Below are 288358 nucleotides of genomic sequence, written 5' to 3'. Positions count from 1 at the left end.
AAGAACTTTGAACTAACTCCAACTGCCATGACCAGGGCCTCCAAGCCCTCCGTTTGTTCCTCTCCTGACGTCCCCAACAGTACCCTTCCACCGACACTCATTCGTTTCGCCGAACTGGTCCTCACCCTTAATAATTTCTCCTTCGAATCCTCCCACTTCCTCCAGACCAAAGGGGTAGCCATAGGTACACATATGGGCCCCCGGCTATGCCTGTCTCTTTTTTGGCTACATAGAACAGTCGATCTTCCGTAATTACACCGGCACCACTCCCCACCTCTTCCTCCGCTACAGTGATGACTGCATTAGCGCCACCTCGTGCTCCCGCGGGGAGGTTAAGCAATTCATCAACTTCACCAACACATTCCACCCTGACCTTAAATTTACCTGGACCATCTCTGACACCTCCCTCCCCTTCCTGGACCTCTCCATCTCCATTAATGACAACCGACTTGACACTGACATTTTTTACAAACCCACCGACTCCCACAGCTACCTGGATTACACCTCTTTTCACCCTACCTCTTGCAAAAATGCCATCCCGTATTCCCAATTCCTCCGCATCTGCCGTATCTGCTCCCAGGAGGACCAGTTCCACCACAGAACACACCAGATGGCCTCCTTCTTTAGAGACCACAATTTCCCTTCCCACGTGGTTAAAGATGTCCTCCAACACATCTAGTCCACATCCTGCACCTCCGCCCTCAGACCCCATCCCTCCAACCGTAACAAGGACAGAACGCCCCTGGTGCTCATTTTCCACCCTACCAACCTTTGCATAAACCAAATCATCCACTGACATTTCTGCCACCTCCAAAAAGACCCCACCACCAGGGATATATTTCCCTCCCCACCCCTTTCCGCCTTCCGCAAAGACCGTTCCCTCTGTGACTACCTGGTCAGGTCCACGCCCCCGTACAACCCACCCTCCCATCCTGGCACCTTCCCCCTGCCACTGCAGGAACTGCAAAACCTGCGCCCACACCTCCTCCCTCACCTCTATCCAAGGCCCTAAAGGAGCCTTCCACATCCATCAAAGTTTTACCTGCACATCCACTAATATCATTTATTGTATCCGTTGCTCCCGACGCGGTCTCCTCTACATTGGGGAGACTGGACGCCTCCTAGCAGAGTGCTTTAGGGAACATTTCCGCGACACCCACACCAATCAACCACACCGTCCTGTGGCCAAACATTTCAACGCCCCCTCCCACTCTTCCGAGGACATGGAGGTCCTGGGCCTCCTTCACCGCCGCTCCCTCACCACCAGACGCCTGAAGGAAGAACGCCTCATCTTCCACCTTGGAACACTTCAACCCCAGGGCATCAATGTGGACTTCAACAGTTTCCTCATTTCCCCTTCCCCCACCTTACCCTAGTTCCAAAGTTCCAGCTCAGCAATGTCCCCATGACTTGTCCTACCTGCCTATCTTCTTTTCCACCTATCCACTCCACCCTCCCCCCGCCCCCGACCTATCACCTTCATCCCATCCCCCACTCACCTATTATACTGTATGCTACTTTCTCCCCACCCCCATCCCCATCCTCCTCTTGCTTTTCTCTCCACCCTTCAGGCTCTCTGCCTTTATTCCTGAAGGGCTTTTGCCCGAAACGTTGATTTTACTGCTCCTCGGATGCTGCCTGAACTGCTTCCAATTAAACCTGTTGGACTATAACCTGGTGTTGTGTGATTTTTAACCAAATAAACCTGTTGGACTATAACTTGGTGTCATGTGACTTTTAGCAAAATTGGTGGTATCGTGGACAGTTTAGGCTATCTGAAATTACAAAGAGATTTTGGAAATTCGATTTTGGATTGGATAAATGTGAGGTATTATGGTAAAACAAATAAGGGTAGGACTTAGGCGGAAGTCGGTACTGCAAATGCTGGAGCATAGAGTCAAGATTAGAGCGCTGTTGGAAAAGCACAGCAGGTCAGGCAGCATCTGAGGAGAGGGAAAATCGACATTTTGGGCAAAAGCCCTTCATCAGGAATGAGGCTGAGAGCCTCGGGGGTGGAGAGATAAATGGGAGAGGGGTGGGGCTGGGGAGAAGGTAGCTGAGAGTGCAATAGATGGATGGAGGTGGGGGGTAAAGGTGATAGGTTGGAGAGGAGGGTGGAGCAGATAGGTGGGAAGGAGGATTGATGGGTGGGACAGGTCACAAGGACAGTGCTGAGCTGCAAGGTTGGAACTGGGGTAAGATTGGGGGAGGGGAAATGAGGAAGCTAGTGAAGTCCACATTGATGTCATGGGGTTGAAGGGTCCCAAGGCGGAAGATGAGGTATTCTTCCTCCAGGAGTCAGGTGGTAAGGGAGTGGCGATGGAGGAGGTCCAGGACCTGCATGTCCTCAGCAGAGTGGGAGAGGGAGTTGAAATGTTTGGCAACGGGGTGGTGGGGTTGATTGGTGTGGGTGTCCCTGAGATGAAGGACTTACACAATTAATGATATGTCCCTGGGTAGTGTTGAAGAATAGAGAGATTTAGGGTTTCAGATACATAATACCTTGAAGTTTGCATCACAGATAGACAGAGTGGTTAAGAAAAAGCTTGCAAGTTTCAAGTAAACCTGATTTGGAGATGGAGATGGGAAGCACTAGCTTCCAATTAAACCTGTTGGACTATAACCTGATGTTGTGTGATTTTTAACTCAATGCTGAAAATGTGTTGCTGGTAAAGTGCAGCAGGTCAGGCAGCATCCAATCAGCAGGAGAATCGATGTTTCGGGCATGAGCCCTTCTTCCGGAAGAAGGGCCCATGCCCGAAACGTCGATTCTCCTGCTCCTTGGATGCTGCCTGACCTGCTGCGCTTTTCCAGCAACACATTTTCAGCTCTTATCTCCAGCATCCGCAGTCCTCACTTTCTCCTAGCTGATTTTTAACTCAAGTAAACCTGTTGGACTATCATCCGGTGTCGTACGATTTTTGACTTTGTACACCCCGGGCCAATACCGGCACATCAAGAAGCCTGCTGTCTCCATTGCTCAGATCTTTGAGTATTGGAGTTGGGACATCATTTTGAGGTTGTCCAGGACATTGGAGAGGCCGCTTCTGGAGAACTGTGTGCAGTTCTGGTTGCCCTATTATAGGAAGGATATTATTAAACTGCGGAAGGTTCAGAAAAGATTTACCAGGATGCTGCTGGGAATGGAGGGTTTCAGTCATAAAAATAGGCTGGATAGGCTGGGACCTTTTTCTCATTGGAGTGTAAGAGGTCGAGGGGTGACCATATAGAGGTTTATAAAATCATGAAAGGCATTGATAATATGAAAGCAAAACTCCCTAAAGTCAGGGAGTTCAAAACTAGACAGTATATTTTTAAAGTGAGAGGAGAAAGATTTAAAAAGGAAATGAGGGCAACATTTTTACACAGAGAATGGTTAGTGTGTGAAATTAACTGTGTGTATAGTTGCAACATTTCAAAGATATTTGGCTAAGTACATGAATAGGAATGGTTGAGAGGGATATGGGCCAAGTGCAGGCAGATGGGACTGGTTTAGTTTAGGAACATGGTCGATGTGGATGAAGGTCTATTTTCATGCTGTATGCTGGACAGGTTGATTAGATTAGATTCCCTCCAGAGTGGAAACAGGCCCTTTAGCTCAACAAGTCCACACCAACCCTCTGAAGAGTAACCCACACAGACTCTCTGGCTAATGCACCTAACACTATGGGCAATTTAACATGGCCAATTCACCTGACCTGCACATCTTTGGATTGTGGGAGGAAACCGGAGCACCCGGAGGAAACCCACGCAGACACGGGGAGAATGTGCAAACTCCACACAGACAGTCACCCGAGGCTGAATTTGAACCTGGGACCCTGGTGCTGTGAGGCAGCAGTGCTAACCACTGAGCCACCGTGCCGCCCCTTATAAGGCAGCAGGGGACTTGAACCCATGCCTCTATGGAGGCTAGAACCTTAATCCAGTGGTTTAGACTGCCTGGCCACGTAGAAAAATAGATTTTAAAAATTACATTGCTTGATTAGTCATGCTCCTTATTTCTTCCAATAAGCTTACCACTTATCATTTCTTTTAACTGATAATCGGTTGAATGTAAAAGATGTAGAGCAGATAACCTTACTAAAGGAACCTTACTAATGGTTTAACACGGTCAAAAGCAGGGAAACGATGTTGAGCTCATATTGAATCATTAACTTGTGGTGTTTAAAAAGGTTGGTACATTTGAACATTGAAGACTATGTGCTGAGTGACACATCAATGGTTGGATTAGCTGTTTGATGAAAAGCTGTTATCTAACCCAGTTTCACCACTGTATATACTTTTAAACCAATCTGCTCAGATAATTTATAACACATAACTTGTACCTGATTACGCAAATCTGGGCCTTCTGGCTCAGAGGCAAGGAAACTGCAATCCAACCGTGGAATGACAATAGACAATAGGTGCAGGGTAGGCTATTCTGCCCTTTGAGCCTGCACCACCATTCAATATGATCATGGCTGATCATCCTTAATCAGTATCCTGTTCCTGCCTTATCTCCATAACCCTTGATTCTACTATCCTTGAGAGCTCTATCCAACTCTTTCTTAAATAAATCCAGAGACTGGGCCTCCACTGCCCTCTGGGGCAGAGCATTCCACACAGCCACCACTCTCTGGGTGAAGAAATTTCTCCTCATCTTTGTCCTAAATGGTCTACCCCGTATTTTTAAGCTGTGTCCTCTGGTTCGGCACTCACCCATCAGCGGAAACATGTTTCCTGCCTCCAGAGTGTCCAATCCTTTAATAATCTTATATGTCTCAATCAGATCCCCTCTCAGTCTTCTAAACTCAAAGGTATACAAGCCCAGTCGCTTCAGTCTTTCAGTGTAAGGTAATCCCACCATTCCAGGAATTGACCTCGTGAACCTACGCTGCATTCCCTCAATAGCCAGAATGTCTTTCCTCAAATTTGGAGACCAGAACTGCACACAATACTCCAGGTGTGGTCTCACCAGGGCCCTGTACAGCTGCAGAAGAATATCTTTGCTTCTATACTCAATCCCTCTTGTTATGAAGGCCAGCATGCTATTAGCTTCTTCACTACCTGCTGTACCTGCATGCTTACCTTCATTGGCTGGTGTACAAGAACACCCAGATCTCTTTGTACTGCCCCTTTACCTAAATTGATTCCATTGAGGTAGTAATCTGCCTTCCTGTTCTTGCCACCAAAGTGGATAACCATATATTTATCCACATTAAACTGCATGTGCCATGCATCTGACCACTCACCTAACCTATCCAGGTCACCCTGTAAACTCATAACATCCTCCTCACATTTCACCCTGCCACCCAGCTTTGTATCATATGGATGAGAAATTATGCGTAACCTCTTGAGCTGTATGCTTGACATAGAATGAATATTGAAAATAAAAGCTGTAATTGTAAGTGTAATGAGAGAACATCGCACTATCATAATGAAAGAAACTGGTCTGTTTTCTACTTCCTTTGCTAATGTCAACTACTGTAACTTTAATGATTGTTTAATGTTGTCAAGTGCAATTGTGGATGGTAATAAATGCTGGCCTAGCTGTTGACACACATACGCCACGAATGAATAAAAGAAAATACTTTTTTAGATCCTATGAATAAACTTTTATTTTGCAAAATCACGTATTTGGAATCGTTACACTAACTTGCATAAACACATGAACTGCTTGTACCTCAGCTCATCCACTGCTGAAGCCTTCATCCATCTTTTGTTATCTCCAGGTTTAACAATTCCAATGCACTCCCGCAGGATTCCTCACATTGAGAAGGCCCTTACTTGAGGCTAACAGTGGATAGCAGGAACTCTAATATAATCACTTCTCATCTGGAAAATGTTGCAAAGGAAGAAACTAATGACAGAATCAGAGAATCTCCATATTGGAAGCAGGCCATTTGGCCCACCACATCCACACCAGCTGTTATGAAGGTGTAAGGGGCACTGAATCTTTAAGAGAGTTGAAAGCTAGCAAGGACGTAGAGGGCCACAGAGAGTCTAGGACAAGGTAACAATGTTGGTCAGAACAGCTAGCACTGACTGGGTTGCTATGAGACAAAAACACATTCAAATTCGGCCAATCAGTTTAAAGTATGCCCCGAGACACCAAACTAATCAAGTTTGAATTTGGTATTTTGACAATATTAAAACCAATGAAACAATCTGATGTTTTGGGGTATAGAACCAGAAAAATTGAACAGTTGAGAGAGAACCGCAAAAAAAGACCAACAGATGTGGGTGGCTAGGAAGAACTCTCTGAGAGGTAAGTGTCTAGAGAAGGAGTTTGCACAGAAAAAAACATTGACACCGACCTGGAGAGCAAACGTACAAAGGAAGGTGCAAAGACAAGATTCGACAGCTTGGCTGGTTTTAGCTAGGCAAATGGAGTGGTCTGAGGATTATGGGTAATGCTTGTTCAGGCTAAACTGGTAGGCAGAGCGAATGATTTATTTGCCACTCTGTCAAATGAAGGGTCAAGAGACTATGAAGAAGTTAAACAGACTATTTTCAGTGCTTATGAATTGGTACTAGGAGCATATAGACAATGGTTCAGAAACATAAAGAAGGAACCAGGTCAGACTTATGTTGAGTTCAAAAGAATTAAAAATTAAACATTGTCATTCTGATAGATGAGTGTGTGCTTTAAAAATAGATAGGACCTTTGAGGCTCCAAGAGAGATTATTCTGCTGGAGGAGTTTAAAAACACATTTCCAAAGATGGTAAGAATTCACGTGGAGGAATAGGGTGTCCACATGCCTCAGACTGGGTCATTCAAAACTGGGCTGTGATCAGGGACAGGAGGATGTAACTCCATCTGAGGCACAATCTCAGAATCAGACATAGATGAGGAAGAATTTATTCTCTCACAGGGTTGTGAATCTGAGGAATTCTTCACCACAGACGATTGCAGAGGCTGGGTCATTAACTATATATAAGGCTGTGATAGACAATTTTTAATCAGTAAGGAAATCAAGGGTAATGGGGAAAAGGTAGGAAAGTGGAGTTTAGGATTATCAGATCAACCTTGACCTCATTGAATGGCAGAGCGGAATTGATGAGCTGCATGGCTTACTTCAGTTCCTGTGTCTTATGGTCTGGTAGCATTTGTGAAGAAAGAAATGGAGTTAACATTTCATATACAATGTGACCCTTATTTGTAAGTAACACTTTCTCTTCCTATAGAAGCTGCCACATAGCTGGGTTTCTCCAGTGCTTTGTGTTTTTATTTCTGACCTCCACCATTCATGACATCCTGCTTTTGTTTTGGGACTAATTGGATAGCAGTCCACTGATCCATACAGTCAGAGTGGCCTGAAGGGCCTCTATCTGTACAACATGTTCCTGTGAATGTGAATAGTGTTAACCTACCTCAGTGAGACAAGCCAGACTCTCATCTTAGGAGAATTCCTGATGAAGAGCTTATACTTGAAGCATCGATTCTCTCGCTCCTTGGAGACTGTCTGACTGGCTGTGCTTTTCTAGTATCACACTTTCGACTCTGATCTCCAGAATCTGCAGTGCTCACTTTCTCCCTCTCATTTTAGGAGCCAATTTACAGTATTTTAATGCTTATTTCCAATATTCTGTTTTATTTTTATGCTGATGTGAAGAGGGCTACATTTTATGGGGGTGATGTGCTATCTACTAAAAACCTAGGATATGAACTATACTTTAGTTACTTTTGATGAAACATTCAACCTCCATTGAGAGTAAAGCACTAGAGGTAGACACAATAACTTGCATTGTTTTAAGATGACTGTAGAAACACAGTAAAAAATAGGAGCAAGTGTAGGCCATTTCACTCTTTGAATGTGTTCCATTATTCAACATGATATTGGCTGATCCTTTATCTCAATGTCATATTCTCACTTTCTTCCCATACCTCTTATTGTCTCTAAAATTTAGGAATTTTTCTTTTTTTTTTGACTATATTCAGTAACTTGACCTCCACAGCCTTCTGTGATAGCAATTCCACAGGTTTACTAAGCTTTGAGTGAAGAACTAAGTCCTAAATGTGGTTTACCTTCTGTCCTGAAACTGTGTCCCTGATTCTAGAACATCCCAAACATCCTCCCAACGTCCAGCCCTATTAGTATTTTATATATTTCAATCAGATCGTCTCTTATCCTTTGAACTCTAGTGTATACAATTGAAGTCGAACCAGTGGAACCGATCTTTCCTTTGCCATTCCCAAAGATTTTAAAAATCACAACACCAGGTTATAGTCCAACAAGTTTATTTGGAAGCACTAGCTTTTGAAATACTGCTCATTTATCAAGTGGTTGTGGAGTATAAAGGTAAAAATCACACAAAACTAGGTTATAGTCCAACAGGTTTATTTGGAAGCACTAGCTTTCAGAGTGCTGCTCCTTCATCAGGTGTTTGTGAAGTATAAGTTCACAAGACACAGAATTTATAGCAAACGTTTAGTGTGACGCAACTGAAATTATATACTAAAAAAGCCCTGGATTGTTGTTAACTCTCTCATAGAGTCATAGAGATGTAGAGCATGGAAACAGACCCTTCGGTCCAACCCATCCATGCCGACCAGATATCCCAACCCAAACTAGTCCCACCTGCCAGCACCCGGCCCATATCCCTCCAAACCCTTCCTGTTCATATACTCATCCAAATGCCTCTTAAATGTTGCAATTATACCAGCCTCCACCACATCCTCTGGCAGCTCATTCCATACATATACCACCATCTGTGTGAAAAAGTTGCCCCTTAGGTCTCTTTTATATCTTTCCCCTCTCTCACCCTAAACCTATGCCCTCTAGTTCTGGATTCCCCGACCCCAGGGAAAAGACTTTGTCTATTTACCCTATCCATGTCCCTCATAATTTTGTAAACCTCTATAAGGTCACCCCTCAGACTCCGATGCTCCAGGGAAAACAGCCCCAGCCTGTTCAGCCTCTCCCTATAGCTCAGATCCTCCAACCCTGGCAACACCCTTGTAAATCTTTTCTGAACTCTTTCAAGTTTCACAACAGCTTTCTGATAGGAAGGAGACCAGAACTGCATGCAATATTCCAACAGTGGCCTAACTAATGTCCTATATAGCTGCAACATGACCTCCCAACTCCTGTACTCAATACTCTGACCAATAAAGGAAAGCATACCAAACGCCTTCTTCACTATCCTATCTACCAGCGACTCCACTTTCAAGGAGCTATGAATCTGCACTCCAAGGTCTCTTTGTTCAGCAACGCTCCCTAGGAACTTACCATTAAGTGTATAAGTCCTGCTAAGATTTGCTTTGCCAAAATGCAGCACCTCGCATTTATCTGAATTAAACTCCATCTGCCACTTCTCAGCCCATTGGCCCATCTGGTCCAGATCATGTTGTAATCTGAGGTAACCCTCTTCGCAGTCCACTACACCTCCAATTTTAGTGTCATCTGCAAACTTACTAACTGTACCTCTTATGCTCGCATCCAAATCATTTATGTAAATGAAAAAAGTAGAGGGCCCAGCATGGTGGCACAGTGGTTAGCACTGCTGCCTCATAGCGCCAGAGACCTGGGTTCAATTCCCGCCTCAGGCGACTGACTGTGTGGAGTTTGCACATTCTCCCCGTGTCTGCGTGGGTTTCCTCCGGGTGCTCCGGTTTCCTCCCACACTTCAAAGATGTGCTGGTCAGGTGAATTGGCCATGCTAAATTGCCCGTAGTATTAGGTAAGGGGTAGATGTATGGGTGGGTTGCGCTTCGGCGGGGCTGTGTGGACTTGTTGGGCCGAAGGGCCTGTTTCCACACTGTAAGCAATCTAATCTAATCTAATCACTGATCCTTGTGGCACTCCACTGGTCACAGGCCTCCAGTCTGAAAAAAAACCCTCCACCACCACCCTCTGGCTTCTACCTTTGAGCCAGTTCTGTATCCAAATGACTAGTTCTCCCTGTATTCCATGAGATCTAACCTTGCTAATCAGTCTCCCACGCCTTACTGAAGTCCATATAGATCACATCTACTGCTCTGCCCTCATCAACCTTTGTTACTTCTTCAAAAAACTCAATCAAGTTTGTGAGACATGATTTCCCAAGCACAAAGCCATGTTGACTATCCCAAATCAGTCCTTGCCTTTCCAAATACATGTACATCCTGTCCCTCAGGATTCCCTCCAACAAATTCCCCACCACCGAGGTAAGGCTCACCAATCTATAGTTCCCCGGCTTGTCTTTACTGCCCTTCATAAACAGTGGCACCACGTTTGCCAACCTCCAGTTTTCCAGCACCTCACCTGTGACTATCGATGATACAAATATCTCAGCAGGAGACCCAGCAATCACTTCTCTAGCTTCCCACAGAGTTCTCGGGTACACCTGATCAGGTACTGGGGATTTATCCACCTTTAACCGTTTCAAGACATCCAGCACTTCCTCCTCTGTAATCTGGACATTTTGCAAGATGTCACCATCTATTTCCCTACAGTCTATATCTTCCATATCCTTTTCCACAGTAAATACTGATACAAAATATTCATTTAGTACCTCCCCCATTTTCTGTGGCTCCACACAAAGGCGCCTTGCTGATCTTTGAGGGGCTCTATTCTCTCCCTAGTTACCTTTTTGTCCTTAATATATTTGTAAAAACCCTTTGGATTCTCCTTAATTCTATTTGCCAAAGCTATCTCATGTCCCCGTTTTGCCCTCCTGATTTCCCTCTGAAGTATACTCCTACTTTTTTTTATACTCTTCTAAGGATTCACTCGATCTATCCCTGACTATACCTGACATATGCTTCCATCTTTTTCTTAACCAAACCCTCAATTTCTTTAGTCATCCAACATTCCCTATACCTAACAGTCTTCCCTCTCACCCTGACAGGAATATACTTTCTCTGGATTCTTGTTATCTCATTTCTGAAGGCGTCCCATTTTCCAGCCCTCCTTTCACCTGTGAACATCTGCCTCCAATCAGCTTTTGAAAGTTCTTGCCTAATACCGTCAAAATTGGCCTTTCTCCAATTTAGAACTTCAACTTTTAGATCTGGTCTATCTTTTTCCATCACTATTTTAAAACAAATAGAATTATGGTCACTGGCCCCAAAGTGCTCCCCCACTGACACCTCAGTCATCTGCCCTTCCTTATTTCCCAAGAGTAGGTCAAGTTTTGTACCTTCTCTAGTAGGTACATCCACATACTGAATCAGAAAATTGTCTTGTACACACTTAAGAAATTCCTCTCCATCTAAACCTTTAACAGTATGGCAGTCCCAGTTGGTGTTTGGGAAGTTAAAATCCCCCTACCATAACTTCCCTATTATTCTTACAGAAAGTTGTGATCTCCTTATAAGTTTGTTTCTCAATTTCCCTTTGACTATTGGGGGGCTATGATACAATCCCAATAAGGTGATCATCCCTTTCTTATTTCTCAGTTTCACCCAAATAACTTTCCTGGATGTATTTCTGGGAATATCCTCCCTCAGCCATGTTTCTGGAATTGCTATGATATTCCAGTCCCATGTTCCTAACCATGCCCTGAGTTCACCTGCCTTCCCTGTTAGGCCCCTTGCATTGAAATAAATGCAGTTTAATTTATTAGTCCTACCTTGTCCCTGCCTGCCCTGACTGTTTGACTCACATCTGTTCGCAGTTGTACCCATCTCACATCGATCTCTTTCCTCACTATCTCCCTGGGTCCCGGTCCCACACCCCCACCTTACTAGTTTAAATCCTCCTGAGCAGTTCTCGCAAATTTCCCTGCCAGTATATTAGTTCCCTTCCAATTTAGGTGCAATCCGTCCTTCTTGTACAGGTCACTTCTACCCCAAAAGAGATTCCAATGATCCAAAAATGTGAATCCTTCTCCCATACACCAGCTCCTCAGCCATGCATTCATCTGCTCTATCCTCCTATTCCTGCCCTCACTAGCTCATAGCACTGGGAGTAATCCAAATATTACTACCCTTGGGAACCTCCTTTTTAGATTTCTACATAACTCTCTGTAATCTCTCTTCAGAATCTCAACCTTTTCCCTTCCAATGTTGTTGGTTCCAATGTGGACAATGACCTCCTGCTGGCCCCTCTCCCCTGTGACAACATTCTGCACCCTCTGAGACATCCTTGATCCTGGCACCAGGGAAACCACACACCATTCTGCTTTTTCTCTGCTGGCCATAGAAACGTCTGTCTGTACCTTGGACTACAGAATCCCCTAACACAATTGATCTCTTGGAAGCCGATGTACCCTTCGTTGCATTAGAGCCAGTCTCAATACCAAAAACTTGGCTGTTTGTGCTACGTTCCCCTGAGAATCCATCACCCCCTACATTTTCCAAAACAGCATACCTGTTTGAAATGGGTATATCTACAAAAGACTCCTGCACTAGCTGCCTACCTCTCTTACCCTTCCTGGAGTTAATCCATCTATGTGACTGTACTTGAGACTTGCCCCCCTTCCTATAACTGCCATCCATCACATAATGTTGCTGTTGCTTCTACCTGTCTCTCCAACCGATCCACTCGATCTGATAAGATTCACATCCAACAGCATTTATGGCAGATATAATCCGCAGTAACCCTTCAACTCTCTTTAAACTCCCACATCTGACAAGAAGTACATATCACTGCAAAGGCCATTTTTGCTCCTTCACAATCTACAGACCCAGAAAATAACACCATCTTATTCCTCTACAAACACTGCCTCAGGTTAACTTAATAGTTATGGCTTATATTTTAAGGTTAATCAAAAGAGTCATCTCTCATCTTTTAGAATTACCATGTTGGTTTCAGTTCTTTCATATGTAAATCCCAGAACTTATTTTAAACTTGCATTTTCAAGTGAACTTTAACAATAGGTGCCATGTCAGCTCAGATAATACATTGGTGATGTAACTGTCTGTCTGTTTCCCAATGTTCAGACTGATTCTATTTCTAAAAAAGGGGATTTAGAGAATCGTATATGTACTAATGCAGTTTTTGAGCAAAATAAAATGAAATTCTGCAAGTGCAAGATCACCCCACAAACGTATATGCATGTGTGTGCATGGGTGCGTGTGTGTGTGTGTGGGGTGGGGGGGGGACGGGGTTTGAATGTCTGTGAGAGAGTGTGTGTATGTGTGTGAGTGTGAGCGTAAAGGCGCACAAGTCTATGAGAGGGTACATGTGTGAGTGTGAGTGTGGGAGGTCTGTGTTTATGAGCATATGAGAGAGAACGGCATGGATGGGTTGGACTGAATGGTCTGTTTCCATGCTGTACATCTCTATGACTCTATGGCTCTATGAGAGCAGGTCTGTGCGAGTCATAGCGTCATAGAGATGTACAGCATGGAAACAGACCCGTTGGTCCAACCTGTCCATGCCGACCAGATATCCCAACCCAATCTAGTCCCACCTGCCAGCACCCGGCCCATATCCCTCCAAATCCTTCCTATTCATATACCCATCCAGATGCCTTTTTAAATGTTGCAATTGTACCAGCCTCCACCACTTCCTCTGGCAGCTCATTCCATACACGTACCATCCTCTGCGTGAAAATGTTGCCCCTTAGGTCTCTTTTATATCTTTCCCCTCTCAACCTAAACCTATGTCCTCTAATTCTGGACTCCCCAACCCAGGGAAGAGACTTTGTCTATTTATCCTGTCCGCATGATTTTATAAATCTCTATAAAGTCACCCCTCAGACTCCGACGTTCCAGGGAAAACAGCCCCAGCCTATTCAGCCTCTCCCTATAGCTCAAATCCCTCAACCCTTGCAACATCCTTGTAAATCTTTCCTGAACCCTTTCAAGTTCCACATCATCTTTCCGATAGGAAGGAGACCAGAATTGCACGCAATATTCTAACAGTGGCCTAACCAAAGTCCTGTATAGCCGCAACATGACCTCCCAACTCCTGTACTCAATATTCTGACCAATAAAGGGAAGCACACCAAACGTCTTCTTCACTATCCTATCTATCTGCAATTCTACTTTCAAGGGGCTATGAACCTTCACTCCAAGGTCCCTTTGTTCAGCAACACTCCGTAGGACCTTACCATTAAGTGTATAACTCCTGCTAAGGTCCAGCACCTCACATTTACCTAAATTGAACTCCATTGCCACTTCTCAGCCCATTGGCCCATCTGATCAAGATCCCGTTGTAATCTGAAGTAACCTTCTTCGCTGTCCACTACACCTCCAATTTTGGTGTAATTTGCAAACTTACTAACTATACCTCATGCTCACATCCAAATCATTTATATAAATGATGAAAAGTAGTAGACCCAGCATCAAACCTTGTGGCACTCCACTGGTCACAGGCCTCCAGTCTTAAAAACAAACCTCCAGCACCACCCTTTGAGCCAGTTTTGTATCCAAATGGCTAGTTCTCCCTGTATTCTGTGAGCTATAACCTTGCTAACCAGTCTCCCATGGGGAACCTTGTCAAACTCCTTACTGGTGTCTATACAGATCACATCTAATGCTCTGCCCTCATCAATCCTCTTGGGGCGGCACGGTGGCACAGTTGTTAGCACTGCTGCCTCACAGTGCCAGAGACCCGGGTTCAATTCCCGCCTCAGGCAACTGCCTATGGAGTTTGCACATTCTCCCTGTGTCTGTGTGGGTTTCCTCCGGGTGCTCCAGTTTCCTCCCCCACAAACAAAAATGTGCAGGTTAGGTGAATTGGCCATGCTAAATTGCCCTATAGTGTTAGGTAAATGTAGGGAAAGGGGTCTGGGTGGGTTGCTCTTCGGAGGGTCGGTGTGGATGTGTTGGGCTGAAGGGCCTGTTTCCACACTGTAAGTAATCTATTCTAATCTAATCTAAAGTTTGTGAGACATAATTTCCCATGCATAAAGTCATGTTGACTATCCCTAATCAGTCCTTGCCTTTCCAAATATGTGTACATCCTGTCCCTCAGGATTCCCGCCAACAACTTGCCCACCACCGACATCAGGCTCACTGGTCTATAGTTCCCTGGCTTGTCCTTACCACCTTTCTTAAACAGCGGCACCATGTTAGCCAACCTCTAGTCTTCCGGCACCTCATCTGTGACTATCGATGATACAAATATCTCAGTAAGAGGTCCAGCAATCACCTTCCTAGCTTCCCAAAGAGTTCTAAGGTACATCTGATCAGGTCCTGAGGACTTATTCACTTTTACGCGTTTCAAGACATCCAGCACTTCCTCCTCTGTGATATGGACATTTTTTAGTATAGGTTTGTCGGAGTGTGTGTGTGTGTGTGTGTGTGTGTGTAGTGAGTGCAGAGTGTCTTAAGTCTGTGAGGGGGTGCATGTGTGAGTGTGGGAGTGTGTGTGTCTATAAGGGTGTGTGTGGGTGTCTGTGTGCGTGTCTGTGCGTACCTGTGTCCGTGTGTATGTGTGTAGGAATATCTGTGTGTGTGTGTGTGTGTGTGTGTGTGTGTGTAGTGCAGTGGTGATCACCTGTAACGTGACATGAACCCAAGGTCCCGGTTGAGGCCCTCCCTATGGTTACCGAATCGGTACCCATAGGGAGGGCCTCAACCAGGACCTTGAGTTCATGCCACATGACAGGTGATCACCATTGCACTACACACACACACAGATATTCCTACACACACACATTCTCACATACACACGGACACAGGTACACACAGACATGCACACAGACACCCACACACACCCTTATAGACACACACACTCCCACGCTCACACATGCACCCCCTCACAGACTTAAGACACTCTGCACTCACTACACACACGCACACACACACATATTTTGTGGGGTGAATCTGTACTTGCAGAGTTACATTGCACTTTGCTCAAAAACTGCATGAATTTATGTAAAACTCTGTTAATCACTTTTTAGATTAGAATCAATCTAAACATCAGGTCATAGAGAGAGGACACAGGGGGCTAACACCTTCAACATATTGTCTAGCTATCACCATTGTTAACAGCTAACCTGAGAATGCAACTTTTTAAAAAAAGGGTTTTGTGATTTACACATGAAAGAAATGAAACTATCACTGTATTCTAACAGATGAAAGGCTTAACAGACAATCAATTTTTCAATGTATAATTTCAGTTACATCACACTGCAAATTTTTGCTATAAATTCTGTGTTACGATGGAGCCCTCCACAATTACCTGATGAAGGAGTGATGCTCCCAAAGCTAGTGTGCTTCCAATTAAACCTGTTGGACCATAACCTGGTGTTGTGTGATTTTTAACTTTGTACACCCCAGTCCAACACTGGCATCTCTAAATCAGTATAAGATCGTTAGACATAGAATTTATAGTAAACGTTTACAGTGTGATGCAACTGAAATGACGTATTGAAAAAAGCCTGGATTGTTTATTAAGTCACTCATCTTTTAGAATGACCATGCTGGTTTCAGTTCTTTCACATGTAAATCCCAGAACTTCTTTTAAACTTGCATTTTCAAGTGAACTTTAACAATAGGTGCCATGTCAACTTAGATAATACATTGGTGATGCCCGATGTTCAGACTGATTCTATTTCTAAAATAGGGCATTTACAGAATCTTACATGTATCAATGCAGTTTTTGAGCAAAATAAAATGAAATTCTGCAAGTACAAATTTGTGTGTGTTGGAGGGGAGATGGTTGAGTGTCTGTGAGAGAGAGTGTGTATGATAATATGTGTGAGTGTAAAGGGGTATAAGTCTGTGAGAGGGTGCATGTGTGGGTGTGAATGTGTGCACTGTTTATGTGTGAGCATATGAAAGAGAGCTTGTGTATGAGAGAAGGTCTGCATGCGCGTATGGGTCTGAAGGAGTGTGTGTGAGAGAGAGAGTGTGTAGTGCAGTGGGGTCACCTGTGGTGTGACATGAACCCAATGTCTTGGTTGAGGCCAACCTCATGGCTATCAACTTGGCTATCAGCCTCTGCTCACCGACTTTGCATTGTTGCCTGTCCCAAAGTCCGCTTTGGAGGATGGTTACCTGAAGGTCTGAGGTTTAATGTCCCAGACCGCTGAAGTGTTCCCCGACTGAGAGGGAACATTCCTGGCTGGTGATTGCTGTGCGGTGTCCATTCATTTGTTGTCTTAGCCTCTGCTTGGTCTTAGGAAACCAAGACCTATAAATAGAGAGGTGGGACATACCACCAGCGCTTCACCAGAGACTTTTACTAATGATGTTACATAGTCATAGTGACGAAACATCTGAAAACAAACCTTCCAGCTCTGATAGCTTACATACTTATCATCAACCTGAGCTACAAATCTTATCAAAAATATCCAATATCAGCCTAGTGAACTTCTGTTGTACTCTGTCAAAGTCTGTATTCTGCTGCCTCTGCACTCAGGCCCACTTTTTCAATCAAGACTCCTGCCCATCCACTGAGGACGCCTTCTCTCGCCTCCAACACACCCCATTTACCTGGACATCCCGTGCTGGCCTGTTACCTGCTCTTGACTTCTTCATTTCTAACTGCCGCCATGACATTGACCTCCTCAACTTGTCCACCCCCCGTCCTCACAACACACAGCCCTTCACACTCTCTGCTCCAACCCCAACCTCACCACCAAACCAGCAGACAAGTGGGGGCACTGTGGTAGTTTGGTGCACCAGCCTATACACCACTGAAGCCAGGCACCAACTTGCAGACATCCAACAGAAGTTTACCCGTACCTCCACTAATATCATTATTGTATCTGTTGAATCCGATGTGATCTTCTCTACATCAGGGAGATAAGACGCCAACTTATGGATCATTTCAGAGAACATCTTTGGGACACCCGCACCAACCAACCGTATGGCTCTGTGACTAAACACTTCAACTTCCCCTCTCGCTCCACCAAGGGCATGCAAAGGAGGAAGAACTCTTCATCTTCCGCCTTGGGATCCAACAACAACACAGGAGCACTGTGGATTTCACCAGTTTCCTCATTTCCCCTCCCCCCCACCTTATCCTAATCCCAAGCCTCCAATTCGGCACTGCCCTCTTGACCTGTCCATCGTCTTTCCCATCTATCCGCTCCACATTCCTCTGTGACCTATCACCTTCTCCCTCACCTTCATCTACCTATCACATTCTCAGCTACCTTACCCCCAGCCCCACCCCCACCCCCCTCCCATTTATCTCTCAGCCCCACCCACCCCCAGCCATAAGCCTCATTGTTGATGAAGAGCTTACATCTAAAACATCGATTCTCCTGCTCCTCGGATGCTGCTTTATGCGATGTGCTTTTCCAGCACCATACCCTTGACTGTACTCTGTCAAAGGCAAGAATAGATAGGAGACCAACACTGCATGCGAAACTCCAATGTGTGGTGTTGCTAAGGCTCTGTGTAACTGCAATAAGACTTCTCTACTTCAGAACTCAAATCCTCTTGCAATAAAGGCCCATATACCATTTGCCTTCCTAACTGCATGCTGCACCTGCCTACTTACTTTCATTGATTAGTGTACAAGAACACTCAGATCCCTTTGAGCATTCACATTTCCCAAAATATCATAATTTAAATAATACACTTCCCTTCTGATCTTCACACCAAATCACATTTCACCATGTTGTACTGTATCTACTGTGTTTGCCTACTCAATCAACTTGTCGAATCAGTTTGAGGCCTCCTTGCATCCTCCTCATAAGTCACAATCTCAGTTTTATATCATCAACAAATTTGTATTTGGTTCTAATCTAGGTCATTTATATAGATTGTAAAATGGCTGGGGCCAAGTACTGATCCTTGTAGTACACCACTAGTCACTGCCTACACTTGAAAAAGATGCATTTATTTCTACTCTTTGTCTCCTGTCTTGAGGAGACAGGAGACAATTCTTGATCCATACTAATGTCTCACGTGCTTTAACTTTGCTCACTAACCTCTTATGAAGGATCTTATGAAAAGACTTTTGAACATCTAAATACATGGTTCTATTCTACCAGTTACATCTCAAAAAACACGAGTAGATTTATTAAGCATGATTTGCCTTTATAATCCCACGCTAGCCATATCCTATCCTGTAAATGCTTTCCAAATGTTCTTTGATCACATGTTTTATAATAGACTCTAGCATTTTCCCCTGACTGACGTTAGGCTAAATCGTTAGTAATTCTTTTTTTCTTTCTCTCTCCCCCACCTTTTTTAAAGTAGTGGGGTTACATTTTTCACCTCCAAACTGTAGGAATTTCTTATCGATTTATTTACTGATTTATTGTTGTCACATGTACTGAAATACAGTGAAAAGGGTTGTTTTGTGTGCTATATAGGCAGATTGTACCATACAAAGTGCATCAGGGTAGCAGAATATGGTGTTACAACTGCAGAGAAGGTGCACAGAAAGAGATCAGAATTAACATTTAAGAGATCTGTTCAAAAGTCTGATAACAGCAGCAGGGAGGAAGATGTTCTTTAATCTATTCATATGTGTATTCAAACTTTTATATCTTCTGCCCGATGGAAGATGGTGGAAGCGATCATAAGTGTGGCTTTGATTATGTCGTTGCTTTCCAGAGGCAGCAGAAAGTATAGATGGAGTCAATGGATGGAAGGGTGGGCTGTGTGATGGACTGGGCTGTGTTTGCCACTCTCTGTAGTTGGAAGATGATCAGCAATGCACTTAATATTTCAAAGGCCTTGTCCTTTACTTCTCTGGGTTGTAGATTATCAGGCTCTGGTGCTTTGTCAGCCTTTAACATCTTTAATTTCGCCAGCACCATTTTCTGACTAGTACTTTCTTCAATTTTACCCTCTCACCAGATCCATGGTTTGCTAACATTTCTGGGAGATTATTCGTGTCCTCTTTTATGAAGACAAAACCAAAGTTTGTTCTATTCTTCAGCCAGTCTTTGTTTCCCATTATAAGTTTCCTGGTTCTGACTGTAAGGGACCAACATTTGTCTTTCCTAATCTTTTTCTCTAAACATATTTATAGACTTTCACGGTCCGTTTCTCTGTTTCCTGTAAATTTACTCCCATTTTCTATTTTCTCCTGTTGGATCAAACTTTTTCTTCTCTTTTGCTGAATTCTAAAATACTTCTAATTCTCAGGGTTGCTGGGTTTTTTTCCTGGTAATTAAATCATCCAATGAGTTTTAGAGTAAACATTTCTTATGACGCTGACTGTTTTATATTGTTGGTTAACTCTGCTGTGTTGAATCTTGATAAATTATGCAAGCAAATACAGCCCCTTTTTAGCACTTCCCAGATCTCAAGGACCCTGACCCAGGTACCTTACGCTGAACATAACACCCAGTATGTCTGTATATTCTTCTTGGATAAACTCACATTATGGGGAGCTTAACTGATAGCACAGTTGAAGATTTAAATATATCAGGAATGTCTAGACATGCTGGAGCTTTTATCTTTGCAAAAGAGACATCTGAGAGTTAACATTACGCCCATAAAATTGTGAACGCTTATTGTTACGACATGGAGTAAACCCCTCTGCTAATTTAAACCCGACACAGAAAAGATTCACTTTGTGCTGTAATCTGTTAAAATTCGAAAGGCAAAGAACAATCCCAGAGATCACTATTTAAAGTAAAAATTAACAACTTTATTCTTTAAGTCCAAAAGAGAATATTAAAACCAACAACTATTTACAACTCCTTTCTCTTAAACCTACCTTTTACCTCCCACTCTACAATAACAGTTTGATAAAAGTCCCAATTAAGATTTACAAAAATAATTCAACTTTCAAAACCAGTCAGCTGTCGAATCTTCTCCTTTGTATCATCTTCTGCATATTTTCCTCTGTCATCTTTTTGATGTTCTGCTGCGCAAACTTCTTATAGACAGGTACCTTTTCAGAGAGCTGTTCTGTAGGCAGTCTGTACTTGGTGGCTTGACAGTTTTCTCACTAACTGTTCAAAATGTCCAATTTTACACCCCAAAACATTGGATCATTTCATTGATTTTAATATTACCAAAATGCTAAATTCAAATTTGATTTGGATTTTGGTTACTTGGGCATAATTTAAACTGATGGGTCAAATTTGAACTTGTTTTTGTATCATGGCAACCCACCTGCTGCTATTTGTTTCAACCAAGTTTACATTTTTACCTTGTTCATTATTCTCTCTGCCTCTCTAAGTCTGTGCCAGCTTCCAGTCTCTCTTAAAGGTACAGTACATATCTACACCTTCATAACATTACGATAAAGCAGAAAGAACAAAAACGTGCTGAATCTTATGGAAATGGCAGGGGTTCGGGCACACTTCTTCAACCGTGGACAATCCTGTGTCCCTTCTTTTCGGGAAGGCCCAGACACCTTGTGCCAGTGGACCTGCCTCTGCCATCAAGGACCTCCATTTAGTGGGGTGGAATCCTGTCTGCTCAGAACTGTAGGGCAAGGGGGAGACAATGGCCTAATGTTATCCTCGCTAAACTATTAATCTAGAAACTCAGCTAATGTTCTGGGGACCAGAGTTCAAATCCTGCCATGGTAGATGAATTTGATAAAGAATGTGGAATTAAGGGTCTAATGAGGAACGTGAAACTATTGTCAATTGTTGTAAAAACTCATCTCGCTCACTAATATGCTTTAGGGAAGGAAATCTGTCATCCTGAACTGGTCTGGCCTACTGTGACTCCAGACTTAACAGCAATGTGGTTGACTTAATTGTCCTCTGGGCAATATGGGCAATAAATGCTGACCTAACAAGAGATGCCCACATGCCATAATTGAATTAATAAAAACTGAAGCTGGGTACTAGCTATTCTAGACTCATCAGCACCACCGGAAGAGCAGTGGTTTTGAAAGGTATGACACCCACCTGAGGGCCAAGAAACGGAACGCACCCAGGTACAGCATGGCAAGTGGGAGGTCTCAGACTGGGGTTTGTGGGTGATGTTTGAACAAGGGGCTTGGATTAGCAGCAAGGGGCAGGGAAGTGTTTTACAGCGGGCATTAATGAATGATTAATTTTCCAGTTAAGGGCATCAAAGTGCAGTGGGCTAGAAAGGGTGTTCTCAGGCAGCTTTACCACAGACTTAACCTTGGTTGAGACAGGAAAGTGACAGATCAACAGGTTGATTAATGACACCCCATCATTAAAACTGCCAAAGGGAAGGGTACAAGACTGTGCTCAGTATTGTGGGGATCACCATTGGCGTAAGTACAAGATAGGCAAAAGTGAGGACTGCAGATGCTGGAGATTAGAGTTTAGAGTGTGGTGCTGGAAAAGCACAGCAGGTCAGGCAGCATCTGAGAAACAGGAAAATCGACATTTCAGGAAAATCAGGAATTCCCAATGAAGGGCTTTTACCCGAAACGTCGATTTTCCTGCTCCTCGTAAGTACAAGATAATCAATAAATCTAATAGGGATACAATGAGGGGATTCATTGCGAAGCAAAGGGGTCAAATTTGAAAAAGGGCAATTATGGAAACATGAGTTACAAGTTGTCTGAGCTGGACTGGGAAAATACATTAAAAGCCTGACTGTACATTGGCAGTGGATAGTCTTTAAAGAACTGTAAGATGACTTACTGAAACTAGATGTTTCTTCAAGGTGCAAAATCTAAAAAAACTTCAGAAAGAAGTTCAGGGTTGCATAAGGAAAAGCTTATAGAGTGGCCAGATATATCAGTACATCTGAGGTTTGGGCGAATTTAGAATACAGCAAAATAGGACCCAAGATTCTGATAATGAAAAGGAGATTAGAATAGGGATGCAATCTCATAAAAAACATAAAATGATCCCGAAAGCTTCCTTAGGTATGTAAAAGTGCAACATTTGGCAAAAACAAATGTGGACCCGTTACAAGCAGAGTCAGGACAAATTATAATGAGAACAGAAAAAAAATGGAAGGCAAGCTAAATGGTTAATTTGTGTAAATTTTCACTGAGGAAAGTACAAATAGTCTCCCAGAAGTAGACATCCAAGCAGCTAGAGAGAATGAAGAGTTTAAAGGAAATTAGTATTATTAAGAAGTTGCAGTGGAGAAATTAATGGGACAGGAAAATGAATAAATTCTCAGAACCTGATGGTTTGCATCATATTGAATGGCAGGGCAGGCTTGATGGGAGGAATGACCTACTTCTGTTCTTCTGTTTCTACGAATTCAGTCTTCGTTGTTAGAATGTTAAGATTTTCATCACATGGAGTGGTCGAGATGAAGATAAGCAGAGTTCAGTCAGAGTTGCCATTACTAAATCTTTGTGCTTTCTGAATCAGCGTCAGACTGCCTGAATTCTGGATATTAGCTCATCCTGGTCATCAATAGGTGTCAGATGCCTGGTTACTCAGTGATAGTAGATGCTTTGCTGCACAGAGTTATAACATGTGTCTTGGCCTGTCTCCAGCCATTCAAATAAAGTACATATTTAGATATGTTTTGGATAGTTTAGAAAGTTTGACTAATATGGACGTGAGTCGAGCGTGTGGTGCTGGAAGAGCACAGCTTGTCAGGCAGCATCTGAGGAACAAAAGAATCGATGGCTCGAGCATAAGCTCTTTGTCAGGAATTCCTGATGAAGAGCTTATGCTCGAAAGATTGATTCTCCTGCTCCTCGGATGCTGCCTGACCAGCTGTGCTGTTCCAGCACCACACTCTCGACTCTGATCTCCAGCATCTGCAGTTCTCATTTTCTCCTAATATGGACATGAGGTTGACGGCTTGTGTAAGTGAGCTACTTGCCTCAACGAGGACTCTCGAATCATTTTCATGGCTTGGGACTCTTCAAAACACGTGTTAAATGTGTCAATATTGGCAGGAAGACTCTATCTGAGGTAGAGTAAATCAGCAGCATCATGGATGAGGCACCAATAACTTGAATTTCTATAGGTCCTTTAATATGGTGAAACACTCCAAGATGCCCCACAGAAGAGTGATGAAACAAAATCTAGTTCTGGAACATGTAATTCCACATATAATTCCACAAAGATCGTCTAAATGGATTGCTCAAGAAGACAGCACACCATCACCTTTTCAAGGGCAACAAAGGATGAGCAATAAATGGACAGTAGGCCGATGGGCCGAGGAGTTTAATTTAGATAAATGTGAAATGTTGCATTTTGGCAAGGCAAATCAGGTCAGGATATGTACACTTAATGGTAGGGAGTGTCAAAGAAAGTTCGGAGGGGGGGGGGAGACACAAATAGACAGGGTGGTGAAGAAGGTATTTAACAATTTGCCTTCATTAGTCAGTTCATCGTGTACAGGAATTGGGACATCATGTTGCAGCTCATATGCAGTAGAGGAATTGGTGAGGCCACTTTTAGAATATTGTGTACAATTCTGGTCACCCTTCTATAGGAAGGATGTTGTTATACTTGAGAGGGTACAGAAAAGATTTACAAAGATGTTGTCAGGACTGGAGGGTTTATGTTCTAGGGAGAAGCTGAATGGGTTGAGGCTTTTTTCCTTGGAACGTTGGAGATTGAGAGATGATCTTAGAGGTTTTTCAAATCATGAGGGGCATGGGTAGGGTGAATAGCCAACATCCTTTTTCCTAGGGTGGGGAAGATCAAAACTAGAGGGCATTGGTTTACGGTGAGGGGGGAAAGATTTAAAAAGGAACTGAGGGGTAACTTTTTCAAGCATGCATGGAATGAGCTGCCAGAAGAAGTGGTGGAGGTGGATAGAATTACAACATTTAGAAGTTATCTGGATGGGTATATGAATAGGAAGGATTTAGCGGGTTATAAGCCAAATGCTGGCAAATGGGACTAGGTCAGATTGGGATACCTGATCGGCACGGAAGAGTTGGGCTGAAGGGTCTGTTTCCCCTGGGTATGACCCTATGACTCTAACTGATAACAGAAACGCAACTATTCCCATTTGGTGAACTTCTGCATGTGCACCAAAAGCAAAAGTCTTCACCTCTCCTTGAGACACAGAGACACAAGTTAACAGTTTCTTCAGTGAACTCTTAAGAAAAAAGGCAGGGCTTTTTCCCGTTATTTTGTCTACTTTGCCTCTGCTTAACAAACACATGCTAGAATAGGACTCTTCTTCTGAAGTGAACCTGTTTTGGCCTCTCTTTCTCTAGGTCACAGCAGCTCAACTTAATAAATTGTGTCATCAGGGAGCTTATCAAATCATTTAGCTTAAGTACTTAAATTCTCAGAAATGCTGTTTTGACTCACTGCTAAAAGAATGAGGTTCTGACTCTTAAAAAAATTCGCCTTCACAGATTGAAAACCATAAGTCCATTTACCTCTACTTTACAACCCAGATTCCCAAACAATAATAATAGCAACGACAATAATGTATATTATAAACCTGTATCACAGGGTACAATCAATAATTAGAAAAGATAATAGAATGTTATTATACCATTGCAAGATGAATTGAATATGAACATAGAAAGATTATTATTCAGGTAAACAGGGCATTGGTAAGACCACATCTGGGGTTTTATTTAGAGATAAATGATCACCTTATTTAAGGAAGGGGCTCAGTGGTAGAGGTGGCATGGTGGCTCAGTGGTTAGCACCCAATTAAGAAAGGCTTTCTTTTTATCTCGTAGAAGGTCATGAGTCTTTGGAACTTTCTTCCTCAAAAGTGGTAGAAATAAAGACAGAATATCCTTGAAAGCAAAGATACACAAAGGGATGAAAGATTAAGGTGGTAGGTGGAAATGTGGAATAATCAAGTGAGCAACGATTGTTTTGAAATGAATAGGAAGCTCAAAGGGCAGAGTGGCCTTCTCCTGCTCCTCGTTTATGTTAACATGCAGGCTATAAAGGTCAAGCCTGGGAAGGGGACTGACTGAATTGCTATTTGGAGAGCTTGCATGCACCTAATGTTGTGAATGGTCTCAATGTTTGCAACCTATTGATTTTGTGCATGGTCAGCCTATTATCAGATCTCAGCTACTGCTGATCTTGAGCCATTCAACCAGATGTGGGTGAGACCCTTCACCTCACGTATGTCTGAGCTTGACTCGCCTCTGGCTTGTGTCTTTGCTCAGGGGCTCAAGCGGGAAATCAAGGACACGAACCTTAACTTGATCTGCCTTTTAGCACAGCATTCTTTGTGTCACATTGTTACACTGCAGCTAAAAATAGAAACTGCTTTGCATATGGATCCTGCAAATGCAACTTCAAAATGCTGCATTAAATTTAGCCTTTGCAAGGAGCGGCATGGATTAAAATTAGCTCAGTCTTTCTCTATCCAAAGCTAAAAATAGTTTTGTGGGTGTAGAAAGCTAAAATATAGAATTGGACTTTTACAGGTAATGAAATTGTTTAGATTTTAAATCGAATGTTATGAGTAGGGGATAAGTGTAAATATTTAATACAATATAGAAATATTAAACATTAATTATTTGATACCTTATATAATGCCATAATATAATTTCTCAAGAAGATCTGTAAACATAATCAGTTTTTATCAAAAAGATTTCTGCACTAATATTAATGTTACAAAATGCTTTCCATTACTGCTAAATTACAGTCTGCTCTATTTATATTTTTCTCACTGCATCTCGTTGAACGGTGTACAGGGATTGAAGATCCACCCACCCATAATATTTTCTTCAATAAACTCCCAGAGGATTTCAGCATATACCATTTTATTGGAAAGGGGTCCGCAGTGGCATTTTGCAAACATGTAAACTGCGGATAACCAACAGGAAACCCGCTCCTGATTCGACAAAGGCAACGCGCCATTACAGGGTACTTTCACAAAAATGTATAAAAATCAATTAAAAACAGATTTGTCTTGCTGCCAGGAATAATTTCTTAGGTTCGCCCTCGTATTCGTGAAATGGGAGCAGACTAGTCTATGAGGAGCTGTGCTGCACCAGTGAAAGATACATCAGCTTTGTAGGCATTGGAGGGACGGAATTTGACTTCAAACGCAGGGGAAAAAGCATCAAGCAGTTCTGGACCTGAGATATTCCTTGCACTGACTGCACTAAAAGTGTTCCGAAGCATGGGATATGCCGCGAAAAGAATTTTCTTCTTCTTGTGGATGGTGTATGTGTTGCTGTTAATCGAGTCGAAGACATCCAAGCAGCTGAGATGTCCCGGGGGGTGCACTTGCTCCAAGGATAATGCTTTGTGCGAAAATAGAAAATCCATTCCTCACAATTTTCCTCCTGGTGTAGTTTCCTTGTGAGTACTGCGTGATGCATACTTTAACTGTCATTGGCATTAATAGGACACTTGACTGTGTTTATTATATAATGTTGCATGATCACCGCAGGATCTCACCTCCCTTACACCCTTGTCATTGCAATTGTGTAAAAAAAAGACGCCTGTGAATGCAGACCACTGTTCATCATGTTTGAGGGATACTTCCATGTTGCTGTCAGTTGATGATGGATGTATCAGTCAACAGTGATTCGATTGATTGGAAAAGCTCAGAATTTCTGATCTTTTTAATTGGTGCGTTTTGTTTACAGGTCGTTTGCGAAGTCTGGTTTCAGTGAAATCCCACAAGGCAGCTTTTTACACATGCCTTCCCTGCAGCTCCTGTAAGATCCTTTTTTTTGTGTTTATCCAGTTGATAATGAACACACGTTGTGGCGTGTAAGCAGCGGCTGTGTCGGCGGCATGTCAGGAGGGGTTTAATGCTGATGCAATTATTCTGAAATAATTACAATACTAACCGTGCAAGAAGAGGTTAATACTAAAATCTCCCCGGGAGTGGTCAAACAGCAAGGCAATGAGTTGTTGGGCAATTTTTAAAAAAAAGTATTATCTGCACAGACGTCTGTATAGGAGACTCAAATATATAAGGTGTAAATTATTAGTGTTAGTGTGCAGAGAGAATTTGTGACTTTGTATGTATCGAGCAGTACATAACAGAACATCAGTTTTGACTCAGATTATGATGATATAAAATTCAATGAAAAAATAACATCCTTCCTGATGATACTGTAATATTTGTAAAGGAAAGGATATTTTACCTGGGTACTACATTCTAACTTGACAAAGGAATCATATAGGTTTAGCTTCTCATTGCTACAAGAACAGCAGGAGTATTACTGCAGCAAAACTTGTAACAGCGCAGGGTTACATTTTAAAAATAATTAGCTCAGTACTGCTGTGAAGGAGAGCTGGTTGAGTAATAGCAAAATACTGTGCTGCTGGAGATCTGAAATAAAAAAGAGAAAGTGCTGGGGAAACTCAGCAAACCTGACAGCATCTGTTCTGTAAGAGAATCATAATAGACTCAAACCATTGGCTCTTTCCCTCTCCATAGGTCTGCTGAGTTTCTCAGGTGCTCTCTGGTTGAGTAGTAAGTTTTTAAAAATGAAATTTCTTAAAAATAGAGTGCTTCAGGCCAAGGCTGTACCGCTGAAGCTGAATATTTTACAGTGTTGTACATTCTGATAATTTCCATGTTATGTCTTCTAACTGTTGCGATAGAAAACCACTTGGAGCCTCACATCTAGAGGTAGATATATGCTTCGGTTAATCAGATTGGCCTTCCAAAGGTCACTCAATTTTCCCACTGTAGAAAGGAGTGATCTTTCATTTTTGTAATGTTATCCTGAAACACTTAACAGCCCATTAAGTACTGTTGAAATCTAGTCATTGTGTTGGATACATAGCAGCCATTGGAGACACATCAAGCTCCCAGTTATAGCAATGAGAGCCACCTTCTGGTTTCATTGGCCAAGGGTTAAATATTGGCCATATTCCCCTCCAACCTGCCACCTCCATTCTTCTTTGAAATAATACCAGGGAATCTCTTCATCCTTCTGAGAGGGAAGACAGGGTGTCAGTTTAATGTTTCATCTGGAAGGCAGTCAGCAGCACTGCAATGGTGTATCTGCCGAGAATGTGCATGAATCTCAGGATGTGGCTCAATTCTACAACTTTCCAATTCAGAGGTGCATGTGTTACCTTCCGAGTAAAGGCTGACCTTCATACCCAGATTTCTAATTTGCCTCAGCCTTCAAAAATTGGAGGCTTTGTGGAGTTAGTAAGATCAGGGAAAAGTCACAAATGTCACTGACATTAAAGTTCTTTGGTAATATGGTGGCTGATAATGCCTCTGGAATAAATTGCTGGTTGTTATGGTGCATATAATCACCCAGCATGTCATAGAGTCATACAGTCACACAGCATTGAAACAGACTCTTTGGTCCAACTAGTCCACGCTAACCAAATTTCCCAAATTAACTAGTCTCACTTACCAGCATTTGGCCCATAACCCTCTAAACATTTCCTATCAATATACCTGTCTAAACATCTTTTAAATGTTGTAACTGTATCTGCATATACCACTTGCTTTGGCAGTTCATTCCACACACGAATCACTGTCTGTGTTTAAAAGTTGCCCCTCAGGTCACTTTTAAATCTTTCTCCTTATATGGCCCTTAGTTTTGAACTCCCCCACCTTAGGGAACAGCCTTTGCTACTCATATTATCCATGCCCCTCGTGGTTTTTATAAAACTCTATAACCTCCCAACCTGCTATGCTGCTCTGAAAAAAGTCTCAGCCTATTCAGCTTCTTAGAACTCGAACCATTCCTGGTAACATCCTGGTAAATCATTTCTGAACCCTCTTCAATTTAATAATAATCTTCCTATAGCAGGGCAACCAGAACTGTACACAGAAATTAAACCTCAAAAATATATTGGAATTCTTTGAGGGAACAAGCAGGGTATGTAAAGGGAAAGCATTGAATGTAAAATATTTGGTTTTGCAGAAAGTACTTGATATGGTACCACATGATAGGCTACTTAATAAATTAAGAGCCCGTTGTTTTGGGGTTAGTATATTAGCATGGATAAAGGGCTGGTTAACTAACAGAAGATAGAGAGTTCGGGTAGTGGGGGCATTTTCAGGGTGACAACCAATAAATTAGTGGAGAGCCACAAGGATCAGTGCTGGGGACACAGTTATTTATAATATACTGGTGATTTGGATGAGAAAAGTGAATGTGCCACAGCCAAGTTTGTGAATGACACAAAAATAAGTGGGAAAGCTAGTGGTGAGGGTGGCAGAGAGATATAGGCAGATTAAGTGAATAGACAAAAACTTGATAGATGGAATGTGATGTGGGAAAAGGTGAGGTTATGCACTTTTTCAGGAAGAGTAGAAACAGTGAATATTAATTAAATGTGGAAAGACTGCAGAAATTTGCAGCTCAGATGGATTTGGGGATCCTTGTACATCACAAAAGGAGACACAACCATTGTGTGACAAGAGCCCATTCAAAGTGATTTGTATTTTAAATCTGATTTATGAATTGAATTAAAATTCGCCGCAAGGCTGTTTGGGGATTGAGTGCATCCTTGGAGCAATGGGCCTTGCAATCATGAGTCCAGAAATGTTACCCTATCTTATTGTTAAACAACCTTTTCAGACATGTTGTGACAAACGTCTGGAACAAGTGGCAATTGAACTTGCTACCATCCACTAGCTTGTTAGCAGGTAATAAGAAAGGCAAATGGAATGTTAGACCATAATACCATGAGACATAGGAGCCGAATTAGGCCATTAGGACAATCGAATCTGCTCCCCCGTTCAGTCATGGCTAATATATTTCTCAACTCCATTCTCCTGCCCTCTCCCTGTATTCCTTGATCCCCTTACTAACCAAGAACCTATCTATCTCTGTCTTAAAGATACTCAATGGCTTGGCCTCCATAGCCCCCTTTGGCAATGAGTTCTACAGATTAACCACCCTCTGGCTGACGAAATTCCTCTTCATCTAATTTCTAAAGGGCAACCCTTCACTCTGAGGCTGTACCCTCGGGTCCAAAGTGTGAAAACATTTTCTGTATATTCACTGTGTCCAAGCCTCCCAGAATTCTGTAAGTTTCAATCAGATGCCCCTTCATCCTTCCAAACTCCATTAAGCACAGATCCAGTGTCCTCAACTGCACCTTAGCCTTCATTTCAAAAGAAATGAAGTATTAAAATAGGGTGGTCTTGCTAAACCTATACAAGGTACAAGTCCGATCACAGCTTGAATACTGTGAGCAGTTTTGTGCCTCATATCTAAGGAAAGACACACAGGTATTGGAGGCAGTCCAGAGAAGGTTCATTGGGCTGATATCAGGTATGGAGGGACTGTCTTATCAGGAAAGGTTAATTGGGTTGGACTTGTATTCAGTGGAATTTAGAAGAATAAGAGGCAACCTATACAATACAATAAGGGGATTTCACACAAAGCTGCAGTGAGGCTGTTTCCCCTTGTGGGAGAGTCTTGGACCAGAGGATGTAATCTCGGTATAATGAGTTACCTATTGAAAACAGGGATGAGGAGAATTTTTTTCTCTCATTTGTTAATCTGTAGAACTCATTTTTTTCTCTCAGAAGGTGGTCAATCTGTGGAATGTTTTACTGCAGAGGGTCATTGAGGCTGGGTTATTAAGTATATTTGAAGGGTAAGTTAGTTAGACATTTAGTCAATAAGGGTTGTGGAGATGACACAGAAGAGTGCAGTTGAGGATTATCAGATCAACAACAATCTCATTGAATGTCAAAGCAGACTCGATGGTCTAAATGGGCTACTTCTACTTCAACATCTTGTCATCTTATAAATACTCAGCAATCTGATCTTGCAGTTGTGAACTATTTTATGTGCTGTGACAATCTAGATTTGACCAGAAGCATGTATAATAGATTTGAACATTGCTTAAAACACCAGGGGTATCAAACCTAGTGAGGAGATGGCTGTCGGATCTTACTGCTGGAATGAGGGCTAGGAGAAATTGAGGACTGCAGTTGCTGAAGATCAGAGTCGAAAAGTGTGGCGCTGGAAAAGCCCAGCACGTCAGGTAGCATCCGAGGAACGGGGGAATAAACATTTCAGGCCTCAGCCTATCCACTATGCCATTTATGATGCCAAATTCACATTCCCAATCGACCTGCTGTGAGCTGTAAAATGTGAGAGCATGCCAGGAAAGGATAGGTCTCTCCCAGCAGGGTGAAGACAAGGTACACTGTGAGTAATAATATTTCCATTTACTTCAGTTTTTAAAAGTGAAAACATCTTTTCTTGTAATTTCTGGTTAATTTTACTCAACCTGCTGAGAGATGTTAGTATGCACATCTGAGGCAATTGGGACTTGAATCTGGACCTCTTGGCCCACAGGTAGAGACACTACCATTGTGTGACAGGAGCCCCTTCAAAGTGATGTATGTTTTAAATCTGATTTATTAATTTGATTTAAATTCTCCCCGAAGTTGTGTGCAATTGAACTCCTGTCACTGGAACAATAGCCTAACAATTATGAGTTCAGAAATGTTATCCCATCTTATTTTTAACCAACTTGTTCAGACATACTATGACATATCTCTGGAATAAGTGACAATGAACTTAGGCTTTCTGGCCTAGACGTAGGGACATTACCATTGTACTTTTTTTCAAAAGGGAACCACACAGTGACTATCACTGAGATTAGCATTCATCTCCAGATTTAATTAATCGCAACCAGCTACCAAAGTGTGAATTGAACCCAGTGTCCCTAGGATTAGGAGTCTCTTGATATCATCATTAAACCACCATCTCTCCATTAGTTATTTTAGATCAATCTGTTCAAATATGTTGTGGCTTCAAAGATAAGTGGGACTTGAAGCCACATTTTCTAGCTCAGAGGTAGGAAATCTACCACTGCACTATAAAAGCCTCTCTCTTGACTTTTCTAATCATTTTACCTTCATGGCTATCATGTTGTTAATTAAGTCAGCTGACATGATACATACTAGCACACAAACCTGGGACATCCTGATCTGACTGGGTCAATGCCAGAACCCAGAGTGCAGCCACCTAGCAATACCATTCACAACACCTCAGATACTGAAGCAGTCCATGTCCAATTGCATTGAGACCTGGATGACATTCAGGATTAGGCTGATAAGTAGAAAGTAACAATTTGGCAATGACTATCTCTAACAAGAAGAATCTAACTATCACCATTTGTTATTACATTACCATCATTGAATTTCCTATTAGAATCCTGGACCAGAATGCCAAATTTATGTTATGATCTGGCCGGGGGCCAGTGTTACATCTCCAGCAGATCGTAATACTGGGCAAGTCAGTGAATCTTGCTTGACAATATCAATTTTATTTTTGCTATTTGTTTACTGTGATGGTCAGTCACGGAACATGTTCACAAGAGGCCGCAATAACATATAGTAATAGTTTATTTTTGATCAAAGCAGAAAAGACACAAACAACATTACCTATATAAAAAACACTTTTTGAAACCCTCTTAATTACAAATATCAGAAATAAACATTCAATCCCTTTTACTGTCAACAACAACCTTCCAAATACTCAAACGTCAGAGAAGAGTCACCTTGTCTTAACTTGAAATTATTTTTATTCAATTGGCATGGCTATAATTGGTTACCGAATCTTATTTCTTACTGATTTTAAAGCATTTTGAGAACAAATGCATGACCTTTCCATTCCCTCAGCTTTCAACAGTTTTCCTTTTGGAGTTTTCTTTAAAGCCATTCAGGATTTTTCCACAATGGCCTCACTTTTTAGTCAGTGCAAAACTAATAATATTTTATCAATCTGACTGAAGCTGCACATGATGGTAGTGGATGGTTTTGTCTATGATACTAACTCCAGTTACTAGGCAACAGCAGTTTTTCTGTCTCTTGTATCTTTGTTTCTAATGCACTGATCTGTTCACCTCAAGCTCTACTATAAGCTTGTAAACCTTCATTAAAAATGCATGCATTAACAAAGTTCAGACACTCAATCACCACTTGAAGAACCAATCTAAAATTAAATTAAAACCATGTCTCTCTTTCTTCAAAGTTTGGGAGAAGATTTGTAGCTTGGGTGCTCGTTGTTGTGGTTCTGTTCGCCGAGCTGGGAATTTGTCTTGCAAACGTTTCGTCCCCTGTCTAGGTGACATCCTCAGTGCTTGGGACCCTCCTGTGAAGCGCTTCTGTGATGTTTCCTCCGGCATTTATAGTGGTTTGTCTCTGCCGCTTCCAGTTGTCAGTTCCAGCTGTCCACTGCTGTGGCCGGTATATTGGGTCCAGGTCGATGTGTTTGTTGATAGAATCTGTGGATGAGTGCCATGCCTCTAGGAATTCCCTGGCTGTTCTCTGTTTGGCTTGCCCTATAATAGTAGTGTTGTCCCAGTCGAATTCATGTTGCTTGTCATCTGCATGTGTGGCTACTAAGGAAAGCTGGTCGTGTCGTTTCGTGGCTAGTTGGTGTTCATGGTGTTCACTGTAACATTTTTATGAAATAAAATCACCAGTATTAATTTTATACTTAACCTACAATTTTTAAGGAAAGAGAGAAGAAAAACTGAAGACCTAAAGAGTTGGCATTTACTTTAGAGACTCAAAATACTCACTAATCCTACTCACCAAGGGTTCCATGCAAGGACTGCACAAAAAACACTACATAGGACAAACAGGAAGATAGCTAACGATCTGCATCCATGAACACCAACTAGCCACGAAACGACACGACCAGCTATCCTTAGTAGCCACACACGCAGATGACGAGCAACATGAATTCGACTGGGACAACACTACTATTATAGGGCAAGCCAAACAGAGAACAGCCAGGGAATTCCTAGAGGCATGGCACTCATCCACAGATTCTATCAACAAACACATCGACCTGGATCCAATATACCGGCCACTGCAGCGGACAGCTGGAACTAACAACCGGAAGCGGCAGAGACAAACCACTATAAATGCCGGAGGAAACATCACAGAAGCGCTTCACAGGAAGCTCCCAAGCACTGAGGATGTCACCTAAACAGGGGACGAAATGTTTGCATCACAAATTCCCAGCTCGGCGAACAGAACCACAACAACTCTTTTTCTTAACATACAATAGAGAAATACAAATCAAAATAAAGCCATATTTGGTCTGTCCAGTTTAGAACTCAAGGTTCCAAAAAAAATTGTAAACTGTCATTACACCAGCAACTTCTATTGAGATCCAGGAGACTTACGAAGAGAACAAAGCCATAAGATTTAACAATTTCAAACAAACTAACAAGGTCATGTTGTAAGGTCACTTTTGGAATACTGCATTCAATTCTGGTCTCCCTGCTGTAGGAAAGTTGTTGTGAAACTTGAAAGAGTTCAGAAAAGATTGACAAGGATGTTGCCAGGGTTGAAGGGCTTGAGTTTTCGTGAGAGGCTGAATAGGCTGGGGCTGTTTTCCCTGGAGCATTGGAGGCTGAGGGGTGACCTTACAGAGGTTTATAAAATCATGAAAGGCATCGGTCGGATGAATATTCAAGAATTTTTCCCCAGGATGAGGGAAGTCCTAATGAGAAGGCATGGGTTTAAGGTGAGGGTGCAACTTTTTCACGCAGAGGTTGATGCGTGTACGGAATGGCTGCCAGAGGAGATGGTGGGGCCTGGTACAATTAAAACATTTAAAAGGCATCTGGATGGATATATGAATTGGAAAGGTTTAGAGGGATATGGGCCAAATGCTGGCAAATGCTGAACTGGATAATTCCTGATGAAGGGCTTATGTTTGAAACGTTGACTCTCCTGTACCTCGGATGCTGCCTTACCTGCTGTGCTTATCCAGCATCACACATTTCGAGTCTGACTCTCCAGCATCTGCAGTCCTCACTTTCTCCTAGTGACTAGATTATTATAGAATATCTGGTTGGTATGGACAAGTTGGACTGAAGGGTCTATTTCCATGCTATACATCTTTATGATTCTTTGACTCTATTTGCACAACTTCTTTCTAACAACCAGAATTAACATTTAGTAAATATAGATATTAGACTGTGATCAAACCTCACAGTGCACCTCAAATAGCAAATATGATTAAAACAGATCCTACAGGTTTGTTAGCAATACTCTTGATCTATTAATGACATAGTGGGTCATCAAATCTCATGAAACTTTGCAAGAGATTACAGTTCTTAATTCTATTAATCTGGCCATGACATTCCCTCTTGGGGCTGCGCTTTCGTGGAGTGCTTGAATGACTGCTCCAGTTGTGGTCAATCAACCTCCTTTCCTTGACTCTGGAAACTACGGTCTGATACTTAAACACAAGCACAGTTTCAGATTTTCCCACACAACAAGCCTCATCAAGCTAATCCTGCCTTTGTATTTTTTTTTCTGAGCTATAATCTTGCCTCAAGTAAATATCTGGTGAACTTTCCAACTCCCAATCTCAAGTGTTCTGAAGTATTAATTGTCCACAGGTTTCTTTCAAGTCATTCATAATCCCTAGAATTTTGCTGATCCATCACTATGTGGAGTTATTACATTGCATTAGGACTTCCCTGAGCATCCTACACAGAACCTGTGTAGTTCAACTGCTTTCCCAGCAGTACAGTTAACAACAGCACTGCCTATGGATTTGGCCATTCTTCCTTGCCTTACTCCACCATTCAATGAGATCATGACTGATCTTTGGCTTGACTCCATATACCTCTTTGGCCCATAGCCCTTTATACTTTTGTTTAACAAAAAAAAATCAATTTCAGTTTTAAAATTAACAACTGATCGAGCATCAACTGCCATTTGTATAACAGTTCCAAACCTATTTCCACCCTTTGTGAGTAGAAATTCTTCCTAAAATCTCTCCTGAACAGTCTAGTCCTAATGTTTAGACTGTGCTCTCTTGTTATACAGAATCCAACTAGTGGAAATAGTTTATTTTTATCCACCCTGTCTTTTACTATCAATGTTTTCAGATGCCATTCAGAATTGAATATGATCCTCCAGCTGAAGAACTAAATCATGTTTTGTAAAGGTGATTGGGAACTGTGTAAATTTTCTCAGTATCAATCATAATATCAGATATTTTATGAAAATATATATTATTATTCTTCTAATTATTACTTTCCATAACAGCTTGTTCACTTCAAACTCTTTTGACACTGTTGGAGATGATGCCTTTCTTGGTCTTTCTCAACTCAAATACCTGTAAGTAAATAAAAAATCTGAACATGTTCATATTGTGCATAGATTGTGTATCAGGAGTATGAAAGTATTGAAATGCTTATTCCTCCCCCTCTAGGTTTGTAGAAAACAACAAAATCCAATCCATCTCAAGGCATGCATTTCGAGGACTCAAGTCTCTAATTCACCTGTAAGTAAATCTTCTCTCATTTGATATAACCCACACATTTAACATGAAATAACATTCCAGTACCTAAAGTTCAAGTGTTCTTGAGGCAAGTATAGTAATAAACACCAACAACATCTTGTGTTGTGCTGAAACAATTATTGTACAAGCTATACTGGAAATAGGATACCATATAAAAAATTCACACAATACTCATTACAAGTATTATCAAAATTATTCAAAGTTGCTTAAAATTATATTGAACTTGCAGCATAGAAACAAGCCATTTGATCTAATACCAATAGTATTGGTCCAACCAGCTGATACTAGGGTTGATGCCCCACAAAGATTCACAGGATTGGTTAGCTTAGTTGATTACATGAGTAGCATGTGTTACAGAAGGACACCAGTTTTGAGGGTTCAGTTTTTGTACCGACGGAGATAGTTTATGGAGGTTGCCTTGTCACTTTTTTATTCACTCATGGATGTGGGCATTGCTGGCTCAGCCACTGTTTATCGCCCTTGAGAAGGTGGTGGTGGGCTGCCAGCTTGAACCACTGTAGTCAACGTGTTGTATGTACACCCACAATGCTGTTAGGGAAGGAATTCCAGGATTTTCACCCAGTGCCAGTGAGGGAATGGTGATGGATTTTAAATTCAAGCTTGGAGGGGAATTTGCAGGTAGTAGTGTTCCCATGTATCTGTGTGCCCTTGTCCTCCTAGATCGAAGTGGTCATGGGTTTGCAGTGTGCTATCTAAGGATCTTTGGAGGATTTCTGCAGTGCAACTTGTAGATAGTACACACTGCTGCTATTGAGCATTGGTGGTGGAAGGAGTGGACGCAAGAGGATGTGGTGCCAATCAAACAGGCTGCTTTGTCCTAGATAGTGTCAAGCTTCTTGAGAGTTGTTGGAGCTGTGCTCATCCAGGCAAGTGAGGAGTATTCCATCACACTCCAGACTTGTGCCTTGTACAGGCTTCAGGAGGTCTGGAGATGAGTTATCCACTTCAGTATTCCTAGCTTCAGATCTGCTCTTGTAGTCACGTATTTATGTTAAGTCCAGTTGAGTTTCTGGGTAATGGTAACCCTCATGATATTGATAGTAGACGATTCAGTGATAGTAATGCAAAGGGACTGTGATTAGATTGTCTTATTGGAGCTGGTCATTGTCTGGCATTTGTGTGGCATGAATTTACTTGCCACACTAACCTTACCCCATACGTTTGAAGTGGTGTCCTTTAAGCTACATATACAGGGCAACCTCAATTATCTGAACATCGATTATCTGAATTTCAGAAAATCCGAATATGATCTCCAGGTCCTGATGCTTGGGTAAACTGTGTTGTTCAACATTTGATTATCTGAACAAAATACTCGCGGCTTGTGTCGGTCGGATAATCGAGGTTGTTCTGTATATATAAAACCACCTCTGACTCCGTAATACAAAGATACCAATATTCTTTGTGAACTATTGTAAATTACTTACATTTATAGAGTCATTTTCAGTACTTGCTCAGTACAGAATTTGGTATAGTGTCCACTGGTATGCTGTCACACCTTGGTTGGAAGTTCAATGGAAAATGTGTGAAAAATGACCATAAATAGTATTTAAGCTATTTCTCTGGAATTTCCACCAGTGCTTTTCTGGTATTACCATGATAAACCCCAAGAATTCGGGGTGGCTATTTCATTTGATTGCAACAATTATAAAATTAGCTTTGACAGTTTAAAATAAAACTTCAAGTAAATGTAATTTGAAATGCAGTTCCAAGGAGATGTAAGTCTGTACGTGATTCAGTACTCCCCACAATCTGGTGATCTTGTGCAGGCGACTACAAAGCTGCATGGTAGAGAAAATAGGAAAAGAAAGTGTCATGTAATTGGATGGAAGGGGTGGGAGTGAGTAGATTACTTACACTGGAAATATTCTATGTTAGAGTATGCCATTTTTTCAATATTAATGTACATTTTGAGAATAGACATTTTTGTGGCTTGGTTATTTTCTAGAGGAGTATTTTACTATTCATCATTTTTCAATCACTCACTAATTCTTTATTTTGTCTTTCAGTGAAATTTGCAAAATTGAACTATAGGTCAGTATAGAAGGTCAGTGCTCTGTCACAGGCTTCCTGTCCTACCTGTCCTGGACTAAGTAGTGTAATAATAAGAATCAGGGCCATGGTTATTTGACGATGCTAATCTTAGAAGCTTCTCAGGGGAGATAGTAAAGCTCTGTCTCGGTCAAAGGAAATAAATCAACAACTTTATAGAGTTGAGCTGTCAAGAATCCTCTCTGGGACAGTTACAAATCATGTAACTTTTGCCCTTTTGTCAGTGGTTGGTATTACATAATGTCATAGATATTCTTAGCAACTCTAATGCACTAATCCAATGAAAAGCTTTAAATGGCATTGCGAACCATAAGTGCCTTGTATGAGTAAATTAAAATGATGATCAATGGACTGTAATTTGATCACTGTTTTGTCAAGAGGCATTTTTTTCAATTGGGAAATGATACTAAAGCAAGGTTGAAAGAGCAAGGCATTGCCAAGATTAAAAAAAATTAGAAGGTGAATTAAATACTTGTAAATGGATGACACAAAGCTTTTTTCAAAGTTGTTTGAGGAGGAGAAAAGTCAGGGAAGTTTAGTATGTGCGCTATTGAGGTGCTGAGAAACATGATTTGGAAATAAATGTAAGTATTAATTTCAGTGCAGCATAGATATAAGGTGGAAGAGACATACAGATGGTATCTGAAATCTGAAGACAGTGGCAGTGTCATTGTTGTGTCCCAAGTGTAATGCAAAGCATTGGGCCCAATTTCATTTTACTGATCAAAATGTGCTACCTGCATACATTAGCTCAGTAATAACAGACTATAATAGAACATAAAGCAGGACAGCACAGGAACAGGCCTTTCGGCTCACCATTTAGATGTTAACTATGATGCCATTCTAAACTAATCCCACCTTCCTGCACATGGTCAATATCCATTTAGTCCCAGTCTGTTCGTCTGTCTTTCTAAATGTCTCTTAAACCTTGCTATTGTATTTTCTTCTAATACCTTCTTTAACAATGTGTTCCAGGAAACTAATACCGTCTATGTAAAAACCAGTTTTCCTCACACATCTCCTTTAAACTTTCCCCCTCACTTCAAACTGATGCCCCTTTTATTTGATATTAGCACCCTGGGAAAAAAGATTTTGACTGTCCATCCTATCCATGCCTGTCATAACTTTATTTACTTCTAGCAGGTCACCCCTCAGTTTCTGACGCTCCAGCAAAAACAATCCAAGTTTGTCCAACTTCCACTTATAGCTAATATACTCCAATTTAGGCAACATCCTGGTAAACCTCTTCTCCACCCTCTCCAAAGCTTCCACATTCTTCCTGTAATGTGGCAACCAGAACTGCGCACAGTACTCCAAATGTGGATTATTATATAACTGCAACGTGACTTGTCAACTTTATACTCAGAGCCTGACTGAGGAAGGAAAGCATGCTGTACACCTTCTTTATCAACTTTTCCACATTTGTTGTCACTTTCAGTGAGCTATGGACTTGCAACCCAAGGTCCCAGTATCTCTCAATGTTCCTAAGCATCCTGCCATTTAGTACAGACTTTCCTCTTGCATTTGACCTCCCATAATGCATCTCCTAAGACCCGTCTGGATTAAACACCATCTGCCATTCTTAACCCAACTTTCCAACTGATCTATTTCCTGGCTGTATCCTTTGACATCCTTCCTTACTATCCTCAACTCTACTAATTTTGGTGTCATCTGCAACCTTACTAATCAGACCATCTCCATGTTCATCCAAATCATTTAGCTAGATTAGTAACAACAGAGTCCAGCACTGATCCTTGTGGAATACCATGGGTCACAGACCTCCAGTCAGAAATACACCCCTTCCACACTGCCCTCTATTTTCTGTGACCAACTGATTTTGTATCCAACTGATCAACTCACAAAGGATTCCATGTGAATTAATCTTCTAGATTAATCTTAATATCCTTAATCTTCTAGAATAGTCAAGATCTTTTCCCCAGGATAGGGGAGTCCAAAACTAGAGGGCATGGTTTAAGGTGAGAGGAGAAAGATTTAAATGGACCTCAGGGACAGCTTTTTCATGCAGAGGGTGGTGCGTGAGTGGAATGAACTACCAGTGGAAGTGGTGGAGACAGGTACAATTACAACATTTAAAAGGCATCTGGATGTGTATGTGAATAAGAAGGGTTTGGAGGGATATGGGCTGTGTGCTGGCAGGTGGGACTAGATTGGGTTGGGATTTCTGATTGGCATGGACGGGTTGGACCAAAGGGTCTGTTTCTGGTGCTGTACCTTCCAATGACTCTTATGGCTGTAACTGGTTGCATAAAGGTGAGGCAGGGGATATGGCTGGTGGAGCAGTTTGGTATATGATGGGAGTGGAGGAGAATCAAAACTCAAGTAAGTGCACGCAGATTCGAACAAAGGAGATGAGGCGGTTTACCAAGGGAATAACACAACCTTGACTTGTGGGTGAGGAAAGTGGATAGGTTTATCTCATTAGCATCCCAGGGTTCACAAGAAGGGACATTGAAACTGATGCAGGAATGTGAGGTATACTTTCAGGAATGTGACACTATATAATTAACAAATAGCATGATGTAGGCATATCTGACTCGAGGACAAACAAGCAAATCACTTTAAAACTGAAAGCCCAGTTCAAAAAACTATTGAGACTCCTGTTTCTTTGCATGTTGCTGATCATGGCAGTCTAAAATGGCTGGAATTAAACTGCATGTACTAAAGAAACTAGAAACGTCTAATAATTACTGTTATTAGACAAATTTGCAAAGTACTGTAGTTATTGAGTCAGAGTCATGGAGATGTACAGCATGGAAACAGACCTTTCGGTCCAACTTGTCCATGCCAACAAGATATCCTAAATAAATCTAGTCCCATTTGCCAGCATTTGGCTCATATTCCTCCAAACCCTTCCTATTCATGTACCCATTAAGAGGCATTTGGATGGGTATATGAATAGGAAGGGTTTGGAGGGATATGGACTGGGCGCTGGCAGGTGGGACTAGATTGGGTTGGGATATCTGGTCGGCATGGACGGGTTGGACCGAAGGGTCTGTTTCTGGTGCTGTATATCTCTATGACTCTAAATATTATAATTGTACCCGCTTCCATTACTTCCTCTGGCAACTCATTCCATGCACACACCACAATGTATGAAAAGGTTGCCCCTTAGGTCCCTTTTAAGTCTGATCTTACATTTCTCACCTCAACTTTACTGCTTTTTACCCATAAATCTTGATTTCCGTTCTGATCAAGAATCTATCTCTCTCAGCCTTAAATATACACAAGGACTCTGGAACTCCTTGCCATAGGGAGTTGTGGGGGCAAAGACTCAAAACCCTCTGAGAGAAGAAATTCACCCACATCTCATTTTAATTTGGTTTCCCTTTATTCTGAGATGTACATTACTGAACATTAATGAAAAGGATGCTGCAAGATAAAATAAAGTTCTTTCTTTATAGCTTGGTATGAAGGTTAATTTTCATAAACCGATTTATCCAGTTGTTGAAACTGCCTCCAGCTGTAACTAGAGCAGCATTACTTGCAGGGGTAAAGAATCAATGTTATTGAAAAGGACAACTTCCATTTATTTAGTACCATGCAGAACTTCAGAATGTCACAAAGAGTTTTGCAGCTAATAATATACATTTATTGCTGAGAAATGATATGTGCTGATGAAGCTTCTCACCTTACACTTATCAGGATAAATGTATGAATGCCAAATTTCAAATTCTACTGCATGAGACAAGGGTGATGATTGGTTCGTAAATCGATAAGTTGGCAAGATAATTGGCCAAAGGATCACAGTGGAGAATATTAGAAATTATATTCTTGAGATTTGCAATCATGGGCTGATTAAGTACTATCAGTAAGAGACTACTGTTAACAATTGAAAGAACAGGTTGATACAATTCACCAGTCACTGGAACATGTGGATGATGTTCTTGGCATTAAATTAGCATTGACATTCATATACCATTCTGCTTGATTTTGTGTTAGGAAAATGTTATTTTGGTTTGATGGCAGCATCTTGTTAGGGGAAGGTACCATTTGTGTTGATGCTGCATAGTTGCAGTGTAGAATGGCTGCTTTAAATGTTGCACTATTGCCTCACGCAGTACAAATTGTTGTTCCCTTTGAAATTTGGCATTCTTGCATTTGTTTTGATGAATGCAAGACAAAAGGCTTCAACATCATGTTTCTTTTTTCAACAATACTCAAATTCTCTATTACAAATGACTAAATGTATTTTAATTTATGTCCTGTCACTGCTGTAATAAAAATATGGTAACCATTTGAGCATAGCATGGTGTCACAAGTGAAAATGATTTTGATGAATAATTGAACATTCTTTTGTGATGTCAGTTGAGGGAGGGACACTAGAAGAACTCCCCAGCTCTTCTTTGAATAATGCCACGGAATCTTTGTTTGTACACTTCGGAGGGCAGATTAGGATTGATTTAAACTCCCATCTAATAGCATGTCTGACGGTGTATGACTCCCTCAGTGCCGCACTAAAGCTTCAGCCAGGATTATGTGCTGATTTCTGATAATTTTGAATACTATCTGAGAAGTAGATAACTCAATTTGGAAGCAGTATTTGAATGCTAGATTGATTGTCTACTAGATCCTAATAACACAAGACATCTATGCAGGTTTAAATGTTAAAAATCCCGAACAGTTTCTCACTTAACAGCTCTTCTACCATCTTAGAGCTATCAAATCATTGCATTTCATGTTTACGGTATAACACCAGGCAGAAGGTTCATAAGATCCTGACGAAAAACTCACACAGTTGAAATATGAACTTTGCAAAGAAAATTGAACAGGCAATGTATTTAAGTACTGTTATAAGAAGCAATACTTACAAGTACAAAGAATATCAGTATTTTGTGCCCATAAATTTCATAGGAATCTACAAAATGATATTTTTGTATGGATGTGGTAAGGTATGACAAGTAAGCAGTAGGGTTGATTTGTAGTGCTTATGGATTAAAGTTTGGTCAATGTAACTTTGCCTGAAGCAGGATCAAATCTAATAAGTAGCAAACCTTATACAGGATGCAGAATGTGAACTGAGCTGGTCTCAATGTAGATCTATGTTGAACTTGACAGACATCAAATGCAATGTAACTGTAAATAACACAATTTCTCAATTTTTGTTTTGACAGAAGCTTGGCAAATAACAACCTTAAGACACTTCCAAAGGATGTATTCAAAGGGCTGGATGCCTTGACTAATGTGTAAGAATGACCTGTAATTATGATTGTGTCACTCATCTAATAGTATTGCAAACATTTATGCTAAATAATGTGCCATAAGATTTTAAAATGCTCACTGATATATTATAATTTATGAAAGAATCGGGAGGCAGGTAGAGTTAGCACAAAATGGACGCATGGTGGCTCAGTGGTTAGCACTGCTGTCTCACAGCACCAGGGACCCGGGTTCAGTTCCAGTCTCGGGTGACTGTGCAAGCCCACACAGACATTCTCACCGTGTCTGCATGAGTTTCCTCCGTGTACTCCAGTTTCCTCCCACAATCCAAAAAGATGTGCTGGTTAGGTGAATTGGCCATGCTAAATTGCCCATAGTATGAGCTTTAGTCAGGGGTAAATATAGGGTAGGGGAATGGGTCTGGGTGGGTTACTTTTCGGAGGGTTGGTGTGGCTTTGTTGGGCTGAAGGGCCTGTTCCCACACTGGAGGGATTCTAATTCTAATGTGGATTTTCCAAATTTGCCAGCTATGTTACACTCTACCTGCTTTTCAGTTCCATTGTGTAAAACTGGCTACTGATTCACTGTTACTCAAAGATCAATCCCACTGTTCTCCTTCCCACCCAAAGGTTCTTAGTGCTATTATTTTGCACAATGTCTACTGAATCCAAGAGATTGTGAGTTTTCAGCTTTGAGAGGAGTGAAATATTTTGGGGGCATAAACAGAGTTGTAAAAGATTGCTGCACAGTCATTTATACTATTTCACTGCATCAAATAAAACTGTGGCAGGATATTGAGAATCCTTGTGGAATTTGGTCATAATGTGCTTTAGACAAATCTGGTTCTGAAATATATAAGAACTGAATGGAGTCTGGCAATAACATTAAAACCCACAAATACAATGAGCATATACTCTTTGCGCAAAACTTCATTAGATAGTGGAATATTTCCAACATTGGGCATCATGGTGGCTTAGTGGCGAGCACTGTTACCTTACAGTGCAAGGAACCTAAGTTGGATTCCAGCCTTGGGTAACTGTCTGTGAGGGTTTCCTCTGCTTTCTCCGGTTTCCTTCCACAGACCAAAGATGTGCAGGTTAGGTGGATTGGCCATGTTAAATTGCCAATGGTGTCCAGAGATGTATAGGTTAGATGGATTAGCCATAGGAAATTCAGGGTTATAGGGATAGGTTAGGAGTTGGGTCTGGACGGGATGCTCTTTGGAGGTCTGGTGTGGATTCGGTGGGCCGAATGGCCTGCTTCCACACTGTAAGGTTCTCTGATTCAATGCCTCCTAATGTACCACTGCAAGGTGAGCAGAATCGTTTCAGCAACTGAATAAATGGTGATTTATACTATATTGTGTTTAGTGTTATGGGCTGGAGATAGGTAGAGTGGAGGTTGGTTTGCTCAGTTGGCTGGGTGGCTAGTTTGCAATGCAGAGTAATGCCAGCAGCGCGTGTTCAGTTCATACTCTCTGAGGTTACTAATGAAGGCCCTGCATTTCTAACCTCACTTTCTGCCTGAGATGTGGTGATCCGCAGGTTAAACTCACAACCAGTCATCTCTCCCTCTAATGGGAGTGCAGCTCTATAGTCCTCTGGGATTGTGGCAACATTACCATTTAGGAGATTGAAAGAAGACATACAGAAGCTCTAGGTGCCAATTTTAATATAACAGGGATTCAAGGTCAGTATTCGAGCTCCAAGATCAATCTGCACATTATTTCGTTCATCAAGATAATTTTAAACAAATCCATCTGGCAAGTCATGACAAGGTTGATTAACTGCTCATTTTACACTGACAAGGGAAAGGCAAAATAGATTGGTCGAGTGCTGCTTGCCTCCATTCCAGATGCTTTAGATGATGACCTTGTTTCAGACAATCACCACATGTAGCTGGATGTTTCAATGATGCCAACCACCTTCCACCTTGAGAGGTATCACTGCTGTTGGCTATCTCCCTGATGATAGGAAGTGAAGGATCAACTGCTTTAGATTTCACATCTGCGAGATTACTTATATCCAGTGTGTGTTAAAAGACCCTCAGAACAGGTTTTTATGATTTTGAAGGATATACATCTACCTTGGGTAATTGCTACTTTGCAAATTTTGATGAATTTTCAACTATCATTGGCTACAATAAGGGTGTCTGCTTTGTACGGGCTTTCCTTTGGCATTTGAAAGTGTGAGCTAGCAGCTAGGTTTTAAAACAGTTCAGTCGTTTCTTGGTCACTATTACTAACTTTTAAATTCCAAATTAATTTTGTTTAAACTTCGCAGCTGCTTGGTAGGATTTGAACTCATGACTTCAGATTATCAATCCAGGTTGCTGGATTACCAATCCAGCAACATAATACTACATTACCATTCTAATTAAATTGAAAATAGTTTTCTGATGTCCTCAGTGTCAAAGTCATCTACCTTTGCCAATAATTTCAGGTCTCTGGCCAGGAGTTAGGAGTTAGTATGCTTGGAAAAAAAAACAAATTGCTGGAGAATCACAGCAGGTTTGGCAGCATCTGTGAAGAGAAAACAAAATTAAGTCCAGTGACCCTTCTTCAGATGTATTAGGACTCTTGGGCTTCTTAGTTCCAAATATTCTTCCATCTTCAGTGAAACAGTCCTCTTGCCATTCGTAATCTGAGTGTTTAACTGGTGGAATTTGCAGAGTTATGTGTGTCATATACCAATAGTGATACTGCTGGTTTTGAAGATCTCGGATCAACACAGCACAATGCTGCTAGATTTTGCCCTGAGTTTGGTGGCTCAGTTGGGGAATATTTTGGTCATCAAAGGGCATGACTTCCGAGAATTTGGGCAACAATCTGGCAGTAACAAAGTTGCAGTCTTCATGGTACAACTTGCATTTCTTTCAACGGGCCTTGAGTGTGCTGCATGAGAAATTTATTTATTTGGTTATTGTACGTTTGCAGAGGCTTTGATTTGGTTCATACTTGCACTTCACTGGTTAGTATTGTGTGGTTATTTGCTCACCAGATGGTAGCTTGGAGGGAGGATTGAAGGTAGCTTTGGCTTCTTAAATTTGGTAAGGCTTAAACTGTACCAGTTTCAAGTTACTTATTGTACCTTGGCTCTGCTGAGATTCCTCAAAGTTTGGAGCAGAGCAGAGATTGGTGGGTGCATGGCTGAACACGAACTACTTGCTTTGGATTTTATAGCATTCTTTTAAGATGAGTCAGCAACTCATCCTAATTATTATTACAAATTATTGTTCTACTCAAGCCATATCCAATAGGAATGGTGATCAGTTTTCAGGTTCCACACTTAAACATTTTTTAAGACTCCAAGTTAATCCCCCAGTTAGTTGATGACTCTTGAAGCAAATGATTTTGAATATAAATAATAATTTGATGAATCTCTGTATATATAATGATCTGGGATTAACCTCAATAGAGGCCTTGGAAGGATTTGGAAAAGAATTGACAAAAACAGAGGGTCACTTAGACATTTGTTGCATTTCACTGCTGTCTTTAAAACCTCTTTGCTTTGATTACAGGAGTGCAACAGTATAAATAATTGCATACAATTTCAGTGTCCCTCTTCAGTCAATTAATATCTGGAGAGTAAGTCTTTTTTCATGACTCATGTACGGCTTACCCATCTAATTATTCTGATGCTATTGAGAAGTATTTAGTTCTGTGCTGAGAATGCCTTTATGAGATTTCCTCCCACAATCTAGGATTGCTAGGAATTATCCAAGTAGTTCTTGTGTCTTGGTGAATTAAACCTGAGACATTAACAACATAAAGGTAAGTACCTTTACCTCATGTTTTATCATGGAACAGAAAAAGTGAAGGCATTGTGATGTGGAACTGATTTGCTAAAACGTGATTACAACTACTGTAACCAATTAAAAAGAAAACTTTTCTTTCTTGATGTATTTTAAAGAAAGTAAAGCAGAAAGAAACTTCGATCAATATCCAGCTAAAATTTATCAGAAAAAGAAGTGTTTGAAGAAGAGTTATGTTAAATTGACAGTTGATTTAGAACACTCATCATTGCCCAACCATTAACATTAAAAACATAATGTGCAGGCATTCATTCTTTTGTTGAGATCGCTGATCCCAGGAAACTTACACTAGCTGGAGGCTGATTTTGGTGCATCGGATTTGTCAGGAGCTTGGTGTTAATATAATGACATAACACTAATTGATGAAGTTCCATTTAAAATGAAGTGTTTTCTTAGGGTGAGGATGGATACTGGGTGGAAATATTGTGCTATGAGCAAAAAAAATCATTAACAAGTACTTGTATTACATGTATGTAATAAATTCATGTGATATTTATTTCCTTTTATCCCACTGATCTTTCTTTACTTATAGCAATTTTGCATCATTCTCTATCATAGAACAGATGTTGTGATGTGGAACTGTTTAGCTAAAGTTCGGTTACAATTACTGTAAAGCAATTCAAGAATGAAACTTTTTTTTCTTTTTTGATGTCTACTTAAAACATTGGTGAAGAAAATGAGTTGGTTTATAAAACCATTATGTTGTCGAGGCACCTTTATAATTTATATTCCCATAGAATAATCAGATTTGGCAAACAGAAAACAGTTCCTTTATTCAATAAATTAAGCAAGGTTTAAAGAAGGTATTTTGGAATTGCTTATTTGACTTCCCTGTATTTCTCATTGATGTTGCAAGCTTAGTACTCAGAAAGCTTGGGAAAGTACAGCAGCTTAATTTTATTTAGAACATTTACATGCAATGAGACTGCATTGCTGAGCTTTTAAGCCTGGCATTTTCAGTCTGTGTAAATACTTGTTTTCAGGAGCAGGAAAGCTGATGTTCCTCCATCAGCTGTGAATTTCCAAAGACCATTTCTCAACCATAATTATGTTTCATTGCAGAGATCTTAGAGGGAATTCTTTTCATTGTGATTGCAAACTGAAATGGCTAGTGGCTTGGTTAAGCAGCACAAATGCAACGGTTGATCAGATTGACTGTGCCAGTCCGGCAGAGTATCAGGATGATAAAATTAATAATCTCTCACTGAAGGAATTCGACTGCATAACTACAGGTGATTGCAGCAAATACTTCATCAGGATTAAAACTGAACAGTCTCTAATTTACACATCAATTAATTTCTGTCTTTTTTTATTCTTTCAGAATTTGTCCTTGATCAGTCTCTACAGTTTCAGTCCCTTTCCATTGAAGCCTTCACTTTCATGAATGATGCCCATGTTGTTATTGCTCAACCTATCGTGGGGAAGTGCAGCTTTTTTGAATGGGATCATGTGGAGATGGTTTTCAGAAATTATGACAACATTATTGGTAAAATAGTCAGCTCCCTGAAACAGTGATCTGTGTTGAAATAATAATGAGCTGTTGAAGCTCCCTTGATCCTTTCCCCTCTAAATCACTAACAGCCCAACATGTTGGTTCCCATGTCAACTAATAATGCTAACAGTTCCATCTTTACATATTGCCCATCTCTTGTTCCATTCTGGTTTATTGAATATCTCCTCAGGAAAAAAACCCTTTTAATCCAAGGTCCTTGCAAACTACTGTCCATCTTAAACCTACGTTTTCTTTCCAAAGTCTTTAACTGTGAGGCTTTTTTCAATCCTGTTTCCACCTTTTCAGGAACTGCATGCTTGAATTCTTGGAATCTGGTTTACACCTCTAACATAGTGCTTAAACAGCTATTATCGAAGTCACAAATGACAAAAGTAACCATTCCTCCTCATCCTCCCTTCAGTTTTGACATCCTCTTCAAACTCCTCTCCATAATTATCTAGCTGGCTGGGACTGCTTTTACCTTGGATCCCATTCTTATTTTGGTTTCATTCATTCAGGGTATATGGGAGCTGCTGATTGGGTCAGTATTTATTATAAATTCTTTATTGCCTTTGAGAAGGTGGTGGTGAAGTGCCTTCTTGAACTGCTGCAGTCCATCTGGTGTTGGTACACCGTAGTGCTTTTAGAGAGGGAGTTCCAAGATTTTGACTCAGTGATGTCTTGTAGCTGAGCCGACTGACCCACCACCTTTCTGCTAAGTATGATTCCAAGCAGCAGGGAGTTAATCTCTGATTCTGGAGTCATTGATTCCAGTTTTGGTAGGACTTTCTGATGCTATGTCTGGTGAAAATATGGCCTTGATGTCAGGGGCAGTCACTTTCATCTCATCTCTGGAGTTCAGTTCTTTTGTCTATGTTTGAACCAAGGCTGTAATAAGGTCAGGTGCTGAGTGGCCCTGGTGGAATACAAATTTAGCTTCTGTGGGCAGTGAGCAGGATATTACTTAGCAAATGCTGCTTGATAGCACTGTTGTTGACAGTATCCATCAGTTTATTGATAACACAAGAATAGGCTGAAGGCCCAGTAATTGGCAAAGTTAGATTTGTCCTGCTTTTGTATACAGAACATACCCATGCAATTTTCCACATCGCTGGCTAGTTGTCATCATTATAGCTTTACTGGAACTGCTTGGCTAAGGGCGTGGCAAATTCTGGAACACAGATCTTCAGTACTAATGTCAGGGCACATAGTCTTTTCAGTGTCCAATGCTTGATTTGTTTCTTGATATCAAGTAGAGTGATACGAACTGGATGAAGAATAGAATGTGTGATACTGGTGGAATCCAAAGGAGGCTGAGAACATTACAATTCACACCTCTGGCTGAAGAGATTTTTATTCATTGATGGAATGTAGACATTGATATGTGTGCTGGTGTTTATTGCGTATCATGAATTGTCCTTGAGAAGATAGTGGAGCACTGTCTTCTTGAATTCCTCCTGTCCATTTGCTGTGAGGGAGGGAGTTCTAAGATTTTGACCCAGTGACATTGAAGGAATGGCAATATAAATCCTACATAGGATGGTGAATGTCTTGGAAGGGAATTTGTGGGTGGTGGTGGTCCCATGTATAGGCTGCCTTTGCCCTTCTTGATGGTATTGGTTGCAGATTTCAAAGGTGTTGTCTAAGTTGCCTTGGTGAACTTCTGCAGAGCAATGTAGAATGGCCAATCGTGTATGTGCTGCTGAAAATCAAGCCTCCCAGTCTTTTCACACTTCCCAGCATTTAGATTATAATCCTGCGAATTACAACAATTGAGGTTCAGATCCAGACACTTTTTAAAATAGTTGAGGTTTTCTGTCTTTATTCCCCCTTCAAGCAGTGAATTCCAGATCTCTACCACCCTTCAGGTGAAACCACATTTCCTAATCTCCCCTCTAATCTTCCTACTCATCACTTTAAATCCATGTACTCTAGTCATTAACCTTCTTGCTAAGGTCCTTCCTATCCCTCTATTCAGGCCCCTACCACTTTTATATTATCTTGACCGAATCTACTCTTTGCCTCCTTTGTTCAAGGTGAACAACCCCAACCTGTACAATTTTTCCTTATGGCTGAATTTCTCCAAACTTGGCCACATCTTCATTAATTTCCTCTGCACCCTCTCTAGTGCAATTTTCTAATAAGGTGAAAAGATTGCGCACATCAGTCAAGTTAGAGAAGGAGTAAAACAGATGCCTCCCTGGCCATTGACCCCTATAATGATGGCGGCTATAAACCCAGGGCCGAACCCCAAAGAAAGTCGTGTCAGCACCAGATCAGTGTAAACATGGGACCAGAAACTTCTTCATTGTGGTCTGCAATCCACACCACATCTTTGTGAAGCCTTCTTTCAGACTCAGTAGCTCCATCGGTCCTCACTAACTTGTAGATGGTTCATACTGTTTTTATTGAGCACTGGTGATGGATGTTTGTGGATGTGGTGTCATTCAAATGGGCTGCTTTGTCCTGGATAGTATGAAACTTCTTAAATGTTGTTAGAGCTGCAGTCATCCAAGCAAGTGGACACTATTCCACCAAACTCTTGGGACTTGTGCCTTGGTAGTCAGGATCTGGGAGTCAGTGCAGGATTCCTGGCCATTGGTGAGTCCAGTCCAGTCTCTGGTCAATGGTAACCCCCAGAATATTGATAAAGGGATTCAGTGCTGGTGATGGTATTGAATGTCAAGGGATGATAGTTAGATTCTCTGTTGTTGGAGATGGTCAGTGTCCAACATTTGTGTGACATGAATGTTCCTTGCCACTTGACAATCAAACCTGGATATCATCCATTCTTGCTGCATTTGAAGCTGGATTGCTTTAGTGTCTGGGGAGTCGGGAATGATACTGAACTTATGCGATTATCAACAAGCAAGCCCACTTCTGACTTTATGATGGAGGGAAGATCATTAATGAAGCACCTGAATATGGGGTGGGCCAAGGCCACTTGAGGAACTGTTGCAAAGATGTCAGACTTTGCCTGACTTCCAAAAACCACAAGCATCTTCTATGTACCAGGAATGACTCAGAGTCATAGAGATGTACAGCACAGAAACAGACCCTTCGGTCCAACTCGTTCATGCCGACCAGTTATCCCAACCCAATCTAATCCCACCTGCCAGCACCCGGCCCATATCCATCCATACCCTTCCCATTCATATACCCATCCAAATACCTTTTAAATGTTGTAATTGTACCAGCCTTCAGCACTTCCTCTGGCAGCTCATTCCAAACACGTACCACCCTCTGAGTGAAAAAGTTGCCCCTTAAGTCACTTTTATATCTTTCCCGTCTCACCCTAAACCTATGCCCTCTAGTTCTGGACTCCCCCAACCCAGGGAAAATACTTTGTCTATTTATCTTATCGATGCCCCTCATAATTTTGAAAATCTCTATAAGGTCACCCCTCAGCCTCCAACCCTCGAGGGAAAACAGCCCCAGCGTGTTCAGCCTCTCCCTATAGCTCATATCCTCCAAAGAATGAGAGGTGATTTCATTGAAACCTACAAAATAATTAAAGGGATAGACAGGTTAGATGCAGATATGATGTCTCCTTGCTTGAGATGTCTCGAACCAGGATGTGCAACTTAAAAATAAGAGGGATGCAGTGGCAAACCGAGATGAGAATTCGTTTATTCACAGGGTGGCGAATCTTTGGAATTCTGTCCCCAGAGGGCTGTGAAAGCTCAGTCTTTGAGTCTATTTAAAGTGAAGGTTGAGAGATTTCTGATTACCAATGGGTGCAGAGGGTTTTGGGATTGAATGGATAAAAGGCATTGAAGTGTTCCGTCAGCCATGATGCTATTGAATGATAGCATGAGGCTTGAAAGGGTGAATATTCTTGTTTTGTTTCTACATGCTTATCAGGACGATAGCCTTCTTAATTGCTTGCTTCACTTGCATATTAACTGTCCTTGTTTCATGCAGAGGGTATGTACTCTTTTCTCACATGAAATCATGATGATTTATGAAATTATGCTTCTGCTTTAAAATTCTTGTCCTGGTTTGCATATCATTCCATGACCTCATCCCTCCCTATCTCTGTAACCTCCTCTAGCCAAACATGCCCTCTAACTGAACCTACATCCCTCTAATTCCTGACTTGTGCATATTTCCAATTAATTGCTGCACCCTTGGTGACTATAACTTCAGCTGCCTGGGTCTCAGTTTTGAAATTCCCTCCCTAAAGATGGCAATTCTCTTTCATTGTTTAAGACACTCCTTCGAACCTACCTCAGTGACAAAACCTTTGGTCATATGCTCTTAAAATCTGCTTATGGGGTTCAAATATCATATTAAAATGCTCCCATGAATCATCTTGAGGTAATTTATTTTGTTAAAGGTTGTGCATATAAATGCAAGTTGTTATAGTTTTAGGCTTGACAATTTGAACTCTGTGTTCCTCAAACACTGGCCTCTTCCCTGTCTCTGATTTTGAGTGCTTAGCCATGTCCTAAATTCTAAAAATGTTTCCCTAAACCTCTGTGCTTGTTTATTTCATTTTCCTCCTCAAAGATGCTCTTAAAACCTGTGTATTTGACCAAGCTTTTGGTCACCTAAGACCTTTTAAGTCTGGAGATCACAGCAGGTCAGGCAGCCTCCATGGAGAGACAACAAGAAACATTAGCTTACTCTCTTTCTGTGGATGCCGTCTGACTCGCTGTGATCTCCAGCATTTGTTCTTTTCAGTACAGATTCCAGCATCTGCTGTAATTTGCTTCTACCTTTAAATCTGGTTTGGTGTGAAATTTTGTTTTTAACATCCTTGGGCAACTTTACTGCTTTAAAGACATTTTCTATGCAAGCTGTTAATTATTAAACTATTTTCCCCATTCTGGGGCCCTATTCCAATTATTCCAACACAAAAATTTACAGCCCGAACAATGATAAGTGTTAGATCCCTATTTTCTCTGCACATTAATAACTAACCTTCCTTCTCCTGATGTAGGCAGCTCCACTGTGTTTTGCAAACCACTGATCATTGATGCTCAGCTGTTTGTTATTGTGGCCCAGCTGTTTGGTGGCTCCCATATCTACAAAAGGGATAGTTTTTCCAACAAGTTGATCAAGATGCAAGACGTGGACAACTTCAAAATCAGAAAACCCAATGACATTGAAACATTTGAAATAGAAGGAGAGAGGTACTTTGTGATTGCAGACACATCAAAGGCTGGGTCAACTACTGTGTACAAGTGGAATGGGAATGGCTTCTACTCCCATCAGAGTCTACATTCTTGGTTCAGAGACACAGATGTGGAATACCTTGAAATAGCTAACAAGCCACATTTAATCTTGTCAAGTAGCTCCCAACGTCCTGTCATCTTCCAGTGGAGTAAAAGTCAGAAGGAGTTTGTGTGGCGCACGGATATCCCAGACATGGAAGATGTGTATGCAGTAAAACATTTTGTTGTCAATGATGATCTCTACATTTGCCTGAACAGATTCATAGGTGACTCCAAAATGATGAAATGGGAGAACTCCCGGTTTGTGGTGAAACAGTCCTTTCCTTCCCGTGGTGCCATGGTTTTTCAACCCCTCAGAGTAAACAACTGGCAATACGCTATCCTTGGGAGTGACTACTCCTTCACCCAGATCTACCGCTGGGAAAACAATAAAGAGAAATTTGTAAAATTCCAAGAACTAAACATCCAGGCTCCGCGATCATTTACATTTGTGGTGACAGACAATCGTGAGTTCATGTTCAGCTCAAGTTTCAAAGGAAATACACAAATATATAAACATATCACCATTGATTTGAGCACAATATGAGAAAACATTCAAGTCTATTTAAGAATCAGTGAAATGACATCTTAAAAGCAGCTTTGGGTAATAATACTTACATGGACATGATAATGAAACATATGCATGATTTATCATTGTTCCGCAATGAATGCTATCAGGTTCTGGTTTACTGGGAAAAATATTTCTATTTCAAGTGTTCATTTTCCCTGTTTTCAATTGCATTACACATAGTGGTTTCTGAACTCTTACCGTGACACAGTGAGCAATTAACTGTCGTACTTTGCTGATACAAGCTGTAAATATTTGTGATCATACCTATTACTACAGCCAATATTGAGATGCACATTTTCATTTATTTATTCTACTGATTGAACAATCTTACAAATAAAATATTTACATTTTTGTGCTGTTTTTAACAAAAATTATTTCACACCATTAACTCCCGAAGGATAGTGTTCTCTTTACTAATGTGAGAAATATTAAATGGAAGATTTTGATTGTTCCTGTTTATATTCAATAAATATGCTTGTTTCCCAAGATATATGTTTATGATTTTGAAACAGTTAGCAAGCAGAAGTCTATAATGAATTTATTAATGGTTTCTCTATGAGAAGACCGAAAGCCTGTGGAAACTTTCTGGCGCCTTAAATAAGACATTGGGTGATGAGCAGTGGCCGCAAGGTGGCCCTAAAAGTAATCAATTGGTTAAATCAGCCCAGCGATTGATTTGGCGATGAAACCTGGGCTCTAAAATGAAACAATTGATTGGACTGTGACGGCAATTTTGTAATGAAAACCATAAAGAATCAATTTTGCGCTCTTGGCAGGATATTGCCACCCAAATTGGGAATTGAATTAACTAATGGTGGTACCACGAAATCTGTTGAGGTCCTCAAAAATGAATGTGTTTGAGTCAAATGTCAACAGAAACAAAAGGAAAAGTCACCAGTGACTGGTAAACAAAAAGAACTGCAGTTCGATGGCTGGCTTTGATTTGGGCTTGGGAGACAAGGAAAATTCCGACCTAGTTGATTGGTGTTCCTATCTATGCTTTGCATAGCCACCCCCTCCCCTACCCCCACCCAACCTATCCTGCAAGTGAATCTTAATGCGCCTCCCCCATTATTTCAGCCCCTGCTGAATCAGCAATTCCAGAGCCCCAAGCGCCCCCTGCCCTAACCATATCCCCACAGACTGTTCAATCTCCTGCTTATCAAACTGTTGTTCCACCTAACCCTCAAATTCCCGTTGTTCCCCTCTCGCCGACCCTGTATTTTTCCCACCTGGATTTATCCCCGCTAATGTTGCTCTTTCTCCCATTCCTCAGGTTCGTGTTAATTCGGCAACTGCGGCTCATCATCAGACATATGCTGCTGCTGTAGGCACACCTGTTGCCACACCCCCTCCTCAGTTTACTAACCCTGTTGCTTTAGAACACTCACAGTTGACAAAAATCAAAAGCTCACCAATCCTCTAAAACAACTTGTTCAACAATCAGAAATCCCATTGAGTTCCTCTTCCAAGGACTCGGGAGCCAAAATACCTGCATTAAGCATGTTTCCTCTGAAAGAACTGCCAACCCATGGGTTGGTGCTCCCCATCAAAACACCAGTATCTGTGTCTATTGTCCCTGGAAGCCCCATGAAATTATGTCCATTCTCAGTAATGGGCCATACCAGCATCCAGGTCTCCTCAACAGTTCGTTGATTTCCTAAACAGCATAATTAAAGTTTATGATGGCACTGCCCTTATTCAACAAATTCTTACCTGTACTGAATATGCCCATTTCACTGAACGCATTGGTTACAATGATTTCACTGCTGTCTCCAACGCTGTAGCTCACAATCAGCAGCAACAGGATGATATCCTTACTGCTGCATCCGTCATACTTGCAAAACCTATTGATCTTACCCGTATCCTCGAATTTCGCCCTAAGGTAAGGAGTCTGCTGAAGATTTCCTTGAATGATTCCAAGAATACTATTCTGGGGATCAAGCCTTGTATTTTCATGCTGTCAATGCTCTATATAACTCCATGTTATTAAGCTGTCTGCCACCCTCTGTCGCTACAGCGGTCAAGACAAACACCCTGGACTGGGTCGATGCTAATCCTAATCAACTCCATCGTTCTGTTAAGGCTTTGTGGAAATATCTGAGTGAAGACAAAGCTCCAACCCACGTAAAGTCAGAATTTGTCCAGGAGGAGACTTCTCAACAACTACCTGTGCGTTGCAGTGGTGGCCCTGCACCCATTCAAGGCCACAGTCGTGGGCGTGGCTGAGGGGCCACTCACAGGCAGCCCCCTCAGGGCTGTTTTAATTGTGGCAACCCACATCACTGGGCTCGTGACTGCCCAACCTGAGGCTGCTTTATTTGTGGCCACCCTCTTCATTGTGTCTCTAATTGCCAAAAAGGGGGGAACCAAGGAAGCACATATGGAAATTACCCTCAGGACCCCTGACAACTGGGGGAAATTCTCTAATAATATCACCCTCTGTTACAAGCAAGAGGCAGAGGATGAGTCACTAATGTTTTGCAAAAGAACCCCTTTTCTCAATGACTAGGTAACTTTCCCTTATAGTCTGTGTCTTCCAAGCAGGAACCCACAGCTTTACTTAAAGTTGACAACAGATGGTATCCTTTTCTGACTGACACAGGGGCCTCAATGTCTTCTGTGAAATCTGACATGAACCTTCCAATCTCTAAGGAGACAAATAAATTATCTGGCTTTCAAGGAGAAACCACAAATATCCACTTTCTGATCCAGTTCCTCTCTATTTCCAAGGCTATTCCATGGATCACCGCTTTATGATCATTACCACATTATCCTGCAATCCAATGGGATGAGATCTGCTATGTGCTTTCCAAGTAAAGCTTGCCTGCTCCATGATGGTGTCCAACTTGATTCTAACTCAGCTGAGCACCAACTGTACGTGTCCACTAAACCCCGATGGTGGTCACTTGACCTTGACCCCCAAGGGTCTGAAAGTCACAGCACCCTTGCTTATGATCAGACAGGCCAAGACAAATCCCTTAAAGATTTCTTCAGCGACTTGATTGGTACTGAATGGACTACACAGATCTTGGCTTGGGTCACCAGCCCAGAAGGTGAAGCAGATTTTGTTCAAATACTCTCTCACCTGTGGAAACAAGGTCTCAGCCCCTCATATCACCCGGAAGGTTAATCCGCCTCATCAAGCTAAGGACCGGGCCCCTTGGTCCATCTTGTAGTCACCAGGGCTGATCCACACTGCTATCAGCTGCAAACATTCCAAGGAGGGATGCCTATCCTCTACTATCCAACTACCTCTCACAATGCCACACTCCGGCACCATGAAGGTCGAGATATTTTGATTTAGTCCACCCTGATGTATGGGCCAAAACATCCTCCCATGTTGGACTCACGGATTGCAAACTCATTCAGATTGCTTTCAAACCAAATGTTAATCTACTATCCATCCGCCAATGCCCGCTGAAACAACAAGTGATACTGAGCCTTACTGTTTTAATTGATGACTTTCTCCACCAAGGCATTCTGGTCCCTTGCCAATCACCCTGTAACACTCCAATTATGGCTGTCCTAAAACCTGGCAAGCCTGACCAGTAGAGATTGGTTCAAGACTTAAGAGCTATCAATGCCATTGTGCAGCCTCATCATGCCCTGGTCCCAAATGCAGCTCATATTCTAGCCTTGGTACCATCAGATGCTAATTTTTTTGCTGTTGTTGCCTTTTCCTCTCTGCATCTTCATGAAGTCAGTACCTATTCACCTTTACCTTTAATGGACACCAGTTGAGGTGGACTCGACTACCTCAAGGCTTCATACACTCTCCAACCCTTTTCTCTCAGGCCTTACAGAGACAATTGCAGTCTCTAACCCTCACAGGTGGATCTGCACTGATCCAGTATGTAGATGCCCTCCTTGTTGCCAGTCTGGATGAAGAATCCAACCATTTTGATGTCGTCGTCCTCCTCAACTATCTGAAATGCCTGGGCCATGTACTACCTCCAAAAAAGGTTTCCATTCCACAACGTCAGGTAAAGTTTCTAGGTTTCATCCTGTCTGCAGACTCATGCGCTCTTGAACAGAGCCGCATCACTCCTATTGTCAACTTCTCAGTCCCAACAACTGCGAAACAATTATGGCAGTGGCTGGGCATGGACAACTTCTACCGACAATGGATTCCCAACGCTGCCCTCCTCGTTAAGATGTTGACCCCATTTACCTTCTATGAAGGTACTTCGACCTCTCCTCCGATGCAAAGCAAGCCTTCGATTAACTTAAGCAAGCCTTGTCGCAAGCTCCAGCTTTGGGCAGACTATGACAGAGTCTATGTCAGACTCTTCCAACTGTACTGCACTATTCTAAATGACTGTGCTTCCTCAGTTCTCACTCAACTACATGGTGATTGACACTGCCCAGTTGCCTATTTCTCTACTAAACTTGAAGTTGTTGCTTTAGGAGATCCCTGTTGCGCCCAAATCTTAGTTTGCAGTCCGCAGAAAACCTCACACTTCAGCAGGACATTGCTATCTACACTTCTCATGTGGTAATCGCCCTGGTGGGACAATTGCAAACTCAACATTTGACTGCTATTTGCTAAAACTGTTATGAGATTTACCTCTTCAGCAATCCCTGACTGACCTTTAAGTACTGTACCACCATTAATCCTGCTGATTTCCTTGCACATCCCCCTTCACCCTTATCCGCTTCTGATCATGATTATTTTATCCTCATCAATGAGGACATCCAAATTCGTCCAGATCTTTCAGATGCCCCTATCTCAGATCCTGATATCAACATGTTCACTGATGGTAGTTCCTCTACTGCCCATACAGGTATTCACCTTTTAGGCTATGCAATAGTTGATGACCATGGCTCCGTCCTAGAGTCTGCTGCCTTTCAGACTCCCTTTTCTGCCCAACAAACTGAGCTTTTTTGCCCTGAACCATGCCTGCATCCTTGGAATGGGTGTTTGTGTTAACATTTACACTGACTCCCGATATGCTTTTGGGGTTGTGCATGATTTTAGATAACTCTGGAAAAACAGAGGGTTCTTGACATCATCTGGTACTCCCATTTCCCACTGCCAGCTTGTCTCCGATCTTTCAACCATGCTCCTGCTCCCAAAACAGGTTTCGTTTATCAAATGTACTGCCCATACTACTGGCCAATCCCCTGTCGACACTGGTAACCATGCTGCTGATGATGTTGCAAAAGAAGCCTCTTGTGGCCATCTTTCGTTCTCATCAAGAATTGGAGACACAACAGTCTGGAACCTCGATGGGAAGAACTCTCCAGATCCTCCTAACAACCCCGACTGTTGTTAAGGTCGCCGGGCGCTCTGCCTGGGTTCATCTCCATCATTGCAAGGTCTTCGTATGAGTCCCTTCCGAGGGGGAGATGATGGAGATGGAAACGACGAGGAACTGAAAGAGGAACCGGAATCAAACCAGACTACTAAGATATAGCTGCATGTTTTGAATAGTAATTATTCTTCTGTTTTAGATACCCCAATTCTTGGTCCAGATATAACCATTATGATGAAGATTGAACTTACCCTGCTATATGGACTCGTCATCCCCAGCATTGATGCTCAAGAAGGGACCGTTTACCCGTGTGATCCTGAGCAACCAGAGACTATGTACCACTTATGCCAGAAAGATGTCCTTGTGTGCCGAGAAACTGATTCCTTTGGTGCATGGAACGTTACCAAGAATGACTGTCGCATCTAGAGGATCAGACAGTTCAGTTACAGACCAAGTCTGAATGGTCCTTATCCTGTAAAGGTGTTGTGTGCCAGTTTGATTTCAGTTGTGCTATGGGCGGCCCTGGTAAACCTTGTCCCCATTCAAATAGGTCTAAATCTGCACGCCGCAAAACAGAAAAGGGGGAAATGTTACCTTGCACTAACAATCTGTTTCTTCAGAGTCATAACAAAATATTTGGTTGGGATGAAGTAGTCTGTTACGCCCTTACATCAGCAAAAGACTCTTTGACCCCTTTCCCCTTCCCAAACCCCAATGAAGGAGTATGGAATGCTTCTAAGGTATTTATGGAACATAATATTTCTGTTGATTATTACTTATCCCCACCTGTTACTTGCTTATGGACTTCCTTTAATAAGTCTGGGGTAGCCTATCCAAATTGTTACAACAGTAAGGGATGGGGGTTAACTTATGTGAATGTGACCAAGACTATTCCATGCACTATGATGAAATGTACCAACCGCTACTGCTCCCTTGTGTGGGCTCACATCTCATGTGAATGCCTATTGGACGAGTGTGTCTCTGATGTTGCTGGTTTCAGGCCCTTTGTGATATGGGTAATGGCACCCACCTTCATTATGAGACCCCTAATGGCACCTTCATCTTCCCAATTGTGGGATGTAAGGAACCATTCTGGGACAATAACTGTATTCCAAAATACCCACCTCTTTTTATTGAACAGCTTTCACCCTAAGCGCTCAGGACAATCATACTTTGTAGCCATCAACTACCCATATATTTGGGGAAGTCACAAATACAGGCCTGCTTCTTATTGGGAAGCTCCCTCTGTTATCTACACTAAACCCGGTTACTATTTTTTCAGCCAAGGCAAAGCAACCAACTTCCTTGTCCTTGATGAAATAGGTACTCCCCATGCTGTTCCCTTTCCAATTCCCTGGGAATGGGATTGGAGTCTCCCAGTCAAACTTTCAGTCTTACCTGAATTCTGCACACAGTGGAGAATTGCTAAGGCTGTGGGCACCACTAAAGCTCAGTCTGTGGGTACACATTTCTTAGTACTTTTTCCTATAGGTCTGCAGGAATTATTAGCCATCAAAACCGAAATTCTCTCATTTGCAGCCTCACCCTCTTGGGCAACGAGATGGCCGTGGCCTTAGCAGGAGTTGAGGACATGTTCTCAGATTTACACCTATTTTCCTAGCAAAACTGGCATGCCCTTGACTACCTACTTTCAAAGTAGGTTGGGGTTTGCGCCATAGTTAAAGGCAAATGCATGATGGGGGTTTCTGATCACATCAAGAATATTACCAGGCATGTAGATAACATCTGCACCTTCGTCAGTCAAATGATGGGAAGACTGGGGCTTTGGCTCATGGTACAACTGGTTGATAAATCTGGCTATGTATATTGGTATCGTTTTAATTTGTCTCTTTGCTGGTATTGCTAATGTTAAACATATTATTGCTAAGCTAATAACTTCTGTTGACAGCATCGGATCCCCCCAGAAAATGCTTCTTCTCCATCCAAATGAAGGTGAGGAGGTGCGATTGCCTACCCCTGTTTCCTCGGAGGACGAAAAGGAAGAATGGCAATCTGCAGCGTCCATTCGATTGGACTGATCTAATCGTGCCCTCCCATCCTACGGTGTGATCATGGAATGACCAAAGTGGGGAGATGAGCAGCTGAAATCTGAATACAGGCTGAAGTAATGAGTTGTAGTCAGGAACAGCCATTTAATACATGCTCTTACTAACATAGGTAGCAACAAAATGGCTTCTTAATGCAAATAACATGACAAAATGGCTTCTAGGCTGCAAATTGACAATTCTGCTTAAAGTTGCATAAAATGACTTTTAACCCTGCTAAAAGCTGAACTGATCACAGTCTGTCTCTACAAAGATTAGCAGACAATGCTTCCTTTAGAGTATAGAAATAACTAGACTAAACAAGACATTACTAGCCATCCTAACTGACCTTGCAAGTGCAGAGACGGGGTTCGCGAGGTAGGAGTACTTGGATGTTGGAAAACAAAGTTAGTTCCCAGGAAATATGATTGGGCTAAGTTGCTGTCAATAAAGTCAATTCATTAAAATTGATTGGTAACTGTTTGATTGTGCTCTGTGATTATGGACTGTACTTCTCTCAAAAAAGTATTAAAATGTCTTTGTCTTAAGCCATGTGCGCAGTTGCTCCGAGGAACATGGAAGTGTTTAATCTCTGTGTTATTGGACAACCTGTGCCCAGCCACAACTGAATAAAGTGTGAAATCTTACAGAACCAGACCAAATTGCTAGTGTTTATTGACCAATCGCGGAACCAAGAGACCCTTTTCGTGGTGGTTTTCCGATATAGCTGGTGTTCCAGCACTTTGAGATGGATGTGGTTATAGGTTTAGAAGCTGCTGTCTAAGGGGTTTGGGTGAATTTCTTCAGTGTAATTTGTAGATAGTATACACTGCTGCTACTGAGCATTGGTGGTTGATGGAGTGAATATTTGTGGTGCTAAACAAGCAGGCAACTTTGTGCTGGACTTACTTGTGAATGTCATCTTTGAGAGTGTGAGCACTTTAAGTGGAATTGTTGACTAAATTTGTAGAAGCATGCCGGGATAGTTGACTCATAATTACTACATAGCTATGGAGAAGGAGAGGATTAGGCAAAATGGGACAATATTTAATTGGGGAAGAGGAAACTATGATGTGATTAGATATGAGTTAGGAAGCATGGACTGGGAGCAATTGTTCCATGGTAAAGGCACTATAGACATGTGGAGACTGTTTAAGGAACAGTTGTTGCGAGTGATTGGAGCTGGTTGGAGGAAAGTATAGAGGGAATGTCTGAGGCGGGTTCTTTACACAGAGAGTTGTGAGAGCATGGAATGCATTGCCAGCAGCAGTTGTGGAAGCAAGGTCATTGGGGACATTTAAGAGACTGCTGGACATGCATATGGTCACAGAAATTTGAGGGTGCATACATGAGGATCAATGGTCTGCACAACATCATGGGCTGAAGGGCCTGTTCTGTGCTGTACTGTTCTATATTCTATGTTCTAAAGTACTGACCAGTATGACTTTGTAGGAGCATGTGAGATAAACCTTTGACTGTTGCTACAGCAAGAGAAATTCTTTACCCTTCCCAAGAAAAAACACTCACTCAAAATATTGGAATTTCAACCGTTACTGCAGTATCAGAAGACAGCACCTGCTTGGGTTATAGCCATGGAACATTCTTACAGAAATGTATAACTGTGTACAATGCTGTGGTTGGGTGTATAAAAGTGTTGTAGATGTCTGTAATCAGAGAGTCAGCATGGCTGAGAGCAGTGTTTAGGATGACCATGTTGCTCCCAAAAGCTTTTGTCAAATAAACCTGTGTCTGATTCATAGCTAAGACATTTTGGTATTATTTTACTGGCAACAATGGAGATAGTAGATTTTCAAAATAAAAGCCCCGGGCTGGGATTGTATTGTCGACCCCCTAATAGTCAGAGGGAAATTGACAAACAAATTTGTTAAGGAGATGTCAGTTATCTGTAAGAATAAAAGGGTGGTTATGGCAGGGGATTTCCAAACATAGACTGGGACTGCCATAGTGTTAAGGGTTTAGATGGAGAGGAATTTGCTAAGTGTGTACAGGAAGATTTTCTGATTCAATATGTGCAAGTACCTACGAAAAAAGGTGCAAAACTTGACCTGCTCTTGGGAAATAAGGCAGACCAGGTGACTGAGGTGTCAGTGGGGTGCGCTTTGGGACCAGTGACCATAATTCTATTAGTTTTAAAACAGTGATGGAAAAGGATAGACCAGATCTAAAAGTTGAAGTTCTAAATTGGAGGAAATCTAATTTTGGCAATATTAGGCAAAAACTTTCAAAAGATGATTGGGGGCAGATGTTCGCAGGTAAAGGAAAATGGGAAGCCTTCAGAAATGAGATAACAAGAGTTCAGAGGCAGTTATATTCCTGTTAGGCTGAAAGGAAGGCGAGTAGGTATCGGGAATGATGGATGACTAAAGAAATTGAGGGTTTGGTTAAGAAAAAGAAGGAAGTATATGTCAGGTATAGACAAGATAGAACAAATAAATCCTTAGAAGAGTATAAAGGCAACAGGAGTACACTGAAGAGGGTAATCAGGGCAAAAATGGGACATGAGATAGCTTTGGCAAATAGAGTTAAGGAGAATCCAAAGGGTTTTTACAAATACTTTATGGACAAAAGAGTAACTGGGGAGAGAATAGGGCCCCTCAAAGATCAGTAAGGTGGCCTTTGTGTGGAGCCGCAGGAGCTGGAGGAGATACTAAACAAGTATTTTGCATAGTTATTACTGTGGAAGATATAGAATGTAGGGAAATAGATGGTGACATCTTGCAAAATGTCCATATTACAGAGGAGGAAGTGCTGGATGATTTGAAACACATAAAAGTGGATAAATTCCCAGGGCCTGATCAGGTGTACCTGAGAACTCTGTGGGAAGCGAGGGAAGTGATTGCTGGGCCCCTTGTATCATCGATAGTCACAGGCGAAGTGCGGGAAGACTGGAGGTTGGCTAACGTCGTGCCATTGTTTAAGAATTAACAAAGAGGATTGATGAGGGCAGAACGGTGGACATGATCTATATGGACTTCAGTAAGGCATTCAACAAGGTTCCCCATGGGAGACTGGTTAGCAAGGTTAAATCTCATGGAATACAGGGTGAACTAGCCATTTGGATTCAGAACTGGCTCAAAGGTAAAAGACAGAGAGTGGTGGTGGAGGAGGGTTTTTCAGACTGAAGGCCTGTGATCAGTGGAGTGCCATAAGAATAGGTGCTACTTTTCGTCAATTATATAAATAATTTGGATGTGAGCATAAGAGGTATAGTTAGTAAGTTTGCAGATGACACCAAAATTGGAGGTGATCTTGATCAGATGGGCCAATGGGTTGAGAAGTGGCAGATGGAGTTTAATTCAGATAAATACAAGGTGCTGCATTTTGGGAAAGCAAATCTTAGCAGGACTTATACACTTAATGATAAGGTCCTAAGGACTGCTGCTGAACAAAGAGACCTTGGAGTGCAGGTTCATGGCTCCTTGAAAGTGGAGTCGCACATAGATAGGATAGTGAAGAAGGCGTTTGGAATGTGTTCCTTTATTGGTCAGAGTATTGAGTACATGAGTTGGGAGGTCATGTTGCGGCTGTACAGGACATTGGTTAGGTTACTTTTGGAATATCGCTTGCAATTCTGGTCTCCTTCCTATTGGAAGGATGTTGTGAAACTTGAAAGGGTTCAGAAAGGATTTACAAGGATGTTGCCAGGGTTGGAGGATTTGAGCTACAGGGAGAGGCTGAACAGGCTGGGGTTGATTTCTCTGGAGCATTGGAGGCTGAGGGGTGACCTTTTAGAGGTTTATAAAATCATGAGGAGTTTGGATAGGATAAATAGACAAAGTCGCTTCCTTGGGGTGGGGGATTCCAGAACTAGGGGGCATAGGTTTAGGGTGAGAGGGGAAATATATAAAAGGGGCAACGTTTTCATGCAGAGGGTGACACGTGAATGAAATGAGCTGCTAGAGGAAGTGGTGGAGGCTAGTACAATTGCAACATTAAAAAGGCATCTGGATGGGTATATGAATAGGAAGGGTTTGGAGGGAAATAGACTGGGTGCTGGCAGGAGGGACTAGATTGGGTTGGGATATCTGGTGGGCATGGACGAGTTGGACTGAAGGGTCTGTTTCTGTGGTGCACATCTTTGAAGACTGACACATTGAGTGAACAATAGCCGGAGTCTGGGGGGAAAGAGGGAAGGGGGGTGGGGGGTGCAGTTGAAGGTAGCAGATTATGATATAAAATCTCCTGGCGTACATCCAGCTGGAATTGTTAAAAAGTTCTTGGTGGCAAACATCTCCTTTGGAGATGCGGCAGGTGAAAGTAAAAACAGAAGCACTTGGAAATGTGCTGGTCGAAACTGGAAATATATTAAGGTGTACACGACCAGTTGAGTGTATGACCACCGACCTCTAAGTTTTATTGTTTTTGTTTTGTCTTTGTGGCTGCGTCACACACTGCAACACTATGCTGCCACTGAGGCAGGACAACATTTCACAAGAGACAATCACCTGATGAAGGAGCGTCGCTCCGAAAGCTAGTGTGCTTCCAATTAAACCTGTTGGACTATAACCTGGTGTTGTGTGACTTTTAACTTTCACAAGAGACATTCACTCCAGTTTATATTGGATGAGAAGGGGAAAGGAGGAAGTGGGTTTTGGGGACGGGTGGGTTGGAAAACTGTGAAATACATTTCGGAAATTGGCACGGGTACCATGGCGTTTACTGGGAGGCTAACGGCCCATGATGGACCTCAACTTGCTGCTGGTGGGATCTTGCTGTGCACTGTGCTGCTGGCTTTCCCAACAAAAAAAAATCACCGCACAATGGGCTCCGGTTTATTGCAAAATATACGTACGTCCCTGCCTCTTGGGTGATTTGCACAAGTCAACGCACACATCAAGGTCAGTCTGGCAGGAGATGCTCTTGATTGAGGAGGCAGTCGCCATGGTAACCGTTGTCATGGGCATGAACCGGAAGGAGAGCGCGGGGAGGTCATAGGTTGTTCGCGAATCGGAAGTCGCGTGAACGCGGTGAAGTTACCGTTGGAAGGTGTTGTCTCTGATTTAGTTCAGGAAGGAGGAGGCGGCCTGGGTGACTGGGAGCCAGCGAGCGATTGATTGACCGAGGATCGGGTGGACGGGCCGAAAGTCCAGGTATGGACCGTGGGGCCAAGTAGCGCGCGGCATTGGGGGAGGGGGTGGTGTTGATGTTATTCCGTCAACAGAACATTCAGTGTCGTGCAATCACACCACATCACTGCACAGTGAGAGAGGGGGGTGGGGGAGGGATGGACCCGGTGGAGGTGGGGGGTGGTGGTGGTGGTGGTGGGGGAGGATGGGCGGTGCCCCTCACTTTGCGGGGAGAGGGATGGGGGGCGCTGTGCAAGGACCCCCTTGGTTCGCTGAGGGGTCGTGGAGGGGGGCGGTGGAAGGGCTTGTGAGTGTGTTTGGGAGCGGTGCAAGGACGCGTGATGGGGAGCTTGTGTGGGTCAGTGCATGGGCGGGTGATGTGCAGGTGGTGGTGGTCCGAGCGAGGGTGCTGTGATGCGAATGTGTTTGGGGGTCGGAGCGAGGGTCCTGTGATGCGAAGGTGTTTCACGGCTGAAGGATATGTTCAGAGTAGCTTTGTCAGGCTGGAAGGTGTGTTGTGGGAGACATGATTTTGACTTCTAAAGATTTTAGTTTGGGAAGGAATTCTGCTTAGAGCTGTAATATGTTTTCTAATCTCTGCTGTTATGCACTTCTGGACCAAGTGGGATTTGAACCTAGAACCTGATTCAGAGGTAGCGAACTCTTGGTAAAACCTATTTTTAAGGACATGCAAGTGCTGGGCCTCCACCTTCGTCAAATCCTAGCCATCTGAAGGAAGAAAACCTCATGCTGCCTTGGGACCCTCCAAACCAAACGGGATCAGTGTCAATTTCACCGGTTTCCTTATCTCCCTTCTCCCAGATCCTCTAACTCAGCATCGCCCTCTTGAACTGTCCTGCCTGTCTATCTACCTTCCCACCAGTCACCGTCACCCCCCTACCTTTATCCACCTATTGCATTCTTATCTACCTTCTCCCCACCCCATCCTATTTATCGCTTGGCTCCCCCTTCCCACCCTCAACATTCCTGATGAAGATCTTATGCTGGAAACGTTGACTCTCCTGCCCCTCTGATGCTGTGAGACTGGCTGCGCTTTTCCAGCGCCACGATTTTTTCTGTTATGACTGGCAGCCTGTGGTAACGTACGCGGTTGAGAAAGTTCCTGTTTCCTTTTATTGCACTAACATTGTACCAACAGTTGAGAGAATTAAGACTGAGAAATGAAACACTGTCACTGATAAATGGTCTAACAGATGTTATTGCTAATTCAAGGTGAGGGATATTTTGAAAGTTATTGAAAAATCCAGTGTTTGTACATGAGAAGTTTGAATACTGGCCCAAAAAATGAAATAAATCCCTTCAGGTTAAGGAACTTGGGTATTCGTGGAGACCCAACTTGTACAGAAGTAAGATGATGGGATGAAATTCTTTCTTTATTATTTGTTGATCCTCACTTTACTACTTAGCTGCATCTCATGACATACAAAATACAGGGGCTTGATAGAATAGTTCTTGGGGTGATTTTTCTCTTGGGTATTTGAGAATGAGGGGGTCACAGCCTTGGGTTAAATGGTTAATTGTTTAGATCTGAGATCAGGAGGAACTCTTTAGTCAGAAAGTGAGGAATCTTGGAATTCAATATTCTAGAGAGCTGTGAGAGGGATGTGGATGGAGTTTTGGCAGAATGGAAACATAATGTCCCAAATCCTGTGTTCAAAGATCTGCGCAATGAAGGCAAGGAGGCTAAAAGCTTTCTTAACCATCTTATCCAGATGTGATGCAAACTTCAAAGAATTATGTACCTGTACCTGAATCTGGTCTCTGTTCTACAATACTACCCAAGCCCTACTTTTAATTGAATAAGTCATGTCTTTTATTTTCCCAAAATGTAATATCTCACTGACCTAAGTTAAATTCCATTTGCCATACTTCAGTCCATTGACCCAATTGTTCAAGAAGCCCAACTACTATTAGACAAAAGAAAATTGGTGCCAGTGATGTCCACATCCTCCGGCTGACTGCAAGAAGTAGCTATTTACGCTAAATTGATTGCAATTACAGGCTTAATTGTGTTTTAGATTATAAATAGGAGTAGACATCTGATCTTTTGAATGGATTCAGTCATTTAATAAGATTATGGCTCACCTTCTACCTCCAAGCCACTATTCTCAATTATACAATATCCCTTGGTTTTCTTACTAGAGAAAGTCCTGTCAAAAACAACGAACTAAAGATGCCGGAAAACCGAAACGACAACAGAAATTGCTGGAAACGTGCGGGTGGTCTGGCAGCTTCTGTGGAGAGAAAGCAGAACTGAAGAAGAAGCCTCTCAATCCTTGACGATTCCAAAGGTTCATGGTCTTCTCAGTCAGAAGATGTCTCATCGTCCCCAACCAAAATGCTGCGTGTCCTCCTCTCGTCCACCTCCCCACTTTGGAAATGTGAGCCACTAGCCATAGATTCTCTGTCCAGCGAAACATTCTCCCAGTATCCACCCAGTCAAACCCCTTAAGAATATTATATATTTAATGAGATCATTCTTCTGACCGGTTTACCCATAATCATTTATCCTAAATGAATTGCTTAACCAGCCTTGTGAGGTGTTTTTGTTTTCCGTTTTAGGCAAGTGACTGACTTAAGATTTTCAGATTTAATGTACCTATTCTTTTGAAGTAGTGAATGTATTTTGGGAAATATAAAAGTGGACTTCAATATTTGAATCTAATTTCAGGCTGGATTGTAGACGTTCCAAAGAGCATTTTATTGTCTCATGGTCTGTATTCTCGCAACAAACATTTAAAATGAGCATTTCCATGTTAATAAATGTGCTGATGTGTTAATTGAACGATAAGAGTCAAACTCAGTGTAAGAATATTGGTCTTCACCAATGCATTATTGCCTGCTGTTTGGCCAGGAGGTGAGCTCCTTTCAGTATAATTTCTCCTTGTAAAGCACTCTGATAGTACTTCTGTTGAATAAAGGGAACTATGGAGCTATGAGGGAGGAGCTGGCCAAAGTTCAATGGTGCAATACCTTAGCAGGGAGGACCGTGGAGGAACAATGGCAGATATTTCTGAGTGTAATGCAGAACTTGCAGGATCAGTTCATATCTGAAAGGAAGAAAGATCCCAGGAGGAGGCATGGGTGGCCGTGGCTGACGAGGGAAGTTAAGAAACATATAAAGTTAAAAGAGAAAAAGTATAACAGCAAAGATAAATGGGAAAACTGAGGACTGGGAAACTTTTAAAGAGCAACAGAGGATTACTAAGAAGGAAATACGCAGAGGAAAAATGAGGTACGAAGATTAATAATAATAATAATAATAATAATATAAAGGCCAATAATATAAAGGAGGATAGTAAAAGCTTTTTTAGGTATGTGCAAGGCAAAAAAATGGTTAGGACTAAAATTGGGCCCTTGAAGACAGAAACAGGGGAATATATTATGGGGAACAAAGAAATGGCAGAAGAATTAAATGAGTACTTCAGATCTGTGTTCACTGGGGAAGACACAAGCAATCTCCCTGAGGTAATAGTGGCTGTAGGACCTGAATTGAAGGGAATTTATATTTGCCAGGATTTGGTGTTGGAGAGACTGTTAGGTCTGAGGGTTGATAAGTCTCCGGGGCCTGATGGTCTACATCCCAGGGTACTGAAGGAGGTGGCTTGGGAAATCGTGGATGCCTTTGTGATTATTTTCCAGAGTTCAAACGATTCAGGGTCGGTTCCTGAGGATTGGAGAGTGGCTAATGTTGTACCACTTTTTAAGAAAGGTGGGAGAGAGAAAACAGGAAATTATAGACCAGTTAGTCTGACCTCAGTGGTTGGAAAGATGCTGGAGTCTATTATAAAGGTTGAAATTACGGCACATCTGAATAGTAGTAACAGGATAGGACAGAGTAAGCATGGATTTACGAAGGGGAAATCATGCTTGACTAATCTTCTTGAATTTTTTGAGGATGTAACTCTGAAGATGGACGAGGGAGATCCAGTAGATGTAGTGTACCTGGACTTTCAGAAAGCTTTTGATGAAGTCTCACACAGCAGGTTAGTGAGTAAAATTAGGGCGCATGGTATTGGGGGTAAAGTACTAGATTGGATTGAAAATTGGTTGGCTGGCAGGAAACAAAGGGTAGTGATAAACGGCTCCATTTTGGAATGGCAGGCAGTGACCAGTGGGGTACCACGGGGATCAGTGCTGGGACCGCAGCTTTTTACAATATATGTTAATGATATAGAAGATGGTATCAGCAATAACATTAGCAAATTTGCTGATGATACAAAGCTGGTGGCAGGGTGAAATGTGATGAGGATGTTAGGAGATTACAGGGTGACCTGGACAAGTGAGGTGAGTGGTCAGATGCATGGCAGATGCAGTTTAATGTGGATAAATGTATGGTGGCAAGAACAGGAAGGCAGATTATTACCTCAATGGAATCAATTTAGGTAAAGGGGCAGTACAAAGAGATCTGGGTGTTCTTGTACACCAGTCAATGAAGGCAAGCATGCAGGTACAGCAGGTAGTGAAGAAGGCTAATAGCATGCTGGCCTTCATAACAAGAGGAATTGAGTATAGAAGCAAAGAGGTGCTTCTCTTTGGCGGGATTACCTTACACTGAAAGACTGAAGCGACTGGGCTTGTATACCCTTGAGTTTAGAAGACTGAGAGGGGATCTGATTGAAACATATAAGATTATGAAAGGATTGGACTCTCTGGAGGCAGGAAACATGTTTCCGCTGATGGGTGAGTGCCGAACCAGAGGATACAGCTTAAAAATACGGGGTAGACCTTTTAGGACAGAGATGAGGAGAAACATCTTCACCCAGAGAGTGGTGGCTGTGTGGAATGCTCTGCCCCAGAGGGCAGTGGAGGCCCAGTCTCTGGATTCATTTAAGAAAGAGTTGGATAGAGCTCTCCGGGATAGTGGAATCAAGGGTTATGGAGATAAGGCAGGAACAGGATACTGATTGAGGATGATCAGCCATGATCATATTGAATGGCGGTGCAGGCTGGAAGGGCAGAATGGCCAACTCCTGCACCTATTGTCTATTGTCACTCATTGTAAAGTTGTAGCAGCTGTTTAAACTGGTCTTTGTCTTTCCAGGATAGCTAAAAAGCACAAGATGAAGCACGTTTTTAATAAAAAAAAGCTTTTGCCAAGTTTTTCAAAGAGAAGGTCCAGAATTTGGAACATAAAATGCTGCTGAAGAAAATGAAGTCGTTTTAGAGGTAATGTGAAACAATAGCTAACAAGGGTGATTGGCATATCTCACTGGATGAGCAATCTGGCTTTCTGGTGACCTTTCTTTTTGTTAATGGTCAAATACATGAAATGGAACGTTTGCATGTGAGATTTGACATGAGGGCTTCATAGAATCCTAGAATCCCTACAGTGTGGAAACCGGCCCTTTGGCCCAACAGGTTCACGTGGAATAGCATCTCACCCAAACCCACCTACCTACCCCTGCATTTCCCATGGCTAACCTGCACGTCTCTGAACACTATGGGAAATTTAGCACGGCGAATCTGCCTAACTTGCATATCTTTGTGTGGGATTATGCAGAAGAATGGAGCAGTAGACTATTTTCTAAATGAGGAAAGACCACACCTCTGAAATTCAGCCCTTTTGTCCATGTTTGAACCAAGGCTGTAATGAGGACAGAGTCTGAGTGGCCCAAACTGAGCAGCACCAAGCGGGTCATTGCTAAGCAAATGCTGCTCGATGGTGCAGTTGATGAAACTTTCCATCACTTTACTGATGATTAAGAGTAGATGGGTGGGGCGGGAATGGCAGGGTTGGATTTGTCCTGCTGTCACCTTGTAGGACTTAGCTAGGTAATTTTCTACAAATGTTGCAAATGTTTCAGTCTAATCTTTTGCACTGATGTATGAAGCTCCGCCATCATTGAGGACTGAGATACTTGTGGAATGTCGTCATCCTCCTTCTCCTCCTCCAGGGAGTTGTTATCCTCCACAACTGATGTGGCAGGGCTAAAGGGCTTAAATCTGATCTATTGGTTGTGGAATCATTTAACACTATCCCTTGGTATTCCTGCTGTTTGACATAAACATGGTCAGTGCGGTTATTTATCTATCTAATCTTAGCCAGAGCATCACTTGTCATAGCTTCTCCTGCACCGTTATCTCTGGTGTCTCTGAAGGTTCTTTTCTTAGCCTTTTTCCTATTTCTGACATGTTGACCCTTTTGAAAAAATCTGAACATGCAGCTTTAACTTTTGCATGTACATTGATATCAACTATCCTTCATTGCCCACTTTCTTGGTTGTCCATTGTTGCAAAATTTTCAGACTACTTATTTGATATCTAGTACTGGACGAGCAAGAAATTTCCTCCAGTTGAACATTGTAACGACTGAAACTGTTGCCTTTGATCCCTGCTCCAAAATCCATTCCCTGATTCATGTTGGTGTCATTATTCGATCTCAAGATGAGTTTGTGACTCCACATTCACGCCATCACTAAGATCACCTTTTTGTATCATCGTCCAACTCCACGCCTGCCAACTCTTCTACTGCTGAAATCTTTTCCCTGGGCTTTACTGCTACTAGGCTTGTCTATTCTAATACATTTCTTTAATGAAAGCAGAGAGTGCTGTTCAGGCTCAGCTGCATCTATGGCGGGAGAAAAAAAGAGAGTTAATATTTTGATTCAGATATGACTTCTTAAGACCTGAAGGGTTGCTGGAAAAGTGGTGCTGTAGAAAAGAGGGAAGAGGAGCAATTGGAACAGATGGTCAAGCAAAAGGCAAAGCGAGTGCTGGTATTGGTGGAGAAGAGACCTGCTGACTCTTTCCAGCTCTTTCTATTTTGATTTCAGATCTCCAGCATCCTCAGTACTTTGTTATTATTCTAATGCATTCTTAGCTGGATTACCATGTTCCAGCCTTGATACCCAAAACATGAGAATTTCAGAAATAGGAGCTGGAGTACACCATTTTTCCTTATGTAACGGCTCTGCCATGCAATAAGGTCAAGCTTGATATTTTACCTCAGTCGACCTCCCTGCACATATCATATTCCTCAATCCCCTTAGTAATCAAAAATTGAAGTCTACCTTGAATATACTCAACAGCTGACTTGCCACAGCTCTCTCTAGTGGAGAATTCCAAAGAGACTCAACTCTTTGAGTAAAGAAATTTCTCCTTAATTCAGTCATAAATGGCCACCCCCTTATTCTGGAACTGTGATTCCATGTTTTGTTTTAAATTCTTAGCATCTATGTTTTCAAGTTACTTAAGAGTTTAATGTTTCGATGAGATTGCCCCTCATTCTTCTAGGCTCCGGGGAATATCAATCTCCACTCATAAGACCATCCACTCCTCTTGAGGACAAAACTAGTGAACCTTCATTGCACTCCCTCTCGGGCAGGTCTATCCTTCTATCGGTACAGAGACCCAAACCGCACTAAGTACTCTGGGTTTGACCTCTCCATTACTCCAACTGCTTTGGAACAAAAGCTATCAGTTCACCAGATTTGTTCCTGAGATGGTGAGACTGTAATATGAAGTGAGATGTGCAAACTGGGACTGCATTTTCAAGAGCTGCAAAGAATGAGAGGTGATTTCATTGAAACCTACAAAATAATTTAAAGGGATAGAAAGGGTACATGCAGATATGATGTCTCCTTGGTTGAGATGTCTCGAACCAGGATGTGCAACTTTAAAATGAGAGAGATGCAGTGGCAAACCAAGATGAGAATTCTTTTATTCACAGGGTGACGAATCTTTGGAATTCTGTCCCCAAAGGCCTGTGAAAGCTGTCTTTGAGTCTATTTAAAGTGAAGATTGAGAGATTTCTGATTACCAATGGGTGCAGAGGGATGGTATGGGTAAAAGGCATTGAAGTGTACCATCAGCCATGATGCTATTGAATGGTAGTAAATGGCTTGAAAGGGTGAATATTCTCGTTGTGTTTCTACATGCTGTTCAGGACGATAACCTTCTTAATTGCTTGCTTCACTTACATATTAACTGTCCTTGTTTCATGCAGAGGGTATGTACTTTTTTTCGCATCAAATTACTCATTACCTCATGTTTTATGAAAACACTTGACTCTCAGTTAAGTTATGCCGCTGCTTTAAAATTCTTGTTCTGATTTGCAAATCCTTCCATGACCTCATCCTTCTTCTGTAACCTCCTCTAGCCAAACATGCCCTCTAACTTAACCTATATCCCTTGAATTCCTGACTCGTGCATATTTCCAGTCAATTGCTGCACCCTTGGTGACTATGGCTTCAGCTGCCTGCGTCTCAGTTTTGAAATTCCCTCCCTAAAGATGGCAATTTCTCTTTCATTGTTTAAGACACTCCTTCGAACCTACCTCAGTGACAAAATCTTTGGTCATATGCTCTTAAAATCTGCTTATGGGGTTCAAATATCATATTAAAATGCTCCCATGAATCATCTTGAGGTATTTTATTTTGTTAAAGGTTGTGTATTTAAATACAAGTTGTTATAGTTTTAGGCTTGACAATTTGAACTCTGTGCTCCTCAAACACTGGCCTCTTCCCTGTCTCTGATTTTGAGTGCTTAGCCATGTCCTAAATTCTAAAAATGTTTCCCTAAACCTCTGTGCTTGTTTATTTCATTTTCCTCCTCAAAGATGCTCTTAAAACCTGTGTATTTGACCAAGCTTTTGGTCACCTAAGACGGTTTAAGTCTGGAGATCACAGCGGGTCAGGCAGCCTCCATGGAGAGACAACAAGAAACGTTAGCTTACTCTCTTTCTGTGGATGCCGTCTGACTCACTGTGATCTCCAGCATTTGTTCTTTTCAGTACAGATTCCAGCATCTGCTGTAATTTGCTTCTACCTTTAAATCTGGTTTGGTGTGAAATTTTGTTTTTAACATCCTTGGGCAACTTTACTGCTTTAAAGACATTTTCTATGCAAGCTGTCAATTATTAAAATATTTTCCCCATTCTGGGGCCCTATTCCAATTATTCCAACACAAAAATTGACAGCCCGAACAATGATAAGTGTTAGATCCCTTTTTTTTTCTCTGCACATTAATAACTAACCTTCCTTCTCCTGATGTAGGCAGCTCCACTGTGTTTTGCAAACCACTGATCATTGATGCTCAGCTGTTTGTTATTGTGGCCCAGCTGTTTGGTGGCTCCCATATCTCCAAAAGGTATAGTTTTTCCAACAAGTTGATCAAGATGCAAGACGTGGGCAACTTCAAAATCAGAAAACCCAATGACATTGAAACATTTGAAATAGAAGGAGAGAGGTACTTTGTGATTGCAGACACATCAAAGGCTGGGTCAACTACTGTGTACAAGTGGAATGGGAATGGCTTCTACTCCCATCAGAGTCTACATTCTTGGTTCAGAGACACAGATGTGGAATACCTTGAAATAGCTAACAAGCCACATTTAATCTTGTCAAGTAGCTCCCAACGTCCTGTCATCTTCCAGTGGAGTAAAAGTCAGAAGGAGTTTGTGTGGTGCACGGATATCCCAGACATGGAAGATGTGTATGCAGTGAAACATTTTGTTGTCAATGATGATCTCTCCATTTGCCTGAACAGACTCATAGGTGACTCCAAAATGATGAAATGGGAAAACTCCTGGTTTGTGGTGAAACAGTCCTTTCCTTCCCGTGGTGCCATGGTTTTTCAACCCCTCAGAGTAAACAACTGGCAATATGCTATCCTTGGGAGTGACTACTCCTTCACCCAGATCTACCAATGAAGAGAAATTTGTAAAATACCAAGAACTAATCATCCAGACTCTCTGATTGTTTACATTTGTGGTGACAGACAATTCTGAGTTCATATTCAGCTCAAGTTTCAAAGGGAATACACAAACATAGAAACATCACCATTGATGTGAGCATAATATGAGATAACATTCAAGTCTATTTAAGAATTCGTAAAATGACCTCTTACAAATAGCTTTGGGTAATAATACATGTGTGGACATGATAATGAAATGATTTATCATTGTTCCGCAGGTTCTGGTTTACTAGGAAAAAAATATTTCTATTCCTAGTGTTCGTTTTCCCTGTTTTCGATTGCATTACACATAGTGGTTTCTGAACTCTTACAGTGACACAGTGAGCAATTAACTGTGGTACTTTGCTGATACAAGCTGTAAATATTTGTGATCATACCTGTTACTACAGCCAATATAGTGATGTACATTTTCATTTATTCATTCTACTGAATGAACAATCTTACAAATAAAATATTTTGAACAAAACTTATTTCACAACATTAACTCCTGAAGGAAAATGTTCTCTTTGCTAATGTTAGAAATATTAAGTAGAAGAATTTGATTGAATATAAACAGGAAAAATAAAAATGTTTGTTTCCCAAGATAACATTTATGATTTTGAAACTTTTAGCAAACAGAAATCTATAGATTAGATTAGGATCCCTACAGTGTGGAAACAGGCCCTTCGACCTAACAAGTCCACACCGACCCACTGAAGAGTAACCCACCAGACCCATTTACCTCTGACTAATGCACCTAACACTATGCGTCAATTTAGCATGGCCAATTCACCTGACCTGCACATCTTTGGACTGTGGGAGGAAACCTCCGCACCCGGAGGAAACCCACGCAGACATTGGGAGAATGTGCAAACTCCAAACAGACAGGTGTCTGAGGCTGGAATTGAACCAGGGTCGCTGGCGCTGAGAGGCAGCAGTGCTAACCACTGAGCCACCGTGCCATGGGTTCTCTACTGAAGAAGCACCCTCCTTAATCTATAGTAAGTACGATCATCCATAAGACCATAAGACATAGGAGTGGAAGTAAGGCCATTTGGCCCATCGAGTCCACTCCGCCATTCAATCATGGCTGCTGGGCACTTCAACTCCACTTACCCGCATTCTCCCCGTAGCCCTTAATTCCCCGAGACAACAAGAATCTATCAATCTGTTTGTTTAAAATTTTGTTCCAAATCTATTAACCTATTTTGGTTGTGCTATGTAGATTTAAATTAAAAACAGCATAATTATCTAAAATAATGCACTCCTAGCTATCCAATTAGGTTGGAGAATCTACTGCAATGTTGTCTCTTTCTGTCCTTTATCTTGGATGACTTCAAAGGACGACAAAAGACACTAGTTTTAGTCTCTGCCACAGACTTGTGCTTTCTCACTCCCAATTCCTCTCGCCAGCAGATTTTATTCCTCTTTCTGGTGATGGTCCAGATTGTTTCCAACCTGTGTTGTCCTGAGCTGTCCTTCTGACATCTTTGCCTGTCCATCAGAAAAATGTCTAATCCACTTCCATAAATAGTTGTTTGTTCCCCCTGCCTCATCCCATCTACTGCTGGAGTAGATACTTCTATCTTGATTATTCCAGTGCTCTCCTGGTATATCAAATTATGACATGCATATCAAATATGAAATTCTCACCTTATACTGAATTTGCTTAATGGCTTGGGACTAGCCCTCCACCCAGCTCTGTGAGCTCTTAATTGCACAACCAGTCAGCATTATTGTATGATGAATTCCACAAAGGTACATACATTTAACATCAGAAAATTGGTCTCATTTTAACCTCAGCCATTTTCTGCAAGTCCTCTGTTCATGTTTTGAATTGTAGTCACAATGGTACATTGAACAGGGATGAAAATAAAGCTGATCCATTCTGAAGGCCCATCAAAGACACTTCAACTGCCAGCATAGAAACACTCAGAGAATCTGAGAGAGTAGCTGATGAAACACTTACAATGAATGAGGACAAGAGGTGATAGCAGAGCAGCAAATTGAAAAGCACAGAGCCATCCATATCTTTTTAACAGATTTGTACTTTTTGGATTTGCATACAGAAATAACATTTTATTAAGGATGTGTACTTCATTTAATACTTTTGGGAAACTTCCAAGCTATCTGCATGCTACTGCTAGGAACACTGTAGAGGTGTAACTCTGCGGGAGGTTTTTGAAAATTGCAGTCTACTTTGGAGCACTGCAGGTAAGTCATTGAACTCAAATGCAAGTATGTTCGCTCATGACAGGGTGGAATTTTCTCTTTCTGAGACAATGTGTGGAGGTGGCCGTAAAAGTCAGAGGGACATCTGATTGGGTGTGTCAGGTTTTCTTGTGCAATTGCTTTCTTCTCAGCTCATTAACTAAGTAGGCAGGAGGTTCTGAAGCCTGCTGTCATTTCTGTCCTTCAATGTCCAGGTGCCATATTTAAAAGGCACCTGGGCAGAACCTCACTCTCTCCAACCCAGGAGCATCACTCAACCTCTGCTCGTCAATTGTCCCATCCTGGAAATGTGGGACACCAGGCAAAAAAAAACTGTGGCACAGTTGAGCGATCCCACCCGAGATCTTCTATCCAGGAGAGAAGGGAAGTTCTTTTCCCAGTGGATAGCAACAGGACTTAATTTTGACCAATGCTGGAAGCCTCTGCAGTAGGAGCTACAGAGGTCAACATCCATGATAAACTAAGAGCACCTGGTTCCAGTGCTATGGGGATAAATTATAAGCTGTGCTTTGCTATGATGTGTGCCACTGACTACACTGCTTCATTCTACTATGCATGTGAGTTAGCATTGTAAGGTTGCCACTACGGGAGATCATCACACTAGAGGTTGGGTGCCAGATATCTCTGATGCCTCATGTTCAATCAATGTCTTTTACTCATAATGTAGCAATTTTGGTACTATGGTGGACAGACATCTAAGACAGCCATTTGGTTTGAGTCCCCTTTGAGTTGAGCCACACTTACCTACCCCCGTCAGCCTTGCTGGCATCAGCCAGTGTGTGGCTGCCTCTCTTCAGCAGGTGTGTTGATCCAGCCAGGCTGCACCTGACCATTGAACACCTGCATATTAATGAGACTCTGTGTGCTGAACAGCACAGACTGGCTTCATCTCTAGCAATGTAAGCATCTGCACAAAGAAATGGCTTGGTAATCATCGTAGAATGTCACAGTTTGGAAACAGGCCATTCAACCCAACAAGTCCATACCCTATCCTTGTAACTCTGAATTTCCCATGGCTAATCCACATAATTTACAGACATAGTTCCAGACATAATGGGCAATGTAGCAGGCTAATGCATCTAACTTTACATCTTTGGACTGTGGGAAGAAACCGGAGCACCCAGAGGGAACCCACACAGACATTGGGTGAATGTGCAAACTCCACACAGACGGCCGCCCCAGGGCTGGAATTGAACCTGGTCACTGGCACTATGAGGCTGCAGTGCTAACCACTGTGCCACCTCAATGAAGATAATGAAGGAACCATTCTCTTGCTGGATGTGAGAGAAAAATGTCTACTACACAAGGTAGACACCTCATTTATAGGGTCGGGTCCCTGAAATTTGTTTCCTAGTTTTAAACTAACAAGATTGAACCTGTGACTATAATTCCAGCAAATGGAGTGTTATTCAGTATTTGTGACATGCTAATGAATGCAAAAAAAATTCCTGGCCGTGAAACCTAACGTTCTGAGAACTCAACTGTAAAAGATTAGCCTACCATTGGGGAAAACTGAATTTTTACTTTGTGTCCAGTTAATGTTTCCCATCCACACTTCTCATAGCCCGCTTTGTGCAAGAAAAATCCCACCTTGAGGTCTAACCAAAAGATTTTCATTCTTGGGTTTGAGAGGTTAAGCTACAGGTTTTGATTCCAAACAGTTGAGGTTCAGTTCTCACACAGATTCCTGTATGCTCATGTCACCCTGAACCTGGGACTTGGTAGCAGGGCTATGGGGCATCGCTAGCGAGGCCACCATTAATTGTCCATCTCTACTTCCCCTTGAGAGGGTGGTGGTTAGCTGTCTTCTTCAACTGCTGCAGGCCCTGTGTTGCAGGTAGACCCACAATGCTGTTAGGGAGGGAATTCCAAGAGTTTGACCCAGCAATACTGAAGAAACAGCAGTATATTTTTCAAATCAGGATGGTGAGTGGCTTGGAGGGGAACTTAGAAGGTGCTGTCTGAGGGGTTTTGGTGAATTTCTGCAGAGCAATTTGTACATAGTGCACACTGCTGCCAAACAAGCAGGCTACTTTGAGCTGCCTTACTTGCGAATGTCATGCTTGAGAGTGTGAGCACTTTAAGTGGATCTTCCACTATTAATCAGGGCATGCTGAGATTGTTGACTAAATTTGTAGAAGCATGCTGGGATAGTTGACTCATAATTACTAAAGTGCTGACCAGGAGCATGTGAGATAAACTTTTGACTGTTACTACAGGAGCAGGCAATCCCCCAGACTGAGATTGTATTGTCGACCCCCTAATAGTCAGAAGGAAATTGAGGAACAAATTTGTAAGATGTCAGTTATCTGGAAGAATAAAAGGGTGGTTATGGTAGGGGATTTTAATTTTCCAAACATAGACTGGCACTGCCGTAGTGTTAACAGATTCCTCTCCATCTAGAACCTTAAGTGTGTACAGGAAAATGTTCTGATTCAATATGTGAATGTACCTACTGGAGAAGGTGCAAAACTTGACCTACTTTGGGAAATAATGCAGGGCAGGTGACTGAGGTGTCAGTGAGGGTGCACTTTGGGGCTAGTGACCACAATTCTATTCATTTTAAAATAGTGATGTAAAAGGATAGAACAGATCAAAAAGTTGAAATCCTAAATTGGAGGAAGGCTGATTTTGACAGCATTAGGCAAAATCTTTCAAAAGCTGATTGGGGGCAGATGTTCTCAGGTATAGGGCTGGCTGGAAAATCGGAAGCCTTCAGAAATGGGATTACACTTGAGAGGGAAATCAGGGCAAAAATGGGACATGAGATAGCTTTGGCAAATAGAATTAAGAAGAATCGAAAGGGGTTCTTATAAATACATTAAGGACAAAAGAGTAACTAGGGAGAAAATAGTGCCCCTCAAAGATCAGCAAGGTGGCCTTTGTGTGGAACCGCACGAGATGGGGGAGATACTAAATGAGTATTTTGCATCAGTGTTTACTGTGGAAGATATAGAATGTAGAGAAATAGATGGTGACATCTTGAAAAATGTCCATATTAGAGAGGAGGAAGTACTGGATGTCTTGAAGTAGGTAAATCCCCAGGGCCTGATCGGGTGTACCCGAGAACTCTGTGGGAAGCTAGGGAAGTGATTGCTGGGCCCCTTGCTGAGATATTTGTACCATCAATAGTCACAGGTGAGGTGCCAGAAGACTGGAATTTGGCTAACATGGAGCCATTGTTTAAGAAGGATGGTAAGGACAAGCCAGGAAACTATAGACCAGTGAGCCTGACATCGGTGGTGGGCAAGTTGTTGGAGGGAATCCTGAGGGACAGGACGTACATGTATTTGGAACGGCAAGGACTGATTAGGGATAGTCAATATGACTTTATGTGTGGGAAATTGTGTCTCACAAACTTGATTGAGTTTTGAAGAATTAATAAAGAGGATTGATGAGGGCAGAGCGGCGAACATGATCTATATGGACTTTAGTTTGACAAGGTTCCCCATGCAGGCTGGTTAGCAAGGTTAGGTCTCATGGAATACAGGGAGAACTAGCCATTTGGATACAGAACTGGCTCAAAGGTAGCAGAGGGTAGTGCTGGTGGGTTGTTTTTCAGACTGGAGGCCTGTGACCAGTGGAGTGCCACAAGAATAGGTGCTGGGTCCACTACTTTTCGTCATTGATATAAGTGATTTGGTTGTGGATGTATAGTGAATATGTGAATAAGATGTATAGTTAGTAAGTTTGCAGATGACATCAAAATTGGAGGTGTAGTGGACAGCGAAGAGGGTTACCTCAGATTACAACAGGATCTTGATCAGTTGGGCCAATGGGCGGAGAGGTGGTAGATGGAGGTTAAGTTAAATAAATGCAAGGTGCTGCATTTTGAGAAAGGAAATCTGAGCAGAACTTATATACTTAATGTTAAGGTCCTAGGGAGTGTTGCTGAACAAAGAGACCTTGGAGTGCAGGTTCATAGCTCCTTGAAAGTGGAGTCACAGGTAGGTAGGATTGTGAAGAAGGTATTTGGTATGCTTTAACCGACATCTCTCTGTTATGGCCACAACGTCACAGTCCCAAGCACTCATCTATGCTCTTAAGTTCATCACTCATTTCTGACACTCCTTGCGTTAAAGCAGGCACACTTTAACCGATCTGCTTGTTTCATCGATAGATGCACTGCACCATCTACAATTACCCCTCTCTCAGATATGTAGCTCTGATTCCCACCCCCTTGCCAAACTAGTTTAAACCCTCCCGAACCACATGAACAAATCTCCCATCCAGGACATTTGTGTACCTCCAGTTCAGGTGCAGCCTGTCCTTCATGTACAGGTCCCACCTGATTTACTGTTTTTGTTTTGTCTTTGTGGCTGCTGCATGCAATGAAACATGATGCTTCCAATGAAGCAGGACAAGATTTCACAGAGACGTTCTCTCCAGTTTATATTTAATTAGAAGGGGAAAAGAAGAAGTGGGTTTGGGGAGGTGTGGATCGGAAGACTGTGAAATACATTTAGGAAATTGGCACAGGTACCATGGCATTTACTGGGAGGCTAATGGCCCATGATGGACCTCAACCCTGCTGCTGATGGGATCTTGCTATGCATTGGTTGGCTGCTGGCTTTCTCAACAAAAAAAAATGGCTGCACAATGGGCTCCAATTTATTGCAAAATATAAGATCCTGGGGACTGTTGCTGAATGAAGAGATCTTGGAGTGTAGGTTCATAGCTCCTTGAAAGTAGAGTCGCAAGTAGATAGGATGATGAAGATGATGTTTGGTATGCTTTCTTTTATCGGTCAGAGCATTGACTATAGGAGTGGGGAGGCCACATTTGGAATATTGTGTGCAGTTCTGATCTCCTTCCTATCCGAAGGTTGTTGTGAAACTTGAAAGCGTTCCAAAACGATTTACAGGGATGTTGCCAGAGTTGGAGGATTTGAGCTATGGGGAGTGGCTGAATAGGCTGGGGCTGTTTTCCCTGGAGTGTTGGAGGCTGAGGGGTGACAGGATAAATAGACAAAAATCCTTTCTCTGTGGTGGGAGAGTCCAGAACTAGAGGGCATAGGTTTAGGGTGAGATGGGAAAGATATAAAAGAGACGTAAGGTGCAACTTCTCACATAGTATGTGATGTGAATGCAATGAGCTGCCAGATGAAGTGATGGAGGCTAGTACAATTGCAACATTTAAAAGGCATTTGGATGGTGTGAGAAACAGAGCTCACAATATAATAAATTTCAGTCCAAGTCATATTCTGAAATAGCAAATTTTATTTTAATGTTCTTGCAAGAAGGGGTGACTAGTAAGTAGCCACCCTGATCCAGAAATTACTCCACAATTTATACAGTTTAATTGAGTCTTTCTCGGTACTTCCCTGTTTATCTCATTGGCCTTCAAACCTATCAATATTCCTTATTGTGTTCTGCCCCTGCCTAGCTGCGCTCCGGTCTTGTTTACTTCTCCCCCCACTCCAAGCCGGGCGACCCTTCTAACTTGGCTCGTTTTAGTGCCTACATGAGGGCAATGTGCAGAGTTGGCAAAACTCAATGTTCTTTTGCATCGTATCTGTTTGTCTGTAACATTTTCCATTGTTTGCAGGCACATTTCATTCTTGTATGCACATTTTAGCTAATGCAAAATCAATTATGTATTTCCTTCACATAGTTTTCACACTTTAGCTAATGCAAAAGCAACTACGTATTTTCTTCACATAGCTTCCATTCTTGTTAACTCAGCTCTTGGCTGAAGCAATTCTACACTGGTGTTAGTTCATTTACCTTGCATAAGCAATTATGGTTGCAGAAGTTACACTGCTTTATCTATATCCCACACTTGGTATATGAATAGGAAAGGTTTAACGAGATATGGGCCAAGTGCTGGCAAATGGGACTAAGATTGGGCTGGGACATCTGCTCGGCATAGACTAGTTGGACCGAAGGATCTCTTTCCCTGCTGTACATCTCTGTGACTCTTGGGTGATTTGCACAAGTCAACGCACACATCAAGGTCAGTCGGGCAGGAGATGCTCTTGATTGAGGAGGCAGTCGCCATGGTAACCGTTGTCATGGGCATGAACCGGAAGGAGAGCGCGGGGAGGTCAGAGGTTGTTCGCGAATCGGAAGTCGCGTGAACGCGGTGAAGTTGCAGTTGGAAGCTGTTGTCTCTGATTTAGTTCAGGAAGGAGGCGGCCTGGGTGACCGGGAGCCAGCGAGCGATTGATTTGCCCAGCTCTCCCGAGGAAGGATGAGTCACTCGGCCGAGGAGGATCGCGGGTCCTCGTCGGGCAGCCAGCCCGGCGGCAGCAGCAGCTGCAGCAGCGTCGGGATCGCGAAGAAACGGAGACTGCAGCGGGAGGACGACAGCGGCGATGGGGATGAGGATCGGGTGGACGGGCCGAAAGTCCAGGTCTGGACCGTGGGGCCGAGGGGGAAAGTAGCGCGCGGCATTGGGGGAGGGGTCGATGTTATTCCGTCAACAGAACATTCAGTGTCGTGCAATCACACCACATCACTGCACAGTGAGAGAGGGGGGTGGGGGAGGGATGGACCCGCCCTCTGCTGTGTCCCCCCCCCCCCCCCCCCTCTGCTGTGTCCCCCCTACTGTGGGGGAGGATTTGGGCGGTGGAAGGGCCCTCTCTTGGGGGGATTTGGGTGGTGGAAGGGCCCTCCTCTTGGGGGGATTTGGGTGGTGGAAGGGCCCTCCTCTTGGGGGGATTTGGGTGGTGGAAGGGCCCTATGTTGGGGGGTGGGGGTTGGGTGATGGAAGGGCCCCTGCTGCAGTGTCTCCCTCACTGTGGGGGGAGGGTTTTGGGCGGTCGAAGGGCCCCCTCTGCAGTGTTCCCCTCAAAGTTGGGTTTGGGGAGGTGGGACTGGGCACCCTGACTGTGTGGAGAGGAGTGAGGGGGTGCCCTTCTGTTGCAACAGGCTTCTTCCCATTGCTTTTCAATCAAGTTGGAGTAATGTGTATGTCTGACCTCCTGCGATGCGTACTCTGTGTGGCATACATGTGCATGTACCCATCTGAGTGACATGGTGGTGCTCGTGGGGCTGTATATACTCTAGTGTTTCAGGGCTGAAGGATATGTTCTGAGTAGCTGTGTCAGGCTGAAAGGTGGCGTTGTGGGAGTCATAGAGATGTACAGCATGGAAAGACCCTTCGGTCCAACCCGTCCAACCCAATCTAGTCCCACCTGCCAGCACCCGACCCATATCCCTCCAAATCCTTCCTATTCATATACCCATCCAAATGCCTCTTAAATGTTGCAATTGTACCAGCCTCCACCACTTCCTCCGGCAGCTCATTCCGTACACGTACCACCCTCTGTGTGAAAATGTTGCCCCTTAGGTCTCTTTTATTATCTTTCCCCCCTCACCCTAAACCTATGCCCTCTAGTTCTGGACTCCCCAACCCTTGTCTATTTATCCTTTCCTTACCCCTCATAATTTTGTAAACCTCTATAAGGCCACCCCTCAGCCTCTGACGCTCCAGGGAAAACAGCCCCAGTCTGTTCAGCCTCTCCCTGTAGCTGGCTGTAGCTTACAACATCCTTGTAAATCTTTTCTGAACCCTTTCAAGTTTCACAACATCTTTCTGATAGGAAAGAGACCAGAATTGCACGCAGTATTCCAACAGTGGCCTAACCAATGTCATGTACAGCCGCAACATGACCTCCCAACTCCTGTACTCAATACTCTGACCAATAAAGGAAAGCATACCAAACGCCGCCTTCACTATCCTATCTACCTGCGACTCCACTTTCAAGGAGCTATGAACCTGCACTCCAAGGTCTCTTTGTTCAGCAACAATCCCTTGGACCTTACCATTCAGTGTATAAGTCCTGCTAAGATTTGCTTTCCCAAAATGCAGCACCTCGCATTTATCTGAATTAAACTCCATCTGCCACTTCTCAGCCCATTGGCCCATCTGGTTCAGATCCTGTTGTAATCTGAGGTAACCCTTTTCGCTGTCCACTACACCTCCAATTTTGGTGTCATCTGCAAACTTACTAACTGTACCTCTTATGCTCACATCCAAATCATTTATGTAAATGACAAAAAGTAGAAGACACAGCACTGATCCTTGTGGCACTCCACTGGTCACAGGCCTCCAGTCTGATAAACAACCTTCCACCACCACCCTCTGTCTTCTACCTTTGAGCCAGTTCTGTATCCCTGTATTCCGTGAGATCTAACCTTGCTAATCAGTCTCCCATGGGGAACCTTGTCGAATGCCTTACTGAAGTCCATATAGATCACATCTACTGCTCTGCCCTCATCAATCTTCTTTGTTACTACTTCAAAAAACTCAATCAAGTTTGTGAGACACTATTTCCCACGCACAAAGCCATGTTGACTATCCCAAATCAGTCCTTGCCTTTCCAAATACATGTACATCCTTTCCTTCAGGATTCCCTCCAACACCTGTCAACCACTGAGGTCAGGCTCACCGGTCTATAGTTCCCTGGCTTGTCCTTTCCACCCTTCTTAAACAGTGGCACCACGTTTGCCAACCTCCAGTCTTCTGGCACCTCACCTGTGACTATCGATGATACAAATATCTCAGCAAGAGGCCCAGCAATCACTTCCGTAGCTTCCCACAGAGTTCTCAGGTACACCTGATCAGGTCCTGGGGATTTATCCACCTTTAACCGTTTCAAAACATCCAGCACTTCCTCCTTTGTAATCTGGACATTTTGCAAGATGTCACCATCTATTTCCCCACAGTCTATATCTTCCATATCCTTTTCCACAGTAAATACTGATGCAAAATATTCATTTAGTATATCCCCCATTTTCTGTGGCTCCACACAAAGGCCGCCTTGCTGATCTTTGAGGCGCCCTATTCTCTCCCTAGTTACTCTTTTGTTCTTAATATATTTGTAAAACCCCTTTGGATTCTCCTTAATTCTATTTGCCAAAGCTATCTCATGTCCCTGTTTTGCCCTCCTGATTTCCTTCTTAAGTATCCTCCTACCTTCTTTATACTCTTTTAAGGATCCACTCGATCTATCCTGTCTGTACCTGACAAATGCTTCCTCCTTTTTCTTAACCAAACCCTCAATTTCTTTAGTCATCCAGCATTCTCTATAGTTACCAGCCTTCCCTTTCACCCTGACAGGAATATACTTTCTCTGGATTCTTGTTATCTCATTTCTGAAGGCGTCCCATTTTCCAGCCGTCCCTTTACCTGTGAACGTCTGCCTCCAATCAGCTTTTGAAAGTACATGATTTTGGCTTCTAAAGATTTTAGTTTGGGAAGGAATTCTGCTCAGAGCTGTAATATATTTTCTAATCTCTGCTGTTACACACTTCTGGACTAGGTGAGACTTGAACCTAGATCCTGATTCAGAGGTAGTGAAATCTTGGTAAAACCTCTTTTTAAGGATACACAAGTCCTGGGCCGCCTCCATCACCAAATTCTTGCCACCTGATGACTGGAGGAAGAACACCTCATCTTCCATTTTGGGTCCCTCCAATCACACAGGATCAGTGTCAATTTCACCAGTTTCCTTATCTCCCCTCCCCCATCTTATCCCAGAACTAACTTTCCAACAGTACCGCCTTCTTGAACTGTCCTACCTGTTTATCTTACTTCCCACCTATCCCTCCACCCTCCAGTCTGACCTATCACCATCAGTCCCCCCTCCTTCATCCACCTATTACATTCTTAGCTACCTCTTCCCCCCCCCCCCCCCCCAGCCCCTCCAATTTATCTCTTGGCTCCTCCCCCCTTCCACCCCCAACATATCTAATGAAGAGCTTATGCTGGAAACATCGACTCTCCTGCCCCTTGGATGCTTTGTGACTGCCTGTGCTTTTCTAGCTTCATGGTTTTTGACTGTGATGCCTGTGGTAACTTAGGTAGTTGAGAAAGTTCCTGTTTCCTTATATAGTACCAACAGTTGAGAGAATTAGAACAGAGAAATGAAACACTATCACTGATAAATGGTCTAACAAATGTCCTTGCTAATTCAAGGTCAGAGGGATTCTGAAAGTTATTGAAAAATCTACTGTGTTTGTAGATGAGAGTTTTAGGCACTGGCCCAAAAAATGAAATAAATCCCTGCTGGTTAAGAAACATAGGGCTTTTCGTGGAGTCCCAGCTTGCATAAAAGTAAGGTGATGGGAAGAAAATTCTTCCTTTATTTCTTGATCTTCACTTTACTAGTTAGCTGCATTTCATGACATACAAAATACAGGGGCTTGATAGAATACTTCTTGGGGTGATTTTTGTCTTGGGGATTTGAGAATGGGGTCACAGCCTTGGGTTAAATGGTTAACTGTTTAGACCCGAGATCAGGAGGAACTTCTTTATTCAGACCATGATGAATCTAAGGATCCAATATTCTGGAGAGCTAGGAGAGGGATGTGGATGGAATTTTGGCAAAATTGAAATGAGATCTGGTGATAGTGCAGGGAGATAGAGTTGAAGTAGAGGTTCTGTTGTGTTTATATTAAAATGTGCAAAAGCCTTTGTGGATAATGGCCCACTTTGGCATTTTGGAAGAAGTAACAAGACAGGAGTACTCAAATGGGCACAGTACCAGGAAGCTCAGAGAAACAGAAAGGAATTTAGGGTGCTTTCCTACAGTTCACTGAAGGGAGCAGAACAGGTCAGTTAAGAAGGCACTTGGGACATTTGACTTTATCATTCTAGGTTTGTAGTATAAAGGACAGGGAGGCTATACTTGAGCTCAGCAGAACTTTGGTTAGGCTTCAACTGGAATGTGTAGTTCTGGGCTCCGCACCACAGGAGGGGTGCAATTGCACTGGAGGGAGTACAGAGGAGATTTACCAGGAAAATGCCTGTGTATGAAAAAAGGCTGGTTGTGGTTGATTTTTCTTGTAGCAGAAGAGGCTACGGGGAACCTCGGAGATTTATAAGATTAAGGGGCATGGACAGGGTTGACAGGAAGCAGCTGTTTTCTTTAGTTGGTGTATCATTTTAAGGTGAAGGGTGTGAGGTTTTGAGGGGATTTGAGGAAATGCTTTTTTACCTGGGCGGTGGTGGTAATCTAGAATGTACTGCCTGGGAAAGATAGCAGAGGTGGAAAACCTCTTGATTTCTAAGAAGAACTTGAATGAACACTTGAAATGTCATAACATTAAAGCCTATGGTTCAAGTGCTGGAAAGTGAGATTAATGTAGATAGGTCAGTGTAGATTCAATCGATGGGAGGTGTGGGATTGTGTTAAAATAACAATCTGAATCGGTGAGTGGTGAAATTAGTCTCTTTTATTCAGTAGCACAGCACAAGTTTGAGGCTGCAATAGAATCCTGAAATACTGTTCTTACATACATTAAAATTCCATTACTATGGTGTTAACATTTTTTTAATCTATAGAACACAAAGGTTTGAAGGGCTTCTGTCCTGAGATAGGTTAAGCCAGGTACCTGTACTAAGTGCGAGCTGCTACTTCTGATTGGATTAAGAGTGTCTGTCTGGTCTGCTTACATAATTAAGGTGTTAGTCCTTTTGTCCTTTAAGTTAGTAAGTGTTAGTGAAAATACTCAGCCGAGATGCTATAAATCAGTTAGAAATTGTACCTGTACTTAAAAGAATAAAGGATACTGGACTGATTACTGCAGCTGGATTGTGAGATTTGCTGTTTACTATTTGCTGGTGTGAGTTTCATTCATTTGTGCAATTTCTTGGAAGTGCTGTTTTGTCAGTTAGTTTCTTAAAAGGATAATGGCCCAGTTAAAAGTTATATAACAGGTACATACTAATTGGGGAAACTTTTTGGTGTTCTGTAATCTATTTAGGTCCAGGTGATGGTTGGTAAGGGCTGATTAATATTATAATATTTCGTGGAAACTTGATGGGGACAGTATTGTTTATGATATTGACACCTATTCTGAGGTAGCTAAGCCTAAACACTGCTTGTAGCAAAGGCTGATAAGAATTGGTATGAAAAAGCAGTAATGATTGAAATGGTTGTTTTAATCAGAAAGGGCTGTTTTAATTTGGTTCTACCTTGTGAGAGTAAAATATACACCAAAATGGCAGTTTTATGAATGAAACTGTATTATAGTAAATAATGGATTAGTAAAGGGTTATGACTGAGCGAACGGGAACCTGGTATTAATGAATGTAGTGAGCTGGTGAGTGAGTTCGTAAAGAAAACCTAAAAAACAATATCACACAGAGGGCCTCGTCTGTGATGTATGACCTGATGATTCTGAGTGCAACGATTTCATTCAGTGCAGGCATCTTACAGAAGACTTGGGGTTTCATTTTTTCAAATTTATTTCAATGACGTTAATGATAATAGACTCTTGTGTTGTAAATACAAAAACACAAACAAAATCCCGAATTTATTGTCATAAAGATGAACATCATGGAAACAGACCCTTTGGTCCAACTCATCCATGCTGACCAGGTATCCTAACCTAATTTTGTCCCATTTGCCAGCACTTGGCCCATATCCCTCTTAAACCCTTCCTATTCATATACCCATCTAGGTACCTTTTGAAATGCTGTAATTGTCTCAGTCTCTACCACTTCCTCTGGCAGCTCACTCCGTACACGCACCACTCTCTGCGTGAAAATGTTATCCCTTAGGTCCCTTTTATATCTTTCCTGTCTCACCCTCAACCTATGTCCTCTAGTTCTGGACTCCCCCAACCTAGGAAAAAGATCTTATCTATTATCCAATCCATGCCCCTCAATTTTATAAACCTCCAAAAGGTCCCTCCGATGCTCCAGGAAAAAGACCCCAGCCTATTCAGCTTTTTCCTCCAGCTCAAATGCTCCAACCGTTCAACTTTCAAGTTTTACAAGATCCTTCTGATAGGAAGGAGACCAGAATTGTATGCAATATTCCAAAAGTGGCCTAACCGATGTCCTGTACAGCTGCAACATGACCTCCCAACTCTAATACTCAATGGTCTGACCAATACCAAATGCCGCCTTCACCATCCCGTCAACCTGCAACTCTGCTTTCAAAGAACTATGAGCCAGCACTCCAAGGTCTCATTGTTTAGCAACACTCCCCAGGACCTTACCATTAAGTGTATAAGTCCTGCTCTGATTTGCTTTTCCAAAAATGCAGCACCTTGCGTTTATCTAAATTAAACTCTATCTGCCACACCTTACCCCATTGATCCATTTAATCAAGTTGTACTCTGCGCTAACTTTCTTTGCTGTCCACTATCCTGTAAGTTTGGTGTCATCTGCAAATTATTAACTATACCTCCTATGTTCACATCCAAATAATTTATATTAATGACAAAAAGTAGAGGACCCAGCACCAATCCTTGTGGCACACCACTGGTCACAGGCCTCCAATCTAAAAAGCAACCCTTCACCACCACCACCCTCTGTCTTCTACCTTTGAGCAAGTTTTGTATCCACATGGCTAGTTCTCAGTGTCCCATGAGATCTAATATTGCTAACCAGTCTCCCATGGGGAACCTTATTGAACACCTTTCTGAAGTCCATATAGATCACATCTACTGCTCTGCCCTCATCAGTTCTCTTTGTTGCTTCTTCAAAAAACTCAAGTCAAGTTCATGGCGACATGATTTCCCACGCACAAAGCCATGTTGACTATCCCAAATCAGTCCTTGCCTTTCCAAATACATGTAAATCCCGTCCCTCAGGATTCCCTCCAACAGCTAGCCCTCCATCGATGTCAGGCTCACCGGTCTATAGTTCCTGGATTTTCCTTACCATCTTTCTTAAATAGCGTATCGCATTAGCCACCCTCCCGTCTTCCAGTTGCCTCACCTGTGACTATTGATGATACAAATGTATCAGCAAGAGGCCCAGTAATCACTTCCCTAGCTTCCCACAGAGTTCTAGGGCACACCTGATCATGTCCTGGGGATTTATACACTTGTATGCATTTCAAGACATCCAGCACCACCACCTCTGTAACATGGACATTTTTCAAGACGTCACCATCTAATTCTCCACATTCTGTATCTTCCATGTCTTTTTCCACAGTAAACAGTGACGCAAAATACTTGTTTAGTTTCTCCCCCCATCTCCTATTGCTCCACACATAGGCTGCCTTGCTGATCTTTGGGGAGCTCTATTCTCTCCCTAGTTTTTCTTTTGTCCTGAATTTAGGGGTGGCTCGGTAGCTCAGTGGTTAGCACTGCTGTCTAGCAGCGCCAGGGACCCGGGTTCCATTCCAGCCTCGGGCAACTGCTTGTGTGGAGTTTGCACATTCTCCCCTGCGTAGGTTTCCTCAAGGTGCTCTGGTTTCCTCCCACTGTCCAAAGATGTGCAGGTTAGGTGAATTGGTCATGCTAAATTGCCTGTAGAGTTAGGTGCATTAGTTAGAGGGAATGGGTCTGGGTGGGTTACTCTTTGGAGGGTTGGTGTGGAGTAGATGGGCTGAAGGGCGTTTCCACACTGTAGGTAATCCAAAATCTAATATATTTACAAAAATACTTTGGATTCTCCTTACCCCTATTTGCCAAAGCTATCTCATGTTCCCTTTTTGCCCTCCTGATTTCCCTCTAAAGTATACTTCTGCTGCTTTTACACTCTTCTAAGGATTCACTTGATCCCTCCTTTCTATACCTGACATATGCTTCCTTCTTTTTCTTAACCAAAGGCTCAATTTCTCTCGTCATCCAGCATTCCCTACACTAATCAGCCTTTCCTTTCACGCTTACAGGAAATATTGTCTCTGGACTCTTGTTATCTCATTTTTGAAGGCTTTACATTTTCCAGCTGTCCCTTTTTCTGCGATCATCTGCCAATCAGCTTTTGAAAGTTCTTGCCTCATACCGTCAAAATTAGCCTTCCTCCAATTTGGAACTTCAGCTTTCAGATCCGGTCTGTCCTTTTCCATCACTATTTTAAAACTAATAGAATGATGGTTGCTGGCCCCCAAGTGCTCCCTCACTGACACCTCAGTCACCTGCCCTATCTTATTTCCCAAGAGTAGGTCAAGCTTTGCACCTTCTGTAGTAGGTACATCCACATATTGAATCAGAAAATTTTCTTGTACTGGTTTAACCAATTCCCCTCCATTTAAACCCTTAATACTATGGCAGTCCCAGTCTATGTTTGGAAAGTTAAAATCCCCTTCCATAATCACCCTACTATTCTTACAGATAACTGAAATCTCCTTACATATTTGTTTCTCAATTTCCTGCTGACTATTAGGGGGTCTATAATACAATCCCAATAAGGTGATTATCCTTTTCTTATTTCTCAGTTCCAACCAAATAACTTCCCTGAATGTATTCACAGGAATATACTCCTAAGTACAACAGTAATGCTATCCCTTATCAAAAATGCCACTCTCCCTCCTCTCTTGCGCGCACACCCCCCCCTTTCTATCCTTCCTGTAGCATTGTATCCTGGAACATTAAGCTGCCAGTCCTGTCCATCCCTGTATTTCTGTAATTGCTATGATATCCCAGTCCCGTCTTCCTATCCAAGCTCTGAGTTCAATTTGTTCTAGATACCCTGCACTCAACACGTTATTAACTAAAATTATTGCTGACTGGAATTCCATACAGCAATGTCACTGCGGAAAAACAATGATGATGGTCTAGGAAATATCTGGGATTAGGACTTTAGCTTCTGCCAATTATTCATTAGCTTTGAAACATGGCACCTAGAACAACAGTGTACGCGTCATGTGTTTGAGAGAACACCAGTTGTGAAATCTCTGCTTACATAAGGTCGTAATCAAAATTTAAAATTTCACCCTTTTTTAAAGACGTAAGTTTCATTGGTTGGCAATCTTGCATTGGCTGTGGCTAGGTATGCTCAAGCATTCTGTAAATCTTTGCCCATTTTTTCTTAACTTATTGCCCATTTTTTGTTTAACTTCCATTTGTTCCCCATGTCAAGAATCTTCTGAATTAAGATGTGCAATGATGCAAAACATATTTGTATTGTCTTTCAATGCTCAGTTTTATTCCTTTGAATCAGAAAATAGATGAAGGTTACTGCAGTAAAGTGGCTGCACACTACAACGAGCTTCAAGAATGTGGCTTGGCAGCGCGTAATCAGAGTCGTATCTTTTACTTGCGCAACTTCAACAATTGGATCAAGAGTGTCCTTATTGGTAAGTATGTGATCTCCGATTTATACTTCTAATCCATAAGGGTGAACAACATTTGGCGTCCATTTGTGTAGTGCCATTCATGTCCTCAGAACATCCAAAACCATTTTACAGCTGGTGTAGCATAGCAATGCAGAAAATGTACATCTATTTTGTTCTTAGCATGCCACCATTTGCTATGGGAATGGCAACTAGGTAATTGTCTTCAGAGGTCAGTTTATGAATTTTGGACAAGACAGATGAACGAATTACTCTACTTTTTTAGTGAAATCTTTGTAGCACACTGTAAGGGTTTGAAATCTCAACTGATGTAGAATAAAATAACATGCTCGTAAGCTGAATAGGTTGGAATAGATTGCCACATTCAGCAGAAAGTATCAACTCACAGCCTGTCACACGTATTTTAGAATTTTGAATGAAATTGGTAAGTTTTTGCCTTTTTCTTGCAGGGGAGTATCTTGATAACGTAAAGCAGAAGAATAAACACAACATCACTGTCTTGGACCTCGGCTGTGGAAAAGGTGGAGATTTATTGAAATGGAAAAAAGGGCAAATTAGCAAGCTAGTTTGTGTTGGTGAGTAATTTGTAGGGACAGCAAGATAAGACATATTTCTGTTTTGGGAATTGGTCTAGAATTGAGCAATGTATCAAATATTTGGATTATGCACTGTTTTTATTTTGTGTATTTTAGTTAAAATATAACTTAATTTTAAGATTAGAATAATATGAAAATCTAATTGAGATCAGGTAAATAGACAAGGTCTTTTCCCTGGTTTTGGGGGAGTCCAGAACTAGAGGGCATAGGTTTAGGGTGAGGAGAAAGACATAAAAGGGACCTAAGAGGCAGCTTTTTCACGCAGAGGGTGGTATGTGTATGGAATGAGCTGCCAGAGGAAGTGGTGGAGGCTATTACCAATACAACATTTAAAAGGCATCTGGATGAGTAAATGAATCGGAAGGGTTTAGAGGGATCTGGGCCAAGTGCTGACAAATGTGACTGGATTAATTTAGGATATCTAGTCGGCATGGATGAGTTGGACTGAAGGATCTGTTTCTGTGTTGTACAACTCTGAAACGATGTCAGATGACAAAGTGCAAAATATGTTTTTAAAAGTTGTAACTTTACGTTCAATTTGTGAGGATGATAGCTGCTTAAATTCCTTTACACCCTTCTTTAACAGATATGGCTGACATTTCTGTTGAGCAATGCACTAAGCGGTACATTGACATGAAAAACAGATGTTATTCGAACGAACATCTTTTTGCTGCAGACTTTATAAGAGCCGACTGCACCAAGGTAAAATGTTCAGTTGCATCTAATCTTCAAATCCATAATTCATTGCAAATTTTAACAAATGTAGATGTTTTTGCACCATTTTAGAAGCATAATTTAGCAGGAGTAACTGTAATATTGATAAATTCAGAAAAAAAATGTTTTATTTAGATAACGTTCAGAATCCTGTTAATGGTGCACTAGCTTTTGTTCTTAAAAATACATTTAATTTTTCAAGTATTCTTCCACTTTATATAGTCTGCTTCATATTTATATTCAGTGGTCTATCTAACAAGCTCTATTAGTGGAATTTAGTGCTGCGGAATTGTGTTAGCAGATAATGTAAATTCTGCAATTTTAAGTTGAATGTAAAGAGTGATAAATGAGTCCTTGGTAATTTGGATCTTTTGCCGGTTCATAAGGACGGTGGAAAAGTTTTTAGTGTAGGATAATGGGGCTTGCTGTGGACTGTTCTAGTAAAGAGTTAGTATAAAGTCAAAGTGAGCATTGGTTTGCTTCTCTCTTAAGACCTCTTTGGTTCCAAAAGATTTGTGCAAAAAACAAGTGGGATTCATTCTCCATATTTAATTGCCTGTCAGTCATTGAATTGAAAGCATGTAACTTGCTATTGAACTTACATCCAAGGAAATAGAATTAGTTGTTACAAAATTGCAATCTTTCTGATCTGGGAATTGAAGAAAATGTGCAAGTCAAGTATGTGCAATGTATCTAACTAGCCTGATGCTTAGTAAATTACATGCTAGTTAAATTTATTCATGGGATGCGGGTATCATCAGCCTTTTATTGCCTATCTCTACTTGCCCTTGAGAAAGTGGTGATGAACTATCATGTTGAAGTGCTGCAGTCTATTCACTGAGCACGTGAACAAGAAACGAGAGTAGGCCACTCAGCCCTTTGGGCCTGCTCAGCCATTTAATACGATCTGATCTTAACCTCAACTCTACATTCCTGCTTAAACTCCAGTGATCTTTCATCTGTCTTAGTAGTCAAGAACCTATCCATTTAATGACTGTTTCTCAGAAGGTTGACATTCTTTTTTCCTCATCTCAGTCTTAAATTGTTGATCCCTTATTTCCCATTGACTCTAGTTTTGTTAGGACTGCTTGATGCAGCATTCAATCAACTACAGACTATGTGTCATAAGCAGGCACTCACCTTCTTGAATTTAGCCACATTTGAATCAAGGCTGTAAAGAGGTCATGGCTGCATGGCTCAGGCAGAACTTAAACTGAACGTCAGTAAATAGATTATTGCGAAGCAACTGCTGCTTGAAAGCACTGTTGATGATCTCCTCCATCATTTCATTGATGATCAAGAGTAGATGGTTGAGGTGGTAATTGCTTATGTTGGATTTGCCATGCTTTTTGTCTACAAGGCATACCTGGGCAATGTTTTGCACAATAGGGGTGGATTTTGGTATTATAGCCATATTGCAACAGCTTGGGTAAGAGTGCAGAATTCGCCACACAATGTCTTTAACACTATTGGTGGAATATTGCCAGGGTCCATGGCCTTTGCTACATCCAGTATCATCAACTGATTTTTGATATCACTTGGAATGAATCGAGTTGGCTGAGGACGAGCATCTGTGATGTTTTGAACCTCAATGAGGCAGAAAGGTCATTCACTTGGCACCTTTGGCGGAAGGTTTGTAGTAGATACCTCAGATGTGCTGGGCTCTTCCATTATTGGAGAGATTTGTGGAGCCCCACCTTGTATTGGGTTGTTTTAATTATCCAACACCATTCACGATTGGATGTGACAGCAACTGCAAAGCTGAGATCTGATCCATTGATTGTGAAAACATGAAGTTCTGTTTATAGGATACTGCTTATATGTTTTGACACAAAGTAGTCCTGTGCTTTGGCTTCATCAGGTTGATACCTTTATTGTTAGGTGTGCTTGGTGCTCTTCTCTATGTACCCTCCTGCACTTTTCATTGAACCAGGCACGTTGGTAGCTGTGGAAGTGAATATGCTGGGCCCTGAGGTTGCAGACTGTTTTTGAGTATATTGCTGCTGCTGCTGATGGCACAGTGTTTTCTGGGTGTCCGGTCTTGAATTGCTAGATCTGTTCGAAATTGATCCTATTTAGCATTGGGTACTGCCACATAATAAAATGGAGAGTATCCCCAATTTGAAGATGGGACTTCACATTTGCAGGGATTGTGCACTTGTCACTCTTTATACTGTCATGAGCAGATGTATCTGGCAGAGAGATTGGTGAGGATGAGATCAAGTATATTTTTCCCCCTTGGTTCCCTCACTACCTGCCATCCATCCTGTCTACCAGCCATATTCTTTCGGACTCAACCAACTCAGTCAGTGGTGGTTCTTCAGCATTGAAGTTGCCCAGTCAGAATTTACTCTGTGCACTTGCTGCCCTTGGTGTCACTTTCAAGTCTCGTTGAACTTGGAGAAGAGCTTATACATCAGCGGAGAGGAGAGGGTTGGTATGTGCCAATCAGCAGGATGGTTCCTTATCCGTGTTTTGATGCCATGAAATCTCATGGGATCTGTAGTCAGTGTTGAGGAATCCCAAGGAAATTCCTCCTGACTGACTGCCTTCACCTTTACTGGATCTGTCCAGCTCATGGGACAGGACATACAGTGGATGCCAGTGACGGTATCTGGGCATTTGTGTAAGATAGGAATACACGTGTATGACAATGTCTAGCTATTGCTTGACTAGTATTTGTGATAAAGCTCTCCCAGTTCTGGTGCAAGTCCCAGGGTCTTAGTAAAGAGGACTTTGTAGGATTGATGGGGGAGGGGGAATAAGTTTGCTGTTGTCATTACTGCTACTTAGGTCAATGCCAGAGAGTCCATCTGGTTTCTTTCCTTTTTGAGACCTTATAGCATTTAGATGCAACTGTCCATTGCTTGTCCATTTCAGAAGGCAGTCGATAGTTGAACACATTGCTGTGGGCCTGGCATCACATGTATGCCAAACCAGATAACAGGGTAGATTTCCTTCCCTAAAAGGGTATGAATGAACCAGAAGTGTTTTTCTAATTGATCCTGGATTTGTGGTCATAGTTGGACTTTTAACTTCCATTTAGTGGCATTTGCACATTCTCCCCGTGTCTGCGTGGGTTTCCTCCAGGTTCTCCGGTTTCCTCCCACAGTCCAAAATATGCAGGTTAGGTGAATTGGCCATGCTAAATTACCCGTAGTGTTAGGTGAAGGGATAAATGTAGGGGAATGCGTCTGGGTGGGTTGCGCTTTGGCGGGTCGGTGTTCACTTGTTGGGCCGAAGGGCCTGTTTCCACATTGTAAGTAATCTAATCTAATCTAATCTAATCTAATCTAATCTAATCTAATCTACTGGCAGTAAAGGAGACTATTTGGCCAGTTATGTCTGTGGTTCTTTGGAGCAGTCTAATTTGACCCCTCCTCACTTGTAACTCAAAATTTTTACCTTCTAATATTCATCTAGATCCCTTTTGAAAATTTATTATTGAACCGACTCCCATCACCTTTTCAAACATAACAGTGTAGGCATTTTTTCTGGTCACCTGTGATCCTTGTGCAAATTTGCTTAAACCTATAACTTTTGGTGACTGAGCCTTCTGATGCTGGAAGCGGGGGGTTTCTCTGACTCACCTCCTCAGAACACTTCAGTATTTTCAAAGCCTTGACCAAATCTCCCCTTCACCTTCTCTGCAGCAAGAAGGTCAATCTCACTTTCTCCATTCATGCCTGTTATAATGTCTAGCAAATTTCCTGTGCATGCTCTGGAAGCCCATGATTCCTTGTAGATATTGCCCACTTAGAGAAATCTGGAATGATTTCCCATGACTAGAACTGTGAGGTGGGAAAATAAAAATCCAGTTTGATTCATTTTAATGATTGCCCACAGATGTGTGGCACAACATAACCTGCAAGGCATTTGGAAATAAGGTTAGCAGGAAAATGACCATTTTTAAAAAATGTGTTCATGGGACGTGAACGTTGCTTGCTAGGGCAACAGTGCCCATTTAATGCCCATCCCTAACTACCCAGCATCAACAACACAGTGGTTCTGGAGTCACTTGTAGGCCAGACAATTTAAGGATGGCAGATCTTCTTCCCTATTGGGCATTAATGAACCAGATAGGATTTTATGGCAATCAACAATGTTGCTACTAGGTAAGCTTTTTATTCCAGAGTTTTATTGAATCCAAATGACACCATCTGCCATGGTAGGAATTGAGCCTATGTTGTCAGAAAATTAGAATCACAGAATCTCTATAATATAGATAGAGGCCATTTACCCAGTGAGTTTGCACCGACCCACCAAAGAGCATCTCATCCTATCTCCTAAATCCACATTTAGGAGAGTTAATTCACCTAGCCTGCATGCTATGGGACAGTTAGCATAGCCAACCCACCTAAACTGTACATCTTTGGATTGTGGGAGGAAACTGGAGCACCTGGCGGAAGCTTACATGGACACGAGAAGAACATGCAAACTCCAGCACCAGGGAGCCGGGTTCGATCCACCCTGTGGTGATTGTCTGTGCGTAGGCTGACGTGCTAACCACTGAGACACCTATTAGCCTGGGTTTCTAGATTAAGAGAACAGTGATGTGACCACAATCCCCGCCCCCACAACCCCATTTCCTCTTCTTAAAAAAAAATTTTTTTAAATTAGAACATGCCAAGAATGCAGCTTAATATGTTTGATCACTTGACCTGAAACATTAACTCTATTTCTTTCCATAGTTACTGCTTGAGCTGTTGAGTTTTTCCAACATCTTTTGTTTTAACTTGGAATTTCCAGTGTCGACAGTATTTTGCTTTTGATGCAGCTTTTGCTGTTTTTCTTTTTGAAAGGAGTTACTGACTGAGAAATACCACGATCCTGATATAGTCTTTGACATCTGCAGTTGTCAGTTTGTCTACCATTATTCTTTTGAGACATTTCAACAGGCAGACACCATGCTGAAGAATGCCTGTGAACGCTTGCGTCCTGGAGGATACTTCATTGGAACTACGCCAAACGCTTTTGAACTTATGTGAGTCTAAATTTTTGTTTTATTCTTTCAAGAATTTGAGCATGAGTATGGGAGGAACGAAATAATGGAATGGTTGAATGAGAAAATACTAAATTAGATCTAAGCTTCCAGGAAGTTAGCTGGGCATATTATTACATTCAGCTTCAAACTGTTTGAGGTATCTTGTTCCACAACTGAAGCTTCTGGGTGAAAAAGTTATATTTTTGTTTCCTTCTTGCTAATGTGTAAATTGGCATTTGAATATTTTAATGTAGGTAGCCAGTAGTTTTTAAATAGTTCAATTGTCTAATCCTAACAGTGAAAACTTAACCTCTTCATCCAACTCACTGTTCTTTGAAATTGTTTGGTTGTCTTTGTACCTACCTCTCATTGCCCTATCCTTTCTATGGCGAGTAGACTTAAAGACAGATGGATTATGTTGACTGCCAAGTTCTACAGGGTTTTCTTTTTTGTTTGAACATGATTCATCTTCCAAAAATAATCCAGTATCTTTTTTGATCTCTGATGTTGGATCCAAACATAGCTTTTCTTTTTGTAGATTTATCAATACATATGCTCGTAACTTTCCTTATTTGTGGACTGAATCCCCCGCTTTTCAGTATTCTGTAGTAAATGGCTCACCATTTTTGGGAATGTGATGAATTGACTTCCCCCTAGACTCCAGCTTCAACAGAGAGTTGAAGCAGCTAACTTGATAAGTACCTCTAGCGTTTTCCTAAATATCCACTCCCTTCAGCATATAATAAGTGCACTTTATACATTGACAAAACCCAGGACCTCCACTGTTTTCTAAGAACAGGAGCAATAGCAATGCCCTTACAAGCTCCCCATTTTGTTGTACGCAGTTCTGACTTGGACCGCCATGGCTGAGTCAAAATTCTGGAGGTCTCTACCAAATAGCATCTTCTCTACAGATTAGGGCTGTTATAGAGGCATAGAAGTCATACAGCATGGAAACAGACCCTTTAGTTCAACCAGTCTGTATCGACCATAATCCCTAACTAAGTTAGCACCCTCTGCCTGTAATTGAAAGATATCCCTTCAAACCTTTCCTACTCATGTGCTTATTCAAATGTCTTTTAAACATTGTAACTGTACCCACATCCACCAATTCCTCTGGAAGTTCATTCCACATACGAAACACTGTTTTAAAAACAAAACAAAAGTTGCTTCATGCCTTTTTAAAATCTTTCCTAAGGGATGGCATGATGGCTCAGTGGTTAGCACTGCTGACTCATAATGCCAGGGACTTGGGTTCGATTCCAGCCTTGGGTGATTCTGTGTGGAGTTTACATATTTCCCTGGGTGCTCCAGTTTCCTCCCAAATCCCAAGGTGTGCAGCTTAGGTGAATTGGCCATGTTAAGTTGCTCGTAGTGTTCAGGGATATGTAGGTTAGGTGCATTAGTCAGGGGTAAATATAGAGTAATAGGGAAACAGGTCTGGGTGGGACACTCTTGCGATGGTTGGTTTGGACTTGTTGGGCTGAAAAGCCTGTTTTACACACTGTAGGGATTCTATGATTCCTCTCACCTTAATGTGCCCTCTAGTCTTGAATTCTCCACCGTAAGAAAGAGGCATGTGCCATTTACCTTATCTATACCCCTCATTATTTTATAAACATCTACAAGGTCATCTCAATCCTCTGTATTCATGTGGAAAACCTCCCAGGCTGTCCAGCCTTACCTTATAACTCAAACCCTCCATTCCCAGCAACCCTCCATTCTGCTAAATCTCTTCTGAACCTTCTCCAGCTTAACGATGTCCTTACTGTAACAGGGTAACTAGAACTAGAAGAGACTTCACCAACATCTTGCCCAACCTCAACATAATGTCCCAACTCCTGTGTTCAAAGATCTGCGCAATGAAGGCAAGGAGGCTAAAAGCTTCTTATCCACATGTGATGCAAACTTTAAAGAATTATGTACCTGAACCTGGTCTCTGTTCTATAACACTACCCAAAACTCTACTTTTCATTGAATAAGTCACGTCTTTTTTTTTGTTTTCCCAAAATGTAATACCTCACTAATCCAAATTAAATTCCATTTGCTACACTTCAGCTCATTGACCCAATTGTTCAACAAACCCAACTGCTATTAGATAAAAAATAAGTTAGTGCCAGTGATGTCCACATCCTCTGGCTGACTGTGAGAAATAGCTATTTAGGCTAAACTAATTGCATTTATGGGCTTAATTGTGTTTAAGATTATAAATAGGAGTAGACATCTGATCTTTTGAATAGATTCAATCATTTAATAAGATTATGCTTCACCTTCTACCTCCAAGCTACCTTTCTCAATGATACAATATTCCTTGGTTTCCTTACTAGAGAAAAACCTGTCAAAAACAACGAACTAAAGATGCTGGAAAACCGAAATGACAACAGAAATTGCTGGTCTGGCAGCTTCTGTGGAGAGAAAGCAGAACTGAAGAAGTAGCCCCTCAATCCTTGAGCATCTAGTTCCTTTTATAGGGTAGACAATTCCAGATGCACGGTCATCTCAATCAGAAGATGTCTCCTTGTCCCCAATCAAAATGATGCATGTCCTCTTCTCGTCCACCTCCCCACTTTGGAAATGTGAGCTACTTGCTGTGGATTCTCTGTCCAGCGAAACATTCTCCCAGTATCCACCCAGTCAAACCTCTTAAGAATATTATATATTTAATGATTCTTGTTATTCTAGACTCTGGGGATATGAGCCATATGTACTCTCACCTCCCTGATAGGGAATGAGTCATTTGCATTCTTAATTCCTTGCTGGAACTTTTAAGTTATTAAGTTGAATGGTGATAGATTGGGAAAGATGGAGGTGCAACCAGACCTGGGAGTCCTTGTACACCATTCGCTGAAAGTAAGCAAGCAAGTGAAGAAAGCAATTGGTATGTTAACTTTCAAAGCAAGAGAATTTGAGTACAGGAATAGGGATGTCTTGCTGCAATTGTATGGGGCCTTGGTGAGATCACACCTAGAATATTGTATGCAATTTTGAGCTTATTATCTGAGGAAGGGTGTTCTAGCTATGGAGGAAGTGTGAGGAAGGTTTACCAGACTGATTCCTGGGCTGACACAACTGGATATATTAGGACTTGCATTCATTTAGAATTTAGAAGAATATGGGTGATCTCATAGAAACCTACAAAGTTTCAACAGGACCGAACAGTGTTCCCAGTGACCTGGGAGTCCAGAACCAGGGGTCACAGTCTAAAGGTAAGAGGCAAGCCATTTAGGACCGAGATGAGAAATGTTTTCACCCAGAGAGTGGTGAATCTGTGGAACTGTCTCCCAAAGAAGGCAGTTGCGTCCAAAACATTGAATGTTTACAAGAAGTTAGATTAAATTCTTGGGGCTAAAGGAATCAAAGACTATGGATAGAAAGTGGGAACAGGGTACTGAGTTGATTGGTTTGAATAGTGGAGCAGGCTCTAATGGCCAAATTTCCCACTCCTTATTTTCTATGTTCTTACCTCCTTGACCGCTCAGCATTTGGCTTTGTTTCACACGACAATAGATGCTTCTAGATTTTATGCGTTACAGTTGAGTAAATTGCTTTCCAATCCTGAATTTAGTGAATTATGACAGTGACAATGCAAATTGTCAGATTTTTATGTAGTTTGAGAATATGATAGTTTTAACCACATTTGAATGTTTTTTTAAAAAAAATGGTATTGGTGTTGCTTCAATTTGTGTCTTTCCTCTTCAGAAAACGTCTGGAAACATCAGAAACCAGCTCATTTGGAAATGAACTATACAGTGTAACGTTTCAAAAGAAAGGCGAATACCCACTCTTTGGCTGCCAGTATGACTTTAGCTTGGAAGGAGTAGTTAACGTCCCTGAATTCCTTGTTTATTTTCCACTGTTTGAAGAGTAAGTTATTTGTCGAGAAAGCAGTTCTAATTCTGTATTACAACCCTAGATTTCTAATCTTGGCTGACCACTTTTGTATTTGGAAATTTAGGTACATTTGGTAGAAACAGAGGCAAAAGCTAAAACATTAGATTTCAACAATTGTATTGCCTTAATTGTTAGAATATAATCTTTAACTAAGATGTCACCTATAATGTTTCAAGTAGTTTTGTTATATTACACTATTCCAGTAAAGCATAGAGTATAAATGTCAGCAGTCCCAAACAGCAGTCACATTGATTCCTTCAATTCAATTCCTGAGAAACATTGCTTTTATACTCAGTGGTAACCGATATTTCTCTGGCAGTGTGAGAGAAAGGTAGTACATGCATCTATGTGGAGCTTGTCATGAACTCTGAACATCCTTGTGCCAATGACTAACTGTTATAGTCACTGTAAAAGAAAATATAAGCAACTGCCTTTGCTCTCTCAAGCTTCCACAATCGCATGGATAATCTGTTTTTGAGATGATATCAATTCAGAGATAAATATTGGCTATGACACCAGAGAAAATTCTCGCACAAAACTGAAATTGTGCACTAGGATCTTTTATAACACCTCGTTAAACGGGACTTTAGTTTAAGGTCCAAAGGTGACACCACTGACAGGGTGCTGCTCTGTAAGGACTGCTTTAGAGTGTCACCTGAGGTTTCTGAGACCAAGTCTCCAAAGTGGGGCGTAACCTTCTGACTTGTAGGTGATGTGCTACAACTGAACCACTGATGCAAAGTAACTGACTATCAGGAGTATTAGCCACTGTAGTTGTATATTGGCAGGAACAGTGAGACACTGCATGGTGAAAAGTAAGCTGCTGAGGTTACTCGTACCGTAAGGACCAGGTTGAGGGCTGGAAGAATGTTTGAGCATTTTGGTGACTTTCTGCAAGACTAAATCGTAAGGTTTCATGGACTATTCCAATTTATTCTATTATTTGGTCTACCGGTTAATACTTTTGAGAAAATGAAGTTTTTTATTTGCCTTGAATCTTCTACCGGTTTACCCTTAATCATTTATCGTAAATGAATTGCTTAACCAGCCTTGTGACGTGTTTTTGTTTTCAGTTTTAGGCAAGTGACTGACTTAAGATTTTCAGATTTAATGTACCTATTCTTTTGAAGTAGTGAATATATTTTGGGAAATATAAAAGGGGACTTAAATATTTGAATCTAATTGCAGGCTGGTTTGTAGACGTTCCAAAGAGCATTTTATTGTCTCATGATCTGTATTCTCACAATAAACGTTTAAAACAAGCAGTTCCATGTTAGTAAATGTGCTGATGTGTTAATTGAACGATAAGAGTCAAACTCAGTGTAAGAATACTGGTCTTCACCAATGCATTATTGTCTGCTGGTTTGGCCAGGAGGTGAGCTCCTTTCAGTATAATTTCTCCTTGTAAAGCACTCATTTGTAAAGTTTTAGCAGCTGTTTATATTGGTCTTTGTCCTTCTAGGATGGCTAAAAAGCACAAGATGAAGCTCGTTTTTAAAAAAACTTTTGCCGAGTTTTTCAAAGAGAAAGTCCAGAATTCGGAACATAAAATGCTGCTGAAGAAAATGAAGTCGTTAGAGGTAATATGAAACAATAGCTAACAATAGGGTGGGACTGGAAAAGCAATCTGGCCTTTTGGTGATTTTTCTTTTCGCTAATGGTCAAATACATGAAATGGAAAGTTTGCAGTGTGAGATTTGACATGAGAGCTTCGTAGAATCATAGAATCCCTGCAGTGTGGAAACAGGCTGTTTGACCCAGCAGGTACACACGGAACAGCATCCCACCCAGACCCATCCTCTTACCCCTGCATTTCCCTAACCCACCAAGCCTGCACATCTCTGCACACTATGGGAAATTTAGCATGGCCAATCTGCCTAACTTGCATATCTTTGGACAGTGGGAGGAAACTGTAGCAAACCAGGCATGTCAAAGTTTAAAATCAGAATTAAAATTTCAGGGTTTTTCCAAAAGGTTTCCTTTGCATTCCCGGTTGCATTCCATAATACAGTGAAGATAAGCTTTGGTGTTAATTTGGCAGAAATCAGCACTTTTTGGAATCCACAAACTTCTCTTCTGAATCTAAAGATGATGTTATATATGTTGTATTTCAGTATTGATGACTACACTTCCTGTTTGGTTCACTGTTGTCTTCTGGAAAAGGAATTGTGCCATCCCTTTGAAAATGGCTGATGGGTAGCTCAAGACCCTTAGCAGTGTGGTTGATTCTCCTCTCCGTTGTACTAAATATTTTAAATGTAGAGTATAAGGGTGAAAAGAAATGGGAATGTGTATTTAAATTCCACCACAGCAGCTGGGCTCTAATAAGTTGAACTTGGACAGCAAACAAATAAAACTAGATTTAAATTCTATAAAGTGAGCCCGATGAAACTGAAACGTGATTTGTGGGTATGTGAATGCAACTTTAATGAAGCTGTGCTGCTGCAGAGAGATTTGCAGAACACCTAGACGGTTTAGTTGATGGATGTCATTGTTGCTGAAAGAGGCTTAGCAAGCACCATGGATTAAACTATACAGTGCACAAACAACCAGAAGCTTTTTAATAACTCAGTTTTTGACTTGTGACTTAAAATCTCAATATTTTAAAAAGGAGGTTAAGAAAACAAATTCTTAATGCAAGGAGTGCTTCAAGATGAGAAGAGGTGCAGCCAATGTGAATTGTACACTAACAGACATGTCATTAGACAATAAGTACAGGAGTAGGCCATTCTGCCCTTCGAGCCTGCACCACCATTCTATATGATCATGGCTGATCATCCTCAATCAGTATCCTGATCCTGCCTTATCTCCATAACCCTTGATTCCACTATCCTGGAGAGCTCTATCCAACTCTTTCTTAAATGAATCCAGAGACTGGGCCTCCACTGCCCTCTGGGGCAGAGCATTCCACACAGCCGCCACTCTCTGGGTGAAGATGTTTCTCCTCATCTCTGTCCTAAATGGTCTACCCCGTATTTTTAAGCTGTATCCTCTCGTTCGGCACTCACCCATCAGCGGAAACATGTTTCCTGCCTCCAGAGTGTCTAATCCTTTAATAATCTTATGCGTCTCAATCAGATCCCCTCTCAGTCTTCGAAACTCAAGGGTATACAAGCCAGTTGCTCCAGTCTTTCAATGTAAAGTAGTCCTGCCATTCCAGGAATTGACCTCGTGAACCTATGCTGCATTCCCTCAATAGCCAGAATGTCTTTCCTCAAATTTGGAGACCAGAACTGCACACAGTACTCCAGGTGTAGTCTCGCCAGGGCCCTGTACAGCTGCAGAAGAACCTCTTCGCTTCTATACTCAATCCCTCTTGTTATGAAGGCCAGCATGCTATTAGCATTCTTCACTACCTGCTGTACCTGCATGCTTACCTTCATTGACTGGTGCACAAGAACACCCAGATCTCTTTGTACTGCCCCTTTACCTAAATTGATTCCATTTAAGTAGTAATCTGCCTTCCTGTTCTTGCCACCAAAGTGGATAACTATATTTTTATCCACATTAAACTGCATCTGCCATGCATCTGACCACTCACCTAACCTGTCCAGGTCACCCTGTAATCTCCTAACATCCTCCTTACATTTCAGCCTACCACCCAGCTTTGTATCATCAGCAAATTTGCTAATGTTATTACTAATACCATCTTCTATATCATTAACATATATTGTAAAAAGCTGCGGTCCCAGCACTGATCCCTGTGGTATCCCAGTGGTTACTACCTGCCATTCCGAAATCGAGCCGTTTATCACTACTCTTTGTTTCCTGTCAGCCAACCAACTTTCAATCCAAGTTAGTACTTTGCCCCCAATACCATGCGCCCTAATTTTGCGCACTAACCTCCTATGTGGGACTTTATCAAAAGCTTTCTGAAAGTCCAGGTACACTACATCTACTGGATCTCCCTTGTCCATCTTTGGAGTTACATCCTCAAAAAATTCCAGAAGATTAGTCAAGCATGTTTTCCCCTTCATAAATTCATGTTGACTCTGACATATCCTGTTACTGCTATTCAGATGTGTCGTAATTTCATCCTTTATAATAGACTCCAGCATCTTTCCCACCACTGAGGTCAGACTAACTGGTCTATAATTTCCTGCTTTCTCTCTCCCACTTTCTTAAAAAGTGGTACAACATTAGCCACCCTCCAATCCGCAGAAAGTGATCCCGAATCTATCGAACTCTGGAAAATAATCACAAACATATCCACGATTTCTTGAGCCACCTCCTTCAGTACCCTGGGATGTAGACCATCAGGCCCTGGGGACTTATCAACCTTCAGACCTAACATTCTCTCCAACATCAATTCCTGACAAATATAAATTCCCTTCAATTTAGGTCCTTCAGCCACTGTTACCTCAGGGAGATTGCTTGTGTCTTCCCCAGTGAACACAGATCTGAAGTAACAATTCAATTCTTCTGCCATTTCTTTGTTCCCCATAATATATTCCCCTGTTTCTGTCTTCAAGGGCCCAATTTTAGTCTTAACCATTTTTTTGCCTTTCACATACCTAAAAAAGCTTTTACTATCCTCCTTTATATTTTTGGCCAGTTTACCTTCGTACCTCATTTTTTCTCTGCGTATTTCCTTTTTAATAATCCTCTGTTCTTTAAAAGCTTCCCAGTCTTCTGTTTTCCCACTTATCTTTGCTATGTTATACTTTTTCTCTTTTAATTTTATATGTTTCTTAACTTCCCTCGTCAGCCACGGAATCCCATGCCGCTTCCTAGGATCTTTCTTCCTTTTTGGAATGAACTGATCCTGCATCTTCTGCATTATACGCAGAAATATCCGCCATTGTTCCTCCACTGTCATCCCTGCTAAGGTTTTGCACCATTGAACTTTGGCCAGCTCCTCCCTCAAAGCTCCATAGTTCCCTTTATTCAACAGAAATATTGTCACTTCCGATTGTACCCTCTCCCTCTCAAATTGCAGATTAAAGCTTATTGTATTATGGTCACTACTTCCCAATGGCTCCTTCACTTCGAGATCCCTGATCGATGCACAATACCAGATCCAGAATTGCCTTCTCCCTGGTAGGCTCCAGCACCAGCTGTTCTAAGAATCCATCTCGTAGGCACTCGACAAAGTCTCTTGCTTGAGGTCCAATACCATCCTGATTCTCCCAGTCTACCTGCATGTCCCTAGTGGTGGAATTCTAAATGCCTCCTTTTTCTATCGGGGAAAATTCCCTAATCAGGGAGTAATGTAACCTTGTTCATTAACATATCGGGTAACACTGGACCAACGTAGGCATACACTGATGTGTTATATTCTCATCTGAGATCTTTGTCATCAGATGCACCTTTAGTTAGGGGTTTTAGTAGAAGGGGTATCGACAGGTAAAAGTAAGTAAAAACTTTCAAGTCCTCCCAGTCATAGATCAATTTTTTAAATTTGTGCTTCAATTCAGTATAATTATGCTTTATAAACGAGGCACAGTTTATAAAGCACACTGCTGACATCTTCTGGCATAAATTCTAAATTGCAGATTTTGTGCCAATGGATTCTTCTTCAAGTTTTGATATCTCTGTTAACTGCAGCTTGACTCTGACTTTACTAGGTCTCCCTAGAATGAGTTAAAAATCGCACAACACCAGGTTATAGTCCAATAGGTTTATTTGAAAGCACTAGCTTTCAGAGTGCTGCCCCTTCATCACGATCACCTAATGAAGGAGCAGTGCTCTAAAAGCTAGTGCTTCCAAATAAACCTGTTGAACTATAAGCTGGTGTCATGTGATTTTTAACTTTCTACGTCCCAGTCCAACACCAGCATCTCCAAATCATCCCGAAAATGACCCCCTGAATTCTTTTGAGATGAAGGTCACAATGTCTTGCTGTTCCTTTCTGTGCTGCTTTGTGATATGGATAACGTAAGATACCAGATGGCATGGTAGCTTAGTGGTTTGCACTGCTATCTCACAGCACCAGGGACCAGGGTTTGGTTCCAGCCTCAGGTGACTATATGTGTGGAGTTTGCATATTCTCCCTGCGTTGGCATGGATTTCCTCCTGGTGCTCCAGTTTCCTCTCTGTCCAAAGATTTGCAAGTTTAGGTTGAGTGTCCATGCTAAATTGCACAGTGTCCAGCCATATTCAGAGAAACCTCGATTATCCGGCGTTCGATTATCTGAATATCTGATTATCCAGCAAGATCACAAAGTGCCAACGCTTGACAAAATGTTATCCAGAATTCGATTAACCGAACAAAATATTTCCTGCCCATGTCCTTCAGCTAATCGAGGTTCCTCTGTATAGGTTAGGTGGATTAGCCATGGGAAATGCGGAAGTATAATGGGTGAGTATGGGTGGGATGCTCTTTGGAGAGTCGATGTGGACTTGTTGGGCCAAATGGCCTGTTTCCACACTGTAGAGAGTCATGAAATAACCATTTGTGCCAGCATTTCACTTGCTTGTTAACTCAGCTGTCATGAAATCTGATTGTATTTTGAATAACACCCAATATTTTTATTACTGGCTTTCTTTTGGCAAATGATTACTGAAATGTAATTGTGCTTTTGTGCCAGTTCAAAAGCAAGGTGGGGTGCAGGGGACAGTATCCTAGCTGCTGGAGACCTGTGTCAATATCCTTTAGATTTCTAAAAGATTGTTGTGAACCAGGAGGTGCAGGGGTTCTGCTCTAGACCACCTCAAGAGAGTGTGGGCCTCTAAACGTGGACAGTGCATACGGGAGCAGGAAATCGCAAAAGGATCACAGACTGATTAAGTTAGTGGGCAGTGGTTTACTGTGGAATCATGCACATTGGATCCAAGAAACGTTACAGCACTCCCTGAAGAAACTGTCTGTATCAAAGATGTGTAATCTTGCCATTTTGTTGTCAGCCATGGATATTTAAATAACTACCTGGTGGACCATGAGTAGCCAATTGGACCTTTTTGACCCTGTTCAGTCAATCAATATGATTGTCTGATGTGGCTCTGGTATCAATTCCATCTTCCTGTGCTCAGATATTCCTTGACACACTCATTTTCAATAATCTACCTAACCTGGCCTTGAAAAGTGACATTCGGGAAGAGGAAACATCATGAATATTCCCAACTTCAATGAGGGAAAAATCTATTAAAAGACAAGGACTGAGATACTTGCAAGGACTTTGAGCCAGGGGTGACAATTTATCCCTACTCAGGATTTTGCAATGATCATTCTGCTACGCACCTCCGGTATGGCCTTGGTCCATCCATGTATAAAGGAGCTAAATTCCAGCGGTCTAATGACAATGACTGCTTATGACAATGTTACTTTAAATATGATGTTCTACAGCTTTCGGAAAACTGGGGTTAGACTTAGAAGTAGTTTGATGGAAACTCTCCACTAGTTTTAGCACTGCTGCCTCACAGCGCCAGAGACCCGGGTTCAATTCCCGCCTCGGGCAACTGTCTGTGTGGAGTTTGCACATTCTCCCCGTGTCTGCGTGGGTTTCCTCCAGGTTCTCTGGTTTCCTCCCACAGTCCAAAGATGTGCTGGTTAGGTGAATTGGCCATGTGAAATTGCCCTTGGTGTTTGGTGAAGGGGTGAATGGGTCTGAGTGGGTTGCTCTTCGGCGGGTCAGTGTGGACTTGTTGGGCTGAAGGGCCTGTTTCCACACTGTAAGTAATCTAATCTAATCTAAAGGAAGATGGTTCGAGGCATCACTGCAGAAGTTCCTCAGGATAGTGTCAGAGGCCTAACCATCTTTAGCCATTCCAGCAATGGCTGTCTTCCATTGTGAGGTCAGAGGTCAGGTTGTTCGCACAGCCCGTTTGACTTTCACCCCATGTATTAGCTTAACTGTTCACTCCATCTTCCACTGGCATTCAGTGGCAGCAGTATGTTCAAGATATACTGCAGCAGCTTATGAATGCTTCTTCCAAAGCAGTGATCTTTACTGTATCGAAGATTGGTGCTGTAGACGCATAGGACTACCACTAGCTGGCTCTGTCTCCCCTCCCAATCTCTCAAAGAAAATTTTCACACTATCCTGACTTGGAATTATATTGCCTTCCACTCTATTATTGGGTCAAATCCTGGAACCTCTCTCCCTAACAACATTTTTGAGTGTAACTTTCCCAAATAGACTGCAGTGGTTTTTAAAAAAAAAGGCTCACTATACAACTTCAAGGACAATTAAGGAACAGATGGTTAATTGTAGCATAGTTAGTGATGCCTATATCCTGCTTTTACAATCCACACGATGCTAATCACAAATTGGATTCCAAGTGAAACCTGGTTCCATAAATCATAAGTTTGTTTATTGCATTTGATCACCTTGATGGTTAATTCCAGAACATAATCACACTAGGCTGTGCTTTTTTTTTAAACAAAACAACGCAAATCTATAACACAAAAAGTTACATATGTAATAGTTTTGTAAGATCTTAAGGAAAACAAAGTTTGTCTTTTTCCCAGTAATATTCTTGATATATGGTCAATCCCAGTGAAGTGCAACTCTCTCTTAACTCTCTACTTTCTCTTAATTGATTCTTGCTGGTTTTGATGACCTAGAAACTTCCTTTCACTTCTCACACCTTGGAAACTTCACATATTAAACTGCCCTTTGTTGATATGAAGCTGTCTTTCTGAACTGAATTAAAACTTCTAGTGGCACCTGGTCTTTTTTCTTTTTATATTGGAAAAGTTCAACTTTTGGAAACACTTTATTAACTTGTTGGGTTTCTGAGGCATTTAACTTAAATTGCATGTTTTCTTGAAATTTACAAAATTGTTGCATGGTTCCAAATGTTAAAAAGTTGTTGTTGCAGAACTAAAACCATAAGTCTATTTTTGTCTGTAAAATACAAATTTTAAATGAAAATATACACCTCTTACTACACTGAATGCAACAGAAGAAGATTTGTTTGAGTTCTGTTATGATAGAAGGTTTTCTTCCAATGTCAGTGCTGAGGAGTGAAAAGGCGTTTTATTAATTAATCTGTTTTATGAGCCTGGTTTTCTAATTGTCTTTTTTTTTAAAAAAAAGGTACGTTTTCAACATGGATAATGTGTTTTAAAACTTTTTTTGTCATATTACTTATACAATATTCGGTTGTATTTTTCAGCAATATCCTAGTGCAGAGAATAAAGGTAATCCAGCATTTAACCAGCAGGATTATGTGCATGCAGAAGATTACCTGAAGAACCCACAAGCAAGACTGCCACTTGTAGGTTTGAATAGTTCCTTAGATTAATTAGATAATTACATTAAACAATCTTGAAGGTAAATGAATATTGTCTCATCTGCAAACTTATGTCAGTTGTTAAAGATAGATGGAGGGAGAGGTGATGTTGAGGCATGGAGACTGCAGAAGGACTTTGAACAGGACTAGGAGACTGGGTAAAGTAGTATCAAATGGGACGCATTGTGAGAAAGTGTGGGATTATGCAGAAGACTAGAGGTGTAAACTATTTTCTAAATGAGGAAATAATTTGGCAATTTGAAACACTAAAAGGAATCTTGCAGAGAATTCCACAGACTCACTACTCTAGGTGTAGAAATTTCTCCTCGTCTCAGTCTTAAAACTTATCTTTAAACTATGACCTCAGGTCGGAACTCCCCCACCATCAGGAACATCCACATCTAACCTGTCCAAGTCTGTTAGAATTTTCTAAGTTTCTGTAAGATTCTTTTCATTCTTCTAAATTCCAGTGAATATAACTGAAACTGACTCAGTCCTTCCTCCTCCTATGTTAGTACTGCCCGGAATCAATTTGGTAACCCTTTGCTGTACTCAGCCATTGCAAGAACATGCTTCCTCAATTAAAGAGACCAAAACTGCACAGAGTATTCCAGATGTGGCTCACCAATGCACTTAATAATTACAGTTAAGACATTTGTGCTCCTTTACACAAATCCTCTTTCTATGAAGGCCAATATATATTTTGCCTTCCTTACTTTCTGCACTGACACTTTCAGCGATTAGTACATGAAGGCACCCAGCTCTTGAACATTCCCCTCCCTCAAGCCTCTCTTTGTTTGATACCAATGTGGATAATCTTACATTTTTCCACATTACACTGCATCTGCCATGCATTTCTCTACTCTTTCAGCCTACCCAAATCACACAGCAATATCTCTGCATCCACCTCGCAGCTCACCCTTCCACCCAGCTTTGTGTCACCTGCAAATTTTGAGATATTACAGTTCCCTCATTTAGTCATTAACATATATAATAGCTGGGTCAGAGTACCAAACCGTGCGTTACCCCACTAGTCACTGCCTGGCATTCAGGAAAACACCCATATATGCCTATTGTTTGTTTCCTGTATTGCGATATGGGGTAAACCCCCCTCCTCCGCTAATTTAAACCTGCAACACAAAAGATTTACCTTGTCCTATAATTTGTGAAAATTCGAGAGGCAAAGAATTATCCCAAGAGCTACTATTCAAAGTAAAAATTAACAACTTTTTGTTCCAGTCTAACAGAGAATAATTGACTAACAACTATTTACAACTCATTTGTTTAAATCCATCTTGTTCCTTCCCCTCTACAATACTGGTCTGATAAAACCCCTGATTTAAGATTTACCAAAATTTTCAAATTTCAAAACCAGCCAGCTGTCGAATCTTCTCTATGTATCTTCCTCTGTAAATTTGCTCTCCAGGTTGGTGTCAATGTTTTTTCTCTGTGCAAACTCCTCCTCTAGACAGGCACCTCTGAGTTCTTACTAGCTTCCTACATCGGTTGTTCTGTTGGCAGTTCTCTCTCAACTGTTCAATTTTTTCCGGTTTTATGCCCCAAAACATTGGATCGTTTAATTGGTATCTTGGGCCGTTTTTTAAACTGATTGGCCGAATTTGAATTTGTTTTTGTCTCACGGCAACCCATCCAGTGCGAGCTGTTTGATCAAGCATTATAATGTTACCTTGTTCCAGACACACTGCCTCTCCAAGTCCTTGCTAGCTTTCAACTCTCTTAAAGGTACAGTACCCCTTACACCTTCATAACACCTTTCCCCTTAAGAAAATAAAGAGCCATCATAATGAAAAGATGACTTTTTTTCTATTCTTTGAATACATTGGCATAACATACAGATAACTTGTAATCTAAGTTCACCTCAACTATTTCCCATATATGTGTAAAAAAAAGTTGGATAAAGACAAATCTCATATAAGCTTTCAGTTAAGTCCGTGATAATGCATCTGTGATTACATTCTTCCAACCTACAGCACATATGATTCTTAAATTAAAAGTTTGTAACATACGACTCCAATGAAATATCTCATATTCTTGTCTTTAAAATGTTCTAAGAATATAAGGGGATTGTGATCAGTGTGCACAATATTCTTTGACACGTTGTTCGTCACATAAACATTAAAATGTTGTAAGGCCCATACCAAATTCAATACTACTATTTCGATCGTGGAGTATTTCCTCTGCTGGATGTGGAGTATCTTCAAAAAGTAACCAACTGGCAGTTAAATCCCATCATCATTGTCCTGTAGCAGTACAGCTCCAACTCCTATGTCACTAGAGTCGATGGCAACTTAAAAGGATTTGAAAAGCTTTGAGTAGCTAGAACTGGTGCAGTGGTTAATGTTGCTTTGAAATGGTCGAATGCCTCCTGGCATTGTTCTGTCCACTGAAATGGTGCCATTACACTGCTGCAGTTTGGAACAAATTTTGGATAGAATCAGCTGAGTCCTAAGAATCAAAGCACCTCTTTCTTAGAGGTTGGTCATTGAAAATCCTTGACGGCCTGCATCTTTGCATTCCGTGGGGTCAACCTTCCATGACCGACGTTTTGTCCCAAGAATATCACCTGTGCTTTTGCGAATTCAGTTTTGTTGAAGTTTATCTCCAGTTTTGCTTCTCTTAGTCATTCAAAGAGCTCTGCCATCTCTACCATGTCGTCTTTCCAGGACTTAGTGAAGATCACTACATCATCCAAATAGACTGCACAGTTTGTTAACCCAGCCACAACTCTGTTCATGAGTCTTTGGAATGTGGCGAGTGCATTCTTCATGCCAGAGGGCATCACTTTAAATTGATACAGCCCATTTTGGGGTTACAAACGTAGAAATTTCTTTTACCGTCTTTGATAAAGGTACCTGCCAGCAACCACGCAGTAAGTCCAACTTGGTGATGTAACTGGCTTGTCCAACTTTCTCAATTCAGTCCTCCAATCTCAAAATTGGATGTAAGTCTGATTTTTGTAACGGCTTTTACCTTTCGATAATCCACATAAAATCGTTGAGTCCATCCAGTTTGGGAATTAGATGATCGGTGAACTCCACTCGCTCTGGCTTGGTTTGATGGCATCCTTCTCAAGCATCACCTCCATCTCCTTCTGGACCTGTCTGGCTTTGAAAGGATTAAGCTGATAGGGGTGTTCTTTTATCCCTATGTCTACTTCATGTACGATAGCATTAGTCCTCCCCATCTGATTCTTATGTATGTCCTTATACATACATAAGTAATCTTTCAATTGCATTCTTTGCTCCTGAGACAGATAGTTTAACCTATCCCACTCATAAGGACTTCTCATTTTTTAAATCTATTTTGAGGCACATCAAAATCCACATTGTCTGGATTTGATTCCTCACTCTCTAGAGTTGTAACTAACACCTGTTTCTCCAGTTCTTTCTCTTTCGTATAATACAGTTTCAGCATGTTCACATGACATACCCGATACCTTTTTTCTAACTGGCGTCTTCACTAGATAGTTCACCTGACTCAACTTTTTCTCAATTTGATAGGGGCCACTAAACCTGACTTTGAAGTGATCTCCTATTCCTGGTAACAGTGCTAACACGTCATCCCCTCAGGAAAACATCCGAGTCTCAGAGCTTTTATCTGCCACCTGCGTCATTCTATACTGTGTCCTCTTTAGGTGCTGTTTAGCTAACTCATCTACTTCATTTTAATCCCTCCCTCACTTCTGATACATAATCTAAGTGTGAGATCCCCGACTTTGGTCCTGTCAATTTTTCTTCAATTAATTTCAAGGGGTTTCTCACTTCATGTCTGAATATTAACTGAAAGGGAGTGAACGGAGGCGATTTGTTTGGGGCACCTGTAATGGCAAACAATACAAATGGGATACCTTTATACAATCACTTGGGTAATCCTGATAGTATGCTGTCAACATGGTTTTCAAGGTCTGAAGCCATCTTTCTAAAGCTTTCTGGGATTCAGGATGAGTGCTGTATACCTAAGCTGTCCATAACCACCCCAACAGCCTTGCAGTAAAATTTGACCATTGGTCTCACTGGATCTCTCTGGGTATCCCATACTGTATGAAGAAAGCTACTAACTCCTCTACCACCCATTCCGGAATTGCCTCCGGAAATCTGGTAGACACATCCACTATGGTTAACAAGTACTGGTTCCCACTTCTAGTTCACGGGAGGGGACCTGCGCAATCAGTTATAACCCGCGTGAAAGGTTCTTCAAATGTGGGAATTGGCAACAAAGGTGTGGGTTTTATTACTGCCTGTGGCTTACGTACTATTTGACATGTATAACATGTATGGCAAGCTAACCACATCTTTGTGCATTCGAGGCCAGAAAAATGCTTTTGTACCTTAGCCCGAGTCTTTCGTGCCCTGAGGTGACTTCCTACAGGTAGTTCATGTTCTACCCATAACACTTCCTGTCTGTATGCTACCGGCAACACAATCTGGTGCACTTTGGTCCATTTCTCCTCTGCACTGGTCTCCATTTCCATCTTGGGATTTTATCTTCAGGATAATCCTTAGGAATATTCTCTGCCTCCTTTTTGGAATATGCATCCATATATATATTTTTGATTGTCTTGCCTTGCTGTTGCAAGTCCCTTGGCTTTTCAGGACTACTGCAACCTTATATCATACAGGGTGTGCCCTCACTGAACCTCAACACCTTCATCTCTCTTAGTTTTTGCTTTGTGCTGGCTGCACTTGTAATAGTGGGATTTGATTACTGGGCAGTCTGGGAAAATACCAAGATATTTCAGTTTTAACTCAGTTTCTTGGTCTTCCTTGGCCTTCTCCACAAGGGGTGTCACTTTCACCTTTGTTCCTGCCAGATCGTTACCAAGATCAAACTGAAGTCCTGGAACTGACACTGTCAGTCACTCCCACTAACCTGCCCATCTATCCGACAAATTACAACACTCTCGGGTAACAGATCAGAAAGAGTGCATATTTGCTCATCTCTTACTATCAGCAACTGGTTAGATCGTGCATCTCTCAAAACTACAACTTGTTGTCCTTCTCCCCCTGTTCTTTGAGTAAACATTACCCACTGAGGTGAATTCTTTGTAGAGATCAGGTACTAACTCCATACCCAGCCCCTGCCTAAGTTCTCCGCTCACCTGCAGCTCCTTGGCTCTTGTTGAGTTTTCCTTTACTACCTTCACTAATGCCACTGGCTTAGCATCTTTTACCACGCCTTTTCCCACAGTGCCTTTCTTTAACGACTAGCACTATGACTTTACGTGTCTCACTTTCTAGCAGTGAAAACACCTTTTTCCCAATGTCCTTCTGAAACCACTGGCACTGTAATTTTCTGTGTCCCACTTGATTACAGTGAAAATATCAGGGGCCTTTCGCCTCCTTTCCACCCTCTTGGGCTGCTTTTTTAACCTGTGGTAAGTTTTTACTGGTGTTCTCTACCCTTGGTTTTGTAGTGTAGGATCTCCCCTTCTCCCAACTTCAAACCCTCACAGAACAAAATTCTGGCCGGAAGCTTGTCTTATGCACCAATGTGTATTCATCTGCTAATTCTGCTGCCCTTCTCACATTCTGAACTTTCTGTTCCTCCACGTGAATTCTTACCATCTCTGGAAGTGCATTTTTAAACTCCTTCAGCAGAATAATCTCTTTTCGAGCCTTAAAGGCCCTATTTATTCTTAAAGCACGCATCCATTGATCAAAACGGCTATTTAATTCTTTTGGACTCAACATAAACCTGACCTTGTTCCTTTGTGTTTCTGAACTGATGTCAATATACTTCTGGTACCAATTCATAAGCACTTAAAGTAGCCTGTTTGACCTCTTTATAATCTCTTGACCCCTCATCTGACAGCATGGCAAATACCTCACTAGCTCTACCTACCAATTTAGTCTGTACTAACATTACCCATAAATCCTAAGACCACCCCATCTGCCGAGCCAATTTTCAAATGACATAACAAGGCTTCAGCATTTTTCTCATCAAAATGTGACAGAGTTTTGACATATTTGTATATACCACTACCTTCTCTTTTAAATCTCTATCCGGTTAACTTGACTTTGCTGACTAAGTCGCAGCTTCAAGTTCAAATTCTCTCTTTTTGCTGAATTAAGAACCATCTCCCTTTCTCTTTGCATCCTTTCCTTTTCTTTATCTCCTAACACTGTTTTCCTCAATTGTAATTTTAAGTTTTTTTTACCTCTACTACACTTGTCTGTTTCTTTGACACACCTCTGTGTTTGAGTAATTTCCTTGGTTAAACACAAATTCAACTTCTTTGCTAATTCTAAAAGTATGGCCTCTTACTTTCCTTCCAAACTTGGCAAATTTGAGAAACGTCTTCAAATCCCAGAACATCTGTAGCAATTGTAAGAGCCATTTCTTTCATTTTTAATTTAATTAACCAGAAATCACTGAAATTAACCAAATTGCATCACTTACGTTGTATTTAAAGATCTTGGACACTAACCTGCAATTGTTTAATTCTGCTGGGCTTTTTCGTACCCCAAAATCTATTCAAATCTTTCCAAATCTCAGACTGGATCTGTCTAAACTTGTTCAAGTCACAAATCCAAGACCTGAGCTGTTCAAATCCTGATGACAAGCCCCCAAATTGTTATGATACGGGATTAAACCCCCCCCCCCCCCCCCATTAATTTAAACCAACAACACAAAAGATTTATCCTGTGTCGTAACACCTGTCTGCTAACTATATTCTATTCATCTCCATACACTACTCCTAATCCCACTTTAATTTTGCACATGAATCTTTTGTGTGGGACTTTTTTATACTTCACCCATTTGCAGTTTGACTGTTTGCCATTGCCTATCTGCTGTCATTCCTCTCAGTACCATTTTCTAGTCCATCACAGCTGGCTTGCGACTCCTACCATTGTAGTTTTCCTTATGAAGATTCAGGGCCCTAGTCTCAGAATCAACTACCTCACTCTCCATCTTCATAAAGAATTCTCTCATTTTATTCTACCATCCCAAGGGATCTCCCACACTACATTACCAATTACTCCTTTATTATTGCATAATACCCAGTCCATGATGGCCTGTTCTCTAGTTGGCGCCACAATGTATTGGTCCAGAAAACCAGACTGTATGTACTCTAGGAGTTCCTGTATTGTGAATAATTTGATTCACCCAACCTATGTGCAAATTAAAGTCATCCATAATTACTAATGTTCCTGTACTGCATCATGCCATTCCCAACATGTCTATGGTTTATATGCTACATCCACTAATGATTTTTACTCTTTCATATTTCTCAATTCTACCCACAGCTTCTACATTTTCTGAGCTAATACCTGTCTTCCATATTGTGTTTATATCCCATTAACAGTAATGTAACTCAACCATCTTCTTGTCTGTCCTTCCTAAATATTGAATACCCCTGAATGTTCAGCTTCCATCCCTGGTGACCCTGCCGCCATGTCTTTGTAATCCCAACTATGTCATAGCAGTTTCTATCTACTTTTGTGATTAATCCATCCACCTTATTTTAAATGCTTAGTTTATTCAGACACAAAGGCTTCAGATTTGCCTCTTTAACATTCCTTGCTCCATTCCCACTATTTTTTACAATGGACTTGGTTGATTGTTGCCTTTGATTCCTCTGCCTGTCACTTTTCTCTTATTCCCCTTTGTTTTTTGTTATTGACCTGATTCTCCTTTGTCTGACTCCATACATAGGTTTCCATTTCCCTACCAATTTATTTTTAAACCATCCCCAACCATTCTTGCAAATAGTCCCCCTGGACATCCAGGTGTAATCTGTCCAGTTTGTATTAGTACCATCTCCTCCAGAGCCCCCAGGAATCTGAAAGCCTTCCCCTCACCATCTCTTTAGCCATGTCCTCATTCTGAGAGATCCTACTACTTCTACTCTGCATAGCACATTTGCTAGTTTTAATCCTGAGATCAATATCTTTTGAAGTCCTACTTTTCAGCTTGCTTCCTACCTTCCTATATTCTGGCTTTAGGACCTCCTCATTTTTATTTAAACATATGTTGTTGGTACCAATCTGTACTACAACCATTGGGTGTTCATCCTCTCTTTCCAGGATGTCCTGTAGCTGCTCTGAGACATCCTTGACCTTCGCACCAGGGAGACATCGTACCATCCTCGAGTTTCATTTTAGATTAGATTACTTACAGTGTGGAAACAGGCCCTTCGGCCCAACAAGTCCACACCGCCCCGCCAAAGCGTAACCCACCCATACCCCTACATCTACATCTACATCTACATCTACCCCTTACCTAACACTACGGGCAATTTAGCATGGCCAATTCACCTAACCTGCACATCTTTGGACTGTGGGAGGAAACCGGAGCACCCGGAGGAAACCCACGCAGACACAGGGAGAATGTGCAAACTCCACACAGTCAGTCGCCTGAGGTGGGAATTGAACCCGGGTCTCCGGCGCTATGAGGCAGCAGTGCTAACCACTGTGCCACCGTGCCGCCCACTTTGTGGCCACGTGAATGCCTATCAATTTGCCTTACAATTTAAACCCCAATGACTGTTGAATTTCTACACTTGCTCCTCCCCAGTGCAGCAGAGCCAAGTATAACACCATGAATTTGCCTGTTGCTGTTTTCCCCTGAGAGGCCATTTACCTCAACAGTTTCTAAGGCAGTGCAGGGGTCTGGCCGCAGGATTCCTGCATTGCCTGCTCAGTCCTCTTATTCTCCCTGTCTGTGGTAGTCACTCATTCCCTTTCTGCCTGCGGAGTCTAAGCCTGTTGCGTGACCGTTTCTGCCAGTGCTATGCATGATTCTGTCAGCTTCACGGATGCTCCACAGTGTTCCCAGCTGCCACTGCAGCTCTGAAACCCCAGCTTCCAGGAGCTGCAGCTGGAGACACCACGTGCTGGTCCTGGGTCCTGGAAATATTCCTTGCTTTCCACATAGAGCACGAGGAGCACACTGTGGCTTTGAGCTCTCTTGCCATGACTTAGCCCTTTTAAATTAATCCGATCGGAAGATGCTTAATTTCGGAAAAAAAAGTCAATTCTCCAGGGTTGCTTTTCCTGTTCCTTGTCATTGCAGAATGCAGCCCTTAAACTATAAAACACAAAATTTCCTTACACGCTATAAGCATAAAACAAGTTGTGAATATGTACCTGACTGTACCTACTCCTTACCAATCAGTTCTTTCTTGGACCATCTATGACTGCACTAGGGCAAGACCATTCCAGTATTTATGTGAAATCACTCAACATCTTTCCAATCGTTTTTCTCCAGCCCCGAGGACGTAAGACCATAAGAAATAGGAACAGGAGTAGGCCGTTTGCCCCTTAATAGGATCACCTTGATTTCCCCTACTGATCAATCATCTGTTTGGCTTTAAGCATACATAAGGAATCTGCCGTCATAGCTGTCTGTGGCAAGGAGTTCCAAAGACATTTCAATATCCTGAGAGAAGAAAATACTTAAATTGGCGGTCCTTCATTCTGCCACTATGCCATCTGGTCCCAGACTCTCTCTGATTTGAGGAAACATCCTCTCGACATTTACCCTGACATGCCCCTTAAAATCCTATGCATTTCATTCTTCTAAACTTGATTGAGTAGAGCCCTAACCTGTTTATCTTTGCTCACAAGACAATCCCTGCATACTGGGATCATCCTTGTGAACCTTCTTACACCAGGCCTCCTACTCCCATCTTGAGTGACTTCCAGTGCCATGGTCAATTTTCTCATCCCCACTGCTGTCCCCACTCCAGTCTGTGCAGCATCCAAGTACCCCTGAGCTCTTGAGCAAATATTGAAGCTTTTCAGATAAAACCCCTTGAGTCCCTATATCTGCCTCACCTGTCATCACACCCTCCCGTTCCTGATAGATCAAATTTAAATTACCTAGTTTGAGGGGTGGGGCTAAATGCCCAGGTAACTTGCCAGTTCAATGATATGGCACAATGTTTCAGCTCGGACAACAGCTCCTGAACTTGGATCTGTAAGTGCCTCAAGCTGAAAACATTTAGTAAGATGTGTTTGCTCCGGATCAAATTGGTGTTCAGTAGCTTCCAATTCTGCAGCACATCACGTGGCCTGCCAGCTGTATTAAAGAGAGATGGTAGCACTTTGAAGTTTATTCGCCTTGTGTGGTTCATAATAGTCAAAATGAATCCAGTTAGTTATGAAGCAAAGATGGTGGAAATCTGAAACAAAAATGAAATTTGTTGGAGAAACCATGTTGATCTGGCTGCATCTGTGGTTTTTGTGTGTGTTGCTCTAGAATCTGTGAATCTTACAGTATAGAACAGACCTTTCAGCCCACTGCTGAGAAACACACTGCTACCCAATATTACTCCCACGTTCCTGCATTAGACCCATGGCCTTGAATGTTATGACACTACAAGTGCTTGTCCTTTTTAAAGGTTGTGAGGTTGCCAGCTTTGACTACCCTCTGGATAAAACATGTTTTACCTCAAAACCCCTCAAAAATGCCAGCTTTTCATTAAAAAGTGTGTTCCCTTGTTAGATTAGATTACTTACAGTGTGGAAACAGGCCCTTCGGCCCAACAAGTCCACACCGCCCCGCCGAAGCGCAACCCAACCATACCCCTACATTTACCCCTTACCTAACACTACGGGCAATTTAGCATGGCCAATTCACCTGACCTGCACATCTTTGGACTGTGGGAGGAAACCGGAGCACCCGGAGGAAACCCACGCAGACACGGGGAGAACGTGCAAACTCCACACAGTCAGTCGCCTGAGGCAGGAATTGAACCCAGGTCTCTGGCGCTGTGAGGCAGCAGTGCTAACCATTGTGCCACCGTGTTCTTGACTGTTTGACTAAGGGGAACACCTGTTTTCTGTTCACCCTGTCCATGGCCCTCATAAATCTTTTGCCTCACTATCGGGTTCCTGTCTCAATCTTCTCTGCTCCAAAGAAATCGGAATTTATCTTGAAAATTGTTTTTGAAATTATCTGCAAAGAAAGACACTTTGAAATTTAATCATGGGGACACAGGTAGTGTTCTTTGAAAATGTGCAAATGAATATTGTAATGTTGAACAATGGTTTAAGATTTATTAAGCTGTTTTGTGAATCTTTTCACACAGGTCATGACAAAAGTATCTCCATTTTATTTTACAGGGAACGTTAAGCAAATCTGAATGGGAGGCTACAAGTAAGTACTATTTGAAATAGGAGCAGAAGTAGACTGTGCTGCCATTCAGTAAGATCGTGCATGCGTTTGTTTTGAATTCTACATTCCCCTCTACCCGCAGAAACACTCTATTCCATTGTTTAACAAAAATCTATATAGCTTTGCCGAAACAATATTTAATAATCCTGCTTTCACAGCCTTCAGATGCAGAGTTCCAAGTATCTCAACGCTGACAAAAAGAACTCTCACTTTATGTTCTAAAAAATAGGTATCCACTAGCTCTAAACTGACCTGCAGGAGGCATCATCCTTTCCATGTCAACCTTGTCAAGACCATTCCAGATCTCGTACACTTTAATCATGTCACCTGTTACTCTTCTAAACACCAATGGAAACCTGTCCAACCCAACCCTGACAAGCCGACCCACTCGTTCAAAGTATTGATCTAGTACATTATCTCTGTGCTTTAACATCCTCTCTTAAATAAGACAAAGCTGTACAGTGTTCTAAATATGGTCTCTCCAATGCCCTGTATAACTGAAGAATGCAATCCTTAATGTCCGATTCTCTTCAAAAAAGGAAAACATCCCACTAGCCTTTGAGTTTTAATTCATTATTATTCACTTGTATTGGCTTTGAAATATTTTATGAACTTTAACACTATTTTGTATCTTCTATTAAAATTGGAAATGACTTTAATCACTTCCAAGTGACTCACCAAGCACTTGCTCCTTTCCTTGGAGCAGTGTAAGAACCAATTCCAATCTGCTGTAATGAATCTAGTTCTGTCTCTACTTGCCTGCTACAGGGTCCACATGTTGAATGCTCCACTTCTGTTATCAACATAAGGTGGCAACTTGTATTTAAATAGCACCTTTTAAACATTTTGAAAATCCCAAAATTGGGATTTTGCTTCAAACCAAGTTATGACACTAGCCACAAAAGGAGATATTCGATCAGCAGGAGCAGGCTATACAGTCCTTTGGGTGACCAAGTGACTTGGTGAGAAATTTTAAGGCATGTCTTAAAGTAGGAATCTGAACTGGAAGGACTTTCTAGAGCTTTAGAGTCTTTGTCCCTGAAGGTATGGCCACCAGTGATAGCAGCATTCAAATTAAGGATGATGCAAAGGCCATATTACATAAGCATAGCTTGGAGAGTCATTGGGCTGAAGGAGATTCCAGAGATGGGGATGGATAAAATCATGGAAGGATTTAAGACCAGGATGAGAGTTTTAAAATCAAATGCCACCTGTTTAATAGGTCAGTGAGCACAAGCGTGAAGGGGTAATGAGTCTTTGTGAGTTGGGATGTATGTGCCAGAGCTTTGGATGATCTCAAGTATAAGGAGGTAAAATGTGAAAGACTAACTAAGGAGTGTGTTGGAACAGTCAGATCTAGAGATGGCAAAGTGAAGGTTTTAGCATGAATGATCTTGAGGCAGGAGAAGTTACAGACAGTGAGAATAGACAGTTAGTGATTATGTGAATATGTAGCCAGAGGTGTATCTTGGGGCCAGTGTGACACTAAGGTTGAAAGCAGTTTGGTTTAGTCTCAGACATTTGCTAGGGAAAGGGATGGAATTGGTAAAGAGGGAATGGAATTTGGATTGGCGTCTGCAAACCATGGCTTTCATCTTATTGTAGAAAATTTCTGCTATGAATTTTGGTACTTGAATTCCCAAATTGTAAGTGTTTCTTTAAATGATGGAGTTAAATGAGCTGTGATTAATATTGATATCAATTCCTCCAACAAATAATCACCAAGGAGAAGGATCTAGTAATATTGTTGCTGTGTTGAAGACTTTTCATAGAATCCCTTAAGCGTGGAAACGGACCATTCGGCCCATCAAGTCCACGCCGACCATCCGAAGAGCATCCCTCCCAGACCCGCAACACAAAATAAGTGAACACTAGCTGGACCAATTTGTTAACTTTAGGAAGCCCCGTGTGCTGTTGTAGTTCCATGCATTTGATCCGCAAGTGTGAATGAATATGAAATAAAGCACTTGTAGTATTGTATTGATGCCAATAGGTGGTGTGCATATAATACATTTAAACAATTAGAAAACAGCTGTGCCTTGTGCAAGAAATACATTTGCATTTCCCTATATTCTATGATATGGTCTCATGACTTTTCAGTATATTCTAAAAGCTTTGTTTATAAAATGTACTCAATTAGTCTTTCCTCCATTTTTCTTCCCACGTACAGTTGGTTCTGCTATAACGCATGTTTCTTCAATGTGAATTGGCTATAGCATGATTGAAGAATTTAGACCGTCATTTGTAGAAAGAGAATTTTCCTTACTTGTATTGGCTATAATTGTGATTCCAGACCCATTGGTTTAAATGGTGCTACTATTATGCGATTTTCTTATAATGCAGGATCGCACAGGAATTGAACAATTGTATTATATCTGTCATGATTCGGAGACGTCGGTTTTGGATTGGGATGTACAAAGTTAGAAGTCACACAGCACCAGGTTATAGTCCAACAGGTTTATTCGGAAAGCTTCAAAAGCTAGTGCTTCCAAATAAACCTGTTGGACTATAACCTGGTGTTATGATTTTTAGCATTATATCAGAACAGGCTGTGTATTCCAGTTACAGAAGTGAAATCATCCTCTCAGACAGCGAGTTCCAGATACCCACTACCCTTTGGGTGAAAACAATCTTTCATAAATCCCTTGTACACTTCCTGCTCTTTTCCTTAAATCTTGATCCTCTGGTTAGTGATCCCTCCACTGGAAAAGTTCCTCAATGTCTGTTCTATTTATGAATTTATTATTTTTGAGCACCTCAATTAGTTTTCCCCCCTGTTAGCCTTCTCATTTCTAAGGAAAACAACCCTCTCTCTCAGCTGAAACAGGCAGTATCCTGGTGAATTTCCTTTACACTAGTGAGTATAATCACATCCTCCTGACAGTGTGGCGACCAAAAGCTATACACAGTACTCCAGCTCTGACCTCACTGATATTTTGTGCTGATCTGTCATAACCTCCTGGCTGTAACATTCAATGCCTTGACTAATAAAGGCAAATATCTCATCTGCTGCCTTATCCACCTGTCTTATGGCCTTCAAAGATTTGTAGACATGTACACTAAGATGCCTCTGACCCTGTACTTCCTAAGGTCCTAATGTTCAATGTGTACTCCCTTGCTTCGTTTATCCTTCTAATATGCATCACTTCTCACTTTTTCAGGATTATGTTCCATTTGTCTGTCTTCTGCCTGTCTGACCAGCTCTTCTACATTGTCCTGTAATCTAAGGTTTTCCTCCTCACTATGTATTATGCCAGTTTTTGTCACGTGTGAACTTGCTGATCAATCCACCTAGATTCATGTCTAGATTATAATGTACAGTACTAACAGCAAGGGACTTAGCACGAAACCCTATGGCATACCAGTGAAAACCGACTTCCAGTCACAACAACAACAATCTCTGTCACTGCCAGTCAGCTAATTTTGTATCCAGTTTGCCAAACTGCCCTGGGTCCTGTGGATTCTTATCTACTTGACCAGTCTCTCAGACAAGACCTAACAAAAACCCTTGCTGAAGTCCAGCCGACCTATCTCAACTGTGGTTTTATCAACAGCTGTAGTCATCTTCTCAAAAGCCATTCAAACCTATCCGACATGAACTCCCTGACAGAGCAATTCTGAATATCCTTGATTAATCCTTGCCTTTCTATATAGATTGATTAATTCTCTCAATCAATTTTGTTTTCAGTAGTTTCCCTACCACTGGTATTAGGTCGTCTAATCCTACTAATCTTCTCCTTTGCCTCCGTAAGCACCTGTGATCCATTTCATCTCGGCCTGGGACTTATCCAGTTTTTAAGTCTACTGTTACCACTACCCTGTCAATTGTAATTTGTTTAGAAATATCACAGTACACTTTACTGACTTCCATCATTCTTCTCTATTTTGAATACAGAGTTGAAATATTTACTTAAAATCAGCTACATCTTCTGTCACCGCCCACAATTTACTACTTCGGTCTTTCCTTTTCCCCAATCTTTCCTTCCTTTACCCTTTGTGCAGTTGGGTTCTGACTCAGAGGAACTATCTCCCACTCCAGTTTCTGACAGAGTAAAACTAGAGCTGCAGTGTAGGCCTTTCCTGACTATCTGCCTACGTCTCTTGTTCTGACTATTGGGAGTCGGTTCCAAACCTGACTACAACCCCTTGAGCTGCAAGGGTGACTACATCTTAAAATGCTATCCATATAACACTCAGCCTCATGGATGCACCGCTGTGCCTCCAGCTCCAAAACTCAGTGATCATGCCGATCAAACCGGTGGCCCTACCTGCAGATGTCGTCATCCGGTCTGTCCGGAATATCTAAGATTTTCCACATACTGCAGGGTGTGTAATACGTGGGACTGAACTCCCCTTCAGTTTAAAACAAACTCCTTTCCTAAATTTAAGCCAAGTAGAAAATTGTTTTGGAAAGAAGCTTGAACTCTTTTTCTTAAAGTGGATAAAAACAACTTCCTCACTAATTGCCAATTAGTTCGCTGCTTTGTGCTGATGTCACTGTTGTCAGTCTTTCCAAATCTTGGCAGGGTCACTTTAGGGGTGTAGCTGCTGATCTGACTGAACTTGATCTGGGCCATGTCCCTCAGGCTTTTATCGGGAAACTCTGCAGTCGCTATTCATTCCCATGTTTGCTGTACTACTGCTCCACCTGGCTTCTTGTCAAGTTAGGAGTCTGTAGACAAGAAAAGAAATTTTTATCCTTTGTTTATGTCCTGGGCCCCTCACCAGGTCTGCTCCCGAAGACCGCTTCATAGTGATACTGACCTGCTGCACACCCCTCCCAGTCTGTTACAGTGACACTGACCTGCTGCACTCTCCTCCCAGTCTGTTGCACAGTGACACTGACCTGCTGCACACTCCTCCCAGTCCTGTTGAAGGATGTTTTGCTGTTAACATTGTGAAAACACAACATAAAGTAAAGGATATCATTCTTGCGAGAATGCAGGAGCTGTTTGATTTGTGGGTAAGTGTGCATAAATGTTAGACGTGGCAGGCCCGATTGAGAATGTGGTTAATAAGGTTTAGGGAATCCTGGGTTTAATAGGTGGAGGCAGAGAGTGCCAAAGCAAAGAAGCTATGCTGAACCTTTATAAAAGGTCAGCCTCAACTGGAAATCTATTAAAATGATCCAAGGCCTGAGAGACTTTAGGTACATGGTTGGATTGTCTGGGGTATTCTTGTTGGGGAACAGACAATTGAAAGGAGATAAAATAGATGTGCTTAAAATTGAGGTGTCTAGCCATTGGTTTCTATTGGGTAAAGGACAGAAAACCAGCGGGATAATTAGCAAGCGAAGCAATGGTGACATGAAAGAAACTTTCACTCAGGATGTTACGATTTGGAATGCACTCCCTGAGTGTATTGGAAGCAGATAATATCTTAGCTTTTGAAATGGAGTTTCTTATTTATCTGAAGAGTAGAGAAATTTGTAGAGTTTTTGGAAAGAAGTGTGAATAGGTCAAAGAGACCCCGAATGAATGCCCTCCTTGACTGCCGTAATTATTCTGTGATTCTATGAAGACATTTGACAGAAGTGCACATTTGACCAGTTTGATATCTGACTGACCAGCTCATTCCAATTGTGTTTTCTTCATTTTTTGTTTTCATTTTAAGGAAAGTGACAAGTTGTTCATCAGCTGGCTGTGGCTGTGTGTGTTTAAAACCCACTTCAGAGACATGAGTACCAATATCAATTTGGTATTCTGATGCACTACTGTTATGAGAGAGTTTTCTGTGTAGGAAGTGTCATCTTTTGAGTGAGATATTACACCAAGGTGGATGTAACAGATCTCATGGCACATTTTGTTTTCAAGAAGAGCATGGGACTTCTCTGATGTCCTGGCCATATTTATTCCTTTACCAACATCACAAAGAAAAACATATGCTCATTACCGTGTTGGTTTTTGTGGCTTGTTGATTTGTACAAATTAGCTCAAATATTTCTCACAGCAGTGACTATTCTTAATAGGGTACTTCATTGGCTTTAAAAAAGTTTGGGTAGTGAGAGGCTGTGAATGGCAGTAGGTTTTGTTTTGTTGAATATCAATAGGTAGTTGAATAAAATGTTTTGGGTAGCGATAACCATCGGTGTCTTATTCCTTAATCTGACATCTTAATTTTTTAAATAGTCTTTGGTAGGATGTGGGCATCTCTGACATTTGTTGAACGGAGTCGCTTGCTTGGCCATTTTAGAAGATATTAAAGTGTTAACTATATTGCCCTACTTCTGGGGTCATGTGTTGATAGATTTCCTTCCAGGAAGGTTAATAGTGAATGAGATGGAGTTTTTTATTGACAACACTGAGACCACTTTATTATTCCAGATTTGTTTATTAATTTGAATTTAAATTCCACCAGCTAGTGTTTGTCTGGGGTATTGGCGTTCTGAGGAAGGGTCAATTGATCCAAAACGTTAACTCTGATTTCTGTCCACAGTTGCTGCAAGACCCGCTGAGCTTTTCCAACAATTTCTGTTTTTGTGACGTTACCACTATGCCATCTTTTTAACTACTGTAACAATGACTCTTCTTCATAAGCACCTACTTGGCTGTAAAGTTTGAGAAGTCCGCATGTGAAAAGTACAATGTAAATGCAAATGCTTTCCTTTTTATGCTCAATCCCAACCTGCCTCCAATGTTTGGATTCGTGTTTCATAGTCCTATTATGGTGTAACAGTTATAGAGTAACCTATTTTTCAAAATATTGACATCCATTTTCCTCCTGTTAGTTTCATTTGAATCTGAAAATGTGTTGGCATTAGAGTCACAATAATCCATTTTTGTTGCATGCTTTCTTCTCAGGTATTTACTTGGTGTTTGCATTTGAAAAGCTGCTATAAGAAGACAAACAAACCTCGATTTCTCACTGCAATCTTCTTTGGTACCTAAAGAAAAGAAGCTCGAGTGGACTGAATTATAGCAGTTGTTTGAAACTGCTTTGAAGTACTGTATTTTAAGATTGATGTTTATACCAGTGAAATCAGGAAGATATCTTGGAGATAGTGGATTCAAATTGCAGTCCTTGGTGGGCCAGTGTTGGATTTACAAGAAGCGGTCTTGCTGGAATGTTCTTTTTTGTTAACATTCTTTGTTCAATACTTGTTTTTGTTTTACTTATAAGTATATATTTTTGTTTAAAACATTTTTGAATATTGTACTTTTTACTTTTAGGATGACCAAGTTTAAAAAATGATGTTAGAAAGTTGACACTTGTCAATCATATTACAAAATAAAATATACATAAAATAATATTTTTGGCCTTACTGCTTGTAATTTGAGTTTCTGAACACATTTGGGGTTGAACAGTCACCAAAGCTGTGTTCATGCATTTTCTGGAAAAACACTATCTGGCCGTCTTTGAACCCATCTTCTGTTTACTTCAACCATCTTTTGCAGCAATTTAATATGTTTTTCTTTGAATTAGCACAGCCTCAATCTCCTATTTGTTATGTTCTTTGTGGTTGTATTTTTTTTTCCATGTGGAGAATTTCTCTAGACCAGCTTTATCAGTCTCTTGCTTTCACAAGTTTAGTTTATTTTGAGCCATCTCCTGTCTTATCGAGTCCAACCCTTTCCTCAAAATGTACGCTGTACCTTCAGAAGACTATGGAGTTTCCAGGTGTTTACCCTGTAATGCACAGACTACTGAAACCAAAGTTCCGTTTCTCAATACATCACCTTGTTAACTGGTCTAATTTCATTAGAGACAACTTCTGAATTTGAGCAACTCCAATTTTACTATCTACTGCCTAGGAAATCTTGTTTGTGATGCATACACGAAAGTAAATGGTCCTAAGGCAGTTCTCTAGTGTACTTCAGTCACTAGCTTCTGGTAGCATAGTGGTTAAGTAGTTTATAAGTCTGCGACTCGAATCCAGATTGTGCCATGGTTTGAGAATTGATTTCAGCTAATTGAATAATTTGGAATAAAAAGATAATATCAGTAATGGTGAGCATGAGGCTAATACATGGGTATAAAAATCCACTGAGTTACAGACATTCTTTTGGAAAGAAAGCCAGCAGTCTAGTCTTTTGTGTTTGAATGCAAGAATCTCAGAAAGCTAGTATCCATATTCAGTGAGTAACAGGGAAGGCAACTGGAATGCCAGCCTTAATTTCAAACAGAATGGAATGTATATGTTGGTAGGTTTTGCTAAAACTACAAGGCACTAGTTGGATCCCAATTAGAATACTGTGCACTGTTTTGGTCCCCTTTATCGAGGGAAGGATTAGTATCTGAGGTACTCCAGAGAAGGTTCATTAGGCAGATACCAATTATGGAGGGACTGTCTTATGAGGAGAGGTGGGGTTTCTATTCATTAGAATGAGAGGTGACCTTAATTGAGGCATTCAGGGATTGTTCAGAAACCTGACAGGGTAAATGCAGGAAAATTACTCCCCCATCCCTTTGTGAGAGAGTCTAGGACCAGAAGGTATGATCTTTCTGTAGGCTGCTCAGTGGTTAGCACTGTTGCCTCTCTGCGCCAGGGACCTGGGTTTGATTCCAGTCTTGAGTTACTGTCTGTGTGAAGTTTGCATGTTCTCCCAGTGTCTGTGTGGGTTTCCTCTCACATTCCAAAGATGTGCAGCTTAGATGAATTGGCCATGCTAAATTGCCCATAGTATTTCAGGGATGTGTAGTTTTTTTGCATAAGTCTGGGGAAATGTAGAGCAGTAGGATAGGGGAATGAGTCTGGGTGGGTTACTCTTTAGCGGGTCAGTATAAACTTGTTGGGCCAAATGGCCTGTTTCCACACTGTAGGGATTCTACGATTCTATCTCAGAATAAAGGGCCACACATTTAAAACACTTGAGAAAGAATTTCTTCTCTCAGAAATTGGTGAATCTGTGGAATTCTTTACTGTAGATGGCTGTTGAGGCTGGATTGTTAAGTATATTAAAGACAAATTTGTTCTAATCTGTAAGGGAATAGAGTTATAGGGAAAAGGCAGGAAAGTGGGATTGAGGATTATCAAATCAGCTGTGGTCTCATTGAATGAGCAGACTCGATGGGCTGACTGGCCTATTTCTTATGGAGAAAGCGAGGACTGCAGATCAGAGTTGAGTGTGTGGTGCTGGGAAAGCTCAGCAGGTCAGACAGCATCCGAGGAGGTGTCTGAGATAGTCCCGGTGAGGTTCTGCTCACTCTGAGAGCTGGCACTGAGGAAGCTAGATCAATGTCAAGGACTCTCCATGTGTAAGTAAATGGAGACTCCATGACGGGATACCAGACTCTATGGAGTTTCTTTCAGTGGTGATGAGAGTAAAGCATGCTCCTGGAAGAAATGTGCTCACAACGTTGTTCTTCACAAAAGAAGAAAGCTAGGGAGTTACAGACCAGTTATCCTAATAATGGGAAATTATTGGAGCCTATAATCAAGCATGGGGTAACTGAACACCTTGAAAGTTTTCAGTTAATCAGGGAAAGCCAACATGGATTCATGAAGATTCGGGCATGCCTGATAAACCTCATTTAAGTTTTTGAAGAGGTGGCTGAGTAAGCCTATTGATGTCGTTTACATTGACTTCCAGAAAGCATTTGATAAAGTCCCACACAAGAGACTGTTAACTAAGGTGGAAGCCTATGGAATTGAGGGCAAATTACTGATGTTGCTGGGAAATGGGTTCAGTGCTATTTCTGAATTCTTCAATTGTCACAATTTTCCTACACACTCAAAGATTTCCTCTAATTCATGTGATCTAAACCACTTATCCCATCTACTTTTTTTTCCCTTGCAACATTAATTAAATTTCTTTTTTGTCATTGTAAATTTTAATTGATAAGCTTCAGGCACTAGCTCACAGGCAATGATGTTTGCTGGTTTGACAGTTTCATAACAATCATAGATTGTGTATCCCAGTTTGATAGGTACAACTATGATTGTTATTCTATTAAAACATTCTTACATTAAGGTTCAACAATCTCTAGGCCTCTTCATTTATCCAATTGGATTCTCAAAAGAGATAAAATACCGTTTGACTCCATCCTCATTAAATTTAGGCATGAAGCATAGATTTTTGATTAAATCAAATCCCTTATCAGAAAAAGAAATATCCTCCTGAGCTACTGATTCTTTCTTCCTTTGCTGTAAGCTGGTCCACGGCCAATTCATGTTCCCTCATTTCCTTATGCCTTTTGGAGCCAAATTTTTTTTTAAAAAATCCATCTCGCTCTATTTTTTCTCCCTTTCCATTTCAAATTTTCTTCATTCCCTGTCCCTCATTTTCTGTTTCCATTCCAACTCAAGATCTTTAATTTCTATCTGTATTTAGAGGAGTCTAAATGTGATACCCCAATTTCAGGTTCTAAATTTTGTGGATCGTCACTTGAGCTACCTTGTCTCCCTGTGCAATCCTACTTTTCAATTTAAATGCTAATCCTCTCAGTTTAGGTATGTAAATTGGCTTGCTGAGCTTGAAGGTTTGTTTTCAGATACTTTGTCACCATACTAGGTAACATCATCAGTGAGAGTCTCTGGTGATGTGCTGGTGGTATGTCCCGCCTCTCTATGTCTTGATGCAGCTGCGTCATTTCAATAAGTTACATCACACTGCAGCACCCAAAAACTACAAAAAGCAGAAGAAAAATATCTATACAATGTTTTCAAGAATTGCTGGTACCTAATAAACAACCTACCAATTCTGCAGAAACAAACTTGAACAAGCAGACACAACACAACCAAAAGCTATAGCCACATGACCTTACAACAAAGGCAGATCAGAAATGGCTTCCAGACTACTCAGACCCAGCTGGTATCATGGTAACCCAGAAACCTACCAACACCTATAAGCAGCGACTAATGAACCTAAAGGATCCAATACATACCACCAGCAAAACTAACGTCACTTACAAAATACCATGCAAAAACACCTACATCAGACAAACTAACAGGAAACGTGCCACCAGGATGCATGAACACCAACTGGCCACTAAAAGACATGACCCACTATCACTAGTTTCCATACATATAGACAAAGACTTTGGTTTGGACAACACACACATCCTAGGACAGGCAAAACAAAGACGCAGAGAAGAATTCTTAGAGACATGGCATTCTAACCAGAACTCCATCAATAAACACACTGAGGGGGATCTAAGATGGCGGCGATCTGAGAAGATCACACTGCAGAGCTTCGCATCGCAGCAGGAGCAGGAGTCCTTTAACCCACCCAACCCAGGTCATCAGGATTTCTTGGTGTTGGAAAGATTGTGGAGCCCCAAGAAACATTTAAAAATTGACTTATCTGTATTTTCAGCTGTCCAGAAATGCCTAAAAAGGGAGGAGGAGCATCTGAGGCCGGGCCTGCAGTTCAGCCTGCAGCAGCCTCAGAGCAGATTACTCTCCAAGACCTGGTGAACCAGCTCTCGAAATCTCGCGAGATGTTGGGGAAACAGATTGAAGATAAGCTGGCTCCAGTCTCTCTCATGCTGCAGAAGCATGAGCTGCAGCTGGGAGACCTGGAGAAGAGGACGGATGAGGTGGAGCACAGGGTCACAGCGGTGGAAGCTGATGCCAGTTCATTCAAAGAAGAGATCCAAGCCCTGAAGACGCAGGTTCGTAATTTGCGTGACCAAGTGGATGATCTTGAAAACGGGCAGGAGAAAAAGCATTCGGATCATCGGTCTGCCTGAGGGTAAGGAAGGTGAGTGGCCTGCGGAATTTGTTGAAGATTGGCTTCCGAAATTCCTTGTCTTGGAGACTGGCATGAGAGGATTGAAGATAGAGAGAGCTCACCGGGTCACAGCACGGAGGTCGGGTCTGGGTCAACGCCCTCGTCCTTTCCTGGTGTGGTTCCATCATTACCGGAATAAGGAGAGAGTCATGGAGGCTTCCAGACTCCAAGGGAAGGATCCAAAGGCCCTAATTTATGAGGGGACTAAGATCATGTTTTTCTGCGGCAGTGATCCAGAAACAAAAATCGTATGATGGTGTCAAGAGAAGATTGAAGGAACTTGGGATTCAGTACTCCTTGAGATATCCGGCAGTGCTTCAGATCACCTTAGATGGATCCATGCATCTCTGACACATCGGAGAAGGCAAGAGGCTTTGTGGACAAACTAATCTAAGTTAAACAATTGTAGTATGTATAACTATCGTTGCTTGGGTATGCGTTTATCATTCTGTAACAGAAATGGAGGAAACCCGGTTGGAGCTTTGTTTTTCCCCTTTTTTTTACCTCTACGGGTAATAATTTGATTCAAACTATGTCTGGCGGTGGTTAAGATGTACATTTTAAATTTATAAGTTAGGACATGCCAAAGGATGGGTGGGGTATTTATTCTCCTTTTTTTAAATAAAAGAATGTTTTTTAAATTCATATTGATATTCTATGGAGTGTTTATTCTTTTTAGCTTGTGCTTGTGATGTGGCTCTAGCTGGGAGAAGTGAAGGTAGTTGAGATGATTTATCAGCAGTTCGGGATGGGTAGTTGCCCACTCTGGGCAGGGGGTGAGTTCCCCTACTCAGCGCTATTGGCGCTTTATATGTTGGTTTGTTTTCTGGTTTTTGTTGTTTTTTTATTTTTAATAATTTTGTATGTTTGTTAAATGTAGTGGTTTTAGTTTATGTAGTTTTTATGTTTGGTGGATCATGCAACACTAAGGCTCAGCAATTTGTGGTTCGGGTTCCTCCTCTCTGGAATTTAAATGTAATTGCAGAAGGTTATGGCTAATGATTTGATTAAATGGTGTACCTGGAATATCAAGGGAAGTCACTCACTAATTAAGAGGAAGAAGGTACTCTTGAGTCTTAGAAAGGAGAAGGTGGATGTTGCTTTGCTACAGGAGACACATTTGGATGGCAAGGAGCATTTGAAATTATAGCAGAATGGCTTTGACCAAGTTTATTTTTCATTATTTCATACCAGAAGTAGGGAAGTGGCTATATTGGTTAGGAAAAATCTCTCATTTAAGTTGTTGGAATGTGTTAAAGACACATACGGGAGGTTTGTAATTCTTAAAGCCTTGATAAATGAGGAAGAATATGGCATTTTAAATGTTTATTGTCCCCCAGCTCATCCTCTTAAATTTTTGTAGATGCTTTTTCTAAACTGATAAGTCTCAAGTCTCGGCACATCATTATAGGGGGAGATTTTAACTGCCTCATGGACCCCACAGTAGACAGGTTGCTAAAGGTCCCTCAATACCCTCTGCACAAATTAAACAGTTGTTGGGTTTGTGTGGGGAATTAGGATTGGTGGACATCTGGAGGTGTCTCCACCCTACAGGTAGGGATTTCACGTTTTTCTCCAATCCGCATAGATGTCACACGAGGATTGATTTTTTTTCTGACCCCTGCGGTAACCCTGGGTCTGGTGGCACCCTGTGCGATTGGTAATATTGTCATCTCTGATCATGCTCCAGTGTACCTCATGGTTAAAATTAAGGATGTTGCAGTGGATTCAAGGTACTGGTGAATGGACCCCTTTATTCTCATGGACAGCAAGTTTGTGGAGTATTTCTCTAGGGAATTTCGGGCATTCCTAAACATCAACATAGGTTCGGTTGATAGCTCATCTGTTCTCTGGGAAACTGCCAAAGCTTATGCCAGAGTGTTAGTTATTTCATATTCCACAAGTAGGAAGCGGCAGAAGGGTGAGCAGCAACGTCTCCTTGAAGCAGCTGAGAAGGCCTATTTTGACAGACCCTCGTTGGTCAAACTACAGAGGATTACGGCACTGTGGTCTGCACTAAATTCCGTGCTCACGCAGACGGCAAAGAAGGAGCTGGCTTTTACAAAGCAAAGGTTATATGAGCATGGTGACAAGCCAGGCAAATACTTAGCATACCTTGCCAGAAAGAGAAGTGCCCCACAAACCATTACAGCGATTAGGGAAGGGTCTGGGAACCTAACATGATTCTAAAAAGATTAATGTGGCGTTCCAGAGATTCTACTCTAAATTATATCAGTCTGAGAATTGTGAGGAGTGGCAGGCCAAAATGGAATCCTTTGTTAGAGATCTGAAGCTCCCGGGTGTGACTCCCGAACAACAGTCCTTTCTCAATGCCCCATTATCAGAGCAAGAAGTGCAGGAAGCTGTGAGGCAGCTTCAGAGTGGAAAGGTGCCCGGTCCTGATGGACCTCCCAGCGAATCCTATAAGGAATTTATAAGTATACTGTCAGGCCCAATGCTGAATATGTTTAATGATTCATACAGTCATGTTTGTCTCCCACCATCTCTGAGAGAGGCCAATATTTCACTTATCCTTAAAAAAGGGAAGGATCCGGAAGACTGTGCTTCATACAGGCTCATCTCGCTCTTAAATGTGGACTTTAAGATCCTCTCTAAGGCTCTTGCATTAAGGCTGGAGACTGTGTTACCCTCTATTATTAAAGAGGATCAGACGGGCTTCATAAAGGGTCAAGATCCTCCAATAACGTTAGGAGGCTGCTTAACGTAATTCAAGCATGCCAACAGCAGTCAAAACAGGGATTGGTGATTTCTTTAGATGCAGAGAAGGCATTTGACCGAGTTGAGTGGCCGTACCTTTTCTATACTCTAGACCGGTTTGGTCTGGGCGAAGTTTTCATAAGATGGGTAAAGGTTCTCTACAGTGTACCTCTCGCTGCGGTCATTACCAACGGGATACGATCAAGCAATTTTAATATTTCTAGGGGCACCATTACTTTTTACGTTGGTGATTGAACCGTTGGCAGAGGCCATTCGTGGGGATCTCAATATATCAGCTCCAGAAGTGGGGTCAAAATTACATAAGATCTCACTGTATGCAGATGATGTTCTAATTTTCTTGACAAATCCAGCAGTCTCAGTGCCTTGCCTGATACAATGCATTCACGTGTTTGGTGCTTTTTCAGGGTATAAGATTAATTTTGCTAAATCAGAGGCTATGCCTATGGGTGGTCTTATGAAAGAGTTGGCTCTTGAGAGTGACTATAGATTCCCATGTAGGTGGTCACAGGGGGGGGGGGTTTGTGTATTTGGGCATATTCATTACTCCAGTTCTGGATTACTCAATTATTTGAAAAAATTAAACAAGATCTCCAAAGGTGGGAGGCACTTCCAGTCTCATGGTTGGGTTGGATAGCACTTATTAAGATGAATATTCTCCCCTGTTTGCTATACCCTAAATGGATGCTCCCCCTGATTTTCAATAAACAAATACTCAGGAGACTGAACAGTTGCTTCAGCTCCTTTATCTGGCACCATGAACGGCCCCTCATTAAATTAGCCAAACTGCAGTTGCCTCACAGATTGGGGGAAGTAGACCTTCTGGACATTAAAAATTACCAATTAAGCTTGCTTTTGACCTACGTAAGTGATTGAGTTTGTGGGGACCCTCTTTCAATATGGCTAGATAGATATCGAAGTCTCCCAGGCAAGGTGCCCCCTGACCAGTTTGCTGTTTTTGGACAAGGTGAGGACAGTTAGGGAATATTGCCATAACCCAATAGTCATCAATACTGTTAAAGCATGGAGGGCAATTCGGCAGAGGGAAGGTAATATTGGCAAAACATCTTTGTTTATGCCTTTAGTGGGTATGCCGAGTTTTCAACCAGGTATGATAGATTCAGGATGTAAACATTGGGCAGCTAGGGGTATATCTTGCATGGGTGATTTATTTGAGGGAGATGTAATGATGTCCTTCGATCAGTTAGTACGGAAGTACGAGTTACCTAATAGAGACCTCTTTCGTTTTTTTCAAGTTAGGGATTTTATTCAAAAAAGGACCACACTTTTGACTGATCCCTACAAATCTGACATAGAAAGAGGGGTACTAAGGGCTAAGAGTACACTCTCTGTCAGTACTCTATATTACCAATTGGGGGGTGCCACCTCAGATGAGTCTGATCGACTTTGCAAGCTGTGTGTTGAAGTTTCTTCAGAGGCATGGGAGGATATTTGGGAGAATGCAAGGAAGATATCAATTTGCAATAGGGCCCATGCTTTACAGTTGAAGATTCTCCACAGGGTCCACTTAGCCACAGACCGTTTGTCAAAATTTAAACCAGGGGTATCTTCAGCATGCCCCAAGTGCAAGGTCTGTACGGGTACTCTTATCCAGTGTCTTTGGTCTTATGACAGGCTTCAAATATATTGGAGTGCTGTGGTGGGTGCAATGGAGAGGAGTTTAGGTGTGAGGGTGGAGAAGGACCCTATTTCGCTCCTTTTGGGCCTACCCATTGTATTTCCTGCAGACTCGCATAAGGCAAAACTTTTCAATATTCTTACATTCTGTGCAAGGAAGAATATCTTGCTAGGTTGGATATCAGAAAACCCCCCCCAGGCCTGTTGGGTTGGCGGAAGATTGTTATGGAGCATATTCCCCTGGATTTTCTCACAAATATGGTACACCACAAAACTGAGAATTGTTACAAGACATGGCAACCCTTTTTGAAATACCTGGACACAGATTTACCTGCCACACTAACAAGGGCTTTTACATAGCCGTAACGATTGTGTTTCATGAGTCCAATATCCAGGGAGGAGGAACTGTGAGTGTATGAGTGTTTTGTTTGGTTGGGCTGAGTTATTACTATTTATTTATTTGTTGTTAGGTATTTATTTAATTAGTTAAATAGCTAGTTTAGTTTTTTTTTAAATTTTATACTTCTCTATATATGTTTATACATTTGTATAGGAGGGTGGGTTGGGGAATGTTTTTATTATTTGGGTTTAGTTTTGTACTATTTTTGTACTGTTTTGAATTGCATTGTTTTGTATTTGTTGTAATATTTAAAAATCTAATTTTTTCTTAATAAAAATATATTATAAAAAAAATGAACGCACTGATTTAGAGAGAACCTGAAATGACATCACCTCCTTTAAGAAACCAAGACGTATAAATAGAGAGGCAGGACATACCACCAGTGCTTCACCGGAGACCCTCACTGATGATGTTGCCTAGTATGGCGACGAAACATTTGAAAGTGAACCTGCAAGCTCAGCGAGCTAACTTACACACTTATCATCAACCTGAGCTACAAATCTTCTCAAAAACCGCTCTCTCAGTTTAGCTTTAGTTCAAAGTTTCAAATAATCTGCTTTGGTATTTTCCACTTTCAGAAAACTCTTATTAACATTCAAATTCCTGTGCAATAACCTTTACCACGATACAACTGTTTTATGCCCAGAACCATAATGTACCCTTTATTATGAAAAGAAAGACACAACTCCCTGTTAAACCCAGTGAATTCAGATGTTCTGCCAAATCTCAGCTGATACTAGAACTGGGCAAATCAGATTGCAGACAGCAATCTGCTTTGATAGATTACATTTTGATTTCATTTGGTTTTAACATGGTCTCTAACTGAGGCAAAACAATATATTGTTGCAGATTTGTTTTTGACAATAAAATAAGTTTATTATGTAAAAAAAGATAAAACAGAATAAGCCATATGATATATATTGAAAGATTTTGAAACACAGAGTGAAAATACAATCCATTAAACTTAAAATCTTTTTATTGTACTCAAACATGACAGAGAATGCCCTCTCTGTCTCACATAAGAATAGATTTAGTTTCAGCCTCCATTCCTGCTTATGAAAATCTGGTCGTCTCTTCATTGATTCATCATATAACTGAGTATAAACTTTCTCAGCTTCAAATAACCTGTTCCCAATTTTGACCACTCTGGTTTAGAAATATACTAAACTCCTTACATTGACCTAACCTCTTTTTGACAACACCAAGCTGTCTTCTTTCTTGCTCAGGCATACCTACTTTACCAATTCAGCTTCAGCCAAGAAGCCCAAATTGAAATGAAAAAGTTGTTTTCAACTTGTTTGCCCAGGCCCCTCTAGGCCCCACAAAAGAAAAGGACTTTTGAGGCAGGGATTAAGAATGATTTCTTATTTTGTGGATTCTAACACTAAGAAGTAATGTTTCTGTCAAACACGCTACCAAATTATCATATATTGGTAAAATATGGATGATCAATTTTCAATAATCACCATCTGATTTCCATACCTTGGAAATGGGTTGAAATTGTTTTAAAAAAGGGGAAGTCACAAACTTATAATTGGCTGCAGTCATCACCTGGTCAATTGTTGAGTCAAGCTCTAGGAAATCAGCGTGAATTGGGGGAATCTCTCCATTGGTTGCAGTCGTATCTAACACCAAGGAAGACGGTTGTGGTCTGCCATCTCAGTTCCAGGACAACTCTGAAGGAGTACCTCAGGGTAAGATTTTCTTTACTCAGTCTGTTCACACAAGCCATGACACAAATCTGAGGCAGATGGGACTTGAGCCTGGGTCTCCTGTCTCAATGGTAGGTACATTACCACTGTACCACATGAGCACCCCATCACAGTACCTCAGGGTAGATATTTTCTAATCAACCTATTAATATCACATCGATTCGTACATCACAAGAACAAGCCCTTTGGCCCACCACATCTGTACTAACCATGATGCAATTCTAGATGAATCTCATCTGTCTGCAGGTTGTCTGTATCCCTCAATTCCTTGCCTGTTCATGTGCCTATCTAAATGCGTCTTAACTTTGTTAATGTATCTGCTTCTCTCAACTCCCCTGGCCATGTGTTCCAGGCACCTACCAACCTCTGCGTAAAAAATCTTGCCTCACACACCTCCTTTAAACTTTCCCCTCTCACCATAAACCCCTGGTATTTGTCACTTCCACTGTGGGAAAAAGACACTGGCTATCCACCCCCGAGAATCTAAATTAGAATCTTTGGAATTCCTTGACACAGAGGGATGTGGGGGCAGGGTCCTTGTATATATTTAAAGCTGAAATAGATGCAATTCTTGATTAGTAGAAGAATCAAGGGTTATAGGGAAAGGGCAGGAAAGTGGATATGAGTACTTTTGAATCAACCATGATCCTATTGAACAGCAGAGTAGGCTTGGGGACCTACTCCTCTTCCACTTTCTCATAGTCTTAAAAATATAATAGTTATGAATAAATCCAATAGAAAAAAAAGTAATGAGAGTTTATTTTAACCAGAGAGCTTTTAGAATGTGGAACTTAGAATCATAGAATCCCTACAGTGGAGAAACAGGCCCTTCGGCCCAACAAGTCCACACAGACTTTCCAAAGACTTTCCATTCCCCTACCCTATTACTCCACATTTACCCCTGACTAATGCACACAACCTACACATTCTGGAACACTATGGACAATTCACCTAACCTGCACATCTTTGGATTGTGGGAGGAAACTGGAGCACCCAGAGGAAACCCACACAGACATAGGGAGAATGTGCAAACCCCACACAGGCAGTTGCCCAAGGCTGGGATCGAACCCAGGTTCCTGGTGCTGTGAGGCAGCAATGCTAGCCACTGAGCCACTGTAACTTACTGCACACCAATGTGGATGAGTTGTTTTCAAAAAATGAGGGCAAGACAGAAAAGGAAATAGAAAAAGGCTTGAAAGGTTAAGATGAGGTGGAGAGAATGAGGAAAGATTTGTACAGAGCATTGACCAATGGGCTGAATGGCCCATTTAATCTGCGTAATTCTAAGTAATTTGAAGCGTTGAATACAACTACACAAAACTATCACCACAAATAAAGCACTTGTTCACTTGTTTTATAACAGATCAATTCAAACAAAAAGATAAGTTGATGAGGAAAGGTTCCCTCAGTGCAGACTTTTGTTCAGAAAACAGAGTTTTAAAATTTTATTGTATGTTGTGAAAATAAAAACTTTTGACAATTGTTTCACAGTCATCATTAGACTCTTAATTCTATATTTTAAATCCAGAACATTACTTGGATCTCTGGATTAATAGTCCAGTGAAAATGCCACTAGCTCAACACCTCTCCTGCAAGTTGCCCTTGAGAAGATGATAGTGAGCTGCTTTCTTGAACCGCTGCAGTGCATATGATGTAGGTAGAGCTGCAGTGCTGTTAGGGAGGGAGTTCGATTATTTTAACTCAGCAGCACTGAAGGCATTGTGATATATTTCCAAGTCAGGACGGTGAGTGCATGGGACGGGAACCTGCAGGTGGTGGTGTTCCCCTGTATCTCCTGCCATTGTCCTTCTAAACAGTAGTGGTTGTAGGTTTGGAAGGTGCTGTCTAAGGAGCTTCAGTGAATTTCTGTAGTGCATGTTGTAGATGGTGCACACTGCTGCTGCTGAGTGTTGGTGGTAAAGACAGTGGGGTTATTGTGGATGTGGTGCCAATCAAGTGGGCTGCTTTGTCCTGCGTCGTGTCAAACTCCTTGAGCTTTGTTAGAGCAGCACTTATCCCAAATTCCTGAGTAGTTCAGGTTGCTTTTAATTTTATCTTTTATGGATAGACTAGTTACTAGCTTGCTCTTCTGGCTGTCTTAGGTAGATCATCATTATGTTTCTGAGGAGTTAACAAAAGAACACAGATTGAATCTCAACTAAATGTCAGATATGCATTGACTGGCAGATACACACCATCATCCTGTTGCTAGGCAACTTGCAATGACTCACTGGCTTTAAGTAAGATGAATTAAAAAGCACAATCACCATATTTTGCCATGCTGAAATATGTAAATTAAAATGAAATCATAAGTGTTTCCATAACTTCCAGAGCTAAAAGCAAAATTCTAGAAAGCTTATTTTTACATTGTACAATTTCTGTAAAATTGTAAAATAAATTTGCATTTGTTATAAATTTCGAATGTAAGTCTAATTGACTAAAAAAAACTTAGAAATTATTCCTCAGACTTACTAAATGTTCTGATTTTGTCCTGTTTCATCAGTTGGTAGAGGCTGTTTTCACAATCAACATTCAGTGAGGCAATTTAACTGATTAAGTGTCTGAGATTAATTATCATCTTCAGAAATATTAAGTGGTTTTCTGAATCCTCTCCTCCACTAATGGACTGAAAACAAAAACTAAGAGAGGTTGCAGTGCTCTAAGTGTAAATTCAGGATCTTGCTGAATGTCATGCTACTTTTTCCTTTGACTATTCCCACTAATGCCTGTTAATTGCTAGCCTCTGGATGTATGCATGAGTAAAGATTTATCAACTTAAAGAAGCAAGTAGTTCATAGTGACGAACTGCTAAATAGTACAAGAATATAATGAACAAGAATAGTTTCATTGGACAGTGCCAATCAAGCTGGCTGCTTTGTCCTGGATGGTGTCCAACTTCTTGAGTGTTTGTGGAGCTGCACTCTTCTAGTCAAGTAGACCGTATTCCATCACACTCCTGCTTGTGTCTTGTAAATAGAGGAAAGGAGTTGAGAGATCAACTACTCATTGCAAATTTCCCACCCTCTTGCAGTGATTGGAATGAGGTTAGCCAGCTGGAACTCATAGAATATGAGTTCCCTGATTGGGGCTGTTAATCTGGTCCAATCAGGGAGCCCTGGCTGACAGGTATAAATGGGAGTTTATATATAAGAAGTTCTGCTCACTCTGAGAGCTGGCTCTGAGGGAGCGGGATCAGTGTCAAGGACTCTCCACATATAAATAAAGGGGGAATTGGTGGTGGGGTACTGGCCTCTGTGGAGTTATTTTACTCCTCACTAGCTTTTGTATCCCCAACATTTACATGTTTAACTCAAGAAAATCTCTGGTTAATGTTAACTACCCCCTCGCCTGCCATCCAAAACCCTACTGTCTGGATCTTAATTTACACTCAGTCCATTCATCCCATTAGCCCTACATTGGCTCCCTGTCAAGCAATGCTTCAATTAAAAAATTCTCACTCTTGTTTTCAGCTCTTTCCATGGCCTTGTCCTCTTCTTCCAGCACCACAACCCACTAAGGTCTCTGTGCCCTCTAATTCTGACACTTGCACATATCTGATATTCAATGCTGTCACTGCTTTGTGGCTAAGCTCTGAAATTCCCTCCTTAATACACTTTGCGTCTTTCTTTCCTTCTCCTCCTTCCAAATGGGCACTATCTTTTGGGAAGGACCTGAATGCTTTAGAGAAGGTACAGGTGAGATTTTCAAAATTGGTTCCAGGGATGAGAAACTTCAGGATTGAGGACAGGTTGTAGAGGTTAGGACTGTTCTCTTTGGAGAGAAGTCTGAGAGGGAATGTGATGATCCTGAGAGGTCATAAAAGCACTAATACACTCACACATACTCTCCCACACTCACGCACACACGCAATCCCTCACAGACTTATATCCCTTTACACTCACATTCATATACACACTCTCTCATAATCACCCCCCACCCCCCCAACACACACACACACCATATATACGTTCACTTAGAGTCAGAGAGTCATAGAGATTTACAACATGGAAACAGACCCTTCGGTCCAACGCGTCCATGCCGACCAAATATCCCAACCCAATCTAGTCCCATCTGCCAGCACCCAGCCCATATCCTTCCAAACCCTTCCTATTCATATGCCAATCCAGGTGCTTTTTATATGTTGCAATCATGCTAGACTCCACCACACCCTCTGGCAGCCCATTCCACACACACACACATCACCTTCTGCGTGAAAATGTTGCCCCTTAGGTCTCTTTTATATCTTTCCCCTCTCACCCTAAACCTATGGCCTCTAGTTCTGGAATCCCTCATCCCAGGGAAAAGACCTTTGTGTGTTTATCCTATCCATGCCCCTCATAATTTTATAAACCACTATAAGGTAACCCCTCAGGCTCTGATGCTCCAGGGAAAACAGCCCCAGCCTGTTCAGCCTCTCCCTATAGCTCAAATCCTCCAACCCCAGCAACATCCTTGTAAATCTTTTCTGAACCCTTTCAAGTTTCACAACATCCTTCAGAATGTAATTTTAAAATATTTCTGGGATTTACATATTAAAGAACTGAAACCGACATGTTCAATCTAAAATTTGAGAGACTTAACAAACAATCCAGGTCTTTTCAATATATAATTTCAGTTACGTCACACTGTAAATGTTTGCTATAAATTCTGTGTCTTATGATCTTATACTCCACAACCACCTGATGAAGGAAAGCTAGTGCTTCCAAATAAACCTGTTGGTGATTTTTAACTCTGTACACCCTAGTCCAACACTGGCACCTCCAAATCGTAAATGAGAGAGGTGTCTTTTAGTGACAAATGAGACATAAGATTTCCTACCTTCTACTTCAGAGAAAATTTGTATTGCTTTATGAATTTCCAAAGAGAACAGTGGATTCAGTTAATTCTGACAGCTCTAGCTGAAGTTAGTTTGAATTGAATCACATGGAGTGGGCTGGTGACATACTTTCAGATACCACTGCCACCATCTGGTAATCTGGTTTTGTGGAATTATGGGAAAACTGGCCAACCCCTGGTTGTAGCTTAGTCTTTGACTGTCCTGGGAACGATTCCAGAGCTGCTTAACTCAACACAAGCTAAGTCTATAACAAAATTCACAGCATTGCTAACCTCAGCAAGACTTGAAATAGAATCGTGATGAAGGGTTTATGCCCAAAATGTCAATTCTCTTGCTCCTCGAATACTGCCTGACCTGCTGTGCTTTTCCAGCACTACATCATCGACTCTGATATCCAGCACTTGCAGTCCTCACTTTCTCCTCGTTGAAGTAGGCTGAGTCCACATAAATCTTTAACCTTGATAGACCTCGTCAGAGTTTGACCAGTTTGGATCCACGTATATTTTGGAATACTGACTTAACCCAAATAAAGACATTCCATAAAATCTTTTGAGCCCCCCGACAAGGACGAAATAAGGGATGTGGCATCAGGTTTTGCAGATCAATATGATAAACCTCTAAAGTAATAACCCATATCATAATTCAATGTACCAGTCTAATGGATGACTAACCTCTAATGATAGTTCATGACAGCTATTGGTAAGTTTTGAGTATAAGTATTCCTGCTTTACTCTCTGTTCGCACAAACTTGAGAGAGAAACTGGGAGCTGGGAGCAATTCTCTCTCTCTTCCATGTTTAGACATCAGCTTGCAGTTCTATAGTGAATAAAGACCAATTGTTGTTGCAACAAACTATACTGAATTTTTTGTTGAGTATTGTTGATTTTAGCTCTTGCAGCTATTTTTAACTGACTTCTACAGTTTGGTGACTTCACTGTTACCAACCCTCCAGACTCTATGCTGTGTCTAGGGCCTGTCTAGTTATCAGTGGTAGAGAATAGACCACTAGTGAGTCTAAGCAGAACAGGTACTTGTTTTATATTAAAAGAGTAATTTATTGTATGATAGCAACAGGCACAGCTTGCATGATTTGTAAAGAACAATTACTGAGAACTCTCCGGAGATGTACAGGATACATCCGTTCCCTTCAGATACTCGTGCAGAACTGAACTGTCTCCACTCAAAGACTGTGCCAACAGACATCACTAAATTCGATAGATCTCAATGTAACATGAACACTGACTCCATCAGACCTTATTCAGCGTGTGGGAATAGGCACCGTGGCTGTGTCTCAGTGAAAGGGAGTTACTTCATTTTTGGGATGGAATGTGAGATCATTGGAAATTATCATATTTATTGATTAATCTCTAATCGCCTTTGAGGCTGCATTCTTGAACCACGTGAGATTGCACTCGCAATGCTCTTACAAAGTGAGTTATAGGATCTCCATCCAGCAGTAGTGAAGGAACAGCGATATATTTCCCAGAGAGTGAATTGGAGGAGGAATTGCAGTGGGTGGTATTACCATGCATCTGCTGCCCTTGTTGTTCTAGATTCTAAACAAGTTTTAAGATTTTCTAAATCTCATTTTAAAACTTTCATGCTTGCTTTCAAATGACTCCACCCCTACCTATCTCTGCAATTTCATTCAGACCTGCATATAGCTGAGATCACTCCACCCTCTAATTCTAGTCTCGTAAACATTGCTGATATTAATTGCTCCACATTTTGAACTTTACATTACCTAGGCTCAAAGCTCTGCAGTACCTCCCCTACATCTGTCTACCTCACTTTGTTCTTTACAAACACTTGTAGTTGCCTGAAGTAGTCCCTTTTTTGCTTACCTGACTTAAGGTCATATTTTATTTTGTGGAGAAGCCGGTATTGGACTGGAGTGGACAAAGTCAAAAATCACATGACACCAGGTTATAGTCCAACAGGTTTATTTGAAATTGCAAGCTTTCGGAGCCTCCACTCCTTCCTCAGGCAGCTAGTGAGAGAGAATACGTTGGACACAGAATTTATAAGTAAAAGATCAAAGGGTCATACAAATTATGCTAATGTATTGAACAAACCTAGATGGCTATTCAGTCTTTAATCAATTAGAATGGAGGTACAAGTTTCAATTGATTAATATGTAAATCTAGAATTTCTTTCAAGTCACTGCCCCAAGATAACTTCAGGTTTTATTGGAATAAAGGTGACACCTCAGGTCAGACAATGCATTTTAGATGTGAGGTCAAGTTTCAAGGCTGCTTGTATATCAAACTGGAGTCAGACTGGTCTTACTTCCAAAGTTGGAATTTATAAAATACCACATTGACTGACTGCCCACAGATTGTGTGCTTTTTGAACAAAATAGAATGTATCTGCAAATACAAATCCGCAAAGGCAAATTCACCTTATAGATTCACGTGTATGTATGTATGTGTGTGTGTGTGGGTGTGTGTGTGTGTGTGTGTGTGTGTGTGTGTGTATATATATACGTGTGTGTGCGTGTATGTATGTATGTGTGTCTATGTGCCTGTGTATGTGTATGTGGTGTCTGTTTGTGTGTATGTATATATGTATGTGTGTGTGTTTGTGTGCACGTGTGTTTGTGTGTGTATGCATGTGTGTGTGTGTGTATATGTGTGTAAATGTATGTATGTGCCCAACTCTCCAGTCTATCTATATACTGCTGCATTGTTTGACAGTCCCTTTCACTATCTGCTATCATGCAATAAACTCTAAATTAGGTTTAGTGTGCATGTACATGCGTACCTTTCGATTTTCAATCCATTTACGAGTGGGAACAGTTTCCCTTGATGAACTCTGTCCAGCTCTCTCATGATTTTGAAAACCTTTATCAAACCTCGTCATAGCCTTCTCCTCTCCAAGGACTAAAGTTCGAACTTTTGCAATCTTTCCACCTAACTTAAGTGTCTCATCCCTGGAACCATTCTTGTCAACTTCTTCTGCACTGTCGACAATGCATCACATTCTTTCCATAATGTGATGACTAAAACTGTACTCAGTACTCCTGCTGAGGCCCAACCAGTGCATTATATCATAGCAAAGAGGTGGTAAAAAGAAGATTGCAATCAGCTAGGGACCAAATGGGTATTTGTATCTGAGAGTGTGGTAGATGTAGATACAGTCAAATTCCATTCCAGGGATTTTTGTCACAAAATCCTAGACTGACACTCCAGTGACACTATCGAAGAAACTTTATTTCTGATGGTGGATAAAGCTAAGATCCCAACTGCTTTCTCAGGTGAACGTACAAAACTCCCAATGTGATATTTTGAAGAAAAGGAGATGGGTTCTCTCAGGCATTTATTATCCAATCAACACCTTCATAAAATCAGATTTTCTGTCTATTACCATATGCCGGTCTGTGGGATCTTGCTGTGCTTCCTCAATGTCTATATTTCAATAACTTGGGATCTCCCAAATCCATGAAATGTACAAAGAAGGATGTGAATATGTCGTAGGCAGTGAAGGTTAACCAAACTAATACCAGACTAATGGGCAGATTGTCTTATGAGGAGAGGTTAAACAGACTGAAGCTTCAATCCGCTTGAAGTTCAGAAGAGGAAGACATGACTTTATTGAAACATATAAGATCTTGAAAAGTCTTTACAGGGTGGACGTGGAAAAAAATGTGTCCTTTCTGGGAAAATTTAGAAATTGGAGTTTCAATTTAAAAATAAATATTTGCTCAGTTTGAACAGAGAAATAATGCAACATTGTTGGCCTTGTATGAAAGTAACCAAAAGAGAAAATGCTGGAAAATCTCAGCAGGTCTGGAAAAGCTTTGACAAAGGGTCAGTTAGACTCAAAATGTCAGCTCTTTTCTCTCCTTACAGATGCTGCCAGACCTGCTGAGATTTTCCAGCATTTTCTCTTTTGGTTTCAGTTTCCAGCATCCGCAGTAATTTGCTTTTATTTATTGTATGAAAGCAAAATTGGTATGGAAATCTGTAGAGTAATTGAAAAAAAACGTCAAAGTACCCAGTGTTATGAAGATTTATAATATATTTTTACAATAATTATTAGTATTATTGCTGCAGTCAAGCCAAAAGGATTCCCTGTCTATCATAAGAATGAGTAATGTGATATATGAATTTCAGCGCTGGTGTGAGGCCAGAATATATAGGCCATGCATCTCAAAGATTGGTGCATTATATTGTGCGGTGTGTTCTTTTGTTAAAAGTATACTGACAGCCTCTTGTGACTATTTTGAGTGACTGACCACTATGGCAAACAAAAAGAAAAATAAAACTTATGGCCGACCAAATCATGTGCCATACTGGAATCAGATTTGTCCAGTTTTAACACCAGCTGTGAATGTAACAGCGGGATTGAAAATGGCAGGATTGTAATGAAATTGGACATTAAGCGGAACTAATTAGATGCTCTATCCAAGAGCCAGTACTTGTATAATGGGCCAAATGGCCTCCATCTGTGTCATTTGAATCTACGGTATGATGCTATTATTTCACTAAAGAATGACGACAGCACGTGTTTAAATTTCCAAATCAAATTTAGACAAATTCCTCATTTAACCAAAGCATTGTGATAGTGACATTTTGGAGTTTTTGAAAGTTCTGAGAATGCAACTTTGTTTGTCAGTCTGCTACAGATCAGAAGGGATGGAATGGATTTTCTCTTTGCCTTGTTTGATTGCAGCTATTGCTTTGAATTTTGGAAGGATACTGAATATCCAATGCAATGCACTTGACTGAATTAAATAAGTAAGGGAATAATTTTATGCCTCAGAATATTAAACATGTACAAATATGCACCAGGGGAACAGTTATCTGCCAAAATCTTTGTTTAAATTTGAACCAGGCATATTGCTTAAGTGTAGCAGGTTGAGAGGTGACCTTGTACAGATTTATAAAATCATGAGGGGTATAAATAAGGTGAATGGCAGATGGATTTTCCCTAGGTGGGGGTTTTAAGGCTAGGGGGCATTTTTAAGGTGAGAGGAGAAAGGTTTAGAAGACACATGAGGGACAACGTTTTTACACAGGGAGTGGTTCATGCATGGAATGAACTTCCAAAGGAAGTGATAGATGCGGGTATAAGTACAATGTTTGAAAGATGTTTATATGAGTACTCAAATAAGAAATGCTTGGAGTGATATAGGCCGAGTGCAGGCAATTGGGACTAGCTTAGTTTATCGTTGGCAAAGACTAGTTAGACCAAAGGTTCTGTTTCCATGCTATTTGACACTATGACTCCATGGCTCTGATTTGTCAAACCATCCAAGTGCTGGATGTCACTTTTATTCACACACATACTGAATTCACACTCACCTTTGCAGACAGGAAGACCACATTCACATCATGTAGTATTTCCAATTAAAAAGTAGCTCAGGGGTGGAATTTTCCCAGTGCGTTCCCCATGGCAACACCATTATCAATCACAGTCCAATGAATCAGCATTCTTTTCCTGCATTATAAGTTGTTTCGTGCTTTGAGATTTGGTATTCTTGCATTCTGTCCTGACGAGTGTTGGATAAAAATAACTTCAATAGCATGCCTTTTTTTGTCAGCAATCCTCAATGCTCTACCTTTTGGAAAGTTTAAAGTATGAAAACAACCGATGAGATTATAATTTAAAATTTGATATGGCAAGTGTTTCAATAATTAAAATGGGGGCGAAGGGGGATCACAGTTTTAAAGGGTTTGTTGAAACCAATGACAACAAGTGTTCTAAATCAGTGAACACTAAGGACATTTCAGTTAAAAGACTTCATGTTATTTTGGGGAAGGATTGGTCTATTGGTATTACCACTGGTCTGTTAACTCAGACACCCAGATAATGTTCCAGGGAGCCAGGTTTGAATCCTGCCACAGCAGATGGTAGAATTTGAATTCAATAAATATTTGAAATTAAAGGTCTAATGATGACCATGAGTCCATTGCTGATTGACAGGAAAAACCCATCTGCTTCGCTAATGTCCTTTAGGGAACAAAGCTGCCATCCTTAGCTGGCCTGGCCTACATGTGACTTCAGAGCCACAGCAATGTGGTTGACTCTTAGCTGCCTTCTGGGCAAATAAGGAGATGCAATAAATACTGCCTTAGTCAGTAACACCCTCATCCTGTAAATGAATAAAGAAAATTTTTTAAATGCTCTCAGATTAGATTTAATTGGTTGCTTCCTCTGAAGTTTTTTCACAGAATAAAACTAATGTTTTGAAAGAAAATGATTAATTTTTATTGCATATTTTAAGATGGGTATATGGCTGACGAGTCAATTCTTGTCTGAGCTCATTATCGCAGCTTCGAGTATTTCTAATGCCAGAAGATGGCCCTGCAGTTACCAAAAGATGTGAGTATTGTCAACGGGTAAGTATCTGAGGCTGAACAAGTGTCCTGCTGTTCAGATGCTGGCTTGTGCTGACAGTGAGGGGATGTATGGTGTTGTGGTCTGAAAGCCTGCAGAAAGGCAAGTTGTAGTTTCAACATCGCTCGTGTCTAACTGCACCTGGAGGAATTTGCTTCACAACAACCCAACAGCCTGCGAACTGTAAACTAGGCAATGAAGAGGAAAACAATACAGTGTGAGGCAACGGCAACTGATAGCAAATAAAAAAATCACCAATCAGTAAGTAACTTTTAGAATTGCTTTGAGTGCTCACCAACTTTTTTTTAAATATGCATCTACGTAGTTGCTGTGACAGAAAAAAAGATGCACAGGCAAAAGCCTTGAAATTCGAATGCTTTAATCAAATGTTGATGCTAATTAAAATGCAGAAATAATGGCAACTTGCAACAGGTCAGACAGAAAAGATAATGTGAGTGGGCCACAGGGTCAGAACTTAAAAGTATTTATTTTATAAGTAGCAAAGGGTAACAGGAGAGAAAAGCTTGACAGAATTGACGTGAAGTAATAACTTCCAAAAGCAGCAAATCGATTCAATACCCGAAAGCTAGCTTTTCAAAGGCTTAAACTTGCTGATGCTGTTCAGGTGGATCGCTGCAAAATCTGCAGCTCTCCTATTCACTTCTATCTTTGCAAGTGGGGATGATTCTGTGCACTCTCATCCATAGTGTTAGGCATTACCTGTTGGTGAAATGCATTTGGGAACTTTAGGTCTGAATTTCCACAGGCAAGCTCTATACCAAGAGAGAAGATTTATTCTCTGAGTGGGGAGAAATTCAACAGGTCAAACTCCTGACTGTTTGTATGAGAGAACAGCATGAATGAAGCTGGTGCGGTGCCTGATCCAGTCCAGCTTGATGTATCAGCTGTGGGGCTGGCTATTTCTTTTCTGCCAGCCTACCATCCACTGGTGCTATTTAAAGGCAGCCACCACCTCTTAAGGGGAAATGAATTTTGCCATCCAAATTAAAGCTGAGCAGTTGAACGAACAGGGGTGTTGCGAGGAAGCCCTCTCCCAGTGTTCCTCTTTGAAAAAGAAAATTCATGGGGTGTGGTTGTCTCTGGTTCAGTCAGTGATTATTGCTCATCGCTCGCTGCCCTTCAGGAGTGGTGGTGAACTTAACAAGCTTTGAGAAGATTTGTAGCTCAGGTTGGTGGTGAGCTGTCATCTTGAGCTTCTGCTTCATCTTGAGCACGGTGCTGCTGGTCATGGAATTCCAGGATTTTGATCTAGTGATAGTGAAGGAATAGCAATATATTTCCAAGTTAGGATGGTGAATGGCTTGAAGGGGAACTTTCAGCTGGTGGTATTCCCATGTGTCTGCTGCCCTTGTCCTTGCTCCTATGGGTTTGGAAGGTGTTGTTGAAGGAGTCTTAATAAAGACGTCTTCGACTGTACTGCGATGGTGAAGGGAATGAATACTGATGCTGCTGGACTGATTGCTGATTGTGCCAGGGATCAGTGTCCTAGTGCTTTGCCCTAGTTAGGTTTGAGTATTGTTGATATTGTATCCGTCTGGACAAGTAGAGATCATTTCATCGTTCTCATGTTACAGGACAACAATTATTGAGGAGACAGAGGAATACATGCAAACAAGGAGTTAGAATAGGTCACTCTGCGCTTCAGGCCTGATCCCCCATTCAATAAGATGACGGCTGACCTGATTTTAACCTTAACTCTACATTCCTGCATAGCCCAGTTACCTGTTATTCCCTTGGCAATCAAGAGTCAATCGATCTCAACCTTAACAATATTCAAAGATTCTGCACCCACTGCCTTTTAGGGATTGGAATTCCGAAGACTCGGAACCATCTGAGAGAAAATAGTTGTTTCATGCTCTCTGTCTTAAAAAAGCACTTTCCTTTTCAACCTCTTCCCTCACCTGCGGTCTGGAGGCCCTCAGGTTAAATCACCACCAGTTGCTTCTCTCTAAGGAGAGAGCAGCCCCTATTGTCTGGTAAGACTATGGCGACACAACAACAACAACTTAAGTGGGTGACCTCTTATTATTAAACTCTGACACCCAGTTCAGAATTTTCTCACATGAGGAACTATATTTTTGATATCCACCAGGTCAAGTCCATTTTTGATTTTATATGTTTCATTTAAGTCACCTCTGACTCTTTTAAATTCCAGAGGATACGGATCTAGCCTGTCCAGCCTTTTCCCATAAGGCAATGTGCATGTTAGTCTAGTCAATCCTCTTTGAACTGCTTCCAATGGAGAAAGAAATCCTATAGATATGGTGGCCAGTACTGTACACAGTCCACCAGATGTGGTTTTATCGAAGCCCTATCTACCTGAACCATAACCTCTCTAATCTTGCAGTTATTTCCTCTCACAATAAAACATAACATTCTATTGTCTTTCTGATTATTTTATGTACGTGCGCACTAACCTTTGGTAATTTATGCACGAGGCTGCCCCCTATATCTCTCTGCATCTCAAGAGCATAAGAACTTGGAGCAGGGGTAGGCAGTTTAGACACTCTGTTATATCACACGATCATGGCTGATTTCATCTCAGCTTGAACTCCATTTTCTTGCCTGTTCTCCATTATTCTTTACCCCATTATGAGTTGAAAATCTTTGTATCGCCTCCTTAAATTTATTCAATGTTCCAGCATCCATCTTACCCTGGGGTAATGAATTCCACAGATTGACACCTTCTTTGAGAGAAGTAATTTCTCCTCATCCCTGTTTTGAATCCATGACCCTTCATCCTAAAGCTAGGACCTCTGGATTGCCTCACATGAGGAAAATATCCTCTGAAATCTGGAGAGTGCCTGACTGGGAAAAACATTCATAGTGACATCACAAGGTAGTAATAGTTCATTGGTTCATGAACCCAATGATCCGTGATTAAATGCTGTTAGGCACTTTGTGTATACTGTATTACTAATATTAAAAAAGGGAAATCTTTCAGCTTTTAACTGTGCATAGCTGTTCAAAATTGTGAGCACTTTATTAGTATTGATAAAGGTTACTGTTGGTTCTAATCTTTATGGGAAGTGTAACGTTTTTTCATTATAAACTGGTTAAAATTATTAATTTGTTAACACACAAAAATAATGATGGCAGTTTAGATGATAAAGTTAAAAATCACACAACACCAGGTCTTATAGTCCAACAGGTTTATTTGGAAGCACTAGCTTTCAGAGTGCTAGATGATTTGCTGCGATTGCCGGAGGTGGGAGATTCTGGATGCTAATGTCATCCTGGGCAGACACCTTCCAGAGTCAATGGGCTGGAGGCCAAGACATAAACGCTGCAGCACCATAAGGCCTGCAGATGTTGGTGCAGACGTAGGCCATTTGGCCCATTGAGTCAACTCTGATCTGATAACCCCCAACTCCATCTTCCTTTCTTTTCCCCATAACCCTGGATTCTGTCACTGGGTTAAAAATTTGACTACCTTAACCTTGAACATTCTTAATGACTTGGTCCCTACAATACTCTGTGGTCAAGAATTCCACAAATTCACTAGCCTCTGAGAGAAGAAGTTCCTCCTCACCTCCGTCTTAAATGGTTAACCCCTTACTTTGAGAGTATGCCCTCTGGCCCCAGATTTTCCTACTCTCTCTCACGGGAAACTACCTCTCTGTAGTCACCCTATGAAGGCCCCTAAGATTCTTATATGTATTTATGTCATCGGCAAGGGGGGATGTTACCAGGCCATTTTGTTCCAGGAAGTGGTCACACCTCTTAGGATATGGTCATTGATTTGGCCTGCGGTATCGGACCTGTGTATATGACTGTTACTGAAACAGGGTCAGGGACTCAAAGGTCAGGAATGCAGGAGTCTCAACTTCTGCAGTTATCCAAAAGGTGAGAGGTTTCTCAGCTTGTTTGGATGAGGGTTAGGGCCTGCAAAATGGGTGAATGAACTTATCATGACACCATTGTGAAGGAAGCTATTTAAGTCATTTGGTCAGCACAGTGGCTCAGCAGTCAACACTATGACTGCACAGCACCAGGGACCTGGGTCTCATTCCAGCCTCGGGTGACTCTGTGTGAAGTTTTGCACATTCTTCTGTGTGTGCGTGGGTATTTCCTCCAGGCGCTCTGGTTTCTTCCTACAATCCAAAGATGTTCAGGTTAGGTGAAACCAAAAGAATTTAATCTCTCGCAGTGGTGTGATGGTCCTTACTTGTTTCATTTAACACATTAGCACAATGCCATCGTTCAGTCTTTGTGAAGCAATGAGTTTTTTTGTAACTGCTCCATCCCTCTTCTTCCTCTGATCATTGAGTGCTAACTCTTGCCCCACTCTCTATTTTTCCAGGTCTGTCACAAGTCAGAAACCTGACAGTAGCAGAAAAAGTGGAGGAGGACATCCATCAGCACTCGCCAGATACCTGCTCAGAAATTGGCAGTCTGTGTATCTCAGAGACTCAGATAGAGGTGGCTAGTCTTGTAAATGCATGAAGCCCAAGTATCCAGGAGTAAGGTAGAGAGGTATGTTGGTTCAGTAACCAGCTTGATGGAGGGTGAGATCATACCCTGACCACACAGAGAACTCAATTCAAGCACATAGTTAATAAAGGATAATAGTTGGCTATATTTGACTAACTACTGGTTCTGAATGCATTGCATTGCCATCAGTAATTTGTTGCACAGCCCCACTTCCAAGTTTATTTTGTACCTAAAAGCTGGATTAATGGTGGGGATTGTTCTTTTTGTCTTTGTTTTGAGTGAGATATTACATCAGGCACTGCCTGCCCTTTCAGATGGACAGGCAAAAGATACTAATGTGAAGAAGAGCAGTGATTATCACTGGTGTCCTAGTTAATGCATATCCTTTAGCCAACTTCACCAGAAACAACTGATCTGGTTGTGGTCACTTTTGTGTGTGCCTACATCACAATAGTCATTACACTTCTCAAAAATACTTGATTGATTGTAAAGTGCTTTGAGATACCTGGAGACCGGAAAGGTGCTCTGTTGATGCAATACATTTCATTCTGTACATGCTCTGGGCAGATGGAGACTTATCAGTTACAGCAAAGTAGACTTGAGTGAAATTTCAACCAGAACCTCACAGTTCTCAACTTACCTTTGTTTTTTCTCACTTAGGGAAGACTAGACATGGAGTTTGCACCTTTCTCAATGAGCATCTTATACTGAAACAAACTAAAGGACGATTCAGCGTGTATGTGAAACATGAATGTAACAGAGCTACACTCACATGTACGATGGCTGCAGAACCTCACTCCTGCTGATGATACAATGCATAAGATGAAAAGAACATCTGCTTTATGTGAACAAGTCAGTGTAGCCATTGAGATATTTCTAACCCTAGGCATTATGAGTCTACTGGAAAATATTTTGGTCATTGCTGCAATTATTAAGAATAAGAACCTCCATTCTCCAATGTATTTGTTTATCTGCAGTCTGGCTGTTGCTGACATGCTGGTAAGTGTGTCCAATGCATGGGAGACCATTGTGATCGCCTTAGTTAACAACAGGCATTTGATTGTTGAAGACAACTTGGCCAAACAGGTGGACAATGTCTTTGATTCGCTGATCTGCATTTCTGTTGTGGCATCCATGTGTAGCCTTGTGGCCATAGCTGTCGATAGGTACGTCACCATATTCTACGCTTTGCGTTACCATCACATCATGACAGTAAAACGAGCTGCTTTTATTATTGCAGGTATCTGGTTGTTCTGTACTGGCTGTGGTATCATCTTCATCATCTACTCTGAGAGCCCACCCGTCGTCATATGTCTGGTCACCATGTTCTTCATTATGTTAATCCTCATGGCCTCCCTATACAGCCACATGTTTCTCTTGGCTCGCTCGCATGCAAAGCGAATTGCTGCTTTGACCGGCTACAACTCAATCCACCAGAGAGCAAGTATGAAGGGGGCTATCACGTTAACAATCCTGCTTGGTATTTTTATTATTTGCTGGGCTCCATTCTTCCTGCATCTCATCCTCATGATCTCTTGTCCCAGAAATCTGTACTGTGTGTGTTTCATGTCACACTTCAATTTGTATTTGATCCTCATCATGTGTAACTCAATCATTGACCCTCTAATCTATGCCTTCCGTAGCCAGGAAATGCGGAAGACGTTCATGGAGATAATTTGTTGCTACAATTTGAGGGCGGCTTGTGTTGGACTTTCTGACAAATAAGCCTGCAGCAAGTGAAGACAGCTCCCTTTCAAACCTCCCCACTTTGTAAAACGTGAACGATTAAAATCTGGTCACCAGTTATTCATTTCAGAGTAACATCAAACAAAATTCTTTCACAGGTCAATGGCAGCTCCCAGATTTCTTTCTTCTTATTTAAGGAATGGTTTTCCCTGATGTTGGAGCAACCTATGAATAAAAGGAAGAGGAAGTATAATCTCCTTAAAATGGAGAAAAGGAAAATGTATAAAGTTGTTCTGAATTAGGAAGGAGTTTTGATAGACTTAGTGGAGAGAAAAGGCAGAACAGTTAAGGCTGTTACAACACAGCAGTGAATCCTTCTGTTAATTAAACCAAACATCCAGAAAAGCTCACCTCACCTTGTAATCTGTTAAAGTACGAATTACAGAGAACTCCCAAATCCCACTATTTAAAGAAAATAGTATAAATTTATTCCTTAACTTTAACAGTGAATATTAAATAACAACTATTCACAACTCTAAGCCCCTCTTTCTCTTAACTGCTTATTATCTGCCTCCAACTCTATAACAATATGCTGTTCCAATGAATACTTATTAAAATTACATTAATTTAATTTCAAAACCATACAGCGGCTGTTATCGTCAGTGTCTGTCATCTTCTGGCTGAATAGCTCTCTGGGTCATCTTCTTTCTTTTACTGCTAGTATCCTGGGGCATAATTTAAACTGATTGATTAAATTTGAATTGTTGTCAAAACAGCAATCAGCTCAGGTATCTATTTCACAGCCAAATGTTACATATTTTCAATTTTCCAGACTGCTAATTACTCATATGACAAGTGCTTGGAAGCTCTCAGTGCAAAACAGCATTTCTTCTCTCTTAAAAGCACAGTACGCATCTTCAACTTCATAACAAGGCACAGAGGAAGCAAATTTAAGAGTTAACAAGAGGATCAGAGAGAGATGCAAAGAAATATTTTTGATGCAATGATTTGTAAAAATCAGGAATGCAATATCTAAAAGGTTGTGCTAAGATGTAGTAACTTTCAAATTCAATTGGATAAGTACTTTGTAGCCAGGGCTATGGGAAACCACAGAGTAGTGGGCTTAATTTGAGAGCTCTTTCCAAGGGCTAGCATGAGCACATGAGGCTGAATGACTGATTTTACCAGACAGGCTGCAGGAACAGAATTATTACAGGCTTCAATTTAGGCTGAAGAAATTCCAGTTGGGTCAGTCGTGATAAGATAGTGGTTTATTCAAGTCAAAAAGAGGAGGCAATATTAATTAAATCACATGATCAAAAGAGGTTGAGAAGGAAGGTAACTCAGTCCTGCAAGCCTGCTCTGCCAATCAATAAGATCTCAATGGAGTTATCTGTGATCCAAGTACCACGTTCCCCTTTATCCCCTTTAATCTTTAATTCCCTTGTCCAACAAGAATCAAACTCCCTTCACTTTCAAGATGTTTTGTGACTCCATCTTCATTGCCTTCTGAGAAGGACAGTTCCAAAGTTGCATAGCCGTCTGAAAGGGAAAAAAGAAGCTCATCTCTGTCCTTAAAGAGCAGTTCCTAATTTTCAGACAGTGTCCCCTCATTTTGGACTCACCCACAAAAGTAAACTTCCTTTCCACAGACACCTTTCACAACCTTATGAACTTCAATCAAACTACCCCTCACTCCTTAAACTCCAGTGTAAATAAGCCCAATCTGTCCAATATTTCCTTACAAGACAATCTGTTTAGTCCAGGTATCAATGTTGTAAAGTTTCTCTGCACTGCCTCCAATGCTTTTATATTTTTCCTTAAACAAGGGGACCATAATTCAAGATATGGTCATACCGATGCCCTGTGTAACTGAAACATGACACCTTTACTTTTATGTTCAATTCCTCTTATGAGAAAGATTTACGTCCCCTTTGCCTTCTGATTACATGCTGTACCTGTGTATTGATTTTTTCTGACATGAACTAGAACACCTAGATCCTGTCACACCTCAGAATTCTACAGTTCTTTTCCATTGCAGTAATATCTACTTTTTATTCTTCCTGCCAAAACAACTTGCATTTTCCCTCATGATACTCCACCTGCCCACTCCCTCAATTACATATTATTCTGCATCCTTGTTGTGTCACCTTCACAACACACTTTTCCATCTATCTTCCTGTAGTCTGCAAACTTAGCCGTTATGCTTTCAATTCCTCTTCTAAATCATTGATATAAATTTTAAAATGTTGAAAGCCCAGCACAGATCCCTGTGGGATTGCATCCATCACATGTTACCATTCTGAACAAAGACTGATTTATTTGTTCTTTCTGTTTTCTGCCAGCCAGCCAATCTTCTGTCCATACTGGTATGTTGCCCACTACTCTATGAAATCCTCCTGTGCGCAAGAACCTTCTATGTAGAACCTTGTCCAATGCCTTCTGAAAACCCAAATACAGCACATCAACGGGTTTCTGTTTATCCATAGTGCATATTACTCCTTAAAAGAATTCTAATATATCAGTTAAATAAGATTTTCTTTTCCCAAGACGATGTTGTCTCTTCCTAATTACCTTGAGTTTTCCAAGTCCCAAGCAACAACCTTATTAAGAATTGATTTTTACACCTTCCTCATGACAGACATCAAGCTAAGTGGCCTGTAGATTCATGTTTTCAACTTCCTACTTTTTTGAATAGAGAGATTATATTAATTACTACCAAATTTAATGGTACCTTTTTGAGGGTGGCACGGTGGCTTTGTGGTTAGCACTGCTGTGTCACAGCACCAGGGTCCCAGGTTCAATTCCAGCCTTGGGCAACTGTCTGTTTAGAGTTTGCACATTCTCCCTGTGTCTGTGTGGGTTTCCTCCAGGTGCTCTGATTTCCTCCCACAGTGAGAACCCCATTGGTCCTCACCTACCACCCCACCAACCTCCAGATACATCGTATCATCCTTCGTCATTTCTGCCACCTCCAAAAGACCCCACCACCAAGGATAGATTTCCATCCCTTCCCCTATCAGCATTCTGGAAAGACCACTCCCTCCGCAATTCCCTCGAGAGGTCCACACCCCCCACCAACCCAACCTCCACTCCCGGCACCTTCCCCTGCAACCGCAAGAAATGCAAAACTTGCACTCTCACTTCCCTCCAAGACCCCAAGGGATCCTTCCATATCCATCAGAAATTCACCCGCACCTCCACACGCATCATCTTCTGAGATCTCATCTTCTGCCTAGGAACCCTCCAACCACAAGGGATGAATGCAGATTTCTCCAGCTTCCTCATTTCCCCTCCCCCCCCACCTTATCTCAGTCCCAACCCTCGGACTCAGCACCGCCTTCTTGCCCTGCAATCTTCTTACCAATCTCTCTGCCCCCACCCCCTCTCCGGCCTATCACCCTCACCTTAACATCCTTCCCCTATCGCATTCCCAATGCCCCTCCCCCAAGTCCCTCCTCCCTACCTTTTATCTTATGCTGCTTGGCACACCCTCCTCATTCCTGAAGAAGGGCTAATGCCTGAAACGGCGATTCTCCTGCTCCTTGGATGCTGCCTGACCTGCTGCACTTTTCCAGCAACACATTTTTCAGTTCTGATCTCCAACATCTACAGTCCTCACTTTATCCTTTCCACACCCACTTGGTCAATCCTCTCATGACCTTACATGTTTCAACTAAGTCACCTCTGACTCTTCTAAACTCCAGAGGATACAGGAGAGGATACAGGCCTGTTTAACCTCTCCTAATGAAGAAATCTGCTTATTCCAAATATTATTCTAGTAAAGATTCTCTGAACTGTTTCCAATGTATTCACATCCTTCCAGAAGCACAGTGACCAATATTGTACACAGCATTCAAAATTCAATCTCACCAATACCTTGTGTAACTAAAGTAAAACCTCCCTAACCCTTGCAACTAATCAGTTATCCTCACAATATAACATAACTAAGCTTTTCCTGTTTACTTGCAGTATTTGCATATTAACCTACAATTAATGCACTGTAACTTTCAAATCTGCATCTCAGAGCTCTAAAACATCTCACCATTCAGATAATGTGTTTATTTTTTATTCTTTCTGCCAAAACTGGACAATTTCACACTTTCACACATCACGTTCCATTTGTTCGCTCACGTAACCCAACCAAATCCCTTTGTAGGCTCCTTACATCCTTTCCTCAACTCACTTCCCTACCTGTCTTTCTGTCACCAGAAAATTTAGCTTTAGTCCCTTCAGGCCAAATCATTTATAAAAATTGCTAAGAGTTAAAGTTCAAGTACTGACCCCTGTGGTACACAACCGGTGACATCCGGCCAACCTGAAAAAGACGCATTTATTCTGACTCTCTGCTTCCTGTTAGCCTGCTGATCCTCTATCCATGCCAATGTTTAACCCCCACAACCATGTGTTTTTATTTTCCTTAGTAACCTTATCAAATCCTTTCTGGAAATCTAAGTATAATACCACCACTGGTTCCCCTTTATCAACCGCACCAGTTACTTTGACAAAGAACTCCAATACATTAGTTAACCAGGTATCACTCTTCTTTGAAATAAAAGCATTAGATTATTTATATACAATCTTGATTTAACATCTCATCTGAAGACCAGCACCTAGAGTAATGCAGCACTCTCTCAGTACTACTACGTTGGAGTGCCAGCCTTACATCTGTGCTTGAGTGCTGGAGTGTGACCTAACCCTCACATAATGTGGCTGAATCAGTGGAAATTTGAGTTGAGTAAAGCATTTTAATTTAATTGCTTCAAGCTACAGTTATCAGTAGCCATAAAACAGAATATTGTGGATACTGGAAATCTAAAATTAAACCTGGAAGTGCTTCAGATACTCAGCATTTGTGGAGAAAGAGAGAGTTAATGTTTCAGCTTGTGACCTAGTATCAGAACCACCAGCATTTTCTGTTTCGATTTCATACACACTTAAATATCTTTTACAAATAAAATCAATTTTGCTGAGGGCATAACTAGGCCATTCAGCCCCTCATATCTGCCCAACCATTCAAGGAGATCAAAGTTGATCTGGTTGTGACCTTAAGTCCCATTTTCCTGCTTGATTCCACAACTTCAAGTCCCTTGTAGATCAAACCTTTCAAGTTGATGATCTGTCATCAGAATCCTTTTCAGCATTTCAGATGAAAAGACATTAATAAGTATTTCCAATTTTTTTCTCCTGCTTTTTATTGAAGTTTTCAATCCCCTGCTTTGTGGATACATTGCTTGGTGTAGCACTGGGCATTACTGCCAAGGAGGTGTCAGGATTTAGCCCCAGTGCTTAATAATGTAACTGGCTGCAATAAGCTTATCACCGAGAGAGCTACAAGCGTTCTGTTCAACTCTGGGCTAGGGTTAGAGTTGCACAGTTCCAAAGAGCTTCAGGCAAATAGCTGGAAGTCTGTATGAATGGGAATGGGGTGAGGACAGCTGTAGAACCTGGCTCAATCAATTATCCATATTTAAAGGAACAAATGACATTTATTATATTGGATAACAGAAGCAGGTATAATGCTGTAGGTTGGTCACTTTAAAAGCCAAAGGGGAAAATGAAAGAAAAAAATAATCAGGAAGAGAGAAAAAAAATAATCAACATATTCAGTTTAATGATATCTCTTGTATGTACAGGGAAAGAAGTTGTAAAAGTACTTTATAAGTGAAAGCTTTAGGAAATCAGACTTTACTTTCACTTTGTTAAAATAGGTGTTTACAATTTCCTAAAGAAAGATGTTCATTTGTGTATTTATATATAATATGTATTTCAAATAGTCTTAAAGATTTAGAATATAAATATGGTTGCAATAAAATTGACATCGTTCTTTGCCTAGTTGAGACTAAAACAAAAACTATCAACTCATCTTGTCATTTATGTTTGAAACAAGATAAACATTCTTCATGTCCTTGGTAAGGAGTGGTACAATACGCTAGCTGCAGCCAAGTCAGTATTTTCTGAACTTTCACCATAGCTTCCTTGCTTTTGAACTTCATGTATTTATTTCTAAAAGTGATGAGCTCATGTCCTTAATGACCACTTTCTCAACTCACCTACCACTTTCGATGACAGATGCAGCTGTATCCCCAGGTCTGTCTGCTCCTCTCTACCCTTTCATTGATAATATCTCTCATTGTTCTTTCTGTCAAAATAGCCCATTGCACACTACTCTAAGTTACATTTCATCCTCTATGCGTTGTCCATTCGATCGACTTCTCAACATCCTCCTGAAGTGCTGACAGTTCAGAATTCATTCCAAGTTTTGTGTCAATCACACATTTTGAAATTTAAGTCACTGAAATAGACCAAGAAAAGCAATGGTTCTAGCACTGGTGAGGGTGGGGGAGGGGTGGAGATAAATTCCTCCAGTTTGACCAAGAACTGTTTAAAGTCAAGATTAGAGTGGTGCTGGAAAAGCACAGCAGAGCAGACATCCGAAGAGCGCGAAAATCAACATTTCGAGCAAAAGCCCTGTCTCAGGAATAAGGCTGGGAACCTCGGAGGTAGAGAGATAAATGGGAGGGAGGTGTGGGGCTGGGGGCGAACTTAGCTGAGAGTGCAATAGGTGGATGGAGATGGGAGTAAAGGTGATAGGTTGTAGGGGAGGGTGGTGTAGATAGATGGGAAGGAGGATAGATAGCTGGGAGAGGTCATGAGGACGGTGCTGAGCTGGAAGGTTGGAACTGGGGTAAGGTGAGGGGAGGGGAAATGAAGAAACTGGTGAAATCCATTTTGATGCCCTGAGGTTGGAGCATTCTGAGGCGGAAATGTGGCGTTCTTCCTCCAAATGTCGGGTGGTAAGGGAGCGGCGGTGGAGGAGGCCAGGACCTGCTTGTCCTCAGCAGAGTGGGAGGAGCAGTTGAAGTGTTCGGCCATGGGGCGGTGGGATTGATTGGTGCAGTGTCCTGGAGATGTTCTCTGAAGCGCTCTGTGAGTAGGCGTCCTGTCTCCCCAATCTAGAGGAGACCTCATCAGGAGTAATGGATACAGTAAATGACATGTGTGGAAGTGCAGGTGAAACTTGGATGGATGTGGAAGGCTCTTTTGGGGCCTTGGACAGAGGTGAGGAGGAGGTGTGGGTGCAGGTTTTGCAATTCCTGCAGTGGCAGGGGATGGTGCCGGGAGAGGAGGGTGGGTTGTTAGGGGGCGTGGACCTGACGAGGTAGTCGCAGAGGAAATGGTCTTTATGGAAAGTGGATAGGGGTGGGGAGGGAAATATATCTCTGGTGGTGGAAATGGTGGAGGATGATGTGACGTAAATGGAGGTTGGTGGGATGGAAGGTGAGGAGCAGGGAGGTTCTGTCCTTGTTGCGGTTGGAGGAGTGGAGTTCGAGGGCAGAGGTGCAGGATGTGGATGAGATGCACTGGAAGGCATCATCAACCATGTGGGAAGAGAAATTGTGGTCTTTAAAGAAGGAGGCTGTCTGGTGTGTTCTGTGGTGGAACTGGTCCTCCTGGGAACAGATGCGGTGGAGGCGGAGGAATTGGGAATACGGGATAGCGTTTTTGCAGGAGGCAGGGTGGGAGGAGGTGTAATCCAAGTAGCTGTGGAAATCAGTGGGTTTGTAGAAAACGTCAGTGTTGAGTTGGTCGTCGTTGATGGAAATGGAGATTTTGTATCCATATTGCTAACATCCCTTTTATTTCACGGCTTTAACTTTGCTGACAATCCTGTTATGTGGAACTTTACCACGAGCTCATCTTTAGATGTTTTACTTTTACTTCTTTGTTTTGTGACTCTCAAAGAGAAATCTGATGAGATTCAAATTATGCCTATATAGCAGTGATGAAGGCAATGTCTTAAATATGATTAATTGCATGGATTTAAATTATACTGTAAGTTGCACTGAATCTTTCAGTGATGGAAGATCCTCAAATGTACACAGAGTAAATAATTAACAAAATCTTGTTTTTTTGCACAAAATGAATCACACTTGAAGTACAATGGAGATTCTTATTTAAGTGCATCTTCTAATCTAATTTATAATGATTGAACCCATAATGATTGTAATGGAAATTACAGCAGAGAAGCCAATGGATCTATTGCCCTCTGCAAGATTTCAGCTGCTTACTCCAATCAGGTTTTTGAGCTTTTTCTCTGTTGCTCTTCAAACAGTTTGTTCAACTTCTTTTCAAAACGTCGTGATAGTCTGTGTGTCAACAGTAGCTTGTGGTAACAGGGGGTCATACTGAGCATCTCCAGGATTTTCTGTTATTATTTGCTGAGCTTGGTCCCATTCACAACTGCTGGGATAATGAAATAATCATTGTTCAAGTACAGCTCGAGCTGGACAGCATTCAGAGCTGGGTTAATAAATAACACGTGGGCTACACAAGACGTTGGTGTGCACATCAAGGGTTCACACTACCTGTGTACCGTGATGTCCTGGCTGGTGTGGCATCAGCTTACATTGAAAAATACAACTTTTCTGCTGCAAATGAAATGCATTCTAAAATTCAGCCAAAAGCCAGAATAAGGACTGATGGAATCTGTCAATATGATGCAACCATATCTTCAAGGTCTGTGAGATGTTGCCGTGATCACTGTGCTTATATTAATAAAATGAAGTAGTTGTGCGATTAGGAGAGATGGAGACAAGATAAATGCACTGTGTTGACTCTGTGTTGTTATACTGCTGTCACATTTATGTATCTTCGATGGAATGTGAGTTTGTGGTCATATGCATGGAATGTAAGTAGAATTAGTATAAGAATTGAAAGTGAATCACTGTACATGAATATTCATGAGGGATCGAGGAGTGTGATACATCAGAATTCTCACTCTGAATCGTAAACTGAATAAAGATCCATGTAAACACGTTGGAACCATCTACTGTAATGTTTCTCTAATTATCCAATCTTTCAGTAATTTCAACAAATCCCTTTGCTGGGGGAATGTATTGGCTCTGGCATGACATATAATTCAGCAATTAAAAATCACCCTAGCAGCAGGCAATGAATGTCACCAACATGAAAGAATGTAGCCACCTCCCTTTGATATTTTATGGCTTCATCATTACTGAATCACCACTATCACAATCATCACCACCATTTATTACCCATTTGTTATAATTCTTGGTCCAAAGGTCCTTAAACATCACCTTCCAAACCCGTGACCATTCCCATCTGGAAGGACAATGGCAGCTAAAATATGGTAACACCAACCTTCCATGTTACCCTCCAAACCATTCACTATCCTGACATGGAAATATATCGCCGTTGCTTCACTGTTGCTGGACCAAACAACTATAATTCCTTTCCTAACAGTATTGTGGGTCTACCTACAGCACATGGACTGCAGGAGTTCAAGAAGGCACTTCACCACCAACCTCTCAAGGGCAACTGGTCATGGGCAATAAATGCTGGTCTACCCAGTGACACCCACATCCCACAAGTGAATTAATAATAAATCTTGTGCTTTTCTGAGTCATTTCACAAAGGGGTTTGAGAGTTAACCAGATTGCTCTGGGTCTGGAGTCACATGTAGGCAAGATCAAGTAAGGATGGCAAATTTCTTCACCAAAGGACATTAATGAATCAGACATAGTCGAATGACAATTGTTAATAGTTATCATGGTTACATGTTTTATTACTCCAGACTTTATTAGTTGACTTTAAATTCTATTGTTATGGTGGAATTTGAATTGATGTCCTGAGAGCATTAGCCTTGGCCTCTAGGCTCTTGTTCTGGTGGACTCTGCAAGCAATTCTTGCCACAGAGTGCAGCCAGTGGTATCTTTAAGTTCTTTAAATGAGGGAAGGCTGTAGCATTCTAGCTGACCAGGAGACTCTCCCCTGCTCTAACTGCCTACCATTATGGAAGGATTACATTATGTTATATTTTACTTCATTAGGTTTTACTATCTTGGCTCTCAAACGTGGATTCAGACTCAAACATGGAGAGCCTGGCTCAGAGATAAGGGCATTACCCAAAGGTGTGGAGAGTGTGGAGCCGGAAAAGCACAGCAGGTCGGGCAGCATCCGAGGAGCAGGAGAATCGACGTTTCAGGCATAAGCTCTTCATCAGGCATTATGCCTGAAATGTCGATTCTCCTGCTCCTTGGATGCTGCCTGACCTGCTGTGCTTTTCCAGCACCACACTCTCAACTCTGATCTGCAGCATCTGCAGCCCTCACTTTCTCTGCATACCAAAAGATCTCCAGCAGTCTCTGAATTACTAATTTAGTGACATTACCACCACCAGTGGTGAGCTTAAGGCTGAGGTAGCCCAAGACAATGCTGCAATGGCTCATTAGTTTGCCATCATAATTGTATTTACTTATGTCAAAGTAATTTGCTTTTATGTGCCATTTGAAGAATGCTTTAGTGTTCGACCTCAGTCAGTGATGCAGAAAAGACATGAAGTAGGAAGCAAAACAAATGGCTGATGAATCATGTCTTATTATATTGAATAAAATCTATTTACTTCTTGAAAATTGATGAACCATGCTGTTACACCACTCATAAATGATTCTGCATTAACTCCTGTGGATATATGTGCTTTCTGTCAAACAAAATGCTCAGTGAGATTGAAATAAGAATGGGTTTTGTTTGGGAACTTGAATACAGGCTATTGTCATGATTGCATGCTGCTAATCTTGCATCATTGAACTCCAGTGAATCAATTCAATTTTTGAACAGTAAGACCCTATATTTTATGCACCAGTTTTGCCAGCATGCAATCTACATGGACCTAGAAGAACAGGAACAAACAGAAAAACTTTAAAACCTTTCCAATAATTGTAACACTCACTAAATAATTCACTCACATCCCCTTTGAAACATTATGTTTTAGTCCTAATGTCCTCACAACCTCAATAGTTTTCGAAAGAAAGCATTTTACCCTTGCACTTGCTGCACTTTTTTAATCTTCCATTTCCTGATGTTGTCCAATGAGCCACAGCTCATTAAAGGGTGGTGGGGGGTGGGGAGGGGGGGGGGGGGGTGTTGGTGGTGGGGGGGAGGTGGTGGTTGGAGGGAATGGGATAAGAGGCAGAAATTAGAAAAGTTGTTGGGGTGAGGGCATGGAGATGGAGGAGATAGGAAATTGCATTTTGTAGAGAATTGGAAATCTTCTGCAACTATTCCAAAACATTGGAATTCCATTGTGATGGAATTGCTCTTGGACCACTCAACATTGATGTTCAACCCCATGATGCTTCATGGAGTTAGGCCAAGTACGGACAAGGAAACCTCCTGCTGTTTATCACCTTGGGAATATAGGAGACTCGACAATAGGTGCAGGTGTAGGCCATTCTGCCCTTCAAACCTGTACCTATGATCAATATGATCATAGCTGATGATGCAATTTCAGTATCCCATTCCTACTTTCTCTCCATACCCCTTGATCCCGTTAGCCGCAAGGGCCATATCCAGCTCCCTATAGATATGTATCCAGTGAATATATTGCCCTTCTTGGCTGAGGAATCAATACTCCTCAGTGTTAACTGAGGAGCACAGAGAAGGTGGGAATGCAGTCTGAATGGGGGAATTCAATGTCCATCACCGAGAATGGGTCAGCACTGCTGGCTGAGCTAACCGAATTCTGAAGGACATAAGTATTAGACTCAGCCTGTGGCAGGTACTGAGAGAACAAAAACAAGGGAGAAATTTACTTGACGCTATCCTCATTAATTTACATTATGCAGATGCATCTGTCCATGACAGTGTTGGTAGGAGTAACTACCAGACAGTCCTTTTGAGTCCAAACCCTTACGTCACACTGAGGACATTCTCCAGCGTGTTGGGTGGTCATATTACTGTAGAAAATAGATACACAACAGATCTAACAGTTCAGAATTTGACATCTGTGTAGTGTTGTGACCCTGTAGCAGCAATAGAGTCATGGTGAACACCAATCTGCAACCCAAAGGCCCTACATATCCACCACTCTACTATTACCATCAAATCAAGGGATCAACCCTGGTTTAAAGAAGTTTGCGGATGGGCATGTCCAGAGTTACACTCCTCATACTGAAAAGTGAAGTGTCAAGCTAGTGAATCTAACAGTAGAAGCAACAACCATTAGACAGGTAGAAATGATACCAGAGCCAAGAGATCAGATTCTACCACATCTAGTTGTGAATGGTGGCTGCCAGAGAATGTGGAGGATGCAGATACGTTTAAAAAATATTTTGATAAGTTAATGAAGAATAGGAAAGGTTTGGAGGTCAAACACAGGCTGGTGGAACGAGTTTAGTTTGGGTAGGTGGTCGGCATGGACTGGTTGGATCAAAGGGTCTATTTCCTTGCTATATGACTCTATGGTTCTATGACTCTATAACTAATGGGACAAAGAGTCACCATGTGTATTCCCATCCAGACTGAATCAGCTCTTTGAAAGATAAAAATCAAAAACAGAAATTGTTGGAAAAGCTCAGCAGGTCTGGCAGCATTTGTGGACAGAAATCAGAGTTAATGATTCTGTCTCTAAAAGATCAATCCTATTCATCCCCCATATGACTATTGCTGCAGTCTCCTGCTGAATGAAGGCTTTTTCTATACATAGTTGTGGAAATCCTACTGCCTAGAGAAATATAATGTCCTCAATCAAATTACAGTAAACTAGTTGATTCAAAAGAAATTAAAAGGTATTGTTCTCAACAATCTGACTCAATACAGGTGTTGACAGTTTAAGTACTTGAGTATTGAGCCTGAAACCAAGATGGAACTTGCCATTTGTAGTGGCGGGTAGATTCTGTATCAGGAATAAAAACAATGACTGCAGATGCTGAAAATCAAATACTGGATTAGTGGTGCTGGAAGAGCACAGCAGTTCAGGCAGCATCCAACGAGCAGCGAAATCAACGTTTCGGGCAAAAGCCCTTCATCAGGAATAAAGGCAGTGAGCCTGAAGCATGGAGAGATGCTGCCTTTATTCCTGATGAAGGGCTTTTGCCCGAAACGTTGATTTCGCCTTCTGTATCAGGAGTGTCCTACTTTAAGGTTTCTGATTATTTTCTTATTGAAGGAGTCAGTAATTTTATCTTAAAATGGGGAGACAGTGATGTAGTAGCAATCTCAGTGTACTAGTATCGCAGAGGCCAAGTTCAATGCTCTTTGGACATGGGTCCAGATCCCAACATATCATTTAAAAGTAATAAATAAATTGAAAATATAAAACCAGTTTCAATATTAGTGAACCTGGCAACTATCACGGATTGTTGTCCTTTAGAGAAGTCTTGCTCCGGTCTGGCCTGCATGTGACTTCAGGCCGATAGCAATGTAGTTGATACTTAACTGGCCTCTTGACTCTAGCACAACTAGGAACAGGCAGCCAATGTCCTATGAAAGAATAAAGAAATGCAGGTTAATTATCACTGGGATGTCTTAGCCATGAGGATAATTGACTGCTCAGCTTGGTTGATTCTTTGAAAACAGGTCTCTGGCTGTGCATGGACCGGAAAAACAAACATACGATGGGACTCAGTGTAGAGGATCTAGTGAGGGAGACAGATGTAGGCAGCTGGGTTGGTCTCTTTAACAGAGTGTCCATGAGGTTTGGACACTACGCAACTATTGTGCTTAGCCCATTCACAGATAGAGGCCCCACAGGGGAGACTGAAAACCTCAGGGCCATAGGACTACAATAATCAATAATAGAACTGACAGGAAATGCAGGAGAAATTGTTTTAGCAAAAGAGTGGTTACAATATGGAATATACAAGACCGCAAGGAGGGGTTGAAAATTTGTTGCTGGAAAAGCGCAGCAGGTCAGGCAGCATCCAAGGAACAGGAGAATCAACGTTTCGGGCATAAGCCCTTCTTCAGGAAGGAGCAAGGAGGGGTTGCAATTGTTACAAAAGAAAACATGACAAAATCGTGAACAACAAAGCAATTGATAGTCATGCAATCAAGTTACATGTAATAAGGTAAGAGGAAGTGTGCATTAAAGTTAAAAATTGACTTGGATCAGGTTTTTAAGTTGTAAATTCAATGCAATGTCAGTGATTTTCAAAGTTCGATGACTGCTATGCGACAAATGTTTATTTGCTCTGTTAATTAACTTACTGGTTGCAAAACAAATCCAGCTGTTGATTTTATATTTGGTCTCATTAAAATGCACATAAAACGGCCTTTCTTTAGATTAGAGGATGGGTCTAATTACAATACGTGCTCCATATGATTAGATTAGATTCCCTGCAGTGTGGAAACAGGCCCTTCAGCCCAACAAGTCCATACCGACCCTCCGAAGAGTAACCCACTCAGACCCATTTCTCTCTGACCAATGCACCAATTCACCTGGCCTGCACATCTTTGGTTTGTGGGAAAAAACCAAAGCACCAGGAGGAAACCCACGCAGACAGAGAATGTGCAAACTCCACAGAGACAGTCGCCTGAGGCTAGAATCAAACCTGGGACCTTGGCAGCAGTATAAGTATAGATAGATTACCTACAGTATGGAAACAGGCCCTCTGGTCCAACAGGTCCATACCGACGCTCTGAAGAGTAACCCACCCAAACGTGCCCCTGAGTAATGCACCTAACATTATGGGCAATTTAGCATGGCCAATTCACCTGACCTGCACATCTTTGGATTGTGGGAGGAAACACAGGCAGAATGTGCAAACTCCGCACAGACAGTTGCACGAAGCTTGAATCAAACCTGGGTCCCTGGTGCTGTGAGGCAGCAGTGCTAACCACTGAGCCACCGTATATAGCTTTGGAACAAGGTCAAAGCTTTGCAATCAAGCCATGTAGGACTCGAACTTGCAATCTCCTGATCCGAAGTCAGATGCGTAATCCATTACGGCATCAGTCCACTGTACTGACAAAAGGATTAATCATTATGCTGCTGTTCGTGCTATTGTAGAATTGGATATCGGGGAGTAAAAACAAACTCCTGATTATAAGGGACGTTATGGTAAAGATTGGTGACAATAACATGATTCAAGATTTCTAACAAGGTAACAAAGTAAATGGTCTTACATTTAAGACACTTCATGGATGGAAATTCAGGAAAGTGAAACAAGAACTGGTGAAGGCTGCCCTGTTAATTTGGAGTTTGTATTGTGTGCCCACTTGGGAAACTAGGGACAGTACGATTAGGGTAGAGACCTGACATAGAAACATAGAATTATAGGTGCAAAATAGGCCATTTGGTCCTTCAAACCTGCACCAATATTTAATATGATCATTGTTGATCATGCAATTTCCCATTCCCATTCCCTCCCTCTGCCCATATCCCTTGATCCCTTTAGTCACAAGGGCCACATCTAGCTCCCCTTGAATATATCTAATGAACAGGCCCCAAGAGCTTCCTATGGGAGAAAATTCCACAGGTTCATTACTCTCTGAGTGAAGACATTCTTCCTCATCTCAGTCCTGATTGGCTTGCCCCTTATTCTTCGACCCCTAGTTCTGGACTTGCCCAACATTGGGAACATTCTTCCCACTTCTAGCCTAATCAGTCCCATCAGGATTTTATATGCTTCTGTGAGGTTCCCCCCATTCTTCTAAGTTCCAGTGAATACAAACCCAGTCGATTCAGTCTTTCTACCCAGGATCGGTCTGGTGAATCTTCGCTGGACTCCCTCAATATCAAGAATGTCCTTCCTCAGACTGGGAAACCAAAACTGCATACAATACTCAAGGTGTGGCCTCACCAAGGCTCTGTGCAACTGTAGTAAGTCGTTCCTACTCCAATACTCAAATTCTCTTGCTGTGAATAATGGAGGAAGCGTTTTTGGATTGGCAGTGGTCCCAACAGTGGTCTGGGAAGCCAGGGGCAACTCTTTCTCAGCCGTATTTGGGAGCCAGCAACCTTTGAATAACTAACTGAGTGGTGCCATGGCCTTTATGAAAGGAGATCCTACCTGCAATGGTTGCTGGTCAGTTGGAGGACAGGTAGCCTGTAGGACCCATTCGCTTTTGGTCATCCTTCAATACAAAGATGGTGTCCACTCAAAGTCACAGGTGTCTGCCATTGGTCTTCATACTGAATAGGTCGATTCTTGTGTCAAGGGTCTTTGGACACATGGAGCGGGATCATCCCACCAGCTAATGAGAAATGGAGGTCAGGATTCATTTCTATTTCTGCACTATTCTACCACATCAGTAAGGTGCTTGGACTCAAAGCAGCTTGATGGACATGTTGTCACCATATTGAATGGAGTGTGCCCACTGCCTGGGCTGTGCCAAGCCTGTGGTGGTGTTATGGACATTGTCCTGGGATCGAGGTCAGTGGTGTTAGGGCTGCTGGAGGGGCAGGCTGTTAGGCCTCACTGACTGGAGGGTTGTGAATTGTTTCTATGAGATTGACCCTTTCCTGTGGGGGTGACGGTGGGGGCATGGGTTCTCTATGGGTCACAGAGTGGGCACAGTTTGTAACTGAAACCTCATCTGTCACAACCCTGCAGCTCGATCATGAACTTATCCCCATTCTGTTCCTGGCAGCAAGCTAACAGCAGTTGTAAGAGACCCTGAATAGTGCTTACTTTAAGTCCTCACTGGCCTCAGGACAGGAAGATCATTCTTCCCTCACCTGTGTTATGGACTAGGCCAGACCGCTCAAAACATTCTTAAGCAGGCAGCTCAGATGATAACTTTGCAATTTGTTTCATTAAGTGTACAGTGAAAATTACCCAGAGTTAGATAGCTAGATTGACTACTAGATTTTAAAACAGGCAAAAATTTATTCACAAAATTACACAATGAAACACAAAGAACAGAAATAAAGAACCCCTACAGAACTCAGTCTATCCAACTAGACTTAAGTATGCTGTTCCGAATATACACAACAGTCCCAATACGCAATCTCCCTTTAAAAACCAGCTTAAATGGAACACATGCTTGCAGGTTGAAGTTGAAGAACAGAAAAGAGAGAGAATGTTTCCACACAGCTCTCTGTTGAACTTCTCACCAGGTCAGACTGAACTAAAACTGCTCAGCTCAGCTAAAGAACTGACCACGCCCTTTTCTTTATACAGGTCACTTCTAAAACATGACCACTTTGGCCTGAAGTCTCATCTGTTTACATATAAACAAAAGGCTTCTCAAAATCCTTTTCATCTCTGTACCAAATCAAACTGATCAGACCCGGTTTATTGCCCTTCTGAAAAAAATCAAGGACAGAGTCAAGGAAAGGCTTTTAGAAACAAAAAGGGACTAGTTTGGTGACACTTGGGCCACTTAGCAAAAGCACCAGGCTTAATGGAAAAGTAATGGGAACTCTCTGTCAATGACCTCCCTGCCCCACCAACACTCCACTTTCCCTCTTGATTCTATGACCCCACCCTCCCATCTCAGCATCACACACCTGCTTCTGAGAGTACACATGGATATTATTTCCCTTTAATATCCTTCTGATCCATGTTGAGTTCCCAGGAGGAGTCATGAGATCAATGGGCTGGATTATAAGCATTCCACGTTCAATAGTTATTTTGGTGATACACACACACTTGGGAGAAGAAATTTCTCAGCCTTAAGTCCCTGAGTTGAATAAGCTACAATAGGCAGTTGGCTACATCTGAAATTAAATTTGATTTTTGAAGCAGAAATGCCAAAATTCCTGAACACTGCCTGATGAATTCTTCAGACTCTAACATCAGGATATTAAAAGATAGAGAAAGTGCGTTGAACTATCTATTTTGTTTGGGCCAAATGTTTTTCAGTTTATTTTCAGAACAGCTGCACTGAGGTCCGTGCTGTCACTTCTGACCCAATCTGCAGTTTCTCAGCTCAGTGATTACTTAACCGGTCTCTTCACTGTGGGATCGTGCAGAGAGAGAGGTGGAAGCACTCACTGCTGCTGACACTTTACAACACTGACACTGTCAGCACCAAACACCAACTCTGCAAAACATCAGCCCAGCAGTGCCCTGCACATTGTGGTCCTACACCTTTAGCCTAAATGAAACGGCCCAGAGAGGCAGGTTAACTCTTGGTCTCCCTGTGAGGACCTGGAGAGGTTAATGGACAAGATAATGGAGAGGAAGGCTATGTAATAGATTTCAATTTTAATGGCACCATGTATGGCCAAATGAATGGTGCTTAGGCTCATCTCTCTTGACCTTCTCTGTTAGATTCTGTGCGAATCGTGGTTTCCGGATGGATTGACACCTAATCTCCTACCCCTCAGGTATTAATTGTGTATAATTGTGGAGCTATACATGAAACTGCAGCTGCAAGTAAACATTTCCTTACATGTCTTAATGGGCTGTATCCTGTATTCAAATTCAGCTTCAAAATGGATCAGCCAAATGACCTCCCCTATCCTCGATGTCCTAGTTGAGGAATCAGCCAAAGGGTTGTTCTACTGTAAACCTACCTTCACTGGTCAGTGTACTTCCTGGGATTCCACCTGCACTATTAGATTGATTCATTGGTAGCTTAATAAGTAAGACCTGAGCCGTTCCTTCACCCTGAAACTTGTTCAAAGCCATCCTATAGGATATAAGCTCCCTCCATCGGGTCATTCCTCACTGCCCATCAAGAAATGACGTACTTTCGGTTTGGAAAGGTGCCCAGTTTATCTTGACTACCCTTCTCAAGTGCTTCAGCCAAAGTGAAGTGAGTTGTTTCACATTGCTGCTGTGAAGTGACGATATGAGTCGTGTTGCTCACTAACAAAATGCTGCTTACAAACCAAAAAAGGACTTCTACTTTTCCCTCAAGTGATTAATATATCAGTGCTAGTGTGATGCCAATTAATTAGCCCGTGCATCCTGAAGACTGACTGATTCTTTTCATTTTCAGTGTATTCTCCTCTCTTTGTGATGTTGCCCACCCAAGGTGTGTTAGGTACGATATACTTGGTGCTTAATTTAAGATGCAGAATGTTCCTTTTGTTCATGGCCTTGCTTTTAACTTGTTTTTCTCACCCTTCTTTTGATCTACGCCATCACATTTTCCTGATGATTAGAACAGCTGGACAATAAGAGGTAGATAATGGAAGCTTACTTGCCTCTTTCTTTACATTTTGAAATGTACTCATTATCTGAATCTTTCAATTTTTCGATTAAGTAGCATAGCAACATGTTGAGTTGAATCAGGACCAGGAGTCATAAAGCATTCTCTATGGGGGTGACAGCATAATGATTCATTCAGGTGTCAGTAGTCCAGATTTGATATTACTTGCAAGATTACCCTCAGAGTTATCTTCTCTCTCTTTATTATTTTATATTGGTTTTTTAAAACCTTCCCAATCCTTTGAATTATCACAAATTGTTAGCACGTTTTCTTTCAATTTGATGCTGTCCTTAACTACCCTGCTTAACCCTGGTTAGCTTAAAAGCTTCCTCGAACCCTTCTCTCTCTTGCTGGAATATATTGTTGTGAGCCATAAACAATTTCTTAAATGTCTGCCATTGTTCCTCGTCTGTTTTTTCAGCTAAATCCCTTTCCCAGTCCACTCCTGCTAGCTCTATTCTTAGTGTTTTGTAATAACCCTTCCTTAAGTTTCCAACAGTTGTTTCATACTCAGATTTCTCACAATCAAATTGAACCAAAATACTGTGGATGCCAGGAATGTGAAATAACAAGAGAACATACTGTGTAAATTCAGCAGGTCTGGCAGTATCTGTGGAGAGAGGAGTAAATTAATCTTTCAATCTGATATAACTTCAGAAGTAGAGATTATTGGTCACTATTTTCTAGGGAATCCTTTTCTTTAAGATTATTTATTAAGGGACAGCATGGTGGCTCAATGGTTAGCACTACTACCTCACAGTGCCAGGAATGTGGGTTCAATTCCAGCCTTGGATGACTATCTGTGTGGCTTTTGCACATTCTCCTAGTGTCTGTGTGGGTTTCCTCCCAGAGTCCAAAGATGTGCAACTTAGGTGAATTGGCCATGCTGAATTATCCATAGTGTTCAGGGATGTGTAGGTTAGGTGCATTAGTTGTGGGTTAATGTAGAGTAATATGATAGGGGGAATGGGTCTGGGTGGGTTACTCTTTGGCAGGTTGGTGTGGACTTGTTGGGCCAAATGGCCTGTTTCCATACAGTAGGGATGCTATGAAACCTGTTATATTACTTATCACCAGATCCAAAATTGCTGAATTGGATCCAGAACATATTTTTCCACGAAACTGTCCCAAATATCCTCCATAAGTTCGTCCTCATTCCCATCCCTGCCAATTTGATTTCCCAATCTACTGGGGCAGCATTTTGGCTCAGTGGTCAGCACTGCTGCCTCACAGCGCCAGCGGGTGTGGGTTCGACTCCAGCCTTGGGCGACTGGCTGTATGGAGCTTGCACATTCTCCCTCTGTCTGCGTGGGTTTCCTCCGGTTTCCTCCCTCAGTCCAAAGATGTGCAGGCCAAGTGAATTGGCCATGCTAAATTGCCCATAGTGTTAGGTGCATTAGTCAGAGGGAAATGGGTCTGGGTGGGTTAATATTTGGAGGGTTGGTGTGGACTTGTTGGGCTGAAGGGCCTGTTTCCACACTGTAGGGAATCTGATCAAAATTAAAATCCCCCAGCATTAATGTACTGCCTTTTTACATATATTCATTATTTCTTGATTTGTTCTAAATTACAGCTGCTGTTAGGAGACCAATAAATTACTCTTACCCAATGTCTTCTTCCCCTTGCTATTTCTTATCTCCACCTCTTTGGTGGAGTTCAAGACAATTTCTTATAGCATGCTTATTTCATCCTATAATAACAAAGTCACCCACTGTCCTTTCCTGGATTACTGGTGCTGGAAGAGCACAGCAGTTCAGGCAGCATCCAAGGAGCAGCGAAATCGACGTTTCGGGCAAAAGCCCACCACTGTCCTTTCCTTCCTGCTTGTCCTTTCAAAAAGCCACATACTCCTGAATATTTAATTCCCAACTTTGATCTCCTCATCTCGGTCTTAAATGGCTTATTATCCCTTAGGGGGTGACCCCCAATTATGAGCTCTCCTGCCAGGGGAAATCAATCTGTCAGCATCTACACTGACTAGCTCCCTCATAGTCTTATACTCTCAATTGGACCAGCTCTCATTGTTTTAAATGTCAAACATCGAACCATTCTACTCAATCTCTTTTTATATGAAAGCTGTCAGGAATCCAACAAATGAATCTTTGTTGCAGACTCTTTAAGGAGAAAGTGAGGACTGCAGATGCTGGAGATCAGAGCTGAAAATTTGTTGCTGGAAAAGGGCTCATGCCCGAAACATAAATTCTCCTGCTCCCTGGATGCTGCCTGACCTGCTGCGCTTTTCCAGCAACACATTTTCAGCAGCTGCAGACTCTTTAAGGTGAGTACAGACTACCCTTTCTTTAGATGGGAGAGCAAAACATTCCACAGTACTCAGGTATGGCCCAACCAAAGCCCATTATAATTTTTATAGCATTTTTAAAGTAATTTGCCGCTGGATGTGGCAAGGTCAGGATTTGCTCCCTTTTGCCTCGCCTTCGAGGAAGTAGTGTTAAGCTGTTTTCTTTAATGGCTGCACTCCATGTAGTGTAGGGACAGCCACTGTACTGTTAAGGAAGTAGGTCCAGGATTTTAACCTAGCAAAAGTGAAAGAACAAAGGCATTTTTTCAAATCAGGATGTTGAGTGGCTAAGAGGGGAACTTTGAGGTGGTGATGTTTGTGTCGTAATGAGATTCATGTAAATCATGATGATGGAATCGTTCACATGACTTATATCAGCAAGATGGGTGGCTCCAGTCTAGAATGAACATATGAACTGAAAATCTTTAGGCACTGCACTGGAGAGCGGTATTTGATCACCCTCTATGTACGGATGTTGTAATGGAGTGTTTTATATTGAGTTGAAAAGGCTGACTGAGAGACAAGGAGAAAGCAGTTTCATGGGCATTAAAACAAAATAAGCAACTGCAGATGTTGGAAATCTGAAACAAAAACAGAAATTGCTGGTGCAACTTAACAGTTCTGGCAGCATCTGTGGAGAGAAAGCAGAGGTAAAATTTCAGGTCCAGTGATCCTTCTTCAGAGCATTCTGAACATGAACATGCACATTACATGGGCCTAAGATAGCCTGAGAACTTCCACCCTTTTGTTTTAGTATGAAGGCCATGATAATGCAACATAAAGCAATGTTGCCACTCATCTGCTGCCTTGAGGCAAGGTTTCCTTACTTTTATGCTTCCATCCCTTGGCAGCCAACACAACATTTGTCCTCTTAACTGCAACCTGAATCAGGTGTGAAAGACCGGTACTTGAATGGCTTATCAATAAGTGCCTGAGAAAATTGTCTTTCATTTTAAGAAACCTTGATCAGATAGAAAGGGCTAATCACAATATGATGCAGCATGAAAGTTGACCATTCAGCCCACTGTGCTTGTACAGACATGTTTGAAGGTCCACACTACTGCCTTTATATATTCCTTTCTCTTTCGCAAGTTCAACTGAATCTGCTTACACTGCAATTCTTAATAGTGCACTCCTCACCATAACAATTTGCTCAGTAAAAGAATTTCTTTCTTTCCCTGTTTTTCTTTTCCTTTGCTTATCAATGTCCTCCTTCTAGTGTAGCCAATTTTTCTTTATCCACTCTTGATGTTGAGCAGCGCTTTTAAGTCATTCCTAATCTTCCCCATACTGAAGAAAACACCGCTGGCTTTTTTTAGCCAGGGTTTTTCCTGTAGCAAATAGAAACCAGGAGTCAGCACTGAATTGCATTTCTGCTTCAGGCTGTGCCCATGGTTTTACAGTTCCCGGGGGCTTCATTTTCCGCGAGATGAACCTGCTGCCCATGACAGAAGACCCACTGGAAGAGTGGAAGAAGTCTCTGTCTGGAGCAGGTAGTTTAAAAGACCCACCTCCAAGCTCACCATTTCACAAAAAAATGAGTGAGAAGGTTTCAAAAGTGCCTAAAAACTTTGCAAAGATTTAAACATATTCCTCCAACTCTGTTCCCTTGTTACTGGCCCCCAACCCACACTATATTTCCACCTAGCCCCAGTCCCCTCAAATGCATTCTGTGCTCACCTCCCAACCCCTTACTCACTCAATGCCTCCCCATCCTGTACTTATTTCCTCCCTCCATTCCCTCCATCCGTTATCCACTTTATTACATGGGACCACAACTCCCACTAAAAGCTGGATTGTTTCCAAGAGCTCATGAATCCTCTAAATTAAACAGCATGGCTTCTCATGGCAGCTTGTGAACCTTGTCGGGAGTGAAAATGTTTATTTGGGAGATTTAAGTAATCAAGGTTTTTAATGTGTTTATAAGTACTTGTCAATATTTGCTTTGCTTTGAACCATCAAGCATCTACTTGGGATGCTTATGAGCTCTTGAACACAGCTTTTTAATGTGTTGATAATGTTGGTGCAGATGCTGTCATACATTTAAATTCATATAAAAAGCTTCCAAGAGTCCACAAAACCTCTCAAAACAACAATTTGACCCCAGAACTGTGTAAACTATAAACATGAAAGAAATCAGGAGTGTACAAGAACAAGTTCCTTTTGAAACTCTTCAATTTTCATGTAGTGTGTGTAAATGCCTTGCACAAAATCCAGAACTTCCTAATAACTAATGTAAGCTAACTCCCAACAGAGTGGGTCTGCTCAGACCTGATCTGCCTCCCATCCTTACAAAATTGACAGTGGGCAGAAACTGAGGCAGAATTTCTACCAGACTGCTCAGCAGCTGTTTCTCTGCCATCCATTCCCTGTTCCTGTCCATTTGGGACTGGAAAATATAGTCTGAATCTTTCTACATGGTTCAGGTAAAGAGTCTTTGCCTTGCCTGTTATATTCACATTGAACAAATTTTAAAAATCCTCTGATCTTCAAAGATTTTGTGCTGGTGCACATTTCAGCTCTCTCTCTCTCTCTCTAACTTTTTAAAATTGTGCCATTTAGTTTATATTGCCTCACCTCAACTTTACTTTCAAAGTACATCTCTTCACACTTCTATGCATTAAATTTTATTTGCCACGTGTCTACCCATTTCACAACACTGTCCATGACCCTCTGAATTCTACCTGTTAGCTGTGTCATTCATTTACAATCTATCTGTAAACTTTGAAATTATGATTTGAATATGACGTTCCAGGTCATTAACATGTAAGGAAGAGCGCCCAAAAACCAACCACTTTAGAACTCTGTTGTATCTTTCTGTTGGTCTGATAGACAACTGAACACCATTGCTATTGGCTTCTATTTCATAGTTAATTCTGTGTCCACAAAATTGCCTCTTTAATCCTTCAATTTCATTAATGAGTCAATTTCATGGCACGTTGTTAACCATCTTCTGAAAAACCATATCGGTAATATTGATTACAGTGCCTTCACTCAACCTCATGAACAACCTTATCAGGTTTATCTGGCATGATGTATCTTTAATAAATCCAAAGTGACTGTCATTTATTAACCATCATTCTTCTAAGTAGAAATTCATCTTGTTCTAGATTATTGGTTCCAGTAGCTCTCTCTACCATTAGGCTCACTGAGCTGTAGTTATCTGTTAAGTGAGTCCAAACAGATACTGTGTCTAAAACTTGAGAAGTGTCAAGATTTGAAGTTAATGAAGTTATAAGCATAAGAAAAATGGTGTTAAGACACTTTTAAGGCGCCTTTATTAAATCACATTCTTGAAATTATAACTAAGATTACCAGCATGCAAATTTACATGAAATATAAATAGTACGGAATATTCATTGTCTGCTTTGTAGATGAGTACAAGGGAAGAATGATGAGCTTGCTTCATACACTGGACTGTTGCATCTGTCTGATTGTTAAATTAAAACTCATTGTGAAATAGACGAGCAGAATATGAACGAGTTATTTTCAAGCACATTGATGGACTTTAATTATGCCATCTGTGGAGGTTTTAACAACATGTCATTGACTTTACATAAATTAAAAATAATACAAACGGCAGCAAATCATTGGTTTGACAACAGCAAATTTAGAATGTGATTCATCAAATTTGAAAAATCAATCTCTAATGCTTTATTTTGCCATAAAGCATGCTGCATTTGATGAAATCAGCTTCCAATCCAAGTGATCCCATCTGACCAATAATACAATAGAAAGGTACAGCACAAAAAGAACCATTTGGCCCATTATTACCCCTACTGGCACTTTGTTGACAGTTTTGCAATTAATCCCACTCTTCTGTTCATTCCCCATATCCATGCAATTATTCCCCCTTCAAATTTATACATAGAATGACAGTTGCATTGCATTCTCTCACAATAATTTTAATGGGAAAGATAGGAGGTTTAGAGGGGTTTTGAGGAAATACGTTTTCACCCAGATGATGGTGGGAATATACTGCGTAGGAGGATAGTTATAATCTCACGACTTTAAAAAAAAAGACATGGATGAACACTTGAAATGTCATAACATTCCCAGGCTATGAGACTGAGTGCTGGAGCAGATTCAATAGGCTGAAGGCATCTACTATGACTCATTTGTCAATCGTGCTTTGAAAAAAAATTGTTTCTTCATGACCTGGTATCTTTGAGCCAAACTAAACAGACTGTGTCTGTGCTGAATTTTGCAATTTCAGTGGCAGTTGTGTGGATTAGCCAACATAGGCTTTTCATAGAAACCCCACAGTTTGGATGCAGTCTATTTAGCCCATACTGATCCTCAGAAGAGCATCCCATCCAAGCCCAGCTTCCCACTCTATTCCTGTAACCCTGCATTTCCCAAGGATAACCCACTCTAGTCAGCACATTCCTGGACGCAATAGGAAATTTAGCATGGCCAATCTGCCTAACCTGCACATTTTTCAACTGTGGGAGGAAATCCACACAGACATGGGGAGAATGTACAAACTCCACATACTGTCACCCAAGGGTGGAACTGAAACCAGGTCCCTGGCACTGTGAGGCCGGAATGCTAACCACTGAGCCACCGTGCCGTCCAATTGGCTTCTGACCTCATATTTGCAATGTCACTAAGACCTCCTATCTCCATCTCTATAACATTGCTTGGCTTTAAACTCTGTTTAAGCTCATCTGCTGCTGAAACTCTCATTTGTGCCTTTTTTCCCCTCTATACCTAACTTTACCAAAGTACTTATTTCTTATCTGCCATATTCTACCTTCCTTAAACTTGAGTGAAGCAAAATTTCACCATCTGCGTCTTCACTTGCAGCAAATCCCTTTGCCATCTCACCCCTCTGTACACTGTGATCTACATTTTCTGTCTGTCAAGGAACATTTTGATTTGAAGATTCTCTTCCTTGTTTTCAAATCCCTCCGTGGCCTCATCACCCACCCTTACATCTGTAATCTCGTCCAGACCCATAATCCTCTGAGGTATCTAGTTCTGCCCTCTTGTGCCTTCACAGTGACAATCGCCTCATCATTGGTAGCTTTGCCCCTTTTTGGTTAGACTCCAGTCTCTGCGTTATTCTCTGTTCACCTCTCTCCACTTCTCAACTTCACTTTCTGCTTAAAATCACTTTAAAATTTACCTGTGTTTACAGGTTTTTGGTCACCCGACCGAATACATGGCTCAGTGTCATATTTAGCTTTGTAATGTTTTTTTGAATATGACCACAGTGTGTTGATACAAATTGTTATTAGGTACATGTATGGAATGAGCTGCCAGAGGATGTGGTGGAGGCTGGTACAACTGCAACATTTAAAAGGCATCAGGATGGGTATATGAATAGGAAGGGTTTGGAGGGATATGGGCCGGGTGCTGGCAGGTGGGACTTGATTGGGTTGGGATATCTGGTCGGCATGGACGGGTTGGACCGAAGGGTCTGTTTCCATGCCGTACATCTATATGACTCTATGGATAATGAAAGGCACAATCGTCCAGAATTACCTATACTGGTCTCAATGTCACCTCTCTCAAAATACCACAGTCTATAAATCATTACGAACAGCATGATATCTTAGTTAGTGACAAATCATTCAATTCAAAAATGTATAACCAAACAAGATCTCAGTATGTATATGATGGGGGAAATGGCTTATCTTAATAAAAGACCAAATTCTACCCAGTTGTCAATATGAGGTAAAGCTGAGGGCAAGTTTTAAATACAGAGTTTCGGGATTGAAGTTGGTTTAGTGGTTTGGAGCAGACATTGGGTAGCTGGAAGAAGACAGAGGGTGGTGGTTGATGGGAAATGTTTATCCTGGAGCTCAGTTACCAGTGGTGTGCCACAAGGATCTGTTTTGGGGCCACTGCTGTTTGTCATTTTTGTAAATATCTGGAGGTGGGCATAGAAGGATGGGTTAGTAAATTTGCAGATGACACTAAGGTAGGCAGAGTTGTGAATAGTGCCAAAGGACGTTTTGGGTTACAGAGGGACATAGATAAGATGCCGAGCTGGGTTGAGATGTGGCAAATGGAGTTTAATGTGGAAAAGTGTGAGGTAGTTCACCTCAGAAGAAGTAACAGGAACGCAGAGTACTGGGTTAATGGTAAAATTCTTGGCCATTTGGATGAACAGAAAGATCTCGGTGTCCAGGTGCATAAATCCCTGAAAGTTGCCACCCAGGTTGTTAAGAAGGCGTACGGTGTGTTAGCTTTTACTGGTAGGGGGATTGAGTTTCTGAGCTTCAGCTGTACAAGACACTGGTGCAGCTGCAACTGGAGTATTGTGTACAGTTCTGGTCACCGCATTATAGGAAGGATGTGGGAGCTTTGGAAAGGGTTCAGAGGAGATTTACAAGGATGTTGCTTGGTATGGATGGAAGGCTGAGGGACCTGATGCTGTTTTCGTTGGAGAGGAGAAGGTTGAGAGGGGACTTAATCGAGACATATAAGATAATCAGAGGGTTAGATAGGGTGGACAGTGAAAGCCTATTTCCTTGGATAGTGAAGGCTAACACGAGGGGGCATAGCTTTAAATTGAGGTGTGATAGATTTAGGACAGATATCAAGGGTAGTTTCTTTACTCAGAGAGGAGTAGGGGCTTGGAACGGCCTGCCTGCAACAGTAGTAGACTCACCGATGTTAAGGGCATTTAAATGGACATACATATGGATAATAATGGAACAGTGTAGGTTAGGTGGGCATCGGATTAATTTCACAGGTTGGCGCAACATCGAGGGTTGAAGAGCCTGTACTATGCTGTAATGTTCTATGTTCTATGTTCTATTTTCTATCTGGGTAACATCAAAGGTGCAACTTTGTAAACAAAATATTGCAGCATTTATGGGTATACAAGCTGGCTTGTTGCCTGAGTTAGACACAAAGTGAAATTCAGTTGTGACTGTGCTCATTCTTATAATCATCATTATTCCTGATGAAGGGCTTTTGCCCGAAACGTCGATTTTGAAGCTCCTTGGATGCTGCCTGAACTGCTGTGCTCTTCCAGCACCACTAATCCAGAATCTGGTTTCCAGCATCTGCAGTCATTGTTTTTACCTCTTATAATCATCAGAGAAGAGTTAAAGTCAATGACTTCTACAGCAGCAAATAATCCCATACTATTTATTGAAGTCTTGTTGAAGAACTTGTTCCTCTGAAGACATGCTCCAGCCACAAGTTCATTCTTTGACTTGTTTTCCTTCTTGCAACTTCTAATAGCTTTTATTTCAGACAATCCTTTTCAAAACAAAACTAACATCTTCAGGTTAAAAATATTTGCTTCCCCCGCTGTAACTGAAGGACCATTTCAGCTCCTTGTGTTCTAATCCTTTAGATATAAAGGTCAACATTCTAGTAGCCTTTATTTTTTGCAATAGGTTTAAAGCATTTTAATCATTCCAGTACCTGGAATCTCCAGGACATCCAGCATCTGTAGATTTGCTCCACAGAGGAAATAACTTATTTTATCTTTGTTTTTGGTCCAAACTGGATGATCTCAAACATGCAGCTTGTTTATCTGGAGCAGTTGGCTTTAATATAATCACGGTGCATAAGGCATTCCTACAACTTTGTGTAAAACTAAATGATCAATTTTTAAAGTCATGATGCAAGTGTCAACATGGCTGTTTCTTTGTGGCCTGTTCGCCTTATTCCCTCTCTATCCAGGACTGACAATCAGTCACTGATCCAAATCAGTTCTGTTTCCAGATGAAAAAACTGAAGACACAATAAAATGGTTAGTGTTAACACGTGGAGAGGTAAATCAGGTTGAAACAGAAACACCCTTAAGGAACTTCACACAGGAGAACAGGGAAATGCTTCGCATGCAGTTGTGGAAGGTAAAAGCAATCATAATAATAATGAACAGTTCCTTAGAAAAGAATGTATGCACAATAATGACCATAATAACAACAATTTTTGCAGTTATGTTAGAAACCATTAGTAGCGCATAGACTCCTCAGAGTTTTGGAGTGCAGATTCAAACTGATTCTAAATTTACTATTAAATGTTGATTTTGCATCTATCAATCATCCTGAATATAACATTACTTTTTCCAGGTGAGGGAAACTTTCCATCTAAAGCAATATTAATATTGTTGATATAAATTATCAACATAGCATTTCTAATGTTCTCTTGGGTAGGCTGTGGTTAATGACATGCTTAGTCATGATGTCCCAGGCATTTTAGCATATGTAGGGGTAATGGACCACCCTGTCAATATTCATTCCTAAAAAATATTGCTGATAATCTTGAAACCTTGTAATGCTGGCAACATGGAACTTGACACTGAGTATGGGAGGCCTTTATAGCTGACATCAATCGAATTCAGTCCTCGTTTGTTGTACATCTACGTTATACTTCCAGTGTCATTGCTACATAATGCTAAAGAGCAAAAACCCCAATGGAAATCTTTCTTTCCAAGGAGCAGCCCAGGATTGTGATAAAGAAGGAATGCACTTTCATTCATATAGAGTTCTTCATCAACTCAGAATGTCCCAATGCACTTCAGAGTCTATAAAGTACTTATTGCAATGTAGTCACTATTATGACGTTGGAAATATAGCTAATTAGCATACAAAGTCATATGTGATACTGAGCAGATTGTCTGTCTTTAGTCACAGAGAGCTGCAGCAAAGAAAAGGTCCTTCAGCCCATCAAATCTGCAAGACAGTTTTAATGTTATGAATTGAGGGGTAAATATTGGTCAGGAAAAGTTCCCTCCTCTTCTTCGAATAGGGCTATAGCCCTCTGACATAGAAGACTAGGCTTTGCTTTAATGTCTGTCTGAAATTCAGTGTAGCGCACCCTCACTAATATATCAAAGTGATAGTCTAGGATCGGTCTTCAATTTTCTAGGATGGAATGCGAACTCACAACCTTCTAACTCAAGGATGAAAGTGATGCCAATTACAGCATAATTATTAGAAAACTCAGCACAGACAGGAGACCAAACCTGGGCTTTGTTGGTCTGTTATACTCAACTATCCATTATAGCAAGCGGCTGAACTATGCAGTTAGGTCTGCCTTTTAAAACAACACAACATTTTCTTGAAAGCGTTGCATAATTCAGGGTTTCGGAATGCATAAATAAGAGGGTCAATAATTGAGTGGCACATGATGAAGACGAGATCCACCTGAAAGAGGCATATGAAACATGCACAGTATGGGTTTGAAGGGCAGAACAAGTAGAGGGTGAGGTGGAGGGAAAATGGGGCCCAACAGGCGATGAATATCCCGAGGAGGATCGTTAGTGTGAGAGCTCCTTTAAAATTGGTACGTTGATGGGCTCTGTAACCTGGAAGTGATCGAATCTGTTTGGCATGCATTTGAGCCAATAGGAATATGAATATATAAAGGGATATGATGAGAACCAGCGTTATGAAGAACAATATAAAAAAGAAGCTAACAATGCCTTCATACTTAGCGAAAGAGATCATGATGATACCAGTAAAAGTACAAAAGATCCATATTGCTGCAATGATGACTGCTACTCGCTTTCTTGTCATAATGTTGTAGTAGCGCAAAGCATGGAAAATAGTGATGTATCTGTCAGTTGTGATTGCTGCCAAGTTGAAGATGGAAGCTGTGAAAGAAATGCACAACAATGAGTCATACATATCATCCAATCTCTTTATCAGGGTAGGAGTGAACTGATGTTCCTTTCCAGATGTTACATTTATTGTAATTGCTTCCCATGCCTTGGTCAAGCTCAGCAGAATGTCTGAAACGGCTAGACTGCAGATGAAGAAGTACATCGGGGAATGTAGGTTCCTGTTTTTGATCACTGCAACGATCACCAGCAGATTTTCCAGCAAACTGACACCTGCAAGGATGAGGTAGACCTCCATAGGAATCAAGATTTCAGTGCACCCTTCCACAGTACTCCCATTCACCTGGATGCTGCCGTTTCTTTCAGGTATTGTTCTGCTCAGCAACCAAGAAGGGTAGGTGACATCTGTATGATTTGGGGAGATGGTTGCCCCGGTGCTGAGTGAGATATTGAAACCTGCCATTTCTGGCACTCAGAGTCCGAAGCAAAATTCGAGGAGAGTAAATCTTCACTAAGTGGCATGGCAAGCAAATCCTTCATGTGGAATTGGCCTGTTCTTGTCATGGCTTTGCATTGTGCCACGAAGGTTCACTACCCCAGGAGCTGGAAAGGGTATCTGAAAAAGGTCATTAAAATTAAAAAAATCAAAGTTAAACTTTGTTAAGCATATAAGACCAAATTTGAGTTTATATACAAGTTATGTATAACATAAGTTCAACTTCTGTTAGAATACACCCTCTAAACTGTCTGGTTTCAATAGTTGAAGAAAAAGTTTGCAACAGTGGAACAGATGAAAAAAAAATCAAAGAATGACTCTAGAATGAAGTTCTAGTAGGTTTCAGAAAAGGCTAAATTGGATGGGTTCTTTTATCTGGCTGAAGGGTGACCTCATTAACATCTTTAAGGTATAAAGATGTCCTGGAAAGGAGGAAAGGAAGCAAGGGGGAACAGTGCGAAAACAAATGCAGGAAATGCTGCAGAAACTCAGCATCTGTGTAGAGAGAAGCAGAGTTAATGTTTCAAGTCCAATATGACTTCTCTTCAGAACTGGAGTAGCGATGGTTTTGATTAAGGAGAGCTTCGCAGTGCTGGAGAAAGATTTTTCAGAGAGGTGGTGTGGGATTCCCATGTCAAATAGAGGAATTTGGAATGGCATCAGAGGGCATGATAGGCCACAGGAGGAGGGTATTGACTGTGACCAACACTGCACCTTCCACGGGGGAATGGAAAGGATCTGGGTAGTGTGGAGGTGTGGATGGTGTGAGTATGGATAATTGTGGGGTTTTCGGTTAGTGCAGACATCATTCTGGCATGCTATGCTCTGCATATTTGGTGTGGGCAATGAGGTGATATGCTTGATGCTGAGGAAGGGCAGGAATGGGTAGTTTTCTCAGGAGGAGGAGGACATTGAGGAGGAAGAAGAAGGTGATATTGTCCATGTGTTGGGTGCTACCAACCAGACAGAACCTGACTGACACTCAGTTTCAACAGAAGAATGGTAAGGTTGTAGTACATGAGCGGTGACTGTAATCTTCGGTTGTGATCTCGTTGGCTTTGTTGGGGGCCAATATCAACCTCTGTTGCTTTTGCTTTCTAGAAATGAAAGTCTTTACCTTTGTCTGAGTGTTTGCTGTCCATGATTCGAGAGAGTGTTAGCCATGACAACAAGGTGTCGCAAGCAAAGCGGCTCTGTGACTGCCGTGCTATTATACTGAGGCTCAATACCAGCTTGAGGGCCCATACCAGATTGAGAAGCAATCTGAGATTGAGGGGGAATGTCAGATTGAGGGGCAACTCCAGATCGAGGAGCAAGATTAAGGGGCAATGTTAGATTGAGGGGTATAACCAGATTGAGGGGCCATGCCAGATTGCTGTTGCTTACCCAGGTACACATTCAAAAATGGCACAGTCACAAGGAGGGCTGAACATTCAGCAGATATCTGCTGAGTGGCGAGTTGCTCTGTGAACAGTGTGGGGTAAGATGGAGTGGAAATCAGACGTGAGAGATGCTATAGGCGCAGGGGAAGTAATTAATGAGGCGAATTTGGTAAGATGCAGCAAGAGAATTCATGAGGCCTGCAATGTAAACCCTCCTAAAAGTCCCAATATAACTCAGATTTGGAGAGTGGGAGATTCAAAGCTAGAACAGTACTGTTTTTGCCATTAGTGTGTGACAGTGTGGGACAGTAGACAGCTGCAACTGGGAAACATCTGGTTTCTTTTGTATGCGGGTGGAGAGAATTCTCCAGAAAATGTTGTACTGTTGGGCAAAGCTTCTGACAAACTGAGATTATCTAATGCATTTACTGTGGGTGTAATTTGGAACATCAAAGCTTGTGAAAGGGTTATATTTCAGGGTGGAGTAACTCTGTTTCTGTCTGATGAATGAGCCAAAAACATTGCTTTCCTTCAAGGTACAAGTCAGGCTCAAAGCTTATGCTAGTATAAACATGCACTTATCTCGAAAGAGTTTGCAAAACCATAATGAATTAATACAAGGTATTCATGCAAGCTGTTTACCTATTCCATTATATAGAATGAATTTATATGATAACGTTAGTCTATGGGTCTTGTAGGAGTAATATCAAAGTTGCTTATTTATGATGTTGATGTCAAGCGAATTAAGTATCTAGCAGGATTTAAAATCATATTATCTCAAAGTGGTAGAATTCATTTGCAACCTTGCTCCAGAAAGCATTGTTTTAACTAAACATGCATGCAAAAGAGTCGATAGTTTAGATTAATAACAATGTGTTGAAAATAACCAGAAACAAATTGGACCTGCCTACGTGAAATTTGCCTGCTGACTCTAACCCACAGCTGTTAAAACAGATTCAGCCATTCCAAATGAACAGTTAAACAAAACCAGCTATTGCTTTAAACCCAAACACAATATTGGGAGCCCAAGTAGGCCATCTAAGGCCAATTGAGACTGCCTCACTCTTTAAAAAGATTATTATTGACCTTCAAACTCATCTCCACTCTTTGACCTGCCCACTCTAAGCTTTAATTTCCTTAGTATCCAAACCTCTATTGATCTGAACTTTGAATGTATTCTGTGGGGTAATCATTTCCAAAGATTTGAAAGCATTTGAGTGAAAAAAAAATTCTCTCCACCTCAATCTTAAATGGCTAACCCTTTACCCTGACACTGTGTGTTCCTGGCACTCAAGCTTGGGAAAAGCCCTTTCGATATCTATTCTGTCAAGTTCTCAGAGATATTTCTGTCTTTCATTCTTTCAAACTCTAGAGAATGTAATAGATCCAATTCTACTCAGTATCTGCTCAGGGTGTTATGTTCCCATCTGATGTTAGGGGCATGGATAGGATAAATAGACAAGACCTTCTCCCTGGGGTGGGGGAGTCCAGAACTAGACGGCATGGGTTTAGAGTGGGAGGGGAAAGATATGAAAGAGACCTACAGGGCAACTTTTTCACGCAGAGGTTGGTGTTTATATGGATGAGCTGCCAGAGGAAGTGGTGGAGGCTGCTAAAATGACAACATTGAAAAGGCATCTGGATAGGTATATGAATAGGAAGGGTTTGGAGGGGTATGGGCCAAGTGCTGGAAAATGGGACTAGATTAGGTGAGGATATCTGGTCAGCATGGACGAGTTGGACCAACTGTTTCCATGCTGTACATTTCTATGACTTTATGACTCTAAGTCAAATCCCGTACTGAAATCTGGCTTGATAGATCTTTTTAAAATTCTGGTTTAATGAGATGGTCGTTCACTGAAACACAGCATGCAACACTGCAAAATCTGTTACAATAATAAAAGAGAAATTCATCATGTCACAGAAATGAAGATGAAATAGAATAAACTAAATTATTTACATAAGATTTCAAAACACACAGTAAAATACAACCCTACTAATTCCAATAGAATTCCTTTAAAGAACTCACATCAGAAATAATTCCCTTCTGAATTCGGAGGAAGGGTCACTCAATCCAAAACATTAACTCTGTTTTTTTCAGAGATGTTGCCAGAACTGCTGAGTTTCTCCAGCAACGTCTATTTTTGTCTCCCATCTCCATCACATCTCTAGTACTTAATTTAACTGTGGCTGCATTTTTCAGTCTTGAGGATCTGATATGCTCTTCCGTGAGTTTTCATGTAACAGACCTTATATTTCCTCAGCTTCAAAATCCCTTCAGGGCTTTGACTTAACACTTCTGGTCTGGAACTTTCAAACTGAACTATTTCCTCTGAATCTATTTCTAACGGCTCAAACCTATCCCCTTTCTTCAGAAGCATTAAGAATATACATTAAAAATTCCAGATCCTTCTATCGGTAACTGTGGGAAAAATATCTTCGACCCCGCTCACCCACAGCATGGCCACATAAATCACACAGATGTTGGCCTGCAAAACACAGAAATCAAGCCTGCCAACACATGCCGAAAGCACCCAGAGTGCCCTAGTCTTGGCCAAACAGGCTAACATAGAAACCAGACATTGCCAAGCTATCCCCAGACCACAGAATACACTTCTTAAACAGCTTTTGTAATCAGCTCCCAGCCCCAATTAGCACTGTGCTCCCAATAGAGTGGTGCTAGAAAAGCACAGCTGGTCAGGCAGCATCCGAGGAGTAGAATAGAGCTATTCCTGATGAAAGGCTTTTGCCTGCTCCTTGGATGCTGCCTGAACTGCTGTGCTTTTCCAGCACCACTCTAATGTAGACTCTGGTTTCCAGCATCTGCAGTCCTTGGTTTTACCCTGTGCTCCCAATACCCCAAGGGCAGGCTCCTTTCCCATTGAAACCGATACCACATAAACAAAGAGGTAGACTAAGAGGGCCTGGAAGACTTTGCTCGCAGGAGGAACACAATGGACGTATCTGAATGTCGGGTGAAGGGACAATTACACATAATCGCACGGACAGGAAATACAATGAAGAATCCTCCAGAAAACATTCTCACCCACTCACGGAGATGGCTGGACTCTCTTGTGTCAATTACAAATGAATTGGTCCTGTCGGACGCTTGATTAACTTCCATTCAGTTTATTCTTATTTTAATCTCTTTACAATTTTCATCATTATGCTGTAACTGCTTTACAATTATCACCTTTGGTGTTGTACCCCTGTGAAGCATGCCTGCATTTTCTGTTTTGGGAAGAGCATTCTAGCCATCTGTGCAGAGAATCAGTTCTGTGTCAGCCTGGTCAATTTCACTTCCATGATATGCTTTGTTTAATTAAATTGCGAGTTAATTTCACCGCAATCCTCTTTTGTGGACTCAATTTCTCCAACAGTAGCCTAACGTACAAATGTTTACTCTGTTTATTTATAAAACTCACTCAACGTGATACCTCATTATTATTCTGGATGTCTTTCTTTCACAGTGTGTTTTAAAAGAGATCACCAAGCTACGTATATGTAAGTTGATTATTGAATTCTTTCATAGACTATTTCATTATCTAAATGCTTAAATATTAGCATTAAATTATGAATAAATCACACACCTTACAGCACAACATGATGAACCTCTTTCTTCAGGAATTAGTCTTGCATTTTTCTTTTACAATCTTCCTAGATAGTAGATTGGAATATTTTCTTATATTAACAGCTCTATAGAAATATAAATTATTGTGGTATTCAATTTGTAAGATCAAATCTGGTCAATATCTGCTTTACTGTCAGACAGTCAATGGCAAATATCAATTGTTCCCCAGTGTGGTATTATTAAATAAATTACCAACAAAATCATTAGTCCCTCCTGGCAGACATATTCATCCTGATAAACATTCTGTAACATTAGTGAAACATGTACAACTGAACAAGCAGAAGCTCTATGCTATAAATCACAACTCCTCTTTTAAATTAAGCCTTTGTAAACAACAAGAGTGCAGCAAGAATTTAGAAATGGAAGTTCATTTCTTACTTATGGGAATATAATGAGGTTTCAACATTTTATTTGCTACATTTGTTGTAACAGCCAACACAATTGCCCAATAAGGACAGGGTTTGTTTGCCATTACCTTCTTAAGGCTGTTATGTAACCTTGAAAACTTTGATGTTAAGCCCAGCCACCTCATAATTATTTTAAAATAGTGAGTTAGCTTTAAGAAGGTAAAAACAATGACTGCAGATGCTGAAAACCAAATACTGGATTAGTGGTGCTGGAAGAGCACAGCAGTTCAGGCAGCATCCAACGAGCAGCGAAATCAAAGTTTCGGGCAAAAGCCCTTCATCAGGAATAAAGGCAGTGAGCTTGAAGCATGGAGAGATAAGCAAGAGGAGGGTGGGGGTGGGGAGAGAGTAGCATAGAGTACAATGGGTGAGTGGGGGAGGAGATGAAGGTGATAGGTCAAGGAGGAAAGGGTGGAGTGGATAGGTGGAAAAGAAGATAGGCAGGTCGGACAAGTCAAGGAGACAGTAACTGAGCTGGAAGTTTGAAACTAGGATGAGGTGGGGGAAGGGGAAATGAGGAAGCTGTTGAAGTCCACATTGATGCCCTGGGGTTGAAGTGTTCCGAGGCGGAAGATGAGGCGTTCTTCCTCCAGGCGTCTGGTGGTGAGGGAGCGGTGGTGAAGGAGGCCCAGGACCTCCATGTCCTCGGCAGAGTGGGAGGGGGAGTTGAAATGTTGGGCCACGGGGCGGTTTGGTTGATTGGTGCGGGTGTCTCGGATTGGGGAGACTGGGTGCCTCCTAGCAGAGCGCTTTAGGGAACTTCTCCGAGACACCCGCACCAATCAACCAAACCGCCCCGTGGCCCAACATTTCAACTCCCCCTCCCACTCTGCTGAGGACATGGAGGTCCTGGGCCTCCTTCACTGCCGCTCCCTCACCACCAGACGCCTGGAGGAAGAACGCCTCATCTTCCGCCTCGGAACACTTCAACCCCAGGGCATCAATGTGGACTTCAACAGCTTCCTCATTTCCCCTTCCCCCACCTCATCCTAGTTTCAAACTTCCAGCTCAGTAACTGTCCCCATGACTTGTCCGGACTTGTCCTACCTGCCTATCTTCTTTTCCACCTATCCACTCCACCCTCTCCTCCTTGACCTATCACCTTCATCTCCTCCCCCACTCACCCATTGTACTCTATGCTACTCTCTCCCCACCCCCACCCTCCTCTAGCTTATCTCTCCATGCTTCAGGCTCACTGCCTTTATTCCTGATGAAGGGCTTTTGCCCGAAACTTTGATTTCGCTGCTCATTGGATGCTGCCTGAACTGCTGTGCTCTTCCAGCACCACTAATCCAGTAGTTAGCTTTAAGATCCTAGCAAAGTCTGCATGATTAATTGTAGAAACAGAATGTAAATGTAGGATAGTAGGTTAACTAACTCCATTAAAACTGAGGAGAATGGAAATAAAGAACTACCTTCTTCAACAGCCCATGATCTCCACAATCTCTTCAAGAATTACTCAATTTTTCACCGTCTCTACTTCTCTGCTCTCTATCTCTTCCTGCCTCCTCTTCAGTTTCCTATAATATAACCTTTTTACTTTTTGCTGAAGGCAATTTATTGCCCATTCCTAATTGCCTTGTAGTTAGCTGTGTTGAGTTGTCTTCTTATGTGTATCACATGTATATACCGACCTTGTCTTCTAAGTGGTCGATGTCACAGGTTAGAAGGTGCTGCCAATGAAATGTCAGAGATCCATGCTGTGCATTTTGCAGCTGGTACGCTCTACACATTGCTGCCAGTGGAGGGAGTGAATTTTGAAAATGGTGGATGTGGTGCAAATCAAATGGACTGCTTTGTCCTGGGTGGTGTCAAGTTTCATGTCGCCATTGTGTTTATGTGGCAAGTCCATTTGAGTTTCTGGTCAATGGTAACTCTAAGGGTGTTGATAGTGGGGGATGGTAATATCACTGAATAACAAAGGTAGTAGTTAAATTGTCTCCTAATGGTGATGGTCATTGCTTGGCATTTGTGTGGTGCAAGTGTTGCTTGGTACTGGTCAGATATTGACCAGATCTTATTGCATTTGAATGTAGACTACTAGAGTATCTGAGGAGTCATGAAAGGGGCTGAAAATTGTGCAATCATCAGTGAACATTCCCACTTCTGACCTTATGATGGAAGGAAGGTAATTGATGAAGCAGCTGAACATGGTTGGGCCTAGGACACTACCCTGAGGAACTCCTGCAGAGATGTCCTGGAGCTGAAATGACTGATCTCGAACTACTACAGTCACCTTCCAATGGCTTCAATCAGTGGGGAGGTTGTCCCCTGTTTCCCATTGATTCTAGTTTTGTGAGGGATCCTTGATGTCACACTCGGTAGAATGCACAACGATGCTTCTTCTTCCTCAGGAGGCTAAGGAAATTCAGCATATCCATAGGACTCTCACTAACATTTATAGATGCCCTTTAGAAAGCTTTCTATCTGAATGCATCATGGCTTGGGACAACTGGATTGTAAGAAACTACAGAAGGTTGTGAACACAGTGGGGGCTTGATTATCAAGTACCTTCCCAATTGGATTATGACAGCAGAAACAAGCCCAGTCTGTCCAACCTTTCCTTACAATTTAACCCACTCATTCTAGGTACCAATCTGGTAACCTTCCTCTGAATTTATATCTATGCTTAAATAAGGAGATCAAACTCTATTTGAGATAACACTAATGCCCCATATAACTGATGCATACCATCCTTTTATGTTCAATTCTTGTTGTAGTGAAGGGTGCATCCATTAGCTTTCTTAATGACTCGTTGGACTTGTGCACCATCTGTTCGTGACTCATGCAAGAATGACTAAATCTCTTTATCAGTGTTCCCTGCAAATATTTCAATGGTTGTGTGCGTGCGGCAGTGATATCAGAGCTGGAAATCAATGCCGCAAATACAATGTTGAAACCGATTGCCGTACACTGAGCTGGGAGGATGTATGGTTTAGCAGGAGCATTGCTTGCCTCACCTTGGAATTCTGCAGACAGACGTCACTTAGCCATTATTCCAATTATTTTATTTTTTTCTGCCATGGTGAAAAATTACATCTTTTCCCATGTTACATGCCATCTGCAAGATTCTTCCCTCGTCAGTCAACCTATCTATATCCTTCTGCAATCTCCTCATGTCGTCTTCACAACCTACCATCTTATATTTGAATCACCTGCAAATTTAGCAACCATGTTTTCATTCTCTTCATCGAAGTCATTGTTATAAATTGTAAAAAGCTGAGCTCCCAACAAAGACATCTCCATGACTCAGAATCACAGCATCAGACAGTACAAAAGAGGCTCTCCAGCCCATTGAGTCTACACTACAAAAAATAGACTGAATCTACACTTGTTCCACTTCCCTGTACCAGGCCAGGACCTTTAAAGATTTCACACATAGAATATAGAACATTACAGCGCAGTGCAGGTCCTTTGGCTCTTGATGTTGCGCCGACCTGTGAAATTAATCTGATGCCCATCTAACCTACACCATTCCATCATTATCCATCTGTATGCCCAATGCCTATTTAAATGCCCTTAACGTTGATGAGTCTACTACTGTTGCAGACAGGCCGTTCCAAGCCCCTACTAATCTCTAAGTGAAGAAACAACCCTTGATATCTGTCCTAAATCTATCACACCTCAATTTAAAGCTATGTTACCTCACTTTAGCCTTCACCATCCAAGGAAAAAGGCTCTCACTGTCCACCCTATCTAACCCTCTGATTATCTTATATTCTCGATTAAGTCACCTCTCAACCTTCTTCTCTCCAGCGGAAACAGCCTCAGTTCCATCAGCCTTTCCTCATAAGACCTTCCTTCCATATCAGGCAACATCCTAGTAAATCTCCTCTGAACCTTTTCCAAAGCTTCCGCATCCTTCCTATAATGCAGTGACCAGAACAGTACACAATACTTCAGGTGCGGCCTTACTAGTGTCTTGTACAGCTGAAGCTCAGAAACTCAATCCCCCTACCATTAAACAGCAACACACTGTACGCCTTCTTAACAACCCTATCACCCTGCACAGCACGGAAACAGACCCTTTGGTCCAACTCATCCATGCCGACCAGATATCCTAAATTAATCTACTCCCATTTGCCAGCACTTGGCCCATATCCCTCTAAACCCTTCCTATTTATATACCCATCCAGATGCCTTTTAAATATTGTAATTGTACCAGCCTCCATCACTTCCTCTGGCAGCTCATTCCATACGCGTACCACCCTCTGCGTGAAAAGGTTGCCCCTTAGGTCCCTTTAAATCCTTCCCCTCTCACCCTAAAAGTATGCTCTTTAGTTCTGACTCCTCTGTCCTGGGGAAAAGACCTTGTCTATTTACCCTGTCCATGCCCCTCATGATTTTATAAACCTCAATAAGGTCATCCCTCAGCCTCTGATGCTCCAGGAAAATAGCCCCAACATATTGAGCCCCTCCCTATAGTTCAAACCCTCCAACCCTGGAAACATCCTTGTAAATCTTTTCAGAACCCTTTCAAGTTTCACCACATATTTCCTATAACAGGGAGACCAGAACTGCACGCAATATTCCAAAAATGGTCTAACCAATGCCCTGTAGAGCCACAACGTGACCTCCCAACTCCTACACTCAATGCTCTGACCAGCAAGCATGCCAAACACCTTCTTCATTATCCTATCTACCCGTGACTCCACTTTCAAGGAAATATGAAACTGCACTCCAAGGTCTCTTTGTTCAACACTTGTGTGAACAGAACTTTAGGACAAAAATTTTTGAAAATGTCTTCAACCACACATTGGGTTTCAGTTGTTTTAGAACTGGCTAACAGCACACAGCGCAGAACTCAATGGCATGCAATCACACACTAGATAGTCAAACAATTCACTGTGACATTCCTTCCTTTCATAAATATAAAGACCTTATTTTGAAATGAACCATCGTGAGGAACAAACTGTATGTATGATTTGGAGGTGCCGGTATTGGACAGGGGTGGACAAAGTTGAAAATCACACAACACCAGGTTATAGTTCAACAGATTTATTTGAAAGCACTAGCTTTCAGAGTGCTGCACTTTCATCAGGTGATTGTGGAATATAAGATGGTAAGGCACAGAATTTATAGCAAAAGTTTACTGTGTGATGCAACTGAAATTACATATTTAAAAAGACCTGGATTGTTTATTAAGTTCTCATCTTTTAGAAAGGGTATGTTGGTTTCAGTTCTTTCATGTATAAGTCACTGTCTGTCTCCTGTGGAGATCATTATAGTTTCTCGCTGTGGCACGTCAGAACTGGTGGTCGATGAGTTGAGCATCATGCCCCGTTCAGCCATCGATCGCCAGCTCCAATGTGCCACAGCGAGATACCATAATGAACTCCTCAGGAGACAGACACGAGTTGAAACTGACAAGGTACTCTTCGTTGTCCAGTACTTCCCAGGAGCTGAAAAACCACAGCACGTTCTTCGAAGCCTGCAATACATTATCAACAAGGATGAGTACCTCACCAAGACCTTCCCCACACCTTCACTTCTTGCCTTTAAATAGCCACCAAACCTCAAATAGATCACTGTTTGTAGTAAACTTCCCGGCTTTCAGGACAACACCATACAACTCTGTCACGGCAGATGCTGCAGGATATATCAGAGTGTCAACATGGATGCCACCATTACACATGGGGACACCACCCACCATATACATGGCAGGTACTCATGTGACTCAGCCAACGTTGTCTATCTCATACAACTGTGTACTCCACAACCACCTGATGAAGAAGCGACGCTCCGAAAGCTAGTGCTTCCAATTAAACCTGTTGGACTATAACGTGGTGTGGTATGATTTTTAACATTGTATCTCATATGCTGCAGGCAAGAATGCCCTGAGGCATGTACAAGACCGAGCAGAGGCTGGGCAAAGGATGAATGGACACCACACAACAAACACCATCCAGGATTGTTCCCTCCTAGCTGGAGAACATTTCAACGGTCTGCGACGTTCACCCTTGGAACTTTGGGTGACCATCCTCCAAGGTGGAGTTTGGGACAGGCAACAACACGAAGTGGCTGCGCAGAGGCTGATAGCCAAGTTCAGTACCCATGGGGATGGCTTCAACTGGGACCTTGGGTTCATGTCACACTACTGGTGAACCCACTGCACTAAACACACACACACATACACACACATACAGACCTATACACTCATGCAGATCCTCTCTCATGCAAAACCTCTGTCTCATATGCACACACACACTCCCACGCTCACACCCACGCATGCATTCTCTCACAGACGCATACCCTTTTACACTCACACTCGTACACATACACACGTACACATACTCTCTCACAGACACTCATACCCCCCTGCACACACACACATATATATGTTTGTGGAGTGAATTTGTACTTGCCAAATTACATTTTATTTTGCTCAAAAACTGCATGAATTCATGTAAACTTCTGTTAATCCCATTCTTAGATTGGAATCAGTCTGATCATTGGGCCACAGACAGCCTCACACAGGGCGCCTCACACCTTCAATGCATTATCTGGGCTGGCATGGCACCTATTGTTAAAGTTCACTTGGGAATGTAACTTTAACAATGTTCTGGGATTTACATATGAAAGAACTGAAACCAACATGGCCATTGATTTACCAAATAATCCAGGTCTTTTTCAATGTATAATTTCAGTTACATGACACTGTAAACATTTGCTATAAATTCTGTGTCTTGCAATCTAATACTCTACAATCATCTGATGGAGGAGCAACACTCTGAAAGCTAGTGCTTCCAAATAAATCTTTTGGACTATAACCTAGAACTGTATGCACATTGAGACATCACTCAGAGCTTCAGCATTTCCTCTAAGCACTGAAATATGTAGACTTTGAGATTTGAAGGTTGTTGGTGATTGTGCTGAGATTTATGAACTCACTCATAATGCATTTGAGCTCTACCTACAGCACATGGACTGCCGTGGTTCAGAAAGGCAACTCGCCTCTGCCTTCTCAAGGGCAACTAGGGATGTCTCACGAGTGGATGGGATGAACATGGATCTGTGTTCCCTAACCTCAGTGAAAAAGATGATCATCAGGGGAGGGAATACTTCCCCACAATCACTGCAGCTGAAGTATCCTGGCCTGCTCACTATCAAGAGTAACACTATGTTGTTGTTCAACAATTACTTGATCAGTGCTTTGGGCCTGATAGGGATGATCTGAATTTGTGGCCACGATCTACACCCTTTATTAAAACCCAAGCTCCAACTTCTAATCCTGGTTTCCTTGCACATATTCACTTTTGTTTTCCTTCTTGCTGAGTGATTCCTTCTGCTTTCACTCCGAGATTCACATTGAATTGTGGTGATGGCTGAAGAATGGTCAATGTCTCGTGAAATTTATGACGAACCCTAAACTTGGTCAGTGTCGCTCCTATCAGAGAGTGTGGGATAGACCCCTAAGTAAGATGTGGGGCCTCCATCCCCACCCCCATTAACCCATTCTACTCTTTGCTCCCTTCCCCCACCCTCCTCCCTACCTATCACCTCCTTCCCCACCCCCATTCATCTATTGCACTCTAAGCTACTTTCTCCCCACCCCCACTCCCCTCTCATTTATCTCTCCACCCTGCAGGCATCCTGCCTCTATTCCTGATGAAGGGCTTTTGCCCGAAACGTCGATTTTCCTGTTCCTTGGATGCTGCCTGACCTCCTGTGCTTTTCCAGCACCACTCTAATCTAGACCCTTAGTAAGATATAACCAGCTCTAAGAATGGCCTTTATCAGCCTGCTGAATTGGTAAATGCTATCGTTCTACTGCAGACTGTATGGCAAGTGAGATTATGGTGAAACCAATAACTTGCTAGAACTGACTGAAAACAAACTGTTGCCTTCGTCTCCAGTAATCTCCACTTTGTGAACACCTCGACGAGAATGTCAATGACTGATGTGATGCCTGTGGAATTGGTTTGAAAGATTTCCAGCTATTTTGCTACATAGACTGAAGACGTATAATGAAAAATGAGTCCCAGATTTTCTGATAGTCAGAGAGTCACTATTCCAATGTAGATGGGAAATATTCATGGAGACCCCGTGGAATTCTGATGCAGAGAAGGAATTGCTGGGAAGTTGAATTTTTAACTGGGCAATTCCTCTGCACCTGGAAACCCCTGAAAGTCTCCATTTTGATTGGAGGGTTCTGATGAAATTAAGGACAATAGTTACTCAGGAAAATGATTTGGAGATGCCGGTGTTGGACTGGGGTGACAAAGTTAAAAATCACACAACAACCAGGATAGAGTCCCAACAGGTTTGTTTGGAAGCACTAGCTTTCGGAGTGCTGCTCCTTCATCAGGTGGTTGAGGAAGCAGTGCTTTGAAAGCTAGTGCTTCCAAATAAACCAATTGGACTAAAACCTTGTGTTGTGTAATTTTTAACTTTACTCAGGAAAAGTTAGATTATTAAATACACAGTCTGACTCCTGAGTAACTGTCGAAAAGACCCTACATTTACCTCAAAAGGTCCCAAATGTACCTCCCTCCAGGCACCTGACAACCCCAAGACATGACACTTCTATCCCCTCCACTCCAGCACCAAAACACCTTTGACTGCTACATACCTGACTCTTCTCAGTATGAAGAGATTGCTAAGCCTGTTTGTAAAATGCTACACAAAGATGCATCACGGGCATAGATCATTGCACTGCAAATAGCAATTAACACATTAACATGAAGATACGGACATGGGAACATAGGAACTTGGAGCAGCAGTAAGCCACTCTGCCCTTGAGCCTGCTCCACATTCAATAAGATCACGGCTCATCTGACTATTCTACATTCCCATCTGCACTCCACTTTTACTTATGAAGAACCTATCTACTGCTGCCTTAAATATAATCACAGACCCTGCTTCCACTGCCTTTTGAGAGTTCTAAAGACTCAACATTCTCTGTAAGAAGAAATTTCTTCTCATCTATGACCAAAACAGGCAACAGCTTGTTTTTAGATCATGACCCGCGAGTTCTAGATTATCTTGACCTCCTCTGGTTGAGCTTGTTGCTCAGTATTGGTACTTTACTGATAAGAGTCATGTGGTGCAGCAACAGTGACACTAACTCGCAGCCATAAGGTCAGGGTTTACATTCTACCTCAGCAAGCTATGGTTATGAGGTGTGTCTTCACAAATCCAAGCAAGTTAATTGTCATTTTCTAAGATACGACAGTACCAATGTTAATGAAGAGTGACACTGAGCCAATTGAGATTTCCACTGTGTGATCACCACTGGGTGGCACAGTGGTTAGCACTGCTGCCTCACAGCGCCTGAGACCCGGGTTCAATTCCTGCCTCAGGCGACTGACTGTGTGGAGTTTGCACGTTCTCCCCGTGTCTGCGTGGGTTTCCACCGGGTGCTCCGGTTTCCTCCCACAGCACCAAAGATGTGCAGGTCAGGTGAATTGGCCATGCTAAATTCCCCGTAGTGTTAGGTAAGGGGCAGATGTAGGGGTATGGGTGGGTTGCGCTTTGGCGGGGCGGTGTGGACTTGTTGGGCCGAAGGGCCTGTTTCCACACAGTAAGCAATCTAATCTAATCCCTAAAATGATCTGGTGCTTCGTCGTCTGGAGTAGACGATGATTGCATTTGGAATAAATGAATAGTTGTGAGTTACTTGAGTTCTGGATGTTACTTGAGTATTTGCATCCAAATGAGTTTAATACATACTTGTTAACAATTAAATTGTTAAAAACTAAAATTGAAGATGTTAAGAACAATATGTAACTTTAAGTTTAATTTATACTTGATTTGCTAAGAAGGCGAAGGCAGTGGTTAGCCATTTTTAGAGTTTTGTTTAGGTGCTTGAGACGTGATATCAAAAAACATAGAAGTATGTTTTATTTATATGCTTTATAATGAGACTATTTTGCCTTTATTTGAAGAGTTGGGACAAAGAGGGTGTTATAAGATCAGTGCATTACTGATAAAAGGGAGAAAAGGAGGATCATAAGCACAGTGCTGTTGTCTAGTGACAACCAACAGACAGAGAAACAGAATATTAAAAGTCACTGGTTCTGTCATCATGCACTCTGGAAACTGAGTTCGGAAGCTCACATGCTTTTTCCGAGGCCAAAATTTAATATTGAGTTTTTCAGTTGCAGTTGTTTTTTCAAGTGTCTCAGGGAGAGATAGCAGACCAACAGAAAAGGTATTGAGAGACTGACAGAAGGAAGACTAGTTAAGACATAGGAGCAGATGTAGGCATTCCCCAATGTAAGAAAGGTCACATTTGATGAGTATCATTTATGACAATAGAAGGAGAGAACAGAGTACATTACCTAACATCTTATCCACAAAGTACATTCATAGTAAATCATTGCTAATAGTAGGCAAGGACATTTTAAAGGCACATCTCTGTTCATTATTTTAAAAGTAGGAAGAACATTTTAATAAGTCTATTGGAGTCTTGGGATGAGATTGCTATCAGTGTGTGCAATTCTCTGTTGAAATAATTCACTCTAATTTCTAGCCTTCTGTTGCATCCTCTTATCTCATACAGCGAATGCATTCTACTCAATCACTTACTCACATATCTCTGGGTGGAAGAGCCTTTTGTTCATCGAGTGCAAGTCAGAAATCCTTTCAGCATGGAAAGAGGGAGGAGGAACATTTTCAGGTGGAATTTTTTTCAGTTTATAAGGCAGAGAAATTTTTTTGAGACATGAGAATTTTGTTAAATTTTTAATCCTAGTGAGATGAAAAAAAGCATTAAAACACACATACACACACACACACACACACACACACACACACACACCATATGCACGTACTCGAACACATGGTGACACACAGAGACACACATAGATGTATGTGCAGGCACAGACATAGACACACACAGATGCACAGACACAGATATAGACACACGTAGACACACACACACATGAATTTCTCTTCCTTCCCTTATTGTTCTCAGTTTCTTATGGATGAGAGAAACTGGAACATAATGAGAGAAACTGTAGGCACAAAGATTTCTACTCATCTCGAGCTGAAGAAAGGGAAACTTATTGGTGGACACTGGATGCTCCTTCTCGATGTTTACCTGGGCATGGACAAGAAGGCAGAATATAGGCAAGTGGCCAGAGCAATCCCCAGTCTGGACCTGTAGATGATTACCTTTAGGACATAAGGATTAGGAGCAGGAGTTGGTCATTCAGACCCTCGAGTCTCCGCCACCGTTTCATATAATCATGGCTGATCTCATCCTAGACTCACCCCTACTTTATCAGGCCTAGGACAATTTCCAATCAGATGTTGAGGCATAACTGTACCAAAGGAGGCCATTCAGCCTATGGAGACCATGTTAGCTCTCTGTAGATGAGTGTAATTGGCCCATTCTCCAGCTCTCTCCCTGTACCTCTACAAATTTACTTCTCTCAAGTGACCATCCAATTTCCTTTTGAAGTCATTTATATCTCTTCTTCCACTGCCTCCCCTGGTAGTGAGCTCCAAGTCATTACCTCTCACTGCACAATGACTTTGCCTCTCAACCAAAAATTAGTTACTGATGGGCTACAACTTCTTGCATTCAGAACCTGTATGATATCTAGTTAGCAAATACTATTGCATGGTTGTAGCAGTAGAGGCATTATGCTGTCTCTGTGGTTACTGAAGGTCGCTGGACCCAAAAAGTTAACTCTTGTTTTCACTTCGCAGATATGGCCTCATAGAATCCCTAAGGTGTGAAAGCAGACCATTTGGACCATCAGGTCTGCACCGACCCTTTGAAGAGCATCCCACCCAGACTGACCCTCTCCACTCTATAACCCTGCATTTCCCATGGCTAATCCACTTAGCCTGCACATCCTTGAACAACTGAACCTGGCTGATCCACCTAACCTGCACAGGTTTGGACAGTGGGAGGAAACTGAAGCACCCAGATGGAAGCCACACAGACACGGGGAGAATGTGCAATCTCCACACAGTCAGTCACCCAAGGCTGGAATCTAACCCAGGTCCCTGGTGCTGTGAGGCAGTAGCACTAACCACTGAGTCACTGAGCACCAGACCTGTTGACCTTTTCCAGCAATTTCAGTTTTTGTCTCTGTGGTTAGCTGTCTTTAACACTCACCTTATTTTTATTTGATAGGTTTGTTTTCCATTGATTAGTCTTAAGGTATGTAGTTTGTTTTCCAGTTAGCTCACAACTGACAAAGTCAATTGTAACACTCCCAGAGAGAACTGCGTATTATGTTATTTCTAGCCATAATCCTAACCCTGGAATGGGATTGTCAGTTTTGCCAGTAAGATTCATTTAAAATGGGTGAAACTGCATGATTGTTTGCAATCACAAATCCTGTAAATCTAATTTGATTTCAGCTCCATTTTATTCTCCTCAGGCAAAGCTGTGCAAGGCACCTTCTAGCTTTGAAATAATTCTGATGGATTTAGACTCAAAACAAATTGCTCAGGTTGTATTATTGTAAATCTTGATCAGGATTTCCCTTGTCAATTCACATATATGGGCATTGATTTGAAAACACCAAATGGAGACTTGAAATGGGAAACTTGCCAAATCCAGCCAGTGGATTTAAGGCTTGACAAACTCGACGTATCTATTGGCTGAGATCTCATAAGTTGCACACAACTTTCCCACTTAGTGACAATGGGATTGAAAGAACGAGTTATATTTATTCTATACTTGGATGACCATAGGATGTTCCAAAGCACTTTGTAGCAAATCTGCTTAAGTTTAATTACTCTTCCATCAGGCAGAAGATACAGAACCAGAACATACGCACCAACAGGTTCAACTACTGTTTCTTCCTGCCTGTTATTGGACTGCTGTATGGACCTCTCTAACTTTAAATAATATTGTTCTTGCTCATGTTTATCTTGCTTTGCACATCTCCTGTGCAGCTGTAATCTCGTGTGCAGCGCTCTGTCTAAGCATTCTATGATCTGTATGTACTGTTCGCAAAACAAAGCTTTTCACTGTATTTATGTACATGTGACTACAATGAGTCAGATCAATTCAAATGTTGTTGTAATGCAGAATGCACAGTGTTCACATACAATTCACGTACAGCAGCAGGTCCTCACCAACAGAATGATTCAGTGATCGAATCAAACTGTGTGGCACCACATTATAGGAGCTAAAACAACTGGAAAGAAAACACATGTCCATGTGTATAGATCCCTGAAAGTTGCCACTGAGGTTGATGGGGTTGTTAAGAAGATGTACATGTGTTAGCTTTTATTGGTAGAGGGATTGAGTTTCAGAGCCATGAGGTCATGTTACAGCTGTACAAAACTCTGGTGCGGCCGCACTTGGAGTACTGCATACAATTCTGGTCGCCAGCTTATAGGAAGGATGTGGAAACATTGGAAAGGGTGCAGAGGAGATGTACCAGGATATTGTCTGATATGGAGGGAAGGTCTTATGAGGAAAGGCTGAAGGATTTGAGACTGTTTTCATTTGAGAGAAAAAGGTTGAGAGGTGACTTAATAGAGACATACAAGATGATCAGAGGATTAGATAGGGTAGACAATGAGAGCCTTTTGCCTCCGATGTTGATGGCTAGCATGAGGCAAGATAGCTTTAAATTGAGGGGTGATAGATATAGGACAGATATCAGAGGTAGGTTCTTTACTCAGAGAGTAGTAAGGGTGTGGAACACCCTGCCTGCAACAATAGTAGATACACCAACTTTAAGGGCATTTAAATGGTCATTGGATATACATATGGATGATAATGGAATAATGTAGGTTAGATCGGCTTCAGATTAGTTTCACATGTTGGTGCAACATCAAGGACTGAAGGACCTGTACTGCACTGTAATGTTCTATGATACTGGGGAATTCAGAACCAGAGGTCACAGTCTAACGATATGGCCAGTTACTACTGAGATGAGGAGGAACTTCATCACACACAGTGTGGTGAGCCTGTGGAATTCTCTACTTCAGAAAATGGTTGAGGCTAAAAGAATGAAGGTTTTCAAGAAGGAGTTAGATATAGTTCTTAAGGCTAAGGGGTATAGGGAAGCAGGAATAGGGAACTGATTTAATGCAAGTTGGACACAAAATAAACATAAGTGCAATGCAGCTTTCTGAGGGACAGTGAGAGCTTTTGTGATGGTGGAATGCTCACAGAACGCTCCAGTTCAACATGCTTTTAAATTATCTTCATGAACTTTCTCCAATGGGCTGAAGAACTACAATTGTCAGCATTCACAGGACGTGGGACTAGCCTCCCGTAAGTAATCAAACTTGCCTCATGGAGCAGTATGAACCATATACGTGGACACAAATGTTGCACCATTGCATGCATTCAATGTGCTCTCTAACTTTTGTTTGCTGTGCACATCTCATTGCATAGACCCTTTACGACTGCCTCCCAGTTTGTTCAGGGAGTGCATTTCTCACCTGTTAGCAGAATTGAAGTTAACATTTTGTCAAATCGTACAATTTTAAATCAACACTTAAACAGTTAACTGTCAGTCATCATCAGCCCATGTATTCTCCACGACTATACTACCGAATCTAATTCCACATCAATCAGCGCTATCATACTGCATAATTATTGTTTACCCTTTACTTTGTTTTTTTTTGCAAATTGTCTTGATAATTGTGAGATAAAAATTCATTGACAAGTGTGTTCTTTAAATTCACATATTTGTGAAAGGTCTGAAAAGGTTTTGATTTGAAAATCAATGAGCTTGAGGCAATGGATGTGAAATCAATCCCCAACCAATGTAATTGATTCTAAAATGGGTCTAGTCAGACTCCGAGTTGAATCTAATCGGCTAGCTAGCAGTTCAAGTAGGACTCCCAACTGATGCTTTCGGAAGAGAGAATCAAGAATGGGTAATAAATTGTCAGTGACACCCACCTCCTGAGAATGAATCAAAATGAATTCAAGTCTTTGCAAAAAGTAGTAAAAATTTGTGTTCAGAATGTAACTTTGTGCATTGATGTCGCAAGCATTTAGTTTTTCACCATTTCCTTTCGTTACCTTCACCTCTGCTGTTCTTGGAACTTTCGCAGGGACCTAAGTTACTGCAGGTCAGCATGGTTATGCTTCAGTTCCAGCAAAGATACATCTGCAAAACTGGAAACCGATGAGTATTTGTTTGAAAATTGGGAATTCTGGTGAGCTGTCATTTTAGTGGAGGCAGGGAAATAGATTTCAATATTGCTCGTCTGCCGTAGGAAATCATGGGCATATTTTCCAAAGAAACAAATTGGTGGAATCAGTTGCAAGGCTGTTTCTTGCTTTTGATTTTAGCAAACAGCACAGTAACAGGCTCTTTGACCTATTGAATTATGCCACTGTTGATATTGCACACAAAGGTCCTCCTAACACTTCATTTCACTTCACCTACCTATCTTTCTGTTCCTTTCTCCTCAGTGTGTTTATCAAGCTTCACCTTCAATACTTTTCTGGTTGATGACCTGAGAACAACAGTAGAAAATGGATATGAGAATACATAATGGACTTGTTCTGTTTTAGAAATTTATCTCCTGTTGTTGTTCTGCTGTTGTCTGTCAGAATTTAATTATTAACAAAACATCTGTTGCGTTTGCATTCAATTAATGTTATTGAAGTTTCCAGTAAATTCAGCAGGTGTATTCATGTCCAATTTGATCATCTACAGTCAATGTTTGTTTTCTCTGCACAAGCTCAGCTCTTGCTATTTTTATAACAACTTCCTCAACATTAGCTGCCATGTGGAAAATGGTAAATATTGGTTTTTGAGAAAAGGTGCAAAGGTCTGAATTCAGTGAAGATTTAAAGAATTGTCTCGAGCAGTACAGATCGAGAGAGACATTTTTACATTAGATTTTTAGATTATTTTTAGATTATGTTTCATTGTTCTAAAATCATTTAGCAGAGTGAGATTTCATTTTGAAGTTCATTAAAAGTGCCAGCATTTCAAAGGCAGTTTTTAGTCTATCTTTATATTTAATCATAGCGCGCCTGGAAGGAAGGAATAAAAAAATTGAAAATACTGTGACACAACTGAGTTTCATCTAATTTGTAATCATATAATTGATTTTTTAAAACTGTCTTTTTAAAAGTGAGGCTGTTTTCTTTAAATCTGCAATTCTTCAAATAAATTAATGGAACGTGAACAATTTTATCCCATTTGTATAATTGGAAATTGTTTTCATTCTTCTGGGAGTGGTTGCAAGTCCTATGGCATAGAGTCCCTGCAGTGTGGAAGCAGGCCATTCAGCCCATTGAGTCAACACTGACCCTCTGAAGAGCATTTCACCCTAACCCTCCACACAGGTGGTTGCACAAGAGTGGCATTGAACCCGGGTCCCATATCTGCCCCAAAGTGTTGCATTCAAAGTATAAAAACAATCAAATGTTGAGCTTGCTGGAAGTGCTTTCTGATGATTTCGAAATGTTGGCGATTGCATGATGCAGACTCATAATTTATCATTATCATTTGAAAATTGTGTTGTAAAGTAGACAGAAACATTTACAGCTTTAAGTTTAATTTGTGTTTATACATTGTGTGGGTTAAGAGGTGAGGGACTTGGTTTCATTTCTGAGTTTTGTGAGCAATGCAAGGATGTTTTTTGAAAATTTGTTTGCATGTGTTTAAGTGAGGCTTTAAGCCTTCGAAGACGGAAGGCGTTTACGATCTCTTGATTAGGTCGGATAGCCCTCATTAAAATGAGCATCTGTCCTACCTGCTGTATCCTATGTCAATGCTTCCTCTGCTTTTTTCCAAGCAAATATTTAAAAGACTGAACGGCTGGTTCAGTTCCTTTAATTGGTATCGCAAGCGACCCCTTATTAAACTGACTAAACTGCAGCTACCTCACAGACTGGGATATCAGATATTAGAAACTATCATGTAAGCTCGTTGTGACCTTATGTGAATGACTGGGCCCGGGGTGGGGGGGGGGGGGGGGGGGGGGGGGAGGACACCCTCACTCATTTTGGTTGGACTTCAAAGCATCTCAGACAAGATGCCTCCTTACCAGCCTGCTGTTTTTGAACAAAATGAGGACAGTAAAGTAACATTGCCATAGCTCAATAGTTATTAATACTGTTAAAGCGTGGAGGACAATGAGTCAGAGTGAGGACAATATTGCAAACATCATTTTTTACACCCATAGTTGGTATACTGGATTTTCAGCCAGGGATGATGGACTCGGGATATAAACTATGGGCAGCTAGGGACTTGTTTTGCCTGGGTGACTTATTCGAAGGGGGCGTACTGATGTCTTTTGACCAGTTGGCTGGGAAATGTGAGTTGCCCAGTAGGGACCTCTTCCGTTTCTTTCAAATTAGAAATTTCATACAAAAAAGACTACATTTCTAACTGATTCTTATAGATTTGACAAGGAGAAGAAAGTTAAAATCAATGAGGTAAAAACAAGGACTGCAGATGCTGGAAACCAGAGTCTAGATTAGAGTGGTGCTGGAAAAGCACAGCAGGTCAGGCAGCATCCGAGGAGCAAGAAAATTGACGTTTCGGGCAAAAACCCTTCATCAGGAATAGAGGCAGGATGCCTGCAGAGTGGAGAGATAAATGAGAGGGGGCTTGGGGTGGGGAGAAAGTAGCATAGAGTACAATAGATGAATGGGGGTGGGGATGGAGGTGATAGGTCAGGGAGGAGGGTGGGGGAAGGTAGCAAAGAGTAGAATAGGTGAATGGGGGTGGGGATGAAGGTGATAGGTCAGAGAGGAGGGTGGAGTGAATAGGTGGGAAGGGAGATTGGCAGGTAGGACAGGTCATGGGGACGGTGCTGAGCTGGAAGGTTGGAGCTGGGGTGAGGTGGGGGAAGGAGAAATGAGGAAACTGGTGAAGTCCACATTGATGCCCTGGGGTTGAAGTGTTCTGAGGCGGAAGATGAGGTGTTCTTCCTCCAGGCGTCAGGTGGTGAAGGACCGACGTTGGAGAAGGCCCAGGACTTGCATGTCCTCGGCAGAGTGGGAGGGGAAGTTGAAATGTTGGGCCACAGGGCAGTGGGGTTGATTGGTGCAAGTGTCCCGGAGGTGTTCCCTAAAGCATTCTGCTAGGAGGCGTCCAGTCTCCCCAATGTAGAGGAGACCGCATCGGGAGCAATGGATTCAATAAGTGATATTGGTGAATGTGCAGGTAAAACTTTGATGGATGTGGAAGGTTCCTTTGGAGCCTTGGATGGAGGTGAGGGAGGAGGTCTGGGTGCAGGTTATGCCATTCGTACGATGGCAGGGGAAGGTGCCAGGAAGGGACGGTGGGTTGTTGGGGGGCGTGGACCTGACCAGGTAGTCACGGAGGGAACTTGCTGAGTGCTGAGAATACTATTTCTGTCAGAAATGTCTACATCTATTGGGAGAGGGTCCCTCAAATGAGTCTGAATGGCTCTGTAAGGTGTGGGAGAGCGAGCTGGACATTGAGATCTCTTCTGGTGTATGGGAGGACATTTGAGAAAATGCAAGAAGGATCTCGATTTGCAACAGGACCCATGTCTTGCAATTGAAAATTCTCCACAAGGTCCCCTTAGCTCCAGACCACCTTTCAAAATTTAAAATGGGAGAATCTCCAATGTGTCCGAAATGCAAAATAAGTATGGGTACCCTCACTTATTGTCTCTGGTCTTGTCACAGGCTGCAGGCATACTAGAGGCGAAATAATGAGGGTCTTAGGGATGGAGGTGGAGATGGACCCGGTCTCTCTTCTTCATGGTCTTGTTAATCAAGTGAGTGGCAAGGTGGCTCACAGAGCCAGGGAGCCGGGTTCGAATCCAGCCTCGGGTGGCTGTCTGCGTGGAGTTTGCATGTTCTCCCCGTGTCTGTGTGGTTTTCCTCTGGGTGCCCTGGTTTCCTCCCACAGTCCAAAGATGTGCAGGTCAGGTGAATTGGCCATGCTAAATTACCCCATTAGTCAGGGGTAAATATAGAGTAGTAGGATAGGGGAATATATCCGGGTGAGATAGTCTTCGGATGGTCGGTGTGGACTTGTTGGGCCAAAGGGCCTGTCCCCACACTGTAGGGATCTATATATTAACCCACTTCCATTAGATGTGCACAAAAAAAAGCTTTTCAGTATCCTCACATTTTGCGTAAACTGGTCATGGAACACATCCCCTTGGACTTTCTAACAAATATGGTGCACTATAAAACTGAGAACTTTTATAGGACATGGCGGTCCTTTGTGGATTACTTGGGTATAGATTTGTCTGCCATACTAATAAGGGCCTTTATAAAGTCATGATGATTCTATTTATGAGTCTGGTATCCAGGGAGGAGGAACTACAAACACATGAATACTAGAAATTTATACTCTCAATGCTCAAGGGCTGTTACTTTGTTTCGTTGAGCTGTACTGTTATTATTATTAATATTATTACTGTCATTTTTTAGTTAGTTACTAGTTATTACTTATTTATTTATGTAATTTGTGGGTTTCTTTGCATTGTTTTGAACTGTTTTGTTTTGTGGTGATATTTCATCCAGATCCTAGTGGCTTTGTTTTCCTTTTGTATGTGTTAAACTTTGATGTTTGTGTTTTGTGTTTGTTGTGATATTCAAATAACTTTTTCTTTTATTCTTTTAATAAAAATATATTTAAAAAGAAAAACACCTTGGAGGTGAACAATTTAGTGCTTTAGAGCAATAAGGGTAGAAGAAAAGAAATAAATTGGGCTGTTGCCTAGCAACAAACTGTCCTATGACATAGAGACGAAACAGTTTCCCTTTAGAAAGGGAGAATGTGCACGCTTCTTTCAGATAGAAGATCATTCAGAGAGAAAAGTCTGTAAACCTAATAGTACAGTTTAGCAGTCCCCAGAGCTGTCAGGGCAGGATAACAGCAGTCATGAAGGGCTCAAGATCACTAAGTGAGATATCCAGAAACAGAAAGCTGTGGAAGTGAACTTCAGGGAAGCCATGTTAAGGAAAAAAGTGAACAAAGCTAGTTTTGCACTTTGTTTAGTGGTCTCACAAAGATCACCTATAGAAGCTAGCACTGAGGAACTACAGATGTTTGCCACAAAAAAAAAATTGTTTTTATTCATTTGTGGGATGTGGGTGTCACCGACTGGGATAGCATCCCATAGCCCGTCCCTATTTGCCCTTGGGATGGTGGTGGTGAGCTGACTTCTTGAACTAGGTAAAAACAATGTCTGCAGATGCTGGAAACCAGATTCTGGATTAGTGGTGCTGGAAGAGCACAGCAGTTCAGGCAGCATCCAACGAGCAGTAAAATCCTTGAACTGTTGCAGTCCACCTGCTGTGGGTTGTCCCACAATGCCCTTTGGGAGGGAATTCCAGGATTTTGGTTCAGAGACAGTGAAGCGATATATTTCCAAGTCAGGATGGTAAGTGGCTTGGAGGGGAACTTGCAGGTGGTGGTGTTCTCATGTATCTGATGCCCTTGTCCTTCCCGGAAGTGGTCATGGGTTTAGAAGGTGCTGTCTGAGGATCTTTGGTGAGTTTCTGCAGTACATCTTGTAGATAGTACACACTGCCGCTACTGAGCTTTGGTGGAGGAGGGAGTGGATGTGAGAATACAGCAGTGTCACCTGAATCAAGACTTTCAATATTGAAACAAGGCAACTCTGCTGAGGTTTGAGTATCTGTAAGGTTGTTTTTGAGGGTTATATGTTTATTTCAGATATTTGTTTCATTTGGATCATGTTTGATATGAAGTAGCTTTGTTTTTCTTTTGTATGTATTAAACTTTGATGTCCTTGTGTTAAAAACATATTGACAGCCTCTTATGAAAGTGTTCAGTGACTGACCATTGTAATAACCCAACCGCAAAGCTGTATAAATTTTCAGTTTTTTTTCTACTCAGATGTGTTGTTACGTGCAATTGAACGTGTTTTTTTCCCACCACCAAATCAGCTCTGGTATTATATTTCCATTATTAATCACCACCAGTAAATCACCCATGTTTTCCAAACAATTAACTTCCGTGTAAAGTTTGTTAAAGGCAAAGCTGAGGGAGCGGTAGGGAGAGGGATCACTCTGTGATTGACTTGACTTGTCGAGCCTTCAGCTGGGATCACAACAATTGATAGTTGTCACCTTGTTTGGCTGGAAACAGGGCTTGGGTAAGCAGTGTGGTACGGTGGCCCAGTGGTTTGTATTGCTACCTCACTGTGCCAAGGACCTGGGTTCAATCCCACCCTTAGACAACTCTCTGTGTGGTTGCACATTCTCCCTGTGCCTGTGTGGGTTTCCTCCCACGGTCCAAAAATGTGCAGGTTAGGTGGATTGATCATGCTAAATTGCCCCATAGTACCCAGGGGAGTGCAAGATAGGTGGATTAGCCATAGGGGTATGGGAGGGCGGGTCTATTCAGGCATGGTGGGCTGAATGGCCTCTAACGTAAGGGCTCTATAACAATATACCTATTGTGAAGGGCTCCAACCCGTGAGTATGTCACCATCATTTTGATTACCTCATTATCACACAAAAAGGAGAAAATCAATCAATTCTCTCGAAGGCAAATTTCCCATATGGGCCAGTAATCATCAAGTAGAGGTAACAGCCTCAAGCATGTTCACAGGATTGGAGGATGGGCAAATACCAAGATCTCCATGGTGAGATAGCTGGGGCCAATAGTACACCTACCAGATACATGGATGTTTGCTGATGTGACACAAAGGCCCTAAACATTGATTGCTGTTCCTGGGAGATGCTAGCCAATGACCAAAACAACAGCATTAATTTGTGTCACCATGGTGACCAGTGGCTTGGCAACTGGTGTCAAAGCCAAAGTCAACTCACCACAATGGCACCAAGTCAGCTTCAGTTGTGTGAAACTGCCTCTTGTGGATTGCTGTCCACAGTCATCGGTGTCACTGCACTGTATGGAGCCGCCTCTCCATCCCATTCACTACATGTTCTTCACCTCCTACAGAGGGAAAAGTGATGACGCTACTAGCCATTCTTACCTTGTAGATGACAAGTATGCGTTCTAATGACCTATGACCTCTGGTGAAAGTGAGGGCTAGAGATCAGAGTCACGATTAGAGTGGTGCTGGCAAAGCATGGCAGGTCAGGCAGCAACCGAGGAGCAGGAAAATCAACATTTCAGGCAGAAGCCCTTCATCATTCCCTCTGGAGGAGGTGAAGGACGTGTAGTGAGTGGGATGGAGAGGTGGCTCCATACAGTGCAGCAACACAAGAGACAGTTTCACACAACTGAAGCTGACTATGTGCCATTGTGGTGAGTTGACTTTGGCTTTGGCACCAGTTGCCAACCACTGGTCACCATGGTGACACACATTAATGCTGTTGTTTTTGTCATGTTCTTTTCCAGCACCACTCTAATCTTGACTAATGACCTCTGGGTCTACCCAAGGATTGCCTTCAGAAGATATTCTCAACGAATTAAAGATTAATCTCCAGGACTTTCTGCTGTTAACGTAGAAGAAAGGTTAGGAAGCTGTCAGAAAATGCTGTTCCTTTGTACTTTTATCAACACTTCCATTCACTGGTTATAAACCAATGTACCCTATTTTTTATTGACAATGATAGAACTGGAGTTTTCGGAAAATTTTTTATAAAGTTAGATAAAATTGGGATTGTAGTACTACTGCTGGAGTATCTGCTACAGACCATTCTGGAGAATAAGGCTCCAATATTCCAGTGGACATCTGAGTACCCAATAAGTTCCACACTCAATGGGCAACCCATTGTGAAGGAACTGTCTGAGGATGGGTCACTACCCAAAATGTTAACTCTGCTTTCTCTCCACAGATGCTGCCAGATCTGCTGAGTTTCTCCAGCATTTTTTTTGTTGTCCTCTGTGATCAAGAATTCCAAAGATTTATAAACTCTGTGCAAAGTAATTTGTCTTGATCTCAGATCTGCGTGGCATCCCTCTTACTTTAAAAGGGTGGCCCCTGGCTTTGAATTCCCCAATCTGTACTATAGCCAGTGGAAATCTTTTGTAATGTTTTGGACCTTTTCTAGTGTCTCATCAACAGTCACACAAGCTGTAAACACATATGCACCAAGAGCACAGTTGGTGGAAATTTTCAGACTAGTCCAGAAATTCTTGTAAACATCTCCTCTTGACAAATATTAATCAGGACAGGCCTGGGATGAACTGTGCCCTGACTGTCCTTCCCTGAAATAGTGCTCCGTGATCCTTCTAGTTCACATCAGCATCTCATCCGAAAGCTTGCAGTAAAGTGTCAGCTGCAATTTTATTTGTGGGGTGAGCCGAGACAAGAGTGTTACTGAATGATCCACCATATGACTGGGAATTGGAATAATGAGTGCTCTCCTCACTTCTGAGTTTGAGTTCAGCTTTGATTGCAGAATCCTTGCTGGTTATAAAGACCTTGAGTGAAGTGAGTCAGCGTTGTTTCAACCCACTTTGAGGTAAGGGCTAGATTGCCACTCAGTGCTTTGTCTCGTGCTTCACCAATAGACAGCCTCAGTCAGAGGTGAGGGTTGGTAATGGAAATTAAAAATGTCACTGTGCAGTGGGCGTACATGCTGATGCAGATTTAGCAGCTAGTCCTTTATCTTCATGTTGTTTCTCTCTATGTGTATACCTGTGCTGAATGGGTATACATATTCTACTTGATAATGCTGTCATCTCTCACCTGAATCCCCATTGTACTTCAGCTTTTCTGATTTAATCCCCATCTGACTGTTTTGGCCTCTGCTCCTGTCCTCTCGATAAACTAGAGGCTGTTCAGAGGACATTGACCGAATGTTGCTGGGTAAAGATACTGCTAAGATAAGTATCGGGATAAGTTGTTTTCCTTAGAACAAAGGAGGCTGAGGAGGAGTGACTTAATGCAGATAAAAAGTAGTGAGGGGCTTGAATGGAGTCCATAGAGGAGACTAGTCCCTCCCTGGCAGAGAGGTTAGTTAATGGACTGAGGGGTGGGTTAGGGTGGGTTGGGGTGGGAGGGGCTGTGATGAAGGGTCACCTGGACTCCAAATGTTAGCTTACTCTCTCTCCACAGATGCTGCCTGACCTGCTGTGATCTCCAAATACTTGTTGCTTTCAGTACAGGATCCAGTATCTGCAGTAATTTGGTCCTATTCTTACTTTTAATATTCATGTTAATAAAAGATAGCATTCCATATGCCTTCTTAATCACTTGTGGTTCCACCATATTAACGTTTTGGGACTCATACACTAGAACACCTAAAGCCTTCTGCTCTCTGGAATCCGACGGTTGTTTCCTATTTAAATAATACTCTGTATATTTTATCCTTTCTGCCAAATGAATGCCATCACACTTTCCCACAATGTGCTCCACCTGCCAGTCTTTTTCCCACACTGTTTACCTGTCCACATTCCGCCAGCGGCCTTGCTACATCATCTTCACAGCCTATTTTTCCACCTCTCTTTGTATCATCTGCACACGTAGCTATCATATCGCTATTCCCCAGTCATTCAAAATTGCATCACATTGTCGTGACAAAACATTTTTAATGTATCTTTCTAGATATATGTGACAATATATAAACAAGTCATCTAAGATGTTCTTATAAATTATAAACAGCTTGAGTCATTGTGTCCTGAAAATCTGATATTATAGATTTCAGTTTTTGTGACTTGGCTTCAGAGAGTTGAAGGCCACTCTCAAAAGCAGATCTTAAGTTGCTGACAGACAGATCTTTTGTCTAAAAGAAAACTCTTTTCTCTACTTACTAGTAGTGGGTAAGTTCTATTGAACCTGTACTCCCCTGATTGAGTTACAACAACAGAAAAGATGTTAGAAAACGATCACTGAGAAATTCAGAGGAGATTTTGAAGAACTGTTCCAGTTGTGAGGGATTTTAACTACAAGGTAAGGCTGGAGAAGTTGGGATTGTTTCCCTTTGCGCAAAGGAGATCTGATCGAGGCCTTCCTGGTTATGACAGGTTTAGGTAAAAAGGTTAAAGAAATGTTGGTCCTATTAACTAAAGATACAGGGATGAGGGGACATAGATTTAAGGTTTTAGGCAGGGAGATACAGGGTGATGAAGAAGAACCTAGTGGTAATGACCCACAATTCTCTGCCTATCAGGGTAGTGGAAGTGGAGGCAAGAAATTATTTCAAAACAAAACTTGGTGGAAATGGGATGGAGGTGTAGGAATGGAGTGGGGCAATGGGACTGAGCAGATTGCTCTACAGCAAGTTGACTCCATGAGTTGAATGACCTCCTTCTATCCTGTAATGACTCTATGACTGTCTATCAATGAAAGTAAACTGGAACAAATGTTTTGATTTTATATTCAGAAACCCAACACCAACCTGAAAATCTCCTTTTGCAGACTGACTGCTCTTGCCTGGTTACAGCTGAGTACTTTACTGAAGCTTTTAATTGGTACTTAAGTAAACATCTCTAAATGTTCATAATCAATTACCAAGAATGTTAGTAGTTGATTATTGGCTGACCTGCTGCTTTCTAATATTTACTAATTCTTACATCTGCTTCTCTGCACACTCCAGCACTCCATTCAAATCTAGCATCATTGGGTAGAATTAGCCAAAATTGGATTGTACATGAGGCGTGGTGGTTGTCATTTTGATTCTCACATAAACAGACTCATACACACAATGCTGTGTGACAATGACAATGTGAGAAGATAATTTCACTCAAAAATATGTCAGCACCAGCTCAATGGTCACCTGCTGTGCTGTATGACTCATAAGTTGATGCATATAAAAGAGTCGAACAACAAAGATTGTATGAAAAGGTAAAAGGCTTTCAATTTAAGCCTCCTCCACCCCCACTTCTATTCAGACAGAAGTTCCATACACATTTATGCACCATCACTTCAGGATAAATATTTTCTGATCAGCCGGTTCAGAGTTACTACTACATAGCTCTGGAGCAGGTGGGATTTGAATCCAGGCCTTCTGTCCAAAAGTAGGGGCACTACCACAAGATCCACTGTGTGGAGTTTGCACATTCTTCCCGTGTCTGCGTGGGTTTCCTCCGGGTGCTCCGGTTTCCTCCCACAGTCCAAAGATGTGCAGGTCAGGTGAATTGGCCATGCTAAATTGCCTGTAGTGTTAGGTAAGGGGTAGATGTAGGGTTATGGGTGGGTTGCGCTTCGGCCAGGGCGGTGTGGACTTGTTGGTCCGAAGGGCCTGTTTCCACACTGTAAGTAATCTAATCTAATCTAATCCCTCAGATCCTCAGTATAGTCCAAGGCCCAACCAACTTCAGCTACTTCATCAATAACCTTCCTTCCATCACAAGGGAATGTTTTCTGGCGAATACAGAATATTCAGCCCCATTCACGACTCCTCAAGATACTGAAGCAGTTCATGTCCAGATGAAATAAGACCTGGCTTGGGCTGAAAAGTGGCAAGTGGTATTCATGTCAAAAAAATGGCAACAGCCATTGCCAACAAGAGAGAATCTAATGATTGCTCCAAAGAGGGGTTATACCTGAAATGTTGACTTCGCCACCTCCCGATGCTGCCTGGCTTGCTGTGTTCTTCCAGCCTCCTGCTTGTCAGCCTTCGATATTCAATGGCATTATCATTGCCACTATCATTATCATTGACTAGAAACTGAACTGGACTGGCTGCATAAATACTACAGTAATGTCAGCAGGTCAGAGCTCAGAGCTCACCTTCTGCCTTCCCAAAACCTATCCACTATCTCCAGGGCATTTGTTGAAGTGTGGTGGAATGCCCTTCACTTGCCCGGATGAGTGCAGTTTCAACAACTCTCATACACCTCAATACCATCACGGACAAAGCAGCCACCATGTCCACTACTTTCAAGATTAACTCTCTTCATGCACAGTAGTGGCAATGAAGCACTGCAGCCATTCACCAAAGCTGCTTCTACAGCATCTGCCAAGCCCTCGACCTCTTCCTCTCAGTAGAATGAGGGCTGCACTACTATCTTCAAGCTCCCCTCCAAGCCACGCTCCATCCTGGCTTGGAATTATATCCTTGTTCTTTCACTGCCCCGGGTCAAAATCCCAGAACTGCCTACCTAACATCGGGGGCCAATCATAGAGGCTTTAAGGGCTCAACAGACCTGTTCTTTGGACCAAGGCTGGGGCTGTTGAATCAGAGGCGAAGGAAGGGACCCAGACAAGATCCTGTTGTTTCTGTTCCAGGTTCTGCTTAACAGTATTGTGGGTGCACCTACACCCTAAGGACTGCTGCAGTTCAAGAAGGTAGCTCAATGCCACCTTTATCAAGGCAACTAGGGATGGGCAACAAATACTGGCTAGTCATAAGGTCATAGAATCATAGAGATGTACAGAATAGAAACAGACCCTTCGGTCCAACTCATCCATGCTGACCAGATGTCCCAACCCAATCTAGTCCCACCTGCCAGCACCCAGCCCATATCCCTTCAAACCCTTCCTATTCATATACCCATCCAGATGCCTTTTAAATGTTGCAATTGTACCAGCCTCCACCACTTCTGGCAGCTCATTCCATACACATACCACCCTCTGTGTGAAAAGGTTGCCCCTTATGTCTCTTTTATATCTTTCCCCTCTCATCCTAAACCTATGCCCTCTAGTTCTGGACTCCCCCATCCCAGGGAAAATACTTTCTGGAGTAGAGTGGTGCTGGAAAAGCACAGCAGTTCAGGCAGCATCTGAGGAGCAGGAAAATTGACGTTTCGGGCAAAAGCCCTTCATCAGGCATACAGGCAGAGTGCCCGAAGGGTGGAGAGATAAATGAGAGGACGGTGGGGGTGGGGAGAAAGTAGCATGGAGTACGATAGGTGAGTGGGGGTAGGGATGAAGGTGATAGGTCAGGGAGGAGGGTAGAGTGGATAGGTGGAAAAGAAGATAGGCAGGTAGGACAGGTCATGGGGACAGTGCTGAGCTGGAAGTTTGGAACTGGGGTGAGGTGGGGGAAGGGGAAATGAGGAAACTGGTGAAGTCCACATTGATGCCCTGGGGTTGAAGTGTTCCGAGGCGGAGGATGAGGCGTTCTTCCTCCAGGCGTCGGGTGGTGAGGGAGCGGCGGTGAAGGAGGCCCAGGACTTCCATGTCCTCGGCTGAGTGGGAAGGGGAGTTGTGGTTGATTGGTGTGGGTGCCCCAGCCTATTCAATCTCTCCCTGTAGTTCAAATCCTCCAACTCTGGCAACATACTTGTAAATCTTTTCTGAACTCTTTCAAGTTTCACAACATCTTTCTGATAGGAAGGAGACCAGAATTGCATGCAATATTCCAAAAGTGGCCTAACCAATGTCCTGTACAGCCACAACATGACCTCCCAACTCCTGTACCCAGTATTCTGACTAATAAAGGAAAGCATACCAAAAACCTTCTGCACTATCCTATCTACCTACGACTTCACTTTCAAGGAGCTATGAACCTGCACTCCAAGGTCTCTTTGTTCAGCAACACTCCTCAGGGCCTTACCAGCAATGCCTAGATCCTAGGAAAGGATTTAAAAATAAAATAAGGTGTTGTTTAGGTTAAAATTGGGGATATTGTAATTTATACAGAAATTATAAGGTCATCGACTCAGAGAGACGTACAGCACAGAAAAAGACCCTTTGATCCAATTCGCCCACACCGAAATCTCGTCCCATTTGCCAGCACTTTTACCATATCCCTCCAAACCCTTCCAATTCATATACCCATCCAGATGTCTTTTAAATGTTGCAATTGTACCAGCCTCCACCACTTCTTCAAGAAGGGTTACACCCGAAACATTGACTTCTCCACCTCCTGAGGCTGCTTGGCTTGCTGTGCTCTTCCAGCATTCCAGCACCTGCAGTTTTTTTTGTCTCTACCACTTCTTTTGGCAGCTCATTCCATACGTGCACCACCCTTTATGTGAAAAAGTTGCCCTTTCGGTCCCTTTTAAATCCTTCCCTCTCACCTTAAGCCTGTGCCCTCTAGTTTTGTACTTCCGTAACCTGGGGCAAAGACCTTGGTCATTCACCCTATCCATACCCCTCATGATTTTATAAACCTCAGCCTCCGAAATCCCAGAACAAATAGCTGTTCTCATTCAACAGTGATCCAGATGTAAAAACAGGAACCTTGGACAAGAGGCTGAATATTCATTTGAGATCAGATAGAAATGTTGACACCTTTTTCACTCACTGTCAGTTATCCGTATTCACAAGCAGAAAGCCCTAGATAATAATTAAGGAAGAACGTGAGTGGAAAGCTGAATCCTTTCTCTGTGCTGGGGTAACAAAACATTGCAGATTTGGTAACAGCAAAGTTTGAAAACCCTCTCATCAACATACTGCAGAGTTCAAGTAAATATTTGTCTGCGCACCACGACATTGTACTCATTTCGTATTGTTTAAAATGTCATATTTAAAATTAACAGTCTACATAATTGCTATTATTTACAGCTTTGAAATGCCATGTGAAATATGCATTCAGTTTTTTTTATTAGCTCACGGTTTCATTATTCTCTTTACCTTCTGAAGGTAACAGCATAACATAAGCATCTTGTTCACAGGTTGCTATGAAACCGCTGTTGTGCTACTCCTTCTCAGAGGAGCCTCGGAACCAGGAGCAGCAGAATGCTCTTTGCATCTTTGTGTTTGCTCTGACATTTATGAAGGTCATAGAAACATAGAAAATAGGCAGCAAGTGTAGGTCATTCAGCCCTTTGAGCCTGCTCCACCATTCAGTAATCATAGCTGATCATCCACCTCTGTACCCTGTTCACAATTTCTCTCCAAACCTGTTGATCCATTAGCCCCAAGATCTATATGTAACTGCTTCTTGGAAACATTCAATGTTTTGTCTCAGCACTTTCTGTGGAAGAGACTTCCACAGGGTCACCAGTCTCTGGCTGAAGATATTTCTCCTTTTGTCAGGAAGGATGTTCCCAATTACCATGAAGTCCAGAACCAGGGCTCATTGCCTAAGGATACAAGGTAGGCCTACAGTTGGATCAGCTGTCACATCACGTTGACCCCTTCAGCACTTTATTATGGAGCTGATGGCCACCTTAGATTTGCATGCACCTACGACGTCAGTTTGCACACAGGGACCCACATATATTGCATGCATTTGCACAAGATGCATCTTAGGCTCTAAACTTGCTTTGGTCTTACTTGGAGACTGCCAGCCTCAGTCTACTCCACACTCCATTGTTTGCAAACAATCGTTGACTTCAACGTTATCAGCCTCTGTCTGACCCATTGACTGCATAGTGACCTCTGTACCAACTATGATGCTGATACTATATGGGCATGGTGGACTGGAGGGGTTGAGTTATCCAGCTGAAGCTGAATAGGTTGGGACTTTTTTTAAACTGAAGCAGGGGAGGTTGAGGAGTGACCTTACTGCGGTTTATAGAATTGTGAAGGGCATAGGTAAGGTGAATAACAAAGGTCTTTCCCCTGGAGGAGTCCAAAATTAGGGGGCATACCTTTAAGGTGAGAGGAGACAGATTCAATATGAACCTGAGGAGCAACCTTTTCACACAGAGAGTGGTTCGTGTGAGGAATGAACTGCCAGAGGAAGTGGTAGATGCATGAACAGTTACAACATTTAAAAGACATTTGGACAGGTACATGAATAGGAAAGGTTAGAGTGATCAGAAACAAAAACAGAAATTGCTGCAGAAACTCCACAGGCAACTATGGAGACAAAGCACTGTAAACGTTTCAGATCCAGTAACCCTTTGCCAGGATAAGTAATAGCTGAGAAAAGATGCTCCGTATGCTCAATGGGTTTGGAGAGGGGATAAAGGAGATAAAGGAGTTAAATGATAGGTGAAGGTGGAGCTCAGAAGGAGAGAAAGACAGTTAGTCAAGCAAAGGGATAGATAATTGTAAACCGGGGAAGGAGAAAAGCTGATAATTGGGACCATAAGTGGTTGAAAATGATTTGGCTGTCCTAAAGCAGTCCATATGATGACAAAGCCTGGGATGTGGGGGTGGGTCAAGGATATAAAAGAAGGTTTCAAGCCCTAAACCTATTTGAACTTAATATTGACTCCTGAAGGCTGCAGGATCTCCAAATGGAACATGCGATGTTTGTATTTCCAGCCGTCCCGAGTTTCACTGGAGCACTGCAGCAAGCCTGAGACAGAAATCTAATCTGTTCAATCTCTGCTCAAAATTGAAACTCTCCAGCCCAGGCAACATCCTGGTAAATCTCCTCTATGCCCTCGCTATACAATCACATCTCTCCTATATTGTAGATTCCTGAACAATAGTCTAAACTATGGCCAAACCAACATTTTATACGGTTCCAATATAACCTCCCTGCTCTTAAACTCTATGCCTCAGCTATTAAAGGCAAGTATCTCATTTGCCTTCTTAGCCACTTTATCTACCTGCCTTCTACATTAAGGGACTGGTGGACTTATAAACCAAGGTTCCTCCGATCCTTGGAGCTTCCCAGTGTCCTGTTGTTCATTGTGAACTTCCTTGTCATTTGCTGCTCCCACACTTTCCTGGTTGGGATCTACAGCACCTACTTGATCTAGTGCTGTAGAGAAAACATCTAACTTTATTTGAAAACTGGAAGCAATGTGATTGGATTCATACATTCTGAGCATACTCAATGCATACTGATGCTCTTATAAGGAGAGATACCTTTGACAAGGTGCCGTACAAGAGGCTGCTGCATAGGGTAAGGGTGCATGGTGTTACGTGTAAAGTATTAGCATGGACAGAGGATTGGTTGACTAATAGGTAGCAAAGAGTAGGGATAAATGAGTGCTATTCTGGTTGGCAATCTGTAACTAGTGGTGTGTCTCAGGGATCAATGTTGTGACCTTCCCTTGTTCAAGAAGGGGAGTAGGGATAATCCTAGTAACTATAGGCCAGTGAGTCTCACTTCTGTTGTGGGCAAAGTCTTAGAGAGAATTGTAAGGGATAGGATTTATGCACATCTGGATAAGAATGATGTGATCAAGGATAGTCAGCATGGTTTTGTGAAGGGCAGGTCGTGCCTCACAAACCTTATTGAATTCTTTGAGAAGGTGACTAAGGAGGTAGATGAGGGGAAAGCGGTAGATGTGGTATATATGGATTTTAGTAAGGCGTTTGATAAGGTCCCCCATGGTAGGCTACTGCAGAAAATACAGAGATATGGCATTGAGGGTGAGTTGGAGGTTTGGATTAGGAATTGGCTCTCTGCAAGAAGACAGAGGGTAGTAGTTGATGGCAAAGGTTCATCTTGGAGTGCCGTCACTAGCGGTGTTCCGCAAGGATCTGTTTTGGGACCATTGCTGTTTGTCATTTTTATAAATGACCTGGAGGAAGGGTTAGAAGGTTGGGTGAGCAAGTTTGCGGATGATACGAAAGTCGGAGGAGTTGTAGACAGTGAGGAAGGATATGGCAGGTTACAGCGGGATATAGAGAAGCTGCAGAGCTGGGCAGAAAGGTGGCAAATGGAGTTCAATGTAGCTAAGTGTGAAGTGATTCACTTTGGTAAGAGTAATAAAAAGATGGATTACTGGGCTAATGGTAGACTACTTGGTAGTGTGGAAGAGCAGAGGGATCTTGGTGTCCATGTACACAGATCTCTGAAAGTTGCCACCCAGGTAAATAGTGCAGTGAAGAAGGCATATGGCGTACTGGCTTTTATTGGTAGAGGAATTGAGTTCCGGAGTCCTGAGGTCTTGCTGCAGTTGTATAAGACTCTGGTGCGGCCGCATCTGGAATATTGTGTGCAGTTTTGGTCGCCATACTATAGGAAGGATGTGGAGGCACTGGAACGGGTGCAGAGGAAGTTTACCAGGATGTTGCCTGGTATGGTAGGAAGATCCTATGAGGAAAGGCTGAGGCACTTGGGGTTGTTTTCATTGGAGAAAAGAAGGTTTAGGAGGGATTTGATAGAGGTGTACAAGATGATTAGGGGGTTAGATAGGGTTGACAGTGAGAACCTTTTTCCACGTATGGAGTCAGCTATTACAAGGGGGCATAGCTTTAAATTAAGGGGGGGTAGATATAGGACTGATGTTAGGGGTAGGTTCTTCACTCAGCGAGTCGTAAGTTCATGGAATGCCCTGCCAGTAGCAGTAGTGGACTTTCCCTCTTTATGGGTATTTAAGCGGGCATTGGATAGGTATATGGAGGATAGTGGGTTAGTGTAGGTTAGGTGGGCTTTGATCGGCGCAACATCGAGGGCCGAAGGGCCTGTACTGCGCTGTATTCTTCTATGTTCTATGTTCTATGTTCTCAATTATTCACAATTTATATAGATGATTTGGAGTTGGAGACCACGTGTAGTGTGTCAAAGATGACACTAAGATGAGTGGTAGAGCAAAGTCTGCAGAGGACTGTGAAACTTTGCAGAGGAACATAGATACTTTAAGTGAGTGGGCAAAGGTCTGGCAGATGGAATGCAATGTTAACAAATGTGAAGTCACCCATTTTGGTAGGAGTAACAATAGAAAGGAATACTACTTGAATGGTAAAAGGTTACAGCATGCTGCTATGCAGAGGGACCTGGGTACCCTTGTCCATGAATCACAGAAGGTTGGTCTGCAGGTACAACAAGTAATTAGGAAGGCAAACGGAATTTTGTCCTTCATTGTTAAAGGGCTGGAGTTTAAAAGCAGAGAGGTTATGTTGCAGCTGTATAGAGTGCTGGAGTACTATGTACAGTTTTGGTCTCCTTACTTGAGAAAGGATGTACTGGCAGTAGAGGGGATACAGAGGAGGTTCACCAGGTTGATTCCAGAGTTGAGGAAATTGACTTATGAGTAGATTGGGATTAGATTCATTGGAATTCAGAAAATTGATGGGGGGATCTTATAGAAACATATAACATTGTGAAGAGAATAGATAAGATAGAAGTAGAGAGGATATTTCCACTGGCAGGTGAAACTAGGAAAGGAGGGCATAGTCTCAAGATTAGGGGGAGCAGATTTAGGACTGAATTAAGAAGGAACTTTTTCACCCAGAGGGGTGTGAATCTATGGAATTCCTTGCCCAGTGAAGTAGTTGACGCTACTTCAGTAAACATTTTTAAAGCTAAGATAGATGTTTTTTGAACAATAAAGGAATTAAGATAAGCGGAGCTGGGTCCATGAAAAGATCAGCCATGATCTTATTGAATGGCAGGACAGGCTCAAGGGGCCAAATGGCCTAGTTCTACTCCTCGTTCTTATGTTCTTATGACAACTATCAAAATGGTCAGGTCACATGTTTCATGGCACTATCTCAAACCGGGCATGCTCATAAATACATTACTCTGCATCTGCTTTTAAAAAAGGCAGATCTTTAAAATAAATTTTTTCCAATTACATTTACACAACTTCATAAACAAATATATCTTTGAGAAACTTGGCAAAATAATAACTGACTTTTTCTTTTATGAACAATATCAATAAATCAAGTCTAACAATTAGTTTATGGAATCTCTGTGTTGTTCCCACAGCTATAAAGTCAAGTTTTGGCCTAGTTCATCTCAGTTCAGGACTCATGGAAGATTCGGTTTATTTTTCGAAAGTGGGTACTACATGTTGTCATCTTGTAACATCTGGCATGAATGCTTAAGACCAAACTAAGAAAAGGGAGCATTTGCTTTCTTAGATTAGATTATCTACAGTGTGGAAACAGGCCCAACCAATCCACACCAACCCTCTGAAGAGTAACCCACCCCGGCCCATTTCCCCTCTGCCTAATGCACCTAATACCATGGGCAATTTAGCATGGCTAATTCACCTGACCTGCACATCTTTGGGAGGAAACCCACACAGACACAGGGAGAATGTGCAAACTCCACACAGCCAGTCACCCGAGGCTGGAATTGAACCTGGGACCCTGGTGCTGTGAGGCAGCAGTGCTAACCATTGAGCCACTGTGCCAGCCCTTTGCACAGTTTATATCGAGAAGTCCTCTTGTACACAATTAAATTTAAAAAAAAAAATCAACAAATCACCCATTGTATTTTTCATCTAATAACACCACCAGTGAACGACCCACGTTTTACCATTGATTAATTTTTATACACCACCTATAAAGGGCAGTGCTGATGTTTACATGCTAATTAAGAGATCTTTGGGTGAGCATTGATTTAGTCCCCTCCCTACCTTGCCCTCACCTTTGATGGTCAGCATTGACATTGCTGGGAATTTTATTAATTTCATTAATTGGAAATACGGGTGATTTAGTGGTGGTGGTTGGTAGGTGAAAAGTTCCACGGTGTCATCCCGTTTCCCCCTTCAGTCACAGCAAAACACTCAGTGTAATTTTACCGCCTTCATTCCTGGCCCTGGAGGGGTAGAGAACAGAGTGCACAGAGACACGGGTTTTCGGTCTTCTCTAGAATAGCAGTTTCTTAATGAATTATATAGTCAGTTTACTGGGAGGAGCATCCAGATAAGGCAACATACATATTGATTGGGTGACCATTACAATCAGCAAGTGTCAGTAGTAAAGATTAAGCCATCTGCTGTTACACAATGAATGTTCTTAACCTTATCTGGCTTCACATAATGAATATTTTTTACCTTTGTGTTAAACTGATCTTACATACTGAATGTTAACTAGCTCGATATAATGAATGCTTTTTCACCTTGTCAACCCATCACCCTTGCCTCCAGCTCCCCATTGTTAACTGCAAGTTCTAATCTGATCTGAATCATACTCAGCTGAACCTAGGATTTGAGCTATGGGGCTGGGGCTGTTATCCCTGGAGCGTTGGAGTCTGAGGGGTGACCTCATAGAGGTTTACAAAATTATGAGGGGCCTGGATAGAATAAATAGACAAAGTCTTTTCCCTGGGGTGGGGGTGTCCAGAACTAGAGGGCATAGGTTTAGGGTGAGAGGGGAAAGACATAAAAGAGACCTAAGGGGCAACTTTTTCATGCAGAGGGTGGTACGTGTATGGAATGAGCTGCCAGAGGAAGTGGTGGTGGCTGGTACATTTGCAACATTTAAGAGGCATTTGGATGGGTAAATGAATAGGAAGGGTTTGGAGGGATATGGGCCGGGTGCTGCAGGTGGGACCAGATTGGGTTGAGATATCTGGTTGGCATGGACAGGTTGGACCGAAGGGTCAGTTTCTGTGCTGTACATCTGTATGACTCTATGACTTTTGTTTCGCAAAACTCAAAACTGCATATACCCTGTACAAATTCTCAATGGGATGTTTCGATTGTGAAACAAAGGTCTCTGTGATAACACTTCCAGATGTGGAAGAATAGAGTTAGGTGAGAACTGTGTGTCTATAGGGAGAACAAGTCATAGAGTCATAGAGACGTACAGCATGGAAGCAGACCCTTCAGTCCAACCCGTCCATGCTGACCAGATATCCCAACCCAATCTAGTCCCACCTGCCAGCACCCGGCCCATATCCCTCCAAACCCTTCCTATTCATATACCCATCCAAATGCCTCTTAAATGTTGCAATTGTACCAGCCTCCACCGCATCCTCTGGCAGCTCATTCCATACAAATATGTTTGAACTTTGAAGATATAACAGGTGAAATCAGATGAGAAAAGTATGTGCCTGGACTCTGTCGAATCGCCCTTTTAACTTCAGACTCTGAATTCTGAACTGATTCACACTCAGCCTTAAACTCAGTCTCAAGTGGATAATACTCCAACTATCCCTTGTTGGGATAATTTCTCATTCTCTCACCAATCTCAGTTAACTATCTTTTAGCAACATGAACCTGTAGGACATTCATCACATCCTGACTGTGACATATGATGGAGTCTCAGAATGCAAACATGTTCTTTTCTGCAGAAACAATGCTCACTTCGATTCTCTTTTCTTCATTTTTTAGAGACGTTTCTGACTAACCGGTTATTGTTCAACTTTAAGAATGATATTTGGTCAAATTAAATCGAAAAATGTAGCAATCTTCCCATCATTAAGAACTCAGTGGGTGAATACCCTATAGTACAGTGTGGAGTTGTTATGTACTTCAGCAGAAAATTAGCTAATCTCCATTTCATGCTGAAACTTGAATATCCATTTTGCACTTGGCTCTTGAGTGCTTCCTTGACTGTTCTCACGGATCTTCCTGCTGTTATAGTTAATGCCAGTTAATTTGGAAGAGGGAGGGTATGCATGGTTCCGATTCACTTTGTGAGATTCTGGAAGGGATCAGTACCAAATGAGGGCCGTTATGTGAGACCTGGTAATCCACCTTTGACAAAAATCAGTTGGAACTTGTCTGTTGTCCTTTCAGCACTGATATTTTGTTCCATATGTTTCACTTCAGTACGCTTAGAATGAGTGTCAATGTGCACAAAAAAATTGTCATTTTGCCTTGCCGCAAATGCCACATCTAGCCAAATAATCATAGAGTCATACAGCACGGAAACAGACCCTTCAGTCGATGCCGACCATAATTCCAAGCTAAACTAGTCCCATCTGCCGGTGCTTGGCCCGCATCCCTCCAAACATTTCTTATTCATTGTTAAAAATCACACAACATCAGGTTATAGTCCAACAGGTTTAATTGGAAGCACACTAGCTTTCGGAGCGATGCTCCTCCACTATCACCTGATGAAGGAGCGTCGCTCCGAAAGCTAGTGTGCTTCCAATTAAACCTGTTGGACTATAACCTGGTGTTGTGTGATTTTTAACTTTGTACACCCCAGTCCAACATCGGCATCTCCAAATCATTTCTTATTCATGTACTTATCCAAATACCTTTTAAATGTTGGATCCACCACGTCCCACACACGAACCACACTCTGTGAAAATGTTGCCACTCATGCCTTTTTAAAATCTTTCTCCTCTCGCCTTAAAAAATATGCTCCCTCATCTTGAAATCCCCCCGACGCTATGGAAAAGCCCCCTTGCCATTTATCTTATCTATTCTGGATTAGTGGTGCTGGAAGAGCACAGCAGTACAGGCAGCATCCGAGGAGCAATAAAATCGACGTTTCGGGCAAAAGCCCTTCATCAGGAATTCCACTAATCCAGAATCTGGTTTCCAGCATCTGCAGTCAGTGTTTTTACCTCATTCATCTTATCTATGCCCCACATGAATGTACAAACCTCTATAAGGTCACCCTCAACTTCCTACGCTCCAGTGAAATAAATCCCAGCCTGGTTTCCCTGGAGCGTCGGAGGCTGAGGGGTGACCTTATAGAGGTTCACAAAATTATGAGGGGCATGGATAGGATAAATAGACAAAGCCTTTTCCCTGGGGTCGGGGAGTCCAGAACTAGCGGACATAGGTTTAGGGTGAGAGAGGAAAGATATAAAAGAGACCTAAGGGGCAACTTTTTCATGCAGACGTGTATGGAATGAGCTGTCAGAGGAAGTGGTGGAGGCTGGTACAATAGCAATATTTAAGAGGCATTTGGATGGGTATGTGAATAGGAAGGGTTTGGAGGGATATGGTCAGGGTGCTGGCAGGTGGGACTAGATTAGATTGGGATATCTGGTTGGCATGGACGGGTTGGACTGAAGGGTCTGCTTCCATGCTGTACATCTCTATGACTCTATGACTCTATGCAGCCTATCCTTATAACTCAAACCTTCCATACCCAGCAACATCCTAGTAAATCTTTTCTGAACCTTCTCCAGCTCATATTATCCTTCCTATAACAAGATGATCAGAATTGGACACAGTACTCCAGAAGAGGCCTCACCATCGTCTTGCACAATCTCAACATTATGTCCCAACTCCTACACTCAATAGTCTGAGCAATGAAGGTAAGCGTGCTAAAGGTCTTCTTAACCGCCATGTTTGCCCTGTTGGAAATGATCAACCCATCCGTGACCATGATTGAAAGGGAGTTTTTGGGGGTTTAATTTTGGTTAAATGATGCAATAGATAATACAGAGACTGGGCAGCTTCTGGCTGCCTATTTCTGTATTTTCAGAATGACATATTGCCAGAATCTTGTCTCTTAAAGAGCTAGGACTGGCCTCTGTGTGAACTCTCCTAACACATCCCCATTCACACATTGCGATAATTGTGGATCAATTTCAGTACATTGTCTGCGCTTCAGTCAAACTCTGTCCAACTTTTCAAAGTTTCTTCTGTAACTCTTTCTAAAATGAGGCTATTCCGAGATTCGGCTGCAATTTTCATTTTAGTAACAGGAAAGACCTCAGCCACAGCTTCCAGTATAAAGATTGCACCTTCACAGCCACGGTTTGACTCTTCATGTGACAAACACAAGTAGATGCAGTATTCTTCTTTGAACCATGCTATTTGATGTTGCAATGATACTGTGAGAGAAGTACAGTCCGTCACTGCATCCTTGAAACTTTTACAGACTTGGACTCAGTATATACCCCGGGAAATTATGATCGGATGCAATTGTGAAGATTCTACTCAACAAAAACTGGTGAAACCTTTGATTCTAATGTTACTTATCAACACTTTCTTTCCTATCTGTGCATAGATGTGCTCAGTCTTGGTTAGAGTATATGACACAATTGCTGTATCCTCTTGACCATCATCTATGAAATAAGATCACAGGAACACAATTTGCATGAGTTGAGATTTGTTTCAGCCAGAGGGTGGTGACTCTGTGGAATTCGTTTCCATAAAATGCAGTGGAAACCAAGTCATTGATTGTATTTAAGACATAGATAGATAGATTCTTGACTAGTAAGGGAATCAAAGGTTATGGGCAGAGAGCAGGAGAATGAGGCTGAAATCAGATCAGCCATCATTGATTGGTGGGCCGGAGGGCCTAATTCTGCTCCTAAATCTATGGCTTTTTATGGTCCAATATCCCATTGGTAGATTTTAAGCTAAGGTTAAGCTAATTCCATTTTACTGCCACCCGCCCCTTTTAATTAATTGACCATTTTCCAGTCCCCTGGGATGTTCCAGGATATAGGGAATTTTGAAATATTATAACCAATACATCCACTACCTCTGTTGCCACTTTCTTTAAGACCTTAGTATGTAGGCCTTCAGGCTCTGGGGAAACTGTCTGTTTTTAGGCCCAATAGTTTCCTCAGTACGTTTTTCCTACTGATAGCAATTGTTTTAATTGTCCTCCATTACCTGTTTCTATTGATATGATTTCACATCTTCCATTGTGAAAATTGAGGCAAAATATTGATTTAGTGCCTCTGTCATTTCTGTGTTCCTCCCTTTAAGTGACCAACATTAGCTATTCTCGTCATTTCTATATATTTATACAAGCTTTTGATATGTCTTTATATTTTGTGCTAGTCTTCGTTCATAATTGACCTTCGCTATTAGATTAGATTACTTACAGTGTGGAAACAGGCCCTTCGGCCCAACAAGTCCACACTGCCCCGCCGAAGCGTAACCCACCCATACCCCTACTTCTACATCTACATTTACCCCTTACCTAACACTACGGGCAATTTAGCATGGCCAATTCACCTGACCTGCACAGTGGACTTTGGACTGTGGGAGGAAACCGGAGCACCCGGAGGAAACCCACGCAGACACGGGGAGAACGTGCAAACTCCACACAGTCAGTCGCCTGAGGCGGGAATTGAACCTGGGTCTCTGGCGCTGTGAGGCAGCAGTGCTAACCACTGTGCCACCGTGCCGCCCACTCTTTTTAGTAACCCTTTAGTGGTCTTTAAAGTTTCCCAATACCTCAGCCTGCTACTGACCTTTGAAAATTATTAGTTTTTGGCCTTATAGACAATAGACAATAGGTGCAGGAGTAGGCCATTCTGCCCTTCGAGCCTGCACCACCATTCAATATGATCATGGCCGATCATCCTCAATCAGTATCCTGTTCCTGCCTTATCTCCATAACCCTTGATTCCACTATCCTTGAGAGCTCTATCCAACTCTTTCTTAAATGAATCCAGAGACTGGGCCTCCACTGACTTCTGGGGCAGAGCATTCCACACAGCCACCACTCTCTGGGTGAAGAAGTTTCTCCTTATGTTACATGTAACTTCCTTGCTTAGGCATGTATGCTTTGTCTTCTGTTTACAAATTGTCTTCCTCTTTGGAATTTATTTTAGTTAACTAATCACTCTTAACTAATTACTGACTAATCACTGTCCTAACTCTAAAGCTTAATGTATCAGATTCTAGCTTCAGGTTGCAATTTGTTTTGGAATGAATGAATAGTTAATAGCTCAAGCTTCTCTCATATGCATCATAAGCATCTTGTTAGGCTCTGAATCATTCTCATTTGCATCTTTCTTCAGCAACATGTAGAAGTAGACCTAATGTGAACTCAGGAAGAAATGATTACTAATATTGAACCATGTTGATAAAATGCCTAAACACAAACATATTATTTGGCTTTGAGGCATTAACTATAATCTCGAGACTCTCTTTTACTGGTTGTACGTCTGTTCCATTGATTTTTCAGGCCACAGCATACTACCTCAAATTGGACAAAGACACTTATCCGTTTTTCAAACTTCACATTTGTCTTATTCATTCATGAGACATGGGTGTTGCTGGGTCAGTCAGCATTTATTGCCCAGCCCTAATTGCCCTCAGGACGCTTCTGGTGAGCTGCCTCCTTGAACCGGTTTGGTTGCAGAGAAACCCCCAGTGCTTTAGGGAGGGAGTTCCAGGATTTTAATCTGGCATCAGTTAACAGTGAGCGATATATTTCCTTGTCATGATACTGAGCGGCTTAGAAACGAACTTGCAGCTTGTGTTGGTCCCATGTATCCACTGTCATTATACTTCTAGATGGTTAAGGTCGCAAGTTTGAAAGATGCTGTCTAAGGTGTCCTGGTGAGTTACTGCAGTCCATCTTGTCAAAGGGAAAACCCTGCTGAAGATAGTGAATGCTGAAAATGGTGGAAGGGATGTCAGCTAAGAGGGCTGCTTTGTCCTGGATGGTGTCGAGCGTCTTGAGTTTTATTGGATCAGCACTCATTGTGACAAATGGAGAGAACTTCTGACTTGTGTCCTGTAGGTAGTGGACAGGATCTGGGGAGGCAGACAATGAGTTACTTGCTGCAGAATTCCTAGCCTCCTGACTTTCTTTTATGGTCACAATATTTATGGGGTTAGTCAAATTTAGTTTCTGGTCAGTGATAACTCCTAGGATGCTGATAGTAAGGGATTCAGTGAGGTAACACCATTTAATGTCAGGGACAATGATTAGATTCACTTCTGTTAGAGATACAAAAGAACAAAAGAGAAGTACAGCAGAGGAACAGGCCTTTTGGCCCTCCAATCTTGTGACGATCATCATGCTCTAACTAAACTAATAGACATACCTTCTGCCCTGATTCGGTCTGATTCCCTCTATTCCCTCCCTATTCATGTAACCATCCAGATGCCTCTCAAATGCCACCAGTGTGCCGGCTTCCACCACCTCATCTAGCAGTGCGTTCTTGGCTCCTACCACCCTCTCTGTGAAAAATGCCCCTCTCACATCTCCCTTAAACATTCCCCATCTCAGCTTGAAACTGCCCCACCACCACCCCCTCTCCCGGTAGTCATTGTCTGTCACTTATGTGGCCCAGTCTCAAAACTGGAACAATAGTTTAAGCTGGTAGTGTGGGGATACTTGGATTGTATTAAACTAATAACATAACTAATTAAACTCGAAACATGAACTATGGAAAATCATGATGCGAATCCAGCTTTTTTAACATTTCACATTGACCCAATAACTGCAACACTGGTATTGAAACCAATATTTAAGTTCAATCATCAAAGCCAGTGTAGACTGTACATGAATCAGATGGACACTAGGACCCTGTAAGTGCAGCCACTGTGTTTAGAAACACTAAGATTAACATGAACTAGTTGAAAATCTTCATAATCCCAGCAGGTAACAAAGGTATTTTGTTCTTCTCAGTCTCAGCTGCTGAGTGCAGATAAATTATTTGCATTTTTATCCAACTTCATCGTCACCATCTGTTACATATCAGGTGGAACTTTCACAGAGAAACCCAGAGACTTGGAGGAGGAGTAGGCCATTCAGCCCTCTGAGCCTGATACACCATTCAATACGATCATGGCTGATCACCCAACTCACTCCCCTGTTCCTGCTTTCGCCCAATACATACCCTTTGATCCCTTTTGCTCTAAGGACAATATCCAACTCATTCTTGAAATCATTCAATGTTTTGGCCTGAACCACTTTCTGTGGTAATGAATTCCACAGACTAACCATCTCTGGGTGAAGGCAGTTCTCCTCAACTCAGTCCAAATGGTTTTGCCCATATCCTTAGACTGTAACCCCTGGTTCTGGACTCTACTGCCTTTGGGATCATCCTTCCTGCACCTAACCTGTCCAGATCTGTTAGAATTCGATAGGTTTCGATGAGATCCTTCCTCATTCTGCTAAACTCCAGTGAATATTGTCCCAAACAATCCTGTTGCAACTCATACATCAGTCCTGTTGTCTCAGGAATCAGTCTGATAAACTTTTGTCCAGAGCCAGAACATCCTCAGACAAAGGAGGCCAACCCTGTCCAAATGCACCGGGTATGGTCTCACCAAGACCCTGTATTTTTGCAGCAAGACATCCCTGCTCCTGTACTCGAATCTTCTCGCTATGACGGCCAACATAATATTTGCCTTCTTCACTGCCTGTTGCAGCTATATGCTTATTTTCAGCAAGGTCTTGTTGCACATTCCTCCTTCCCACTCTGATGATAAGCTGCTTTCCTGTTTTAACCTCATATTTTCCTTAGCATCACATTTATCCACACTATTCTGCATCACCCATGCATTTACCCACTCACTCAACTTGTCCCAATCACACTGCAACATCTCTGCAACCCTCCCACCCATGTCTGCAAACCTGGCGATGTTATATTTAGTTCCCTCATCCAAATCATTAAATATATTGAGAATAGCTGGCTTCCAAGCATCGATCCCCATGGTAATCCACCAGTCACTTCCTGTTGTTTGATAAAAGACCTGACTCAAAAAAGACAGACACCAAATGGCCAGGTCACCCATTTAATATTATTTATTCAAAGAATGTGAGCATCATTGGCTGGTGTGGCATTTATTATCCTTCCCTAATCACCCTGGAGGAGGTAACGGTGAGCTGCCTTCTTGAACTGCTTTCGTCCATTTGCTGTTGGGACACCTCCAAATGTTCAATGGTCACACCATACAACGATGAAGGGCTAATGGCCAAAACGTCGATTCTCCTGCTCCTCGGATGCTGCCTGACCGGCTGCGTTTTTCCAGCACCGCACTCACGACTCTGATCTCCAGCATCTGCAGTCCTCACTTTCTACACCATACACTGGACATGCTCACAACATAAATACATTCCATCACCATTGTGAATTAATCCTTCCATGGCATCATCCATTTCCGAAAAGCTCTGGGATTGATTGCTGCGTTCCTCCAATATCCGACCTCTTCTGCATCCCTGATTTCCACTATTGGTGACCAAGCTCTAAGCTTAGAAATCCATCTTGAAACCCGCTCCAACTCACTATCTTCCTTTCCTCCTTTCAGGTGTCCTCTGCCTTTTTGACAGAGTCTTAGATCACCTGTCATAACGCTGTCCAATAGTGCCTGAGTATGCTCATCCTAAACTCTTTTGATGTCTTTAACCACATTAAGGCACTATATAAATGCAGGTTGTTGTTCTTGTCAAGGGGATGCAAATCCCCGATGTTGCCACTGCTGTAGTTTGAAAGCAAATGATTAACTAATCTTCTCATTTCTCTGCCCTTTAACAAATCCCTCTTAATCCCTAATGTTTAGACAAAGGCTCATTGATCTGAAACATTGACTCTTTTCTTCTCTCTGCACAGATGTCTGATTACCTGAGTATTTTTAACATTTTCTGCTTTCATTATTCTTGGTTAGTAAGGGGATCAAGGGTTATGGTGAGAAGGCAAGAGACTGGGATTGAGAAACGTCTCAACTATCCTCAAATGGAGGAGCTATCTCGATGGGCCAAATGGCTTCTATCTGCTCCTAAATCTCTGGCCTTCATTTCAGATTTCCAACACTTAGAGTTTTGAAGAATTTTTTTTTGGAGCAATGAAGTTGAAGAGGAGATTTGATAGAGGTGTTCAAGTTCAGGAGCTTTTTTTCTCTATGGAATACATAAAGAAAGATTTGTTCCGTTGGCAGGAGAGTCAGTAATTAAAGGACACAGATTAAAGGTAATGAGCAAAAGAACAAAAGATGAGTTGAGGTGAAATTTTGGTTGCTCAAGTTCAGTGCTAGTCGACAGTCCACAGTAAAGAAACTGTTGTGTGAAACCCCAGAGAAGGCGAAAGTGAGGACTGCAGGTGCTAGAGATTAGAGTTGAGAGAGTGGTGCTGGAAAAGCACAGCAGCATCTGAGGAGCAGGAAAATCGATGCTTCGGGTAAAAGCCCTTCATCAGGAATGAGCTCATTTTTGATGAAGGGCTTTTGCCCGAAATGTGGATTTTCCTGCTCCTTGGACACTGCCTGACCTGTAGTGCTTTTCCAGCAACAGTCTCTCAACTGAAACCCTAGAGAGTTGAGATGGGGATGTAATTTCTTTGGAGTTGAATGTCTAATGGATAATGACAGGAAACAACTTGAAACTTGAAGTTTCACTGTTTGTTGTGATATTATGTTCATTTTCTTCTTTATTTAGATTAGTTTTATTAATATCTTCTTTTGAGGAATGAACAAGTGCTTACATTTCAGTGACTAGCTGCCCTGTTAACTAACTAAATAAAAGAATGATGTATCAAGCCAGTTTCCATTCTGGGATCAACTAGGATCTTAATATGACTGTGTATAGAACATAGAACAGTACAGTACAGAACAGACCCTTCAGCCCATGATGTTGTGCCGATCATTGATCCTCATGTACGCACCCTCAAATTTCTGTGACCATATGCATGTCTAGCAGTCTCTTAAATGTCCCCAATGACCTTGCTTCCACAACTGCTGCTGGCAACGCATTCCATGCTCTCACAACTCGCTGTGTAAAGAACCCGCCTCTGACATCCCCTCGATACTTTCCTCCAACCAGCTTAAACTATGACCCCTCGTGTTAGCCATTTCTGCCCTGGGAAATAGTCTCTGGCTATCGACTCTATCTATGCCTCTCATTATCTTGTATACCTCAATTAGGTCCCCTCTCCTCCTCCTTTTCTCCAATGAAAAAAGTCCGAGCTCAGTCAACCTCTCTTCATAAGATAAGTCCTCCAGTCCAGGCAGCATCCTGGTAAACCTCCTCCCTCTCCAAAGCATCCACATCTTTCCTATAATAGGGCGACCAGAACTGGACGCAGTATTCCAAGTGCGGTCTAACCAAAGTTTTATAGAGCTGCAACAAGATCTCACGGCTCTTAAACTCAATCCCCCTGTTAATTAAAGCCAAAACACCATGTGCTTTGTTAACAGCCCTGTCCACTTGGGTGTCCATTTTAAGGGATCCATGTACCTGCACACCAAGATCCCTCTGTTCCTCCACACTGCCAAGAATCCTATCCTTAATCCTGTACTTAGCTTTCAAATTCGACCTTCCAAAATGCATCACCTCGCATTTATCCAGGTTGAACTCCATCTGCCACCTCTCAGCCCATCTCTGCATCCTGTCAATGTCCCGCTGCAGCCTACAACAGCCCTCTATACTGTCAACGATACCTCCAACCTTTGTGTCGCCTTCAAACTTGCTGACCCATCCTTCAATCTCCTCATCCAAGTCATTAATAAAAATTACAAACAGTAGAGGCCCAAAGACAGAGCCCTGTAGAACACCACTCACCACTGACTTCCAGGCAGAATATTTTCCTTCTACTACCACTCGCTGTCTTCTGTTGGTCAGCCAATTCTGTATCCAGACAGCTAAGTTCCCCTGTATCCTATTCCTCCTGACCTTCTGAATGAGCCTACCATGGGGAACCTTATCAAATGCCTTGCTGAAGTCCATATACACCACATCCACAGCTCGACCCTCATCAACTTTTCTAGTCACATCCTCAAAGAACTCGATAAGGTTTGTGAGGCATGACCTGCCCCTCACAAAGCCGTGTTGACTGCATTTAATCAAGACATGCTCTTCCAGTGGTCATAAATCCTATCCCTCAGAATCCTTTCTAACACCTTGCAGATGACAGACGTGAGACTTACTGGTCTGTAATTGTCGGGGATTTCCCTATTTCCTTTCTTGAAGAGAGGAATTACATTTGCCTCTCTCCAGTCCTCAGGTACGACTCCAGTGGAGAGCGAGGATGCAAAGATCTTCGCAAGTGGCGAAGCACTTGCATTTCTCATTTCCCAAAGCAGCCGAGGACAAATCTGGTCCAGGCCTGGCGACTTGTCAATCTTAATATTTGACAAAATCTTCAGCACATCAGCTTCCTTTGTCTCTATCCATTCCAGCATGCAAACCCGCTCTTCAAAGGTTTCATTCACTACAAAATTTGTTTCTTTCGTAAAGACAGAAGCAAAAAACTCATTTAGGGCTTCCCCTACCTCCTCAGACTCCACACACAAGTTCCCTATGCTATCCCTGATCAGCCCTACTCTTTCTTTGACCACTCTCTTATTCCTCACATAAGTGTAAAATGCCTTTGTGTTCTCCCTAATCCGTTCTGCCAAGCCTTTCTCGTGCCCCCTCCTGGCTCTCCTCAGACCATTTTTAAGCTCCTTCCTCGCCTGCCTGTAATCCTGTAGAGCTGAGCTTGACCCTTGCTTCCTCCACCTTATGTAAGCTACCTTCTTCCTTTTGACGAGAAGCTCCACTGCTCTTGTCATCCAAGGCTCCTTTATCTTACCCCTTTTTGCCTGTCTCAGAGGGACACATTTATTCATCACTCGCAACAACTGTTCCTTAAACAGTCTCCACATGTCTATAGTGCCCTTTCCATGGAACAATTGCTCCCAGTCCATGCTTCCTAACTCATGTCTAATCGCATTATAGTTTCCTCTTCCCCAATTAAATATCCTCCCATTTTGCCTAATCCTCTCCTTCTCCATAGCTATGTAGAATGTGAGGCAGTTGTGGTCACTATCACCAAAATGCTCTCCCACCACAAGATCTGATACCTGCCCCGGCTCGTTTCCGAGCACCAAGTCTAGAATGGCCTCTCCCCTCATCGGCCTATCAACGTACTGAGTTAGGAAACCCTCCTGAACACACCTTACAAAAACAGCTCCATTCAAATCTTCTGCTCGAAGGAGGTTCCAATCAATATTGGGAAAGTTAAAGTCACCCATTACAACAACCCTACTACGTCCACACTTTTCCAAAATCTGCCGACCTATGCTTTCTTCCATCTCCCTGCTGCCGTTGGGGGGCCTGTAGTAAACCCCTAACGAGGTGACTGCTCCCTTGCTGTTCCTAATTTCCACCCTTACTGACTCGGTAGGCAGATCTTCCTCGACAATGGAAGCTCCTGTAGCTGTGATACCCTCTCTGATTAGTAGTGCTACACCCCCTCCTCTTTTTACCCCCTCCTGATTCTTTTTAAATGCTCTAAATCCTGGAACATCCAGCAACCATTCCTGCCCCTGAGAAACCCATGTCTCTGTTATGGCCACAACATCATAGCACCAGGTACTGATCCATGCTCTAAGTTCATCACTTTTGTTCCTGATACTCCTTGCGTTAAAGCAAACACACTTTAACTGATCCCTTGGTTCCTTCCCAGTAAAATCCTTCTCACTAGCTGGTCTACCTCTTGCTATTGCCTCATCTGCATCAACTCTCACCTCCGATATACAGCTCAGGTTCCCAGCCCCCTGCCATAGTAGTTTAAACCCTCCCGAACTACTCGAGCAAACCTTCCACCCAGGACATTGGTCCCCTCCCAGTTCAGATGCAACCCGTCCTTCTTGTACAGTTCCCACCTTCCCCAGAAGGCATCCCACTTATCTACATATCTGAAGCCCTCCCTCCTACACCAGCTGCGCAGCCACGTGTTAAGCTGCGCCTGCTCCCTGTTCCTAGCCTCACTATCTCGTGACACCGGTAGTAAACTAGAGGACACTACTCTGTTCATCCTGCTTTGCAGCTTCCATCCTAACTCCCTGAAATCACTTTTTATATCCTCAGTCCTTTTTCTGGCTATATCATTAGTGCCAATATGTAACACGATTTCTGGCTGTTTGCCCTCCCCTTTCAGAACCTTATACACCCGATCGGAGACGTCCCGGACCCTGGAACCAGGGAGGCAACATACCTTCCAGGAATCTCGATCCTGACCACAAAATCTCCTGTCGATTCCCCTAACTATCGAGTCCCCTACCACGAGTACTTTTCTATTCTGCCCCCTTCCCTTCTTTGCCGCAGTGTCAGGCTCAGTGCCAGAGAACTGACTGCTATGGCTTTCCTCTGGTAGGTCATACCCCCAGCAGTATCCAAAACGGTATACGTATTGCTGAGGGGAATGTCCACAGAGGATCTCTGCACTGTCTGTCTGTCCCCTTTCCTCCCCCTAACTGTAACCCATCTATCCTTGTCCTGAGCCTTAGGAGTGACCAACTCCCGGTAACTCCTCTCAATTACCCCCTCAGCCTCCCGAATGATCCGTAGTTCATCCAGCTCCAGCTCCAATTCCCTAACACGGTTTTCAAGGAGCTGGAGTTGGGTGCACTTCCCACAGATGTAGCCAGCGGAGACGTGTGCCATGTCTCCCACCTGCCACATTCTGCAGGAGGAGCAAGCAAGTGCCCTAGCATCCATACCCCACTTCTCTGAACACCCACTCAGTACTAAAGTAGAAAGTTTAGTGTATGTTAACCAGTTTTTGCATCTTTATGGTATACATTTTGTTTTGAGAATAAATCAATGATTTCTTTATGAGGTAACCTGGTTGATGGATCTCATTGCTTCAAACTTGATCTAGATAAGGAATTCAGTTGGTCACCTTGGTAAAGGTTAAGTATAGGTAAACATCACCATTTTCTCATTAGAGAGAGAGACAACTGGTGGCATTTTAACCTGAAGGTCACCATACCTCAGACAAGAGAAAAGGGTGAGAGAAGATTCTTCCATGGTAATCTTCACTGGTGCAGAAATTGAACCCATGCTGTTGGTATCACTCTGGTATCAACCAGACATCTAAACTAACTAACCATCTATCTCTGTAACTGGAAAAAGTACTTTTATCACTCTAAGTTCATCACTTTTATTCCTGACACTCATTGCGTTAAAGCAAACACACTTTAAGTGATCCCTTGGTTCCTTCCCAGGAAAGTCCTTCCCACTAGCTGGTCTACCTCTTGCAACTGCCTCATCTGCATCAACTCTCACCTCCGGTATACAGCTCAAGTTCCCACCTGAGTGGTTGGATAAGAGCATTCACTTCTCCAATTTCTATGGCAATAAAACAAGGCAATCTTAGAAAATTAATATGTGCCTGTGTCAGTTCTTTTGGTATCATGTGTAAATTGATAGACTACTTCATCAGAAATTTGCCAATAGCACCAGTTGTTAAGGAAATCTCTTTCGTTATCGAGTGCTTTATGTAGCTGTGGACTGCTAGCACCTTCCAGTTAACATTTATACTGCTCGCAGAGTCACGAACAGTGCTGTGTAGATTGCAGATGGCATTTTAGAGAGTAGACAATAACTAATTCGACATGTGGGCGGCACGGTGGCACAGTGGTTAGCAATGCTGCCTCACAGCGCCAGAGACCCGGGTTCAATTCCCGCCTCAGGCGACTGACTGTGTGGAGTTTGCACATTCTCCCCATGTCTGCCTGGGTTTCCTCCGGGTGCTCCGGTTTCCTCCCACAGTCCAAAGATGTGCAGATCAGGTGAATTGGCCATGCTAAATTGCCCGTAGTGTAAGGTAAGGGGTAGATGTAGGGGTATGGGTGGGTTGCGCTTCGGCGGGGCGGTGTGGACTTGTTGGGCCGAAGGGCCTGTTTCCACACTGTAAGTAATCTAATCTAATAACTGAGGCCTAGTGCAGCAGTTAATGCTGCCCTGGCCCACAGGGAATATGTTTATTTCAGCCTCTCTGCCAGAGGTCATTGCAAAGAAGTAAATCATCGCCAGGTGCGTTAAATCCACCTGTCACATAATTTCATCGAAGGTGTTCCCAGTAAGAAAAAAGTCCATCAACAACTTATGCTCACTGATGTATTGGGAACTGTCTTCCCATGAACTGCACAGAGAATCAAAACCAGCAATCAGAAATTGAATAGAACTGAATATCAGGCAGAGATGCATTTTGTCAATGTGTTACACAGGGGGCCTTTCTGTTTCCAACATATGAATTAGGGGCAGGGTCACACCATTTGGTCCCTTAAGCCTGCACCACCATTCGATAAGATCATGGTAGATCTGTTTGTGTTTCAAATTTCAGATTCCCACCTGCCAATGAAATCATCAATGGATCTTGAGGTCCCTTCCACAACTCTTTCTCTGGTGCATTGATTACACCATTGGTGCTGCTTCCTGCTCTCATCCAAAATTGGAAAGATTAATCAGTTTTGCTTCTAACTCTATCCTTTTCTCACTTTCACCTGATCTATCTCTGACTCTTCTCTTCCCTTCCTTGACTTTACTGTTTCCATTCCTGAGAATAGGCTGTGCACCATTATCTATTCCAAACCCACCGACTCCCACCGTTAGCTTGACTACACTTCCTCACAATCTTCTTCCTTCAAGGGTGTTATCCATTCTCTCAGATTCGTTGTCTCCATCGCACCTGTTTAGATGATGTCACCTTCCATTGGGATGCCCCCTCCACAATTATTTTTCCTCAACTGAGGATCCTCAGCCTCCAATGGCACCTTTCCATACATTTGCAGAGGATTGTAACACTGGTTTCACTAATCACTGTCCAAGCATCCAAACACCCCTTCCAGGTGAAGCAGCATTTTACTTGTACTCCTTTCAATCTAGAGAGAATCTAGCCATCTATCCCCTGACATTCCATGCCATTACCATCATTGAATCCACCACTGTCAATAGCCTGAGCTTCACCATTGACCAGAAACTCAACTGCACTCGCACTTAAGTACTGTAGATATCAGAGTAGATAAGAGGCCAGGAATTCTGCAGATGAGTAACTCACTTCATGATTGTCCAAAGCCTGTCCACAATCTACAAGGAGGCACAAGTCAGCAGTGTGAAGGAATAGTCCCCACTTGCTTGGATTGGTGCAGCTCCAACAACACTCAAGAATTTCAATACCACCCAGGATAAAACAGCCAGCTTGATTGGCATCACATCCACAAACATCCAATCCCTCTGCCTCCGACACTCAGTATAAGCAGTGAATAGTATCCACAAGCTGAATGGCAGAAATTAACCACAGATCCTTAGATAGCACCTTACAAACACATGACCACTTCCATCTAGAAGGACAAACAGATACAATGGGAACACCATCATCTGCAAGTTCCCTTCCAAGCCACTCATCATCCCAACCCGGAAATTTATCGCTGTTCCTTCAAGGCAGTGGGTCAAGATCCTGGAACTCTCTCACTCATGGCTTTTTGTGTTTACTTACTCCAAATGGACTTCAGTGGTTCAAGAAGGCAGTTTATCTAAAGGACAACTAGGGATGGGCAATAAAATGTTGGCTCAGACACCAACACCCACATCCTGTGAATGAATTTAATAAAACTCCACAGTTTGAAGCATCACATGCTAGCTTTAGTTTGCAATTTGTGTCGTTATAAGTGAATAGTTCAGGGGTCAAACTGCTCTCTCTCATACACATCATTAGCATCTTGTTGTGTTTTGAATTATTCCCACTTTGTATCTTTCTTCAAACACACACAGTTAGCACTATTGCAAACTGAGGTGGAAATGGGTAGTAATAATGAACTATACCTTGAAGGATGTGAATGCTGAAGGTGGGATAATGGGGCACCAATCAAATCAGATACCTTTCCATACAAACATATGAACATATAAATGCTTGACCCTTTGAGCCTGGCCTGCCATTCAATCAGATGATGGTAGATCTAATTTTAGCCTCAACACTACATTCCTATATATTCCCAATAGTTTTTCATCCCCTTGGTAATTAGAATCCATCTACCTCTACTACAACAACATTTAAAGATTCTGCATCCACTGCCTCTTGAGAAAGGAAACTCCAAAGACTCTCAATCTTCTGAGAGAAGTATCTTTTCCTCATCTCTGTCTTAAATGGGCGACACCTATGATCTTTAATTTTAGCTTCTCCCACAAGAGGAAGCATCCTTGCTAGATCCACCTGGTGAATTCCCCTCGGGAACTTATATGTTTCAACTAAGGCACTCTGACTTTTCTAAACTCCAGAGAATGCAGGTCTAGTCTGTCTAGCCTCTACTCATAAGGCAATATTCAGATTCCAGGCTTTAGTCTCATCAACCTTCTCTAAACTGCTTTCAACACATTAACATTCTTCCATAAGTATGGCGACTGGTCATGCACATAGTACTCTGGGATGGTGTCAAGCTTCTTGAGTGTTGCTGGAGCTGCACTCATCCAGGCAAATGGGGGGTATTCCATCACACTGCTGACTTATAGATGTTTAGAGACAAAACCTGCCAGTACACCACCCCTTACCTCCATCCAGGGCCCCAAACAGTCCTTCCAGGTGAGATAGAGGTTCACCTGCCTCTCTTCCAACCTGATGTGGTCTTCTCTACATTGGGGAGACCGGATGTAAACTCATGGAATGGCTCATCGAGCATCGCAGCCGGGTCCACAGGGGATGACCGGGCCTCCCTGTCACCATCACTTCAATAGCCCCAACCACTCCCTTTCTGACATGACCATCCTTGGCCTCCTCCATGGCCAAAACAAACCACAGCTCCTATTGGAGGAACAATACCTTATCTTTGGCCTGGGCACCCTACAGCCCAGAGGACTCAACAGTGACTTCTCCAATTTCAAATAACCTCCCTTCCCACTCCTGACTCCCTTCCCAGCCCCTCCCACATCCTTCCACTGCTCCCTGCCACCAACTGGATTCTTACCTCCCACTGACCAATCAGGTCATACCCTCTACCTGTCTTCACCTATCCCCACTTCACCACCCTGCCCCTGCCTCCCCCTTTATCTGCAGCTCCCCCCACTCCCAGCCCCCCAGTCCTGAAGAAGGGTTACACCCGAAACGTTGACTCCTGCACCTCCTGATGCTGCCTGTCTTGCTGTGTTCTTCCAGCTTCCTGTCTGTAGACTTATAGATGGTGGCAGATTTTGGGCAAGCAGGGGGTGAGTTACCTGCCACAGAATTTGTAGCCTCTGGCCTGTTCTTGTTGCCATAGTATTTATGTATACAATATATTTTATGCATTTATACATTAGGGGCTTTTTGAAACCAGTGCTCACTGCAGGGGGCTGGGATGCATTATCTGAGTAAATGTGGCCAAATTTCCATTGCAATTCAGTAACTTTCCATTGATTTTGTTATTGTGCCCCACCGGGTGCTGTCTGGCTTCTTTAAATTTCAATTTAATAAAAGTAGACAGATAATGCTTCATCACAAAGGATTCAAGAACAATCAACTCAGGATGACTTACTGAAGTAGAGATATTGTTGAGGCATACAGCTATAATAGTTCTGGTGGGTCGGTTCAGAGGATTCAAGAACAGTTGTATAATAAAGTATAATCTGTGACAGGTTGTTAGCATTAATAATATATAGGAGCATGATTTTCAATGTTTTTTTTAAAGGCTTGAAGGATCGACCTCCGAATCTGAAAACTAATCTCAAACACTTATATTAGACATTAACACATCACTTCTGCATCACCCCTGTATCAAGTGCGCCACACTTCCTTGAAGCCTAACATTGTGACCTAATAAAAGAAGGAAGTTGATTGATAGTTGACTGTTAACAGCATCTTCTGTGATTAAATGCTTGAGTCTCTCTCTTGCCTGTGGTGTTGGCAGATATATAGTGATAAATCCAAGTCAGAAAGCCTACTGAAAGTTACCAAAAAGTCAGTTCTCAAGCTATCCAAACATTCCCTGCAACCATAATATTTTCCTCAGAATACCTCACTCCCATTATCAACCCATTTGTTTTCATCGCAAGGTCAAAGTGTCCCTGTGTGTTATGTTGCCATTCATTTAAATGCTACCTCACAATCAATTTGAAGCATAATGCTCTGAGTTTGTGCCTTTACCTTATGAAACAATTGCTTTCTCCTTTGCTCGATAATCTTCCCATTTTCCCTTTAACAGTGGTCGTGTTCTTTCCACTTTTAAATCATTTAAGCTTATCCTTTAACCTTAGTCATATTCCCAAGACACTCTTGAAACACAGATGTTTCTTCTTCACACTCAGTCACAATTTACAGGTTAATGTACTCTTCGATTCATTTGGCACCTTCTGACAGCTTTATTATTCATGTATTGAACCCATGAACACTTTTTCTGTAAGTTCTTTTTGAATCATTCTCTGCAGGGGCAATGCTGCCCTTTAGAATCATAGAACCCCTACAGCGTGGAAACAGACACTTCGGCCCACACCACATTCCGGAGAATAACCCACCCAGACCCATTTCCCTACCCTATTATTCTATATTTACCCATGACTATTGCACCTAGCCTGCACATCCCTGAATAACTGTGGGCAATTTAACATGGCCAATTCACCTAACCTGTACACCTTTGGATTGTGGGAGGAAACCAGAGCACACACACACAGACACAGGGGGAATGTGCAAACTCCACACAGATAGTCACCCGAGGCTGGAATCCAACCTGGGTCCATGTAAGGCAGCGGTGCTAATCACTGAGCTACTGTACCATCCAGCAGCAGCTTCTTTGACTTTCTCTCAGGTAACGTAAAAGTATGTTCTCCTTATTGGTTCGGGGAGATATTTAACCTGAGTTGTTGAGTGAGAAAACAATTGGATCATATGCAACACTGGCATACCCTGTACCAATAAATCTATCTGTTGATGTCAACGGAGAGGGAAATTACTTAGGGCATAAAATTAGTACTGAACTCAATATGGTCAGATTTCTAATTAGTGGATTATTGCTCCATAACTCTGACAAACAATTCTCAACATGCTAGATAGAACTCTGTGTAGAATTGATTTCCATATCTGGATACAGTGTAGAGGGAAGCCATTCAGCAGATATGTATGGAGTGTATACACATTGCTTGGTACAGCCACACACAGAGAGCCAGTACAGGCTGAGTGGCCTCTTTCTGTGCTGTAAGACATCTGTGGCCATCAAAATAAGGATGACCCTGAGTATGCTATCCTCCTTTTGTCTGGAGATTTAATTCTGTGATCAGTTCTGTCTTCCTGCTGTAGGAAAAATGTTGTTAAGCTTGAAAGGGTTCAGAAAACAAAAACAGAAATTGCTGGAAAAGCTCAGCAGGTCTGGCAGCATCTGTGGAGAGAAATCAGAATTAACGTTTCGGGTTGAGTGACTTTTCCTCAGAGGTTCTGCTTGTGTTTTTGATTTCCAGCATCTGCCGTTCTTTCTTTCAAGGTTCAGTAAAGATTTACAAGGATGTTCCTGGGACTGGAGGGTTACAGCTACAGGGAGGGGTTGAATAGACTGAGGCTATTCTCTCTGGAGCCTCAGAGGCTGAGGGGGTGACCTTATCGAGGTTTACAAAATCATGAGGGGCATGGATAGGGTAAAGGCCAAAGTCTCTTTCCTGGGATGGGGTACTCCAAAAATAGAGGGCCCAGGTTTAGGTTAAGAGGGGGAAGACTTGAAAGGAACATGAGGGGCAGCTTTTTTATTCAGAGGCTGGTGAATGTAAGGAGTGGTCTGCCAGGGAACGTGATGAAGGCTGGTTCCATTTCAACATTTAAAAAGGATCTGGATGGGTCCATGAATATGAAGGGTTTAGAGAGATATGTGTCAAATGCTGGCAAATGGGACGAGATTAATTTAGGATATCTGGTTGGCATGGGCAAGTTAGCCCGAAGGATCTATTTCCGTTCTGTACAACTCTTATAACTCTGCGACTCTAAGACAGCTTGGGTCATTGCCCTGGTGCAGTTGGGCTAAACCTGTACCATATACATTAACATCGAGAGTGCTTCACAATCACCAAGTCTGTACCAGATATGGAGAGGGAGCATTGCTCCCACATCCTCCAATTTTTGTTTTCTTAGAATGATTTACTTCTTCCAGCTTTTGGTGTATGCCCTTGGCTACTCTGAACCATATCCCAAGCACCATCACTGATGGTGAAGGGGTCTAAAGGGTTTGCCCATACTCAGAGGACATGTCCTTGCACTTACCACAATTTCCTACGGCTCCTGACACCATTTCAAACTGGGCCCCAGAAAACAACGAGGAACTCCAAAGGGGTGACAAAGGATGGAAACCATCAACTCCCTCTTTGAGTCTCCAGAACACTGGCAAGAGATGATTAATATAAACACCAAGATGATCTTCATCGCCAAAGGTTTGAGAAGACGAGACAGGAACTGAGGGAAATGCTCCAACTCCAGAAACGCTGCAAAACCTGCTCCTGCTTTGGTTAATGGGGTTAGTGTCCAGCAAGTGAAGAGCCAACAAGCCTCTAAGATAATCTTACACTCTCGAGTCTAGTGGGTGGAGCAGGATAGGATGCAATTGCATTTTCTCTTCCAGAATGTTCACAGAAACAGTGAGAGAGAGAGAGAGAGAGAGAGAGGGACAGAAAGAGGGAGAGAGACAGAGAGAGAGAGACAGAGAGAGAGAGAGACACAGAGAGAGAGAGAGAGAGAGAGAGAGAGAGAGAGAGAGAGAGAGAGAGAGCTCTGTGATCAATGCCCTGAGAGAAGAAACAGCGCAATGAAGATATCACTGTCTTGACGATTAATACACCCCTTATAGTGATCTGTATGATGTGAATCCCAAAGACATCATAGCCTCTCAGTCATTCCTGTCCTCTATCAGGAAGGAGTTTTTAGATGTTAGTACACGGGCAAGTCAGGATAAGCCACTAATTCTGGAGGAGCTATCTAAGTCCCTTGAGTCCTTGGGAAGAGTAAAGCTCGAGAGAGTGACGGCGTACTGGCCAAGTTGTAATTATCTCTATGGGGCTTGCTTAGCTAATACCTGTTGGAGGTATATGATAGCATGCCTCTGGGCAGTGCCATGTCTGAATCCATAAGGAAAAGCATCATCACCCTCACCTATAGGTGGAAGTGGATGAAGGAGGAAATTAGGAATTGGTGGTCCACCTCACTGCTGAATATGGGCTGCAACATTATGTTCAAGGTCATTTCCAATTGAGTCAGGTTGCTCTGGAGGTGGTGGTGACCTACCTGATCACCCTATGATGTGCCTTTGACCTGCCATTGAGAACCCCTTGTTTCACTGGGATACAACTGCTGTGTGCAGGACCGAGGGGCAGACACATACCACAAGAGCTTGGACCAAGACTTATGGGGATAGGCAGGAAAATGGAAGTGAAGGTGATCAGACCTGCCATAGCTCATTGAATAGCAAAACAGACTTACTGGGCTGAATGGTCAGATTCTGCTCCTGTACTTTATATACTTATAGTACTGGGAAAATGGGGCTGTACTCTTAGGATGGTCTATGCTCAAACCATGCTGGGGCCAGTATTCCTGTGAATTACGTAACTAGGGAAGTAGAAAGGAATATAGTCATATGGGAAATGAGGGTCACAGCTGGCAAGTAAGGGAAGAGCAAAAATACCTAGCAACACACCAACTATCAAGACTAGATTTAACAATGGTAACAAATAGGCCACATCTAAATGTGCATAGCATTCATAACAGAGGAAGTGAATCAATAGCACACATTGCAATAAATAAATCTGATTTCAAAGCCATTATGGAGACATGTCTTCAGGCTGCAAGAATTGGGTTGAATATTAAGAGATACATGATTGAAGATTGGAGAAAAATAGATTTGCTCTCTGCAGTTGTGGCATCACAACAGAGCCATTTCTGAATGATACTGGTACTGATAGGTTACATCGATCAAAGAAGATTGAACAGGCTGGAGCTCTTTTCTCTAGAAAAGAGAAGGCAGAGTAGTGACCGCATAAAGGACTTTAAGATGATGAAAACGCTTGATGGCGTAGACGTGGAGATGATTTATGGTTAAGAGCAGAATCAGGGATAATACATAAAATTAAATAATTGTGAATGAACCACAGGAAATTCAGGAGAACTCTTTATCCAGAAGATGGTTAGAATTTGCAACTCATTAACACAAAGACCTGACGTGAATAACATTGAGGCATTTTAGTGGAAGCTGGATATAAAAATGAGGAAGAAAGGAATAGCAAGATATGTTAATGGAATAAATGAACAGTGTGGGTTGAGGCTTGTGTGCAGAATAAACATCAATATAGACAAATAGTACTGAATGGCCTATTCACTTTGGAAAAAAGAATACAAGCATGGACTACTTTCTAAATGGGGAGAAAATTCATAAAGCCAAAGTACAGAGGGATCTGGGAGTGCTAGTTGAGGATTCTCTAAAGGTAAACATGCAGGTTGAGTCTGTGATTAAGAAAGCGAATGCAATGTTGTCATTTATCTCAAGAGGGTTGGAATATAAAAGCACCGTTGTGCTACTGAGACTTTATAAAGCTCTGGTTAGGCCCCATTTGGAGTACTGTGTCCAGTTTTGGTCCCCACACCTCAGGAAGGACATACTGGCACTGGAGCGTTCCAGCGGAGATTCACACGGATGATCCCTGGAATGGTAGGTCTAACATATGAGGAACGGCTGAGGATCCTGGGATTGTATTCATTGGAGTTTAGAAGATTAAGGGGAGATCTAATAGAGACATACAAGATAATACATGGCTTGGAAAGGGTGGACGCTAGGAAATTGTTTCCGTTAGGCGAGGAGACTAGGACCCGTGGACACAGCCTTAGAATTAGAGGGGGTCATTTCAGAACGGAAATGCGGAGACATTTCTTCAGCCAGAGAGTGGTGGGCCTGTGGAATTCATTGCCACGGAGTGCAGTGGAGCAAGGGATGCTAAATGTCTTCAAGGCAGAAATTGATAAATTCTTGATGTCACAAGGAATTAAGGGCTATGGGGAGAATGCGGGAAAGTGGAGTTGAAATGCCCATCAGCCATGATTGAATGGCGGAGTGGACTCGATGGGCCGAATGGCCTTACTTCTGCTCCTATGTCTTATGGTCTTATGGTCTTATACAGGTGCTATATTTGTATATATTTATATATTATGCTAAGAGAAGAGATGTCTGAGTATATAGCCTGATTCTATTCTTCCATTACAACCCACTGACTCCCACACTTACCTCAAAACCCTGCTTCTTGCAAGGACTTCATTCCATTCACCCAGTTGCTCCATCTCGTCACATCTATTCTGATGATGTCATGTTCCCCAGTGAGGGCTTCAGAAATGTCCACCTTTTTCCTCAACTGCCACCATCTTTGATGGAGCCCTTAGTCATCTTCCACATTTCAGCCCTCACTCCTTCCCTTCCCTTCCACAATGGCGATATGGTCTCCCAGTCCTCATTTTCCATCCCATCAGCATCCTTAGCCAAAGGGTCATTAGCCGCCATTTCCACCACCTCTGGTGGAATGCCACCACCGGACAACCTCTCCTTTCTCGTCAGCCTTCCGTAGGGACCATTCCCTCTGGGATACCTTGGTTCCCTCCTCCTCCCACCACAGCCCCATAGCACCTTCTCCTGCAACACCTGCCCAGTTATTGCCTCCCTCCTCAGTATCCAAGACCCCAAGCACACCTTCCAGGTGAAGCAGTGATTTACCTGCACTTCACTCAATCTAAGTCTACTGCATTTGCTGCTCACAGTGTGGTCTCCTCTACGCTGGGGAGACGAAACACAGACTGTGTGACTGCTTTGTAGAACATCTATATTCTGTCCACTTCAACACACCGCTGTGTTCCCACAGCGACATTACTGTCTTGGGCCTGCAGCAGTGCTCCAGTGAGACTCAGTGCATGCGCAAAGAACATCATCTCATTTTCTGCTTGGGGACACTGCACCCTCTAAGACTCAACATCAATTTCAATAATTTTAGAACCTGATTCGATCCTTCGATGTTTTTTTAAATGCACCTCCACACCCGGCTGGGTTATGACATGGGTTTAGCACAGTCACCCATTCTCACCCACTCTCAGGTCTATTATCACATTAAATGGCTTGCTTTCAGCAAAGATTACCCATTCTCTACTCCCCTCAGCTCTCCTTCTCACTTATTCGGCTTCTCTTTTTGTTTTCCTGGACTGCCATTCATAATTCCCTCCTTTACCTATCCCTTTCATATCTCACTCTCTCTCTCTCTCTCTCTCTTCTGTGGGCTATAGTCCAATGGGTTTAGTTGGAAGCACTAACTTTTGGAGCAAGTGCTTCCAATTAAACCTATTGGACTATACCCTGGTGTAGTGTGATTTTTAACTTTGTACGCGTTCCGTGGGCTCCATCTTCAACTATCTATTAATCTCCCACCACCCCCTCCCCCTCACCCTGTCTTCTACATAAAAACCACTTTTTCCTAGCTGTTAAATGTTCCTAGCCGTGAAGAGTGATGAAGAGTCACTGGACTCAAAATGCTAACCCTGCTTTCTTCCCACACATGCTGCCAGCCCTGCTGAGTTTTGCCAGCAATTTCTGATAGATTTTGTGGACTGTTTCTTTCAATTTACTTATGATAATGTTACTTTATTTATTAATGTGCAAATTTGTCCAATGCATCCTCCTGTACGTAAGTACGGAATGAGTTGCGACTGTGATATTATTATGGTCACATTAAGTTATTCTTGCTTACTGTGAATAATCAACTCCACACATTTTGTGGTTTTGGATCATTTATCAATGCCTGATATTTATGTAACTAGAGATTTCAGTATTATCTTTTGTTTTGTGATTTCTTATTTTCCAGTCATGGAAATAGCTGCCACATAAGCTTTCCTGTTTTCTTGTCGAATAAGTGAGTTGAGATTAATTGCTCACCTAGGTGATAGGAATGATTGCCATTGATCTGGCACTAAGCTTGGTGTATTCATAGACCATCTCCATATGTATGGTTTAATGAACCACAAGAGATTCTGTTGTCCTGATCTGCACCTTGTCTCCACCTTGTCTTCTGAATGTTTTTGATTAGTGCCTCTAATTTCCAGCAGTCACTTGGTCCATTTTGTACAAAAACAAATCAATCTCTCCCTTCCACTTTATCTCAAAGGAGTGTGAAGTATCGGTCTGATTTCGGGGAAGTCATATTATACTTCAATACTTTGCTGCTATGAATATTTTTGGGTTTTTGTTTTAACTATTGGGTTATCATTAGAAAGGATGTGAGAAAGGTAGAGACTGGGTTTCTGTAATCTGTTTTACAGTCTGCTTCCTTTTCAGGTGAGGTTAATGAAATTGGGAGATATCACTGGATGTGTAAACCAGAACACAAGGTTAACATTCTGGAGACATAGTTCAAGTCTCACTGTGGGATTTAAAAAAAAATTGGAAATGTTTATTTACATATATGTTGACTTCAATGAGGAAAGCAAATTTTCTATAGTCAAGTTTCCAGATGACAAAACAAAAGCTGGGTAGGCATATGGTGAAGATGACACAAAGAGTCTCCAGAGGGATATAGGCAGGTTAAGTGAGTAGGCAAATGATCTTATGCTCTTATGTGAGAAAAAAAACTTGATCACTCAGCAAGTAGCTTAGGTCCAGAATGCATTGCCTGGAAATAAAGTAGAGGCAGATTCATTTCTAGCATTTAAGAGGGTATTGGATGATTACTGGAATAGCAACGGATATGGGGAAAAGCAGGAAATCGGCATTATGTAACGACACTTATTTGAAGAGTTAGTGCTGGCACAATGGGACTAACTGGTTTCCCTGCATTGTAACACTTCGGTGATTAATCTTAACCTATTCATTAGTAACTTGTTGGGATTACATTCCAATTCTGTTGGTCTCCTGCTTGACAATTTAAATTCAAAAACCACCTCCTGTCTTAAATTCCTGGACTCCCTACAGAGTGGAAGCAGGCCACTTGGCCAATCGAGTTCACACTAACCCTCTGGAGAGCATCCCACCCAGACCCCACACCCCCTACTATATCCCTGCATTCCCCACATCCCTTGGCAATATGGACAATTTAGCATGGCCAATCCATCTAATCTGCACATCGCTGGAAACCAGAGCACCTCGAGGAAACACACACAGACACAGGGGGAATGTGCAAACTCCACACCGACAGTGTGAGTCATCAGCTGTTAATTTGGTTGGGTAGTTGGTTAGTGGGAAATTGTTCATAGCGTGTCCAGGTACAAGCATTCCCTTCCAGGGATTAAATCTATGATTTATCATCCACCAGCATAGCTGATATTCTTAGTAAAGTATTTTAACTGAGCAATTGGATCAGTTAGGTCAGAGAGTTGAATGCATGCATGATTGGTGTTGGAGAAAGGGGTTTAAGTTCATGAGGCACTGGCACCAGCAGTGGGGAAAGAGGGAGATGCACTACTGATCTGACCTGGGACCAGTGACCTGGCAAATTCAATAACTAGGGCAGTAAACTAAATAGTCACATGGAGTTTGGAGATAGGGTGGGGTGGTGTCGGTGAGGAGAGACGTAAGAAGATGAAGAGAAAGAACAAAGCAATATTGCAAGTTGGTGATAAAGGTAATTATAAACAACTGCGCAATCACTTTGATACATTTGATTAAAGATTGCTCTATACCTTTTAATCGTATCTCATCCGGTGCTTCCACGGTCACTAATCTAATGCAGACAAGGCCTGGCAGGGGTTGATACAGAAGATGTACAAAGAGGGGGTATTAGCAATTTTGGAAGATCTGAAAATAGATAAGAGCCCTGGGCCAGATGGTACTTATCCTTGGATTCTCTGGGAAGCGAGGGAGGAGATTGTAGAGCCTTTGGCTTCAATCTTTATGCCAATGTTGTCGACAGGAGTAGTGCCAGAAAACTGGAGGATAGCAAATGCTGTTTCCCTGTTTAAGAAGGGGAGTTGGATAATTATAGGCCAGTGAGCCTTACTTCAGGTGTGGGTAAGGTGTTGGAAAAGGTTATAAGAGCTAGGAATTATAATCATCTGGAAAGGAATAATTTGATTGGGGATAGTCAACACTTTTGTGAAGAGTAGGTCGTGTCTCACTAACCTTATTGAGTTCTTTGAGAAGGTGACAAAACAGATCGATGTGGTGTAAAGATAATGTGGTGTATGTGGATTTCAGTAAGGTGTTTGTTCAGGTTCCACATGGTAGGCTATAGCACAAAATATGGAGTTTCGGGATTGAAGGTGCTTTAGTGGTTTGGAGCAGACATTGGCTTGCTGAAAGAAGACAGAGGATGGTGGTTGATGGGAAATGTTCATCCTGGAGCTCAGTTACCAGTGGTGTGCCGCAAGGATCTGTTTTGGGGCCACTGCTGTTTGTCATTTTTACAATTGATCTGGAGGTGGGCATAGAAGGATGGGTTAGTAAATTTGCAGATGACACTAAGGTAGGCAGAGTTATGGATAGTGCTGAAGGATGTTGTGGGTTACAGAGGGACACAGATGCAGAGCTGGGTTGAGAAGTGACAAATGGAGTTTGATGCAGTAATGTGTGAGGTAGTTCACTTCAGAAGAAGTAACAGGAGTGCAGAGTACTGGGCTAATGGTTAAATTCTTGGCAGTGTAGATGAACAGAGAGATCTCTGTGTCCTGGTGCATAAATCCCTGAATATTGCCACCCAGGTTGATAGAGTTATGGTGTGTTGACGTTTCTTGGCAGAGGGATTGAATTTCGGAGCCATGAGGTCATGTTGCAGCTGTACAAAACTCTGGTGTGGCTACACTTGGAGTATTGCGAACAGTTCTGGTCGCTGCATTATAGGAAGGATGTGGAAGGTTTGGAAATGGTTCAGAGGAGATTTACTAGGATGTTGCCTGATATGGAAGGAAGGTCTTATGAGGAAAGGCTGAAGGAACTGAGGTTGTTTTCATTGGAGAGAAGAAGATTGAGAGGTGACTTAATCGAGACTTGTAAGATAATCAGAGGGTTAGAGAGGGTGGACAGTGAGAGCCTTTTTCCTTGGATGGTGAAGACTAACATGAAGGGATATAGCTTTGAATTGAGGGGTGATAGATTTAGGACAGATATTAGGAGCCGTTTCTTTACTCAGAGAGTAGTAGGGGCTTGGAATGGCCTGCCTGCAACAGTAGTAGATTCACTGATGTTAAGGGCATTTAAATGGACATTGGACATCATTATCCATGGAACAGTGTAGGTTAGATGGGCATCAGATTAACTTCACAGGTTTTTTTAGATTAGATTAGATTAGATTAGATTACTTACAGTGTGGAAACAGGCCCTTCGGCCCAACAAGTCCACACCGCCCCGCCGAAGCGTAACCCACCCATACCCCTACATCTACATTTACCCCTTACCTAACACTATGGGCAATTTAGCATGACCAATTCACCTGGCCTGCACATCTTTGGACTGTGGGAGGAAACTGGAGCACCCGGAGGAAACCCACGCAGACACGGGGAGAATGTGCAAACTCCACACAGTCAGTCGCCTGAGGCGGGAATTGAACCCGGGTCTCAGGCGCTGTGAGGCAGCAGTGCTAACCACTGTGCCACCGTGCCACCCACTTGGTGCAACATCGAGGGCTGAAGGGCCTGTACTGCGCTGTAACGTTCTATGTTCTATGTGTTCTAAGTATTGAAAAGAGAATTGGAATCTCGCAAGCATAACAACTATGCAATATGAAGGAATCGACAGAAAGGGCACAACATGTCAGATATTACTTGTCATCTTTGAATATTTTTGCTGGTCCAACAGTCCCTGTGCAAATTGCTCTTGTCAGTTGAGGTTTTTATAAACAGGGATAAAGACAGATACTGTTGCTACTTTGAATAGCCCCTGCTCTGCAAAATACTGCTCCATTTTCCACCTGTTATTTCAGCCTCAGTGTCATTAATATTTTCAAACTTATTTTGACAATTTCTTTCATTTCCTCCTGAGAAAACCTTTTTCTCAATAACTCGCCTACACAATAAAAAACAGCGTGCAAGTTCTTGTTTTCCATGTTCTAAAGCTTCATTCTGACAATCTAATGATTCTGTGACTTAGGTCACAGTACGATATGACTCAATGTTTCCATTGTACTTTTTTGTATAAACAATATGTATGTTTGACTGCTTACTACCTTCAACAGATAAATCCTGTACAAGCCAATTACTCTGCCTCTGGACATCACTCCAGGAACTCCTCAGGACAGTGTCTTGCCTCAATGTTGAATTTACTTTTACAGAATGTTTACTTCAGATTACAACAATATATACTAAAGGGGAGGGAATGAGGGGAATGTCAGATGGGAGAGTGTAGGGACAAGTTTTTTTATTTGCTTCTAGGATGTATAGATGTACAGCATGGAAACATACACTTTGGTCCAATTCCCATTTGGCAACATTTGGCTCGTATCCCTCTAACCCCTTCCTGTTCATATACCCATCCAGATGCCTTTTAAATATTGTAATTGTACCAGCCTCCACCACTTCCTCCGGTAACTCATTCTATACACGCGCCACACTCTGTGTGAAAATGTTGTCCCTCAGGTCTCTTTTAAATCCCTCCCACCTTACACCTATGCCCTCCAGTTTTGGACTCCCCCAACCTAGGGAAAAGACCTTGCTTATTTACCCTAACCATGCCCCTTATGATTGTGTAAACATCTTTAAGGTCACTCCTCAGCCTCTGATGCTCCAGGGAAAACAGCCCCAGCCTGTTCAGCCTCTCCCTATAGCTCAAACTCTCCAACCCTGGCAACATCCTTGTAAGTCATTTCTGAACCCTTTCAAATTTCACAGAATCCTTCCTATACCAGGAAGACCAGAATTGCATGCAATATTCCAAAAGTGGCCTAACCAATGCCCTGTACAGCTGCAACATGACCTCCCAACACCTATACTCAATACACTGACCAATAAAGGCAAACATACCAAATGTCTTCTTCACTACCCTGTCTATCTGCGACTCCACTTTCAAGGAATTATGAACCTGCACTCCAAGGTCTCTTTTTTCAGCAACACTCCCCAAGAGCTTACCATTAAGTGTTGTTGGGGTCCTGCTGAACTATTTGGTATTATCATTCTCCCTACTCCACATCCTGTCTCGCAGCAATCAAAATGGACTTTTAGATGGGAAGGACTGCAGAAGGAGGAGAAAGTGAGGGCTGCAGAGGGGGGGGAAGGGTGGGAGAGAGAGATACAGTAGTGAGAGTTTGTTGGCCAATGGTGGTGGGGGATTTGCTTGAGGAGTTGGGGAAAGCACTCCTGCTTATCTCGGCCTACACGCAAAGCTGTAACAAAGCATTTGGGTCTGGCAATTCCTGCCTCAGGACATGGGGAGATGGTGGGAGAATGGGAATGAGAAACTTATCAGCCATGTTTGAATGGTGGAGCAGGCTTGATGGGCTGAATGGCTGAAGTTTTGCTCCTAGATCTTATGGTCTTATGGTTTGAATTCAGGTTTCTCAAATCCTGCAGTGGTTGGCATTGCATTTAAATTACAGCCAACAGTTCAGGATCATACAAGAGTGTAAATTTTCTAATGAATGGACTTCTCACCTGAGTCGGCCACTTCGCACCAAACCTGCTGGGGTTAAACTGGAAGGAGACACAATCTCACCACTTTGGGCTTTGCAAATCTAATGATTTAACCCTTCCATCAGCCTCCTCCTGCCCATCATAGTGGGCATGGGGAGAAGGTAAAGTTAAAAATACCTCACCAGGGTTGATGTACTTGGGAAACTTTCCAAGTGATTCCAGGGATGGTTAAAGGACTTCAGGTAAACTAAAAAAAAACTTCATACACAGTGGAAAGGAATGGAAAATTGAATGGTCTGCTAGCCACTTTGGCTACAATTTGTTTTAAATGGAGTTGGAGAGGTGCTGGATAAGACAGGGGTTAAATACAGCAGGAGAGCATAATGCAGTGAGATAACTCCCTGGGGGAAAAACATCAGCACCAGTTTGATTGGCCGAACAGCCTGTTTCTGTGCTAGATTATGCCAGGGCATTAATTCGCAGTGCAAGCACAAAATATACCTTGTTTTTCGCACTGCAATAAAACTCAAACTGGGAGGAAGTGGGAAAGAGAGAAATCAGAAAATATTATAGCACAAATAGGGGGAGTTTGGCCTATTCTGCTTGTATCGACTCATTGACAGTACATCGGTCATACTCTCCTGCTTCTTCCCTGTTATCCAAAGACTTTCATTTCAACTACATACTCTTTAAATTTTATTGTTGCTTCCACTGCCCTTTCAGGCATTACCTTCCAATCCTAATGGCGTGCTGCATTATGAACCAGATCCTGCGTAGCCCCCCGGTTTATTTAAACTTGCCAGTGCATGTTGTTCCGTAACACTGAACACCCCCTCGTGAGGGTGCCTGCACCATTTCACCTTTAAGGAGATCAACTATGGGTTCTTCAGGCTGTCCATGTAACTCCAGTCCTTAAACCCTGATGAACAGCCTTGGTGCACATGTGGAGATCTTGGCATCCTTTCTAAAGGATGGGACTATAGAAAAGACAAAAAAAACCTGCAGATGCTGGAATCCAAGGTAATTAGGCAGGAGGATGGAAGAACACAGCAAGGCAGGCAGCATCAGGAGGTGGCAAAGTCAACATTTGATGTGTCACCCTTCTTCAGTACTATATAAAAGACTGCAGCTGGGGCTGAACCAGTACCTCATATGGGTTTAAGTTGCTGCTGATTTTCTAACTCTTCAGAAGTGATTTTGGATCAATTAAACCTGACAGAGCTTGGATAGTGAGCTCCTAGAGGAATATTCACAATAAACAAAGGTTAAATCCAGCACATCTTAGCAAGTTTAGTAAATTCAATATTCTTGCTAAGCTTTATATTGCATAACAAAGTTATTGACATAGATGACAGGATTTATACACTGTTGCTTAATATTTAACTTTCCATTGCTTAATTTTTAAACCTTGACAGCAATATTTGGATTATTTTCCATATCCCGTGCCCTGCTTCCTGATAGTTCAATTAACTGGACAAATTTCAACACTTGAGTCAGATCACCAATCCTCTCCCTGCCAACGAATGACGTTTGAATTGCAAATTTACACAGTGGGACCGACACCTGAAAGCCCTTCGTCAAATATCAAACTGAGATGCTCTTTGTAAATCTTTCTATCTGCATTGCACAAAGCGTATGTTTTACCGTGGCTTCTCAGAGAGGTGAGTGCCTCCAAGCTGATTAACAAAGGGTCCTTCAGAGGTTGGGAACATGGCACAGCCTATTACATGTGGTAGCTTACCATCTCATCACAGTCATTGAATCCGAACAGTGTGGAAGCAGGCCATTCAGCCCATCTGAAAAGCATCCCACCCAGAAATTACCTCTACATTTCCCATTGCTATTCCACCCAGACTACACAACTCTGGACTATGGGATAGTTTAGCATGGCCAATCCACCTAACCTGCATCTCTTTGGACTCTGGGAGGAAACCCACACAGACATGGGGAGAATATGCAGTCTTCCTAGACTGGAATCCCTGGTGCTGTGAGGCAGCAGTGTTAATCACTGAACCACCGTGCCACCCTGTTGGGGACATCACAGCTTGAAACCCCTGGGTAATACTTTTGTTTCCGTAAAAGAATGTTATGGGGTTTACCCTGAGGTGCAGTGTAGAGAATGCATAGCTAGGGCAGAATAATCACCTTTTGGACAAGGAGACAAGAACTTGCATTTATATAAGGTCTGAAGTCACATGGCACCAGGTTATAGTCTAACAGGTTTGTTTGAAGACACAAGCTTTCAGAACACTGCTCCTTTGTTAGGTGAAGTGAAGAGAAGGACATAGGCATAGAATTTATAGGCAGAGAGATCAAAATATCTCACAAATGGTGTGAGTGGGGTGTCGACAGGCTGAATATAAGTCTCTGCAGGTGATCAAGAGTGTCAGACAGTGTGAGTAAAGTGTTAACAGCTGAATAGCAAGTGAAGGGATGACCTATAATCTGATTAATTGAGGTCGAGAGATGAAAACAAAAAAATTAAAAATACGGTGGTGCTGGAGACAAACCAAATAGATGGAATAACATGATATGTATAAGAGTCGCATGCCAAGGGTCTATATGCCATGTTACGTGTAACCCCACCATACTGTTCTGTATTTCTGAAACTTTCCTTACTCTCCTGTTTTGACACCATCGCCTTGATAACTTGTTATGATCACTCTACTTTAATTAATTTGTACGGTTTTGGATTACTTGTTACTTTGGTTAGGCCCTAGGCAAGTGACTCCGAAAACTTGTGATTTCAAACCTGCTGGACTATAATCTGGTGTCACGTAACTTCCGACTTTGCTTAGTAAAAGAGTACAGTGTACAGGATGGATCGGATGTTATTATTTTTATGAGGTAAGTATACATTATTGATGCTAATTACATTGGGTGGCTGGAGAGAAACTCCAAGGAACGATGGAAAGGAATGAGTTGTCAAGAAAAAAATAATGATGGCTGTAGTCTCAGGGAAGACAATTCGGTGAAGCCATACTGAGATGTATAAAATAAATGTTAATGGAGCAACCTCAGGCATTACTTCCAGACAAGTCAATTCAATAGTGGAAAAGGAACATTGGATTGCAAAGGCCATACTTTAGTAAACAGGCCATTCAGCCCACAAGCTCCAGGTCCAGTGTTTATGCTCCACTTGAGCTTCTTCCAATGTTTTTGCTTCTAAATTTACCACGGAAATTAGGATTAAAATGATTGTAAATACAATATGCTAAAGTTGGTATGAAATCTTGTACTAAACTGTAGGAGAACAATGATGGCAGAACAATTATTATTTTCTGCACCTATGAAGAAGAGATAATTACATTCATACTGCACCTTTCATGACCCGAGCATGTTACGAAACAAATGGAATATCTTATAAATGTGGCCAATTTTAATGTGTTGCAGCAAAACCAGAGCCATTGTCTTTCCCATATATGTAACACTAACTTCTCATTCCACACACTTCCAGGAGAGAGATACTTACTATTGTACATGGTAACAACAATAACAAATTGTGCATTGATGCTGAACCTTATTTGGTATATATGAGTAGAAAGATGTTGCTACTATTCATACAGACCTGATTTGTTCTACCTTATCACCATCCAGACCTGTGTGACATAATCAGATTTGGTGAAGTTTAATGCAGTCCATACATTAACCCTTTCAGAACCATTCCCTTTAATAAAATTTTTAACATTGTAAAATATCCCCAGGTACTTCAGAAGAGCGATACCATGCAAAATCTGGCACTGACGTATATTTTGGGAGAGGTAGCTAAAATTTTGGTTGGAGAACATAAGAACTAGGAGCAGGAGTAGGCCATCTGGCCCTTTGAGGCTGCTTCGCCAATCAATATGATCATGGCTGATCTTTTTGTCGCCTCAGCTCCACTTACCCCTGCACTCACCGTAACCCTTAATTCCGTTACTGTTCGAAAAATTAACTATTTTAGCTTTAAGAACGCCTACTGAGGAAGCCTCAACTAATTCACTGGGCAGGAAATTCCATCGATTCACAACCCTCTGGGTGAAGAAGTTCCCTCTTAATTCAGTCCTAAATCTGTTCCCTCTAATCTTGAGGCTATGCCCTCTTGTCCAAGTTTCACCTGCCAGTGGAAACATTCTCTCTACTTCGATGTTGTCTATTCCCTTCTTCATTTTATATGTTTTTATAAGATGCCTTCTCATTCTTCTATCATCCCAGTCTACTCAGTCTCTCCTCATAAACCAACACTCTCAACTCCGGAATCAACCTAGTGAACTTTAGATGGGTCAGTTTTTGTCCAATGTGTGTGGGAGGGTTTCCTGACACAGTATGTAGCCGGGCCAACAAGGGGCGAGGCTACACTGGATTTGGTACTGGGTAATGAACCCAGCCAGGTGTTGGATTTGGAGATTATTGAGCACTTTGGTGATAGTGATTTTAGTTTACTTTCGCGATGGAAAGGGATAGGTATATACTGCAGGGCAAGAGTTATAGCTGGGAGAAAGGCAATTATGATGCGATTAGACAAAATTTAGGATGCATAAGGTGGGGAAGGAAACTGCAGGGATGAGCACAATTGAAATGTGGAGCTTATTCATGGAACAGCTACTGCATGTCCTTGATCAGGATGTACCTGTCAGGCAGGGAGGAAGTGGTTGAACGAGGAACCGTGGTTTACTAAAGAAGTTGGATCCCTTGTCAAGCGGAAGAAGGAGGCTTATGTAAAGATGAGATGTGAAGGCTCTGTTAGGGCACTTGAGAGGTACAAGTTAGCCAGGAATGACCTAAAGAGAGAGCTAAGAAGAGCCAGGAGGTGACATGAGAAGTCTTTGGCAGGTAGGATCAAGGAAAACCGTAAAACTTTCTATAGGTATATCAAGAATAAAAGAACGACTAGAGTAAGGTTAGGGCCAGTCAAGGACAGTAGTGGGAAGTTGTGCATAGAGTCAGAGGAGATAGGAGATATGCTAGATGAATATTTTTTGTCAGTATTCACACAGGCAAAAGACAATGTTGTTGATGAGAATTCTAAGATATAGGCTATTATACTAGACAGGATTGAGGTTCATAAGGAGGAAATGTTAGTAATTCTGGAAAGTGTGAAAATAAATAAGTCGCCTGGGCCAGATGGGATTTTTCCTAGGATTCTCTAGGAAGCTAGGGAGGAGATTGCAGAGCCTTTGGCTTTGATCTTTATGTCATCATTGTCTACAGGAATAGTACCAGAAAACTGGACGATTGCAAATGTTGTCCCCTTATTCAGGAAGGAGAGTAGAGACAACTGTGGTAATTATAAACCAGTGAGCCTTACTTTGGTTGTGGGTAAAGTGTTGGAAATGATTATCATCTAGAAAAAAAATTAATTAGCGATAGTCAACATGGTTTTGTGAAGGGCAGGGCATGCCTCACAAACCTTATGGAGTTCTTTGAGAAGGTGACCAAATAGGTGGATGAGAGTAAAGCAGTTGTTGTGGTGTATATGGATTTCAGTAAAGCTTTTGTAAAGGTTCCCCATGAAAGACTATTGCAGAAAATACAGAGGCATGGGGTTGAAGATGATTTAATGGTTTGGATCAGAAATTGGCTAGTTGTAAGAAGACAGAGGGTGGTGGTTGATGGGAAATCTTCATCCTGGAGTTCAGTTACTAGTGGTGTACTGCAAGGATCTGCCTTGGGGCCACTGCTGTTGTCATTTTTATAAATGACCTGGATGAGGGCATAGAAGAATGGGTTAGTAAATGTGCAGATGACACTAAAGTCGGTAGAGTTGTGGATAGTGACCAAGGATGTTGCAGGTTAGAGAGGGACACAGATAAGCTGCAGAGCTGGGTTGAGAGGTGGCAAATGGAATTTAATGTGGAAAAGTATGAGGTGATTCACTTTGGAAGGAGCAACAGGAATACAGAGTACTGGGCTAATGATAAGAGTCTTGTCAGTGTGGAAGAGCAGAGAAATATCAGTCTCGACGTGCATTGATTCCTGAAAGTTTCCATCCAGGTTGATAGGGTTGTTAAGAAAGCGTATGGTGTGTTAGCATTTATTGGTGGAGGGATTGAGTTTTGGAGCCATGAGGTCATGCTTCAGCTGTACAAAACTCTGGTGCCACTGCACTTGGAGTATTGCAAATAGTTCTGGTCGCTGCATTATAGGAAGGATGTGGAAGCTTTGGAAAGGGTACAGAGGAGTTTTACTAGGATGTTGCCTGGTATGGCGGCAAGGTCTTATGAGGAAAGGCTGAAGGACTTGAGGCTGTTTTTGTTCGAGGGAAGAAGGTTGAGAGGTAACTTAATTGAGACATACAAGATGATCAGAGGATTAGATAGGGTGGACAGTGAGAGTCTTTTTCCTCAGATGGTGATGGCTAGCATTAGGGGACATAGCTTTAAATTGAGGGGTGATAGATATAGGACAGATGCCAGAGGTAGGTTCTTTACTCAGAGAGTAGTAAGGGTGTGGAATGCCCTGCCACCAACAGTAGTAGACTTGCCAACTTTAAGGGCATTCAAATGGTCATTGGATAAACATATGCATGATAATGGAATAGTGTAGGATAGATAGGCTTCAGATTGGCTTCACAGGTAGACGCAACATCGAGGGCCGAAGGGTCTGTACTGAGCTGTAATGTTCTATGTTTTATGTCCCTCTGCACCCCTTCCAGTGTCAGTAAATCCTTTCTCAAGTAATGGCCAATGTTTAGTTTGTTCTCATAATCTATGATCAATAAATCTGTTTGGATTTAGCCGTAATATCATCATTGCTCTGAGATAAAACATAGAACACAGAACAGTACAGCACAGGAATAGGCCCTTCGGCCCATGATATTGTGCTGAATGTGATGCCAAGTTAAACTAATGTCTTCTGCCTGCCCATGACCCATATCCCTCCATTCCTTGCTTATCCATGTGCTTATCTAAAAACCCCGTAAACATCTCTATAGTATCTGTCTCCACCACCACCCCACCAGTGTGTTCTAGACTCCTACAACTCTCTGTGGAAAAACCTTGCCCCTCACATTCCCTTTGAACTTTCCCCTCTCACCTGAAATGCATGCCCCTAGTATTAGACATTTCAACTCTGGGAAAAAGATTCTGACTGTCAACCCTAACTATACCTCTCATAATCTTATAACAAGTCTCCTCTCAGCCCTTGCTGCTCCAGAGAAAACAGTTCTAGTTTGTCCAGCCTGTCTTTATAACTCATACCCTCTAATCCAGGCAGCATCCTGGTAAACCTCTTCTGCACCATCTCCAAAGCCACTACATCCTTCCTGTAATTTGGTGGCCAGAATTGAACACAATACTCCAAGTGTACGATTCTAACTGCATAAATCAGGTATACAGCAAACTGGTGAATATGTAACATTCATGAAGTGGTCAGAAGTGTAAGCTGCTACACTGACCAGGCACCATCAGGACCTGAAATTGAAATTTGAATTGCACGGTCTTAGTGGGAAATTGCCATGGGTTACTGTCAGGTGAAGACAAAGGGATAGCCCAGATTCAGGCCCAAATTCATGCTTTTATTTGCTTTCTTGGCGCTGTTAGGATTAAGAGTCATTCAATAGGACCAAAGAAGAAAAGGCCATTTCTGCTGTAGATTCACACCCCCTGCCAACATCAACACCCCCACATTGTCTCAGCTCTCTGAATACAGGTACCTGCAAAACAGCAGTGGTTAGCACTGCTACCTCACAGTGCCAGGGAACCGGGTTCGATCCCAGCCTTGGGCGACTGTCTGTATGGAGTTTTTCACATTCTCCCCGTGTCTGCATGGGTTTCCTCCCACAGTCCAAGGATATGCAGGTTAGGGTGAATTGGCTGTGCTGAATCACCCATAGTGTCCAGGGATGTGCAGGCTAGGTGCATTAGACAGGGGTAAATGTAGAGGCAATAGGGTTGGATACTCTTCGGAGGGTTGTTGTGCCAAATGGCCTGTTTCCACACAGTAGGGATTCTATGATAACTCCTAAAGCTGATCCTGCCCTGCATGGAATGTGTTGTTCGGGTCTTTCTGGGTCAGGTCATTTTCCTCTGCCTCTTGCTGACTTCGCCCCCAGACTGACAGCCAGTCGGTTCTTATTCTGTTGTCGATGGATGTGAAATAAGCTGAATCCTCTCAGGAAAATCAATGTTTGTGAACAGAAAATAGACCGTAGAATCCAATAACTCCTTTATGCTGAAAAGGTTTTGAGGAGAGTTTAAATCCTGCAAGGTGGAGCAAATAAAGATAAACTATTTCTGATAGCTAAAGAGTGAATGACTGGGGTAGGGGGACATGATTATCTCAAGATTTAGTGGCCACATGAGAAAAAAAAACATTTTACACAATGAGTGGTTAAAATTTAGAATGAGTTGCCTGATAGAGTGACAGCTAGAGATTCAATAGTAACTTTCAAAAGGGAATTAGTTAATTATTTAATGGAGTTAAAATTACAGGGATATGGGCAAAAGAATGGTAAAATATTGATGTTCGCTGGAAGAGTCAGCACAGTTTCTAAGGTTTCTTTCTGTGTTTTCTAAACTGATTCTAACAATACTCCTTTAAATGCCACAGAAAGGTCTGCAGTTATCATAAATATTGAATTTGAACTTTAAACATGCAGGAGTGCATCAATAATCTCCTTTCCCATTGGTTCTGAAGAGCTGTGGTTTCTGGAAATAAAAAGCCTCAGTTGAATCCAGACGTCTGGGAAATGTATGGGGAATTTGTGTGGAAAAGTTGTTAGTATAATATGAACACAGATTGTAAAAAATAATTTTTTCCTCTGATTTCAGCAGTTTATTACAGGGATTACGTGAGACCAAAGTCTAAATAGCTGCACATTAGCTCAGGCTATTTACTCCCGAGTCTCCGATCTGCTGAAGAAGTTGAGGGAGGAAGATGCAGAATAAAATTTGCATCCATCATGATGATGGGCAGGATGATGGCTCAGTGGTTAGCCACAAGTGACTGTCTGTGTGGAATTTGCACATTCTCTTTGTCTCTGGGTGCTTGGGTTTCCTCCCACAGTCCAAAGATGTGCAGGTTAGGTGGATTGGCCATGCTAAATTGCCCATTGTGTCCAGGGATGTGCAGGCTGGGTGGATTAGCCATGGGAAATGCAGGGATATGGCAGCCCTGGGTGGGATGCTCTTTGGAAGGCTGGTGTGTAGTTAACGGACTGCATTGCCTGCTTCCTCATTGTAGGGATTCTATGATGAAGGAGTCTGTGTCCCATCTTTCAGAGTATCTTGTCTATCATATTCCTTTTAGAGAATGTAAGCTGTTTAGTAAAAGAACACAGTACTCTGGTCTCAATGTGCCTTCTTGGTAACCTGTCCCATGCTTTTTGTTTCTTGTCACCTGCCTGTAACTCCTCCCTCCTTTTCTGCTGTTTTTTTGCCATATTCTGTATCCCAAATGATGGTTCCAAAGTCTATAGATGAACCAGATGTAGGATTAGTGGTGCTGGAAGAGCACAGCAGTTCAGGCAGCATCCGAGGAGCAGTAAAATCGACGTTTCGGGCAAAAGCCCTTCATCAGGAACGTCGATTTTACTGCTCCCTGTTTGCTGCCTGAACTGCTGTGCTCTTCCAGCACCACTAATCCAAAATCTGGTTTCCAGCATCTGCAGTCATTGTTTTTACCTCGTTGATATGAACCAGATGTATCACTGTCTCAGTGCTGTTTTAAACCCTCAAATGTACTTCTTTACAAGCACACAAAAGCATAGAACCATAGAAAGGATAAACAGAAGGGGGCTATTTGGCCCATCTTGTCCATTTTGACCCCAAGACTCCCAGGTATCCTTTCCAATCCTATCTTCCTGCACTAAGCCCACTGCCTTGCAGCTTACAGCACTTAAGGTACAGATGCAGGTACTTTTTAAGAGGGTTGTGGTCTCCGCCTTCACCACAAATTCAGGCAGCGTATTTCTGACACCCACCAGATGTTTTTCCTCATTAATCCTTTTGCCGCTTACCTTTAATCTATGAGGTTTTTGAACTCTCTGCCAAAGGAAACAGGTTCCTTCTGCCTGTCTCTATCCCTCACAGTTTTGCACGCCTCAATCATGTCATCCCTCAGCCTTCTCTGTTCCAAGGAAAACAACTCCAGCCTCTCCAATCTCTCCTTGTAGCTACAATTCTCCAGCCCTGGCTCTATTCTAGTAAATCTTCTCTGTACTGCCTCCTGAGCAATTACTTCCTTCCTGTAATGTGGTGACCAGAACTCACACTATACTCCAGTTGTGGCTCACTAGTGTCTTATCCAGTTTTATCATTACATCCCTACTTTTGTATACTACGCCTTGGAGAAAAAGTGAGGACTGCAGATGCTGGAGAGTCAGAGTCGAAAAGTGTGGCACCGGAAAAGCACAGCCAGGCAGGCAGCATCCGAAGAGCAGGAGTTTTGACATTTCTGGCATAAGCCCTTCATCAGGAATGTGGGGATGGGGGGTAGGAAAAGGGGGGTCAGAGATAAATAGGAGGTAGGGGTGTGGGGCTGGGGCTGGGGGGAACGAGGTTGGGAAGGCAATAGTAGCTGCAGGTGAGGGTGATTGTGATAGGTCGGAGGGGAGGATGATGCAGATAGGGGTAAGGAAGATGGACACATGGGGCAGGACAAGAGGGTGGTGCCAAGTTGGAGGAGTGGGTCTGGGATGAGGTAGGGGGAGGGGAGATAAGGAAACTGGTGAAGGTGATGTTGATGTCATGTGGTTGAAGGACCCCAAGGTGGAAGACGAGGTGTTCTTCCTCCAGGCGTTGGGTGGCTAGGAATTGGCGGTGGAGGAGGCCCAGGGCTCGCATGTCCTTGGCAGAGTGGGAAGGGGAGTTGAAGTGATTGGCCACTGGGCAGAGGGATTGTTTAGTACGTGTGTCTCAGAGATGGTCCCTGAAATGCTTCGCAGGTTGGCGTCCTGTCTCCCCGATGTACAGTAGACCACATCGAGAGCAACTGAAACAGTAGATGAGCTAGGTGGATGTGCAGGAAAATCTCTGCAGGGGAAGGATCCTTTGGGGCCTTTGCCTCTCCCAATGAAGGAGAGCATTATATGTGCCTTCTTTACAACCTTATCTACTTGTACTGCTACCTTTAGGGACTAATGTACTCACCCATCAAGATCTCTCACTTCTTCACCCCTGTTTAGACTTATTTCTGTAAGGTTAACCATTTCTGCTCCTGCATCTGCTCTGTCACCCTTGTATGTGCTTTTTACAGGGTTCAACAGTGCAGATGCAAGAAGGAGGTTTCCTTGGTTGTGGGGGAAATGAGGTACGGTGGTTCTCGGACGAGTCTCGGAATAATGGGTAGGTCATTTTGGACTGAGATGGGGAGGAATTTATTCACTCAGAGGGTGATAAATCTTTAGAAATCTCAATCCTGAAGGGTTGTGGACTATCAGTCATTGAGTGTAGTCAGGATAGAGATTGATAGATATGTAGGATCAAGGGATATGGGAGTAACATGGGAATGTGGTGCTGAGTGAATTGTGTATGGTGGTATTGAGTAGGCTCAAGGGACCAAATAGCCATCCCTTAGGTTACATTCAGACTTGATTATTCCACCACTCTCCTGGTCAGCCTTCCATCTTCCACCTCCCCCAAAAGCCAGAGCATGTTTGAAATTCTGTTCCTTAACCTAAAATTTTAAAAGTTCCCAACTTTGTGTTTAAAGCTCCTTATAGCTTCCCTCCTGATCTTTGTCTAGTCACCCCCAGCCCTCCAAGATCTCTGGCCAGTGGCATACTCCCATTTCCTGCCTCCCCTCAGTGTACTGATGCCTTCATCTACCTGGGACTATGTTTCATGATGGAAACCTGTCCACAATTCTCTCCGGCAGTAAGATGCTCCTTTGAACAAGGATTTAGTCAACTATCCAAAGTATGTCTCCTTTGGCTTGGATTTGCCTGATTATGTTCCTGTGTAGTGTCTACATTTTGCTCAGCTACAAACACTATTTTAATAACATTGAATTAAACACTGCTATCAGCCTTGGTTCTCATATGCAACAAATGGAGCTCAAGTGTATCAGTAGTAATTTTCATCCCTGATAATAATTGTATTTTTGATCTTACATTGCCACACTATTATTGGATGGCATTATCTCTAATGAAAGGTGCTTTTATTCAATTTCCAGGTCTCTGCAACCCTTAGTTTCTTATTTAACAAAAAAAAAATTAAGGGGCAAGTCCAAAATTTAGTACTTAACAGAGTTAATTTGAGTTGTGTAATTTGGTGATGTGTGTTGGTGGTAAGATACTTGCTGTGGCTTTTCTCTATATTACCAAACTGTTGGCGTGGGCTAGTTTTCTCTGGCCATCCTCCCTCACTCTGAATCTCATTCGAGTTTGCAAATCAAGGAGTTGAATTTTCCTACCTTACCCCTTTTGAATCTTTGTTAATTCTAATTGGAAGATAACATGTAACATATTAATGTTTGCTCTTTCTGATTTGTGAGGAACAACTTCAATGTAGTTTGAGCAGGGTATATTAAAGGTCTTTTTAATAGAGTGTGTCTTGAGTAACTACCTTGGTGATAACTGAATACATTGCTAAGCTTAAACAAGTCTGATGAAAGTTGACATGTTATTATAATTGTTTTGGGTTTTAAGCAGAGTTTTTTTTTAGTTTTGTGACAGTGAACTTGTTTATTTAAGGTCAAAAACATTCTTTTTAGCGTTACGTCAAAATAGCACATGCAAGAGATCACGCAGTTTAAGCTAAATTACAATACAAGCTACCTTGGAAGATAATGGCTGAAAGGTTAACCCTGAGCTTTTCTTAGAATTCAGTGAAAAACGTCAGTGTGTCATAAGGATGAGACATTAATGAAGTGAGTCACATCTGGTAAATGTACAGCAATTTGTCAAAAGGACATCTCTTGCAGCCTTGTCAGTTGAGTTCAGAAATTTTACAGAGAGGATTAGCAGCGCCCCATCGTTGGCTGTGATTATTGGCACCAGCAAATGCACGCTGCGTGACATTTCAAGCCGTGAATGTGCATTTAAATCAGTTTCGGTTGGCCTGGGAAGAGGGGATGGTTGGAACCTAGGAGGAGGGGAATGGCGTATTGGAACCTGGGAGGAAAGGGGAATTGGGATCTGGGGGGAGGGATGAATCGGAACCCTGAATGGGGGGAGCAGGAGAAGGTATGGGAGAACCGTGGGGCAGGGAGGGGTGAGTGGGAAAGGCGGGGTGTTTGTTTCGGGAGAGGGGTGAACGGGCATGGAGGGAATTTAGAGGAGGAGGGATTTCAGGAGGAGGGTCTCTCCCTGCAACTGTCATTGTCCAACCTACAACCTCTTTTCTCTCTTCCCATGTCTTGATTCTCCGCCACTGTACCCTGTTTCAAAAGCACATACACTTTAATGCATGTGTGCAGTGTGATACTTGCATGTGAAGACACATGTATGTGGTGATGGTGGGTCTGGATTCATGAACATGCGAGTCTGCATCAGTGCACATTTTTAGCAGTTGTGGATGTCTGGAAACATGGGGGCTGAGTATCTCTAAAGGATGTTGCCTAGAAAAACAATTGAATCTTTCTTTCCACTGTTTGTTGGTAAGAACTTTACAAGTTGCTATATAGGAGAATGTGAAGACTGCAGATGCTGGAGATCAGAGTTGAGACTGTGGTGCTGGAAAAGCACAGCAGGTCACGTAGCATCTGAGGAGCAGGAGAATTGACATTTTGGGCATAAGCCCTTCATCAGGAATGAGGCTTGTGGGCCAGAGGCTGAGAGATAAATGGGAGAGGGTGGGGATGGGGTGGGGGGGAAGGTAGCTGAGAAAGCGATAGGTGGATGAAGGTGAGAGAGAAAGTAATAGGTCAGAGAGGGGAGTGATGGACAGGTCAGGAGGGCAGTGCCGAGTTGGAGTCTTGGGACTGGGATAATGTGGGGGGAGGGGAAATGAGGAAGCTGTTGAAATCCACATTTATCTCATGTGGTTGCACGGTCCCATGGCAGAATATGAGGCATTCTTCCTCCAGGTGTCAGTGGTAACAGTTGTTACATAGATAGTTTTGTTTTTTTACTATTTGTTTGTTTAATGAATTAATAAACTAAGATTACATTGGCAGCTTCTTGTGAATACATTCAGTGAGCGACCTCCATGGTAACCAAATTACAAGAACAAAACGTTGATCTATCAAGCCACGTTTCACTCTGGGATCTGAATTCTACCCATCAGCTGGGATTACAGTGAAATGAACCATGTTAGGGATGTTAGAGGTCTGAGTTGTGTACAGGAATATAAAGAACAATAAAGAAATAAAACTAGGAAGTGTTGGTTTTCATAGTGTAAAACCCATCATTTTTTCACCTCTGTCTTCAGTCCTGAAGAAGAGTCATATTGGACTCAAGGTTTCCACTCTCCACAGACACTGTCAGACCTGTAGCATCCAGCACTGATAGTTTATTCATTTGAGATTTCCATCATCATCAATATTTTGCTTTTGTTTTAATAAGAACAATCAAGAGTTGCACTGATCTTTCAAAATCACAATACTTCTTGAAAAGTTGTCACTGATGTGCAGGAGACGTGACGGCTAGTTTGTGTACTGCAAGATCTAAAGCCACAATGTGTTAATGACCAGATCAAACACTCTTAGTGATGTGCGCAGATCTTTGAGTATAGTTATGTTGAGATTGGACAGGACGTTTGTGAGGACTCTTCTGGTGTATCATTCTGGTTGGCCTGTCATAGGAAGAATACTATTAAACTGGAGATGCTCCAGCAAAAAAAATCACCAGGATGTTGCTGGGAATGGAGGATTTGAGATATAAAAATAGATTGGAATGACTGGGACTTCTTTCACTGGAGCGTAGGAGATTGAGAGGGTCACCTTATTGAGGTTTATAAGATCATGAGGGGCATAGATAAGATGAATAGCAATGGTCTTTTCCCTAGAGTGGGGGAGTTCAAAACTAGAGAGCTTATTTTTAAGTTGAGAAGAGGTCCAGTGACTACTGGTCAGAAAGTCCATAAAAGCACTTTGGGATCTCCTGAAGTTGTGCAAGGCCCCGTATAAATGGGCATCTTTCAGGACATGACGGGCAAGGTTTTTTACACAGAGAGTGGAATGAACTGCCAGAGGAAGTGATGGATGCAGGCACAGTTGCAACATTTAAAAGACATTTGGATGAGTTCATGAATAGGAGGGATATGGGCCAAGCACAGGCAGGTCGGACTTGTTTAGTTTGGGAACATGGTTCGTGTGCACTGAAGAGTCTATTTCCATGCTGTAAGATTCTATAACTGAGCACCATTACCTGGTATCAATTCCTTGCTTCCCCCCCCCCTTACCTCACACTCTATTTCTCTCTAAATAACCATTCAATACCCCTCTTGAATGTCTCAATTGAACCTGCTTCCAGACATTACATTCCAAACCTGAACTACACGCTGTGTGAAAGAAAAGAGACAAAAGGTTGAAACTGCCCATATTTGGCTGTGTCTGTTTTAGGAAGTTTCATTGAGGGTTTCCCTGTGCCAGTCACGGCCACTTTCCTCACACACCCTTCCACTGCTCCCATCATTAATTATGAATCCTACCTCCCAGTGCCATGCTTATGCTATTTGGTGGTCAGTGGTGATGAAAGTGTTTGCCACAGAAGCTGGCATCTTCTGGAATTGTCCTGTTCATCTTGAAGATCATTCTTATAACCTTAAACACATTCGGCTGCCAATGTACTTTCAGCAAGCAAAAATAAAAGTTTAATGCACCACAGAGAAAACACAATCTTTATTACACTAAACAAAAACCATAGGTCGTTCTGCTGTAAAGTGACTGTTGTGATCCCCTGCAACTTCACACTCCAGAAAATTGCGCTACGGAAAACTGCGATAGAAAGTCACACTGTAGAAGATCACTATAGAAAATCGCTATTCCCGCTCAGTAGAAAGTTTGCTTTATCCAAACAAGGTCCACAATTTGGCAATCACGTTAGAGCCAACTTGTGCTGACAAAATGCACATTATAGCAGAAATGAAGAGCTTAAGCTCAAAACTTCAATTCTCCTGCTCCTCAGATGCTGCCTGACCTTCTGTGCCTCTCTAGCACCACAGTCTTGACTCTGATCTCCAGCATCTGCAGTCCTCACTTTCTCCTGGTTATAGCAGAACGGCCTGTGTTGGAACAATCTCTTCATATCAGAAAGAAAGATTTATCTTCTTTACCCCGGCAGAAGGGTATCTGTAAATACCCTTACAGATATTTAGTGAAGAGGTTTTTACTTCTATCTCTGTAATAAATCTTGCTCAGTTGCTATGGTAATAATTAGTTTGCTATCAGCAAATTTCTGCACATTCATGAAATACGAATTTCTCCAGTTCATGTCTCTCCCCAAGATCCTTAAAAGAAGCTGCTAATCTTGCTCATTATTACTCAACATGGGTTCCTTAGATTCCTGTCTTCAACCGTCCTGTAGGTTGTCTTTATCTCTGACAGTACCTTCTCCCTTTGGAGTTTTTCTAAGCAGTTCAGGGTTTCTTCCCAGCCCTGGCTGCCTGGAGATTGCTCATACCGGCACCTCTGCTGTTCTGGATCTCTCTGTCCCTCTGAAATGAACCTGATTCTGCAGCTGGTGCTCTCTGAGTTGCTCAAAACTGAAATTGGCCAACAATTAGTTCCCCAGATGGAATTTGGTCATTTAAGTGACATCAGTGCTCCAAATTACTGACTGAGCTTTTGGAAAAAGTCAGGCCTTCACAAAACTGAAAACAAATAAAAAAATCAAGCTTTCCTTCATTTTAGTGCTCAAATAATAATAGCCTATTATAGAATCATGGAAATAAAAACAGGAGTAGGTTATTCAGCCCACTGAGCTAGCTCCACTGGGAGAAAGTGAGGACTGCAGATGCTGGGGATCAGAGCTTAAAAATGTGTTGCTGGAAAAGCGCAGCAGGTCAGGCAGCATCCAAGGAGCAGGAGAATCGACGTTTGAAGAAGGGCTTATGCCCGAAACGTCGATTCTCCTTCTCCTTTGATGCTGCCTGATCTGCTGCGCTTTTCCAGCAACACATCTCTAGCTCCATTGTTCAACACGATCCTAATTGATCCTTTATCTCAGCCGATGAACCTTCATAACAATTTACACAGCTTGATTTACCACTTTGGAGATTTGAGAACTGTGTTTGATTGCGAGATCAAGGTGTGGAACAATAACCTCTTTTATACATCATTTTTAAGGGCTTCAAATGGAGTGAGAACAATGATCTTGCAGCAATTTTGAGTCCGAAGATCCAGTTGCCTACGTCACAGTTTCAAGGAGAGAAATGTCCAATCTGGAATCCATAAATATGAGAGGGTCACATATAAATCGAGAATTCAGAGAAACTTTTTCAGCAGAGTGTGGTTGGAGTGCGGAACCTGACATCAGTTGGAGCAATTCAGGTGAATAACATATGCATACTTCAGGAAAACTACTTTAAAAGACATGAGGAATGAAATGATACTTTGTGTTAGGAGGAGAGACTGGATAGACTGGGACTGTTTTCAGGCAAAAGTGAGGACTGCAGATGCTGGATCTGTGGCCGAACATTTCAACTCCCCCTCCCACTCTGCTGAGGACATGCAGGTCCTGGACCTCCTCCACCGCCACTCCCTCAGCACCCGACTCCTGGAGGAAGAATGGCTTATTGTCTGCCTCGGAACCCTTCAACCCTAGGGCATCAATGTGGACTTCACCAGTTTCCTCATTTCCCCTCCCCCCCACCTGACCCCAGATCCAAACCTCCAGCTCAGCACTGTCCTCATGACCTGTCACACCTGCCAATCTTCCTTCCTACCTATCTGCTCCACCCTCTCTGACCTATAACCTTTACCCCTTCCTCCATCCACCTATTGCACTCTCAACTACCTTCTCCCCAGCCCCACCCCTCTCCCATTTATCTCTCCACCCCCGAGGCTTCCAGTCTCATTCCTGATGAATGGCTCCTGCCCCGAAACGTCAGTTTTCCTGCTCCTCGGATGCTGCCTGACCTGCTGTGCTTTTCCAGCACCACTCTCATGTGGGACTGTTTTCACTAAAGTGTAGGAAGTTGAGGGGTCACCTTTATAGAGGTTTATAAAATCATGAGGGGTATAGATAAGGCGAATGGTAGGTGGGGGAGTTTAACACTGGGGAGGGCATAAAGGAGAAGGATTTAAAAAAGACATGAGGGGCACAGGCAGCAGCTCATCTGTGGAATAAACTTCCAGAGGAATTGGTGGATGCAGGTGCAGTTACAACATTTAAGGGACATTTAGATAAGTTCATGAAGAAGAAATGTTTGGAGGATTATGGGCCAAGCACAGGAAGGTGGGATGAGTTTAATTTGGGATTATGGTCGGCATGGACTGGTTGGACCGAAGGGTCTGCTTCCATGCTGTATGACTGTACGACTGATACAAAATGAAGAGAGATGGGCCGAATGGCCTATTTCTGAAATATATGCTCTGGGCAGTTGTATGTGATAGAGGGAAAGCTGTACACCTGGTTAGAAGGTGCAATGATGAGGATACTACGTTTGATCAGGCTTAGTGCAGCCGAATATATTCATTGACAAATCGCACAGTGCAGAAAACCTCCCTGAGGAACGTGGCAATAGGGATTTGCAATTGTTGACTTTCAGCAAACCTCTTGCGACAGAGCCCCAGATAACAGCAGCAGTTTTTCTTTCTGAATGTAACTGTGATGCCAAGGTGAAAGGGTCAGGCACCAAGGCTGGAGAGGGAGTGGGTGGTAGAAACAGAGAAATGTTATAAATCAGGAAACTGGAGACATCTACCGTGCATTTTAAAAGCCAAGAGATTCCTAGCGGAAGGTCAGAAACAAGAAGATAAGGACGTAAATGCATTTGAATTCACAGGGGAAACAAATGGATCAAGGAGGATGCAGGCTACGTTCTGATTGCAACATAGTGAGGACACAGTGTGAAGGAAAGGAACCACATGACTTTTTTTATATTCATTTGTGAGATGTGGGTGTCACTGGCTAGGACAGCATTTATTGCCCGTTCCTTGATTGTCCATGGGGCAGTTAAGAGCCAACCACATCTAGCCAAACCAGGTTAGAATTGCAATTTCCTTCCATAAAAGGCATTAGTGAACCAGATGGGTTTGTTCCTGACAATCAACAATGGATTCATGGTCATCATGGTCATCATGAGACTCTTAATTCTAGTTTTTTTTTAAACAAGAAAGTTGAATTCAAACACCACCTCTTGTCACAACAGGATTTGAACCTGGGCCCTCAGGGCATTACCAGAGCATTTGGGTTATTAGTTTATCACCAATACCATTAGGCCATTCCCTTCCTTTACAGAGATTGTATTGCAGGGAATAAGAACTGTTAGTTTGGATGTGGGTGTTAACTGTACATTTCCAGCACACACAGCCTAATAAAGAGTTAGTCAATCTTTAAGGTCCAGGTATTGAAAGTATGGGAGACAGAACATTCAGAGGTTTTAAATGAATGTGTAGTTCCCAATGTATATAAAGAAAGATGTGCATTTATGTAGGGCCTTCCACAACTTCAGGAGATCCCAAAGTGCTTGTATAGACTTTCCGAATAGCAGCCACTGGACCTCTCCAACTCCATCAATGGTGACTGACTCAACACTGACATTTTTTGCAAACCCACCGGCTCCCACAGCTACCTGGATTACACTTCCTCCCACCCTGCCTCCTGCAAATATGCCATCCCGCATTCCCAATTCATCTGCCTCTGTCGCATCTGTTCCCAGGAGGACCAGTTCCACCACAGAACACACCAGAAGGCCTCCTTCTTTAAAGACTGCAATTTCCCCTCCCACGCGGTTAATGATACGCTCCAGCACATCTCATCTACTTCCCACACCTCCACCCTTGAACCCCAACCCTCCAACCGCAACAAGAACTCCCGTGGTTCTCACCTTCCACCCCACCAACCTCCACACATATCGCATCATTCTCTGCCATTTCTGTCACCTACAAACAGACCCTACCACCAGAGATTTATTTCTCTCCCCACTCCTATCCGCTTTCCATAAAGACAGTTCCCTCCATGACTACCTGGTCAGGTCCATTCGCCCCAACAACCCACCCTCCCCTTCCGGCACCTTCCCCTGCCACCTCAGGAATTGCAAAATCTGTGCCCACAACTCCTCCCTCACCTCCATCCAAGGTCCCAAAGGAGCCTTCCACATCCATCAAAGTTTCACATGCACTTCCACACATGTCATTTACTGTATCTGTTGCTCCTGATGCGGTCTCCTCTACATTGGGGAGACAGGATGCCTACTCGCAGAACGCTTTAGGGACACCCGCACCAATCAATCCCACCGCCCTGTGGCCGAACACTTCAACTCTCCCTCCCACTCTGCCGAGGACCTGGGCCTCCTCCATCGCCACTCCCTTACCACCCGACGCCAGGAGGAAGAATGTCTCATCTTCTGCTTCAGGATCTTCCAACCCCGTGGCATCAATGTAGATTTCACCAGTTTCCTAATTTTCCCTCCTTACCCCAGTTCCAACCTTCCAGCTCAGCACCGTCCTCAAGACCCGTCCCATTGGTCCATCCAGGTAAAAACAAGGACTGCAGATGATATGAAGGGCTTTTGCCCGAAACGTCGATATGAAGGGCTTTTGCCCGAAATGTCAATTTTCCTGCTCCTCGGATGCTGCCTGACCTGCTGTGCTTTTCCAGCACCACTCTAATCTAGACTCCCATCGGTCCATCTTCCTTCCCATCTATCTGCACCACCCTGCCCTCCGACCTATTACCTTTACCCCCACCTCCATCCACCTATTGCACTCTCAACTATCTTCCCCCCCCAACCCCACCCCCTCCCATTTATCTCTCCACCCCAGCCTCATTCCTGATGAAGGACTTCTGTCTGAAACATCGATTTCCCTGCTCCTCAGATGCTGCCTGACCAGCTGTGCTTTTCCAGCACCACACTTTTGACACTAATATGACAGCAGCCAATTTGCACATGGAAAGAACCCAAAAACAGCAAGTGTGATTAGTGACCAGATAAACGTGCTTTCAGCGTTTTGCTGAACAGACACTGAGATAGCCAGCATCCAACGAGCAGCGATGGATGCTGCCTGAACTGCTGTGCTCTTCCAGCACCACTAATCCAGTATTTGGTTTTCAGCATCTGCAGTCATTGTTTTTACCACTGAGATAGCCAGCACATGGCTTCTTCTAAAAAAAAAGCACTACTGAATATTTCACGTCCAGCTGACCGTCCAGAGAAAATACTGGTTTAAAGTCTTGTGCTGTTACCTAGCATTATTTCACCTGTTGTAAGAGTTGACAATATTAAAGAGAGAGCTGCAGAATTCTTTTGCATAACAGAAACAGAAGCTGATCCTAAACGCTCACAGCAGCTGAGCAAAAACCCATATAAATCCATTTGTCACGTTCGCTCAGAGCTAAATATTCAGCAACGGAAGTTTCATGGAAATTCCCTGTACCATTGTAACACAATATTCTGAAAGTTTCTGTTGAACCTTTTGATGAACTGGAACTCGAGGATGAAACAAATGCAAGTTTACATCTAAGTGGGAATAAATGGGCACGTGGCGTGGGCTAACTGCTTTGTACTGATCAAGCTGCATCTGAAAAAAGACTGAACAAACAACAACACTCTTCAGAGCAGAAAATGTGCTGAGGATAACATTGACTTGTAGAACAACATATAAAGGTCTCAATTTCCAGTTGCAACTGATTCATTTCCATCCTTGAAGCTACCAGAGATTTCTTAGAAATAAAAGGAAAAAAAAAACTTAAGTACCTCACAAAGTGTCGTTGAAATTGTTTTGCTCTTTAGCTGTTTTCACTGGTGACCTTCTTTGGAGAGATTATTTCCAAGTGCTGTTCTGTGATGTGAACACTGGAGGCTAAGCTGTGTTCTCCCACAATGGAAAAGTGAACTGACCTTTAAACATTAGCTGCATTCAGAAGCCAAGTGAGACCAGATGACGTTTTATGTAATTTGATGCGATTTATAAATGATGAGGGGCTGTATATTTCAACCCTTCCTCTGCCTGAGCTCAGCAGACCTTGGAAATTCATATCCTTCTCTATGTTTTACTGAGAGCCAATAAAACCATCAACATACCAAAAAACAAACAAGGCACTGACGATCAGTTCTCTGAATCGTCTGATTCAACTCCACTTTTGACAAAAAAAATGACTAAATGTACTCAAATTACTTCGGAATTGTAAAAGTAAGAAACTGCAGCTGAAGTAAAATTGATTTGAGATTTCCAGCAGTCCTAGTTCATTGCTTTTGGTGTGCTGCTTTGTTCACTGTCAAGTTTTTTCCAGCATTGCCTTGAGGAAATGAATGTTTGCTGTTGTTGTATGTTTTTAAGGCAAAGATAGATGGATCTTTGAGCACTAAGGGAATTAAGGGTTAGAGTGAGCAGGCAAGCAAGTGGAACTGAGTCCATGAAAAGATCAGCCACGATCTTATTAAATGGCGGAGCGGGCTTGACAAGCCAGATGGAGTACTCCTGCTCCTATTTCTTTCTGATGTCCTAAGTGCCACTCTTCCTTGCACTGGCATTTCCATATTCGAAGGAATAATCTTTGATCCCAGCAACTTTCTACCTTTTCTTCAAACTTGTCCAACTTCATGCTTTTCCATTTTCCTCCATATATGTGGCCAACTTTCTACCAAACCTTGACTACCCTGTTTGCTCTTGCACAATAAAACCTTTTGTCATTTGAATCATTCTTGTCCTCCAACAACAAAGATCCTCCCTTTTGTTCTTTTCCACACCATTTGACATTTGGCTCACTCAAAACTTACTAACTTTTCCCAGTTGTGATATGTGGTGATTGGAACCAGGTGGATCTTATTGACTATGAGATCCCTGCTCTGGGCTGTTAACCTGGTGCAGTCAGAGAGCCCTGGCTGATCGATGCAAATAGGGGATTCTGAGAATCTCCTGACTTCGGGGACTGACTGATCTGGCTGGTCACAGCCAATTTTCTGTGCACATCTAAATAAAGGGCAACTTGGTGACAAGCTGCCGGCCTCAGTGCAGTTATTTCACGATGATGAATCATTGACTTGAAACATTAACACTGCTTCAATCGCCACAGCTGCAGCAAGACCTAGAGCCATTTCCTGCCTCCACTGTGAAAT

The 288358-nt window shown here is 42.1% G+C and overlaps 4 protein-coding genes, 1 long non-coding RNA gene and 1 pseudogene across 7 annotated transcripts; 5 read left to right on the top strand and 1 right to left on the bottom strand.

The window, feature by feature from the left end:
* Positions 1-26335: 26335 nt before the first annotated feature.
* Positions 26336-55684, top strand: LOC140476894 (leucine-rich glioma-inactivated protein 1-like). The gene is made up of 8 exons (XM_072569790.1): positions 26336-26929; positions 27220-27291; positions 36606-36677; positions 36772-36843; positions 44064-44135; positions 48985-49154; positions 49244-49408; positions 54360-55684. The coding sequence occupies exons 1-8, from the start codon at positions 26748-26750 to the stop codon at positions 55178-55180; spliced, it is 1626 nt and encodes a 541-aa protein (XP_072425891.1). The 5' UTR covers positions 26336-26747; the 3' UTR covers positions 55181-55684.
* Positions 55685-67455: 11771 nt separating this feature from the next.
* LOC140476893 (uncharacterized) lies at positions 67456-70400 on the top strand. Its single transcript, XR_011960623.1, has 2 exons — positions 67456-67618; positions 69758-70400. It is a non-coding gene; the product is annotated as an uncharacterized lncRNA (long non-coding RNA).
* A 2807-nt stretch (positions 70401-73207) lies between these two features.
* Positions 73208-77777, top strand: LOC140476723 (leucine-rich glioma-inactivated protein 1-like; annotated as a pseudogene).
* A 7794-nt stretch (positions 77778-85571) lies between these two features.
* Positions 85572-133258, top strand: rnmt (RNA (guanine-7-) methyltransferase). The gene is made up of 10 exons (XM_072569789.1): positions 85572-85876; positions 95375-95510; positions 95957-96082; positions 96690-96805; positions 101620-101801; positions 105501-105665; positions 107155-107272; positions 114753-114854; positions 125960-125993; positions 132812-133258. Exons 1-10 carry the CDS (start codon positions 85715-85717, stop codon positions 132847-132849), a joined length of 1179 nt encoding a protein of 392 aa, XP_072425890.1. The 5' UTR covers positions 85572-85714; the 3' UTR covers positions 132850-133258.
* Positions 133259-155451: 22193 nt separating this feature from the next.
* On the top strand, positions 155452-167271 carry LOC140476891 (melanocortin receptor 5-like). Its single transcript, XM_072569788.1, has 3 exons — positions 155452-155609; positions 159673-159845; positions 160464-167271. The coding sequence occupies exon 3, from the start codon at positions 160551-160553 to the stop codon at positions 161526-161528; it is 978 nt and encodes a 325-aa protein (XP_072425889.1). The 5' UTR covers positions 155452-155609; positions 159673-159845; positions 160464-160550; the 3' UTR covers positions 161529-167271.
* Positions 167272-185989: 18718 nt separating this feature from the next.
* LOC140476890 (melanocortin receptor 5-like) lies at positions 185990-287115 on the bottom strand. Of its 3 annotated transcripts, XM_072569784.1 has the most exons (3): positions 286997-287115; positions 213475-213544; positions 185990-192848 (listed from the first exon to the last, which is right to left on the bottom strand). In XM_072569784.1, exon 3 carries the CDS (start codon positions 192693-192695, stop codon positions 191697-191699), a length of 999 nt encoding a protein of 332 aa, XP_072425885.1. In that variant the 5' UTR covers positions 192696-192848; positions 213475-213544; positions 286997-287115; the 3' UTR covers positions 185990-191696. The 3 variants fall into 3 exon arrangements, with proteins under 3 accessions (XP_072425885.1, XP_072425887.1, XP_072425888.1); XM_072569786.1 differs by lacking the exon at positions 213475-213544; XM_072569787.1 differs by lacking the exons at positions 213475-213544; positions 286997-287115 and adding an exon at positions 197701-197764.
* Between the last annotated feature and the right edge of the window lie 1243 nt (positions 287116-288358).

Source organism: Chiloscyllium punctatum, chromosome 5 (assembly GCF_047496795.1).
Source record: "Chiloscyllium punctatum isolate Juve2018m chromosome 5, sChiPun1.3, whole genome shotgun sequence".
NCBI lineage: Eukaryota > Metazoa > Chordata > Chondrichthyes > Orectolobiformes > Hemiscylliidae > Chiloscyllium > Chiloscyllium punctatum.
Note: the sequence above shows the minus strand (reverse complement) of the source record. Positions and strands in the feature narration are given on the sequence as shown.

Coding starts and splice junctions, on each gene's coding strand:
- LOC140476894 (XM_072569790.1), top strand. CDS start 26,748: ATGGGATATGCCGCGAAAAGAATTTTCTTCTTCTTGTGGATGGTGTAT. Junction 36,678..36,771: donor CTTTCTCAACTCAAATACCT/GTAAGTAAATAA, acceptor CTCCCCCTCTAG/GTTTGTAGAAAACAACAAAA. Junction 44,136..48,984: donor CTGGATGCCTTGACTAATGT/GTAAGAATGACC, acceptor GTTTCATTGCAG/AGATCTTAGAGGGAATTCTT.
- rnmt (XM_072569789.1), top strand. CDS start 85,715: ATGAGTCACTCGGCCGAGGAGGATCGCGGGTCCTCGTCGGGCAGCCAG. Junction 96,083..96,689: donor TAGCAAGCTAGTTTGTGTTG/GTGAGTAATTTG, acceptor CTTCTTTAACAG/ATATGGCTGACATTTCTGTT. Junction 114,855..125,959: donor CACAAGCAAGACTGCCACTT/GTAGGTTTGAAT, acceptor TTTATTTTACAG/GGAACGTTAAGCAAATCTGA.
- LOC140476891 (XM_072569788.1), top strand. CDS start 160,551: ATGAATGTAACAGAGCTACACTCACATGTACGATGGCTGCAGAACCTC.
- LOC140476890 (XM_072569784.1), bottom strand. CDS start 192,695: ATGGCAGGTTTCAATATCTCACTCAGCACCGGGGCAACCATCTCCCCA.